The sequence below is a fragment of the Octopus bimaculoides genome, chromosome 3 (assembly GCF_046866305.1).
Source record: "Octopus bimaculoides isolate indiv1 chromosome 3, ASM4686630v1, whole genome shotgun sequence".
Lineage (NCBI taxonomy): Eukaryota > Metazoa > Mollusca > Cephalopoda > Octopoda > Octopodidae > Octopus > Octopus bimaculoides.
Genome location: NC_142930.1, coordinates 83,151,228 through 83,371,227, shown reverse-complemented (window position 1 = coordinate 83,371,227; position 220,000 = coordinate 83,151,228). Strand labels below are relative to the sequence as shown.

Here is a 220,000-nt window from a genome sequence, read left to right as displayed (position 1 = left end):
CCCCTTCAGGTAGATGGCCCTGCTCGATCTGTAGAAAAGGCATGGGTAAGAAACTATATAAGATGTACTTGGTGTAAGCTATGGACACATAAAATGTGCAGCAATATCAAAGGAAGGCTAACTAGCAAGATAGTTTTTGTGTGTGGCAGATGCAGAGGCAATAAACTCTGAAGATGTACAGAAAACAGGTTCCATCACATGCCAGGGGAAGAAACTAGAAGTAGTTAATAGCTTCTGCTACCAAGGCGACCAAGTCTGTAGTGGAGGTGGTTGCTCTGAGAGTGTAGCGGCTAGAAAAGAATAGCCTGGGCAAAGTTCAGAGAGCTCCTACCTCTGCTGGCAGCTAAGGGCCTTTCGCTCAGGATGAAAGGTAGACTGTATGATGCATGTGTGTGAATGGCCATGCTACATGGCAGTGAAACATGGGCCATGACTGCTGAGGACATGCATAGGCTTGAAAGAAATGAAGCTAGTATGATCTGCTGGATGTGTAATGTCAGTGTGCATGCATGACAGAGTGTAAGTGCCCTGAGAGAAAAAGTTGGGCATAAGAAGCATCAAATGTAGTGTGCAAGAGAGACAACTGTGCTGGTATGGTCATGTGTTACATATGGATGAGGACAGCTGCGTGAGGAAATGCCTCGCTAACTGTGGAAGGAACCTGTGGAAGAAGTAGACCCAAGAAGACATGGGATGAGGTGGTGAAGCATGACCTTCGAACATTGGGCCTCACAGAGGCAATGACAGAAGACTGAGACCTTTGGAGATATGCTGTGATTGAGAAAACCCAGCAGCTAAAGTGAGATCACAGCCACGCATGTCCGGCCCAGTTAAGAGTAGCCCTGACGTGTAGTGCGATATGATATGCTTGAGAAGACCTGTTGAGTCAAGTAGAACCAAAATCGTAGCTGTGGCCAGTGCCCCCTGACTGGCTCCCGTGCCGGTGGCACGTAAAAATCACCATCCGAACATGGTTGATGCCAGGTCTACCTGACTGGCTCCCGTGCCAGTGATACGTAAAAAGCACCATCCAAATGTGGCCAATGCCAGTACCCTCTGACTGGCCCCCATGCTGGTGGCATGTAAAAAGCACTATCCGAACATGATCGATGCCAGGCCCACCTGACTGGCTCCTGTGCGGTGGCATGTAAAAAGCACTACACTCTTGGAGTGGTTGGCATTAGGAAGGGCATCCAGCTGTAGAAACATTGCCTGATCAGATTGGAGCCTGATGCAGCTGCTGGTTCTCCAGACCTCAGTCAAACCATCCAACCCATGCCAGCATTGAAAAGGGACGTTAAACGATGATGATGATGATGATATATATATATATATATATATATATATATATGTATATATATATGCACACAATAATCATCATCTATATTATATCTGAGTATAATATAGTATTGAAGCAAAAGACTCTTACAATACCATCTTATTAATTGAACCATCTGAGAAGCATTCATTGTATATGCAAATTGGCAGATCCAGTTTATCTATCTATCTATCTATCTATACACACATATATATATGTGTGTGTGTGTTTGTGTTTGTCCTCTAGCATCACTTGACAACCAGTGTTGGCGTGCGTACTTCCCTGTAATGTAGCGGTGTGACAAAAAAGACTGATAGAATAAGTACCAGGCTTAAAAAAACAAAAAGACTAAGTACTGGGGGTTGATTCATTTGATGGAAAATTCTTCAAGGTGGTGCCCCAGCATGGTCACAGTCTAATGACTGAAACAAGTAAGAAATAAAAGATAAACAGTTGGTAAAAACAACCATAGATATATTCTGAAGTACAATATATCATTTTAATGTCCAGTCTTTTCCTGTTTGCATGTCATGGGATTCATTGAGGTAGATCCTTTACGGCCAAAGGCTTTTCCTGTCACCAACCCTCACTTGTTTCCAAGCAAAGTTATATTTTCTCAAAGTTATATTTGCATGAGTGAGGCACTCATTTATTACTATCATGTGATATCAAGATGAAGCTGTACAAACACACACACATGTACACAAACATACTATATATGTGACATTGAACCTGAAACCAAGTGGTTGGGAAGCAAACTTCTTAACCACACAGTTATGTTTATATACATACACCTACACATAATGAAAAGATGGAAGTTGAATTGGGAAATATTTGCTAGAAAATATATTTGTCTTTTATTTTTTATTTGTTTCAGTCATTAGACTGTGGCCATGCTGGGGCACTGCCTTGAAGAATTTTTAATTGAATGAATCAACCCGAGTGCTTTTTTTTTAAAGCCTGATACTTACTCTATTGAATTCTTTTGTCAAACTGCTAAGTTACAAAGATGTAAACACACCAACACTAGCTGTCAAGTGGTGGTGAGGGACAAACACATACGCAAAGACATACACACACATATATACAACGGGCTTCTTTCAGTTTTTGTCTACAAAGTCCAGTCACAAGGTTTTGGTTGGCCTAAGGCTATAGTAGAAGATACTTACCCTGGCGCCATGCAGTGGGACTGAACCTTGACCAATGTGGTTGGGAAGCAGGCTTCTTACCACACAGCTATCATCGCCGTTTAATGTCCGCTTTCCATGCTAGCATGGGTTGGACGATTTGACTGAAGACTGGTGGACCAGGAGGCGACACCAGGTTCCAATCTGATTTGGCAGAGTTTCTACAGCTGGATGCCCTTCCTAATGCCAACCACTTTGAGCATGTAGTGGGTGCTTTTACGTGCTACCGGCATGAAGGCCAGTCAGGCGGTACTGGCGATGCCATGCTCAAAATGGTGTATTTTACGTGCCACCTGCACAGGAGCCAGTCCATCGGCACTGGCGACGATCTCGCTTGAATGTCTTACTGGCAACGGCCATGCTCAAAACACACAGCTATGTACATATAAATATATTTATGTGGAGGCATGTGACTTAATGGTCAGGGTGCTGCACTCATGAGAGTAAGATTGTGGTTTTGGTTCCTGGACTGGGCAATGTATCGTGTTCTTGAGCAAAGCACTTCATTTCACTTTGCACCGGTCCACTCAGCTAGCAAAAGTGAATAATCCTACATGGACCAGCATCCCATCTATGTAAGGAATATACATGTCTCAGAACGTGGAAAACCAGCTTTATGAGCCTAAGGCTGGGGATGGGCCTATGATTTTCTTTGAGATATCTATAAGGCTTAAAATTCATTTCTGATTTAAGTGTAAAGCTTGAGATTTTAAATGAAACTGAATGGGGAAAACATTGTTTTCAGGATGTTGAAAGTGGTTTTTGTGTACATGACAAGTAACAGAGTGGTAACCTTGTTTCATTCCCAGTAGGTATCTTGTTAAACTTTTTTTGTAACATACTTTTGAGAATAGCATATTTGAAAGCAGAGCGAGCCAGCAGAATTGTTAGCACACTGGGCAAAATGCTTAGCAGTATTTTGCTTGTCTTTAATGCTGTTGGGCTTGACTTTGTCTTTCATCCATTTAGGGTTGATGAAATAAGTATCTGATGAACACTGGGGTCAATGTAATTGACTTGGCCCCTTTCCCAAAATTGCTGGTCTTGTGCCAAAATTTGAAACCAATAACCGCGTATTTTAAGTTTTCTTTCATCTTCATAAGAAGTAGATTCATTTAAACTGTCTAATGGATGATATAGACAATAGAAAAAAAAAATGATAAGAATAAAGAAAAGAAAAATAACAAAATATGGATTTAAAATCTTGAATTGCTAATGATTAAGTAACAGAGAAATACTGAAATTAGTTTGACAATAGTTTTGTTGAAACAAATAGAAATCTTAGCTTTTTGTTCAATGATAATTTAGTCAGTCACTCATTGTTTTATGATTTAGTAATGACGAATACATATATTTATTCAAATTCAACACACTCATGCACATATATATGCATATATATATATATATATATATATATATATATATATATATATATATATATATGCAAATACACACATATACACACAACACAGTGCCTAAATCATTTTGAAATCATATCATTTAAGCAGCTGATGTCAGAAAATATTCTGGTTGTATCAGACTGGACTTTGTTTTGTTATTGCATTTCTGCTTGTTACTGACAAGTGGTAGTTTGTGGTCTTGCCTGTTTTGATTTTGTTGTTGTTTTGGTGTGCTTTGCTGGGATTGTACAGGTTCTTAGGTCATTGCTCCAAGGTGAAGTTAGTAATGGGGTTAGATATATAATATGTATAATTTTATTCATACAGCCTATAAATAACTAGTTTAGCATGATCAAATTGCTAACATAATGCAAATACAAACATACCTACATATATATATATATATATATATATATATATATATAATTAGAAATATAATATTTCTAAATCTCTCAGAGAGATTTAAGCGGTAGTGGAGCGATAAAGTTGTAGTATATTGTCAACTTAATGTGACAATCCCAATAAGGGAACACACTACTGCCGTTTAGCCCTAGGAAGCTGGACCGCTTCCTGTCGGCCTTGACACAATTACTGTGTCCTTAAGTTTGCGAGGGGGAGACAAGCTCCTCCACCCAGCCTAGCCAGCATTCAGGGACATGTTTCTGAGTCTTTGCTTGTCATCAGCCTGAAGTGGCTTCTCTATCCAGCTGGCAGGCTACTTCAGGCTGATGACGAGCAAAGACTCAGAAACATGTCCCTGAATGCTGGCTAGGCTGGGTGGAGGAGCTTGTCTCCCCCTCGCAAACTTAAGGACACAGTAATTGTGTCAGGGCCGACAGGAAGCGGTCCAGCTTCCTAGGGCTAAACGGCAGTAGTGTGTTCCCTTATTGGGATTGTCACATTAAGTTGACAATATACTACAACTTTATATATATATATATATATATATATATATATATATATATATATATATATATATAAAATCACCATTATTTAACATCTACTTTTTCATGCCAACAGGAAATCATCAATGGCCAAATGTTCTGGTTCCAACTAAGTCAATATTTCCCCATGATCATAACATGTTTTCACAGAATACAGTATTGAAAAACACAGTTTCTATTACGGTGACACTCATTTACAACTATCCCATGATGTTAAGGCAAGGAAACAGTAAAACACACACATTCATATATATATATCTTACCGTTTACTTGTTTCAGCCATTAGGCTGTGACCATGCTGGGGCACAACCTTGAAGAACTTTTACTTGAATGAATTGATCCCAGTACTTGTTTTTTGTTAAGCCTAGTACTTATTCTATCGGTCTCTTTTTACTGAACTGATAAGTTACAAGGATGTAAACACCCCAACACCAGTTGTTAAATGGTGGTTGGGGAAAAGTACAAACACAAAGACACACACACAAACTTTATATATATATATATATATATATATATATATATATATGTATATATATAAAGATATGAGTGTATTTGGTTGATGGAAATTGAAAGCAGCCTGTCATATATATATATATATATATATATATGACAAGCTTCTTTCTGTTTCCATCAACCAAATACACTCACATGGCTTTGGTTGGCCTACAGCTATAATAGAAGACACTTGCCTAATGAGCCATACAGTTGAATTGAACCCAAGACCATCTGCTTGGGAAGCAAACTTCTTACCATGTAACCACACATCTACCAATACTCTGGACTGGCTTAAATAAATTACTGCTCTCTACATGACTCCACCTCCAACAATTACAGCATTATCCCAGTTTGACTTCACTCCCAGCAACTACTGCAGCATCCTATGATTCCACCATTAAAGTATCTCCCCTGTAAGATTCCACCCCCACCCCAACAATTTTTGCAGTCTTCCTGTATGACCCCACTCCCAGCAATCACTTCAGAATCCCACTGTGACTCCTCTTCCTCTTAAAACAAACAGAAGCTTAATGTCAAGCTAAGTAAATGTAACCATATCCATAGCTAAACAGAGAGCAATAGCTGCCATGGATAAAGACAAGGTCAAGATGGCAGAATCATTAGCATGTTGGACAAACTTTCTTAGCAGCATTTCACTTGTCTTTACTTCCTGAGTTCAAATTCTACCAATGTTGACTCTGCCTTTTGTCCTTTCAGGGTCAATGCAGTAACCAGCAGTTGAGCATCGGGGTCAATGTAATTGACTAGCCCCTCTCCTCCAAAAGTTAATGTCTTTTGCCTATAGGAGAAAGGATTATTAATGATATAAGGGTAATACATAGGCAGAACTGAATTAATATAACAGAAACAAGATAATCTTTGTATCAGCAGAACATGTCAATTGATTTATAGAGGATGAATGCTGGGTAAAAAATAAATTCTGTTAACTGGTACTTGAAGGTACATGCCATACTAAAAGACCAAGAAATGGGAAGAAGTAGTGACGTTTACAGTTACAAACTTGAGATGACAGGCCTCAAAGATGTGATTAAAAAACATGAAAATAAGTAGACCTATCTCACCCAATGCCACATGGAAAAAAATGATGATGATGATGATATGATATACACAAGAATGTATATATTTAGGCTTCAGTATAAAAAAATTTCAAGTGTATAGTCCCTAAAGAGAACACAGTATATCTAACAACCAGTTTTAACCTAACTTATCTAGGTCAAAATCATGATCCGTCAGTTCTCAAATGTAATTGTTTTCTCAAAGGGTTATAAACACCAACATTATTTTTAGAACAAGGCTAAAAATATAATTACAGTTCCTTGGCCCATGATTTTACAATATTGCCATAGCGAAAAGGGAAAATAGAAAAGCTATAACAATGGCATTACTCAATCCTATATAAAACATAATTTTATATCACTGTTGTCATTTAACCACAGGTCAAGTCTGATCAAGACATTCCTGTCAAAACCATTTTCTTTTGCTCAGGGCATCTTCAACTACATTATCATAAGTGTTTTCTTTGATTAAAACAAAGCTTACAATGTGTGGAGAAACTTTCCCATCTCCATAAACTGGTTAATATTTATCCAGTAATGCAATTATTTGAACTACAAAAATGACTTCATGCATCACATAACCATCAAGCTATACCATTTTCTAAGTTGAAACCAATCCTTGTCAAAAGAATACCCACCAACGTTGCGCAATCCTTTCCCCCCATTTCACAGTAAAGATAGTTGTATGAGTACTACTCCCACAGAGAAAGCCTTTGGTACCTAGTCAAAGATAGAAGTGCATCATCTTGCATAAATACATGTTAAGTGCAAAAGTATACCTGATTACATATAACCAAAAAAGGTTACAAGGTCAAATAATGTCCCACCCATTACCCTAGAGCTAACCTTATATTCACCAAACTCTTCGATTTCCCTCCCTTCATAGGAATTTTCCGATATTTGGAAACTGTCTCTCATCTCCAAGAAAGTCAACCCCTCTGATTCTACTAACTATTGCCCTATTTCACTTACTTCAAATGGAGACAGTCACCTACAATATCATCCAACCCACTGAATCTCATTCTCTCCTACAAGACCACCAATACAATTTCTATTAAACCAAATCCAATGCTGACTTACTCTTTTATGATATCTATCAAGGGGCTCTGACCTTGGAGAAATTTAGTGAAAGTAATATTGTCACCCTAAACATCAGCAAAGCTTTCAAATATATCTGGAATGCAAATCTCCTATTGAAGGGACTATACACTTGAAATTATTTTATACTGAAGCCTAACTATATCTGGAATGCATATCTCCTATTGAAGCTGCTCACATTAATAATCCTGTCTTTCATTTCTTGGATTGGTAGCTTCCTATCAGACTATGGCATGTGTTGCTTGAGCTCTTTCTGCTCCTCCTTCATTCTATCACTCCTGGCATACCACAGGGTTTGGTTTCACACCCTACTTTCTTACTTCTATATACATCAATAACCTACTTGCCATCATGTTCAATGATGTCTGCTGTTATACATGTGATAATAACCTTTATTCTTCCCTAACTTTCCCCAGCTCTGCATCACTCATTTACAACTTTGACACCACATGCCAAACTCACACTGATTCTATGAGCAGAGATCTCAAAATTATCTTCCAATGGGGGTATACCAAACTTTTCTTTTTCAACAACAAAATACAAATGCTATTCATTTCAAGAAAACACCATTGCAGCACCTTCCCTAACCATGAGCAGTACATACTAGAGCCTTTAGATGTTGGCCTCATTATTACTAAGGACCTCTTCTAGTGAAAGTACAACCTTAATGTATCTAGGCTGACCCTTTACTGCATGTGATCTAGAATGTTTGTGTGTACAGTATTTTCCCAGGTACCATTCCATGGTAGGCTTCTCTTGAGCTTTGTAGAATATTGATAATTGTTAAGAGCAGAAGTATCTTTTAGTCATGAGGTGAACATATAAAGTCTCTCATAAACATGCTGTAGTCTCATGTCTATAGGCATGCTGTTGCCTCCCTCTGCCTATATATAATGACTTCTGCTCCTCAAAACTGGTTGGGCTCATTCCCTACGTCCTCCTCTCATCTCCCTTGTTTTGTGTCCCCTCCCCTCTGCTTTCCATTAATCACTATGCCCAGTCTTTCCTTCACAGAGCTTCAGCATTCTGGAACTCCCACCCTGTTCATGTCTCTCGTGCAATGGTTCCACAAGACCAATGGCATCAATCTCACTAGTTTTGAAGGCTTTCTGAAAGTTAAGGATATTCCTCTGTTTCAGTAGATGAGAAAATAAGTGAAAAATATGGTAGGGTGATTTGAAGAAGATTTGGTTGTTATTTCTAATAGTAGATTAGGTGATTACGTAGATACTTCTACTTTGGCCTGTGTTGATATGAGTACATATTTTATCTCTCATCACTGTTCTTTCTGTACAAGCCAGGTAACCCTAAATAAATGAATGCATTATAGAATGCCTTGTACCTCTTATGAGGTACAAGACAACCCTGATTGTGTTGATGCTATTATAATTCCATTCAGGACAGACCCTCTGTAAAATGAATGAGTCAAGTGAAGCTGAGGGAACTCTTCAACCCTGTACAAAACATAACAATTCTGCCTAGTGTTGGTACCATGATAAAATGTGCCTAAGTCCACTCTGTTAAGTGTGGGGTTGAAGATGTAATGATGTCTTTAGGGCTGGTGTCACAATAAAATGCATCCAGTATACTTCATGATGTGGTTGATATTAGGAAGGACCTCCAGTAGTAAAAACCAAGTTAAAAATATGAAATTCATGAGAAGGCTGTCATCCTCTGACCTATCCAATGATGTCTTTTTGGAAAGCAGATAAAATGATGACAATGATATTCCCTTTTGGATTGATACCTTATAGTTGTGGAACTTCATACTTCAAAGCCCCCTGTGAAGCTTAAATCTCATGGTTAGGGCCACCCAAGCCAGATAGATCAAAGACTGACAAAGCACATTCCGCTAGTCTTCCAGGCTGAGGGTTGGGCACAGGGCTAACTACCCAATCTCATAAGAAATAGTTTTGTTATACAAAAAGCAGAAAAAAAAAACTGACCTAGCTATATGTAATGGGCTGGAAAGTCCTCCTGTGAACAGCAGAAGTGAAAGTTGAAAGAGATCCATTGAGAGGACCAAACAAAGAAGAGAGCTTGAGACCAGGAACCACATCTGGGAAACCATTGAGAAGCTGGTCCAGAATGGCCAAGAGTGGTGAACTTTCATTCCTGCCTTACATGCAGGAATTATAAGAATGGGTGAGTGATATTTCCATAAATTACTATACTCTCTTTACTCATTTACTTGATTCAGTCATTTGACTGCAGCCATGCTGGAGCACCGCCTTTAGTCGAGCAAATTGACCCCAGGACTTATTCTTTGTAAGCCTAGTACTTATTCTATCCGTCTCTTTTGCTGAACCGCTAAGTTACAGGGACCTAAACACACCAGCATCGGTTGTCAAGCGATGTTGGGGGAACAAACACACATACACATATATATACGATGGGCTTCTTTCAGTTTCCGTCTATCAAATCCACTCACAAGGCTGTGGTCGACCCGAGGCTATAGTAGAAGACACTTGCCCAAGGTGCCACGCAGTGGGACTGAACCCAGAACTATGTGGTTGGTAAGCAAGCTACTTACCACACAGCCACTCCTGCACCTATATTGTTAATATTATATTTATTACTGAATAAACAAGATAGAATATGAAAATAAGAATAGCATTATTCCATCACAAATCTAAGATAAATTAGAAAACAGTGGCACACAAACATCTATAATGTGTAAATGTAGTAAATATAAAACTCCAGTGGTTACAACAATGAGGGTTCCAGTTAATCTGATCAATGGAACAGCCTCCTTGCGAAATTAATATGCAAGAGGCCGAGCACTCCACAAACACGTGTACCCTTAACATAGTTCTCAGGGAGATTCAGCGTGACCAGATTACTCATTGTTGCCAGCTGAGTGAACTGGAACAATGTGAAATAAAGTGTCTTGCTCAAGGATGCAATGCACCACTTGGAATTGAACTTACGACCTTGCAATCATGAGCTGAATACCCGAATCACTAAGCCATGCACCTTCACTGCAGTAAATATGATGTGTAAATAAAGATAAAATGTATTTACCAAAGAAAATGTAAAACATAGTGTTGCACATAGTATGTCAGTTCACTTGTAAAGATTTTGTTCTTCATTTTGGTGTTGTTTAGCCCACATCAACCCTGAACAGGCAAACTTCTGATCAAAAGAATTCCAGCCATGATGGTCATGTTCTTTATTTTATTAAACTATTGAAATTATCATGAAAGGAATGCAGAAAGTGGGCATAACTTTTATTATAAACAGACACAGGCTGCTTGACTTGCACATGCTTGTAGAGTAACTCTTCTTCTTCAGCACCTCTTTTTGTTCTTCACTGCAGGCAAGTAATCAGGAAAAGAGTCTTCTGATAATAGGTCATGTGATATATTATGACTGAAGCATAACTTATAAAACATATTGGTCAATACATTCAGATGCTACGGAAATTTCTTTCACTGATCAAGCAAAAGGGCAATTTTACAATTGTTATTAGCAACTTTTTTTGGCATGTAGTTTTAGTACAAAACAGCTAAATTAAGTAAATCCATTTTCACACAATATTTTGAAAATGATATTACTTAGTCAAAACAACAACAACTAGTCCTGAAAATTAATTTGATGTTTTTTCCCCTCAGGATATAGAAAATAATGAGAAAAAATATTTAAATTTCACTTTAGATGACACAGATATCAGTATTTCTGTTGTCAACAGTAGTAAGAATGATATTTGTATAAACAAGTGGAATCAATTATGGTATGACAGAAATATCCCTGAGTTGGCAAGAGTAACAGAAAATGAAAGGCAAGACGGAGGTAGATTCTGTTTAAAGTATACGTTTCCATGCATATTTATAAACATCAACCAATTTAAAATGCTTGATGCTAACTGTAGAAGAAATGAAACCAGTTTCTTTTTTAGGATGTATGATTGTCCAGCAACATCTTATAACCTATAATGAACTACAGATCTATTACTGTACTGTGTTTCGGGAAAGTTAGAATGCTTTATAAACATTTAACTCTCGCATTTAAACTGGCCATATCCAGCCAAAGTATCCTACCTGTTTTATGTTCAAACTGGCCAGATGTGGCTCTCACATCAACCTTACAATATCATTCTAAAAATTGACAGTTACCTCATCAAAATCTCAAAGCTACAAGATAATGCATGATTAATTCAAAACAATGTGAATATATAAACATTAGTTTTGACAGAACAACGTGAATGCTAAAGAGTTAAGGATATCATTTTTATCATACTAATAAAATCAGTCAACACACTTCCCAATGAATAACCCGTGGACATGATAAACTCAGTCATGCGAGATGTGTCATGGATATAATTGTGAAATCATTTTAAAAGTGCATATAACCCACTCTTGGAGGCTTTTATTGATGAAATTATATGAAGTTATAATTGATTGGTTATGTGGGCCATTTAAAATTTAAACCAGGTCTTCCATTAAACTTGTGAAAAGAGCTGTTAGTCTAGTCTAGTTGTTTGGTGATACACACAGCTTGTAAATTTATACAGGAGAGAAAAGTTATATTACTTTGAAGTAAACTTAGGCGGCAGTATTAATAGACCTGATGAAACCTGTATTTTGTTAGCAAGTCATTTATGTTTATCGTAATAAGGTTTTTTTTTTTTATTGGATTTATTTCTGAAACTTAAAGAAACTCTAGCATGCAAAACAGCGTGGAGTAAACAGAGAAGTAATAATGTTATTTAAATCAGTGGTTCTCAACTATTTTTTGCCTATGGGCCCTTTGGTTCTTATTTTAGTCAGGTGAACCTTCATAACCATTTCATGTTTAAAAAATCCTATTATATTTTTATAACTAAATATTGTATAAAAATAATTGTTAAAATGTTTATCGCCACATCAATATAGCTGTTCTGTTCTTACCGTTTTTAACCCCAGTAGGAGCCTCCTTCAACTGGTTATCAATGCAATCTGCATCTGATATATATTGCAAGCAGGGGAGCGAACCCCTACCATCTTCCAGCAAACGATGGGATCACCAGACTGTACAGTCTTGGGCTATTTGTACCGGTCTTCAGTGGTAAACACCTGTCTGCTGGAGATAGCAGTGATTTGCTCCAGCTTGCAATATACAGAAAACTAAGCGACAATCATTCACTGATCTTGCAACAAGTAAAGTAGTTAGTTAGAAAATCTAGCTGGAGGAAGCTCGTCCTGGGGTTAAAAATGGTAGTAACATCAATTCTTACAGAACAGCCATATTCATGTGGAGATAAAACATTACTTCTCAGTAGAGTTACTACTTTCATCTCTTACAGATGATTTTCTAATTAACTACTTTAATTGTTAAAATATTTTGTGTGTTGTAGAAATATAACCGATTTACTGCCCATAAATTTTAACAACAAAATCTTATATGGACCCTGGTTGAGAACTACTGCTTTAAATGAAACTAAAATATATAAATAGGCGTAGGAGTGGCTGTGTGGTAAGTAGCTTGCTTACCAACCACATGGTTCTGGGTTCAGTGTCTTCTACTATAGCCTCGGGCCGACCAAAGCCTTGTGAGTGGATTTGGAAGACGGAAACTAAAAGAAACCCGTCATATATATGTATATATATATATGTGTGTGTGTGTGTGTGTGTGTCTGTGTTTGTCCCCACAACATCGCTTGACAACCGATGCTGGTGTGTTTACGTCCCCGTAACTTAGTGGTTCGGCAAAAGAAACCGATAGAATAAGTACTAGGCTTCTAAAGAATAAGTCCTGGGGTCGATTTGCTCAACTAAATGCGGTGCTCCAGCATGGCCACAGTCAAATGACTGAAACAAGTAAAAGAATATAAGAAATAAGTAACTTGGTTGCTACAGTTTGAAAAGATAAGAGGGATTTAAAGCTCTTATATACAAATACTACCAAAAAAGAACAACATGTCACTAGAAGACAAAATAATGGTAATTTGGAAAATGTAATTTTCTCCCTATAAAATCAAACTTTATAATAAATTAATAAACCAGGCAGATTTTTTTCCTGATTAATTTAGTTGAGTTATGATGTATGTAGGAATGAAGAAAGTATAAATCAGATCTTTATTTTTAATTTTTAAAATTCTTTTTTAATTGCTTGTCATTGAACTGCGGCCATGCTGGGGCACTGCTTCGAAGGGTTTAGACAAAAAAAAAACCAGTACTTTTTGTTTTAAGCTAGATACTTATTCTATCACCCTCCTTTGCAAAACGAGGATGTAAACAAACCAACACACGCTTCTTTTAATTTCCATGTACCAAATCCACTCACAAGGTTTTGGTTGACCTGGGGCTATTATAGAAAACACTCGCCCAAGCTGTCTTGCAGTGGGACTGAACCCAGAACCAGTCGAGTGGGAAGCAAATTTCTTAAATTTTACAGGAATTGTGATAAAACTGAAGAATTGAGTAATGTTTATTAGTAAATGCTTACAAAATTTTCTCAAATACAAATGGGTGGTGGGTTCATTAATATTAATTTGGCTTTTATTGTTAAAGTGGAAATAAACCGAAGGACTTAAAGAGTTAATGTGCTGAAATATACAAACTTTAGTACTTTGAGCCAGATGGACTTCATTGTTGATAGTTAAGTATACTGGCTACTGATACAACCCAATGCCTTTGGTAGGATATAAACTCTTGACCTATGAACTTGGTTTATGTGTGGTCTGTGCAGAATGATTGTCAGCTTCAATTTTACAATAGTGAAACAATCCTGGTTTGAATGTAATTGAAAACTTGTGCTCTGAACAAAAATGGGATCTTTTTTAAAACGGGGGCCACATTTTTCATTAACGAAACACTTTGAAACTTGGAACACTGGTAGAATGTGTCATATAAAACATTTTTTTCTTTTAGTCTTCTTAAAAAAAAAAGAAATCCATAAATTATTCCATGTTAAAGTTGTCGTATTTCTGTAATTTCAACCAATCACTGACGTCCATTCAGCCGATATACATTAAGTGCCGACTACATAAACAAACGATTCTGAAACAATTAACCCTAACCCTAACCCTAGGGTTAGGGTTAGGGTTAAAGCAAATTTAAAATGAAAAAAGCAAATAAAACGAAGGTATGGAGATTAAATACGCTTTACATCGCTTAATCATACAACGGAGTAAATATAAACAACTGAATACTTGTCAGTGATTGGTTGAAATTATCGAAATAAGACAATTTTTTACACGAAATAAATTCGAATACAAAAATATTTTTCTGTTCTATAACACAAAATAGATAAGTATACAAAGTTTGAAAGTCTTTCGGTACCAAAAACACTACGTAAAACATTAATGAAAAATGTGGCCCCCGTTTTAAAAAAGATCCCAAAAATGATATTTGGGTCAGCATATTTTGCATGGATTGCTAAAGTAGTGAAGCATTCTACACAAGGAATACTTGACAATATCTGTGGGCTATCTATTGTTAGTTTGTTTAAAAAGCCTGCTTAGTTCAGGATGAATGAACTGCCCCTTGGCCTTGCTATTGATCAAAGGAAAATTGTCAATTGTCAGTTGCTAATGAGAACACTATGGATAGCCAGATGTTATTTGCAGGACAATATACACATATACACATTCAAACATTGTAATTAACCTTCTGGATAATACAAGAAGACATGATTAGTTATATGCATGAAAGGTATTTTTAAATGACAAAAGTTATATTAGGATATTCAAGGTATCACATAAATTATTAAATTTATTAACATTATGTATGGATACTATAGTATATCTTGCTACATTTAATATACTGATATTTTCTAACACCTACTCAATTACTTTTCTGAACTGCTCTACTGATGGGAATTCTGAACAACTTATATAGAATATTTCCCATTCTATTCATTAGAATTATGTCCATTCTTATGAAACATTCACAGGAAAAGAAATAAGGGCGAGAGACAGAGATGAGAGAGAGAGAGATAGATAGATAGATAGATAGAGAGAGTATGTATGAGTAAACTACACTGTTTACAACTAGACAAGTATTTTGAACAGTTAAAAAAAGGTAAGTACAATGCATTTGAAAGAGGAAACCACTAAAGAGGCCCTTGATTACAGGACATAATATAGCATAAAAGGAACACATTATTGGTATGAAGCCAAAGTTAATGGAAACAGAATATGGGTTGGCTTTCATACCAGATATAAGAGAAAGCATTGCTTCAGTGCAGGAATATGGCTGATTGAGATAACCCAATAATGTTGTTAAATGAGAGTTTCAGGTCATTTGTCAGATGGTATAAGGTTTCCTAGGGATTTAGTTTTAAAATTGCTTTTTCTCCTGTATTTTTGTTTCTCAGTGACTTATTATACAGAGTGCTATTTCAATAGGGATACAGGAATACATTAGTCATGGGCTGTAATAATGAGCACATTTAAGGATGATAAGCTCATCATAAAAGATGTTTAAGAAAGATATTCCTATCTATTTATTACACACATGTTCATGACAAAAGTAGAAAATGATGAGCTAGAAACAGCAGTTAAATCTCCCTTACATTATTACTGTTTTAATCCTTCTGATACCAACCTACCTGAAACTGTTTCTGGTTCAATGATATAAATTTCCTGTTTAAAAAGAAATCTAAATAAAAACTTTCCATCAAAATTTCATATAAATTTATATTCTAGACATTAGCTTAATAATAATAATAATTATGATGATGATCATCATTTAACATCCGTTTTCTATGCTGGTATGGGTTGGACGGTCTGACAAGAATTGGTAAAGTCAAGGGCTGCACCAGGTTCCACAGTCCATTTTGGTTTGGTTTCTATGGTTGGATGCCCTTCCTAACACTAACCACTCCACTGAGTGTGCTGGGTGCTTTGTATGTGGCACCAGCAACCACATCAATTAATGCTTTTTACATAGTACCTTTTAGGATCTCAATTCTGTTGTGGTGGGCAGGTCTTTTCAAGTACAGCAATGTGCCACATATTTTGATCCTCTGCCATCTTCTTTGTAAGGTTCAGCGTTTTGAGATCAGCCTTCAATATCATGTCCCATGTCTTCCTGGGTCTCCTTCTTCCACAACTTCCTGCCACTTTAAGTGATACAGTTTTAAGTTATTTTACTAAATTCTTCACTATTAACCAAAATTAAGTGAAACAAAAGCTGTATATTTCAACAGAAATATGGAAACAAAAGGGTTAAAAAAATGAAAGACACATTAGATATACCACATAAAAGAAAGAAAAGGAAAGAACAGGATGGTCACAGGACACTTTTTCTTATGGGTTTGTTTGATCAGGATTCATCTGGGTCAAACAACAACAGACAGAAAAACAAAAAAGAAATCTTTATTTCAAAATCCCAACTCATCACGAGAATATTTCAAATTTTATTTTCATCAATAAGTAATAAAAAAAAATTACAAGTATATATATATATATATATATATATATAATGCCTATGTGTTTTGGATATATGTCAGTGTGTGTATATGAAATCAGTCAACTTTATGACAACTAATAGTTGGAAAAAAAAAAAAAATTAAATGAACAAAACAAGTCCTCAAGAATAAAAAAAGTGAGGAAACAAAAATTGGTTATTTAAATCATAGATTTAAATGAATGTTAATTTTTTAAAAAATATATTTGTCTTTTTTTAAAAAAAACTTTTCTTTCTCAACTTTTAGTTATTAGTAGACATTAATTCTCAAAGAAAAATTGCTACTAACACAAGTTTATTAGCAGGATTACAGTTGTATACACTAGAGGTAATTAAACAAGACAACCACTGCAATTACAGGATGAAATTAGAATACACTTGTTATACAGAGAGAAAAAAAAATTACCTATACAAATGTGTGTGTGTTTAGGTATATTTATAAACATACATAACATAAATCATTTATGTATATGCATAAATATTTAAGTGAATGCATTGTATAACAATAATGGATGTATACAGATTTCTAGATATGCATGTGTGTGTGTGTGTGCACAAGTAAATTAATGACAAGATGACTCTAAAGGCAGAGGAGAAAGAGAGGAAAAGAGAAGAGAGATTGATGAGAAATGGAGTCGAAGTGATTTCTACTTCATTACATATTCGTTCGTTTTAACATCCAAACCTATTGATGTGTTAAGGCTCTGCCAAACACTCCAAGCGATCAATGACGTGACGATAGATCTGCACTGTCTCATTGAATTGTTTGTCCAGCAGAGCATACTTCTGTTCAGCGTTCAGGTTAGGCATCGTGGCTGATAATTCATCAGGTTGAAGGATGGTTTCTAGTTTTTTGAAATCCCGACCATTTTTCTGAAAATATATAAAAAAAAAAAAAGGAAAAATGATAATGGTGGGCAGAAAACTTGATGAGCCTCAAAAACATTCATCCCCATTAATCTACAAAATGTTTGCAAACACACGAGGCCTGATAATATCTTTGGTCATTTGTTTATGAATCCCTTGTGTGTTTCACAAGGATGGCTTGCTAATCAAACAACCAAGCTGTCCTTCCACTGAAAAGATACAAAAGAAGTGGAATTCACCACAACAAACTGATGAAATACCTGTTAATTTTACAGTCCTTACAAGATATACACTCCACCCTTTGATAGCAACTTATGTGTAAGGAGCCTGAAAAGGTAATTACACTTCTTTAAACTACAATCTTGTTGGCACTCCGTTGCTTACGATGTCGAGGGTTCCAGTTGATCCGATCAACGGAACAGCCTGCTCGTGAAATTAACGTGCATGTGGCTTAGCACTCCACAGACATGTGTACCCATAACGTAGTTCTCGGGGATATTCAGCGTGACACAGTGTGACAAGGCTGGCCCTTTGAATTACAGGCACAACAGAAACAGGAAGTAAGAGTGAGAGAAAGTTGTGGTGAAAGAGTACAGCAGGGTTCACCACCATCCCCTGCCGGAGCCTCGTGGAGCTTTAGGTGCTTTCGCTCAATAAACACTCACAACGCCCGGTTTGGGAATCGAAACTGCGAGTCCGCTGCCCTAACCACAATCTAGCATCTTAAGAAACTACACACTGGATAATGTAAACAGAGTTATTTTGTAGTTGTCATCATTGTCATCATCCTTGCCCTCATTTAACATCTGTCTTCCAAGCTGGCATGGGTTGGATGATCTGACAGGAACTGGCAAGGCCAAAGGCCACACCAGGTTCCATAGTCTATGTTGGTTTGGTTTCTACAGCTGGATGCTTTTTCTAACGCCAACCACTTTACAGAGTGTACCGGGTACTTTTTACATGGTCACCAGTGCTTTTTTATGTGGTACTTTTTACATGGTACCATCACCAGTGCTTTTTATGTAGCACCATCATCAACATCAACACTTTTTATGTGGCACCAGCACCAATACTTTTTACATGGTACCAGTACCAACAACCATACTTTTTATGTTGCACCAGCACCAATGCTTTTTACCTGGCACCAGTACCAAACGTTTTACATGGTATCAGCACCAACACCAATGCTTTTTACATGGCACCAGTACCAACACTAATGGTTTTTACATGGCACCAGTACCAAAACTTTTTACCTGGTGCCAACACTAACACTTTTTACATGGTACCAGCACAAACACTTTTTATGTGACACCAGCACCAATACTTTTTACATGGTACCAGTACCAACACCCATGCTTTTTATGCAGCACCAGCACCAATATTTTTTATATGGGACCAGCACCAACACTTTTTACATGGTACCAGCACCACTACCAATGCTTTTTACCTGGCACCAGTACCAAACTTTTTACATGGTACCAGTACCAACACCAATGCTTTTTACATGGCACCAGCACTAACACTTTTTATGTGGCACCAGTACCAACACCAATGCTTTTTACATAGCACCAGTACTAACACTAATGGTTTTTACATGGCACCAGCATCAACACCAATGCTTTTTACGTGGCACCAGCACAAATACCAATGCTTTTTACATGGCACCAGCACCAACTTTTTACATGGTACCAGCACCAATATCAATACTTGTTATGTGGAACCAGTACCAACACTTTTTACATGATACCAGCAATAGCACCTACACTTTTTATGTGGTACCAACACCAATGCTTTTTACATGGTACTTTGGTTTTAGGATGTCAGAGATGTTAATAGCCTTTTGCCAAAGTATCAGTGTTATGGTAAAAACTAATGCTTTGGACAGTTCTTTGGTGTTTCAGAACCCTACTGCTTTGGTCATATGCAGTATTACGATATTCAATGGGGTGGGGGATTGTACTGAAGTGAAATAATAATTCAACTTTTTATGACAAAACACAAAGTCAACATTGTAATAAAACAGAATCTAGGCAATTAGATGATCATTATATTAAAAATAGTTATAATATACATGATGGTTTAAGTCAACAGAATGTGAGAAAACTAGGTAAGATATTGGCAGTTCATATCTACTCACAATGTAATATTTGTGATGAAAACATTTAACTTTCAATATCTTTAAATCCACCTAGTTCTAATTAGGTACAAAGAATAGTACAGAACACCAGTATAAGACAGCAGTAACATACAGGCCTGACAAGGCCATAAATTTGCAGGTAGGGGTTATATAGACTGAATTAAATTGACACAAGTACTTGATTTGTCCTCTAGTATTGATTCCAGAAGAATGGAAAGTAAAGTTGACCCTAGACAGGTTGTAATGTCGGTAAGTGTTAGCATGCAGTGCTGAGTTCAACACTTTATATGTAAAAAGCAGAATGTAGATTAGCAGCAAGATGAGAAAATGAAGGAAAAACAGATGCTACAAGCAAGATTTGAACAGAAAAGAGTGAAGTATTATACTAAGCAAAGGCCCTTTACTCTCCTCATGAACTCCTCTACTACTCAGAACATCCACCATGAAATAATTCTTACTTTGGAACAGTGGAACTTGAAGCACATAAAGCTATAAATAATGGTTTCACATTTTTGTGCAAGGCCAGCAATTTCAGGAGAAATATGTGTGTATATATGATGAGCTTCTTTGAGTGTCCATCTACCAAGTCCACTCACAAGGCCTTGGTTGGCCCAAGGTCATAGTAGAAGACACTTGCCCAAAGTGCCACACAGTAGGACTGAATCTGGAACCATGTGGTTGGGGAATAAGTTTCTTACAATACAGCCATGCATGCACCTATATATGTGTGTGTGTGAAGGCTAGAGTGCAAGTTTTAGTCATTCCACTTAATTCTCTCTCTTTAAATGTAAGTTTCTTGTCATACTCTGAGAAGGATTGGCTCAGCTAGGCTGACATATGCAAGATACACTCTACAGACAAAACAAAAGCTCTCATGATGACCCAAAAGCCCATTAAAAGTTATGGAAAAGTTTTATTTCCACATATCTATATCCTTATAAGCTGAATATATACCTGATTAACAAGTTTAACTTTTTAAGCCCTCATCATAGGATAATCCATTACAACCCTATCCAAACATAACCTGCTTTTGCATCTACAAAATACAATTGTATTTTATTGATTTATATTTTTAATTAGTATTTCTCGACCAATGGAGAGAGAGAGAGAGAGAGAGAGAGAGAGAGAGAGAGAGAGAGAGAGAGAGAGAGAGAGAGAGAGAATGAGAAAAGAAACAGCAAAAAATGAACCCTTGAAACAAAACCCTTGTTATAATTTTACCAGCATACAAGATGAATATTCTAGACCAAAAAATTCTATGTGAATTGCAGTAGGATTTGAAAGATAATGATAGTTTACACTAGGTCAACTTGTATGCCAGAAAATACATTATTATCTATGATGTTTGGCATGCAATTTCAGTTACAAAAGTGAATTTGAATGAATTTTTCTCCTCTTGTTTGTTTCATTTTGAAAATTTTTTAAGCCATACCATTAACAGCAAGATCCAAAGATGAATTTGAAAGTTTTCTCTCTAAGGATTTTTCAAATATTGAGAGAAAAGAAATTATTCAATTTTACATAGATGACACAGATGTAAGTATTTTTGATGTCAGTTTCGTGGAAATGAAATTAAAGTGAAAGAAACTTATGTGAAGACATGGAACAAAAGATGCCAAGCCTTAAATATCAATGAATTTTCACTTGCAAAAATACATTTACCAGGTAATAATGGAAAAGAAAACTTGTAAAAATAAATTGCTCCAAACAGGATAATTAGTGAACACGAATAAATGAAGGTAGTACTTGCCAGGTAAAGAAAGCTAATTTAATATTTATGAGAAACAAATTTTTAGTTGACTTATGTTTTTTCATCTTAATTGTTTGTTGTATGCATTCATACTGCTTATATATTTTTTTTTTTTTTTTTTGTTTGAAGTTTCAGCTTAGAGCTGCGGCCATGCTGATGCACCACTTTAACTTTAACATTTCATTCGAAATTTCATAATGCATTAAAAATTATATACTTATATTCTCAAACAAACACATATTTAAAAGCATTTATCTCATATTTATTGCTGGAAATTATGTTGAAATTAAATCACTGGAAAGTGTTTATCCATAAAAGGTGTTTATTAGAAAACTTAGTGAAGTACCCATGAAAAATTCACGGGCAATAAACGCTCATTAGTTTTATGGTTAATTACTGGCAGTATTGAAAGGGATTATTTGAATAAAATATAAACATTCTTTTTTTATCATCTCATAAATAATATACAACTTATATATGAACAGTTAAACCTGAACATTCCTACCCAGTGTACAGCTAATGCAATGTCTTGATCAGGCTTCCACGTGATTCATAGGGAAAGTACCACAGCAGAGAGCTGAAGATACTGCTCATGATATCAGCAGGGATCTTAAAAAGAAGGTATTCAAAAACTTCCTACAGCAAAAGCAGACACAGACAACAGCTGTTGTCTTTAGTTTTATGTGAAAAATGGAGCAATTGAAGGCCGCAAATATTACTATGAACTTCAATAAACTTTAATTTATCCTTTATCTTTTACTTGTTTCAGTCACAGGACTGCAGCAATGCTGGGGCACTATCTCGAAGGGTTTAGTTCACCAGAGCCTTAACAGGCCTCTTTCAGTTTCTACCTAGCAAATCCCATCACAAGGCTTTGGTCGGCCTAGGTCTGTAGAAGACACTTGCCCAAAGTGCCATGCAGTGGGACTGAACCTGAGACCATGTGGTTGGGAAAGCAAATTTCTTGCCATGCAGCCATTGCTGCACCTATAATATATATTGAGACTAATTTAATTCATTACACTATTTGTCTTATAGAGCTTTGTGTTAGACAAAACAAACCTGCATAATAATAATAATAATCCTTTCTACTAAAGGCACAAGGCCCAAAATTTTGCGGGAGGGGACTAGTTGATTATATTGTCTCCAGTGTTTCACTAGTACTTAGTTTACTGACCCCGAAAAGGATGAAGTGCAAAGTTGACATTGGCGGAATTTGAACTCAGAATGCACAGACGGACGAAATGCTGCTTAGCATTTTGCCCAGTTTGTTAATGATTTTGCCAGCTTGCCATCTTAATAATAATAATGATGGTTTCACATTTTGGCACAAGGCCACCAATTTCAGGGGTGAGGAAAAGTCGATTACATCAACCCCAGTACTTAAACGACCTCAGTTGCATTTGAACATATAATGTAAATCCAGAAGAAACACCACTGAGCATTTTGCCTGGTGTGCTAACAATTCTGCCAGTTCCACCACCTTAATAATAATAATAATAATAATAATAATAATAATAATAATAATTATAATCCTTTCAACTATAGATACAAGGCCAGAAATTTGGGGGAGGGAGATAGTTGATTTCATCGACTCCAGTGTGTAACTGGTACTTATTTCATCAACCCTGAAAGGATGAAAGGTAAAGCTGACCTTGGTGGTATTTGAACTCAACATAAGGACAGACAAAATGCCACTAAGCAATATCACCCAGAGTGCCAAAAATTATGCAAGCTCGCTGCTTTCAATAATAATAATAAGCCTTTCTATTAAAGGCGCAAGGTCTGAAATTAGGGAAAGGGGACTAGTCAATTACCCCCCCCCCCCCGTTTCACTGGTACTTAATTTATTGACCCTGAAAGGATGAAAGGCAAAGTCGACCTCAGCAGAATTTAAACTCAGAATGTAAAGATGAGCAAAATACTACTAAGCATTTCGCCTGGCTCTATTATAAGCACAAGGCCTGAAATTTTGAGGGAGGGAGATAGCTGATTACATCAACCACAGAACTCAACTGGTAATTATTTTATTGACCTTGGAGGAATCAAAGGCAAAGATGATGTTGGCAGAATTTGAACTCAGAATGTGAAGATGGACGAAATACCACTAAGCATTTCGCCTGCTAACGATTCTCCCATTCATGCCAATGGTTCTGCCAGCTTACCACCTTAATAATAGTAATAATTGTTTCTAACATAGGAACAAGGTCTTAAGTTTTAGGGTTGAAAGTTATTTGAAGAAATAGAAGTCAACCTAATAATAATGATTTCTTATTTAGGCACAATGCCAGCAGTAATTGAGTGGGTGGGGAATTTAGTTGTCACTGACACCAGTACTTGACTGGTAACTTTATTTTATCAACCTGGAGGGACAAAAGGCAATCTACTGACAGTTTAATGATTCTAAGGGACAGAGTTATGGATTATATCAACCCCAGTACTTTTAGTATAGAAGTAGAGAGAATTAATGATATTTAGCCCTAGGTTAGTTCAGATCTGGCAGACCCTGTGATCAAAAGTATTCCATATATGACCAATCCAATTTTCTTTTTTTCTTTGTGTGTAATATATGTGAGACAGCTTTAATGAACATGTCCTTCCTATTTTGAAAACGAAGAGGGTGTAATGGGGTTGTATTTCTAGTAGGTTGAGTTACTCACTGCATGAGTTTCTGTTGGCTCTTGATATTCAGAAATAATGTATAAAGGACAAACAGTGAGAGAGGAAAGAGGACTAGCAATACAGAGAGAGAGAGAGAGAGATAGAGAGAGAGATCAGAGCATGGTTGGTAATATCTAATATCTATTTCCATACAGAGTTCTTTTCTCCCACTTCCACCTAAAAGACAATGCACTTTACTCACTAAATCCCAAGAACCCACCTCTCACTGCTCTCAATCTCTTTATCCTTCAACACCTCACTTATCTCTCTCTTTCTCACTCTCACAGACCAATGAAGATCTACCTTTCTATCTACCACTACCCACTTTCCCATAACAAATTGATTCCATTTACTCTCCATACACCTCTCTCATTCAGAGAAAAAAAAAAAAAAGTAAAATAACCTAAAAGTTCTGTTTTCCAACCTCCCCCCTCCACCATCAGTCGGACACTACTACCAAAACACTCTCTGCAAGCCTTGAAGTTATGACCCCCACCCACTCTTGCCATCCAAGCCTTTCTGCCACTCTAACTAATCATCTTTCTTTCCCTTTACCTTCCCCTAAGCCCACACAGTCTCTTTTTCCAAGTCCCAGCCACTACTGCTTAACAACCAGAAAACCCTTTCCTCTACAGGATTCCCCTCCTTCCCTACAACAACAACAAAAAGAGAACAAAAAATCATGAGTCACACTTTAAAACTAACATTTGATTCTATAAAAAAAAAAAGACCAACTTGTTGTTGTTGTTGCAGTTTCCACCTACTGCTTCGTTAACACAGAGTGTCTGTAAGCAACAGTGAAGCCATTGTTTGTTCAACACTTCCATGAAACGACATTTTACAACACAGTTTTATATTAATGTGTAGAGAGGCAAAAACGGTGGAGCAGATAAGGCATCATACTACTACGTCATAGTTCTAAGTTAAAATCCAATTATTGTGCTTCTGAGGAGGTTACTATATTCAGTGTACCTTTGTTCAAGGAGCTGCCAAGAATAGGTAGTATTATAACGAATGGGTAAGTTACCTACATCTGTTCTATCCAGAGTGAACCTGGTATCAATTGCACAGTGTTATAAAAAAAAAAATCAAGTGACTCAAGTAGTTCATAGATACATTAACTAAATTTATACACTTTTGTGGAACCATACTTCACCCACTTGGGACACCCAGGCTGATTGATTGGCCCAAGTGATACAAGCTGAAAGGACTTTGAGGCCAATCCATTGGCCCAATGGAACAAATGTTGTGAATGTTTGGTTTTGAAGTGCAATAGCTAATTAGAAATCATCTCTCAGTAGATGTATCTCAATAGAGAAAAAAATATTGGTCTTTTTGACAAACATACCAAAACACTGTGTCTTTCAAAAGGGTTAACATTTACAGCAGGACATAAGTTGTGACACTAACAAATGTTCTAAACCAATGAGGTAACTCAGTGTTGATGTTCCTTCTATTACACTTGGCGTGTTCCCAAACTACCTGATATTCTTAGTAAATGCTTCAATTTTCTTCTCAGTAAGAAACTTAACCAGTGGACCTATCTTAAAGTATGTCCTTTTCAAGAAGCCTGATCTATCTGACTAACCACCTTCACTTCCAACATCTCTAAGGTAATGGAAACAATTGTGGACAGGTGAGTCTCATGGAGGTAATGACAATTGACCAAGACTTTGGTGATATGCTGTGCTTGAGAAGACTTGTCAAGCCAAGTGAAATCATAGTGGTGGCTAATGCCAGTGTCATGTAAAAAGCACTAATTACACTCTTGGAGTGGTTGGCATTAGGAAGGGCATACAGTTGTAGAAATCATACCAAATCACACTGGAACTTGGTGCAGCTCTCCAGCTTACCAATTCCAGTCAAACCACCTAACCCATGCCAGAATGAAAAGCAGATGCTAAATGATGATGAAAATGATGATGAATCTCCTTTATCGATTTGAGTCTTTGCTTTTCTGAGAGCACAAATACTGTTTCCATGATTTCCTGTATCATACATACATTGATGAGGTTTTGCCACAGAGAAAGCAATAATATTCTTGTCATCAGCATTGACCATATCTGGTGTAGGAAAACTTTAGATGAGTTGCTGGTTTATAGCAATAAGAAGTTACCTTTAACAATAACAAATCCATTTAATCAAATTTTTCATTACTTTCAAAATTAATTGAAATGAAGATATTTCAACAGAAATATGGTAATGAAAGGGTTAAGGAGGAAATTGTAGATAATATCATTTTCATAGTTGTATATGTTGTTGGAAGTGATCAACATACAGATGATGTAACTGAACCTTTCTTGTTCCTCATCTGTTTCCAAGCAAGGTAATATCCCCCCCCCCCATAACCAGAAATGTTTTCATGGAAGATCAGAGACAAAACAACTCCACTGGTTCAGCAATGTCAAGAAAAGGGAACACAAGCATACAAATACAATGGGCTTCTTTCAGTTTCTCTCTACCAGATTCATTCATAAAGAGGGATTACTGACCTGCTTTGTGCAGAAGCTATATAACCTTATATTTCTAAACCCTTCACTTCTAATGATGGACCTTTGAACTTGAAATATATAAAAGTTTCTCAACTTCCACTTTTCACACTGTTAAAAGCCCTGTCTTCATTTATTATTTGTTGCCATTTAACCCTAGGTCAGTCCAGTCTGAGCAGACGTATGATCACATGCATTTCCAGCCAAAACCCAAGACAATGTGATGTATTTTACAGAAACTTGGCTGCTATTTCTAAGAAATTGGGTGACCATAAAGGGATGCCCTTGATAGCTCAGTCTTTATTGCTTTTTGAAAAATGTATAAGTATAAATTTTCCTAATTTTTTCATCGTTAATAAAAAGATTTATAACTAACTAAAAGAAAAATATCTTAGCAATATGATTTTTGGGACTTACATAGCCTCTTCATTGTCAATGTCCTCAATTAACCAAATGAGGTCATCTCCAGAGGTAAGAGGGTGGAGAGGAGAAGAGGGCTGGAATACAGACTATTTCTGGGAGGTAACTTGCTAATAGTAAGTGCTACATGATCACTACAAATTCTTTTCCTGCTAATTAACTTAAATGATTAAAATACCGGGCAGAATGCTGTCAATAAGGTGAGGGCTGGCAACGAGTAGAGTGAAGAATTCTGAGTAGAAGTAGGGGTTCACCAAGGATCAACTCTCAGCCCCCTCATATTCATTATAGTCCTCCAGGCAATAACAGAGGAATTCAAGACAGGCTGCCCCTGGGAGCGTCTCTATGCTGATGAACTTGCCCTAATAGCCAAGTCACTGCCAGAACTAGAGATGAAGTTTAGCATGTGGAAGCAAGGTCTAGAATTGAAGGGCTTTAGGGTTAACCTAGCAAAAACCAAAGACTTAGTAAGTAGGAAGGCTGTCAAACCACAATTCCCTTTAGGTAGATGGCCCTGCTCGATCTGTAGAAAAGGTGTGGGTAGAAACGCTATACAATGTACCTTGTGTAAGCCATGGACACATAAAAGGTGCAGCAATATCAAAGGAAGGTTATCCAGGAAAATAGTTTTTGTGTGTGGCAGATGCATCATCATCATCATCATCATCATCATCATCATCATCATCGTTTAACGTCCGCTTTCCATGCTAGAATGGGTTGGACGATTTGACTGAGGACTGGCGAACCAGATGGCTACACCAGGCTCCAATCTGATTTGGCAGAGTTTCTACAGCTGGATGCCCTTCCTAACGCCAACCACTCTGAGAGTGTAGTGGGTGCTTTTACGTGCCACCGGCATGATGGCCAGTCAGGTGGTACTGGCAACGGCCACACTCAAAATGGTGTATTTTACGTGCTACCTGCACAGGAGCCAGTTCCGCAGCACTGGCAACGACCTCGCTCGAACGTCTTTTCACGTGCCACCGGCACAAGTGCCAGTAAGGCGACGCTGGTAACAACCACACTCAAATGGTGCTATTTACGTGCCACTGGCACAGAAGCCAGACAGCTGCTCTGGCAATGATCACACTCAGACGGTGCTCTTAGCGCTCCACTGGTACAGGTGCAATCACGATTTTGCTTTCACTTGCCCCAACAGGACTTTGCAAGCAGAGTTTAGTGTCCAATGAAGGAAATGTTGGCATGGGTGCCAGTTGTAGAATTTGGTCCGATTTCGATTTCACTTGCCTCAACAGGTCTTCGCAAGCGGAGTTTAGTGTCCAATGAAGGAAAGGTATGCATAAGTGGGCTGGCTACACCTCTGGCAGAGGCCTCGGATTATGATCTCACTTGGCTTGCCGGGTCTTCTCACACACAGCATATTTCCAAAGGTCTCGGTCACAAGTCATTGCTTCGGAGAGGCTTAATGTATGAAGGTCATGCTTCACCACCTCATCCCAGGTCTTCCTGGGTCTACCTGTTCCACAGGTTCCCTCAACCACTAGTGTGGAACTTTTTCACACAGCTATCCTCATCCATTCTCGCCACATGACCATACCAGCGCAATCGTCTCTCTTGCACACCACAACTGATGCTTCTAAGGTTCAACTTAAGGTCGAGCAGGGGAATTGGGGTGCGTGCGCTAGTTTATAGTCCTGGCGAAGCAAGAGGTAATCGAAAGAGGGAGGAGAGAGAGAGCGAGATCGAAAGAGACAGAGTAAGGCAGAGAGAGTTAGGGTTAGTGGCCAGAACACGAGGGAGAAAGAGAGAGAGAGAGAGAGAGAGATTCTTTTGGGATTTGTGTTGTATAGTTTGAAGAGACAGTAACTATTGAATGATAGTAATATAGGATTGAAAAATAAGAGTTTTCGGTCAGCTAATCTAAGACAGAATTATAGAGATAAGTGACTGTGTGATAAAATTAAAATTGAATAACTTGAATAACTGAACAAATTTGATGACATGATAATGGACAACTGAAATGAATTTGACGATATGGTAATGAAACAGACAGAATAGTGAAAGCACTAAGTAAGGTGTTGTGAATCAGTGCATAAATAGAAAGGTATGAGCGAGGTTGGGAAGACAGAAAATTTATCTGGTCATAATTCTGGGTTCGTATTTATTCGGCAGACGTTGGCGGAATCAGGGTGCGTGCACTAGTTTATAGTCCTGGCGAAGCAAGCACAGGGGCAATAAACACTGAAGATGTACAGAAAACAGATTCCATCACATGACAGATGGAGAAACTAGAAGTAGTTAATAGCTTCCGCTATCTAGGCAATCAAGTATGTAGTGGAGGTGGTTGATCTGAGAATGTAGCAGCTAGAATAAGAATAGCCTGGGCAAAGTTCAGGGAGCTCCTACCTTTGCTGGCAGCTAAGGTCCTCTCGCTCAGGATGAAAAGTAGACTGTATGATGCATGTGTGCGAACTGCCATGCTACATGGCAGTGAAACATGGGCCATGACAGCTGAAGACATGCGTGGGCTTGAAAGAAATGAAGCTAGTATGATCTGCTGGATGTGTAATGTCAGTGTGCATACACAACAGAGTGTAAGCACCCTGAGAGAAAAGTTGGATATAAGAAGCATCAAATGTGGTGTGCATGAGAGACGACTGTGCTGGTGTGGTGATGTGTTACGTATGGATGAGGACAGCTGTGTGAGGAAGTGCCACTCCCTAACTGTGGAAGACGTAGACCCAGGAAGATATGGGATGAGGTGATGAAGCATGACCTTTGAAAGGCCTCACAGAGACAATGACAGGAGACCAAGATCTTTGGAGATATACTGTGATTGAGAAGACCCGGCAACTAAATTGAGATCGCAGCCACGCATGTCTGGTCCAGTTAAAAGTACCCCTGATATGTCATGCGATATGGTATGCTTGAGAAGACCTGTTGAGTCAAGTAAAACCAATATCGTAGCTGTGGCCAGTGCCCCCTGGCTGGTGGCACGTAAAAAGCTTCATCTGAATGCAGTCAATGCCAGGTCTGCCTGACTGGCTCTCGTGCTAGTGGCACGTAAAAAGCACCATGCAAATGTGGCTGATGCCAGTACCCCTTGACTGGCTCTTGTGGCGCTGGCACGAAAAAAGCACCCACTACACTCTTGGAGTGGTTGGCGTTAGGAAGGGCATCCAGCTGTAGAAACATTACCAGATCAGATTGGAGCCTGGTGTAGCTGCTGGCTCTCCAGACCTCAGTCAAACTGTCCAACCCATGCTAGCATGGAAAACGGACGTTAAACGATGATGATGATGATTACTTAAATGATTATATGAACACACACAGAAATTCAATTCTATGATATATATATTTGTATGGGTTTGTATATATATATCAAATGAAAATATTCAGAAACTACAAACATAAAAAAGGGAGGTGGGTAAGTACCTATGAGAGAAAAACAGAAATAATGAATTATAAAAACAAATAAAAAGAAGAAAATTTCAAAAACAAGCAAGACGTAAAAAGAAAACTTTTCTTGTAATATACATATATATATATATATATATATATATATATATATAGACATAACAAGCCATTAGATAATCTTCAAGTATAAAAAGGTATTTCCACTGAATGAGAAAATAGATAATGATTGATGCTGCTTTCTGAAACGATGTTTAGAATAATTTATGAAAATCATCGTTATTTTGCAGTGTCAGCGAACAATAGAAATTTATACAAAGAACAATAGCAACAGAAGCAGAACAGAAATGCTGTCTCTGATGCTGATGATGCCTGTCTTACTTATGTATAAAGGCTGACAGTTTCAGAAGTGGTGAAATAGGAAGTAATGAAATACTAACTAGTTTGGTAGGTATAATATAATAGTTATCCTCGCAAGTAAACAACAGTAAACTGTGTGTATTTCTATATCAGGTTTGAAATAGCAGTGAGGTAGAACAGTAGTAAGAGGGAACATCAACTGAATGCAGGGCTTGGTTTTCTTTGCATAACTGCTGGTCATACACAAGTGGCACTGCTAGAATGCAGGGATCAAATGCACAGGGTATGTTCATATTGTGTAGTCCAAGGTTTAGTCCTGAAGGAACAGACATATGGCCTGATTAGTGATTATCATTATTTAGATCTAAGTTGGCTGTGATTGAGCAGATCTATGATCTAAGGAATTCTAACCATAGCCACCTTGTTGTTTTGTATATCTAGGCATAGGCATGGCTATAGGTGCAGATATAGCTGTCTGGTACGAAGTTTGCTTCCCAACAACATGGTCTTGGGTTCAGTCCCAATGTGTAGCACCTTGGGCAAATGGTAACTGAAACTTGCATACAGACTGGGTTGGTCCAAGAACTTACTACATCATGATGTTTGTCTGTTTGCTTAACATCCATTAGGCATAGGTGTGGGTGTGTGGGTAAGAAGCTTGCTTCTCACCCATGTGGTCTTGGGTTCAGTCCCACTGTGCAACACCTTGGGCAAGTGCTTCTACTATAGGTCTAGGTTGACCAAAGCCTTGGGAGTGGATTTGGCAGATGGAAATTGAAAGAAACCCATCATACCTATGTGTATGTGCATGTGTGTGTCTGTGTTTGTCCCATACCACTGCCTGACAATCCGTGTTGGTTTGTTTACATCCCTTTAACTTAGTGGTTTGGCAAAAATGACTGATAGAATAAGTTGGGCAATGGACAAGTCCTTTGACCCCTCCTTGGGGGCTGTTGGGCACTACAGCCACGCAACCTATCTTGGGTGAGAAAGAGTGGTGGAACCCATTCCTCTCCAGGCTAAACTCATTTCTACAGCTGAGTGGACTGGAACAACAAGAAATGAAATGCTTTGTTGAAGCACACAATGGATCACCCAGTTCAGGAATTGAAACCACGATCTCATGGTCATGAATCCAACATCCTAACCATTAAGTGATGCACACTCACTAGTGGCGCTCGGAGCAACATGAAATGAAGTGTTTTGCTCAAGGACACAATGCATTGTTTGGTCAAAGAATCAAAACCACAATCTTATGATCATGAGTCCAACACCCTAACCACTAAGCCACACAAATAAGTTATCAAACTTAAAATATAAGTACTGGGGCTGATTTGCTTGACTAAACTCTTTGAGGCAGTAACCCAGTTATGACTGTACTCCAGTGACTGAAACAAGTAAAATATAAAGGTTAATTTCTTCTATGTTGGCTTGGCTTGGATAAGAAACTGATTTTGAGGCTGGATTTTACGGTTGAGTGTTCTTCCTGTTGCCAACCCACACCTGTTTCTTTCTTTTTTTTCAGGTAAGGGATTCTTATGTACCACTATGCTTACACTGTAACAAGTGAAATCTTAAGAACATTTGCATGTATACAAACACAAACATATATATACAATAAAATTTTCATCTGTCAAATTCACTTACAAAGCTTTGGTTGGCCTGATGTGATAGTAGAAGACACTTGCTCAAGGTATCATACAGTGGAACTGAACATAGAATCACCTGGTTGTGAAATGAATTTCTTAACAATATAGCCATGTAATTTCTAGAAATTAAATAATATATTAAGCAAGGCTTAGACTCTGTTCACGTCATCGTCACCATTTAATGTTCATTTTCCATGCTATCATGAGTTTGATGGTTCAACAGGAACTGACAAGTCAGAAGGCTGCACCAAGCCCTGCTGCTTGCTTTGGCAAGGTTTGGATGCCATCCCTAACACCAACCACTATACAGAGTGTACTGGGTGCTTTTTGTGTAGGATCAGTAGCAGTGAGGTCACCCAAGTAGTTGGCAGGACAAGAGCCCTTCAACTGAGGAGGGAACAGTATTGAGGAACAGGAAAAGGAGTCTTGCATTTGAGGGGAAAATAGCTATCTCAAGTGAAGGGAGAGAGGAGAAAGAAGATGGTGAAGATGTGACAGGGAGGCAAGGATGGGAACCATTCACCCAGGTTATAGGGAGGTGTATATAGTGAAGTGGACAGGGTGAGTGGGTGGTGAATTCATCAGTACACCACTGATATTTATTCTAAAGATAATGATGATGATGATGATGATGATGATGATATGGATGACATTCTATCATCACTTGGAGACAATGGGAAAGAAATGCTTAGTTATTGCTATAAAGTTTAAAAAGAACCAAAAAATATTGTTCAGTATACTAATTGTACAGTAAAGATGGGCAAAATGGTGGTAAAGCATGTATTATAATAATTAGTTTAAATCTTCTCAGTTCTGAGTTCAAATCCTACCAGAGTAGATCTTCTAAAGTGCCAATAAAACTTCAATCAGAATATAAATTTTCTTTTCTCATTGTGCAATTAATTTTGTGCACAAGTAACAAGAAAATCAATTCATACAACCTATTTCAATGGGTCAGTCAATCAGTAAGTGAATATCTAATTTATCACGTTTGGTGTGAACTGGTAAAGATGACCTAGAAAAAAAAGTCCTAGAAAGTTTGCAACACTGTAAAACATTCACAGAAGAATTTCACAGCATGATTTATGCCCCATCGCATCTTTTGAAATCATTACAATAACAAAAATACTACCAAAAAACAACAACAGAAGTATAGAGAAAAGATATTAAATCAAAATGGTGTCACCAGTACTCAAAATTTGGTTTGATGGAAAACATCCACTTAATAATTGGGGTACTGAAGTGTGCATGATTTCAGACAGACATATATTTACCTGAAAAGAATGATAAAAGAGATAATGCTTTTTCTCTGTCTGTCTGTCTCTTTTATTTATTTTTTTAATCTGTTTTTGAGTTTGTCTCTGAGGAGTTTCACCCAATGAATATTGTAACACCTACCTTTATTTTGATTGCTCACTCACACAAGCAGAGCAAAAACTAAGCAATCAAGGGAAATGCCACTTGGCACATATGTTTACAGAAATGTAAATGTTATGAGAAACAACAACAACAACAACAAGACAGTAAAACAATAGGAGAGAGAAAGAGAATGAAAAGGTAAGGAAAACAGTGGGTGGGTGGAGAGAGAGAGAGAGAGAGAGAGAGAGAGAGAGAGAGAGAGAGAGAGAGAGAGAGAGAGAGAGAGAGAGAGAGAGAGAGAGAGAGAGAGAGTTATTCTGATGGTGAGATGCAATGAAATGATGATATTTTTGGAAATAATCCAAAACATGTTTGTTCATATCCAATCACCTGGAGTAGTAAACTAAATTGGAGTTGAAATATATATAGGGAGAGCCTCTACTGATAATGAAGTCCTAAAAGATGAAAAATATATGTATCTATATCATAATAATAAGGTGAATATCTTGTGAGATCAATACAAATATATTTTTAAATAAGTAAAAACTTGCAGCTATTTTGTACTATAAAGATGTGTTGAGACATAAAAAGAGTATTTGTTTACCTTATGTTGAGAGAGAGAGAGAGAGGGGGGGTGATTTGATCTCCCCCATAGCAAATCCCCAACATACTGTTGAGAAAACAGGGAGCCTCTACTTTGTTATCTAATCTTCAAGAAATAGTAATCAAATCTCCTTCAAATCATACCCCACTATCTTTAAAAATAGATGTATTGCATAAAGTGATTCTGGGTTTTCTGTGCATAAGAAAAGATAGGATGGTCACAAGTGGAAAGCCTTTGATAATAAGGTCTGCTTGCTCAGGGCTGACTTGAGGTTAAACAACAACAGTAACAATCTAAATAGCAGGACAAAGTTTCTACAAAGAGCCAGTGAGGTAGCCTCTAAGCAGTTGCTTAACCTAGCTAGAAAATAGTAGGCAGTACCCAACTCAACCCTTTAGCATTTAAACCAGCCACATCTGGCTTAAATGTTCAACCTGCTTAATGCTCAAACTGGCCATATCTGGCCTCTCACATCATCATTTAACATCTGTTGGCCATGCTGGCATGGGTTGGATAGTCTGACCAGAGCTAGCAAGCTGGGGAACTGCAACAGACTCATCTGATTTAACATGGTTTCTATGGTTGGATGCCCTTCCTAATGCCAAACACTTTACAGAATATGCTGGGTGCTTTTATATGGCACCACATGGGTGCTATTATGTGACACCGCATGGACACTTCTACATGTCACCACATGGGTGCTTTTATGCATTGCCACATGGGCGCTTTTATGTGGCACTACCATGAAGGATCAGTTTTAACACTTCTGCTGCGGAGTATGGGTCTTCTTGCGTACAACAAGGCGCCAGGCATCTCAGTCCTTTGCCACATCTACCCTGCGAATATTATTCTAAAACTATACAACCATATGATCAAAATTTCAAAGCTATAAATTCAAAACAATGTGAATAAATAAACATTATATTTGGCAGAATAATCTGAATGTTAAAGGGTTAAAGGAAACTGTTGTCTTTAATCACCATCCTCCACAAAAAAACCCCCAAAACTCAGAAGACATTGGATAATATAGTCAGAGATCCAGTGCAAACCTGGGGCTAAGCAGCAGTAGCTGCCGCTACCCTGCCACCACCATGAAAGTACTATTTCAGTTCCCAATTAGATCAGAACTTATAACCAAGCTGTTGGATCTTTTGTCAAGTTACATCAGGCACAGAGTGTGGGATTTCACTCAAATTATAAAGAATCATAGGTTTTTTTTCAGTGGAAAGGTTGACATTATTTATTTATTAATTCAATTTAAATGCCTGTATAGAGCTGATAAGCAATGAGAAACAAATATGTATCATACTAAAGACATATATATAAAAGAAAAAGAAAAAAAGAGATGAAGAAATATTTTTGTAGTCCCCATGAATCAGAAAATCTCAATTATGGTTGGTATCCATAGAGCTTTTACAATAAACCCAGAGTATGCTTGTTAATAAACTTCTGCACATTCACACAAAACATTGCAATTTTTTCAGACTGTATCTCCGATTTATATATCCAGCAAACAATATGCTTGTAATTTTTCTCTAGTATTTCTGATTTCATTTAGCAATGCTGTTGAGCTCCAAGTCAGGCCTGAGTGAGTAGACACATGTCACAACCAACTTGTTTTTTTTCAAGCACAGCTACCTAGGACTATATACAATGGTTCTTGCCTTTGTTCTTTTTTCAAAGGTAGTGTGTAGGGTTTGATTTGGCTGCAGTTTCTAGCAGGCCAAATGACAATGTAGAGATTCTCCTGTTTGTTCCATCAGCAACTGGGATGAAAGAATTTCTTCAAATTTTGGCAATTAAAATCTGTTTTTATCTATTAATTAAAGGAATAAATGCTAACATAATTAACCCTTTAGCATTCAGTTTACTCAATTAAATGTAATGCTTCTTTATTCACATTGTTTTGAATTAATTATGTATTATCTTGTAGCTTCAAGATTTCAATGATGTGACTACATAGATGTTCAATATTTCCTCTGCAAGGTGGTTTTATATAACACTGACATGAATGGATAATACATATATGCCAGCATAGATGTGTGGTTGAGAAGCTTACCTTGCAACCAAGTAGTTTCAAGTTCAGTCCTACTGTGTGGTACATAGAGTAAATGTATTTTTTACACTGGCAATACCTCAGCATGGCCACAGCCTTAGGGTTGAAATGTGTAAAAGAATATGAGCAGAGAACAGAAGGTAAGTATGGTAGAGATGGTTACTGGGGAAAAAGTTGGTATGGTGAGGCAACACAGAGCAAGCTGAACCTCACAAACATATCAGATCAAGATATTTTGATATATGCAGTGTTAGTATATCTATCAACCAAACCCTCACCAGCATGGAGGAGGGTGGAAAGGGGATGATGATGATCATGGTAAAGGTGCTGTGTATAATGCATCATCTTTTCCCCTTCTCTATTTCTTTTCATCCTTTCCTCTTTATATTCATTTATCCAGACTCACATGGGGCAGCTTTTGCAAACTGGAACATGTGTCTCTTCTTTTTCTTCACCACCACCACCACCATCAACACCACTATTTAACGTTCACTTTCCTTGCTAGCATGGATTACATAGTTTGACAGGAGCTGGCAAACTGGAGAGCTGCACTAGGCTCCAATTGTCTGTTTTGGCATGGTTTCTATGACTGGATGCCCTTCCTAACACCAGCCACTTTACAGAATGTACTGGGTGCTTTACACATTGCACCAGCAGGGATGTTTTATATGTGACATTAGCATGAGTGCTTTCTCACATGGCACCAGCACAGGTACTTTTTTATGTGGTGTCTGCTGGAATATTAATTACTCAAATTTTTAAAGCAAGACACTTATTCTATTGGTCTATTTTGTCAAACAGCTAAATTATGGGGACAAAAACAAACCAACACCAGTCATCAAACAGTGGTGGGGGACCAACACATAGAAAGATACAGATATACATATATTTCTTGCTATACTAAGAAGCAGCATATGGTACCAGAATATTTGACTTGAGTCAAATATAACAAACTACTCTAAATAGTTGTTAGCATATTTGCATAAGTGAAGTCAAGATCAGCTAGTTTGTACTGGCATCAAGTCTTATTAGTTGTAAATAGTGGTATTTAAAAATCATTTAATATGTACCTTTCAGGTTTGCATAATATATAACAGGAAATGCATCCATCCCTTCACAAGGCTTTGGTTGGCTCAGAGCTATAATAGAAGTCGCTTGTCCAAGCAACGGTACTGAACCTCAGACTACATGGTTTGGAAGGAAGCTTCTTAACCACAGCCACATTTGCACCTATGGAAATGAGGAGTAAGTTATTTCCTTGACCCAGTGGAGACCTTTACTATACATACACTAACCACTAATATTCAACCAGGCAACAAACAGATCACCTAACACAACCTTTTAACAAATTCAAGTGAACCAATATTGCAGTCTATTGTGTTTTTAAGTGTAGACAGAAGATACTGTTAGCTGTATCAATTAACCAAGTACAGTAGATGTGATGATATTACCAGTTAGTCTACCTGAATTGACATTACGATTCAGGTACATTCACCACTCACACTTCTAACAGACAGACGAAGCCACCCACTTCTTCCTCTCTCACTCTCACACTCCTGATCCATGTCAAATGCAAATATTTTCATAAACGAGGCATCAATAGATTATTCTATTCCAATATATTTACCACTATAGGTAACTATTGGTAGCAGCAATACTCCCCCCACAACAAATGAAACCACACACACACAATAATAGTAAAGAAATATCTGGTAGCCAAAGACTAACTAAACAATCCATTTGTGGTTAGTTTTAGATTTCACCAATCAAAAGTAATTGAAGTAGCAAGTTATATATATGTTTGTTTATATATATATATACAGGGTGTGATGGGTAAATTGTCACCATTTTATATTTTTGATCTTGCACATGTGCATGGTTTGTTTTTGATTTTGTCATCTACACAGTATAGTAGAGTCAGTTGGGTACCATCTGTGAGAGAAACAGCACCATATGCAATTCACTCTGCCAAAAATTAAGAAAAGACATGCTGTACTGCTTGGCATTTGTGCTGGAAGCTCCAATACAAACATTTCAGAGTGTTTGGGTGTCAGTCTGAGGACAGTCCAGAGATTCAGAGAGATGGATGAGTCTAAAGGTGATTACGAAGATACGGCAGCTTGGAAATCTCGCTCTGATCATTCTGATAAGTAAAAGAACTCCTGAATTTGTTGACGAGATCCAGACTATGATTGACAACGATCCCTCCAAATCATTGCCAGCGACATGGGAGTGTCTGAATTTCTTATCAGGCAGGTAGTGCATGGAGACACACAAACATACACATACATCATCATCATCATCGTCGTCGTCATTTAACATCCGCTTTCCATGCTAGCATGGATTGGACGATTTGACTGAGGACTGGTGAAACCAGATGGCTACACCAGGCTCCAATCTGATTTGGCAGAGTTTCTACAGCTGGATGCCCTTCCTAATGCCAACCACTCAGAGAGTGTAGTGGGTGCTTTTACGTACCACCGGCACGAAGGCCAGTCAGGCGGTACTGGCAACGGCCACACTCAAAATGGTGTATTTTATGTGCCACCCACACATGACAGGTTTCTTTCAGTTCCCGTCTACCAAATCCATTTACAAGGCGTCTGAGGCTATAGTAGAAGACATTTGCCCCAAGGTGCCACGCAGTGGGACTGAACCCAGAACCATGTGGTTGGTAAGCAAGCAACTTACCACACAGCCACTCCGATTTTATAAAAATCTTTTCAAATTTACCACATTTTAAATTTTTACTTACCCTTAATTTATTGGTAATTTTAATTTACCTGTAAAGTGAGTGACAAATTTTCATCAGTTTGTATTGTGAATTATTATTATGTATGTTTGCATGTATTAATGTATGCAAGTGAATTTATTTCATTTAGTTAACGGTAAGTGTATTTCATCCTATTTGTACCTTTACTGCTCCACCTATCTTCTATGCATTTAAGCTCAACTGATCATCCAATAACATGCACAATTCTTCTATATTAAAATTTTGAGGCATACTCAGTTCAATATTAGCTAATAACTCATTTCTATGGTGATGTTTAAACAAAATTGAAATAATTCTACTTTTAGTTGTATTTACTTGTAATTAGAGTCACTTTGAGACAAAAATTATGCAATAGAGTTATTTAAGAACCTTTCATTAAATTGAGTTCTAAAAATCACAATAATAGGTTGATAAATAAAAAAGTTGTTTCATGAAACCATTGTAAACTCATGACTATATTAGAATTTAATTGAAACCCACAAAGGGCATATTTTGGTTAGAAATATAGCAATGAACAGGCTATTTTGCAGATCTTTTGAGTAACTGTGTCTCCAGTAAAATACTCCTGGGTGGTTTTATTGTACTGACATACATTTTTCATACAATCTTGCACAGCCTCTGGGATAGAGTGCATAATTAGCTGGATGGGAAGTAGTGTATGAGTAGTTCCCCAGAAATATAATCTCCAGGTGTCATATTTGTTTATAAATAGCTTCACTGGTATTTTAGGAAGTGGTTGATTGTAAAAAAAATATAAAATATAAATACAAGTTATGGTCAGTGTATGCACTGCTGCTGTTGCACCATCAAACAAACCAAACTAGTTTCTATTAAGTCATATCCAACTGAAAATAAATACTATTTTCACATCACAGGTGTGTGTGTGTGTGTGTGGGGGGGGGAATTAATTTTGTGTCTAAATTTGGAGAGCAGTCATACTCTAAAATGGAAATATTTATTAAATAAGACAAAAAGAAACGCAAAAAAAAAAAAAAAAAGAATTATTTTGTGATTTATGGTCTGCTATTTCAAAAGCAGTTGAGAGATTGATTAATAATGACAATATGCCATACAATGCCAATAGCAACCGAGATATCATTTATACTTTTTTTTCTTGTAGAGTGTGGGGGTGGAAAATATCCAGAAAGTGGAGCTTTGATATTCTAGTGGGACAGCTCTTAAAGCACAATTTAATAGCTACTGTTGAGATTATCAAGGCACACACACACACACACACATATGTTGCATTCAAGTGGTTTTTAGTAAACAAAACTATCAACAAATAATAATAAGACAAGCAAGATAAAGCCATTGTTGCTTAAGAAACATAGGACAAAACTTATTGACATATGGTTCTTCTGTAGATTATCTGTACTAATTATGATCTGATAGTCTGGCTTACATATCAAATTGATCATGGGAACAGCAGCAAGTTTCATTAGGTACAAAAGGAGGCACAGGTGAGTGTAAAAGCAATTGCCTGTCTTGGTGAACTTATTATTTTCACACAAGCAAACTGTTCAAACTATCACAATATAGAAAGCATGATCTTAAACAATAATACTGTTGACATTGCATTTCTTTCCAAAAAGAGCAGTTCAAGAAAATGATTTGGATATATCTTTTATCTTTTACTTGTTACAATCATTAGACTGTGGAAATGCTGGGTCATCACCTTGAAGAAGTTTCAGTTGAATGAAACTGACCCCAGTTTTTTTATTTTTTAAAAAATATATGTCTGATACTTATTCTATTGGTCGCTTTTGCCGAACTGCAAAATTATGGGGAGGTAAACAAACCAATAATGGTTGTCAAGTGGTGGTGGTAGACAAACACACATATATATGATGGGCTTCCTTCAGTTTCCTTCTACAAAATCCATCTATAAGGCTTTGGTCAGCCTAATGTTAAAGTAGAAGGCACTTGCCTAAGGTGCCATGCAGTTGGACTGAATCCGGAACCATGTAGTTGGGAAGTTAACTTCTCACTATTTTTATATCTTTAACTGTTTTATCTACCATTCTGCTGCCAGCTATGATAGCTAGTCTCTCTGTTGAGTCCACATGGGGAAGATCCTATTTTCCCTTATGCATTCTCCACATTTAGTAACCTTATCTTTCACTGTAGCACTTCCATGTCTCTTTCTTTTCAGAATCATGAAGTGCAATGAACCATTATCCATCTGCACACATTTCTCACCTACAACATCTCAGTTATCACTGATAACTGCCTGGATTGCAACACTGTCTTGCAATCCAGAACACCTCATGACTTTGATCCTCACATTGTAGAACATTGACAAACCTCTTGCTTTCTATTTCTCTGTTTGCTATTTAAACCTGACATCTAGACAGATTATCTCCTAGCAACCTGGTACAGCTCTCTGCTGCTTCTTTTTCTCCAGTCTTTGCAAGACTGTCTTTTTGCTTCATTACCACATCACCCGCAAACAGAGATTTTTAACACACAGAGAGAGAGAGAGAGAGAGAGAGAGAGAGAGAGAGAAACAAATACATACATATACACACCAAGAACTCTCTCTCCCCCACTTCTCACTCATACTGGTTTGCCATGGATTGATCAATCCATAATAAGAAAGAAATAAATGTCATAAACCTGATGAAGATGAATGACACTGTAATGAAATATATAAACTGATGGTACAAAATACAGAAACAGAGTGTTTCACAAATGAATAGCTCTCCAAATGCTGATTAATCAATCAATCATGGAATAAGAATGGTATGCTAGGTTGAGTGAGTAATATGCCCTACGGGGGTTTTTAGTTGGAGGTTAGACATTTGTTTTTACTGTGTAGATAATAATTATAGGTTTGTTTCCACTATATAGTCACTTTGAAGACACAAAAAAAAAAAATCATTACGAGAAGAAAATCAAATCTATATATTACTCTATGTATTGTTTTAAGAGAATCTGTTCAACTATGTACGTTGCTGTAAAGCAACGAAAATACATCATTTGACTTTGGAAAGTGAAATCTAGTAATAATCTCAGAGCTTATATTGGTGTTGTATTGATGTAACTAACTTTCAGACCAGCGGAAGACTGACCAACTGGTCTCAGTTTGACTTGCTATTGGATTTAATCTTTGGTTCTCATTATAGGCTGCATGTGATGGCTGCTGTCCAACAGTCTATTCTAGGTTGAACTTATCGAACAAGAGCATCCCCACCCCACCCCATATGGATATTTTACTCAATTGCAAGGAGATTGATTAAGAAAATCTCTTCCTGCCCTTCCTTCTACCACAACATGGAAAACACACACACACACACACACTGCCTCCTAGCCAACTGCATTGCATGTTGTCTACACTGTCTACTTAGCTGTCCTAAACTAGCAGACTGACACTGACTTTCCATTAAGTATTTGTTACTTTATTGTGACACCATTTTCAAAATATAAGCTCAGGGGCTGAATTTCACAGTGACACTAAACAGATAGATATCAATTCATCAGCATCATCATTTTACTGTTCATGGAATTTGTTGAGGCAGATTTTCTATGACCAGATGCCCTTTCTGTTGCCAACCCTGTTTCCAAGTAAGGTAATATTTCCCGATAACCAGACATATTTTCACAGAACATTGAACAAGAAGGACACTGTGTGCATTATGATGACACTCATTCACAACTATCACATGATATCAAAGCAAGGAGACAGTAACGCACTCACGTACACACACACACATATGGCAGAGCTCTTTCAATTTCTGTCTACCAAATCCTCTCATAAGTCTTTGGCTGGCCTGGGTTCCGTAGTAGAAGTTTCCACACAGTGGGACTGTAACCAAAACCATGTGATTGTGAAGCAGACATCCTACCACATAGCTATATACATATTTATACATAACACACAGTGTATTGGTACTCTAGTAATATATATAAAACATACAAATGTACATTTTGAGATAGGAAGGTGCTCATAGGAGAGAAAGTGGCAATGTTGGATTGAAGGATGTAAGTACCTCACACACAGGATTCAGGAAAATAGCAATATACTGTACTGCAAACCTGTTCAACTCATACAAAAAAAATCCATTGGTGATGGTAATGATATTATACTTATTAGTAGTACTACTTGACCTACATCAAAGCACATGATTGAACTACATGAAACTATAAAGAAATTCAACAGTTCAAAACAGTTATTTTGTTTTGTCAATAATTTGGAGGTTATAAACCCATTACAGTATTTTAACCATTATGCATTTTAACCATACAAACATATATTCCCATATATTTATATGTCAAGTCCATTTATGTGTCTAAATGTATTTATCTGGTTCCAGAAATCTTTTATCCTTTACTTATTTCAGTTGTTGGACTGTGACCATGCTGGGGCATGGCCTTCAATGGTTTGATCAAACAAATTGACTTATTTTTTAAGTCTGGTACCTATTCTATCAATGCCTTTTGCCAAACCACTAAGTTATGGGAATGTAAACAAACCAACACCAGTTGATAAGTTATGGAGGACAAACACAAACATAAAGATGTGCGCACACACACACACATATATAGGTTTGGTGATGCAGGGTTTGATAAGTGCAAACACACGAAACTCTTGGTCCTTGAGTCACTCTATTGCTTCTGCTAAATATTAATATGGCAGGCTTCCACACAATTTCCATCTACCAAATTCATTTATAAGGTATTGGTTGGTCCAGGGATACAGTAGAAGACACTTGCTAAAGATTCTGCATGGTGGGACTGAACCTGAAACCATATGGTTGTCAAGTGAGCTTCTGAACCACACAGTCATGCCAAGCCAGTGTATATTCTTTTTTCCTGAGAACCACCCTTCCTCCACCTCTGTTCACTGACAGCATTCTTCCTTCCCTCCATCTCCCACTCTCTTTTTGCACTCTTGCAAACTTATCTGCCCACACACCCTGTTACTTATATACACCTCCTTCTACCTTAAAGGTGCATACCATCTTATCTTCATGATCTCTCTCTCGCTCTCCTTTTCAACCCGAGTTAGTCATGTTATCGCTTCTACTGCAAGACACCTATTTCTGTCCTTCTATCATACTTTAACCGTTCAATATCTGGCACAAAGTCACCTCCCCCAATACTACTCTCCACTCAGTTGAGAGGTCTAGCCTTGAAAGTTATTTGGTGACCTCACTGGTGCTATATAAAAAGTGCCCTGTACACTCAGTAAAACAGTTAGCATTAGGAAGGATATTCACAGCTACAGAAACTATGCCAAAGCAGACAGCAGAATTTGATGCAGTCCTCTGGTTTGCCAGCTTCTGTTAAACTGTCTAACCCATGCCAGCATGGAAAGCAGATGTTAAATGGTGATGATGATAATAATGATATATAGACAGGCTTCTTTCCATCAACAGATGGAAAAGAGTTTCAACAGATGGTCTCCCAGTTAATAATGCAATGTTTTAATCAAAAAGCTATTGATATTTTAACTTAACAGTTCAAAATCAAACAGTTTCAGCTTTTGTTCGGAGACAAACAATGGAACATAATACATGGCTTTAGATACTGAGTGTTTTATTTCATTAAAAATGTTAACTGAACTAGATAATGATTGTGAGGACATGTATGTATGGCTACATTTAGATATGCCTTATCTTACACTTGTTTTAAACGCTGATTTGGCATTGAGCTATTAACTAAAAATACATATTGACAAATATTTATTTATACTGCACAATTAATAACAACAGAAAAACATATCAAGTGAATAAATTCAATGTCTACCATGTTTTCAGTAGAAATTATTACTGTAAGTTTACTGTTTTGACATAAAATAATGAGATGCAGTGCAATTATATCAATGACCATGTCTAACAAATAATAAATGTTTAACCCTTTAGCAATCAGATTGCTTTGTCAAATACATATTTATTCATATTGTTTTGAATCTGTCATACATTACTTTGTGGAGGCGCAATGGCCCAGTGGTCAGGGCAGTGGACTCGCGGTCATAGGATTGCGGTTTCGATTCTCAGACCGGGCGTTGTGAGTGTTTATTGAGCGAAAACACCTAAAAGCTCCACGACGCTCCGGCAGAGGATGGTGGCGAATCCTGCTGTATTCTTTCATCACAACTTTCTCTCACTCTTACTTCCTATTTCTGTTGTGCCTGTAATTCAAAGGGCCAGCCTTGTCACACGGTGTCACGCTGAATATCCCTGAGAACTACAGTAAGGGTACACGTGTCTGTGGAGTGCTCAGCCATTTGCACGTTAATTTCACGAGCAGGCTGTTCCGTTGATCGGATCAACTGGAACCCTCGACGTCATAAGCAATGGAGTGCCAACACACACACACACATTACTTTGTAGCTTTGTCATTTCAATGATGTGATGGTATATTTTTAGAATTACATTGTATGGTAAGTGGAGGAAGCCCGATCTGGTCAATTTGAACATAAGACGGGTAGAATATTTGGGCCTGATTTGGCTTGTTTGAATATTAAAGGGTCAAGTCAAGTTAAAAAGTCCTTGTGTTTTTTCTGAATGGCAAATATGTTTTGTACATTGCAAATGGATCATATCACTTGCCTGCCAAGTATGCCTCTGAAAAACATGATTGTTTTTAACATAGCTACAAGGCTCGAAATTGGGGGGGGGGACTAGTTAGTTATACAGATCCCAGTACTTGACTGCTACTTCATTTCATCAACCCCTTCATCAAAAATATGAACGATAAAGTCAACCTCAATGGGTCAACTCAGAACATAAAGAATTGGGACAAATAAATACTGCAACGCATTTTGTCAGATACTCTAACAATTTCGACAACAACATTCAATTTCATTTTTGTACCCTGCCTCCTCACACCCACCCACAGATTCTTGATGTGAAATTCATTTACTGAAACTCATAAGTACTCTGGGAGGTTTTGAATTATTGACTAATTACTGAATCAAAAATTAATTAATTAATTAATTGACAATAAAGAAGTAAACTGTAACTGGTACCTCTGTCTTTTTTATTGTTAGAATGACCGAAAGTAACCCCAAGTACAACAATAATATTCGTACTTAGGCACAAAGTTAGATATGTTTTGCTCGGAGAAGAGGAAGAGGTTGTACCTTTTACTATATTGGATTACAATACTAACTATGGGTCAGTGAGTAACCTTTTTTTGTGGTTACTTAACCTGATAGAAATAGCAGCTAACTCATTCTCAAATTATACAACATCATCGTAAAAAAGGATACTGGATAATGTAATTCAAAAAGAGAAGAAAAAGAACAAACAAACAAACAAAAAAGAGGAAAAGAAAAGAAAATGGAGAAAACTAGAGCTGGTCAAGGTTGGAATACTTTTGTTCATTGGTCAGCTTGATCAGAGTTTAATGTGACTAAACAACAACAGTAATGACACTGACTAAACAGCTAAATGAGGGTATATTGTGTTACTGCACAGACCAACCCATTAATATGAAGAAACATGGTGTACTGTGTTACTACAATCCATTTGGTGTACTAGCTTTACCTCCCCCTCCTCCCCCTCTCTAATATATCTCATGCGCTAAATGCTATGCTGAATCCTCCTCTTCAGAACTGCAACTTGCACCTTGCAAGTTTTCCCTACAGGCATCATAGCAACATAATCAATCTCATTAGCCTAAGTGTACCAGCAAAAGTAGATTTTCTCCACATGATAAAGAAAGAAAAACGGTTTAAACATTAATACAAACTACAGCCTATACTGTGTTACTATACATATTTAAATTACCAGCTTGTGGTCTGAGAGCTTAGGTTTGCTGAAGGTATTGTGTTGTATTTCCGAACTACTGTGATAGAGTGATTCATTCCATGACACTCAGTGCTAACTTTTGTAAACATATGACAAGACCTTCTAGAAAAGTAACCTGCAATAGCACAATGTCTTATCCTACCTAGAGAGGATTTGTTCCTCTCTTCCTCTTAATACAACTGGGTAAAAGCACTGGTCTTGTGAATCTCTGGAGTACATGAACAAAATTTAATCACAATTCTCATTTTGATGGCTCACTGTTTTAATAAAATGACAGATGACTGAAATGACAAACAGCTGCTATAATAATCCTTACCATAGGGAAAAGGCCTGAAATTTTGGGGGAAGGGGCTAGTCGATTACATCAACCTCAGTGCTTAACTGTTACTTATTTCAATGACCCCCCAAAAAATGAAAGATAAAGTCGACCTTGGTAAAATTTAAACTCAGAATGTAAAGACAGATGAAATGCCACTAAGCATTTTCCCTGGCATGCTAATGATTCTGTCAGCTTGCCACTTTAACAGCTGCTACAATAACAGAGGACTCTGATTAGAGGAATCGATTATGTATATGATAATTGTGTGATGGAGTGGTCTTTCATAACTTACTACTTGTGTCCATAGTCACTACACTTAATCCATCATGGCTCAGTCCAGTCAGTTGTATTTATGTATCATGAAAGAGTTTACCAGTATAAATAGTAAGATAAACTAAGGTTTCTGTAGCTGGTACTACTGATTTAATTCTCTGTATGGTGTAAATGGATGCAGTTAAATGGATTTTCTGATGACTAAAGACCTTATTCAGCACCATCAACAGTAGCAACTTGAGTAAATGCTAGAATTCCAAGAAATAATCAAGCTTTAATTACATGCAGGTAGGTGTATGTAGATAGAAAATATAGATGTTCAAATAAACATTGGAAAAATTTTTTTTTTTAAATGGGAGTAAGGGTTAAATGGAAAGAAGCAGTTCTGTACACATTTAGTAATGAATATGTAAAATGTGATAATGATCATAGTAAAAAATTCAAGTGAATATATTTGGAAGAAAAATACTTCAGTTATTCATAAATGTTTACTGCAAAAAGATTCACCTTACCACATAGTGACAGAAAATTCTACAGCCAGATAAGTTTTGTTAAAGTTTCTGCTGTAGAAGAAGAGTTTACATCATGAAAAAGTGAAAATTCTATAAATCAATGGTTCCTTACCCATTTTATTAAGAAAAGAAGCCAATAATATTGAACACTGAAGAGCCAAGTTTGGAGGCTGGTCACATTTTGGAATGATCAAAATAAGTAGGAAGATGCAAAATATATAAATAGTGCACATTTTATTATTGATAGAGAGACAGAATTTAAATTGGATATGATATAAGGAAAACTAATATAAATAATACAAGTTCCATTTCAAATAAAAAAAATATGATAGAAATTTAACGAGATGCTTGACACTGAATTTTCCAACAAGCTTGATAATGTTCACTCGTATATTAGTTGCAAAAAGGCTTAGAGTTTGATGTAGATGCTTGTCAATAAATCTTGATTTCACTAATTTAAGATTTGAAAATGTTTGCTCACAAATGTTAGTACTGCTAAAGATGGAAACCAATGCCAGTAGCAAATTATTTTAAAACCTGAATAAACTCTTCAGGCAGAGAAAATTTCACAAGATTCTTATCTTTAGAGTTATGGATTCAGTAAAATAACTTTGATAATTATTATACTGGTGTTTAGAATGTGAATTATAAAATTTTGATGGAAGGTTTTAATGTGGATCACTTTAAAACAGCAAGTTTGAATCATAAAAAGAAGGGCAGTCTCAGGCAGGTTGGTATCAAAAGGGGTTAAACTTGGACGTCAGTCCATTGCTGGTTTGAAAAATCAATTACTTCCAATTGGCACTTTGAGTTTTTTCTGGATAAAAGGGATTCTAGAATAAGTGAATTTGTAAATGATGCTCATGAAAGTCTTCAAACCTACACACACCTACTCCTTCCCATCATTTATCCATGTTTCACTCTGGCATGGGGTGGATGGTTTGACAAGATCTGATGGGTCCAGAGCAGTTTGCTTTGGCGTAGTTTCTTTGGTTGGATGAACTTCCTAACACCAACTACTTTACAGCATGTACTGAGTGTTATTTTCTCACCATCAACACTAGTGAGACTGCCATGCAGTTTGCAAGAATCTCTTCATCAATTCCTTCCTTAAATAGTTTTAGTGCTTCACAGTCCATAAAGTTCAAGAAAATATTATGCTTCTTCATCAGTTCATTGTAAAAGAAGAACTATTAAAAATGTTTTTTCAACAAACTATTTTATAAAATAATCTTTCATACCTATATTAGAAGCCAGAGGTCAATATGCCTTGCGACCTCATGTCATAAGTATTCAAATCGCCCATAATTTCAGCCAAGAAAATACAGTAAAAATTCCAGTTTTGATTGAAAAATGCATCCTGATGTTTCCCCTTTCCTGTCATAAACATTTCTATTTTATTACAAAATGTAAAGAAATATTTCAACACTATCCCCTCTACTGATCTACCTCATTTCAGCACAAAACCATATATCATTATATTGTGTGTCTAAATCAGACAAAAATCCTTGAAACAGCATAATTAAATGCTTTGTTCTTGATAAAATTTACAGATGATACAACGCTTGTGACATCTTCACATTTAATAACTTTACAACACAATATCTCCTGATGAATGATGATGCAGCGAATTTCAAAGACATTGCTCCATTACCATTAGACAAAATTCATGTTTTAGATTTTTTCAATCAATCCAAATTTACTACCCACCTTCATTTTCTCTGTATTTCCCTGAATAACTACCACCATGGGCCCTTCTTACTACCACTTGTCATACTAGCCTCCATTTCTCTTCCTAAGTAACTCAAATCTCAAACAATCATTTCTCACACCAATCACCTCTCTCACCACTCCAATGCTGGCAGGATGTTATTGATGGTATAATTACTCTTTTGAAATCATGCTCAGTTACTGTCGTGCAATTAAGCTGACATTTCTGATGTGAGGGCCTCCTAATAAAAATGATAATTTAACCTCCCTAAATTGTTTTCAGTTCAAATTCCACTTTACCTTTTATCTTTCTGAGATCAATAAAATAAGTAGCGGGAAGGGGGTATAGTTAATTTAATTGATTCTTTGTTAGAAGGTGGTGCTCCAGTATGACCACATATCAATGACAAAACCATTAAAAATGTGTGTGCATGTGAGAAAGAGAGAGAAGGGGGGGGAGAAGGATTTATTACTGATGTAAGAAAGCCAAATAATGAAGGGAGGGGATGACTGGTAATAAAACGAAACTCAAAATGAATCAGTGTGTACACATGCTTCTCATTTTTGTGCCCCTTTGTTCTAACATACACACCCTTTCCCTTGGAAATAGAGGGATTTTGAATGGTGCATAACCAGAAAACGGGGGAAAAATTCAAAGTGATGTTAACAGAAAAGAATAGAGGTAAAAATTATACATAGTAATTTTCTGGAATTGCCTTCTTGTCTAGTCCTAAGTTTGTCATCCTATTCACCCAAATTATTGAAAATTTAAGAAAGAAAGAAAGAAAGATATATATATATATATATATATATATATATATATAGAGAGAGAGAGAGAGAGAGAGAGAATCATATCGCAAAAGAAAACACAAAAGATGTCTTTTTTTCAAATATGTATTGAAAATTCAAAACAAAACCAGGCAAAAAAAAAAAAAGAAAGAAAGAAAATTCTAATTAACTCATTCCTACTTAATAATTGAATCTGCATGCACACACACAAAGAATTGCTTTTTAATAAATCCAATAATTCATTATAAATAATGAGTTAGGAGATTTAGTAGCTGTAGGTGCATACTTCTCTATTTAATTAGCAATAAACCAAAGAAAATCTTTATTGATTAAATAATATACACACACACACACACACAAAATTACTCATACAAAGGAAAAGTCATTTAAATCTTTCATAAGGTTAGCAACAATATACATTACACACACACACACACATTATACATATGTATAATGTATATATATATATAACACACACACATATATACAACAGGCTTCTTCTCAGTTTCCATCTACCAAATCCACTCACAAGGCTTTGGTCGGCCTGAGGCTATAGTAGAAGACACTTGCCCAAGGTGCCACGCAGTGGGACTGAACCTGGAACCAAGTGGTTGGTAAGCAAGCTACTTACCACACACCAACTCCTATGCCTATATATATATATATATATATATATATAATGTAAATATATATATTATATATATAACTATTATATATATAATATACATATATATATATCTATATAATATATATATATTATATATCTATATAATATATATATATTATATATAATATAAATATATATAATAATATATATAATATAATATATATAATTTAAATATATATAATATAATATATATAATATAAATATATATAATATAAATATATATAATATAATATATATATATATAAATTTAAATATTAAGGGTGATAAATTGAGTATTAATTTGATTAATATCAATTTAAAACCAGTGGCCTAACATATTGAAAAATCTGAAGATTCAGAAAAATTATAGTACATACATATAAGAAGGATGACCACTAAGTGGACATCCATTATGCTAGAAGAAGACCACCTATGGTCTGACCACTAAGAAAAAACAGTTCTCAAGAAAATTCATCAAATGCCAGAACACTCGCTTACGTTCTGGCGTTTGCTGAATTTTCTCGAGAACAATCTTTTCTTAGTGGTCAGACCATAGGTGATCTTCTAGCATAATGGATGTCCACTTAGTGGTCATCCCTCTTATATGTGTGTGTGTATATACTGCTTTTCCCCTTCCCAGGCTACAGGCCCACACCCCCAACACCCATACTGTTAGGATTGGCACTCTCAACGTCGGCACGCTGAAAGGTAGATCTGGTGAAATTGTTGAGATGCTTGAAAGGAGACGCGTAGATATGTGCTGCATCCAGGAAGTAAGATGGAGAGGAGGTTCTGCGAGGTTCCTCACAGGCAAAGAACACAGGTACAAGATTTTCTGGGCAGGGAACACTGACGGGGTCGGGGGCGTAGGAATACTTCTAGCGGAGAAATGGGTGGATAAGGTAATCGAGGTCGTTAGAGTAAGTGACAGAGTACTTAAGATCAGACTAGTGCTTCATCATAGATTAGCTACTGTCATCTCAGCCTATGCACCTCAACCGGGGCTACCAGATGGTCTGAAAGACCAATTCTATGACACCCTCTTGCAAACTACCTTGTCGACGAGTGACAGGGACCTTCTCTTTGTGGCTGGAGACTTCAACGGTCATGTCGGACGTCGTGCTGGAGGCTTCCATGGCATACATGGAGGCTATGGCTTCGGTTCCCGCAACGAGGAGGGAACCAGACTGCTGGAGTTCTGTGATGCAACCGATCTTATGGTCTGCAATACCAACTTCAGGAAACCTGCCAGTCACCTAGTCACCTACCGCTCCGGCAGACACTCTAGCCAAATCGACTACATCCTCGCCAGAAATAGGGAGGCTTATAAATGCCAAAACCTACCCTGGCGAAGAATGTACCCCACAACATAGATTAGTAGTTAGCGACTTTGGGATCAAGGCAAAATGGGTGCCCAGAATTAGACAGGCTTCGAGGAGAAGGGTGTGGAAGCTTAAAGACCCTGCAAACAGACAGAGACTTAGAGACAAGTTACATGAAGCATTTAATGAAATAGAAGGGGATATAGCATCATACAACGTGGAAGACAATTGGAGATTTCTGCGGGACAACCTGTTGAAAGCCACCGACCAGATTTGTGGGTGGTGTAAGGCCCCCTCCCGACCCAGAGTAACGTGGTGGTGGAACAAGGATGTAGACAGGGCTATTAGACAAAAGAAACAGGCTTGGAAGGACTGGAAGAACGGTGGTAGCAGGGAATTGTACCAATGTGCCAGAAGGGAGGCTAGGCGACAGGTTTATTTAGCCAGAGGGGAAGCAGATAAGGAAAGATTTGCCAATGTTCTGCGCCGTGAGGACCAAAGACTCGTGGTATTTCGTGTTGCAAGACAGTGTAGGAGAGAGAATAGTGATGTTGTAGGAGAGAAATGTGTTCGCATGGATGATGGTACGCTTGCATTAAATGAGGATGCAAAGAAAGAGGTCTGGAGATGCCACTACGATAGATTGCTTAATAAAGAGAATGAATGGGAGAAAGAGAGCCTGCCGTATGTCGACCCAATAGAGGGACCAGCTATCCGAGTTGATAGTACCAGGGTAGATAAAGCAATTAAGAGTATGAAGACCGGGAAAGCCCCCGGCCCATCAGGAATCACTGCAGAGATGCTCAAAATATCTGGCAGTGTTGGCTATAGCCTAGTCACCCGTATTACGAACCAGGTGATACACGAAGGAGTCATACCCAATGACTGGTGTAGCAGCATCATAGTCAACTGCTACAAAGGTAAAGGTGACGCTTTAGATACAAATAATTACAGAGGCATCAAGCTGTTAGATCAGGTTATGAAAGTTACAGAGAGGGTCATAGCCCAACTAATTAGGGAGCGAATCAATTTAGATGAGATGCAGTTTGGGTTCGTGCCAGGTAAAAGCACTACTGATGCCTTATTTCTAGTGAGACAGTTGCAGGAGAAATACCTAGCTAAGGATAAACCTCTGTACCTGGCTTTCGTTGACATGGAGAAAGCCTTTGACAGGGTCCCCCGATCCCTTATCTGGTGGTCAATGAGGAAACTTGGGATAGAAGAATGGTTAGTGAGAGCTGTGCGAGCCATGTACAGAGATGCTGCCAGTAAGGTGAGGGTTGGAAATGAGTACAGCAATGAATTCCGGGTAGAGGTAGGGGTCCACCAAGGTTCCGTCCTCAGCCCCCTCTTATTTATCATAGTCCTCCAGGCAATCACAGAGGAGTTCAAGACAGGTTGCCCCTGGGAGCTCCTCTATGCTGATGACCTTGCCCTAATTGCGGAGTCACTATCAGAACTAGAGGAGAAGTTTCAGGTGTGGAAGCAAGGTCTAGAATTGAAGGGCCTTAGAGTCAACCTAGCTAAAACCAAAATCCTAATAAGTAGGAAGGTAGATAAAACACAAACCCCTTCAGGTAGATGGCCCTGCTCAGTATGTAGAAAAGGAGTAGGTAGTAACTCTATAAGATGTACCCGGTGCAAGCTATGGACACATAAGAGGTGCAGCAACATCAAAGGCAGGTTAACTAGCAAGTTAGTTTTTGTTTGTGGCAGATGTTCAGGTGCAATAAAGACTGTAAACAAACAGGAAACAACTTCTATCTCATTCCAGGGTGAAAAACTAGAGGTAGACGATAGCTTCCGCTATCTGGGCGACCAAGTTAGTAGTGGGGGTGGGTGCGCTGAAAGTGTAGCTGCTAGAATAAGAATAGCCTGGGCAAAGTTTAGAGAGCTCTTACCCCTGCTGGCGACAAAGGGACTCTCACTCAGAGTAAAAGGCAGACTGTATGACGCATGCGTACGAACAGCCATGCTACATGGCAGTGAAACATGGGCTGTAACTGCTGAGGACATACGTAAGCTTGCAAGGAATGAAGCCAGTATGCTCCGTTGGATGTGTAATGTCAATGTGAATACCCGTCAGAGTGTAAGTATCTTGAGAGAAAAGCTGAACATTAGAAGCATCAGTTGTGGTGTGCAAGAGAGACGATTGCGCTGGTATGGACATGTGGTGAGAATGGATGAGGATAGCTGCGTGAAAAAGTGCCACACCCCAACAGTTGAGGGAACCCGTGGAAAAGGTAGGCCCAGGAAGACCTGGGCTGAGGTGGTGAGGCAAAACCTTCGTACATTGGGCCTCACCGAGGCGATGACTACTGACCGAGACCTTTGGAAATGTGCTGTGCGTGAGAAGACCCGGCAAGCCAAGTAAGATTGTTGCCAGTGCCCCTGGACTGGTTCTCGTGCGGGTGGCACATTGTGAGCGTGGCCGTTGCCAGTACCGCCTGACTGGCTCCCGTACGATTTTCGAGCGAGATCGTTGCCAGTGCCCTTGGACTGGCTTGTGAGGGTGGCACATAAAAGACACCATTTCGAGCGTGGCCGTTTTCGTGCGGGTGACATGTAAAAGCACCCACTACACTCTCTGAGTGGTTGGCGTTAGGAAGGGCATCCAGCTGTAGAAACTCTGCTAAATTAGACTGGAGCCTGGTGTTGCCATCCGGTTTCACCAGTCCTCAGTCAAATCATCCAACCCATGCTAGCATGGAAAGCGGACGTTAAACGATGATGATGATGATGATGATGATGATGATGATGATGATGATATATATATATGGAGCTGCAGTCATAGGATTGCGGTTTCGATTCCCAGACCGGGTGTTGTGATTGTTTATTGAGCGAAAACACCTAAACCTTCACGAGGCTCCGACAGGGGGTGGTGGCAAACCCTGCTGTATTCTTTCACCACAACTTTCTCTTACTCTTTCTTCCTGTTTCTGTTTGACATGTTTTTCAAAGTGCCAGCCTTGTCATACTATGTCACACTGAATCAGTCCGACCTCCTCTTCCTCCCCCTTCCCCTTCCCACCCAACTCCTTCTCCCTCTATTGAGTAATATTGTCGAATGTAGTAACTTTGACAACCTGGGCCTCCTATGCTGAGTGTGCGAGTCACATCTTTCCTTTCGAACACATGAACAGTTCCAAAACATTGTTTACAAAATAATAGCTGGTCATTTGCGAAGGAGTGTGTCCACAGTTAACACATAGGATTTTTGCTTGGGTAAGTTTTCCTACTATATATCATACTACGACGTATAAAACAGTGAATGACATGATAGGCATGCATTAGATTACACATTAATTAAAATATAACAAAAGATTTTTATTCATCGGGACTACCAGTACACAAAATAACTTTGAAGAAGGGTTGTCCGATTATGCTGCTTCAGAATTTTGACCCAGCTAATGGACATTGCAACAGAACAAAATACACTGTTACGGAACTTAACTCTCATGTCATCGAAGCAGTGATAGCAACTGGTTCTCACACTGGCAAATGCTTGTTTATATATCAGATACCTCTGATGCCTTCAGATAATCAGTATCCATTTCAGTTATGACGCAGGCAGTTTCCTATTAAATTAGCCTTCTCCTTTACAGTCAACAAGTCTCAGGGCCAGACTTCGGATCGCGTCGGTGTGTTTCTTCCCTCTCCCATGTTCACGCATGGCCAGCTATACGTCACGATGAGTTGGGCAACGGATTCAGCTAATTTGAAACTTAGTTGTGGACAAACGGAGAATATTGTTTACAAAGAGGTTTTGTAAAGATAGCACCATGAATGTGTTATGTAAATGTTTACACATATATTGTTCAATAAGGTACACTACATAGTTGGGCACTATCAAATATAATGAATAAAAATAAGTACATTACAACTGAAATTGTCTCGATTTGCATCCTGCTCTCATCACCCATCGTTGATGGGTAAGTTTGCTAGTTTATATAAATATATATTGTTATATTTATATAATATATATATATAACATATTTATAAATATCTAGATATCTAATATATATATATCATATATACACATATATATCAGTATACTATTTACTATGTTTGTCATGGGTTTGTAACTATGAAAATGATTTATTATTCTTTTACTTGTTTCAGTGATTTGACCATGGCCATGCTGGAGCACCGCATTAAAGAGTTTTTAGTCAAATAAATTGACCCCAGGACTTATTCTTTTTAAGTCTAGTACTTATTCTATCGGTCTCTAAGGCTGAACTGCTAAGTTAGAGGGACGTAAACACATCAATATTGGTTGTCACGCGATGGAGGGGAAACAAACTCAGACACAGGTTTCTGTCTACCAAATCCACTCAAGTTTTTGGTCAGGCCGAGGCTATAGTAGAAGACACTTGCCCAAAGTGCCATGCAGTGGGATTGAACCTGGAACCATGTGGTTGGAAAGCAAGCTTTTTACCACACAGTCACACCTACGCCTATATTCCTAATAGTTTTTTTTTTTAAATAACAGTTGGGGACGATAAGCTGCCCAGTTTAACACTTACTACCTGGTCTATAAGTACCTTCAGTGCGGGTTATTATCTTACGAATGCTTTTTATGCAAACATTAATCTCTAGATGTCCAAGGTTGGGAACTAACAGCATTAGCACCATCAGTGTGGTAGGGTCTGCAAAGGTAAAAAGGCACTACCCCTGAAGCTGTTTAACAAATAGCCACTACATACATACATCAAAGTTACTTCACAGCAGCTTAGTTGATAAAGTGGTGGCTGAAGTGTTGATGGTTCATGTTTTTGTTTCACATATTCAACATTCAGATGTTGTAGGATATATATCATGGATATATCATTGTAATTTCTGTTATGAGCAATAACAGTTTGGTATGAATCATAACTTCTTTTGTTAGGCAGTGAGTTAAAATTCTACTGTCAAGCCGATGTCTCTTAGATGCACAAATCTTCTTTAGTGACTATCCTGACAACCCACTGGGTTACAGAACTTATCATCACACTCACACACACCTTAGTTAAAAACCATTTGCTTTAGATGTTGGTGTGATATATTACTTATACTTATCACTTCCTTTTTCTGTACACTTACATTCATTTTCTTCCATGCTTGTATTGGTGTGAAACATATTTTTACTGGAATACTGCAATACAGCTTCCCTGCTGAATTTCCTAACTATTGCTAACCACTTTATTGTAAACTAGAAGCAAAAACTGGATTTATCAATCAGGCAAACTGGACAGGGAAGGTAAAACCTTGTCGACTAGTAGTAGTAGTAGTAGTAGTAGTAGTATGGGGGCATGCGCTGGAATGGTTGTTGCTGCATCGACCATTTGTTGGTGATTCCCTACTCATGGCAGATGACACCTTTACACCACTCAAGTGACAACCCTCCAACCCATGGGTTTGTTTGTGTAGTCATTACTGATAAGGGTGTTATGGGGTTAGAGTGCAAATCCTACCTCAACCACTTTCAGATGCCTTTTACATTACGCAGAGGAAACATCAAGACTATTCTTTGGCATGGTGATCCCCACACAACACTAGAGCAACATGAAATGAAGTGCTTCGCTTAAGAACACAACATGTAGCCTGACCCAGGAATTGAACCCACAAATGCTAGATCACGAATGCAACACCCTAACCACTAGGCCACGCAACCCCATTTGTTGAACTCATAACCATAAGGTCAGTAGTCTGGAACCATGATGCCCCAAAGTCTTTTGAACGAGAGATACAGTAGATAGCAGCTGCCAAAGTAACAGACAACCAGTAAAAGCAGGAGTGTCCATGTCCTGTTACTGGATTGAGTTGATAAGCACTTAACACTCAACAACCAGCCTCTAAGTTGGTTCCATAAGTACATAGATACTGGATTGTTGTAACTAAGCAGTAACTGCATGGTCCAAGTGGGGAGTTTCAAAGGTGATCAAAGACATGCAAGCATCCTATCTAATAAAAGATTAGTCTCACATACTGCTAATAGACTGGAGGTAAGAACTGAACCAATAGATTGAATTTTTTTTTTGAAGGATTACGGCCAAATCTAACAGTTGGATAAAGAAATGCCAAGTGATCCAAGGAGGAAAAATTGGCAGAAGAGGAAGGTATGAGAAGCGGTGAAGGAAGATTTCAGAAAACTGAGAAAGATGTGAAGAGGCAGCAAGACATTGTGTTTGAGACTCATCCAGTCCATGCAAACATGGAAAAAACAAAACAAATGTAAAATGATGATGATGTTGATCTGTTGGGACTTGAACTATATACGCATCTCTTGCTGGGTGACCACTTTAATGATGATACCATACTTGAATTTGTGTACCTGATATTACAGTCACAGTATACAAAATAGTGGCTCCAGTTCTCTGAGGTTACTGGATTTCATCTCTTATCTTCAACTTGTTTCAGTCAGACTGTGAAAATGCTGGGGCACTGCCTTGAAGAATTTTTAGTTGACAGTCTCTTTTGCTGAAATGTTAAGTTATGGGGACGTAAACACACCAGCATTGACAAAAAGACACACACATATATATACAATGGGCTTCTTTCAGTTTCTGTCTATAAAATCCACTCACAAGGTTTTGGTTAGCCTGAGGCTATTTTAGAAGACACTTGCCCAATGTACCACACACTGGGATTGAACATGGAACCATGTGGTTGGGTAGCAAGCTTTTTACAACACCACCACACCTGCACCTACACAGCTAACACATACTTATTATATTTCTCCTATAAATAGTTCATGATTTAGATTTACTGTATCCTATCCATTTATCTGTCTCCTTATAGATTTCTTTCCTCACCCTCTCCATCCACCTGCACACACTTTCTCACTTGACACACACACACACACAAGATGCATATATGTTTACATCAATGCCATATATGTTTACACCAAACACACACATCAAGAAATAAGTTCATAGCTGTAACTAATGTGACTATAGAAATGCCTGTTGTGACCAAGGCCGTCATTTACCTCACTTATAGCTGTTTCCTCATTCAGCTATAGCAAATCATGTAGTCTTAGTAAATCTTAAACCCCACCCCCACAAACTATACAAAAATACATCTGAATACACAGATTACAACATTTATATACAAAGCTTTGAAAAACAGATACGATAATTATTATTATTATTATAATGATGAAAACCTACACCATAACGGATTTGCTGAAATTTAATTTTTGCTCTATATCCACCCATATTTTTTTTTTCTAAATTTAGTTATTTTAAATGAAGAAAAGAATTTTCTTTTAGATATCTCAATATTTACCAACAAGGAAACTAAAATAAAGAAGGAAAATGTTAAGAGTGACAAGAAGGGGTTTTTATTACTCAGTAAACTACAAGACCGTCTGGTCTGTCCTGAAGCAAAGAGCTAATAACAAAACCTACCAGCTTGACATCAATATTGGCATAACAACATTATGAAAATAGATGGTCTTCAGCAATAAATATTACACACACATACTAAACAATATACATATTCACTCAGTCAGTCACTCACATTATCACTTTTCAACACACTCATCACACAGTCTCAACAGCTCTCTCATTCATTAACATACAAGCAACTCCACACACACACCTAATAAATTACATACACACATCCATTCAATTACACAACTATTCTTTTATCCACTCATGCTACTCATCAAACACATACACATAATCACAATATCACACATGCACATTTCACTGATATCCAAAAGATCTAAACACACACACACATAATTACAGAGCTAATAACAGTAAGTATCAAATGACAAATGGCTCAGGCTTTTGACTCACGACTAGGAGTGTGCACACACACACACACAATGCCATGACAGCATCAACGGAAAGTAAATTTTGTAACCATTTTGTTTGGGCTTCATAAAAAGTCTTTTTTCTCTTTCTCTTTTATATTTTATGGTTTAGTCAGAGGAGGAAGGGCAGGTCTTAACAACAGTTTTTCACGGTCTTGGAGACTGGAGACTAGTGAGGAAAAATGCATGAGTCATGAGTTGCTGCTGATCAAGATGTTGAATTACTCTCAGACTGGATTCATGGTGTGAATTGTTTACTGCAAAGTGGATTCCAGGTGCTAAACTGGATGAGGGATTAAATCTATTTTCCAAGAACAGGTACAATCCACCTGATTGGCACTTTTTATGTGGTACCAACACTGGCAGGGTTACCTAGTAACTTGCAAGACAAGGAATTTTTGAAAGGAGAGGGGGCATTGGAGGTGATCTTGTGTCAGATGATGAAAGGTTAGAATGTGTGAGAGAGAGAGAGAGAGAGAGAGAGAGAGAGACAGAGACAGAGAGAGAGAGAGAGAGAGAGGTAACAAGAAAGAGGACAGAAACAGGTGTGCTGCTGTAAAGAAGATACTTGGTTACCTAGCCAGAGGGAAGAGCAAGATATATATATAATTATGTAGGCTAGGTAAAAATCCAAGCTGTGTTCTCTTGAAGGACATCTGCTTATTCCAGTATTTCCCCAACTGTCTATCTATAATACACTTGGTCACTAACTATGTATAAATGCTTCATCCAAATGTAAATTTTGTATTATTTGATTCCCTGACTGAAAAATTTCTAATATGTTTATCTAATATGTACAACTTAGTGATTTATATTAGCAACACATTTGACCAATTTCAGTTCTGTCACAACATCAAAATCTCTTTCACCAGCAACAAAATACCATCCACTCTCACAAACACTGTTGTTACTTTTAACCGTTTTGTTACCATATTTCTGTTGGAACACACTGTCTTTGTACCAATAAATTTTGAAAATAATAGATGAAGAATTTAGCAAAATTAACTTTTGATATAGACTTTTTATAAACTTTTAGAAATAGATTTTACATAAGCTTTTACATAAACTTTTTTTCAAATAAATTATTAACCTAGCATTTGGAATATAAATTAATATGAAGTTCTGATGGCTGGTTTAAATTTAGATAATTTAAAAACAGGAAGTTTGTATTATAGAACCAGAGGCGGTCTCAGCGAGTTGGTAGCAAAAGATTAAATATTCAGGAAGATACTTTTGATATGAATGCTTCTACTGATTATATATATATATATATATATATATATATATATATATATATACACACATATATATATAATTCCTTTGTTTTTCAGTTAATAACTTATACATTGCAAACCAGGTTAAAACTGCAAATACAGAATATTGCAAGGTTGATTTAACAAAAAATCCATTACACTGCACAAGAAATAAATATTCTAAAATCAATTTGGAGCATTATATTTCATTAAAATCTGTTTCATAAAAATGCATTTAAATTAGCTTACAACAGCATGTAATCCCTGTTGTTTGAGTTCCAACCATATTTATTCTTCTCTTTGAAACATTGAATGTGAAACTATAAACGCTAAATGATGACCAGAAATGTTGATCTATGTTAATTTAAGTGCATTTTATAATACTTAAAAAATAAATAACTAAAATCCTTGGTGGTTAATGCTCAAACCATTATTTGTAGATTATTTATTTTGATGTTTGTATATGTGTTTTTGACTTAATCAACTATATTACTTCTCTTGTACATTGCAGCCACAATTGCATGCAGTTATTAAAAACAAAGAACCATGTTTGATAAAGAATACTTTCGTTAAAAGGTTAACCACCACCAAAAGAGATTAATAAAGTAAAGATAATATTTGAACCAAAAATATACCACCACCATCACACATCCATCCATCCATCCATTTTTCCAGCACAGTGTCTTGCCGCCACTTGTTGCTATCCTTTGTCATCTGATACAGCCACCCACAACAGAGAAAAAGCAGTAATATTTGTTGTTGTGTAACTCATGTAATACATTTAATACATAAATGAACTATAGGAAATTTTGTAAGGTTTCAATATAATAAAAGAAATCTGCTAAACTGACCACTTTCTACTGCTGTTTCAATACAATATCACTTTATATGTGAGGTATTAAGCATGAAATCCTTGATGTAAAATGATGGACAACTTCCTTTAGTTTTCAAAGCCTTTCACAAAAGCCAGTGTTTGTAGATAGATGAAAGACTGGGGGATAATGAGGAGCCTGGAGCTATCACAAACATGTGAACCAACTCATTAATCGACTTGCAAGAAACGAGAACCAAATCTTCTTCAAATCACACACAGTTAAAAGGAGGAAAAAAAAAAACCCCACATTGGATAGTGTAATGTAATCCTTGACACAAACTGCTAAAAAAAAAAATGACAGGTCAGTCATGCCTGGAATGCCTTAGATTAAAGATCTGATTGATCACGATTGACTTGGGGGCTAAGCAACAACTACAGAGATTTCCACAGACATCCCCAGAGACAGCATTTACAGATAAGATTAAATTATAAGATTTGAGGAATAGTGGTACATTAAGATGTATATAGATGATGATATGAATGTTATCATTATGATAAATGTCTCTAATTGGATGAATATATTGAAGCAGAGTTAATCAGATCACAAATGATACAAATAATAAATATAGAAATGACAGTTGCCTGAGATTCAAATCCTATATATATGCAGATTGACCCAGTCTTTCAATCTTTCACATCCTCCTCCAAGGGAGGACATGCACCAGTAGTATATGCACTGGTAAGGCAGTGAGCTGGCAGAATTGTTGGCATACCAAACAAAATGCTTAGTGGCATTTCGTCCATCTTTATGTTCTGAAATAAAATTCCACCAAGGTTGACTTTCATCATTCCGGGGTTGATAAAATAAGTACCTCCCCTGAAATGACTGGTCTTATGCCAAAATTTAAAACCAATATATACATTGGTAATATGGAGGGTCAATGTCATTGATATTCTTTGACCATCACTACCACTAACCATCATAATTGTTTTAATGTCTACTTTTCTATGCTTGCATGGTTCATGCTGATATTGTGTTGGGGATAAAGTTTTCTATGATGGGATGCCCTTTGCAGTTGCCAACTCCTACCTGTGGTGCTTCCAGGTGAAGTAGTTATCTCTTAACCCTTTAGTATTTAAACTGGCCATATCTGGCCAAAATATTTAATCTGTTTTATGTTTAAACTGACCAGATCCAGGCTCTCACACGTACCCTACAATGTTATTCTACATTAAGTAATTACACCATCAAGATCTTGAAGATATGAGATAATGCATGATTAATTCAAATCAATGTGAATCAATAAGCATTATGTTTGATAGAATAATCTGAACACTAAAGGGTTAATTATTTAAACAACAAATGGACAGGATGTGTTTACATGGAGACAAATAAGACTGTATGAACGTGCCTTTTGTTTACAAATATTGCTCGACATATTGTGAAACCCAGACAAGATTTTGCAGCAGATTGCAAGCCAAGGATACCATCACCAGGGAGCGAACACACGTAAAGATGAGGGAAACATTCAATCATATAAACACATATAGATATAAATATACAAGCTTCTTTCAATTTCTGCCTATCAAGTTTACCCACAAGGCTTTTGCTGGGTCAGGGCTATATTAGATGTTTCCTTAAGATGTTATGCAATGGGATTGAACTTGAAACCATGTAGTCATGTAGTTGGGAAGAGGACTTTTTAACCAGTCATGCCAATAATAACTTCAGCGCAAGAAAAACATTATGGAAAAACTCCCCCGAAATATTGAGAATGGAAAACCCAGATGGGTAAGTAGCATGTAGAAATTACTGAAACCGCCATCCTGGTGCAGCAATTAACCAATTTGCTGGCGCCGTTGAGACAGACATCAGCAACAATAGGAAGCTTCATCTGAAATCAGAAGAGCTGTCAATATGATGACAGGAAATTGGCATGAGCATTGCAGAAATGTCAACCACAAACTTCTTGATGGGATTAGAAACATTTAAGTTTACATAAAAGTGTGTTTCTTTGTGTGCAGATGCATATGAGAAGGAGGAAATTTTTTTTCATGTTCCATGTAATTAAAAGTGAATACTATGGGGATATTAACAAATTTATTAGTCAATCCAATATATGTGCCTTTTCTCTGCATGCATATTTCTAACCTAATCAGAGTGGAATAACTCAGAGTAATTTTCTGTTTCTTTTGTGAGAATCAGTGATTTCATTTTTTTTACATCCATACAATTCTTTTCTTACTCTTGTATTGGACGAGTATAAAAACTGCACAGCCAACTGTACCCCACAATCACGGAGGATCTTTTTAGCTTTCATGTTTCACCCAACCATACAACACTACACTTATACATGTCATTGTAGTCAGGCTCTTACTTGGAGAACAATAGGGCCTTAAGATCCTAAGGCATGCAAGTTACAAGGCGATCATCAATGTTGCTGGTATCAGTGTTAGGGATGGTATCCAGAAGTAGAAACAACACTAAAGTAAACACTGGTGCATGACAATCCTTCCACTCAGCAGACCCTGGCAAACTGTTCAACTCATGCTAAATAGGTGCAGGTGTGACTGTGTGGTAAGAAGCTTGCTTCCCAACCACATGAATCAGGGTTCATCCCACTGTGAGGCACCTTGAGCAAGTGTCTTCTACTATAGCCTTGGGCCAACCAAAGCCTTGTGAGTGGACTTGTTAGAGGGAAACCAACCCATGCCAGCATGGAAGGCAGACGTTAAATGATGATGATGATATATCTTATATCATCATCATCGTTTAACGTCCGCTTTCCATGCTAGCATGGGTTGGACGATTTGACTGAGGACTGGTGAAACCAGGTGGCTACACCAGGCTCCAATCTGATTTGGCAGAGTTTCTACAGCTGGATGCCCTTCCTAACGCCAACCACTCAGAGAGTGTAGTGGGTGCTTTTACGTGTCACCTGCACGAATGTCAGTCAGACAATTTCTGTCTGTCTGTCTGTCTTTCATCATCTTGCTGCCCAAACCAGGGAACCAATCTTCAAACTTTGTATACCTGTTGAACTAACATCCAGTTCAATTATAGGCTAATTGGATTTCAATAAAATTTGATAATGGACTGACTACTAAATAAACTTTATTTTCATTTACATATTTACACTACAAAAATTTGCATCATAATCTTTTCTAAAGTCAACTTTTGTAAATATTTTATACCACAACAACGACATCACATTTTCTATGAGTGTGTACCTTTCCATTTCTCTATATGTTAAGAGGAAATACATTCACTCACTCTCTCTCACATGCACATATCATCATCCAAAAAAATAGGTGTATGCATGTGTATTTATGTATGTGTATACGAAAGATGTAAGACAGAGAGAGAGAGAGAGAGAGAGAGACTGAGTGGGTGCCACTTACACATACATGATACACACCTTCACTCACTCTCTCTCTCTCTCTCTCTCTCACACACACACACACACATGTCCATTTTAGGTACACATACATCTTTAACTTTCTGCTCTCACTTCGAAGCAAATGTCAGTTTCACTTTCTCTTCTCTATGGAAATTAACGAATATACTTGAGAACTGAGTTGCCAATTTTGACATATGGGGTATCAAAAGATTCAGTAATCTATTATTGCTAACAAACAAACTTCATTTTCATTTACATATTTGTATTGCAAAAATTTAACATTATAATCTTTCTATAATTCAACCATCCAAAACGACATTTTATATCACAACAATGATGACATCATATTTTCTATATGAGTGTGTACCTTAAAAGACATCCATTTCTCTATGTTATGAGGAAATACAGTTGCTAACTTTCTCTCTCACATGCACACACACACATACATACAAAAAAGATGTATGCATATGTATTTATATACATGTATATGAAAGATGTGTGTGTGCGTATGTGTCAGAGAGAGAGAGAGAGAGAGAGAGAGAGAGAGAGAGAGAGAGCACCACTTATACATGCAAAAAATACATACATAACAACACAAACCTTCACTCACTCTCTCACACACACAAATATGTCCATTTCATATACACATACATACATCTTTCACTTTCCCCTCTCACTTTAAAGCATAAAGAAATAAAAGAATTTTTATGCAAGTTAATGAATAATCATATGATCCCGTATGATCGAGATGACAACTTTCCTTTGGCACCCCCTACACTCTAGGTAACACTTCTGTAGGAATTATGTTAATTCTTGTTATGTGCACACATAAAACTACACCTCAAATCCAATTAAAATTACCTTTTTCTATTCTATAATTCTTGTTTGTGATGAGTGTATTTAAAAACTTGATCTTCAATATAAATTTAAAAGGAAGTTATCCTAGAAATCCTGTCCTTTACCTGTTGTTTCTAACATGTCTGAGGTGACATTTATGTTTTCAATACAGGAGATTAGGATTTTACCCCCTCCCCACTCCATCCCAATTTCTGCATTTTTAAAAACTTTTTTCGAATTTTTTCTAGGTAATCCACAGAGAAAAAACAGAGTACAAATCTTTAAGAATTTTCTTCTTTCTTTTTTCTTAAAGAAACGCTAAACTCCACCTCACCGTTTTCAGAAAGCTACAAACTCCCAATGTTTCACTTTTAGCTTTTTGGAAAGCGGGGAAGTTTCTTCAGCAATAATGTCGTTTACCTATTGTTATGCCAGTAATCCAGTTTACTATATATCAGCTGTGCTGATTCTGCCTATAAGAAGGAACAACTAATACAATATGGCTGTATGCCATAACACCCGGGCAATGTTGGAATGCATTGCTAGTGTGTGTGTGTGTGTGTGTGTGTGTGTGTGTGTATGTATGTGTATATATATATATATATATATATATATATATATATATATATATATATACACACACACACACATACATATATGTTCTTCCCAAGTATTAAACTAATATACCTGCTTGTTCCTACACCTGTCTTTGTCTTTTGTTTTCTATAAATTTGAACTATATATGTGTGTGTGTCTTTGTTCCCCACCCCCATCACCACTTGACAACCGGTGATGGTGTGTTTAAGTCCCTGTAAGTACTAGGCTTAAAAAGTAAGTCTTGGGGTCTGAAACAAGTAAAATAAAAGAATGGAAGTTGGACATTAAATGATGAGGCATGACTCTATAGAGATGCAAGAATGGGTGTGTTGACGTGTAGGCATAGCTGTGTGGTTAAGAAGTTTGCTTTGCAACTACATGGTTTCAGGTTCGGTCCTGATGCACAACATCTTGGGCCAAGTGTCACCTACTACAGCCTCAGGCTGACCATTGCCTTGTGAATCTATCTATATGATAGAAACTGTACAAAGCATGCATGTGAGTGTTTACATTCTGCACTTGAAAGGGGGGGGGGAATTGAATTATGGACAATGTTGCATGTTGTCATTACCTTGCAAACAAATTGTAAGGTTTCAAAGACATATGGAATAAAAACTTCCTTTACTTGAGAAATAATGCTTCAACATTATGCAGTCATCTAACCCAAGCTAGCATGTGAGGAGAAAGATGTGAAAATGAATTAAGTCAAGACCCACACAAATATTAATAGCTTTAGTTCTTTATTGTGCAGAACCTTACTATTCCTTGAATTTCTACTACCCTATTTACACTGTTACATGGCATATTCTGTCTTAACAGTCTGAGTTCAAATTTTGCCAAGGTTGACTTTTCCTTTCATCCCTTCAGGGTCGATAAAACAGGTATCAATTAGTGACATTTTGTCTGTCTTGATGTTCTGAGTTCAAATTCTGCCAGGGTTAACTTTGCCACTCATCCATTTCGGATTGATAAAATACCACTTGAACACCAGAGTTGGTGTAATCAACTTACTCCTCCTCCCAAATTGCTGGCCTTGTGCCAAAATTTGAAATCAATAACATGATTATTACTATCTCCCCATCTAGTATTTATTTATATAGATGTATTTCACTTATATACACCTCTCTGTAACTTGAGGGTATATCCCTATACATCTTCTCTCTACCTTCTTTTCCAAATGGAGAAGCCAGGTATCTCCTCTACAGCAAGACACCTGTTTCTGTCCCTCTATCATACATTAACCTCTCATCAATTGGTGCAAAGTCACTTCCCTTAATACTACTTCCCTCACTCAGTTGAGGAGTCTTGTCTTCCAAGTTATTCAGTGACCCCGCTGGTGCTGGTGCCGTGTAAAAAGCACCCAGGACACTGTAAAAGGATTGGTGTTAGGAAGGGCATCCATCCACAGAAACCATACCAAAGCGACAGGAGAGTCTGGTGTAGTCCTCTGGCTTACCAGCTCTTGTCAGTGTCTAACCTATGCCAGCACGAATAATGGATGTTAGACAATGCTGATGATGATTATGGTGATGATACACACATATTACTATGAGAGTGTGACATTTTTATTTATCTATTTTCTTTGTTTCCATTGTGTTGGCTTTGATTTGAATGAATTTTTTTAACAGCTGGATGCCCTTCTTATAAAACTAAACCCCTCATCCAAGAATAATAGAATTGGCATTGATCTCAAGATATAACTGACATTTTTGACATTAAAACTTGGAATAGTTGTAGTAATAAATTAACTGAAAAACAAATCCAGAAGTGGAACAATGACTAATTGACTATACTCTCATATTAAAACAAACAGTCTCAGATTGTCAACTATGATGTTGATGTCACATGTGCTATAGTGTCAGGTTTACAAGATGAATATATATATCAAAATGGTAGAAGTAATTAAAAGAACAAAAAATTACATGATTTTGCAAAAAATAAAATAAAATAAGAAAAACGTCATAAGAAGATTATTCAATTATGAGACAAATTAAAAAAAAAAAGAATAATTACCTAGAGGGTATTTAAACGTAAATAAATATAGTAACCACCAGAACATTGTCTGTTGATGTTATGATGAGATTTGATGCTGATGACGACTATAAAAGCCATGAGACACATGAGAAAAAGAAAAAAAAAACAAACCATAAACACCATAGCATCTTACAATAACCTGAAATGTGGGCTTTGAGAGTAATATGGTGAAACAATTGAATATATTACTGCTGGATGACTGAAACTGGTCAAAATCAAATGCATAATTAAATATGTAAGTAAAACAAAATAAAAGATGGGCAGGCAGTTTTTTAACAGCATCAAAGTATTAGTAAATTAGTGATACAGATGTGAGTATAAAAAATATAATTAAGTAGAAAAACAGGAAAACGAAAAGTCCATATTGGTTCTTCAAAGATGGGAAGATATCTGGAGAGTTTACACTCAAATGTAACAGATGAGAGAGAGAGAGAAGAATCCTAACAATGCTTTACACATGTTTCTGGGGTTTGGTGATCTATAAGCACAATACTATGCAGTGTGTGTACATGTATTATGTAGTAAATTGCTTTTAGTGAATGTACATGAAATAACACACATTTAAATTCAGGAATCTCACAAAAGACCGATCCTCTCATAATACACCAGCTGGCCACTTCAATCGCCAGGAGATATATGTAACAATCTGTCACTTAACTGAAGCATTCACCAATTGGGAGTCAAATGTAAATTTGGAGACATATGAGACACTAGACAGAGTAAAAACTATGAAACATAATCAAAGATGCAAACAAAATTTTAAACAATACTGACACAAATTTGAGTGTTATGCTTTAAACATCCTCAACTATGGAATGACATTGAAAACAAATCTAAATCATAATCAAAATGAGACAATGTTAGGGAAAATCTATAAATTTCTAAATCAAAATAGAACAATTACATAAAAAGTAAAATTTCTTCAGGTCCTACTGGATGACATTAATTCTTCCTCCAATCACATACTATCATCGTAAACAAGGATTGAGCAATTCATGCTGGTACTATTCACACTTTTCAATGCTTGCAGAGTTTACTGAGGCAAATTTTTATAACAGGATTCCCTTCCTGTGACCCATTCTCACCTGTTTTCAAGCAAGGTAATATTTCCCCATTGCCAAACATGTTTTCACAGAAAATTGGAAATAAATCATGCAATGAGGAGACTGAGACACAAACAAAAATATCTATCTATCTACATATATATATATGTGAAAATGTGTGATCTAGTGGTTAGAGTGTTGCACTCACAATCCCAAGAGTGTGGTTTTGATTCCGAGACTAGTGGGGCATTGTGTTCTCAAGCAAAACCACCTCATTTCACATTGACTCACTCCACTCAGCTGTAACAGGGCAACCCTGCAACAGATTGACATTTTCTTCAGGAGGATGCCTAGCCAGTAGAGTGGCAGGATTCAAAAGCTAAAAACATTGCAAGGAAGCACATTGTGACTAGTAAAATCTGATAGTGTGGTCAATACAGCGATATATATGAGCTTCTTTCAGTTTCCTTCTTTGAAATTCACTAACAAGGTTTTGGTTGGCCTGGGGTTATAGTAGCAGACACTTGCCCAAGGTGCTATGCAGTGGGACTGAACCTAAAAGCATATGGCTGGGAAGCCATACCGGTACCTATACATGTAATATTAAAATGCTTCACATAAAGAAACATGAGAAAAACACTATACTCACAACAACATGTTATCATCATACAATATTTATGTAGAAAGACATTTCCATCTTTTGTTGTTACTTTGTATGCAGAAAAAAAACAACAACTTATCCTTTTACCTATACAGAATATTGTATCATTAATAGACTCTTGAAATTATGAGACATACTTAAATTATCAGATGATACAAACAATCTGAAGTACAACAACAAATGAAGTATTGGAGAAAAATTAAACATTCAACTATGCAAATGGAACTATTGTCATGGTTACAATATAGGTATCAGAAAAAAAAATTATGATAATAATAGGTTTCAGGAAGAAAAAAAAAGTTGTTTTACATTAGAGACACATGTAGATGCAGGCATAGCTGTATGACTTAGAAGCTTGTTTGAAATCATATTGTTCTGGGGCTGATCCTCACAACATGGTATCACAGGAATTTACCAGGTACAGCGTGTTTGGACTAAATTTGATGATTTTTTTTATGTCTTCTTTTTTCAGAAATGGTTTGATGTATTGAATGGCATTGGAGAGGATAAAAATTTAAGTTGTAGTTGAGAGAAAGTTAGCTGACATGGAGGACTGGAAGCCAACTAAATATAGGAAAAGAGTTACTTGTATCATGATGATCTGAGCCAGGTATCAAAATGCCATTATCATAACTGCTGCTCAATGCCCTGTGAATACTGTAAAGGCTGTAAGGTGTGACATGGCCAGCAGGAAAGTACACAACAGGCATTCTGATTTCACCTGCACTCCAGGATTCATTCCAACATCTTTGAATAGAGGCCCTAAGCTTAAATCAGACAGCTACGTGAAGCCACTGGGGAGGTTGCTGGCAGAAGGTCATATGCGTGGCAGCAGGATTTGGACCCTTGTCATAACTCAGGAAAGAGCCAGAAGTGGCTGTTGAAGAATTTCTACAACTTCAACAGCTTGAATTTCTGGCCTCCTAATTCCCCTGATTATAATCCAATGGATTACTATGTGTAGGGTGCAGTTGAGAAAAGACACCAACTGCTCTACATGCAACACTAAGATTGAGCTGGCGGCCAAGATCAAGGATTTGTTCAAAGATCTTCCCAAGGACACAATGAAGAATGCATGTGCCAGGTTCCACAGCCATCTTAAAGCTGTGGTGGAAGCTGAGGGCAGCTACTTTGAGTAAACTTATCTCCTAGCCATAATCTAGTTGATATTTTTTGACTATTAAAAATACTTTTACTTTTGGATGATATATTGTGCTTTCTTTTCCTTTTATGCAAACTGTCAAATCTAGCCTAAACATCCTATAAGTGGAAACTGTCAGGAAGCCTGTATATGTAATTGGCATTCTGTCAGTTATGACAATGAAGGTTCCAGATGATCAGATCAACTGGACAGCCTGCTTGTGAAATTAATAGGCAAGTGGCTGAGCACTTCACAAACACGTGTACCCTTCGTGTAGTTCTCAGGGAGATCCAGTGTGACATGGAATGCAACAAGGCTGGCCCTTTGAAATACAGGTACAACTCACTTTTGCCAGCTGAGTGGACTGGAGCAATGTGAAATAAAGTGTTTTGCTGAAGGACACAACGTACTGCTGAGAACTGAACCCACGACCATGTGATTGTGAGCTAAATACCTTAACCACTAAAGCATGCACTTGGCAGACGTTAAATGATGATGATGATGACTATATATACATACACACACACCATCATTTTAACATTCCCTTTTCCATGATGGCTTAGCTTAGATGAAACTTAGTTGAGGCAGTTTTTCTGCAGCCAAATGGTTGTTCTTGTCAACTCTCTCGTTTCCAAGAACAGTATTAATCTTCCTTATTGCTTTGAACATGACTGGGCATGTTTCTAAAGACTGTAAGCAAAGAACACCATTGTATAGACAGTAGCACAGTTTTTATGAAGCATATGAATAATATCAAGGAAACATGAAGACAAACGCATTCATCCACACATATATACATATTATGTCCTTGCAGTTTCCATCTCTCAACAATTTGCATAAGGTATTGATCAGCTTGAAGCTATAGTAGGAAGGAATCTTAATTTGTGGTTGTGAAGTGAATTTCTTAACCACATGGACATACCTGCCTGTCTGTCTCTACACACATGTTTATGTGGATATTAGTCTAAAGATCAGAGAGAAAACCAAACAGTGCTCTTTGAATAAAGTCCTTTGCTGATATTTGTTCTGCCCATATATATATATATATATATATATATATATATATATACACACACACACACACACATTCCCTTGATGGTCTCAGAAACATAATGCACCAATGTTGGATACATGTAGCTTACAAAAGTATTGCTCACTGATCATAATATAAAAATACACACATAAACAAAATCAATTAGCTCTAGATCTATGAAACAAGATAAACCTCTCTCTAGGAAGTATCCAAGTCTATCACAGGCAACACTTGCAAATCTATTATTTTCTGAAAGCTAGATGAAGTGGGGTACACAGGGTGAGCTGAAGTACATAAAATTAATAATACCCAGAAAAGAAAGGAAGGCTTGTAGTGGATATTTGATTTCTATTCCAGCTGTGACCATTTCTTTTTATTTTCTCCCAGACATAAGTCTATTTAGGTCTTTCCTTTTTGAAATCAATAGTATCACCTTTTACCCTCTTCTCATTTCAGTCAATGGATTGCAGCCATGCTGGAACACTGCCTTGAAGGGTCTAGTCAAACAAATTTACCTCAGTGTTTAATTGACTTTTTCTTCTTTTTCAGTCTGGTCAGTGTCTGTTGCTGAAATGCCAAGTTGTGACGATGTAAACAAACCAACACCAGCAGTCAAACAGTGAGGAGACAAACACAAGCGAAAAACATTCATTAATCATCATCATTGTTTAATGTCCGCTTTCCATGCTGGCATGGGTTGGACGGTTTGACTGAGGACTGGTGAAACCAGATGGCTACACCAGGCTCCAATCTGATCTGGTAAAGTTTCTACAGCTGGATGCCCTTCCTAACGCCAACCACTCTGAGAGTGTAGTGGGTGCTTTTACGTGACACCAGCACAAGGGCCAGTCAGGTGGTTCTGGCAACGACCTCGCTCAAAAGGTGATTTTTACGTGCTATCTGCACAGGAGCCAGTCCGGCGGCACTACACACACATATCTTTCTTTCTCTCTCCCTCTATATCTATCTATCTGTCTATGCATATATATATATATATATATATATATATATATATATATATGATGGGCTCCTTTTAGTTTCTGTCTACCCAATGCACTTACATGGATTTGGTCGGCCCAGGACTGTAGTAGAAGAGTGTCACAGTGGGACTGAACTCAGTACCATATGGTTGAGAAGCAAACTTCTTACCATACAGCCACACCTGGAAGATTTGGTCATCATTTCTAGCAAGCACACAAAAGCCCTTTCATTGGCTCAAGTTGGACTGGGTTGTAGTGGCGGTGGTGGTGGTGATAGCAATAGTAATAAAAATAAGCTGTACCATTTATCATGTAATAGGTTTCATTCTACAGAAATACATGGTAATTAAGGCATATGGCATTACATTTACTATCCTGTCTGCTTTTCGCATGTCTGATTTATACTATTCTTTCTGGTAATTGCCTATCTATTTCTACAGAGGCTTGGCTAAAATGCTGTGGTATTGAAAAAAAAAAAAAAAAAAAAAAAAAATCAGCCAAACCAACCTTGCTGATATAACAGTTTTGTTCTGCTTTCTGGTTTGAGATTGGCTTACTTTAAGATCTTTGAGAACAATTGTTTAATATGTGTAGTGAGATATCATATCCACACAGTACTATAGATCTGCTAAGACTATCAGAAAATAGATGACTATAAATCAATAGACCACACAGCTATCAACAGAACTCTGTAGTGTTTGTATATGTCGGTAATTAGAGGATTAAATCCATACTGTTGTTTCCTGCAGGCACCCAAGTAGATATTTAAAAGGTACAATTACCAGCATATATAAATATAAAGTGTACACATTCTTCATAAGCACATACTGTACACTTTTGTGATAGAAATCATAAGTATAAATGCTTTGTATGTATGTGTGGGCTTATCTGTATATAATAATAGCAAATATAAATGTTGGTTAGTTGGCCGATCCCTCTAATCAGGTTTTATAACATAGAAGAGAGAGAGAGAGTATAAGAGAGAATGTAAGAGGTTAATCCTTTTGTTATAATTTTGGTGAAATACACTATTTTTAAGATTTATTTTGAAATTAATGAAGTAAAACAATATTTGTCATGATTAAGCTGGAATTTGGAACATAAATTTACATGAAGATTTGAATTCTGATCACTTTATAAAGGAAGTTTGTTATAGGAGCTAGGGGTTAAAGTCAGTATAAGAAAATTGAAATTGATAAGCAGTGGTATAGAGATGGTGAAGCTGATACAAGTTATGTAGTTGATGGATGCCAAATACATGACATATGTATATGTGATTTGTTCATGTTACACACAGAAACAATCACAGTTTTAAGTAGAAGGATAAACTTGACAAGTTGTTGGCATGTAACAGTAAAGAAGCAATAGATTTACATAACCACACACACATCTGAGATGACAAAAGATTGAAATATCTGCCCCCTTGCAGTACTCAAGGAGACTCATTCTCCACAGTAGAAGTGTTAATGCCACTCCCTCTGCTGAAGACAATTGGCCTGCAAGAGCCCTGTGTTAGAGCCATGTATAAAGCACCCAGGAAGGGCATCCAGCCATAGAAACCAAGAGAAATCAGACTGGAACCTGATGCAGCTCTCCTGCTTACCAGCTCTGGTCAAACTGTCCAACCCATGCCAGTATGGAAAATGAACATAAAAAGATAATGATGTATGCATGTTTATACATCACTAATACTAGTGCTTAAATAAATGTTGCTTGACTTGTTAGTTGATTTGTCTAGTCATGCTTTATGTTGTATAGAGAAAAGGGGGGAAAGAGACAGAGTTAATATACAAAGTGCAGGGCAAGTGCACACACTAAGCTTGATGGAAGGCAATGAATAAAGGAATGCCATCTGCACAAAATAGAAGGGAGAGAGAATGCTAGAATAATTGAATGTGAGCTAAAAAAGCCTCTGAAATAGTATTTATTGCAATGAATATTTTCCTTAGATGCTTTTCAAATAAGCTGCTCGTTAGCAGAGGAAGTTTCTTTCACATTAATCACAAGGATATCCACTAAATTAAGAATTTGTAACAAACTGCTTCAAATTAATATATCACTATGACTATTACAATAGTATTATTATTGTTACACTTTTGCTACTATGGGTTATATCAGGAAATATGGTGTACATATAATAATTATAATTCAATTTGCATCAAATTACCCATGGTAGCATGTACGTATAAGCACACACATGATGGACTTCTTCCAATTTCTATCCAATTCACTCACAAGGTTTTATATAAGACACTTATCCAAGGTGCTGTGCAGTGGGACTGAACCTGAAACCACATGGCTAGATAGCATATTTCTAAACACAGTCTTGCTTGCTTCTATGTTTGTATCTGTGTGTGTGTGTGTGTATGTATATATATATATATATATATATATCATAATCGTTTTCATGTCTACTTTTCCATACATGCCAGGAAACTCTGATATCCTTTCATGGTGGACTGCAAGCCAATGACACCAGTTGCAAGCCTTTGTTTGCAAACTAGGAAACATGAGGGATACACAAACATACGCACTTATATATAGATATAGTTTAATATGCAAAGTATATAGTTATGAGCTATGAATAGTTTCATACACTGAAGATCTTATCCAGACAGGTTTTAAAATATGCCTATTGTCTCCAAGTAATCTTCATGCTCTAGGTACATGGAGACACTAGATGTGTTTTAAAACCTGCCTAGATAAGATCTTTGATGTAAGAAACTATTAGTAGCTCATAATATACACCATCATCATCGTTTAATGTCCATTTTCCATGCTGGCATGGGTTGGATGGTTCAACTGGAGTCTAGGAAGCCAGGAGGCTGCACCAGGCCTCAATCTGATCTGGCAGTGTAGTGGGTGCACAGGGACCAGAGGAGCTGGCATTGACCACGATTGGATGGTGCTTTTTACGTGCCACCGGCACGGAAGCCAGTCAAAGCAGCACTGGCATCAGCCACATTCGGATGGTGCTTTTTACATGCTACCGGCATGGGGATCACAACTACAATTTCCATTTGATTTGATTTTGATATTGCTGATGTTGATGTACTTGACTCAATAGGTCTACTCAAGCACGGCATGTCACCCTACGATCCAAGGTACTTTTGAGTGGGCTGGTTATGCGGCACTGATGAAGGTTATAGCTGTGGACTCACTGTATTTGCTGGGTCTTCTCAGTCACAGCATACCTCCAGAGGTCTCGGTCTTTTGTCATTGCCTCTGTGAGGCCCAACATTCAAAGGTCATGCTTCATCACCTCATCCCATGTCTTCCTGGGTCTCCCTCTACACCGGATTCCTTCCACTGTTTGGGAGTGGCACTCCTTGACACAGCTCTTCTTGTCCAACTGCAGTACATGACCATACCAACGCAAACGTCTCTCTTGCACACCACATCTGATGCTTCTTTTGTCCAACATTTCTCTCAGGGCGCTTACACTCCGTCATGTGTGCACACTGACATTACACATCCAGTGGATTATGCTAGTTTCATTTCTTTCGAGCCTACGCATGCCTTCAGCAGTCATGGCCCATGTTTCACTGCCATGAAGCATGGCAGTACGCACACATGCATCATACAATCTACCTTTCACTCTGAGCGAGAGATAGAAGCTTTCTGAACAGTAGGGGTAGAAGCTTTCTGAACTTTGCCCAGGTTATTCTTATTCTAGTGGTAACACTCTCTGAGCATCCACCCCCACTAATATACAATGTATATTGATATTTATCTCTCACCAGATAGAATACTTTTATGTTGATCTTACCTGAATGGGAAAGTAAACTATATATATATATCATCATCATCATCATCATCATCGTTTAACGTCCGCTTTCCATGCTAGCATGGGTTGGACGATTTGACTGAGGACTTGTGAAACCAGATGGCAACACCAGGCTCCAATCTAAATTTGGCAGAGTTTCTACAGCTGGATGCCCTTCCTATATATATATAAGATGTACAAATGGGCTTCTTCAGTTTCCCTCTATCAAATTCACTCAAAAAGTTTTGGTTGATCTGGGGTTGTAGTAGAAGACACTTGCCCAAGGTGCCATGTAATGGGACCAAAGACAGAATCACAAGGTTGGGAAGTAAATTTAGCCTATCCCCAGGCAGGCATAAAAAGAATAAACAGAATGAGCAGAAACAAAAAAAAAAAAAAGACAATGAGAGAAAGATAGGGATTTCATTAAGCATCTAAACATTACTGTCAACCAACAAGAAAATTTACACAACTCTTAATTACGATGCTTCCTTTAGCAATGACCACCACTGAACATTTGACACTGCTGGTCACTGGTGTTATTGATTAGCTCTAAATGAACTATCAACAAAGTATTCCACTCACGATATCCAGTCTTATTTACATGAAGTGTCCTAGAGGGAGTTTGACTGTTTTTTAGGTCAAGCAAACACAGAAAAGTGTTTCCAATGAGGGTGATGCAACAGCCTAGGGTATTATAACAAGGTTTTATAGTTATTTTATTATTCAGTTTTCACGCAATAAGTGTATTGTGTATCTTAAGATTAGAGGAATGAAGTCGCAAAAACAAGAACTCTGATTCATAGAAGCTCCCTCATTAGTTCTATGGGAAAGCGTGACTTGTGTATATCTGAGTTCAAGGGTTCTCTCACTAAGATCTTCTTTGGGCAACAAAAGTTCTTTTTTCAGTGGGTCTAAGTTACAAACAAAGAGTTAAGATAACTTTTATCATTTATTATTCTGAGAGAAAGAGATTCATTATCATGAAGAGATTTCTCATTAGATGGCTGCAAGTCTGATTGAAAACTCAATCACAGTCACTATAATGATGTTGTCATCAACATCATGATCATCAATGTCAGCACCAATATATAGTGACATCATCCTCATTGCATATCTTCACCAACTTCATCTTATAGCATTCCTATCAATATCACAAAACATTAAAGCATGTTGTTCACTACTGGCGACTACCATTGAAATTATCGTCATCACCATTAATTACGACTGTAATCTTTTATCTTTTACTTGTCTCAGTCATTGGAATGCAGCCTATACATGGGCATTGCCTTGAAAGATTTACTCTACCCCAGTACTAATTTTTTAAGTTTGGTACTTATCTATTGGTCCCTTTGCTTAACTGCAAAGTTACATGGATGTAAATAAACCAATACCAGTTGTCAAGTGGTGGTTGTGGAACAAATGCAAAGACACAAACATGTACGATGGGCTTCCACACAGTTTCTGCCAGCCAAATTATTCCACAAAGCATTGGATGGCCTGATGTATAGAAGAAGACTTGCCAAGGTGCTGCACAGTGGGACTGAACCCAAAACCATGTAGTTGTAAAGCTAGCTTCTTCATTACACAATTGATGCCTGTTAGAATAGGTATTTCTTTTAACTGTGTATGAAACTAGGAACTACCCAAGTGTATTACTGATATCTCTATGAGAGAATGTGATAACAAAGTCAATCTTGGAGAGACTTTCCATGGTAAACATCAAACTATAAATCATCATAATCTTCATCATTGTTTAATGTCTGCCTTCCAGGCTGGCAAGGGTTGGACAGTTTTAGAGGAGCCTGCACAAGACTTCTGTGCCTGTTTTTGCAAGGTTTTTACAGCTGGATGCCCTTCCTAACACCAACCTCCCAGCAGAGTGGACGGAGTGCTTTTTATGTGGCACAAGCACAGGTGATTTGGCATGGTTTTTACAGCTGGATGCCCTTCCAAATGCCAACCACTTTACAGTGTGGACTGGGTGCTTATTACGTGGCATCAGCACTCTTAAATATTAATTTCTTTACTATTTGTGTCAAACCAGGGTTTGGTGGGAGAGCTTATTGGTTAGGGAGTTAGACTCATAAGTTTATGAGTTCTATCCCCTGGCCAGTCTGCAAGTTGGTTCTTTGAGCAAGGTGCTTCATTTCATGTTGCGCCAGTCTATTCAGCTGGGAGCTGGTGCAGCCCCTTCTCCTGCCAGTTATCACATCCTTACTGTTCTACTTGGTCAAAAGGGTATCTATGCCTACTCACAACTGCTTCTAAAACAAGTAGCAAAAGCATAGCACATGCTACCAGAGTATACAAGCTTGCAAGTGACAACTATAGTATTTTTGTTTTTGTTTCTTTAAATAAAAGCATAGAACATGAATCATAGTTCATGTCTGCCGTTTCATTTTATTTCAAGAGGAATGAAAGGTAAAAACTAACCTTAGTAGGATTTGAACATAGAAGGTAAAAAGCCAGAAGAAATATCTTAAGATTCTGCCAAACCAACACCCTAGTGTTAACAATAGTTTCTAACAAAGACACAAAGTTACAAATTTTTGGAGGAATATGATGTTAGTCGATTAGAATCAACCCCAGTCCTCAAATGATACCATATTTCATAGTCAGGAAGGATGAAAAGCAAAGTCAACCTTGATGGGATCTGAACTTAGAATGCAAAGAACTGTAACTAAATACCACAAGATATTTTGTCCCATGTTCTAATGATTCTATAAGTCCACCATTATAATAATGCTTTCTACTATAAAAACAAGGCCTGAAATTTTAGTGGAGAGAGCTAGTCAATTACATCGACCCCAAAAGGATGAAAGGTAAAGTCAACCTCAGCAGGTTTTGAACTGAGAAAGTGAAGCTGCAAGAAATACCACTAAGCATTTTGTTCAGTATGCTAGTGGTTCTGCCAGCCTGCCATCTTAATCCATCATTATAATAACAGCAAAACTAAGAATCTATTGTTGACATGTTTATTCATAAGCTTCAGATAAAATTTGACATCATGGAGTAACTAAGCAATTAGTTTAAGTACATTGATGAGTCAGCTTAACTCAGTGCACACACACACACACAATCACACAGAAATAGAATTACACACACCAATAAAGATACCATTATTATCTTCTTCATTATTTTGTCTGTTCTTTCATGCTTGCATGAATTGGAAGGGTCTTCTGCAGGACATTACTTTGTCACTGTTGGTTCTAAGTAAGGTTCACCCTCTTCCTGAGACTGCGTGTTTGCCTACCAAACATACAAGTGAGGTTAAGGAGCTTGTTTTGCAATCATGTGGTTCTTTTTTTCACAGGATTGGGTGGCACTTTGGGCAAATAACTTCTACCATAACCTTGTGTCAACTCAAACACACTACAATTAGGTACATGGAATATAGCTCCAGGCATGGCTGTGTGTTAAGAAGTGTGCTTCCAAACTATATAGTTCCAGTTTCAGTCTAAGAGTGGCACCTTAGGCGCCTGTCTTCTACCCTATAGGTATGGGCCAAATAAAGCCTCATGAGTGGATTTTTGACCCTAGTATTTTTTTTTCTTAAAGTCTGGTACTTATCCTATTAGTCTCTTTTGGTGAACAGCTAAGCTGCAGGAAAGTAAACACACCAACACTGGTTGTCAAGTGGTGGGGGACACACAGACACATAGGGACAGACTTCTTTCAGTTTCTGTATCAAATCCACTCACAAGGCCTTGGTTGGCCTAAAGCCATAATAGAAGAAACTGGAGCAAGATGCCACACAATGGGGCTAACCCTAAAGCCATATGGTTGAGAAGCAAGCTTCTTACCATACAGCCATGCCTGTGCATATATATTACACACACACACACACAGCACATCATTATTTCTATGCTTGCATAGTACAACTGAAAGTTTACTGGAGCAGAATTTTTCTCTGGCCAGATGCCCTTCTTGAGGCTAACCCTCACCTGTTTCCAGGCAAGGTAATAATCCCCTCCAGTCAATCAAACAACAAACAACCTGGTCATGCTTTGCCTGAATGGTGAGGCTTTTGTTTGCAATCAGAACAAGAGGAAGAAAACATTCAATTACACACAAGGCAAACTTCTTCCAGTTTCCACCTACCATTTTCATTCACAAGGGGTTGATCTCCCACAGTTATAGTTTGGTCCCTAACAAAGGGGTTTCAAAGTGAACTCCTGAACCACATAGCCATATGTATGCCTACACATCCATGTATGATATTTAATTCCAGGTAAAAACAATGACACAATCTAAGCTGTAGTGATGTGGCTACACACACACACATATATATATATATATGTGCATATATATATTATCTGAGTGAATACCATTTTAGCTATCAGTTAAGTTCGAGTTAACAGCTAACCACTTCAATCAGTATTTAACGTCTGTGACTACAACTTGTTGCAAGTCACTCAGTGAACTCTTCCAATAGGTAATTCTCTGTGTGCTTCACTGGATGGTGAAAATTGTTTGGAGTATATATTATTATCATTATTATCAATAATAAAGAGTATGGAGACTTAGTAGTCACTGCAACAGAAACACGTATAGGTCGTTACAAGATACTGTATAAGATTATAAAATATATTTTGTGGATGTACAAGTCTCCATACTCTTTATCAGTAACAATAATTATATATATCATAGATACTTGTGTATCGCAAATCCATGTAGCCAAGGAAGATTTTGTCTCAACCAAGACTATATAAAGCCAAGATTAACTTCAATGCATTGCAGTTTGATGACAGCTTAAATGGCTGAAACTTTGAAGTCACTGTCAATAATATTCTTGCTTAAGAATAATAAATTTGTACTCCATAGCAGTATAGATTAACGTAAAATTGTTTTTATTATAATTGAACATAAAAAAATAAACATTAACATACATATAGAGACACACACGTACAATACATAATATATAAACGCAATATATAAGACATTCACACAATATGTAATATTTACACACATATAAATCCAACCCATGCAAGCATGGAAAAATGGATATTAAATGATGATGGTGATGATACACATGCAAATACACACACATAATGCATAATATACAAACACCCACACATGCAATATATACAAGCCAATACATAATATAGAGATATATGTAGACACAGTTGAGAGATAGAAAGCAGTAGACAGAAATGCTTGGACAAAAAAGTAATCAAAGATAGATTGGCTCATTGGATGTCTTTGTGCTCAAATGTCCAATGAGGATATTGTTCCAAATGATGTAATAAAAAGAAACAGATTGATGAGAAAAATAGACATGAATAGAGAAAGTGATAAAAGAACACAATATGACAAAGAGCAAGAGATAAAGATAGATATGTGCAGATTGATAAATAAGATGAACAAAGAGATATCAGGGAAATATAGACAGACACTGATAAGCATATATATATTCTTTTACTCATTTACTTGTTTCAGTCATTTGACTGCGGCCATGCTGGAGCACCACCTTTAATCGAGCAAATCGACCCCGGGACTTATTCTTTGTAAGCCTAGTACTTATTCTATCAGTCTCTTTTGCTGAACCGCTAAATGACGGGGACATAAACACACCAGCATCGGTTGTCAAGCAATGCTAGGGGGACAAACACACACACACATATATATATATATATACATATATACGATGGGCTTATATATATATATATATAATAGCAAAGAATAGTGATGACTAAGGTACCATGGCGAGGGAATATAGTTGATTAACTTGATTTCAAAATATTGTTACCTATTTAATCAATTTTACAGTGGTGGGAGAAAAGTTAACTTGTTAACCCACACTATTTGGTTGAAGCCAGCTCTTCCACACAAACTGTTATAGCAGAAGTCCCTATAACAATTAAGTGTGAGAGAAAATAAAATAGCATAAGTGTGATTGTATCATCAGAAATATTTTAGCCTCTCAACAACTGGTATAAAACCACCCTCACTTCTTCCTTTTTCTCTCTCTTTCAAATTAGTTGGTAATCGCACTTGTGCCACTGTCACAAAAAAAAAAGAAAGAAAAAAAAGCCCAGTACATACAGTAAAGCGGTTGGTGTTAGGAAGGGCATCCAATCATCGAAACCATGCCAAAACTGATATTGATGCTTGTTGGATGTCAAACCATCCAACTCATGCTAGCATGGAAAAATGGGTGTTAAATGACTGAAAAATGATCAGCTTTCAATAAGTTCAAGTACAGGAGTTAAATGAACGTAGATCCCAGATTTGCTTCACTAGCAACTCGTGAAATATGTTACAGCACTTGTTTTATACACAATATGAAATTTTTTTAAAAGCAAGTGAGATTCTTTATCACAACGGTTTGAGCCCCCCCGCCATGAAAACCTAATCAGAAAATAAGAAATTCTGCTGAAATTTTGAATAACATTTATGCAAAGCCCTGTCATAACTAGAACACTATATCTAATTCTAGAAATTAATTCCAAAATGGTTATGGATGAAAGCCCATCTTGGCAAGAAAAAAAAAAAAAAGAAAAATATATTCATAGCTAGCCTTTGAGATATATGAAAACAAGAAATATATGATGGGAGTGGTTGGCATTAGGAAGGGCATCCAGCTGTAGAAACTCTGCCAAATTAGATTGGAGCCTGGTGTTGCCATCCGGTTTCACCAGTCCTCAGTCAAATCGTCCAACCCATGCTAGCATGGAAAGCGGACGTTAAACGATGATGATGATGATGAAGACTAGCTAAGATTGAAAGATACATGGGCAAAATAATTAAATTAAAGAAAGCAATTTGGGAAGATTGTGAGCTTTGTGATTATGACACTATAAAGAGAAAGGTATTGGCTAGAATTGTCAAAACAAACTGACTTCCCTGTGTCAAGTAGAAATGCAAACTCCTAGTATCAAAGTATTTTCTGGTTCATTTGCATACAACTACTACCAATAATAATGATGAAGATGATTTCTTAGCTTGTCACACAAGCCACAAATTTGTAAGAGAAGAGCATATCTTATGAATCTCAGTGGATTAAAAGTTAGTCAACATAAGCGAGCTTTGATTTCACAATGTTAAGTAATGATTCTATATACTTCAAGGAATTTAAGCTTGGCATTCAATCCTTTCCATCATTCACCTCCCTTTTATATTGGTTTCAAATTTTGGGACAAGGCCAACAATTTAGTGGAAAGAGGTAAGTTGATTACAACAACCCCCAGTGATCAGCTGATACTTCTTACATCTCTTTTATATTAATATCGCCAAGAGCATTATAAAATATTGTTATTACACACAACAGTTCTGACCAACTGGGTTGAAAATTTTATTGAAAGAATAATCAGCAAATTTATTACATTTTTAGACAGAAGAGAGTGTATGCATGACTGTTATTTAGGAAGGGGCAGGAAAATACACGCCCACTACTACCACAAAAAAAAAAACCCCTCTTTAGTGCAAATGTTTATTTTCATAACCCTTTCAAATATCACAGAAAAGCCCAAATAAAATTTAAAAAAATATATATCCCCCAACAATAATTTCTAACATAAAAAAATGGTCAGAAATAGCAAGAAAGGGAACAGTCAATTGCATGTCAACCCCAGTATATGACTGGTACTTTATTGATCCTGGAAGGATGAAAGGCAAAGAAGTTAATTTTGGTAGGATTTGGAATCAGAGCATATTGAGTTGTAAATACCACAGCGTATTTTGTCCAACACTCTTAACGATTTTTGCCCCAAACTACCAAACCCCTATCTTAACTCTAGTAATAAAACATAAAATCAATAAATTAAAACTTGAAATATATATCAACCAAACATTTATTTTACTTTTTATTTCCAAACAGATCAATTTGACAAATGCATCTGAACCAGTTCTACTTTAGAATTAGCACCCCTATCCATTCCTCCAGCTTCTCATTAAACACCCGTTTGTTTATCATTAATTTTGTTCTTTACAGTTATTTAGTTTTATTGTGTTTGTGTTTGTGTTTGTGGTGTTTGTGTGTGTTATTTCTCCTCTCCTTATGCTGCCTGCTTTCTTTCTGTTCTGCTGTGCATTTTTTTCTCCTTTTTTTCTTTTTAGCTGATTCCAATGGTGACGATGAGGATGAAGATGACAAAGTCGACGATGAAGACACCTTACGTTTTAACCTGCTCAATACCAGTTTGTAATTCTCATAAAGCATCTGGAACTGTATGTCTAAGTGCAAATATCTCCTCTCCAGCACCGATTGTAGTTTTTTAGGGTTGAGCATCAAACAGAGCTTCGGCAAGCTTTTACCTGACCTCTGAAAATGAATAATAAATGTTGTGAGTAATCTAATGTTTAGCTAGTTTTTTTGTTAGAGAGAGAGAGAGAGAGATATGCAGAGATAAAGAAGGAGTGAAGAAAAACAGAGAAAGATATAAAACGAAAGTGAAGAAGCAAAAAGCAGCAAGAAGATTTAACTGCCTATAGAGCTCTATTAACTGCTTCATGTGCAGCGAGAGAGAGAGAGAGAGAGAAAGAGAGAGAGAGAGAGAAAGAGAGAGAGAGAAAGAGAGAGCAAAGATAACCTATTAGAATACCCCAAAAAAAAAAAAAAAAATAACAAGAATAAACTGTACTTCAAAACAATGCTTTCACAAATGGAGTGCATAAATGTAGGGATAAGACAATATTGCAGTTGTTGAAAGGTGGAACATACGGTACAGAAGATTGAAAGAGGACTTCTAAAATTAGAGGTTTCTTGGTTTTCTCTACTTCTGCACTTGTCTTGCCCACTAAATTAACCCATTTAGTTCGTTAAGGGCATCACTACCCAACAACTACCTGTCATCTAGAATTTAGTTGGGAGATCACCTTTTTCCAAGTTACTGTAATTTCCGACATAAAAGTTCAATTTTTCAGACTAAAATTTATAGTCCCCCCAAAAGGTAGGTAGACTTAATACATCAAAAAAACATTCCACGAAAACTGCAACAAGATTTGGTAAAATAGTGATGATGTTTGAATGTTTATGCTATATACTAGGTCAAATTGTATGCTGGAAAATATGGTACATACAGAATGGTAAGATTGGATATGATAAAACAGTCACCAATTTCAAAGAAATCAATCACTTATATTCAGTGTGAGAAGCATCATTGCATCATACAATGTCAGATGGTCCTGAGCTAGGTGGTGGCATGCCTAATCCCAGCCCAATCAGGGTTGATCTAGGGCCTTACTTAACAATAGCCTTTTAAGTATGAACAAATGAGGATGCTGTTATGCAGTCATTCAACCAACTGGAAACAGTAACCAAACCTATCTAAAATCAGTTTTTACTTAGTCTTACAGAAGGAAGGATACATTAGATAATTCCCAGATACATTGTGTAAAAAAAAAAAAAGAAGCCCATTGGCTATATATATATATCTGCCTGGGGTTCAACAGCTACCAGCAGAAAAGAAGCTCAGGCTGGCTCTGTGGTTCAATACTGTAATGACTTGTGTAAGCACAACAACGTCTAAGGAAATTGTTTAGAAGGCTTGATTCAAATGATACACAGAGTAGGTCAAGTAGCTATGATGAAGTAGTAGTAGTGGTGGTGGCAGCAGCAGTTGCTTCATGCTTATAAATTCAAACTGAGTATGGCTAGACACAAAAAGTACATGAAATGAAAGTCAATTGAAAGTGGCTATTGAACTCCTATCTCTTAGCTGAAAAGAATGGAGATGAGATAAATATAGGGGACAATTAACGCTTAACTCCTTTGCGAACATATTCCTTATAGGTATGTATTGCTTTTGTTTGAAGTAACTTTCAAAGTGTTAAAGAAACGAGGAGTTTAATTAAATCAGTGGTTTTATTTCACACAATTAGTGGCCTCAGAAAGTTAGAACTGAAATGGTTTAAGTGAAGTGAAAAACTGTGGAGAGTACTGTGTAACAAATTCTATTAATACATTTCCATCAGGTCATCTAAGCTCTATGGCAACCCTACAGTTTGCTTTCCTCCCTTTACATTCTGAACGAAATATCACTAGAATAAACTTTGGCTGTTGTTCATCCTTGGCAAGCTTGACTAAGTCTTTTATCCTCCAGGCTGACAAAAACAAATACCAGTAAATAACCACCTGTCTCCCTAGGAAGAATTTAGCCTTGTGTCTAGTCAAATGTAAGCAAGAATTTAAGTCTGATGATTTGTCATTTCTGTCTTTGACTTACATTTCTAACACTACTGACTGTGAAAGAGGAATAGTGTGTATGCGTGTGTGTTTCAAAATACATGCAAGCGACATCAATTTCATCACTAGAGAAGGGCAACTGATGACTCAGTAGTAACGAGCTGATTTAGATTGTAATTATCCATGAATTAAGTTCTTAACTTTCATGGGCTTGTTTCTATAACATTTCATCTCTCCCAAATCAATAGGCTGTCTGAAGAGCTTGACAAAAGCTGACCTATAGAGGATGTACAGATGACACCAATGTATTTAAATAGTGTTTTTCAGACGTGTTTGTATCAAGTATGGTTATTTTAATAACAGTTAAGCTCAGTTTAACATCTGTTCAACAAGCTAAATATAGTGATATGCAACTATTTTTCTGAGCAGTTAAGGACTCATAATGACAGATGCTTGGCTATGCTGTTAAGTAGATTAGATTCCAACCTATTTCAAATAACATTTTCAAATGTCCCAGTATCAATTCTTGAAAGCAAGAACTGTAAAAGCCAATGAAACATACAGATTTAAGTGTCCAGTTCAGATAATGGAATTGAACCAAAGCCCTAAGAAATCTAATTCCAAAATCCTTATCAACATAGTTTAGTAGATTATATATTCCTCCTCCTTCACATGTTCACACTATTTTATATATAGCATAAATATAACCACCATTCATTGTATACAATTACATTACATCCACTGGTCCTGTCTGTCTTTATCCTTTTATATTCTATCAAAACTAAGAGGTAAAGAGAGAGCTGTAGATTTGATAGTGTGTGAGATAAAAAATGCTTTGTGGTATTTTGTCATGTCTTTTGGAGTTCAAATCCCACTGAAGCTGACTCTATCATCCAATCTTTGGAGATTCTAACAAAAAGTATCAGTCAAGTTGGTCTCATTAAGTGAGAAATCATTGCTATAAAGAGATAAGATGACAGCAGTAGAACACCAAATATAGTGTTTTGTAGTATTTAGTTACATCCCCAAAATATGATTTATCAGATATAACTAATACAAAATTGGTTCTGTTCTTGATAAAAAGAAACAATAATAATAATAATAAGGCCTGAAATTTGAGGGGAGAGGACTAGTCACTTATATTGACCCCAGTATTTCACTGGTAGTTAATTTATTGACCCTGAAAGGATGAAAAGCAAAGTTGACCACGGTGGAATTTGAACTCAGAACATAGCGATAGACAAAATATCGCTAAGCATTTCGTCCAGCATGTTAATAATTCTGTCAGCTTATGGCCTTAAATAATAATAATAATAAATTCGTTTTATTGGCCACAAGGGCTTAATATCAATTAAAAACATTTAAGGACAAAGACAGGACGAAGGTTTTGTCCAAAAAGGTAGGAAAGTTCGTCTAAACAGAGGAAGAAAACGGAGAAAGAAATAAATAAATAAATAGAACTCCCAAAGGAGGAGGCGCTTCAAAAAAGGAAAGGTTACACGTGGAAAAACCCATAAAACCACGGGAGCCTGGTCAGAAAAAATAAGAAAGGGGTATAGAGCCCTTTCTCCTTTTACATTACCTTTTTTTTTTTTCTACAGGTGTATTCTCAGAATTGGTCCGTTTATACTGGCCATTCTTCCAACAGTCACCCATCTTTCAACGAATTTGCTGAGACAGCACTTCCCTCTCTACTCCCATCTTCCTTTTCAAGTGGAACTTGAAAAAGTTGATGAGGCCTTGGCCAAAGAGGAAAGTGTCTGTCTTTAGCCCTTTCAAATGGGTCCACCATATCACCTCTTTCGCTACAGCCACTAGGCATAGGAAAATTGCCTTGCCCTCCCGGTTAAAGGAGGTTGGCGGGTCAATCCTCACGATGGATTCAGCTGATAGCCGGATCCATCCTACACGTGACAGTAGCTGTTCGATATAAACCCACAGGTCAGCAATGCTCAGGCACTGGACGAGTGCGTGCAGAACGGTTTCGTCGTCCTGAGTGCACCTCGGGCAGGCTCGGTTGACGGCACTTCCATGTTGGTAGAGTTTATCTTGAACAGGTAGTGCATCTCGGTAGCACTGCCAGGCGAGGGACCTTTGGAAATTATCCATGGGCCCCGGCCCGAAAGTTCTCCTGAACAGACTGTTTAGCTGATTATCCTCGACGCCTAGAGTTTCCCCGAGAACGTCGTCGCACTTTTCCTCCACTAACCCTCTATAGAACGCTAGAGTGGAGCTACTACCGATCGCACTGCCCGCCCTAATAATAATAATAATAATAATAATAATAATAATAATAATAATTAATGAATTTGAAGAAGTTAAGTTCTTAGTGAGTGATCCTGATTTTCAGATAGATGCCAAAAGAAAAGTATGAATGTCTCTTTCACTTAATATAAATAGATATAAACAAATTCAGTCAAGCATTAAAGTTATTATTCAAGTGGAGTATCAGAACAGGACAGTTCCTCGAAGTTTTACATATCTTTACATTTTGAATTTAAATCCATTCTAAGTTAATAAAATATGTAAAGTCAAGTACTGAGATGGATTAAATTGACAACTCCAGTATTAAAAAAAGAAAAAAAAAAATAGTTAGAAAGCATTATTATAAGAAGCGAAATGGTTATGAAGCTAAAAGACTGGACTATTGACCAAACCTCACTACTAGAAAACCTATTGTGTTGTATATCTGAGCAGTGAGGCACCTAACGCTGTTTATTTCAATGTGATTGAGGAGGAAACAATATGTGAGACACTAGAACATCTACTTACCTCAGTTTGCCTAACTGACAAACAAGTCCCACACCTACTCTACAACTGAGTGGCTGGTTTAATGGGGGAAAGAGCAACAGCTGCAAAATAGAAGTCATTTGAACTAAAATGCCTATCCTGCTTACACTATCAAACAAAGTTATGGAGTGTAAAATAGTGATGAAAAAAAAATGAATACATTTTCAGATGGTAGTGCCCTAGAATAGTTAAAGTGGTTAGAACCATTAAACCATGTGGTTTAGTAGCTGTTGAAGCCAAACTTAACTGCAACAATGGTATTGTGGCCTAAGGCATGGTACATTATTCAAGCTTATTTCAATCTGTTCAGTTTATTCTTTTATTTGTTTCAGTCATTTGAAACAAGAAACAAGAAGAAAAAGAGAAAAAAAAAAAATCAGCTTAGGATTTGTGCCATGTTCTTAAAATTCAGCAATATGGAGATTTGGTTTGGTGGTTAGTTAGGGATGTGTATCTCCTTGTTGTTGGTCTTCTGTAATAAGTGTCAGTGCTGCTCACTTTGGCATGAAGATGATGCTGACGAAGCTCACAAAGATCAGACTAGGGAAGAAGGGTTATGTGGCCAAGGATAAAAAGGCAAAGAACTCTCTCACAACTTCCTAGATGAAGTTGAGAAGAGACAGCACTGTGGCCTGTGAATATCTGTTCCAATATAATTGAAGTCCAATTTAAAAAAAAAAATAAGACAGTGCTAATGCCCACTGGCTAAAACCAGCAACAGGAGGTAAAACAGATTTGTAGGCCAAATAGGGCGAGGTTTTCACCAGTAGAAAGGCCATTCAACAATAAAACCATCTGCTCACAACACATCACAGAATAAATATATCAGCAATATGCCATTATTGTTCCATTTTTTGACACATTCCTCTTTGGTGTAAACTTGAAAGATTTCATTAAGCAAAACCGTGACAAATCCTGGATGTCAAATGGGATGACCAAGCAATGGCAAGAACAAAATCCACAAAAATCCCAAACCATGAATGCCAATAGCTAGACGCAACAATACTAATGCCCACCAAATTCTGTAGTCCAAACTCAAAGAAGATAATTGACCGAGGGGTACACCAAAGAAACACTTTTGTGACATCACCAAGGAGGTTATGCATTTTCTTATTTAGCATCCAACTTAACAACTGTGAAAAGTTAGCTGAAGATCCATAAGAACAGGAGGCAAGTATGCATAGAAGGAAGAAGCTGTTGTGATGAATCAGATTTGATATAAGGTGAGGTATAAAAAGGAGAGATAGAGAGAGATATGAGAGAGAACAGTCAGTATTTCTTTACTGCCCACAGGGACTAGACATAGAGGAGACAAACAAGGACAGGCAAAGGGATTAAGTCGATTATATTGATCCCAGTGTGTAATTGGTACTTATTTGGCACCGAAAGGATGAAAGGCAAAGTTGACCTTGGTGGAATATGAATTCCGAATGTAACAGCAGACGAAATACTGCTAAGCATTTCGCCCAGCGTGCTAACGATTCTGCCAGCCCACTGCCCTGAGAGAAGAGATCAATAATGACTTATGGGACAAGGGCCATCTCTGTAGCTGATTTTGTGGCTAAGGCTGCACCTCAAACCTTGGTGAACTCAGTCGAGAAAACTGGGAGCATCAATGGCAAAGAAGAAACCTTGAAAACATCTACAGAGAGAGAGAGAGAGAGAGAGAGAGAGGGAGAGAGAGAGGGAGAGAGAGAGAGAGAGGGAGGGAGAGAGAGAGGGAGAGAGAGAGAGAGGGAGGGAGAGAGAGAGAGAGAGAGAGAGAGAGAGAGAGAGAGATATGCCAAAATGCTGACAGAAAAGAAAAAAGAAAAAAGAAAAAGATGCAATGCAGTCATTTGAAAGACATTGGATATATTCCTCTATGTGTTATTGTATAATTGTTACAAACACTAGTAGACTGTTTAACATTTACAAGTTGAAAAACCAGTCTAAGCTTTTAGAAAAGTCGACTACTCAAATAAGTAAAAGAAAGAAAGAAACAAACAAATAACTAGCACACACGCTCAGCACTCCTTGCTCAATTCTTTTTTTAATTTTCCGCAATTACAGACAGGCTGCTGGAGGGAAGATGGAGGAGTTTCTGAATCCATGACGAAATGAGTGAAACTTGAGGAAGAGGAGAGAGGGAGAGAGAGAAAGAGAGAAGGAAAGAGAGTGATGAACAAACTGTAAATCCAACCAGTTCCATTAGTATACCACTAAGGAAGATTAAAGTTTGGGTGAACTAACTACTTTACACACTACTGCAGAAATTATGCAATTTTTATTTTCTTCATTTTAATCATCCGCCTTGTTGTTCCTCATGGCCTTTCAATATAGCATGCAATACAAACCACACTGACACATTGCTGCTGAGATATCACATGTATGCACGTAAACACACTGCCAAACATACCATCAACTCTGCACCACTTACACCCAAACTCAATTACATGCTCTTGCACCTTCTTCAGTTAACACACCCACCACAGCGTGGGTCTTTGATTAAGTAACAAAAACACTTTGTCCAATACATGTACCTGATGGAAATCTTCATGTAGTTGCCAGACAGTAAAAAAAATATAACAAACAAGTCTTTTGAATCACCCTCCAGTCTTAAAATGGGGATAAACTTTTTTGTTTCGAAAACCAATTTTGACAAAAAAAATCCTTCACTTTTCCCATTTGTATTTTGAAAATAGATGAGACGTTCATGGATAGAATGTCTTTGATCATAGACCTACTTGATCAGGACCAACCTGGGGCTCAACAAGAACAACATGTGGTCTAACTGCATTCTCAGACTGCCTTTCTGCATTTAATTATGAATCTTTTCAATGTAGGAGGTACTGACAAAACCAAGTGGTGGTGTTGTTCCTCATATTTCTTAGATTAGTGAATATAGTCCTACCCCTTTCACAGGAATAACGACAACAACAACAATAATAAATGCCCTGATGCACTACCGGCTTTCATGGCTCCTCATCTTAACTGATTGGAAGTGTTATCATGTACATTGTTTTGTCTTGGTATAAAAGATGGGCTACAGCAAATATTCTACTCAATACCACAGATTTGCTTGTCAGTTGTTTGACTGTAACCAGTTGAGCATGTCCCTTGGTGGCTGATGATATGTGCAGCTCTGATCATGAGCAGAAGTAGTGGGGGTGCATCATAGCTATGTGCTGAGTGGAATTCTTTGGAGTTTGGATAATTCACCTCTGGAGACATGGGTATTTCGTTCAATGTCTTTTCACAACCCTTATTCAGGGACCTTTTGAGCGGAATGGGCTATTCGACCTGAAGAAAATTCTAATTGGGTCCCACCTCCAAGGTCATGTGTTGTTAATCTTGATATGAGATCACCATGTCGCGTACATATGGTTGTGATGCATGTGCCTGATGTACCCTTATCAGAAGGGTAGTCATGATGGGTATACTGGGCTTTGTATATTTTACCCCAGTGTCACTTTGATGGCATGCACTGCTCTCACACTCAACAACAACAACAACAACAATAATGGTTTCAAATTTCACCACAAGGGAAGCAGTTTTGGGGGAGGGGATGAGTCAGTTACATCGCACCCTAGTGTTCAATGGATACTTATTTTATCAACCCCGAAAGGAATTTGAACTCAGAATGTAGCGATGGGTGAAATACCACTAAGCATTTCATCCAGCGTGCTAACGATTCTACCAGCTCATCACCTTAATAATAATCCTTTCTACTAAAGGTACAAGACCTGAAATTTGTTCATGTTAAAGTAAAATTTTGGTGAGAGTGGATGAAAGAATATTTAGTAATATTTAGGTGTTCCCCAGAAAGAAAGAAGAAAAAAATGCAAGCCATATATTCTATCTTGGAAGTGGAAGATCAGGTGATATTTTAGCAATAGCAATTAACTTTCTTGCATTGTAAAACAAACAAGTGCAGAAGTAGCTTCATTATGTATCTTTCTTTTTTTCTTTGGTAATATCAAATTCTTGGGTGCTCCTTTTACTGACACCTGTAGCCTGATGGTTATTAGTGAAAACTTATGTCATAGTCTCATATTTCTCTTCTTATCTCTATAGCTGATTATAAACGGCAGAATAATATAATTACGACAATAACTAGCTTAAAATATTAGGAGAACTTTGAAAAATTCTCCATTTCAACATTTTTTTTTAATATTATCCTAGCCATCCTCCACATATGTATGCTCAAAATATGAGCAGGGCAACAATAAGTGGCCTGCATACTTCCATCTGTGATTTGAATGTTTCACAAATACCATTGCGCATATACTGGATGTATTGTAATTGAGTATTTGACTGATCCTCCTTTGTTCTCACAATGGGCTTAGTCAAGTAATCTTGCATAAAGAGCAAATGAAAATGAGAAATGTTTTCTCCTGTAATTAAATGATTAAAAAATCCAAAGCAACAACCCTCCTCCCCTCACTTCATACATATTTTATTATCATTATCTGCAGACTATCTATTTCAGGATGAAGTACTTCAACAGCACATGAAGTTGTTCAAGAAGAATCTCCTTATATTTTATTGCATAAGTTATATTTTATCAAATACAATAGCAATGAGTTTTGAAAATAAATATTGAATTTTTGATTTTCGAAAGAATTGTTCAGAGAGTCAAATTTACTGAAACACTAATAAAAGGAATAATTACCTCAACATATACAGATAACAGAGACAGATTTAATGATGCAGGCAATTAGTCCAGGTTATCTGTCCAACCCCTTGTCAAACAATGAAGATTAATTCCTTTATAGAAGTGTGCTGTAACATACATCAACAATGGTTTTGGTTTTATAGCACTCATACTTACAGAGATGAATCTAACATGTGATGTTCATGCCTTTGTTAAGGTAATTAGTAAAATAAATATAGTAAACTTGGTTTCAACTGAATTAAAACCCGATCCCTAGATTAAAATAGCAGAAGACTAGCCACTCGTTTCCCTCCCTCTCTCTATTTATATATATGATGGCTGTCCACTCGTGACCGAGGAAGACCATTGCTGACCTTCAGGAACATTGTGCGCTCTAGGACTAACTTCTGCACTTGCGGCTCCACAGGTGGCTAATGAGTCATGCTCTTGACAAGCATACATGACTGCAAACGTTGCAAACTAAGCTTTCCTCATTCCCTACACCAGCAGTGCGCGTTCAAGCAAAATATGTGCTCTTTCAAAAGTGTCGACCCCCCACCTCCTTAACCTGCTTTCTCCATGTGTGGCAATGACAGGCATTGCTCTCCCAGTCAGTCTCCAGCATATTTAAGGACTTGATACAGTCCTTAAATTGAAGCCTTGGTTTCTGCCGGGGTCTCTTTCCATTCCTAAGTTCCCCATATAGCATCTGCTTAGGGATCCTGTTTTTCTTCATTCTAATAAGGTGTCCAGTCCAACGTAACCAGTACTTGTGCACCATCACCTCAATACTCAAGATATCAGTTGTCCTCAGGACTTGTGTACCTGGAGTTTTTAAGGTCCAGCCAACATTCAGAATGTGTCTGATATATATATATATATACAAAATATATAGTTTTAGGGAAAATAACCAAGTTTCAAGAACTCATCGATGAAAATCCATTATCACATATAGAAAAATTAACAATTAAAAGCACAATAAATGAGTATAATATAAAACAAAGTAAATATCATAAGATAAAGCTCAATTTAATTTTGATTTTTTATAAATTGATTTTAATTGAGTTTTTACCTGTAATTTTGGATTTTGTCCCTAATATTATATATATATATATATATATATATATATATATATATATATACACCAACAACAATTTCTTTTGATTAAATGTCTGAAATAAGATTAAAATCATAATTTGATGAACTAGTAACTTTCTCATTAGAGTGCTTATTTAAAATTTTTACAACTATGCTAGATTTCAAGCTCCATCACATGTCTTATTCCTAGACATGTAAACTTAAGATACCAGACTGGATTTGAACTAGAAACTTTTATTTATAAACTAAAGCTAGCAATGTCCTTATCCACTAAGTCACCGGTGCATATGTACATCCATGCACAGAAATGAATCCCCTTGATTTTAAGTCAATCTGGGATCATACACATACCACAGAATATGATACCAGATAATAGAGAGCAAAGTGGTTGAAACTTAGCAATAAGTACTGAGGTCAATAGCCTAGAGGACTGTAACCTTAATTTGCAATGACCTGGTTAAAGTTTTACAGGAGAGAGAGAGAGAGAACATAGTTGATTACACTGACCTGGTATGTTATAGGTGCTAGTTTTATTAACAAAACTGCATTTTCTGACAACACTGTGCTTGTTGGATGACAGTGCTGAGTTCAATTTCTTCTATGAGTAGAGTTGAGCTGAACAGCAGAATTCAATGTTAAGTATAGTTTAAACCATGAAAACAAACAAGCATCACAATAAATAATGGCTAAAGAAGTTGTGCTTGGCTCAAGACAGATTTAGTAGATGGATAAAAGATGTTGATAAATGCAAACATTAGCTTTGCCCATCTATTTGTTCATCTTTAGGCATGTTTCTCCATGTTAGTATAGATTAGATGAATATATTATTAAGCCATATGTCTTACAGTCTGATGCCTTTTGTGTTACTGTTACTTGCTTTTGAAGTAAGGGGTCTCTTAATTCACATGTCTTCAGAAGCACAGAACCAACAAACAATTTGTTGACAAAGTAAATGATAACTTCACTGTTTGTAGGTCAGTGGTTTTCATGTGAAATGCAAAGAATATAAACATTCACAGGTACACCACAAGTTTTATATAGTCTCTATCTAGCAAATTCACTGAAGGTTCTGTGCAGTGAGTCCGAATGTGAAACTATGCAGTTGGGAAGTGAACTTCTTCAACATTTCATCATTCCTGCACCTTTTCCCTTCAACATTATTTGTACATTTGTTAGCATTCTATGTTCCATTGAGAAATATGAACTAAAAACTACAATTAAAAAGGAAAGAAAGCAATTAAAGATTACAATGTGTTGATGGAGGTCCTAATATCAATCATTTCAACCATGGCAACAACTTTGCTACAGAGCAGCAAGATTAGGAACTTGTAAAAAGAGAGGTAAAGCTAGGAAATACAAGTCTCAGTTTATGACTGGTGCTTACTATATGAACCTTTCTTTGTGGGCCGAAAGGAGAGAGAGAGAGAGAGAGAGGGGGAGAGGGAGAGAGAGAGAGAGAGAGAGAGGGGGAGAGGGAGAGAGAGAGAGAGAGAGGGGAGAGGGAGAGAGAGAGATAGAGAGAGAGAGAGAGAGAGCACGCACATACAAGTGTTAGTGAATAAGTAATCTGTTCTGTTTTTTCTACCTTGCATTATCTGTTCAAAATCTAGACAAAAGAATATTATGATATTCCAAGAGAGTTAAGATAATTAGCACCAAATTTTGCAGAGTAAATGAGTACAGCCATATTATAAAATGCATTATGCCACACATGTACGTACATACACAAACACACTCACACATACTCATACAACATATCACCACACACAACCATACCTCTATATGACTCATTGTTATTTTGCAACCAATACCCTCACTTGTAAAATGGATAAGGGTTGGCAATCAGAAGAGCATCCAGCCATTAAAATATTGTCTTAAATAAATATCTGTTTAACCTATGTCAGTATATAAAAACAAAAGTAAAGTGAATGTACAAACACACACAATGAATACCTGGAAAATCGTGTCACGGTCACATATAAAACTTTAACTAGTAAGTCAAATATATGCACACACATTATTTATTACCTGAATGACAAAGTGGCTATGGTTGTCATCCATCAATATTATCAGAATCCACCCTCACCATCACTCACCACAAGCATGGAAGAGCCCACACGATTGAGGAAAATCTCAATCTAGCATCATACAGAGATATGTATTTTAAAAGAGTGATGAATATGAAGATGATGACATTGGCAACATGACAATAACAAATGATAACAAAGTAGCAGTGATGACTGTACTGTATTTTAATTACTGTGACAACTACTATCTCCACATCAAATGAGGCTTAAGTAGTTGATTAGACTAAAAGAAAACAATAAGAAGTTTGGCAGCAAGTTAGATATAAAATATAAATTGATGAAAAATAAAGCTAGTTGGAAGAAGAGTGAGCAAAATACAAAACTAATGAAAATGAAAATAATAGAAGGAAAATATAATTAGGAGATGAGAAAGATTAGTAAATAGAATTAAATGAAATACATGGTTGCTTGCATGTGCATGCACATGCAAGTGTGTGTGTGTGTGTAATATGAGATAATGTTACACATTAACTCTTATTCAGCAACATTTCCAAAACACACACATACACACACAAACAAAAAAAGCTCTCCTCCACCAAAAATTAGAAGAAATTGTGTAAAACCTTATCATGCATAACATACACCTTAAATTATTTAAGTTCAAAACATAAATTTCCTATCCAACTCCTAGTGTAGATTATTAATAAAACCGACCATAAACAGATTGGGTTTAGTTAGCAAGCATATACTCGACATGATTAATCTGAAGATTACAAATGCTATGAAAAGTGCCTTGCAGCTCTTTTGTGTTCATCTCATTATCTCCAATGCTCATCACATTACCAAGTGGCTCAACAGTATAGAAAACAAGACATTCAATACAAAGGATTTCTACCCCTTTGTATTGAAATGTCTTTTCTTGGAATTCAGAAAACATTAGTGTTATCAGCAATGATACCAAAGTTATGCCTCTTACTGATCCACTATTTCATGCCCTTAGGGAAAGCTTTGACAGAGTGAAAATTTCTAGGACAGTTATTTATCTTAGACACCCTCAGCAAACTAGTCCCCATGGCTCTGGTTTGTACAAAGATGAATTTTAGCAGTTTCTGCACAGCCAAGGTATGCACAAATTTAGAAAACCTCTAAAAGGCATATTTATGGAATACAATTTAGACATAACCATTTGCAGAAATCTAAGAATAGCTAAAATTTTCAGACATCACACAAGACAAGGAAACTATATAGATACACAAACCCCTCTCAACTACAATTAATAACCCTATAAATGACCTAAGTAAAAGAGTTTTCAATTGATACTCTGACAGAAATATATTCAATTGTGCTACAAATCTGTAAAAGCGGGACAAGGAACAGAACTCAGAAATAAAACAATATATCTGAACAGAGTGAGTGTAGTTTAGGCATTTTTAAGGCATTGTGTAAGAGAAAGAGTGATTAAATGTAAATGCCTTGAGGAAGTATATGAAACTAGAGGTATGGAACCTACATGTGAACTGATAAGAAACTAAAACCAAAGTTTGATGAGACATGTAGGTCTGCCATGGTATTAGCTAATACAGTAAAAGACCAAAATAAGGTACATTTGGTTGTTTTGAACAGAAGAGACCTTTCCTTAATCTTTTATGAAAATATTTGTTTGGAATAGCAGACTGTTACTTCCTATAGAAACCTGACATTATTTTTTTGCATTCAATGTAAAAACTTATATAAGTGTACACAAAAATTTCTCTTTATAATATGCAGGTATTCCTCAACTTATATCAGTAATTGATTGTAAGATATGCAATATAACTCGAAAAACAATGTAACGTAAAAATATTTGGAAAACTTATTAGCTGATATTTGTTTTAATAAATGGTTTGTACATATATTTCCATATGAATTTTGTTTCATTTTCCACTTCAGAATTGACCTTTTTTTAAATTTTTATTTTTATTATTAAAGATTTATGTTTTTAAATATCTTTGCTGAGACTGACATAGAGTCAGATAAATTGACTGCAGTTGAGGTTTATTTTTTCCGTTAATTTTTTAAATGTAAAGTTGAAAAACCTCTAACTCAAAATGATGTAAATTGAGGTATGCTTGTATTTACAACTTCATCTTCTCTCTCCCCAAACTGCTCATTAGCATATAATGGAGATCACATGATTCTACACAGAAACAACCAACACGCAACACAAGTGCTATCATTTGTTGAGTTATCACTATCCACTGGAGTTTGGATACAAATGCCCATATGGAACTATATGAAACCAGAGACATGAAACTTTATACAATAGTTCCCACACATTATGCAACTGAATATATGAGAATTAACGAATCAAAGTGTTTTGTGTGAGAATGAGAATCTGAATGGATGTGTGAAATGAGGAATAATAAAATAGCTTCATGACATGCATAAAAACAGAGGTGTTGAAAAAAACAAAAACAAAAAAGCAACAAACAAACAAACAGAAAATGAACCACCAAAGTAGTAATAGTAGCAGCATTAGTAATAGTAATAAGTGCTGAAAAATAAAATGTGAACAACAAGAAAGAGAAATTAAATATTTATCATGTCAAATTAAAGCTGTCACAATGTTGTGAAAATACTCCTCTCTCTTCCTGTCTGTTTGTCTGTCTGTCTCTCTTTCTCTCTCTCAAATGTACACAAACTCATCAACTTGGCATAAATAAGATAATCGTGATATTGAAAACTCATGGTGAATTTTTATTTTTCCTTCCACACTAAACACAAAATATTTCTTTCTTACTCATCATACACACACTCCTATTTAGATAGAAAGAAAACTAATAATAATATTAATAATAATAATAATAAAAATACATTTTTAAAATTAGAGCAATTTGTATCAATTGGCAACCATAGCAAAAACGGCGTCAAAATGGCGACTATCGTTTGGACAATGAGACATTCACTGATTATGTTACATAACAGTTTTGTACTACTTTGTGGATGAACTGAGCAAAGTATTCAAGCTTTTTTTATGCTCTTAATACTCTGAGTTTTTAACTATTCACTCTCTTTTAACATTCTCCTTATACTCTCCCATTTTGCCCCAGGATGTAATTGGTGCATGAAACACCAGAAGACAGGTTAATAAAACAACCTATCCTCTGAATCAATTCTTCTGCTGACAATGACAACAACTATCATAGTCATAGACTCCTGGAGACGGCTATGAAGTATCTTTAGGGGATTTCAGGAAACAGTACACACTAGAGTGGTGCTATGTTACTAATGTATTTCTAATGGCTCATAGCAGGAACTCAACACAAGCTGCTAGTAGCTGATGCTGCCTGCATACAGCTAAGTAGTTTGGGCCAGGAACTTAACTCTTTGTGGAATATTTCTTAACAAATATATACAACCTATATCTTTTGATTAATTTCTATCCTTTTGTAACCATATTCCTGTTGAAATACACTTCTTTTGTTTCTGCTGATTTTGGATGATGATGAAGAATCTAGTAAAATAACTGAAATTATAAAACTGGAGTTTGAATCATAAATAAACATGAAATTTTGACAGATATTTTAAACTTAGGTTACTTCAAAACAGGAAGCTTGTACCACAGAACCAAGGGTAGTCTTGGACGGGTTGGTGTCAGAAAGGTGAAAAGTAACTAAGAAGTTTAAAAATATTTAGGAAAATACCTTTATATTCATTAACCCTTTTGATGCCAACCCATTTGAAACTGTCTCTGGCTCTGTAGTACAAATGTCTTGTTTCCATAAGTTTTGAATTAAAATCTTCCACAAAACGTTAGTTACAATTTATGTTCCTAACACCAGCTTAATGATAACTAAGTAATTTTGCTAAATTCTTTGTTATATTTAAAATTAATTGAAAGAAACACAAAGCACCTCAAAATAAATACAGTAACAAAAGGGTTAATTGGTATATAAAGCTGATGTTTGGAATTCAACTTACGGAATTCTTAAAATATAGACTTTTTACCAACTAAACTCTCATATTATTTGTTATAAGATTAGGGCTCCAACTTCAGTTGATTATGAGTAATTTTAGCTGAACTGGTAATGTATATCAAGAGAGGTCAAAGGTGGGATAGCATTGAAAGAGTTAAGTTACTTGGTAACATACATGATGCAACACCAATGATGGGAAATGAACCCTCAATCTATGATGCAACAAAAGGAACACACTATTAACCCCATTTTCAGCTCTTGCTATCACCAATCACACCATTAAGAGTTTTATAGCTATAGCATATTGAACTTTGAACAAGAGATGATAAAGAAAAAGAAGTTGTAGTTTTTTCTCATCTTTCCAGAAATGTTTGCAATGTTAGTGAAGTTATTTCCAATGGGAATTGAGAAAATTGCCTTAACTCTTTAGCATTTAATCTGGCCATATCTGGCCCAAAATATTGTACTTCTTTTATATTCAGACCAGACAGATCTGGCCTCTCACATGTATCCTGCACTGTCATTCTAAAAATGCACAATCACATCATCAAAATCTAAAAGCTACAAGATAACGAATGATAAATTTAAAACATTCATCATTTACCATCTACTGTCCATGCTGGCATGGGTTGGATGATTTGACCAGGGTGGGTAAGCTGAAGGACAGCACCAAACTCCAGCTTGATTTGACATGGTTTCTCCAGCTAACTGCCCATCCTCATGCCAACCACTCCAAGAGTGTAATGGCTGCTTTTATGTGCCACCAGCACGAGTGCCAGTCATGAGACACCAGTATCTGCCACAACTATGATTTCACTTGGCTTGATGGGTCTTCTTCTCAAGCATAGCCAAAGGTCTTGGTCAGTTGTCATTGCCTCCATGAGGCCCAGTGCTTGAAAGGTGCTTTTTACATGCCACCAGCGCAGGTGCTAACTACACGACACCGGCATTGGCCACACTGCCTCCATGAATAAATAAGCATTCCATTTGACACAATAACCTGAATGCTAAAGGGTTAATGTCTTCTTATGTGCAAATTTCCATATTTACTGGGAAGGACAGTTTAAGGAGCAATATTTACATCATTCAGAAGGATAAGAAATAAAACCTGCAATAAAGAATCACATTCATGTCTGACAGTAACTTAACAACAGTAATATTCTTTTAAAACCATACTGCCTGCCTAGTTATGCACCTGCATAATTTTGAAGAAAATCATATTTTCCCTAAAGTCAAACCCATACTGAGAAATGAAATTTTGCCAATTACAGATATCTCCTCCGCCCACAAAACACTCCAAACCAAACCAAAATCCATAGTCACCAAAATAAGTCTATGTTAGATTGGCCCATTAGTATTTGTGTCCAGCATCCCTTTACTCCACCCATCTGTCATAGAATTAGTTTTGAGGAACACATCCCAACTTGATCTCTTCAGGATATTTGACTGCTACTGCCACTGCTGCTACTTTCATTTGCTGAAATACTATCCAACATTTTATTATGTCCTTCAAACTTTTTGGATATATTCCCTCCAAACTGTATTTTTATTCTTTTATTAGATTCAGATACTGAAGTACAATTAAGATGGGTTAGCACCCCTATGATTTCACATAAAAGAAAAAAAAAAAAAAAGAAAAAGCTACAAACTTAGTAATAGCAACATGTATTTCAATGATTTTCAAAATGTAGGGGGTAAAAAAAACCCACACACTTTGAACTTGATATTTTAATTTAAAATAGTTTACTTGCAAAATTTTAAGAGAAACCAAACTATCAGCTATTTTCATGAGTAAAAATTTACTCTTGTTTATTTTGATTCAGGTGCTCCACATAAGGGTGGAGGTGAAATACAAGGCAAAATATACAAGATGAAACCAGGAAACTATATGATACTTGTTAATAACTTGTGATATTTAAAGGAAAATTAATTTGTACATACTTCATAAGCCCAGGTGTGACTGTGTGGCACCTTGAGCAAGTATCTTTAACTACAAGCTCAGGGCTGAGCAAAGCCTTGAGATTGGATTTGGTAGATGGAAACTGAAAGGCTGTCAAACATGCATGCATAGCTGTAAATGTGTCTATGAAATATGGAGTTAATTTTTCTTAAAATAGTACAGGAGTTATTAACCAGTATTATATAGTTTCCTAGTTTCATCTTTTATTCATTTCCAGCATGACTGGTGATGAGGAAATACCAACTTGCTTGGAAACTGATGATGGTTGGCAATAGTAAGGGCATCCTGCTGTAGAATACCTGCTTCAATAAACCCCTGACCGATGTAAGCATGAAAAAGTGAATAATAAAATGATGATTCCATTGACTTTACCTGTACTCACTAGTGATTAGAATAGTTTTGAGACAAAAATTCAATAAAGGATGTATGTAAAGAATAGTTTTGAGACAAAAATTCAATAATGGATCTATGTAAGAACCTTTTGTAAAGTTGTATTCCAAACAACCCTTTGATATAGTAATAAATACAATAAGTTAAAATTGTTTTAGAAAACCAGTGTAAATTCATAATTGCTTCTCCTCTACTACCATGTCTCCCCTGCCCTATGTCTACCCCATCATATTCTCTGTAGCCAGTCATCTCTTCTCCTCCACCTTCCTTCTAACTCATGTATTACTGCTCACTCCCTAACCATATCAAATTTCCAGTAGTCACCTACCCCATTTAGCCCCCCACAAAACATGTTCAACACCTCACACATTCTTTATCTCTAACCAACTCTCATATTCCCATACAAGCTCAACCTACCTACACTCCTTCAACCCCCCCCCCCCTTGTCACTCAATTTAGTCACCTCCTACCTAGATGCTCCATCCTGGCACCACACCACTTCTATTTTATCTCTTACCAGCTCCACCCAAGTAACTCCAACTCTCTCTTCTGTAATGTAACTGAGTAGCTTGTCTACAGCAAGAAACCTGTTCAATTCTGGACCCATCTCTCTCACTTTAACATCTTATACCATAGCAGAAAATCACAGCTCTGTGCAGCCCTGTTTAGTCACAGGAGAACTTAGCTTTGCAGGGTGACTTCACTAATGCTGGTGTCACAAAAAAAGCACCTACTACAATCTTGTAAAGTGTTGGCATTAAGAAGGGCATCTAACTGTAGGCATCATACCAAAAGTAAACTCTGGAGCACAATGCAGTTTTTAAACTCTTTGGGATCCTGTCGAACTGTCTAACTCATGCCAGCACAGAAGATGGATGTTAAATGATTATAATGATGACGACACACTTCACATGCAATGTTAAAAAAACTACCAATATGTTTTGCATGTGGAGTTAAAAGTTACTAGTGCACTTTATAAGTAAAGAAAAAAAAATTTGAAAAATATAAAAACTATTGCTTACCTTGTTTATTGTGAATAACATGTTTTTCAAGAATTACTGTGGATTTTCTAAAACCTTAAATTATAGTTTTAAAAATCCACAATGCATCTAGTTACCCCTGCAGAGCACTGTCTGAAAACCACTGCTCCAAGTCTAAACTAACCACACTATACTAATATCTTCATAGTTAACAGAAAAAAATTCTATATAGATTTATAAAGCAAAATAACAAATGGCTATTTAATACTATATGCACCAAAAAAAGGTTCTGATGAAATCTTTAAAGCTGAAAACAATCAAGAAATGGCATTTTAATAGTTCTTTATTTATGAATTATTGCGTTTCATTCAACCTTACAATGGTCAGTAGCAACAGGTGCTAATTAAGTGGACCTGAGATTTATTTAATATATATACATTCTGGCTTTCATGCCTCAACATATTTTGCTGAAAGCTTTCAAGAAACTGAATTTCCATCAAACAGTTTTCATTAAAAATCAAATCACAGAACAGCAAACAAATATTCAAAGCAATAGCTAAAGTTATTTTGATGATGGTCATCTGCAACAAGTTCAGCTGATTCTTTTTTTTGAGGTTAAAGGTTAATAAACACGCTGGAGAAAAAGTGAAAAGAAGAATGAAAGAAAGAAAGAAGCAATTCATGATATTGTAAATCAGACACTGAATATCTTTAAAGTGTCAAGCTTGTATTTTCTGAAAACCATATAAATGAATACGAAGATGTGTAAATGTAAATTCAAGTGAATATTTAGAGACACACATACATTCACACACACATTTAAATATGGTATATGCATAAAGGCAATGCAACATTGATTGTGAATACAATATATATTTTAATTTTACCAAGTATATTCAATCAGCTTCACTGACATAACCATAAGAAGTTTAAAAAAATCTTCTGGGCTAAATTGACTAGAATCTCAATTAGGTTAAAAAAAAAAAAAAAAAAAAAAAAAAAAAAACGGTACATGAAGAGAAGTGATGTGTAACATTGATGAAGGATCCATTCAAAATTTTGTATATTTCTTCTCTTCATGGAATATATACTATTGTACCCTTTTCTGTTTCACTGAAATGCTTAATAGACTATGAAGGAATCAAATGTGAAATGCATGGGAAATTAGAGGAAATAGTGTATGGCTGTGACAAATCAGTGTCTTTGTGGTTTTAGGTTAAAAAAAGGGTTTCATTACTTTCCAGACTGAATTCGATTTAGATATGAGGTTTAAAGTGTCAGGGTCATGCTAAAAGAGGTAATATATATGTCTAATATAAGACAAAAAATTTGTAGCACAAGCCACAAGAATCAAAGCTAATGTTTGCTGTAAACTGTACAGCCATTGCCAACAAATGCACCAAACAACATCGCAAGTTGAACCCCACAAAAGTCTTAAACTAACACACTGGGATTCCAAATACCAAGAGCTTGTTAATAGAGACCTCAGTCCATACAGTATCAAGGCATGGCATGTAATATATATTTCTTTCATGTATTTATCAAATACATGTAGAAGGTAGGAACAAGGCCCAAAATTTTTGGGGAGGGAGCCAGTCGATTAGATCGACCCTAGCACGCAACTGGTACTTAATTTATCGACCCTGGAAGGATGAAAGGCAAAGTCAACTTCGGCAGAATTTGAACTCAGAACGTAAAGACAGACGAAATACCGCTAAGCATTTTGCCCTGCGTGCTAATAGTGTATTTTTAGTGTCGGTTGTTGTAGGATTTTCGAGCGAGATCGTTGCTGGTGCCCCTGGACTGGCTCTTGTGCAGGTGACACATGAGGTTTTTTGAGCGAGATGAGCATGGCCGTTGCCAGTACCACCTGACTGGCCTTCGTGCGGGTGACACGTAAAAGCACCCACTACACTCTCTGAGTGGTTGGCGTGAGGAAGGGCATCCAGCTGTAGAAACACTGCCAAATCAGATTGGAGCCTGGTGTAGCCATCTGGTTTCACCAGTCCTCAGTCAAATCGTCCAACCCATGCTAGCATGGAAAGCGGACGTTAAACGACGACGACGACGAGGAGTGATGTTTGAGTGGATATTCTTTATCAACCAGGTAGGACAAGGCAAATGAAGTCATGTTGTGAATCTTACATACCTGGAGGCACATCATAGCAGGTGTACTAATAAGATTTAAATCAGTGTTTCTCAACCATTTTTTTTCACTTATTGACTTGTTGGATTTCTATTTTACTCAGATGGACCCTTCTGGCCATTTGATGTTAAAAAAAAAATCCTATTGTATTTTTATAAATAAATATTATTAGGAATTGTATAAAAAAAGATGTTAAAATATTTTGTGTATTGTAGAAGTATAACCAATTTATTGCACATAAATTTTAACAACAAAATCTTACATGGACCCCCACCCCAAGGGCATGTGGACCCCAGTTGAGAACCAGTGATTTAAACTATCATAGTTTGGTGTAATGTGTGTTGCATAGAATCCTAAATTAACATAATAGCAGAAGACAAATGGAGGATAAGTAATTCATAGGGTATTACTCAAATATGAAAAATGCAATAACCCTTTAACATTCAAACCACCCAATTGCAGCCAAAATAATTCCCCTTTATTTGTTTAAACTGGCTGTATTCAACATTTCTATGAAATCAATAAATAAACAAATGAATCATGTAATTGAATCCTTGTAGCTTTGAGATAATATGACATAAAGTCTTTCTTGCCTTTATTCAAGTATAAATACTGTGAAATTTTTGAGATCACATACTTTTTTCAACATTTGAAGTGGTATCAGCAAGCAGCAATTCTGATTTTTACGACATCGAGGATTCCAGTTGATCCGATCAACGGAACAACCTGCTCGTGAAATTAACATGCAAGTGGCTGAGCACTCCACAGACAAGTGTACCCTTAACGTAGTTCTCGGGGATATTCAGTGTGACACAGTGTGACAAGGCTGACCCTTTGAATTACAGGCACAACAGAAACAGGAAGTAAGAGTGAGAGAAAGTGGAAGGCCTGATCAACTATAGAAGCCAACCAATACTGCAGAAATATGAGTTTTTTTTTACTACAGTTTCCTAGATTGTGGAACAACTGGAACCCAAATATAAAGTAAGGTAACCCATATATATCTAGTATCATCTTAGTATTTACAACCTGACTCTGCTAAATTCTCCAGCAGGAATGAACCCAACTATGATTCCCTATATAAAGTGCATCCAACTATTGATTTACCGTCTGAAAAGTATAAAACTGTATATGAGCTGGGGGAAAATCTCAATGTAGAAGAGTCCATGATAGTGTATAAGGGTAGAGCACATTTTTCGCAACATATACCTGTTAAACCCATTAAACAGGGCTTCAAGACATGGGAGGTATGTGCATCAGACAGGGTATTTGTGCTAATTTTGATATCTACACTGGGAAAAAATATAATGGAAACAGACCAGATGGATTGAGGTATGAAACCTTGTTTGAGTTCATGTCATAAAATGCCCTTTGTAAAGGGTGATTTGGATAATTCTATGACAAAAATATGGCATAATTATATTTTCTAGTTTGAGAGAATTACAATTATATATTCCTTTCATTTTATTACAAAATAACATGTGAAGATGAGAAAAACATAATAATTTTTAGAATGTTACACACCTGTATTCACCTATGTCTCACTTGTTAATGAACGTTTTTATTAGATACATTCTGTTGAGTAAATGTACTCATTACATTGTATAAAAAGATCACTGCCAATAGTATATTGACTAGTAAAAGAGTTTTGTACTTTATTTTCAATGAAAATGATTGAATGAAATATAGTGAAAGAATAAAATCTTCTACTGATTATACTTGTATTTTAATTCAAATTAATGTACTTGATCTCACAAAGTGGTAAAATTGTTGGAGATTGACATCTGGGATAATTTTAGTAACAAATCAAACAGGTAAGATACACTAAAAGTTTCAATTTTAGTATTTATCCATAAAGTTATTGTTAATTAATTTTAATTGCCCATAGAAGTCAAATTTAACCAAAAAGATCAGTACTGATAAAATTTCAATTCTGTATGTAAAAAAAATCAACAAAATTAGAAAGAAATATTGTGGACATCTCTCTTGAACCTGATTAATTCAAAATAATACAAACAAATAAGTATTATGCTTGACAGATTAATCTGTATGTTAAAGGGTTAAAGCATATGTAAATATGTGAGGCCTCATCTATTATCACAAATTTCATGTGGAGTCCTTCATCCAGAAATATACATTTCTTTTATTAGCCACACAGGGCTTTACACAGAGGGGACAAATACAATGTAGAGCTTTTCTTTTTGGGAGGGGGAAGGAGAAAAAAAAAGGGGGTCGATCAAAATGGATCATAGGAAAGAAAAAAAAAAGCGATCAATAGGGATTGTGTATCACAGCAATGTTCTTGTGTAAAAGGGGGGACAGTTTAGGTTTAGCCGTGGAAAGAAAAGCCTACGGAAAAGACCACGGTAACCTTGGCCAATATTGTGATTGTCATTGAAGAAACCATAAAAGTAAGTGACTCTCTCTTGCCTTATTTTTTTTTTTTAGCTTCTTAAATGCCATCCAGATTTACTTCTATCTTTATTAACTCTGGTAAAATGAAGTGTAAACATCTAATGATGGCATCATGAGTGGTGGAGCAAGAGTTAAACACCAAGAAAGCTGAAGCAACAGTTACAGTGATTTCTATTAATCTCTGGCTGAACCCATTCTTACCTCACCTTGTTAATGCCTTTAGGTAACAGATAAAACATCACAACATCCAATTCTTTATATATATATATATATATATATATATATATATATAGTCCACAGACGAGATCCAGAGATTTTCAGTATATAAGACACTTAGGAGTGCTTAAAAAGATTCAAACTTGGACTCTGAAGTCTTTACAGGAGATCGATTCCACAGGGTAAAGAACGGTTACAAGAGGGATCAAGTTGAGCAGATATAGAGGCAATCATATGGATAAACAAATTAGATATATTAAATATATAATAGTCTGGGCATGAAACACAAAATATGTATACATGTATACATGAAAAACGACAGAAAGCAAAAGATGAAGACTTTCAGACAATGAATGTTATAATTCCAACAGCTGTTTCTGGGGGCTTGGAAATCCACAATAATGTTGGTAGATGTAGTTCATCTCAATATGCGGCCCTAATGGATGCAATCAACATAGGAGAAGATGAGCCTCAATCATCAGGGTAGAGAAGATCTTACAGTTCAGATCTTAATGCAAAGGAATTCAAAGAAACAGCTGTTGGACTTATAACACCTTTCTTCCACCCCTTTAATTTTCTCTGTCATATGTAAATTGGATCTATTAATATAAATATCCATATATTTGTACTTAAATATTTATTGTATGAACGTCTCCATATATACATATTTTGTGTTTCATGCCCAAACTATTATATTACACTGAATATATCTAATTTTTTTATCTGCATAATTGCTTCTGTGTGTGTGTGTGTGTGTGTGTGTGTGTGTGTGTGTAGGGAGAATTCACAAAAAAAACAAAAGACGAAGACAGGTGGTGTATTCAACAAACAGATGTATTAGTTTAATGCTCAGGAAGTGAAAAGGTCTTTAACGTTTTGAGCCTATGCTCTTCCACAGAAAGGAACACAGAAAAAAAACAAGGAGAGAAAATAAAGAATGTGTAGTGGCTATCGATCTATCATGGCGAATGCCGGACAGAGGGGAAATAATAAAGTAGTGGTGATCCCAAAACGAAGGTGCGTGTGCGTGTGTATAAGAGAGTTTGTATGTGCATGTGTAGGTGTGTGGATGAAGGTGTAGGGCTAGGAAGTGGTCAGTGCCAGTGTGTGCGTGGTGGTGTGATGTGATGTAGTGTTGTGTGGTATGGTTGTGTATGGTGTGGTGATGTTGGGATGTGGGGGAGGCAAGAGTGGGGAAAGCAAGGATGTGGTGTAAGTTAGGCTGAGGGTGGGGGTAGAGGTGGGGTATGTGAAGCAAAACCCCACTTGCCCTAACCAAAAGAAACCAGTGACTACAACAACAAGTACAAAGATGAAAGTAAGGACCAAGCACCATTGCCTTTCTACAGTGGAGTTACCACTTGTTGGTGAGTGGAAAATGATGGGAGCTCAACTCACAAAAGCCTGTTCAGTTTCTTTGTAATGAACTTTTGCTGACAGTTTGAATGCCAAGAGTAGGAAAGAGTGCTTAGAAAAATTGTTCATCTGAGTGTGTGATTTTTGAAATTGCAGTTTATGTTCACTCTCATTTCTATCGCCCAGTCAGTCATATTGTTTCCAATCAAAATACCTCACCAACAACCATGTAGCTCTCACTCTATCACCTTCTTACTCCTATTATTCCAATTCTCTCTTAATGATCATTGTTATCAACTCCTCACTATGGCCCACTTTCCACCCATTAGTGCAAAGAAAAAAAGGAAAAACAAACTGAGACAATACAAGGAAGGAGGCACTCTCTAGTGCCAGTGCTACAATAAAATACGTTTAGTACACCCTGTAAAGTAGTTGATGATAGGAAAAGCATCTAACCATAGAAGCCAGAAATTATTACATATGAGTGAGACAGTTCATCAAAAAGGGCAGTACCTCTAATTCTGAATATGAAGTGACTTGGACTGTAAAGACTTGTCCAACCCACGCCAGCATGGAAAAACAGATATAAAATGAGGATGAGGAGAAGTAACATGTTAAAGGAGATTTGTCTCGTTAGAAGCTACTTTATTAACAACGTGCACTTATTGCCACACAACTAATTAATGCAATGTGGGGGATCTTAACATTATCTCCCCATATATCAGTCAGTTATTACACCTGTGTGATAAGAGAGCTTCAGTAAAACTGACTGGAATACACAAAAACAGCTGTAGCAGGCACCTATAACATAATTAGCTGTTTGTCTATTCTTCTCCTCTGACGTGCATCAACAGATATGGCACTTTCATTACATCTAAATTTTATGGAAATATTGACAAATAATTTATTTAACTGAGATATGATACTGTCATTATGTATATACTTTGTGAAAACACTAATAGGTCAAGGTGTTGGTTTAATGTGGAGTTGAAATTTCCATAAGTTTAACTGTCCATGTATAAATTGTACACACACATATATATATATATATATATATATATATATGTATATATATATAAATAAACATGTATAAGGTTAGCATGCTGGGCAAAATGCTTAGCAGCAGTTCATCCATCCTTTTGTTCTGAGTTCATATTCCACTGAGGTGACTTTGCATTTCGTCCTTCCAGGGACAATGAAATAAGCACCTGCTAAACACTGGGGTTGATGTAATTGACTAGACCCATCCCTGAAATTTTCAGGTCTTGTGCCAATAGTAGAAAGGAAGCACATGCACACAGACAGAGATGTGGTTTACTTCCCAAACATATTGTGCAAGGTCCAGTCACACTGCACAGCATCTTGAGTAAGTGTCTTGTATTATAGCCCTGGGCTGATCAAAGCTTTGTGAGTGAATTCAGCAGACAGAAACTGAAAGAAGCCTGTCACATATACATAAGTACAAACACGTGCACATACACACATGTATGAATATATGTGTGTTTAAGTGTATGAGTTCTTGTGTTTATCCTTGTCAAAACATCACACAAAGGTCGTAAATGAGCATCACTGTCATACAAATGAGGTTGTTTGTTTCTAGTCTTCTGTGAAAAACCTGCCTGGCCATGGGGAATATTACCTTGCTTGGAAACAGGTGAGGCCTGGCGACAAGAAGAACATCTCATCATCAATCATCATCATTTAATGTCCGACTTCCATGCTGGCATGGGTTGGATGGTTTGATAGGAACTGGCCAGGTAGAAGATGATCCCAGGTTACTCTGTCTGTTTTAGCATGGTCTTTACAGCTGGATGTCCTTCCTAACTAACCATCCAGTAGAGTGGACAGTGCTGTTTATGTGGGATCAGCACAGGTGAGGTCAATTTTAGCATGGTTTTTACAGCTAGATGCCCTTCTAAACGCCAACCACTTTACAGTGTGGACCAAATGCTTTTTATGTGGCACCAGCAGGGTCACAAAGTAACTTGCAAGACAAGGAACTTTGAGAGGGGAGAGGGCATTGGAGGAGGTGATCTTGTGTCGTTTGATAGAAGGTTAGAATGTGACAGAGACAGAGAGGCAAAACAGGTGTCTTGCTATGTAGTAAATCACAAATCATACCCGAGTCATGCAAGCATAGAAAAGTGGATGTTAAAATGATGATGAAAGTTGTATGTATATCATTCATAAAAAAATAAAGAATATGAATGAATTTTATTTGATTAATCTTTTTCAGTACAGTTTGCTGCAAGTATCCACCAGTTACTAAAGATTTAACGATCTTTTTGGGACAACGAAGGTGGGGAAAAAAAAAAGAAAAGAAAAAAACCCTTCCCCCCAACTCAACACACTTTTCCCAATCCTTCACAATGAAACTGCAGACTGCTGGCCAAGTCAACGTGATTTTTATTTAGATTGTTTTCTTCAGATCATCTAGAACTCTGCAATTACAACTTAAAAATTCACTTTCTAACACCTTTCACCCCACATACAAATCACAGCTGTTTCTAAGAAGTATGTTAAAAAGATTGTAACATGAAGGAAATAATGCATTCCATTTAAATTCTTTTTCAAAATTTTTTCACTTAAATTTGTAAAAATGTAAAGAACAAATGATCAAAATATCATCTACTCACATGAAATGGTAAATTGAGACGCTTTTTCACATCTAAACGATATGCTCGGAATTCATCTTCATCATGGATATTCACAGATTTCAGCCTAAGGATTTCATAACATCTTCTTGCTTGTCGCTGTTCAAAAATGAGTGTGAAAAAATATATATGTATACAATCTGACTGATGTGAACAGGAGATGTTAAAACAATGATGATGATATATATATATATATTGGGCCATCTCATAAATAATGCGGTTCTTTTACATTTATTTTTCAAAATTAAGATAAACAATCTTCATTTTTAATCTAAAATATACTGTAAAAACCCGTGTAATTTGCACGGGGGATTTTCAAGAAAAAAATTGTTAAAAAGGCTTTTACTCTTGTAAAATTTGCACCCAAAAGTTTTCAGAATTGCCAATATGGCCAGGGGGAGGTTTTCAATTTAGTTGTATTTAGCATAATTTCACTTATTAGATTTTATTAAATTTTCATTAAATAAGAATTTCTGTTTAACAGATATCACATTGAAAGCTATTAAATTACAAAGTGTTCGTGTTTATAATAAACTTTATTTTACATTTCTTGCCCACAAGAGATTATGTCCAATCTTTAGCATACTTCTATATGTCTTCTCAAATCAAGATCACAGGAAAAGTTGTTGATAATTCTTATCAACAAAAACAAAGCCGATAAATACGCACAAGTGTTGCAGAATAAGTTTCATTACCAATAAACATCAGCTTGGATGACACTTTACTCAACCGACAGAGGAAAGTAACCAATCAAACTGATTATATAATCAGAATTCTGTTTGGTTGAAAGTGTCTTCTTGTCTCAAGCACTGATATTCCGCCTATTCTTGTCGGAACCTTTGATACAGAGTCAAGCAAATTTAAAAATTGTCATTACCATTTTAGCCAGGAGACCAAACTGATAGTTTGGTAAATTGGTAAAATAAACATGAAAAATTGAAAGGAGAAAATAAACAGCTTTGCAAGTTTAATTCAGTGTTTATTGAACAAGAGAAGTGAGAAATTTAAGAAGCGACTTGTTAGAATATACACGTCTGTGAGGAGACATAAACAAGAATAGCAAAAACCTACTATACCAAAAGAACTGGTAATACTTACATTACAAGTGTTCTATGAAGAGAACATAAGATTGTTACATAATTCAACATGAATGTGAAACGACATTAAACATTGTATAAGGTAAATGTAAAGAACGCTTAGTGAGTTTTCACGCACAAGGATGAATTATAATGTCGTTGGTGTTAGATGCAGTAAAATATGGCCTGGACTGTGATTACAGCATGAAAGTCAAACTTCAAAGAGTAGTTAACCATCTAATGGTTTTAGTAAATTTATACAGAAAAAGTAAGCATTATACCGTCCAGCCTAAATAAAAGTTAACTTCCAGTACGAATGTTTACATTTGTAGATCATTTTTCAACAGCAAAAAAAATCCTAGAAACTATCTACTCGCGTAATTTACACACCCACTAAAGTTTATTTTTTTGTGAAAAAAAGTGCGTAAATTACATGGGTTTTTACGGTACTCTCCTTCATTTTCTACAATACTCTTCCATCTATCTTCGTTTCTCGCTCAAACTACTCCAGTCTTTGGAATGCCATCCTCGCTGTGTGGCTGCACATTATCTTGATGGAAGAACACCTTTCGTCTTGAAACCAAAGACGGTTGTTTTTCTTCTATTGGTGACTTGAATGACTGGTTGAATGACTAAATCCAAGCTTTTCTGCTATTTTGTCAAGTTACGATGGGATTTGCAGGATGCCTTTGTCGAGATCTACAGATCTTCAAGGACGAGGCTTGACTTCTAGGCTGGAGTTTCCGGCTCGGAATTTCTGGAACCACCGTTGATACTGGCTTATGCTTATTGTCTGATTCCCATATACTGCATTAATATTCTTCCCACTTTCTGTTGCGCTGTTGCCTTTATTGAACTCATAAAGCAAAATATACCGAATATGCTCCTCTGTCACTTCCAATACAGCTTTGAAAAAATAACTGTCAAAATCAAACTGCACTCTTCAAAACTTGCACTAAGAAAAAGTAGAAGTTAAAATTACTACCTGCTTTTATAGCAAGTTGATGCAGGTAGTTTATCCCGTCCCTTTCCAACTTCTAGTTCATGCAATTGAAAAAGCTGCATTATTTATGGGAAATGGTTAGTTAATAACATCAATCCTACTATTTAAATGGTATTTTATTTTACTGACCCTGGTGGGATGAAAAGTAAAATTAATCTTGGTGGAATTTGCACACAGAATGTAGCAAGATAGCAATTTTGATGGCTGGGGAATATATCATACCATCAACTCCAGTACTTGACTGGTACTTATTAACCTGAGGAAGATGAAAGGTGAAGTTGACCTAGGTAGGATTTGAACTCAAAATGTGAAGAACCAGAAGAAAAAAAAAACACTGCAAAACAGCACTTTTCCTGCTAATTTAATGATTGTCAGCTCATTGGAGGAGCTGATTGTTTACAACTGATTCTGTCAGTTTTGCTAGGTTGACAAGTTGATAGTTGGCAGGGTCAGAGAAACCATTTTTCTTGGGAATGGGGCACACTGTCACATATTTCTATAGATTGGGATAGATCACAGTAGAAAGAGAAATACTGAAAGAGCTTGCTGAAGGAAGGAGATAGAGTTAGTGTGTAATGCTAAGGGTTCATTATGTTGGGTTGCAATAACTGGAGATATTTTTGCATATGGTGACTGAAGGTAAAATAGATAGGGATGAAGAGGGGAAGTATAAGAGGAGCTTTTGTAGCATGGATGTAGAAGCCAAAATCAGCAGCAAATGATATAGAGTTATCTGCAGAAGTGCTATTAATGAAGCAATTTTGGTTTAACTCTTTAGCATTCAGATTACTCTGTCAAATGTAATGCTTATTTATTCACATTGTTTTGAATTAATTATGCATTATCTCATAGCTTTGAGATTTTGATGATGTGATTGTTTATTTAAAAAATAACATTGTCAGGAAGGTGTGAGAAACTGGATCTGGCCAGTTTGAACATAAAATAGATGGAATAATTGGGCTGGATGTGGTTGGTTTTAATGCTAAAGGATTAAATATCTCTTGTAGAACCATTATTGATTCAGGAATGACCAATAAGATCATCTACACACAGGGAATTTTCAAGAGCTCAAGTCCAAGCCTAGTTTTCTCTGAACTGGCTCTCAAAATTGGAGTAGCAGTAGGGGACCCAACTTAAAAGAGAGGTTTTGTATCAACTGACTAAAATAAGAATTTTCTTATAAAACTGGATGTTAATCTGGACCTAAATATGACTAAGTATTAATGGGTGTATATGTACATAATAACAGGAGGATCACAAATGAACATAAGATGAAATTAAATATATATTGACACAGCAACATAGATACCAACAATGTAATCTGCACATATTAATGTACCAACATATATACATTACCAGAGGAAAAAGACAGGCTGGTGACAACTGGAATGCTTTTGATTAATACTGATCACGAGATATACAACAATGACAACAATAAAGCAACAAATGCACAACCACTCGAATTTGAGACTGTTGTGATGATAGTTGCTTAACTCTTTAGCACCTAAATCAGTCATATCTGACCCAAATATTCTACCCATTTTATGCTCAAACTGGCCAGATCTGGCATCTCACACCTACCCTAGAATGTCATTCTATAAACAAAAAATAAATAAGATATCACATCATCAAAATCTTGAAGCTATGAAATAATGCATGATTAATTCAACACAATGTGAATAAATAAGCATTACATTTGACAGAATAATCTGAACACTAAAGTGTCAACTGTAGATCAGCTCCTTATAATCAAAAGCAATCTAATCATGACAAAACTGTCCTTTTTAGCCCATGTGCGAGGAACCCATAACCACATTACTCAATGTGTCTTTTTTACTAAAATGGTAGGGAGTGATTTGAAGAAGATTTTGCTGCTATTTCTATTGGGTCAAGTGACACACAGAGGCTTTCTCCTTGGCTTGTGTGGTCCTCATTGATAGCTAAAGCAAGCAATGAATTATGTTAGTTTATTATGAAGATAGGAAACCTAATAATTGGGGCAGAGACCTTCAGTTCTCTGATGAAAAGTTGAGCACAGAACATATCAACAGAAAAAGACAGCACATATATCAACACACAGCAACATATACATGTACTGACACACTCACATGAACGAATATAATCGACATACACACCATTTGTACCAAACTGAAAGCTTATGTCATCAACACAACAGTAAAGCTATTAAATTGGTACTTACCTTACTCAGTTTCAGCTTTGTGCGAGCTTCTGTTGACATCTTCTCACAGAATCCACTAGACAGGTTCTCACGTTTGTAAGATGATAATTTCATACAGTTTCGAACATCAACAAAGTCTCGTAATCGTTGAAAGTTCTCAGATGGGTCTTCAACTAGGTTAATATAATAATAAGGTTAACATATTAACACTCGCACAAAAATTGATATATAAATTACAAATTTATGAATAAGATTTTTAGATTTTAAATACATAATATATCAATACTTCACATGTAGAGAGAGAGAGAGAGGGAGAGAGAGGGAGAGAGAGGGGGAGAGAGGGAGAGAGAGAGAGAGAGAGAGAGAGAGAGAGAGAGAGAGAGAGAGAGAGAGTTGTGGGCCTACAGTTTACATATAAGCAACCAGAAGCATTGGAGATTTCTTATTCTTAACCAACCAAGGTCAACCCTGATCAATTAGATCTATGATCACAGGCATTTCAACCATAACCAACACATCATTCTTTTAAATTGGTCCCCTTGTTTTTCTTTTAAAATGAGAGGTGGGTAATATGGAGAAATTGTAACTGCTATTTGAAGCGGATTGAGCAGCCTCATAAAAACTTCCCTATGCATACACAACTCTACTGAAAGCTGAGTGTAAACTTCAATTAGCACATAAGATGGAAAGTAGATTAATGTGAAATGGAAGCATTATACTTTTGAAAGCAAAGCATTTCATTTCTTATGCCATTAGAGATGAACTTAATTCTATTGTCCCATGTGGTTTCTAAACACTTTAATTTAAAAGTTGACACAGATTACACTATAATAGATGTGACATTCTTGATGTTATCAACACATTTGAAATTCTTCATGACAACTTTGTACTCTTCTAGATTCCCAATAATCCATTTGCTCAAAGACTAGACTAACAACATCTTTGACAAGTTGTTATTCTACAGCTTAGATTATAAAGCTGACCAGATGATAGTGACGTATGCTGTAAACTAAAAACTTAGCTGAAGTCACAATGTACTTTCAATCATTAATCAAAAGGCATGAATGATGGTGTAGTTACAGCCACATGGATTCACAATCCAATGATACTGGTTTCAAATCCATTGCATGACAAGTGGCCTTCTACTACAGGATTGGGTCAACCCAAGAGTTGTAGCTGAAATTTGGTAAATGGTAAAATGTACAGAAATCTTGTGGATGTGCATATATCACCATCATCATCTTCATCACCACCATCACCCTCATTTTATGTCCGCTTTCCATAATGGTATGGGTTAGACAAGTTGCCATACTTGGAGTCAGAACATATTTGGAGGTACAGCCTCTATAAACAGGTTGAAAGACTGTATCTCACTCTTGGTATCTATGGTTCACTCTACAGAGAGTATTATATGCATGTATGAACACACATATCAGCAGAAGCTAGCAGTATTAGTATATAAAAAAATCCCCTAAAACCCAATGTGGTAGTGGCTCTGTCCTGATTATATATATTTAACCCCTGTAGACTTTGCTCTTCATCTGTATGAGCTTACTAAAATAAGTATTTAAGTACTAGGATTGACATATATCATTATTATCGTTTAATGTCCACCTTCCATGCTGGCTTGAGTTGGACAGTTTAACAGGAGCAGGCCAGGCAGGAGCTTGCACCAGACTTCTGTGTCTGTTTTGGCAGCGCTTTTACAGCTGGATGTCCTTCCTAACACCAACCACCCAGCAGAGTGGACAAAATAATCAATTAAAAACCCCTTTAAGGCAGTGTCCCACTATGGCCACAATCCAATGATTAAAATCAGTAAAAGAAAAGAATTACAAATTCCTATTTCTTCCACTTGCCAAAATACAGTCTCTGTTAAAAACCAAACTAATATCTTGTAACAAAAAGCTTCAAAACTGGTGGAAACAATGAAGCAGTGGACTTTATGTCATGCAGTTGTTAGCTCCAGGCTAACTCAGACTGAGCAGATGATGATCAAAACCATTCCAGCTGTGACCAGCCATCCTGTCTTTCTAGGAAAATGTTGAATTATCTTGTTCAGTGTTTAAATTTCCCATTTCACTACAGAAAAATTATCATCATGATTTGAGGAATATTTTGCTGCTGTTATTAGTAAGTAGCAGACTGCATTTCATATATATTGGAAGGCATTTCCTACAAGCATGAGTGACTCTGTAGAAACCCACTTGTTTTGCTTGACAAGGGTTTGTATCTCTATTGCCTTCCCTATGTACTTGATTCTTTGTGTGTGTGTGTGTGTGTGTGTGCATGAGGGAGAGAGAGAGAGAGAGAGAAGAGTAGCCAAGCCTTTGACTTTCGCATGTCTCATCTCCTCCGAGACTAGGGAGACTGATGTGGTTGACACTCAGCCTGAACACCTGCAGGTAAAATGTGGGCAAAAAAGAGGAACCAAAGGACCACTAACTAATAATTGCAACATAGTTACTGAACTAAAAAGGCATCCAGGGACCAGATGGTGGCAGTGGTAGCATTCAAATGGATAGCATGTCAGGCATACAAGAAAACGCAAAGTCATGATAGGATGGAGCAAATTAGCTTTATGCTTGCAGCAAAGAAATAGGATTGTTCCAATGTCAATGATGAAGAATATTAGCAAATGCACTTTTTAACAAAGCTGATACTAAGATCTCATCATTCAATGTGTCAAACCAATACATCTAATTTAGTGTTCCAGTGTCGTAACAACACTGCTCCACCCCTAACCAACACAAGCAAAATAACAGGCTGGTCAGTGGCCTGTTGGCTTGTTTCCTTTTTAATATATTTTTAAACACACGTCAAGAAATTAATAGGTGCATATCGAAGGTGTTGTCGGTTCAATATGGGATAGTATTTCAGGTAGCCAACCTCTGTGCCATCAGTCACATCAAGCAGAAGCTGATCAACAATGAATGACAAAATGTTCCCACAAAAAGAATACTAATCCAAATACACTATTGAATTGGCTGCTTTATGTGACAGGTGTCACGGCAGACCAGGGTTACTGAACAACAGAACAAAGCCTAGAGACAAAACAAAAACAATGAAGAAGTTAGATATGTATCAAATGTTAAAGATAATGACGGGGGGGGGGGGGGGGGAGATCAGATACGCTATCTGCAGAGGAAACAAATAGTTAAGTCTGTATAGCATAGTTAATGTATCTCTTACTCGTTTCAGTCATTAGACTGTGGCCATGCTGAGGCATTGGCTTCAAGGGTTTAGTAAAATAAAAATTGACCCCAATACTTGTGGTAGGTATGGGGGGAGAGGAAAGTAAACATGAAGCACACACACAGCTGGCTTTCATGAAGTTCTGTTTTCACTCCCACTATGCAGCACTTTGGGCAAGTGTCTTCTAATATAGCCTTGGGCTGAAGGAAGCCTTGCGAGCCAATTTGATAGATAGAACTGAAAAAAGCCTGACATTACATATAAATAAATATAAGGCAAGTCAATAACAAATGACAAATTCAAACACAAAAACAACAGTCCAAGTTATGTTCACAATGAATATTATTAGTTTGATGCTAGTAGAAAAATGCATTAAAGGGAAGTTAAATATACGTTGTTTTGGACATAAACCCTCAATGGATATGCAGAAAGTTCAGAGAAAAGGAGAGAAGAACAAAAAAATCAAGAAAAAAGCATGTGTAATTACACATACACACACATTAACAAGCAAAACACATACTCAAGGTATTTTGCTTATTTGTCAATTTGCTGCGGCATAGCACTTCGGGGATGACTCCCTCATAACATTGGAGATCATCCCCCAAGTGCTATTCCACAGCAAACTGGCAAAGAAACAAAACACATACACTGAGTATATGCAATCGATAATGTTTACAACATTAGTGCTGCTTTTAATTCATTATTGAATTTAATCTCACATATTCATTGTCATGGCATACCGACAAAAAATTCTTACACTCATCATCGGTTAATGTCTGCTTTCCATGCTGGCATGGGTTGGATGGTTTAACATGGAGCTGGCCAAACTCCAACAGTTTTTGTGGCATGGTTTCTACAGCTGCATACTCTTCATGCCAACCACTTAGCAGGGTGTGCTGTGTGCTGTTTTACGTGCCACCAAGTCATAGACTTATGATTCGATTCATTCCCAAAATATTAGGAGTCATCACTCCTGAATTTGATCAGACGTGAGTTGTCTACCTTATCTATGACTTTCAGGTCTTTTGACACCCAGTGTTATGAGGGAGTCATCCTCCAAGCACTATGTCACAGTGAACTGGTGAACAAATAAAACATACATTGATTGTGCACAGTTGATACCATTTACAACACTAGCAAAGCTTTTAATTTGTTATGGAATACATATAATCATCATCATTGTCATTTAACGTCTGCTTTCCATTCTGGTATGGGTTGGACAGTTTGACTGAGGACTGGCAAGCCAGGAGGCTGCACTAGGCTTCAGTCTGATCTGGCAAGGTTTCTACAGTTGGATGCCCTTCCTAACGCCAACCACTTCGAGAGTGTAGTAGATGCTTTTTACATGCCACTGCCATGGGGGCCAGCCAGGCAGCACTGGCATTGGCCATGACTACAATTTCACTTGACTCAACAGGTCTTCAAGCACAGCATATTGCCCAACGATTGAAGGGTACTTTTAAACAGTCTGGTTATGCCTTTGTACCTTTTGGGATCACAGGAAAGGTTTGTCTGAAATCCCCAGCCAAAACTACAGTGATACCACCCATGAAAATGTCCTTTCCTCTCAAATCTCTTAGGCTATGGTCAACACCATCAAGTGCTCCATGGTGCAATCATCTCAGACAATCAAGCACGTTTGCTGCAAGACCTTGGCCTTTGCTGATGTCTTACAGATGTTGCAAATTGGAGTCTCTGTCCTAACTAAATTCAAAGGAAGCTTGAAAGTAAAATGAGCTGTTCGACCACTTGTCAAAAGAGTTGCTGCAATTTCAGAAGATGCTACCGCCAATGCAATGCACCCATATAGACAGACTTTTGCTAACAGAAGATTGATCAAAAACATCTTGCCACTGCCCAAAGGAGTATCTAAAAAGAACAGGCCAACATTTTGCTTTGAGTCATTCGAATGAAGCAATTATAAGCTGTCCATTGTTCAGTCAAAAGTTTTGGCTCATTGTCTGTCACATACACATTGAGATTGTTGATGTTATAGGATGTCTCCCTTAAAATTTCCTGGTCTCTTATTGGATCTGGCAAGCCATACTCCTGAAAAGGTTTTCTTCCAAGCTGAAGAACCTTGTATTCAAGAATGAGTAGAGCATCATTCTTGATGTTTTCAGTCAACTGGATTTCAAGACTTTGATTTTCTTTCTGCAATCTGTGAACAATGTCTGCACAGAAGGATTCCTGGTGCTTCTTCCACAGCTGGCAAGGGCTAGAGATGTTGCAAACTAGAAACATAATGGCTAAGAGATTTAACAACTGAAATGCATAACCTGAAACAACTGCCTCATCCAGAGTCGCATTCCAGTGACTATCATCTTCAAGGAGGCCACGGAAATGGCAAGTGCCTGTCTGTAAGAGTCAGACATGGCCATTAAAAGTTTTCAGATCTAGGAAACTCTTTGGACCATGGACTGTGTGCTAAAGGAGCCTCAAGAAATAACACTCAAAGTTGTTGGGATGCACAGTGTAGACCCTTCCCAATGCTGAATCTCTCTTGATTCTTGGATGCCCTTCAACAGTCTGACCAATGGCACGTCTCTTCCATTGTTAAGTGGTTTGTTGCCATGTGTAAGGAGGAATTTCAACCATGTTTCGTGGTCTGCTACCACAACAGCTCCTTTATAGGATCCAGTTAGCTCAAGACATCATCAAGAGGAACCACGTCCGGTTTCGGCCCCTACTCCTCTACCGTTTTGACGTGGCGGGGCCCCTCCTTTCGGAGGTGTCTTCAGCTCTGGTGTTGGGTGCATGTCTTCTTTCACTGTTTGTGACTGTTCTAATTCAACTGTGGAATGTCCCTCGCTATGGTTATTTTCCAGGAGGTTCTGGCCACACGTCTTACGGTTCATCAACCCGTGTTGTTGAATTACTTTCTTCTGACATACCTTCCCTTGGTGGATTAGGATCCAGTTAGCTCAAGACGTCATCAGGAGGAACCACGTCCGGTTTCGGCCCCTACTCCTCTACCGTATTGACGTGGCGGGGCCCCTCCTTTCGGAGGTGTCTTCAGCTCTGGTGTTGGGTGCACGTCTTCTTTCACTGTTTGTGACTGTTCTAATTCAACTGTGGAATGTCCCTCGCTATGGTTATTTTCCAGGAGGTTCTGGCCACACGTTTTACGGTTCATCAACCCGTGTTGTTGAATTACTTTCTTCTGACATACCTTCCCTTGGTGGATTAGGATCCAGTTAGCTCAAGACGTCATCAGGAGGAACCACGTCCGGTTTCGGCCCCTATTCCTCTACCGTTTTGACGTGGCGGGGCCCCTCCTTTCGGAGGTGTCTTCAGCTCTGGTGTTGGGTGAATGTCTTCTTTCTTCTATTCCCTGGCCTCTTCGATGCAGCATCCGACTGATCGTCATGTCAAGTTCCCCCTTTTATATCTGCTGCTAGGCTCCAGCAGGCAGCCCCAGCTAGTTGTCACGTGACACTGTCTAAATTTCCCGCTGCTAGGCTCCAGCAGGTAGCCCCAGCAAGTTGTCACATGACACTGTCTGAACTTTAACTGACAATGGAGGGCGCGAAGCCACTTCAGTGTCAGCCTGTCTCACCTAGACATCTTATGACTTTCAAGCCATATTCGGTCTTCCCGCTTCAGCCATATATAGAAGCTGGCTTTTTCGACCGCCTCCTGTATCCTCCTTATCAGTTTTCTCAGTTCCGAGTTTGAAAACGCAAATCTTCTCTTGAATAGCGTTGTCATTTTTCTTTCAATGAAGCTTCTAGCCCCCACTGCCAGATGGTAGTACTCGACAGTCCATCTCTGCACTTTTCGATTAGTTTTTCATATCTCTTCTTTCGTTTCTCTGCATTGTCGATGTTTTCTTCCCATGGTACTGTCAGTTCTAGCAAGATTCCTATTCTCTGTTCTGGGTTCCATATGACTAAGTCTGGTCTTTTTGTTGTCTTTATAAGTGGAAAAATTGCTAGACTTCCCAAATCCGTGGCCAGCTCCCAGTATCCCTTCCCTCTTTCGTCATATTTTATTTGGAGGCCTGATCTTATGTCCTTTTCCCTCCTTCTGGAAGTATATTTTCCTGCGCTTTTCCACTTTGGGGTACTCTCCTCTGTTGTATCCTTGAAGGACCTCTTGGTACAAAAGAGTAGAAGCAAATGGATCTGTGCTATAGAGCTCAAAAAAAGCAGTCAATATTGTCGAACCTGGAGCTTCAAGTTGCTGCTGGAGACATTGTGGATTGTTAAGATTAAAGTAGACTCACTGGCCATTCTCTAGATGTACAACTAGATGGATAATAGTTGGAGGCCATTCATGCAGCAGAAAGTTAAATTCTCTCCAAGCTGCTTCATTGCTGCTAATGTAGTGTGCCATCTGGTAGAATGTCACCTCATCATTCTTGTTTACCTCCTGAAGACCAAAAACAATCATGTCTGACCCCTTGTTTACATACTTGCACACTACTTGATGGATTTCACAGTTACAAAAACTTAACATTGATGTGTGCTTTGAAGATCTTTCACAGAAGGGGACAATATGGCACAATCCACCTATTGTCAAATTCAATTTCTTGGATTGCACTTGCGTTGATAGTGTCTTTATGCCTGCCTTGGCCTGGCTTGCTACGCCTGTATCTTGGATATCCATCGTGACCAGTCTCTGACTCGGTAATGAATTGCTTAGGGTAGCCTTTATTGCACTTTCCATCAACCATGCAAGGAGAGTTCCTGTTGAGAGGGCTGTATGGACCATGCACCATCTGAGTCTTGATGACTTCAAAGAATTTGTGATCCTCAGTTGTGTCAGGAAGCTCGGCACTAATGATGGAATCAGTTTGATTTGGATGAATTTTGTCTTTAAGCCAGATTAGCATGTGGGCATGCGACAGGCCTCATTTCTGCCATTCAATTATGTAGATGTGGCAAATAGTTTTACTAAAGATGCGATGTTTGGTAACGAGTGCTACCATCTTCAATAGCTTTCGCTGAAACACACATGCTAAAAGGTTGTGCCTATGGTGAGAACATTATCCTGGTAGAAGCAGGGTCTTGATTTCATCCCACTGACGGTTGCAAGTGAAGGCCACAAAGAGATCAGATTGCCCATGTGTCCTGACAAATGTCATTGCATCCTGCATTCTCTCGAGCATATACTGAGGGCCTCCTGTGAATGTAGATGGCAGACTGACCAGCTATACCATGTTGCTGACATCACAATCAGCCGCAATGGCATCATGTAGCTTTTTCTGGTTTTGTCAAATGAAGAGAAGGTGCTTGCTCTGAACTTTTACATGCACATCAACCAGGAATTGATGGAAGAGGTCATGGCACTGCAGAAGCTGGCTTGGATGGGCAGGGTGGATCATCAGCATGTAAGCATAAAAGTCATTGGCTGAGACCTTGTTAGTGGGTAGTTTTGTGGTGGGATTGACTTGTGAAATGTTAAAATGACATCCATCTTGCCCTTGCCAGAAGATTAGTGGGTACTGCAGAGCATCGTATGACCAATAAGCTTCTGATATGCAGGTCAGCATGGAATCTTGCAGGTGAATGATGATATTTCGGCGATCGTGTTGTTCACCGACCAGGAGAATGGCCACTTTATTTGTAGCTGGTGCATTGAAACAACATCCATACTCATCTACTGGTCTCTTATCTGACCTGATTACTACATGAAAGTCATCATTTGGGTGTGACTGTTCCATTGCTGTCTTAAAGCTTCTTACCAGATCATTATGGTTGTGGAGCATTTCTTGCAAAGATATCACAATGTTCCTGCCAAGAGTTTGAAAGTTTTGACATCATCTGTCACATTGCCACTGTGAATCTCCCATGAAGTAAATCTGAAGGAACTTGGTAGGCTCATTAGGCTGGGGCATGAGGGAGCCCATAAACTTCTCCGAGCACTTTAAAAGTAGGCATAAATCCAGGCTCCACAAGTTCCTTACTTGCTCCAAATGAGGTCATTTGGAAGGCTGAGTTGTACTGTCGGATGTTGTCTAGAAATCCTCTTGAATTGAGCATATTACCTTCAAATAGATCTTTGATAGGCTGTGGAGGAGGTTGAAGCAAGTGCAGCCTCACTTTGCCATTGGTACAGCACACACCAGAAGTCTCAGCTAGAAATATCCTTGCACCACAGAGGTCCCAAACCAATACTACTGAATCATTGTTGTAGCATTTTGAAGGATCATAGGAGAAAGCAGCACGTGGCTGAGAAAAACTGGAAGATTGTGGAGGTCTACGGCCAGCTGCATGTATGGCCCTGTCTTGGGCAAGCCTCTCAGCATGATGATCTGCAGACTCCATTTGCTGAGCAGTTGCCACCCTTGCTTGGTTTTGTGCTAGCCTCTTAGCTTGATGCTCTGAGGATTCCATTTGCTGAGCAGTTGCCATCCTTGTTTAAGTTTTGTAACATCCTCTGATTTTGTTTTTCCTCAGACTCACTAAGGCATGCAGCTGCCTTGTGCTTTGCACCAGAGGTCTTCTGTGACAGCCCAGCACTTTTCTTGGGTGGCATTCTGTAATGAAATGGAAAATATGATGTTACAGCTACTATTGGATGTACTGACCTTACTAAACCTTATTCAATTGTGCTACAGCTCCTCTCGCTTACATAAGTCAAGTTGTTCCAAGAATATCCGAAATCTATACTAATAAAATTCCTGGCCGTATGTATGTGTGTGTGTGTGTGTGTGTGCATGTATGCATATGTCTCCCTCTCCTGACCAAACCAATGGAATAATTCTCTACCAGTAACAGGCATGTCAAATGTGGATTAAAATGTGAAGATTTAGATGGAAAGATGGAGAGTGCCGACTTGGCCTGGTGTGTGTAATGTTAGCTTGGCTCATGTAGGGTGCATGACATCGCCTCTAACCCTTTCCAATGTTACTGGTAGAGAAATATTTCACTGGTTTGGTCAGGAGAGGGATACATAATGTACATGTACAAGCTTTAGACCTTTATAGAGGGTGAGTAATAGGAGAGTTAAGGGAGATGCACAAGAGAAAGGGAGGTTGGAAGGGTAGGGGAGAGGTTTCTCAACTCCTCTTCCCCTTTACCCAGTGGGATAATTGAGAAGGGTATAGAAGCCCCACCCCTGCTGGCTAGTATGTAATGCTAGTTATCAGCATACAATATTTTTTAATCTCTACCCAATATAATATATATATAATTACTCATATCTGATTCAAAATAGAAATATCCAGTGTTAATAAGTTGAGTTGCTCCAAGAATACTAAAAATAGATAATGTAAGTTATCAGCATATAATATTTTTCAATCCATATCCAAGTATAATACTCACATCAGATTTAAATGTGAAATATCAAGTGTTATTAAGGCGAGTTGTTCCAAAAATATTCGAAATATGTACTGGAAGTTTATCAAGATATAATATTTTCTAATCCTTATCCAAGTAGAAATAGTTACATCAGATTTAAATATGAAATATCAAGTGTACTCTAGCTAATATTATTAGGTCCATTCCACGAACAATTATTTGAATAGCTCATGTCATGGGAATATTGAACTTTAAAATTTATAAAGTTTATTGTATAAATTGAAAGATCCTAAAGTGTATATTGCTTAAAGGACCGAATGAATGAATGACTTATATCAATGTAATAAGAGTTTTCACTGGGCGTGCATCCATGTGAAGACCTTTCGTTATTTAAAGACCTTACTGTTTCTTTTCCTTCTGAAAATTTCATAAGTTGTGTGTAACACTGAATTTTAAGTTTTACATTATAGTAATTCCAGTTATTTGTGGAGGCCCCATGCTACCGCAGGGTTGCAGGGGCTCAGTGCAATCCTGGTTCAGTGACAGATCGATCAAGTTAGTAACGTGTTTGGTAACAACATCTCTCTTCTAATTAAATATTGAAAAAGAGAAAATGCCACCTTCTCTTTTGGAAGAGAAATTAATTTTGGCAGTAAGGACTAAACCACTTGTTTCATTATCACAATTAAAAAGCTTTTATCTTTATTTTTGAAAAAAAGAGGTGGAATCGTAGACGTATGAGGGAAAATTATTTAATATCATGTTTGCTTCTCTCAGAATCATTTACCTTTAAAGCAAAAAAACAAAACCGATGTGTATGACAAGCATGTAAAACATTTCTGCTTACTCTTTTTGTTCATTTGCATAAGCTGTAGAAATTAGTGTGCGTGAGCACACACAAACACAGAAAATTTCCAGACATTTAGCTGTTATTTTTAGCAGTTCATTCTCAGTTTTAGACAAGGGGATGGGATAGCGAGGGGTGTGTGGAGCAATTTTGGAATACATCACAGAAAATTTGAAATTAAAAATTCTCTTTTTCCATGTTCTTAACCTTTGTATTTTTCCATGTAGATTGAAAAACAAATTTGAAAAAAGAAAAAAATTTTTAATTTGTGGGGAGGGGGGAATTAAAAAATTCGAGAACGTTTTTTTTTTTGCATATTTGGAATCTCTGTCATCGAAAACATAGGAATCTGCTGAAAAAAAAAATTGAATGGTTGTAGTGGGACGCTACAGCCCCCTACATGGGCAAGGGCCAAAATCTGACCACCACCCACCCACCCACCCTAGAGCCTTCCCTGAGTAATGAAAAACCTTCATGCCAGATTTGGTACAGATTGATCCAGCAGTTTGGCTTTGCATAGAGGACACACATACACACAGTGAATTTTATATATATATATAGATATATATAAGGAGTGGCTGGGTGGTAAGAAGCTTGCTTCCCAACCACATGGTTCCAGATTCAGTCCCATTGCGTGTCTTCTACTATAGCCTTGTGAGTGGATTTGGTAGACGGAAACTGAAAGAAGCCCATCATATATATATATATATGTATATATTTGTGTGTGTGTGTCTGTCCTCCCTCCTTCGCTTGACAACTGATGTTGGTGTGTTTATGTCTCCGTAACTTAGCGGTTCAGCAAAAGGGCCAACCAAATAAGCACTAGGCTTACAAAGTCCAGGGGTTGATTTGTTTGACTAAAGGCAGTGTTCCAGCATGGCCAGTCAAATGAGTGAAACAAGTAAAAGAATAAAAGAATATATATATATATATACAATGCACCCCCGCTTATTCGTGGTTTGGCATTCGCAGAACTAATAATTGTTTGCGGAAACCACCGCATATTCACAGAATCGTAAATACCGTCTGTGATTTTTTATGGCACCTTTTGTTGCAATACATACTCATTCACACTTTTTAAGGCTAAACTATTAATGATAATATATTGAATTTGCCGGTTTACTGGACCTTCGCAGCTGAAGGTCCCTCTGATTAGAATAGCTGTGCGTCATATTGCTTGATTTTTTTTAGATACAAGTACACTGTATCTTGTACCTATTATTCCTGCTTTCAATCAAAGCTTGCTAATCAGTATAGCGACTACCAGCGCATTTTAAAAAAATCATGGCTACATTTGATCATACATAATGTTCATTTCAACAGGATAATCTTTAAGGTTGTGAGCCAAGATAGCCGCATTGAAATTAAGTTACTTGCTGGTCCTTCTCTCTCTTTTGTAGGTTTTTTTGGGGGGGGAAAAACTGTGCTCAGTAGCTATCTCCAGTATTTTGTTGAGTGTTGTGTTTTTCACGGTGTGTTATTAAAGCTCTAAGATGCTGCCCAAATGCCCTACACCTTCTAAGGCTTCTGGCAGTGAACCTAAGCGCCAGAAAAAAGTTATGAAGCTCCATGAGATGGCACAAGTTCTGGAAAGGTAAAAGTTAGGCTGCAGTAGGTCGCTATTATGTTGTCAATGAAAGCACCATACACTGCATAAAGAAGAACGAGATGGCGATCAGGATAACTGCAGCAGTAAGTTTCTGTGAAAGTACCAAAAAGATAATGATAATGAGAAATAAGCACTTCGTCAGGATAGAATCTGCCTTGGCATTGTGGATCAGTGACTGCAAGAAGAAAAACATCCCCTTGAGCAGTAACATTATCCGCAAGAAAGCACGGAAATTATACCAGCAGTTTGACAGAGGAGACGGAGCAGAAGGCAATGAAGAACTGCAACTAAGACCATCGATAGCATCAGAGCCCAAAGATTTGATCGTTTCTGGAAACGGTTTACAATAAAGTGTATTTCCCTGCATGGAGAGATAGCATCAGCCAACAAAAAAGCCGCTGAGAAGTACCGTGAGACCTTCAGGCAGATCATCGAGGACAAGGGATACAAACTGGAACAGGTTTTCAGTATAAATGAGACTGACTTATTCTGGAAGAAGACGCTTTCCAGAACATACATCATGAAGGATGAAGCCAGAGCCCCAGTATTTAAAGCAAAGAAGGACAGAGTGACGCTAATTACATGTGGCAATGCTGCTGGCTTCATAATGAAATCAGGACTTATTTATTTACAAGTTTGCAAACCCAAGGGCCTTCAAAAATAAGAATAAATTCTGCTGCCTGTTCACTGGATGCACAACCCCAAGGCTTGGATTACCAAAAGTCTAACTTTGAATTGGTTCCACCAATGCTGCATCCCTCAAATCAAGGAATACCTCCAAAATGCTTGCATGGAATTCAAGGTGTTGCTTGTTATGCATAATGCTGGTGGTTACTCTTTGGATTTGAATCACAAGGGAACTCAAGTCGAGTTCTTCCCTGCTAACACCACCTCCCTCGTCCAGCCTACGGATCAAGGCGTGATCTGTGCCTTCAAGGCACTTTACACTTAGAACTCTCTCCAACACCTTGTGGATGCAATGGATTCAGATGAGAATTTCAAGTTAAAGGAGTGCTGGCGTAACTTCATGATCGCAACGTGCCTGTCAGTCATCCATGCTGCTCTTAAAGACATTAAAAAAGAAACCATCATCGCATGCTGGAAGAAGGTGTGACCAGAATGTGTCCAGGACTACGAGGGCTTCTCACCTGAAGATATTCAGCACAAGGCTGTCAACAATGTGATGAAACTGGCAAAGGTACTTGGTGGTAAAGGTTTTGACGACATCACACAAGATGAAGTCGACGACCTCATCGATGCCCAATCTGAAACCCTGACAGATGAAGATTTGTTGGAGTTAACAAAGACTGTCAGCAAAGAGGTGGCGGAAGTGCCAGATCCAGAGAAAGAGGAGGATGAGGACAGCAAAGGAATTGCAAAGGATGGCGGAAGCATAGGATCCCTATATGGTTCGGTCTCTCCAATTTAAAAATGTCATCGATGCTGCCATACAGACATATAAAACTCTCATCAACACCATGAAGAAACAACGACAGCAACTTCTCATCACAATGTTCCTTAAGCTCACCAAGAAAGCCTTGCAGGAAGATACGACATCCCCTAAAACACCTGAAGAGCTTTAAATCTTCTTTGCTGTGCAGTCATTACCTTCATTATTTTCATCATCGTCGTCTTAAATCAATATCATTCATTATTTGTGAGTAACCATACATTTTACTTCAATTTTTATTAAATTAATAATAATTTAATAAAAATTGAAGTAAAATATACAGTTACTCACCAATAATGAATGAAGACGACGATGATGAAAACAATGAAGGTAATGACTGGACAGCAAAGAAGATTTAAAGTTCTTCAGGTGACACCTCTTCAGGTGTTTTATTAAATATTATATATATCTATATATATATATAATGGATAATAAAACGAATGGTTTACACCTGGTAGCTTATTGGTAAAGCAGTCACTTTCAGAGTGATCTTTAGATATATAGCAAATGAAAGACAGAAGATGGAATATACGAGAATTTATTATTAATCATGACAATTGTTTCAACACATCTAGCATCGATTCCTCTTGGGTGGGACACTCAACAACTGGTTCAGGAGCATCTGGTGGTGCAGATGTATCTCGTCGAGTGACAAATAAATACAACTCGTTAAAATGACTGTTCTGCAATGTAACTTTCTGTTTTGTAGAGAGAAAAACAGCCAGACGGAGGAAATATCTTCATTTATATAGAAGATCAAAAATAAAGACCAGTTGTTGAGTGTCCTACCCAAGAGGAATTGATGCTAGATGTGTCAAAACAATTGTCGTGATTAATAATAAATTCTAGTATATTCCATCTTCTGTCTTTCATTTGCTTATATATATATATATATATATATATATATATATAAGCAATGTCAAATCTCTAAACGAGGTATTAACAGTAACTGCACGATAAAGTGAAGTATATTTGCCAGAAGTGTGTCGATAAGCCAGCTGGAGGAGATGTCCTCCTGGGGCTAAAAGCAACAGTAACATCCACCCCTAGGGGTCAGCCACATTTAAGTGGCAAATATACTTCACTTTATCTTGCAGTTACTGTTAATACCTCGTTTAGAGATTTAACATTGCTTGTTTTCACTTTTTCGATATCAGTGAATAATTTAACTGGAAAAAGATATATAAATTTGCCAGGGAATTAGCTTTCTCATCGGAGGTCGCTGGCTATCGAACTCTGACGAAGGGAAATAACCCTGAAACTCGGGTCCGTTCGTGCTGCAGATCACGGTGAGAGGGATAACTTCCCTTGGCAAAAATAGACAGGACACAGAAGTGTGTCGATAAGCCAGCTGGAGGAGATGTCCTCCTGGGGCTAAAAGCAACAGTAACATCCACCCCTAGGAGTCAGCCACATTTAAGTGGCAAATATACTTCACTATATATATATATATATATATATATATTTATAAATAAACAATATATGAGTATATGCATATATATGTACATGTATGTACATACCTTCATCCACATGTACATATAGATACGTAACTGGGTACATGACGTGGCAAAAGAACATGGACAAAATGATAAACAAGGTACAACAAACAAGCAAGCCACATAGAAACATCTCCTTCATCAGCGGCCACCATTAAAACACCGGCGTTTCGAAGAATTAAGGCAGTACGCATTGTTGAAATGGTTCTTCCCACGAACACGAATTAAATTATTTTCGTGGAGGGTAGTGGCGGACGGAAAACAAGACAGGAAAACGAAACAGTGAATAAACAAACAAGCAAAAAGGCTGTACAGCCAGACGCGAAGTGTGCATGTATTGAACACTGTGAAGCACGAACAGGAGGGGCAAAGAAGTACGTGCGAGCTTGGGGAGTCCAAGAACGAAAAGAAATAGCAGCCGGACACACGTGACCAAGGCTGTGTGAAGAGAAAGAGTAGCAGAGGGAAAAGAAGGGGAGGAAATAGAATAAAAGTGAGCAACGAGAGGTAGAGAGAGAGAGAGAGAGAGAGAGAGAGATAGTAGTAGTAACGGTGAGAGGTGAAGGACGAGTAACAAGAGATAGAGAGAGAAAGAGATAGTAGTGACAGGTAGAGGCGAAGAACAGTAGAGGGAAGAATGAGAGGGTGAGATAGATATAGAGATAGAGAGAGTCGCATTAGAAAAATAGTTAAAACTTACTGTATAAAGGTTAACGCGTGCGTTCTGTCGTGATACAAACAATATATGAGTATATGCATATATATGTACATGTATGTACATACCTTCATCCACATGTACATATAGATACATAACTGGGTACATGACGTGGCAAAAGAACATGGACAAAATGATAAACAAGGTACAACAAACAAGCAAGCCACATAGAAACATCTCCTTCATCAGCTGCCACCATTAAAACACCATATATATATATATATTTATATATGTAATATTTAATGTTTATATTTTAACATTTATATGGACCAGCTCCAATATTCGTGATTTTTCACTATTCGCGGGTGCTCTAGGAACGCACCCACGATGAATACGGGGGGGCGGGGCTACTGTATGTGTGTGTGTGTGTATGTATATATATACATACATATATATATATTTATATGTATAAATTCCCCTCAGCCTAACCCACACTCCACCCATGCTTCCCCCCTCCCAACACCCTCACATTACACCACGCTACACCATATCACACAACACACCACCACGCACACACTAGCACTGACCAATTCCCATTTCCATCCCCACATTTTTACACCTACATACGTTAAGATCACCAGCATTCTCTCACACACGCACCTTCTCGTCTTGGGGTCACCACTTCTTTGTTATCTCCCCTTTTTCTTAGCTCTCCTGTGTGATCCTTCTGTCCGGCATTCGCCATGATAGATCACTGACCACTACATTTATATTTTTCTCTTTCCTTGTTTCTTTCTCTTGAAGAGCGTAGACTCAAAACGTTAAAAACTTTCTCTATTCCCGAGCATTATACTAATACATCCATTTGTTGTTTACACCACCTGTCTTCGTCTGTTGTTTTTTTTGTAAATTCTCCCATATATATATATATATATATATATATATATATATATATATACTTATACGTTTGTCCTCCACCACTGCTTGATAACTGGTGTCGGTATGTATTATGTATGTTTGTGTTCCTGTAACTTTGTATAAGCTATCAGACTTCTTAACCCCCCCCCCCCCAAAAAAAAAAACCAGAATGAGCTCAATCTGCTTGACTAAACCCTTCAAGGCAGTGCCCTAGCATGGTCACAGTCCAATGACTGAAACAAGAAAAAGAAAAAAGAAAAAAAAACCCAAAAAACAAACAAACAAAAAGCAAAACAAACAATATTAAGTAAATATATGTATATTTACCAGTGATATCAAGCACTTCTGGTCTTGAGTATGTGTCATTGTAGAAAGTCTGTAGTAGTTTGGCACCATGACCTAATTTCTGGAAGGGGGGCAGTATGAGAACTTGACTGTAAATGAAACCATGCAAACAAAAGATTAGTTACTGATGACAAAGAATGCAAGATAAATTATAAGATTGGTAATGACTGTGTGTGTGTGTGTGTGTGTGTGTAAAGAAGTAGAGAAGCAGGTTAAATAAAGATAATCTTTTCCATTACTTTAATGGTGAGTAGCAAATTAGTGAGGGATGGTATTGCACTAGACCAATGACTCTCAAACTTCTTTGGGCTGCTGCCCCCTTGGCATCCAGACCACATTCCTGCCCCGCCTTGCCCCACAAATGTAGACCACTTTCAGTAGCAACTTCAAAACAACAGTATTTCACAAATGGAACTTAACCCAATCAACCTATTATTTTGTTTGCTTTTACATCCATTGCCCCTTTCTGGCCATGTCATTAATGCCCCTCTTTGCTTCAAGGTCCCTCCCCATCTGAATCTTTCTACCCCCCCCCCCCCCCTACGAAGGACAGTGCCACCCACTTTCAGAAACACTGTGCAAGACTAAAAGTTTTTAACTTTTTAGCATTTAATCCAGCTATATCTGGCCCAAATATTCTACCTGTTAAAACTGACCAGATCCAACCTCTCACGCCTACCCTACAATTTCTGGTAAATGAATATTCACAATTAAAATTAAATAATAGTAATATTGTCAAATAAGTTATGTTGTGATACACTCATGCCATACTTAAAAAAAAGTTTGCATGCTGAATAAGTAAACCCTTTGATGAAGGGTTTGATAAATTGCCATGAGATTTCAAACTGAGAGAGAGAGAGAAGAGAGAGAGAGAGAGAGAGAGAGAGAGAGAGAGAGAGAGAGAGAGAGAGAGAGAGAGAGAGAGAGAGAAAGAGAGAGAAAGCTGACACTTGGGTTGTAATCAATTAAATTAAGAAGGAATTTGAGAGCTGAGAGAGAGAGAGAGAGAGAGAGAGAGAGAGAGAGAGAGAGAGAGGGGTCAGAAGTCTGGAGTATGAGCTGGGGGTAAAAACCCTGGAAAGCAGAGGAAGAAAGCCAATACCTGGAATAAAGCAATAGAACAAGTTGAGGGGTTCCAAGAAAAGAGGAAGGAAGTAGAGTGGCAAAGAGGAAGTAGCTGAGAAGGGAGACAAATAATAGGGTTGCCTAAAAACACTACTACATATTCTTACTTGGGAAAAGCCATTAGTAGTAAGAAGATTGTATACAAACACATACAGCCTTACTAGAGCAGAACGGATGCAGCATACATTCAAACATAATACCATTATTTACAAGCCTCCCTGCCCCCACACACCGATAAGTATATTATTATTATGCAGGCACAAATATATAGGAATATATACACACACACACTATATACATATATATATATAGGCATAAGTGTGGCTGTATGGTAAGAAGCTTGCTTCCCAACCACATGGTTCTGGGTTCAGTCCCACAGCGGGGCAATTTGGGCAAGTGTCTCCTACTATAGCTTTGGACAGACGAAAGCCTTGAGAGTGAATTTGGTAGATGGAAACTGAAAGAAGCCCATCATATATATATATATGACAGGCTTCTTTATATATGTATATATATCGATATGTGTCTTTGTGTCTGTCCCCGCTACCATCGCTTGACAACTGGTGGTGGCGTGTTTACATCCCCATAACTTAGTGGTTCAGCAAAAGTAATTGATAGAATAAGTACCAGGCTTTAAACATATATATATATATAAGTTCTGAGGTCAATTCATTCAACTAAAATTTCTAATGACTAAAACAAGTAAAAGAATAAAAGAGTGTATCATCGTCATCATCATAAAATATCCACTTTCCATGCTGGAATAGGCTGGATCATTTGACAGGGTCCAGTAAGCCACAGTGTCCGTTGTCAAGCACCAAGCCCAGCTTTGGCATGGCCTCTATGGCTGGATGTCCTTCCTACCCCAACCACTTTACAGTGTGTACTGGGTGCTTTTTTTTATGCCACTAGCACTAGTGAGGTTGCCAAGTAAATTGCAAAACAAGAAAAGATCAGGAAAAAGGGAAATGCTTCTAAATGAATAAACAGAAGGAGAGAGGACACCATGTGAGATTAGAAAGGAGGGGGTAGGGTGGGGGAAAGCAGAGCTATAGGAAGTTGAGGCATTCATTCAGTTACATTGGCCACTGAAGAATAAGATACCCCCAAAGTTGAAGGTTTATTAATCCTTCAATGAAAGACAAGCAATAAACAAGGATCCAAGTGAATCAATTATGTCCACCCCTTCCCATATACCTCATATCTACGTGATAAAAGGAAAAGCGTTTTGTAACAAAAAAAAAAAAATCTATATTTGTCAGCTAATTCTTTTATTCTTTTACTTGTTTCAGTCATTTGACTGCAGCCATGCTGGAGCATTGCCTTGTTATTTATTCTAAATTAATTAAAATAGATTTCCTCAACACCATGACATCACCTATTTCTAGTAGATCAAATATTTATAATCGGTAATTATATAACTAAAAAACACACACACACACACCTGCTATAAATTCAGATTATTAGATGTTTCAAATTCCTTTTTTTTCTCATAACAAACATGAGCAGGTTGAAAAAGCTAAGCATGCGTGTGCGTGGTTTACTCAAAGTTAGGAACCGATACACAAAAATTAAACCAGTGAATCACTCCCTACTCAGTGCCTACAGTTCTATCAGCCCCAGACTTGTTGGTTTCTTATACAACTGCAGAGACATTAGGGAGTGAAGTGAGTGAAAATGAGTGTCTAGAGCAGTGGTTCCCAGCTGTGACTGGCAGACCCCTGGTGGTCCATGAACTAAATTCAAAATTTCACATACATACATATATACACACACACACATACATAAGGATAAGCAATATCAAAAGGGGCCAGTGGGAAAACTCATTTAATTAAAAAGGGTCCTTGGTAGCGAAAAGGTTGAGAACCACTGGTCTAGAGTACCTTGATTGAGGTACTATCATTACCTCAATGAATCTGCTGAGCAAGCCTATGTCCAAAAATATTCCAGTTATGATTATCTCACCTTTAGCCCTTTAGCAGTTAAACTGGCCATATCCAGTCAAAATATTCTACCTATTTTTAAGTCCAAACTTGTCAGGTTCAGATTCTCACATCCATCCTGTAGTGTCATTCTAAAAATAGCATTCACATCACCCACAGCAATGTGAATAAATAAGCATTTGATACAGTAATCTGAATGCTCAAGGGTTAGTTAGAGATTACATTATCAAATCTGTCCTTTACTTTCTCCAAGGTAAGGTGTAATTTGAGGACTGCTAGTTTTAGCAGTCAAGCTACTATATAGAAGCTTTCTCAGTGAAATGTAAAGTATGATATCTAGATCTAAAAGAGGTTGTCTTACAGTGGTAACATAAATAAGTCTTGGTGCTTGCTAATGATTTAGAGAACTGGGTCTTGATACTATCACCTAGGCACATGGTGCCAATATTAGCAATACTGGCCACAGCATGTACCACATCCTACTGCCATAGTGACACAGTTTAAGCCATGCACAAGTGTATTGTTTATTCATGACTATATGTTAACTATGTCAGTATGTCATGACTAAGTGGTGAGTTGAATATTGCAATTCTGGGGGCTCAGCAAGCTGTAAAAGTTTTATTCTGGTTGCTATATATTGTGGAAGTTTCGGATTCTTGACCTGCGTGTGTGTGTGTGTATCAGCATTGCTTTTATGTGCACTTTTTCCATGCTGGCGTGGATTGGTTAAATTATTTAGGCAGCAGTGTATGGCCAGTTGTCTTTCTTGTTGCAGCAACTAATACTTATTTACAAGTGAAGTACTTTATACCATGTCGGTTTACACATGACAAAACCACCAAACCAATGGACATATTAAGAGTGGTTGCCACTGTTTTTTAATCAGATGGCGATGATGTGAAGACAAGTGGTAACACATCATACTTATGCCAGGCTTCCATACAGTCACTCATCAAGTATTGGTTACCCCAAAGTGCCATGTGGTTGTAAAGCAAACTTAACTATACAAACACATACACAAATTTATGTTTATATTTTCTATGCTTACATAAAGTGTGAGGGTCTTTTGATGGGTGCCTCAACAGAACTTATTCATTATCAGTCAAACAAACTGGAAATGACTTATGTGGTCAGTAAGCACGCCTCTTAAACTCAGCCATTGGAGCTTATGTAAAATGCAAGTAAAGCTGACATCAACAGGATTTGAACCGAGATCAACTATACCTTTTTAAAGACACAACAAGGATGAAAAGGCAATGTTGACTTCAACAGGGCCCAAGTTCAAATTCTACTAAGGCCAATTTTGCTTTTCATTTTTTGGGGGTACCAGTCACACACTGGGGTTCATAATTGGATAATCCCTTCCCTTCAACATTGTGTGCTTTGAGCCTTTGTTAGAGACAATAATTTATAGCTGAACTTAGCCAAATATGACTCTTAAAATAAGAAAAATATGCCATTTATGAAACACAACAGTCTTCAGTCTTCAGTTGGCAGTGGATTTCAGCACTCAACAGCCAAACAGACACATGTAAAACACAAATGCCTATTTTTATTCAGTCATTACATTTTATTGAAATATTCCAACACACAATGGCTTATTAGACAAGCTGCTGTACATGCAGCTATTATTATTAATTTTATTCATGAATATATGAATATATAATAGATAGATGATTATATGGATAAATAAAACAATAAACAGATCGATAATTTCTACATGTGGGTATTGGAATCAGGGTATCAGCATGCAGTGTTGTAAACGTTTTAGAAAGTAAAAGGCGATTATGATAGGGTCAGAAAAACAGTGGGGAGGCAAATGTTTTGAAGAGGGTCTTCCAGCACATTCATCATATTTTATGAGACCATTCCCTTTATAGCTGTTTACTGTTACCAATGAATATCAATGGTCATTGTTTAGCTAATTCTTTTTTCAAGTGCTTATTTATTTAATTTAATTTTTTTTTTATAAATTCATGTTTTGTTATTTAATTTTAAATTGCTCTATTGGATGTTTATGAATGAGATCAATTTCTAGCGAGTGGAAAGTGTGCCACAAACATATCAAGGAAACATTCACTTTCATTGAGTTGTTATGCTAGACAGCATATGGGCTGTTGTTCGTGGTGGTGGAGGTGGTAGTAGTGATGGGTATCCCACCTATCTCGCCACCCCATTCCCACTCGCAACATTCAATTTGCAATTATCAATAGCATGCAGGCCACCATTGCCACCACCATTACCACAAAAAGAAACAAAGGGAGAGGGAAAGAAAGTTACGAAGTAATACATACATTGCCACCATCGAACACCCACTCCCCACCCATGGCTTGAGACATATAGAACTGAACAGTCTGATCCTTTGTGATGAATTCAGTAAACCAGACTAGAGTAGCTGAGACTAAGGGCCACCTATCCCCTACTTCCTTGCTGCATCACAGGAGTGCACTTTTTGGTGAGGCAGAGAGCATAAAAACACCATTCACTACTAACAAACACATGCACTTTAGAAATGTCCAACCTTAAATGAATCATGGACAGGTTTCCATTAGATTTCTCTCTGAATGTTAAAATATCCAATAAGGCTATTTTCACAACAGAATAACAAATAATGATGATGATGATGATGATGATGATGATGATGATGGGGATAATAAAAGCTACGTGCATCATATGCAAATGGATACAACACTGATGATGATGATGACTGAAAGACTTATCGGGCTTGATCTGGTATATGAATAAACAGGATATAGAATAAATGAGATATTTTTCTGAAGGAGGAGTCAGAATGAGTCAGATCTAAATGAATGAATAAATGGTACACTGTTCTTACCACAAATTACCTTTGTTGTTGTTGCTACTGCAATAAGTTTTATTATCATTATTATTATTAGTATTTATAATTCCTGATCTGTGAGATACAGAAAGAGTTTTGGGTTTTTTTTTCTTCTTTCAATTAAAAATAGCTTAGAGAAATGTGTGTGTGTTGTATACACACAATTAACAGTGGAAGAACCAAAGTTTTTGGTAACTATTACTTTGAGTTTCATAGGGACACTTATACCAAAAAGTCACCTTTATTGAATACCTTTTCCTTTTAATGGTAGAAGGAAGTCATATATCATCATCGTCGTTTAACGTCCGCTTTCCATGCTAGCATGGGTTGGACATATATATGTTTATGTGTGCGTGCACACAAACACACACATATGATCAAATAGACCTCAAAGAAGCTGGTATTGGTCTGCATTGGCAAGATTCATTGTCATCAACCCTTAAAGTCAACTTTCCATGCTGGCAAGGGTTGGATGGTTCACTAGAGCTGGCACACTGAGGAGCTGCACAAAGTTCTAGCCTGATTTGGCTTGGTTTCTACAGCTGGATGCCCTTCCTAATACCAACCACTTTACACCGCATGAATGCTTTTATGTAGCACCAGCATGAGTGCTTTTTGTGTGGCCCAAGCACATGACTCTTGCAGGCCAATCCTCTTCACCAGGGCATGTGGCATTAACACTTCTGTTGTGGTAGATGGGTCTTCTCGAGTATAGCAAGGTGTCAGCTATCTCGGTCCTTAAGTTTCAGTGTCTGGAGGTCATCCTTCTTTACTTCATCCCATGTCCTCCTAGGTCTCCCCCTTCCACATATTTCTCCCTCTCAGTAAAATCATTAAAAAGAGTACAGTGAATTTGATGTGAAGGGGCGGAAAATCCAACATTTCGGACAATGTTGTTCTTAAGAGGAAGTCGAAAGGAGAGCAATAAATGCAAGACAGCAGAGTTTAAGATTCTCCATGTTGCAGCCAGTATTTAGAAGATGTAAAACTCTGCTGTCTCTCATTTATTTCTCTCCATTCAACTTTCCCTGAAGAACTCTATCCAAAACATTGGATTTTTCACTCCTCAATAAATTCATTGTAGAGACCTTCGGCAATATGCTGTGCTTGAGAAGACACATCAAGCCAAGTGAAATTGTAGTTGTGGCTAAAGCAGGTGTCACATAACTGGCACCCATGCTGGTAATATGTAAAAAGCAGCCATTACACTCTTGGAGTGGTTAGCGTTAGGAAAGGCATCCAGCCATAGAGACCATGTCAAATCAGATAGGAACCTGGTGCAGCTCCCCAGCTTACCAGTTTCAGTTAAACCGTCTGACGCATGCCAGACTGGAAAGCGTACATTAAATGATGATGATCATTGTTTAATGTCTTCCTTTCATGCTGGCATGGGTGGGATGGTTTCACAAGAGCTAGCTAGGTCAAAGCCTGCACCAGACTTCTTTGACTGTTTTGGCAGGATTTTTACAGCTGGATGCATCAACCACTCAGCAGGGTGGATTTAGTGCTTTTTAAGTGGCACAAGCACAGGCAAGGTCAGTTTTGGCAAGGCTTTTACAGTTGGATGCTTTTCTGAACACCAACCACTTTACAGTGTGGCCTGGGTGCTTTTAAGTGGCGCTTGTACTGACATGGTCACCAAGTACTTGGCAAACAAACAAAAAAAAAAAAAACTTTCAAGAGGGGAGGAGGCATTGGAGGAGGTGATCTTGTGTTGGATGATGAAAAGATTATAGTGAAATAAATACAGGTGTCTTGCAGTAGAAGTACTAGGATACCCAGCCAGAGAGAGAGAGAGATCAGGAATGAAGAAAGAAAGAGGTGTGCTACTGCAGAGGAAATACATGGTTACCCAACCCAAGGGAAATGCAAGAGATGGAGATCGAGTGGAAGACAGCAAGATAGAGATGGTGGTAAAATGCCGGGCATAATACTCACAAGGAACAGGGATCAGAATATAAATGGGATAGTTGGGTAAAGGAAGAGAGAGATATAGATGGTGGCAGGATATTGTGAAGGGAGTGTGATTAAAGAGTGCAAGTAAGTGGTGAAAACCCATAAGAGGATGTAGAATGCATGACATCAGGATAGAGATGCAGGGCTTGGATATTACGGAACAGAGATTGTGTGACCAGGTAAGGATGATAAGGAAGAACAGATGACTAACAGCATTAGGGCTTGATGAGATTAAGAAAAGGATGACGTGATTGAAAACATAATGAGGGAAGATGAAGTGGTTACAGAGAATGTCGATGAAGTTGTGTTGGATGAAGGTATTCAGGAGAATGATGCTGGTTTAAGATTGAGAATGTAGAGGTTACTTAGCAATGTAGATAGAGGAATGTTTGTAAACATCACTGATATGATCAAGAAACTTCTGCATGTTGAAGCAAATGGGTTCAAGGAAGTGGATAGAATTTTGCTCAGGAGGTGGACTCGTCTACATAGGATGGAGTGTAGGTTTTGAACCAAACCATAAAAGAGGAAATGTAGTGAAAGAACCTTGGTGGAAAAGAAAGAGAAAGCAATAAATGAGCACACTATGGAAGCATATCAATATCCTGGAAAGGAAGAAAGGTGAAATCAGAAAGAAGGAGAAATATCAGGAACTAGAATGTATATATAAGATCAAGAAAAAGGGGTTAAATGTAATCCTTGAAGAGCTCAAAGACTGGAGGCTAAAGTCACAAAAATTAAGACATGATCAAAGAATTGAACAAGTATAAGATCAATAGATTCTTTTGGACAAGATGCACTGAGGTATTGATATGCAGTGCTCAAGAACAAGCACTGAGAACTAATTACACCAAGTCCCGCCAGGTGTCACTGAGAGTAATGAGTATAAGATCTTGTGGAATTTTTCAATCTGGTGTGATTCAGTGATTGATGCTGAGAGACCAGACGTTGTAGTTGATAAAATGATGAAGGAAACGAAGATCACAGATATTGCCATATCTGGGGATGTGTGAGTGAATGATAAAGAGCTGGAAAAAAATTTAAACGTGCAAGCTACTAAAAGATGAGATTGTATGAATGTGGGCAATGAAGAAAGTAACTGTCATTCCAGTAGTTGAAGGGGCATTAGGAGCATTAACAACCAGGCTTGAGAAATTTTTATGAGAAATTGGGACGAGTGTGGAACATGCTCAGAAAACTGCTTTATTGGGGACAGTAAAGATTTTGAGATTGGTACTTGGATGTTAAGTACCATGGAAGAAGACTCTGCAAGACCCTTGACAACAGATCGTTGTCCGTTCTTACAGAATTAGCCCCTCCCCAACAATTTCCCCTTCATGACTGAAATTGCCTTTAATGATAGTAATAATATCTGGCTGCATATATACAAAGGAGAAATTAAGAGGATATATATGTGTGGTGTTATATATGTATGTATATGTGCCCTGTGGGTTTATATGTATATATTTACATATATGTGACTGGGCATGTATGTGTGTGTCTGTAGATATGTATATATTGTCTTTGAGTATATATGTATTTATGTACATATGTATAAATATGTGTGTGTGTGTACATGTATGTATGTATACACAATCTGTGCCAGTATGGAAAAATTAAAAATGGATGTTAATTGATGATGATGATAATGTATATACTGAGTTGCCAAAAGGGTATCAAAGCAGGCACTGGACTGCCTGAGGGACTCCACTCCTTGATTTGTTGTTAAGGCTGATTCCCTGGGCCTTTTCTTTTCCCAAAGCACTCACGAGGAAGTGAGGGTTTGTGCTTGGAGTTTCTTCCATAACATGTAGAGAAACAGAACTAGGCCCTTGACAGGTGCTACTACTTCTCCTCTGGGTCTGAGTAAACCCGAGAACAATAATGGCTAAGAGAAGGTTTCACATTCTTCAAAATCCTGCAACTCCTGAACCAGGGTCCCACTACCGGATGAAGTTTGAAGTTATACTCAGGACACCGAGCCACAATGGTCCGACCTCCATATCTAAAGAGTGGGATCTGATTGCGTGGACTGACTCTCACTTTAAAACCACTAATCGCAGACAAAATGAAAAACCCTGCAGTGATGGAGAAGTGATGAAAATGACAGGTACTAGATAGTACTGGCAGTTGCAGCCTCAATTCCACCTTTAAATGGTCTCTTTCTTCCACATGATATTCAGCCATCATAATCTGAATATCAATAATGGTATGCTAATGATTTCACATAGGTCAGTCACTGTGCAAACAAGTTTGGAGCAAGGATTTATGGTTAAGGTTAAATAGCTAAAGGAGAAGTCAACAAACTGAATTTGTGAATTAATTTTCCAGAAGAATTTTTAATTAATAATCTTTAAACCTGAAGAAATTTTATAAAAAAATGAGAACAAAATTAAAAGTTAAGGGGAGAGACTACTTATTTTCTTGGCATACTTCCGTCTACATTTTTTAATTTACTCACAAAATTTTCTAACTTTGAAAATTTTGTACAACTTAAGAAATTGAAACAACAAGCAAAAATTCTTAAGTGTTCATCATTATTTCCCTTCTGTTCTTTCAAGTTTTGTCACATATATAATGCATGATGAAGTGATGTGGTTGTATTTATTTTATTAAACACTGACAATGCTGGACATACACACACCTGCTGGTGCCACATAAAATGCACCCAGTACATTGTGTAAAGTGGTTGGCATTAGGAAGGGCACCCAACAGCTCTCTGGCTTGCCAGCTCCTGTCAAACGGATGTTAAATGATGTCTTCCAAGACATCACAAGCTTACCCCTTTAACAACTGAGTGGTCTGGAGCAATGTGAAATGAGGTGTTTTGCTCAAGAACACAACACACTGCCAGTTTCAGAATTAAAATCACAATCTTACAATCATGAATGTAACAACCTAACCACTAGACCATACTTCATTTTACTATGGCTTGGAGTGAGATTTAAAAAGAGGCAGAATTTTTGCAACCACATACACTTTCTGTTACCAACTCTTGACAGTTTTTTTTAACTGAAGAATTTCTATTTTTTCTCACTGGTTTCCCAAAATGCCATGTGCAGAGGAATAAACACCATATAGTTTCAAAGCAACACAGTCATACCTGTGACTCTCTCTCTCTGTCAGTCTGTCTCTCTATATCAGGGGTTCCCAACTGGGGTCCACAGAAGCTTTAAGGGGGTCCATGAGTAAAAAAAAATTGTAATTTGTGGGTCCATATATAAATTTTGTACCTGCATTTATTGAAATTTTCAAGATTTGTATTTGGAATTTATGGTATGAATGTAACGAAGTTGTTTCATTCTTAGTTTTTACTAACCTACAAACAAATATATTATTTCAAAATTTTACATGTGCATTTATGGGGTCTACAGATGATAAGATAGCTTTCAGGGGTTCAGGGGTTCCAAAAGCAAAATAAGGTTGGGAACCCCTGCTCTATATATATGTTAATAGTGCAGACATGGCTGTGTGATAAAAAGTTTGCTTCCCAATCACATGGTCCTAGGTTCAGTCTCACTTTGTAGCACCTTAGGTGTCTAGTAGTATAACCCTGTGTCGACCAATCATGCACAAATATATAAGCACATAGGTATTTATGTACAAAATGTTTTTTATAATGGTTCTGAATCAACCAAAGCCTTATGAGTGGATTTGGTAGACAGAAACAGAAGGTGGCAAGCTGGCAGAAACGTTAGCACGCCAGGCGAAAATGTTAAGCAGTATTTCGACTGCTGTTACATTCTGAGTTCAAATTCCGCCGAGGTCAACTTTGCCTTTCATCCTTTCGGGGTCAATAAATTAAGTACCAGTTATGCACTGGGGTCGATATAATTGACTTAATCCCTTTGTCTGTCCCCTCTATGTTTAGTCCCTTGTGGGCAATGAAGAAATAAGAAACTGAAGGAAGCCCACCATGTGTGTGTGTATGTGTATGCATGCACATATTACTGCCTCCTTCCTTGATATAGCATAATAGTGGTGAGTGTCACCATCAAGGCATCCTTTGTTCTCAATCTTTGATGAAAACATGTTTTAGTCATGGGGAAATAATACCTTGCTTGGAAATGGGTGAGGGTTGACAACAGGAAGGGCATCTAACTAGAAAATCTGCTTCAACAAATTCCATTCAACACATGAGAGCATTGAAAAGTGGATGTTTAAAAAGCTAGTTGCTCAGACCTACGGTCAAAAGGAATTCCATTTTGTATTTTAGAATCTTTTCTTTATAATTAAAGAAATGACACATTGGATAGAAATGTGTGATATGAAAGAAATTTGATTGTTATTCCAAGCAAGACAAGTGAATATCCAGACACTTTCCCCTCAATGGCTCATCTTGGTTCTTGTTTAAGCTCCAGTTCGCTTCTAACTGAACAAACCTATGAAGTACATTAGAGCCATAACCATCCTGTGTCTTTTTTTTTCTTTGCTTTATATTACAACCAAATTGTTTAATATCTTAAGATGCTAGGGTGTGATTTAAGGATGATTTGGCTGCTATTTCCAGTAAATTGAGAGCTCATTAAGAGATTTCTCTATACACAGGCTTAGTAATTATTTTTTTGACACACAAGGCTGAACACTGAGACCATTTAATGTTGAGGTCACCCTACATGGAGTAAAGTATCAACAGGTAAATGATGCTGATCTTAACATCTCCCAATTTCAGTCCCTTGCACCAACCTATCTCCTATCATCATCATCATCATCATCGTTTAACGTCCGCTTTCCATGCTAGCATGGGTTGGACGATTTGACTGAGGACTGGTGAAACCGGATGGCAACACCAGGCTCCAGTCTGATTTGGCAGAGTTTCTACAGCTGGATGCCCTTCCTAACGCCAACCACTCAGAGAGTGTAGTGGGTGCTTTTACGTGTCACCCGCACGAAAACGGCCACGCTCGAAATGGTGTCTTTTATGTGCCACCCGCACAAGCCAGTCCAGGCAACGATCTCGCTCGAAAATCCTACAGGAGCCAGTCAGGCGGTACTGGCAACGGCCACGCTCAAAATGGTGCATCTCATGTGCCACCCGCACAAGAACCAGTCCAGGGGCACTGGCAACGATCTTACTTGGCTTGCCGGGTCTTCTCACGCACAGCCCATTTCCAAAGGTCTCGGTCCTATCTTGTACATATTTTCTTTTACCATTTCATTTTGTTTCTTTCTACATAAGTTTACTCCCACTTTTCGAGACATATATAAATATTATATGGCAAAACTGTGTGGTCTAGTGATGAAGGTTTAGCACTCACAAAGTGTATGAGAGAAGACTGTGCTGGTTTGGTCATGTGATGCGGATGGATGCCGACAGCTCCATAAAGTGCCAATCTCTCAAAGTAGATGGAATATGTGGAAATAGCAGACACAGGAAGACATGGGATGAAGTACTGAAAGGTGATCTCAGGATGCTGAACCTTCTAGATGAACTCCCTAGCATAAGGCCACTCTCCCTAATGAAGAGGATTGGCCTGCAAGAGTCATGTGTTGGTGCTACATAAAAGCACCCAGCACACCCTGTGAAGTGGATGGTGTTAGGAATAGCATTCAGCCATAGAAACCATGCTGAATCAGATTATTGCCTGGTGCAGCTCTTCGACTTGCCAGCTTTGGTCAAACCGGCCACACCATGCCTGCACGGGCAATGGACATAATAAACGATGACGATGATGGTGAATAGAAAGATTGTGGCTCTGATTCCTGGACTGGGTGGTGTGCTGTGTTCATAAGCAAACCACTTCATTTCATGTTGCTCCAACCCATTAAGCTGTAAATGAGCTCCCACAACAACTAGGAAGTTAACCCTACAACAGACTAGTGCCCCATTCATTTATCAGGGAGTGCTGTAATCTCAGTTACTTACATATGAGGGAAACAGGGTCAAGTGAAGTTCTGGCCTCACAGGTCTTACGGCAACATTTAGAAACCCTATTACTGATAATTTCTGGAATGGCTACCCATTAAAGGCTTTAAAGATAATCTGTATATTTTTACAGAAGTGGTGATATTGTAATTACATTACAAAATAGAATCAAGATGATAGACACAATTACTGGCTCCCATAATGTCTTTAGTTGAAATAGCTAAGCCAGTGTAATTCTTTTAAGCTTTTGACTGGCTTCTGAGCAATATTATAGCAATTTAGCATTGCTATGACAATTATTATCAGACTAGTGTAATTTTTGTCATGAGAAAGGAGGAAAGATGCTGTGATGTTTCCAAGTTTATTTGGGAGAGCTAGTGTTGGACTATTCAAAGAGGCATCGTTTCAAAAGATACACCATGCACAACATTTGACATTTGTGTTAAAGGGATGGTTGTACTGGGGCACCACCTTGAGAGTCTTTTAGTAGAACAAATCAGTTTTTTCTTAAAGCTTGGTACTGATTCTATTGGACTCTTATGCTGAATTGCTAAGTTATGGGGACTAAAACAAACCAACACCTGTTGTCAAGCGATAATGGGGGACAAACACACGTTTTTTAACACAGTACCGCCATTAAAACAACAGAAAAACTGGGCAATATTACCCTTACAAGGCAGAAAAAGTTGTCAGCAAACAGCCATGTGAGTTGAATCCAAATCCCCAAAGACACCAGCTGAGTGCTTTACCATTAAGCTCAACATTTCCGTCGATTTTAAATGCTAGATAGCTAGCTTATTGAAATATAACAATCACGTGTGTATATAAACAAAGTTACATTTACTTATATACAGACATAGTTGTTACATACATATTACAAATACAACAGCTTCTTTCAGTTTCCATCTACCAAATCCACTCACAAGGCTTTGAGGTTTCATGGAGGTGCAATGGCCCAGTGCTTAGGGCAGTGGACTCGTGGTCATAGGATCGCGGTTTCGATTCCCAGACCGGGCGTTGTGAGTGTTTATTGAGCGAAAACACCTAAAGCTTCACGAGGCTCCGGCAGGGGATGGTGGCGAATCCTGCTGTACTCTTCCACCACAACTTTCTCTCACTCTTACTTCCTGTTTCTGTTGTGCCTGTAATTCAAAGGGTCAGCCTTGTCACTCTGTGTCACGCTGAATATCCTCGAGAACTACGTTAAGGGTACACGTGTCTGTGGAGTGCTCAGCCACTTGCTCGTTAATTTCATGAACAGGCTGTTCCGTTGATCGGATCAACTGGAACCCTCGACATCGTAAGCGACGGAGTGCCAACAACGAGATTTCGCGATTTTTCTTTTCTTTTTCATTTAAACAGCTTTACCTTCATTTAGACCCAAATATCTACATGATGCATTATTCTCCAGCTTATGTACTAACTTCCCTTCCATGGTGAGTAACAAATCATCCTCACAGTATTATCAGGAGGTGGCTTTATATTTGAGTATTTGAGTTCAAATTCTACTGAAGTCAAGTTTATGCTTCATCCTTCTAGGGGTTGATAAAATAGGTATCAGGTGTGCACTGCGGTTGACGTAATTGACTAGATCCCCACCTCTAGAATTTTAGGCTTTGTGCCTGTAGCAGAAAGAATCATCATCAAGATAATGGAGTGACAAACAGAATGTCTATGGTACTTTTTAAGTTCTCAGTTCAAATTCTTGAAGGGTTGACAATAACTTTTATTTCAAAGGGTAATTAAAACAAACACCAGTGTTGTACAAGGGATCAAATCAGTCGTTGTCATCGCCATCATCATTATTTAATGTCCATTTTCCATGCTGGCATGTGTTGGATGGTTTGACAGGAGCTGGTAAACCAGAAGACTGCACCAGTCTTCACTGCCTCTTTTGGCATGTTTTTATGGCTGGATGCCCTTCCTAATGCCAACCACCTTACAGAGGGGATCAAGTACTTTTTATGAGGCACTAGCACTTTGTGACTTCAACCAATATAAGAAATAAATCAGGATTGATGGTAGAAACTTAGAGCAGTAGCAGTAGAAAAGAAAAAAAAAAAAAGGTGTTGTAGAATTTTGACATATTCTGAGCTTAAACCTCGATGGGTCAACTTTGTCTTTTATATGTCTGGGGTTGATAAACTAAAATATTGCTCTAAGCACTAGCATCAATAAAAGGGACTAATATATCTTCCAGAAGTGTTAGAGCATTTTGAACAAAATGCCCTGTAGAATTTATTCCAGCTCTTTACATTCTGAGTTCAAATACTAAAGTCAACATTGCCTTTCATCCTTTCAGGGCCGATAAAATTGAAATACCGGTTAGGCACTGGAGTCAATGGTACTGATCACTTCTTTTCCCCATTTCAAGACTTGGGCCTATGATAGAAGCATTATTATTTAGTTTCATCCTTCCACACTGTGAGATCAAATCCCACCACAGACAACATTGTTGTCATCCTTCAGGGGAGTCAATATATTAAATAAGAATTATGTAATGAGGTCAGTTTAAATGACTTGAGCAACTTCTATAAATTCGTTGTATTAAGCATATGTTAGAAATTATCATCATCATTATTATTATTATTATTATTATTATTATTAAGTAAGGCGGCGAACTGGCAGAAGTGTTAGCTCGCTGGGTAAAATGCTTAATGACATTTTGTCAGTCCTTACTATCATTATTAAATAAAGTGGCAGGCTGACGGAATCATTAGCACACCGGACAAAAAGCGTAGTGGCATTTCATGCATCTTTACATTATGAGTTCAAATTCCACTAAAGTCAACTTTGCTTTTTCATCCATCTGGGGTTGATAAAATAAGTACCAGTTGAGTACAAGGATTGATGCAATCGATTATCCCCCTCTCCCATATTTCAGGCCTCGTGCCTCTAGTAGAAAGGATTATTAATAAAAGGGTGTTAGCTTACAGTGTCAGCAAAACATCAGTCAAAATGTTCAGTAGTATTTAGCCTTTGAGTTCCAACTCCTGTAGGATTTTATTATTCTGCGGTCAATAAAATACGTAGCAATCAAGTATTGCTTTCAATTTAATCATCTATAAAACAATCTTAATTAGTTTTGTCAAACTATGTATGTTCTCTACAAATAAATTGAATTAAGAATTTTTACAGTGGCCCAAAGCTACAAATTTATAGATGATCAACCATTTAGCATTTAAACCAGCCTTATCTGGCCCAAATAGATAGTCAACCTGCTTTATGTTCAAAGTGACCAGATCAAGCTTTTCACATCTATCCTACAATGTCATTCTAAAAATAACAATCATATCATCGAAATCTTGAAGCTACAAGATTTATTTATGATTAATTGAAAACAATATAAACAAATAAGCATTACATTTGACAGAGAAATCTCAATGCTAAAGCGTTAAACTGGAGCCAATAATCTCTTAGACTGTCATGATTTTGCCCCAATTTAAGAGATTGTGAAAGAACCAGTAGAATACTGGGCAAAATACTTAACAGTATTTAGTAATAATTTTTTTAGGTTCAACTCACTTAGAGAATGATGGGGTCCATAAAGGATAGCTCAACACTGGGCCCCTAAAATCTATGGTAATGACAGAAATACATCTCTATTAATAATATCTCTAATAATGTGGTGACAGGGAGTGAAAAATGGAATGCTCTAAATAAATGTCATAAGTATTTAATCACCAACCTCTATATACTTTAATCTCAGTAATATAAAGTGAAATCCACTGACTATACACTTTCTTTATAAAACCTGGCTACAGAACTGAGTAGAACCATTATAAAAGAATGAGTACAAGAGTATACATTTTACATGAGAATAGTTGAGAAATTAATTTCAGAACTCAACTATTCCTAATCCCCCCCTCCACCCCAACTACTCAGAAAACGAAGGGACATAACTAAACACGGCAAGCTATTTCATCCACTGTCCTACTAAGTCTCATCCATTATCTTATCAATAATAATAGTAACAACTTCTAACTTTGTCGCAATGAGGCACACATTCTGTAGGGTTGGTGTAGCCAATTTATCTGATACCAGAAAGATGAAAAGCAAAGTGAGATCTAGCAGTACTGGAACTCAGAATATAGCTAAATATTTCAAGGCATTCTTGTGTTTTTTTCATTTTATCATAAAAATAATTATTAGATTTAGGAAGTTGTAGTAGTTTGTCAAATAAAATACCTGAAAACAATGAGTATTAAATCCAATAATGGCTGACTATCATGCAACCCTCAGGGTGCCTTTGATATGAATCCTACATGTTCCTAGGTTGTTTTAAAGGAGTTTTATCCACTGCTCTACAAAAGTTTCTAATTTTATTATTATGGCAAGTCAATCTTAATCATCATTAACAATAACAAAGTCCATTTTCCATGCTGGCAAGGCCAGGCATTGCACTAGGCTCAATTGTCTGTTATCGTTTGGTTTCTATGGTTGGATGCCCTTCCTAACACCATCCACTTCAGAGCGTACTGGCAGCTTTTTATGTGACACCAGCACTGGTATCAATTCTGCAGTGGAAGAGGTCTTCTTGAGTACAATAATGTGCCAGATATCTTGGTCCTTTGTCATCTGCTTCATAAGGTCCAGTGTTTTGAGACTGGCCTTCAATATCTTGTCTTTCCTTGGTCACCCTCTTCTACAAATTCCATCCATTTTAAGTGATTGGCACTTCTGTATGCAACTGTTTACATCCATATCCATCACATGACCAAACAGTGCAGTTTTCTCTCTTGCACACTGCATCTAATTCTTGGTTTTTAGAAACAATAAAATCTTATGTACTTCTGTATTTTTTTTCTCAGTGAGTGCTATGAACTTTTCTGGAATAAACACACCATATGATGTGTTGACATGACAAATGATAGAGAATATCTTTTCTAAATATTTTTCTGATGACTAACAGTGTTACAAAAAATATCTCTATGATATGAAAGTCAATTCAATAGACAATACTGCCCTGCAACTAAATAAACCTTGTGCTTAGATAAAAAAGGAAATCATCATCAATATTATTTATTGTGATGGTGTCCTTGTGACTGTTATCATTATTTGTGTTGTTATTATGGAAGTGGAGAAGGCAGAGACAGAAAATTTTCATCTCGCTCAGTTCTAAGATCAAATCTCATGATGAACAACTTTGATTTTCATTGCCTGGGAACAAAGCTCTTATAAAATAAGTACAAATTATAATTTAACCCCAGTCTGATTGAACAGATCTATGATCACAGGTAACTGAGCAGTGATCCTCGTGTCTATTCTTTCAAGCATGTATGAGTACCAGTAAAATACTGGAATCATGTTCATCAACTATACACCAACCTCAAAAGAGTTTTGTGGCCACTGAGTCTGACAGATAAAATATATATCTAACTCATATCACACTCTAGATTTTTTTTTAAAAAAAAAAAGAGAAAGGACACCTTGGATTATGTAGTTCTAGATCCATTATGCTTAGATTGGAACACTTGGTTGTTGACCTGCTTGATCAGAGATAACCTAGGGCTAAATAACAACAAAATATTGGCCTCAAATTAAAACAGAGCCAAGTGAAGAAATAGAGGTCCAAAGCTAAAGAACTCAACAGTGGTAAAAACTCCAGCAACTGATATATTCAAATTAGTACATACACGTATTAGCTATTTACTTGAGAAATCAAGATTATCCAGACAAACAAGAATGAATTACTCAGTCAGTTTCATGATGTCAATCAGTGTATATAAATTTTGCTTATATCATCTATCAATGGCCCAATAAATCATCATCATCACCGTCGTTTAACGTCTGCTTTCCATGCTGGCATGGGTTGGATGGTTTGACTGAGGGCTGGGGAACTAGAAGGCTGCACCAGGCTCCAAACTGATCTGGCAAAGTTTCTATATCTGGATGCCCTTCCCAATGCCAACCACTCCGAGAGTGTAGTGGGTGCTTTTTATGTGCCACCGGCACGAGGGCCAGTCAGGCGGCACTGGCAATGATCACACATAAATGGTGCTTATTATGTGCCAAAGGCACAGGAGCCAGTCAAGTGGCACTGGCAACAATCACGCTTGAATGGTGCCTTTAACGTTCCACTGGCACAGCTGCCAATCAGGCGGTGCTGTCATCGGCCTCAACAGGTGTTCACAAGTGCAGTTTATTGCCCAATGATTGAAGAGTACTCTTACATGGGCTGTTTATGCTGCACTGGCATAGGCCACAGGTTATGGTCTCACTTGGCTTGCCAGGTCTTCTCAAGCACAACATATCTCCAAAGGTTTTACTTGTCATTGCCTTGGTGAGGCCCAATGTTTGAAGGTCATATTTCACCACCTCATCCCAGGTCTTCCTGGGTCTACCTCTTCCACAGGTTCCCTCTACTGCTAGGATGTGACACTTTTTCACACAGCTGTCCTCATCCATTCGCAACACATGACCATACCAGCGTAGTTGTCTATTCACAACGTATGAATGAGAAAGGAAGGGGTGATAGATGAATAAGGAAGGACGGGGTGATGGCAAACTGGTAGTGGGAGTGTTTCAACTCTGTGTGAGTATATGTGTGTGTATGTAAAAGGGATGTGAATTTTGTGTGTGTGTGTGTGTGTGTGTGTGTGTGTGTGTGTGTGCAATGGAAGTGGGATGGTGAACATTCAATGTCCAAAAGAAAAATCAAACAGCATTTCAACTCTGTGTGAGTACATGTGCGTATGTACAAGAGACTTATGTAAATGTTTGTGTGTGTGTGAAACAGCGTTCTTTCAGTAAAAAACCATGATCAATGTCACATCTCAAAAGACAACCACTAGATAAACATTGACAAGTGTATTAATTTGATTTATCATCCATATTTATATATAAAATACTACAATTAGCCGTCATCTTTGACAGCATGGAGCCAGCTAGTATAATTATAGTTATAAAAATAAAAAAAAAAGATGCTATTAAAATAATTAGAAGTGTGATGTAATAGTACACAATTTCAAACCCAAATAGCACAGTTTCTATAATAGTCTAGATGGAGCACATTGAAAATGAGTAGAATGATGAGCATTTTGGCTTTACATATCAATAAAACTCATAAATGATATAATTAAGGTCAAATTTGTTACCCACCAGCATAAAATTGGAATAATAACAAAGAAAAAAAATATGGTTTTAAATTATTTGTAAAAATAAAAATTCAAAGTTTAAATTAAAAAAAAAAGAAAAATAGTCTATTAAAATTTTGGTTTAAAATTTCAAACATACCTTATACGAGGACGGATTTTCTCCAGGTAAGCATAATAATTATAGACGGTCATATAACCAACTACAGCATAGCACACACAACCATTTTGTTGATACTTCTCAAATCTAAATAGAAAAAGCAAATAAAAATTTATAATAAATCAATCTTCAACTTGGAATGCAGAAAGACTGCTTTAAAGAAGACAAAAAAAAAATAATAATAAACAAAATTTTCTGAAGAGGTAGTCACTATGTAGTAACCTGACCTGCTATGAACAAGAGCTATATCTCCTTTAAATAACACTATGTCATCTTAAACACAGAAGGATACATTGGACACTATATTCGTAGATAAGCAAAAAGACAGGATAGTTATGGCAGGAAAGCCTTTGATTAAGATTGAACTGGGATTTAAAAGCATCCACAAAATGATCTTGCTTGAGCTTTTTTTTATAGAGAAGTCACTAGAATGACTGAGCTTGGATTGGAAAGAGGTCTAAAAGGACAGTGCAGTTAGTAGCAGAAGAGAGTAAATATTTTAGATTAAAACACTCAGAGAACACGAGACCAAAATGTGGTGGTGGTGGTACTGAGAACAATAACTACATGGAGAGTTGAAGGTCACATGGCGGGATAAAGAGAACAACTCAGTACATCCAGAGTAAATTTACTTGTTTACTAACAAACTGATGGAGCAAATTTTGTAATATAACTGAGGTAATTAATTAGTCAACGAGCAGAAGGAACAGTGTCTACAGCTTTTGCATGCCTTACCAGACTGTAGAGACTTTATTACATATTTGATGTTTAGTTTGAATGTCAAATAACAGGATTACATATATGCAAGTGTGTGTGAGAGAGAGAGAGAGAGAGAGAGAGAGAGCGAGAGAGAGAGGGAGAGAGAGAGAGAGAGACCAGAATTCTGCAGGGTGAATGCTCTGGAGAGAAATGATTGTGATCTAAGAGGTAAGGTATTATGTTGTGTTGTAATGGGTGTAGCTGGAGGTTTAATAAAATTAGCTAGCAAGGTGAGAGGAGAAGAGACCCTTGTGGTGTTGTACAAGAGGTAGGCAGAAGAAAAAGCTCGTCTATGAGCAGTCTGTGGTTGTATTAGGTTGGGGAGTGAATTATTGCTAATCAGTCAAATGCCTTTCTTTACAGCATTAAGGGGAAGGGCAGGGCATTAAATTATTGATGATAATGATTATAATGATAGAATAGGTTGGGATGATATGCAAATTCAGATGCATTATTATTTTGATATGGCACAAATTTGAGAGAGTGGTGTGTTTGTGTGTGAATATGTAAAGAAACAGATAATACACTAAATGGTTTATTACTGTATGCTAATAGAAGCTGTGTAGTAAATGTAATGTTGTTCTGGATGAAAAGAGAGATAAATTACACTGATAAGTGTGAAGTGTGTAACTCACATATACAAAGAAAGGAATAAAAAAGTGGGGGAAGCTAGAAGGGTCATTAGGCTGCTCAGTGAGAATCTTTTCTTCTGATCTCAGAGATACAATCAATTCGTTGATCCAAATTCTCTTTCTCTTCCTTTCACTTATTCCCCTTGACACACAAACACTCTCTTCCAATATGCAAATGGATAGTTCTTTTACTTTGCAACCAGACATACATATACAAACCTTTATGCAACCAAAAAAAAAAAATGAATGAGAGAGAAAAGAAGAAAGTGGAGAGAAAACAGAAAAATTTTATACGGATTTAGTTAATAGATTTCCTGAAATAAGCTATATCACATAGATCAAGCCAGCTAGCTGCCAGTGTCCAGAGATGTTGAATCCTAAACCAAACAGTAGAGCTAACACAAGGTGTACGATAATATTTGCAGACAAGTAAATTGGTTGTCAAGGCAAGAGCACAAAGTACATGTGAATTTGTCAGGTTTACGTGTAGCACAGCTGGGATTAGACACAATAGGTTAATTCAATAGATACACAAACACTCTCACACAAGTTAGGATTCAAATGTGCTATTGGTAACGAGGTGCAGGAGATTAAAATACACTAACAGTGGAAATTCTAAGGTTATTTTGAAAACTATAAGGTTGATGGAAGTTCAGAATCCTCCAGGCGCAGGAGTGGGTGTGTGGTAGGTAGCTTGCTTACCAACCACATGGTTCCGGGTTCAGTCCCACTGCGTGGCACCTTGGGCAAGTGTCTTCTACTATAGTCTCGGGCCGACCAAAGCCTTGTGAGTGGATTTGGTAGACAGAAACTGAAAGAAGCCCGTCGTATATATGTATGTATGTATGTATGTATGTATATAAATATATATATATATATATATATATATATATTACAATTAAAAGGGTAAAGGTTTATCAATTTATTAATTTATTAATAAATTAATAAATTGATAAACCTTTACCCCTTTAATTGTAATAATTATTCACTCCCTGATAGTAAACCGCAGATTTTCTGCGGTATTGCTTGTGACGCACATGGTAATTTTCTTGAGGACGAATAGTGGACTGACTGGCCTATGTAGGTTCGGAGGTGCTTTCAAGTTGTGTCGATGCATGATGTTCACTCTGTCATACATGCACAATTGCTAGCACCGTCGAATCTGCAACGAGAATATCATACTGAAGAGGAAATGGAGTGTTATCGCTCCTAAGCCAAAAACGCGTCTATGATTAACTTCGAATGGTTAGTTTTCATTGTTCTTTCTTCTTGTTTTGCCTTTGTGAGTTACAAGTAATGCTATCTGTTGGAGTCTCAGCATTTTGGCTGCTATTTCTGAACTTCGGTATGTTGTGAAGCAACTGTTTTGCTGATCCCTTAATTATGTTTATATATATATGTTTGTGTCTGTGTTTGTCCTCCCACCATCGTTTGACAACCGGTGCTGGTGTGTTTACATCCCTGTAACTCAGCGGTTCGGCAAAAAGATACCGATAGAATAAGTACTAAGCTTACAAAGAATAAGTCCTGGGGTCGATTGGATTCGACTAAAGGCGGTGCATGGCCTCAGTCAAATGACTGAAACAAGTAAAAGAGAGAGAGTAAAATTGTATTTTTTTCTGGAGCATATGAAATTTAAGCTGGTGTAAAGTTCACACAGGTAGTGTTGTCTTAAGAGAGAACATCTTTGAAAATTATATCCTTTGTTATACACAGACCTATCCTCTATTTTAGTCATTAAGTAAAAAATTAAACTAACTTTGGAACAAAAATATTGAAGGTACAATCTATTTATATTTTCTATTATAGCACAACTCCATTGGTTAAACTTTAACAAGTCTTAAAAACACTGTACTTCATTATCACATCAGAGAAAAGTACATATGGTTGGACTTAAACACAGTCTCAGTGAATGAAGTACACTGAGTAGTGGATTCTAACATCACCAACCCACGATATTTAATTTAAAATCTTTATTACCATATGAGCTGCATGGCAATCTTGGTGGTGCTGGTGACATGAAAAAAGCATCCACTACACACTGCAAAGTCAAAGCGGACACTGTAGCATGATGTGGTCCTTAGCCCTATCAGATTCTGTCAAACCACCAAACTCATGGTAGCATGGAACATGGATGTTAAATGATGTTGATTACTGTACCTTGATTTTAAAACAGATATGTTGTAGACTTGGTAAGCAAAAACTGAAAAAAGCCCATTGTGAGTGTATCGTTGTGTCGTAAGTACATTATAGTTGTAAATGATGTCATTCATCTCTCATCTTCCATGAAAAACATGCCTAACCATGGGAATACAACATATCTGGAGATATAGCAAGTACAGATAAAAGTAGCAGAAACAAAATTTATCCAAAGTTTTTTGACATAGTTGAAGAAAGGGGTTATGCTGCGTAATGATAGTGTTGTTGACACTGGCTTAGAAGAAGCCTGTCTGACAGAACTCTTTATCAATTAAAAGAAAATTGCATCTAGGCGTAAACTAGTTAAGGATGGACTGACATAATTTGTTGGTAGCAATGCAGTTGACAAATGTTTTTCACATTCAAAATCCATGAGATTTGAAAGGGAAATCTAGAGGAATACTAGCAATCATTTGAAAAGTAAACAGTACGGTTATTCTAGAAAGGTTATCATGTAAGGGTGGAGGCGCAATGGTACAGTGGTTAGGGCAGCGGACTTGTGGTCACAGGATCGCGGTTTCGATTCCCAGACCGGGCGTTGTGAGTGTTTATTGAACGAAAATACCTAAAGCTCCATGAGGCTCCGGCAGGGGATGATGGCAAACCCTGCTGTACTCTATCACTGCAACTTTCTCTCACTCTTACTTCCTGTTTCTGTTGTGCCTGTAATTCAAAGGGTCAGCCTTGTCACACTGTGTCATGCTGAATATCCCCGAGAACTACGTTAAGGTATATGTGTCTGTGGAGTGCTCCAGCCACTTGCACGTTAATTTCACGAGCAGGCTGTTCCGTTGATTGGATCAACTGGAACCCTCGACGTCGTAAGCGACGGAGTGCCAACAACAATCATGTCAGGAATGATTTCAATACAGGAGTCTTTTGGAATTAAAAGTAAAAGTTATGCCCAGATTTAATGTTTTAAAGGTTTGGAGAAATTGGTAATGCTGACAAGCATCAGCAATATCCTTAACCCTTTAGTATTTAGATTACTGTCAAATGTAATGCTTGTTCACATTGTTTTGCATTAGCCATGCATTATATTTTAGCTTGGAGATTTTGATGAAGTTTTTTTTTTTTTTTGTAGAACGACATAGTAGGACAGGTGGGAAAGGCCAAACCTGGCAGGTTTGAATATAAAACAGGTAGAATTTTTGTGCTGGATATATGGCTGGTTTAAATGTTAAAGGGTTAAAGTTGTTCAGTACCTGAAACAAACTGAATCACATCACTAATGGAGACATGAATGAATTAACTGTTTTGTCATTTAGGACCTCAAGAAAATAATGGCTAGGGACAAAAAAACACTCCTATAACTTACATGGGAATGCAATGCAGAATTAATAAGTAATTCAATTTGCATATTGTATTTTAGGAATGCATCTAGTATGAAAGTAGAAGATCGTATCTAGGACAACATTAACCAATGTGTTTACCTTTTTTATTTGAGGGGGAGATATGCTTGTTATTTCTAGCAGTTTGAGTGATTACATAGATCTACAATTGGGCTTGTAGAAGCTGCACTGTAGTTAATAGTAGTACCAACTTTATATGAATGATACTATCAAATGTAATGTAATTCTTAATTAAGCAATTTAAATTGTTAGTTTTTTTTTTTTTTAATTCCAGGCACAGTGTATTTAATGTACCCTCTTATTTCTAAAATAGAAGGGTATAATTAGAGGAAAATTTGGCTATTTGTAGTAGGTTGTGTAACCAAGCAGAGGATCTCTCTTTTGACTATAAAAGAAACAGTGCAATATGAATGATAGTGGGGTGAGAACTGTGCTTGAGCTGAGTTTAGATCAATTGGGATCGAGCAGTCCCATGATCCATAAGTAGAGAGTGAAATATCCAAAAGATCTGTTGTTCTGGACATGCCATGTTTCTGCCTTCTTGGGAATCACATTACATGTTGACACACAGTGATTAATAGGAGGAAAGACTGTGACAGTCTGGATATGTTTTACTCACACCACAGTCAGGTCTGTTTCTGTAAAAATAATTTCTTGTGAAGACTACAGTGGAGGCTGGCACAGAAGACATGGTCATAGCATAACAATTACTGTTCCTTGGCACTTATGATTGCTCTGCACCCCAGCTAATGCTTGGAACTAGTAACTGGACTGTTCATATTCAGTCCACTGGTGGCAAGAATATGCTGAGAAGAAGAACCCAGCATATTCTTGCCCCCAATCATGGTCCGATGTGGAGGCAGTGAATTTGAACTTGAGATCATATTGGTTTGACGAGCTTACTCTGCCTCACTAGCTCAACATGCCTTGGCAGAGGGAGGCAGTTTTTATACTCACACCCAGGAGTATTTAAGTTAATTACATCGACTCCGGTACTCAACTGGTACTTATTTTATCAACCCTGAAAAGATGAAAGGCTAAGTTGACCTAGTGATATCATAGCTATTTTCTCTGTGTTTGTTTGTCTGGGTTATGAAAAGAGTGTGATTATTTTCAATGTTTTTTTGCAGTGGTTTTCAGAAGTTTTGAATATGTGTCTGACAGTTTGGAGGGCTTTTTTTTTTCATACAATAACAGAGACTGTTTTCTGTGATTCGGCAAACTGTGCACCTTTCATCACCAGACATTCTTTCACTTTTTAGTATTTTTGCTTTGTTGTGAAGATGGTCTGTAAATGGCACCAGTGCACAACCTGTGATGGATGAAAAGTGCTCTGTTTTGAGCATGGGCAGAATGGTACAAGAACTTGCAGACTAATTGGGAATGAAATTAGAAACTATTGATCCAAGATATACTTACAACAGATAGAATGTCCACCGATCATCATCAATATCAATATATGAAGCAGCATCAATGAAGAACAAAAGGAATGTTTGCAAGCGTTCATGATAATTTTTGAAACCAGGAGAAAGAACAGAGGCTTTGAATACTTCAAAAGTACGTTCGCAATTATCTGAAATTAGCAAAAGCAGAAGAAGAGATTAACAATCAATAAGTAATACACACTATTTGATGGGTAATCATACACAACATGTAAAGTGGTATATGAGCAAGGAATGACAAACATTGGGTTTCAATTTTCATTCTAGATTTTATTTGGTATCTATGTAGTTGTTTAGCTCCAGGTCAGACAACTAAGCAGACCTGTGATCAAAGGTAATCCAATCATGGCCATCCTGCTTTCCTTTTTTTAAAATTTCTAAATTTATTTATTCAGACTTAGCATTATATATAGAACAAAATTAATCCATATACTTTAAACATTTTTCTTTAAGATGGTAAAGTGTAAAATGAGGGAGATTTGGCTGTGCTTTCTGAGTAGGTTGCTTCATACTCGTGAGAGAGAGAGAGAGAGGATATGTGTGAGTGTGTGTGTGCATGTGCGTGCACACATACAATCTTTTGATCAAGTACTAGGGTTGTTGTGTTTGTCTAAATCCTTGAAGATGGTGCTTCAGCATGGCCACAGCCCAATGACTGAAACAAAAGGTAAAAGGCAAAAGACAAGTACAACATCACGAAATCTTTGATAGGGAAGTGGTAACCATAACTGATGATATAGGCTCCCTCACCGTACTCATCTGGTACTTTAATTTTATTGAAACCTGATGAATGAATGGCAAAATGGATTCCAGCAAGACCTGAACTCAGAACTTGATGCTTCGTGAAATTTGCCAACAGTACAGTTGCTCCACCACTCCTTTAACGACTCATTCACTGTTCCTTCCTGTGCGTTATTCTATGTACTGTTTGTACAATTCATGCACTTTTGTCTACTTTTTCTGATGAGTTTTGGTGTGCCTGGCCACTGTATACAATAATTTCATTATTATTATTATTACAATAAGCATGCTGGTTGAATTGCTTAGTGGTATTTCATCTGCTGCTATGTTCTGAGCTAAAATTCTGCTGAGGTTGACTTTGCCTTTCTTCTTTTTGGGGTCAATAAATTAAGTACCAGTCAAATATTGGGGTCAGTGTAATCGACTATCCCCCTCCCCCAAAATTGCTGGCCTTGTGGCAAAATTTGAAACCATTATTATTATTAAACACTGCAAAGATTTTTATCTGTTACTCACTGTACTTATTGGCAAGGCTACATATTGACTAGGATGTTCCATGAGGTTAAGACACGTTCAGTGTTGTCTTTTGTACTTAGGAAAATGTAAAATGATCATATTAGTTTTCAAGTAACTTTCCTCTTCTGCCACAATTTCATCTTACAATTAGTTTTTAATGTTCTATGCATATAAGTGCTTCCACCCACTTAACTATGAAAACAGAAACAACCTTGGACTTAATGATTCTATAAATAAGATGCCAAGAGAGACAGGGTACAATCAGAAAATTATTCCATAAGACTTTTACATAATTTCTAATAGAAAATAATGATACCAAGTAAGGGAGAGAACTAAAATAACACAGACGCTTGATTTTATTCAAGCTAAGTTGATACAGACTAATAAGAATGGTGAATGGACACAGAAGTTGTGATTTTCAAGCCAAGATTAAGAGCATAAGTGATGTAATTTAAACCAGTCGTGGGTAAACTGCACTCAGCAAGACTTCCTGAATGATATAACTAATGAAAAATTAGCTTGAATTCTTCAGTTGGCCTGTCTGATAATGAGTCATATCTCATGCAGCTTGCTTCTTGAAAAAGGGTTGCCCATATTCAATTTAAACAGCACTGATTAAGAAGTCAAACAAGGTTGACTGACTTCAAACAGAACCATGCTTCGATAAAAAAGGGCATTTTTTATCATGTCAATGGTGCAGTCATGCATTGCTTTCTCTTGTTGCATAGGTGGTGAGGTGGGTGAATGAGAGAGAAAGAGAGGGTGATAGAGAAAGTAATAGAAGACCATAGTGAAAGAAAGGAGTGTGATGGCGGGCAATGGGGAGAGAGAGCGAGAGAGAGAGAGAGAGAGAGAGAGAGAGAGAGAGAAAGAGAGAGAGAGAGAGAGAGAGAGAGAAAAGTCAAATGTAATAGGACACTCCAAACCGCCATTCCCATCATCTTTTCTTTTTACATCTGTTTTTTATGTTGTCATGGGTTGAGACAATTTTCTCCAGCTCAACAATTTCACCACTTGTCATGATCCTTTGTCATCTCCTTCAAGAGATTCAACCACTCAAGATTGTCTTCACTATTTCTTCCTTTGCCACAACTTCTCTCTACTTGGAACTTCTTTATACAACTGATATCCTCCAGCTCATCTGTGTTCTCTTGTTCATGCACACTTAAATTTAAATTCCAGAACTTCTAGGAGGGCAGGCTCCTCTTATTTCTTTCCAGCATTTGAAAATCGCTCACATTAAAGGATTATGTTTTGCTACCATGCAACATTGCATTTTGTACACAAGAATCACACCATTTACTCATGGATACTGAGAGTACTGTGTTGCCAGCAGATGTAATAGCACCCAGAACTTATGCTATTCATTTCTTACTCTGGCAACTATACTTTCAGAATATTCATCTTCACTGCTAGTTAGGTCAACTAGATAACTAAAGCTACTGACTACTTCAGGCATTTGAAAGAATTTAATCCATGCACACTATTATTGGTAGCAACAACTGTGCATTTGCCACTTACAAAGTCTACCGTCTCTGCCAGTCAGTGATCCCACCACATCCCTTGTACATCCAAAGTTTACATTGAATGTACAGGAGATTTGGGTTTTTACCACCTCCTTTCCTGCATAATGAGTTTGGCCACTTTTCTGAAGGCAGCGGTTTTACTTTCTTTCCTTCTAATTAAAACTTCAGTCCTTGTAAGGTTTACTTTGTGGCCTCTTGATTCTAGATTCTTCTTTAAACCTTCTACAAATCCAGCTATAAAAACTAGCTAAATTAGCATATTTAAGTTCTCATGAATGACTAATTCTAAACTCTTCTGTTATAGCTGGGGGGAACTATAATGAAGAGAAAGCGAGCTGAGAACTGAGTCTTGGTGGATACATCCACACTAATATAAGCATTGATGGACATCTATATTCCCTATTTAATTCATTGTCATTTCTTACTTTGTAGATGGCTGTGATACTCTGAGATATTCTGTGAGTTTCTATTAAGTGTTTATCGACTGCCATGACTACGGTTTCATAAGACCAATCAAGCCAAGTGAAATCTTAGTTGTGGCAGATACAGGTCTCATGCAACTGTCACCTGTGCCATACAACAAAACCACCATAAACAAAAAAAAACAAACAAGAAACTCAGAGCCCTATAATAAGTTTAACCCTATGAGAACCAGAATTTAAATAAAAAGCAACTTTGAACCATGAAAAAAGAATTCTTGGTGAAAATGATTTGAACAACCAACCTTTCTGTCCTGTTGCCCTCTAACCAATCTATTCATTTACCAACATCATCCATTCTGTGTGTATATATATATATATATTTGAATGTTGGGCCTCACGGAGACAATGACTAGCGACTGAGACATTTGGAGATATGCCGTGCATAATGAAGACCCCACTAAGCCAAGTGAAATCATAGTTGTGGTAGATACTGGTGTCACGGGACTGGCACCTGTGCCAGTGGCATGTAGAAGCACTCATTACACTCTTGGAGTGGTTGGTGTTAGGAAGGGGATCCAGCTGTAGAAACCATGTTAAATCAGACTGGAGTCTGGTGCAGCCCCTAAGCTTACCAGCCCTGGTCAAACTGTCCAACCCACACCAGTATGGACAACGGATGTTAAATGATAATGAGGATGACACATGCCAGAGGAATGAGATGATATTGCTGTACTATGGGTCTAAGATTGCTGTCTATTTTAAACTGATTTTCTCATCATTGAGTGACCCATTTTCATCAGATATGAGACCAATTCATGGAATATTCTTTCTGTGGAGCCCAGTTGTCTTTTGGTGTTAGCATTGACAACGACAGCTTCTGATCCATCTGGATTAATTAGCAAGATGCCAAGTACCTTGACATCTCCACAACCAAACAAGGGTTCAGTTTTGTCTAGTTCTTAGGGGCACTCATCCTGTTATCACTATGAAGCTGGAAGCTGATGTTATTGCTCTTGCTCAGGAAGTGTGCCAGGGACTGACAAAAGCAAAACAAGCAGAATCTGGTTTCCCAATATGGACAAAATGAGAGAAGAAAATGTCAGAAGTTGTAAAGCTTGTCTGGCCACAACTTCTGTAACTGATATCCCTTTCAGAAAGCCCATGACAGAATTTGTGCATGGACTTTAAAGGACCTATTGAAAGGAAATCTTATCTTTTTCCTCCTAATAGATGAGTACAGTCATTTCCCTGAAATAGAAATTGTCACAATAACCGTGGTGGACTTGCTTCTGAAGTTTTTATATAGTGTAATGCATCTATGGTATTCCAAAGGTCATAAAAAACGATAATGGATCTTCCTTCCAGTCAGAGGAATTCAAGAAATATGCCAAGCTGCAAGATTTCATACATAGGTGAATTGAGCCAGAACACCCTGAGAGCAATGGACTTACAATAAGTGTCAGCCCAGCTGAAAGTTTAATTGTACAATCAGACCATTCAATGTGATTCAGCCATTAACAGAAAGCAAAAAATTTGTTTCATAAACAAAACCATGTTACTGACTACATATTGGCAACCATGTGCTCATAAAACAGAAGAAGTCAACAACTGACTCTTTGTCTTTGATCCTTGACCCTTCACAGTAACTGAAATGAAAAGCTCAATAATCACAAGGGAACAGGCTAATCAGAAACTAACTCATAATGCATTCCAGTGGAAATATCTCCTGGACAGAGCAGCATGTGTGTGCCTTACAGGGAGAAAGGCAAAGGAGTACAACAGTAATAGTGACTAAGAGGATCTAGGCCTGCTGATCACGGACATCTACAGAATGCCAAAACGCAATCTACAAAGATAGCAGCAGATGTCAATCATCGAGTGGTGTCAGAACTTCGATACAGCAATAGAAATCATTGACCTCTGCCTTATCTTTGTGCCTATCTTCAGAACTGAGATGGGTAGAGGTGTGATATTCTGAGAAGTTCTAGTTTAATAAATAGGGAGTTACCTCCCTTGCAGGACACTTAACGGCACATGACAGGAAGTGGGGGAGAATATAATGGTGGTTTCCTAGAATGCATGAGAGCCTTTTGCTGTGAATTTCCTAGTGGCGCATATGAATTCGGATATTGATGCACAATGTTCATTTTATGGACTATATTCTCAGGATGGCAGCCTAGTAGGTCATTATTCTTTGACGCAAATCCAACCCTTCTATCAAAGAAGGCATTTCAATGGCATCTCTGTATATGGCTTGCAGCTTCTTACAATCCATTTATCTACACCTTATTTCTTTTTTCCTTTTTATCTACCATTAGACAACTGAATGTGGAACCCGGCCAAAAGCCTTCTGCAGGTCAACAAATGCTAGGTGAAGTGGCTTATTACTCGTTAAATACTTTAGTAGCTGCCTCACTCAGAAGAGGCACAACTATTACCCTGCTTTCGCACAAACCTCATCTCATCCAGGTTAATTCACTTCTGTTTGTGCTGTAACTCTTTCAGTAACTTTTATAACTGGTCCATCAATTCGATGCTTCTGCAGTTACCACTCTCTAGAACATTTTCATTGCTCTTGCTTCTTAATGACACTGTTACACCAAAGTTGAGTATGATGTGTCCTATGAAGTAGTATCAAAAGGTTCCCAGACTAGTTCTGTAGGGTGCCAATAGATAGCAGGACATGGCTGTGTGTGCAGTGATGGCTAGCAGTGACCTTCATGAGGCAGTGTGCTTCACAAGTTGTGCTTTTGTGGTCACGTCTATGCTGTAGTCTGTGATTTTGTCATGGACAGGAAGTTGGAACAAAGAGCCAATGTGAAATTTTGCATTAAACTTGGTAGCTATTTTGAAGGAGATGATGTTAAACCTTAGGTAAATAAGTTATTTTATTAAACATAACTAGTCCAGAAACTTTTTGATATCACCTAATACTCTGCTAAATATTTCTTATCCATAATGGACCAGCTCAGCAGCCTTCATTTCTTTAATCATGCTTTTGACCACACAACTGTCAACTGCTGATCTACTTGGCATTTCCCATGCATTCCCCTCATACAATGGCTTGCAATAGCATTTCAATGCCTCTTTCACTTTGGTATAATTGAGAGCCAATATGCCACTGACATTCTTGCAGCATCATGTAAAAAAAAAAACATCTGTGCTGGTGCCATGTAAAAAGCACCCAGTACACATTGTAAAGTGATTTGTGTTAGGAAGGGCATCTAGCTGTAGATACCATGCGAAAACAGACATTTGAAGCCTGAGTAGCTCTCCAGTTGACCAGCTCTTTTCAAACCATCCAAACCATGCCAGCATGGAAGACGGACATTAAATGATGATGATGATACTATAAACACTCCTTCACAATGATGCTTCTGAACCTCATGTCACTGAACATGCACAAACATGTAACATTAGGGTTCTCATTTTGCTAAATATACCACACGTCCAGATCATCATCTACCTACATGACACTGCCTTCTCTCTATTTTCTTGTAATCTTTCAATGTCTGTCTAGAGTAAAAATCAATAGCATAAATCTTATGAAATTGAGATATTATTCTGAAGACTATTTTCAGTTTGATTCTATTTAAAAGGTTACTTTATATTTTCATAGGAAGATTATATACATATATATATATGCTGAGTGGTTGGTGTTAGGAAGGGCATCCAGCTGTAAAAATCCTGTCAAAACAGTTACAGAAGTCTGGTGCTGGCTTCTGCCTGGCTAGCTCTTGTCAAACCATCCCACCCATGCCAGCATGGAAGGCAGATGTTAAACGATGATGATGATCCCGTAAATCCGTTAATGTGAAACATTTTTGAGTGCACTCATAAAAACTCTTATGCTATCTAATCTGGCTACTACTTATTGTTCCCATCTTCCAGAGATGCTGTTATAGTGTAGGATGAATATAGTATTAACAAGAACTTTTGGATGGAAATTCATAAATCCTTTTATGCATTGCTATGTATGTTTCCACAAACTCCATCTTTTAGCTGTATTCCACATCCATAGGATTTTACAACAGATGTAGTGTACAAGAGAGAAGACTGCATTGGTATCGCCATGTAATGTGTATAAATGAAGACAGTTGCATCAAGAAGTATCAATCTCTAATTGTAGAGGAAATGTAAAAGGGGTAGACCCAGGAAGATGTGGGATGAAGTGGTGAGAAAAGATTTACAGACGTTTGAACTCACAGAGAGGATGACAGGAGACCAAAATTCCTGGTGGTTTGCTGTGGTTGTCAAGACATGTCAAGCTAAGTAAAAGTGCGGTTGCCCTTGCATACAGGCTCATCCCCTGCAACCTTCTCCAGCTGAGCGTCCCTAATCTTGCAGGCTTGTAGGTACTGGTACCATGTAAAAATCACCTGTGCTCATCCTGCGTAAAAACACCCAGCACACTCTGTAAAATGGTTGGTGTTAGGAAGGGCATCCAGCTGTAGAAACCATGCCAAAACAGACAGGGAGCCTGAATAGCCCTTCAGCTAGTCAGCTCCAGTCAAACTGTCCAACCCATACCAGAATGGAAAACAGATGTTAAATGATGATGATTTGTAAAATCCATGGATTTTAAGGGGAATATTAATACACGTGTTTGTTTCCTCAAGCAAAAGTTGCATTATTTGTAATATCCTATGGATGAGGAATACAACAACTAAAGCATGGAGTTTGTGCAAATGTATGTAGGAATGCTTTAAAGGACTTACGAATTTCCATCCTAAGTTCTTGTTTTATATACATATATATATATATATATATATATATGTTGTTTTTTGGTGCATTTCCATATCAACCTTGATCGAGAAGATTTATGCTCAAAGGAAATCTAAATGTGATCTTTTAGCCTTTTATTTAATCACAGCTTGCTCTTTTATCAGATAGCAAGCTGTGATTTCAAGGAGAATAATTATATATTTGTGTAGTAAACACCCTGGAGTACAGGCAAACTCTATCAAACTGAATATATAAATCATTTACAATAAAAGTAGGAGATATTATATACGAGTCATGTTGTCAATGCTTCTGAGAAAAAGCATCCTGAAACTACATCCAGGATTACATCCTGAAACATCATCCAGGATGACATCCTGAAACATCATCCAGGATTACATCCTGGAACTTCATCTAGGATCACATCCTGGAACTTATCTAGGATCACATCCTGAAACTTCATCTAGGATCACAAGCAATTTTGTTTCTTTACTGTAAATAAATATCAAAAACTAATATTGAAGATATATGATTTGCCAAATTTTGCAGGAAAGATAGCAGTGGAAGTTGGGCTTCTGAACCCAATAGATAACACCTACTAAATGTAAATTGACAGTGGATGGTATGTGTAATAGAAGGCCCTCCCATCTCCTAAAAGGACAAAAAAGCTGAGATGACATCCAAATCCGAAGATGTTGGTCTAGAAGTGCCATTGGTGAAGAAAGTAAGGGGAAGAGTCATGAAAGAAAAATCTGAAAAGTAATGATACTGAAGAAAGGCATGCAAGAAATTGCTACAAAATGACGTGAATGGAAAACTTAATCAGAGTGAAGCAGTACTAACCTTTATGAATTTGATATGAATTTACTTTTTCTCCGGGGGGTCTGAACAGGTGTTCTTTTTCAAGTGAACTGACAAAGTCATCAATATTGGTCAGGTAACCTGGGGGCATCATTTCTGCTATGGGTTTCTCAACATCGTCGGCCTGACAACAGAACAAGATGAGAGGTCATAACAGAAGAACAGGTTACATTTGGGTAAAATGATTAACACAAAAGTTTGTAAAAATTAGGGAGAATAATTAACATCCAGATACATATACAGGTAGCAAGGGTGAAGTCATACTGCTGAATTGTAAATACAAAAAACATCACAGAGTAAACACAGTCTGGTGGAAGAAAATGCAACCAAGTAAAACTTAAAATCAAATGCAGTGAAAGGCAATCCATTGATGGGGTGAAACCAGCTCATCATATTCGAAATATATATTACATTACCCATATCTATTGAAAGTCTGAGGAAGAAAACTAAATATTAAATATTTTATTAGTACTAATATAACCACAATAACTATGATCACACTGGACTCAAAGGGTTTATGATAACCATGGACACAAAAGAGGCAAAGAAAAAGACATGTGGCATGTTCAAATAAAAGCTTCTTTACATTAGCATTTTTAGAATATGAAATTATGTATGTTTTTGTTTACTTCAATACTATCTCTGATACAAAGGAATAGCTCAGTGTTTTTCATGAAGTTTTGGCAATAGTAAGAATGACATTTCTTGCTAGCCATTCCTTGAGTCTGCTAACTGAAAGTGAGATAAGTTCTTTTGTTTTTGTTAGGTAAAATGTCAATTCTTATATGAAACATAGCATTACCAACTGAATCAGTACACAACTTGGAACTTCTTGGTCTGGAGGAGATAAAAGATTAGAGACAGCTTCTGCAAGAATTGAACTTAGTACACAGATGGTAAGACTAAATATTGTAAATATTTAGTTTGATGTGCTGTTTATCATCATCATCGTCATCGTTTAACGTCTGCTTTCCATGCTGGCATGGGTTGGACGGTTTGACTGGGGACTGGTGAGCCAGATGGCTGCACCGGGCTCCAATCTGATCTGGCAGAGTTTCAAGAGCTGGATACCCTTCCTAATGCCAACCACTCTGAGAGTGTAGTGGGTGCTTTTACGTGCCATTGGCACAACGGCCAGTCAGGTGGTACTGGCAATAGCCACACTCAAATGGTGTTTTTACGTGTCACCTGCACAGGAGCCAATCCAGCAGCATTGGCAACGTCCTCGCTCGAATGTTGTTTACCATGTACCACCGGCACAAGTGCCAGTAAGGCAGTACTTTTTATGTGCCACCACTAGCATGGATGCCAGTCATGTGGTGCTGTCATCGAATTTGATTTCAATTTCACTTGCCTCAACAGGTCTTCACAAGTAGAGTTTAAAGTCCAATGAAAGAAAGGTACGCCTAAGCAAGCTGGTTACACCACTGGCATAGGCCACAGGTTATGGTCTCACATGGCTTGCCAGGTCTTCTCCAGCACAGCATATTTCCAAAGGTCTTGGTCACTAGTCATTGCCTTGGTGAGGCCTAATGTTCGAAGGTAGTGCTTCACCACCTCATCCCAGTTCTTCCTAGGTCTACCTCTTCACAGTTTCCCTCATCCGCTAGGGTGTGACACTTTTTCACACAGCTATCCTCATCCATTCGTACCACATGACCATACCAGCACAGTCGTCTCTCTTGCACACCACATCTGATGCTTCTTAGGTCCAACTTTTCTCTCAAGGCACTTATACTCTGTCGAGTATGCACACTGACATTACACATCCAGTGGAGCATACTGACTTCGTTTCTTGCAAGCTTACACATGTCCTCAACAGTCACAGCCCATGTTTCACTGCCATGTAGCATGCCTGTTCGTATACATGCGTCATACAGTCTGCCTATTTTGTTTATTTTCAGCTTGCTTGTACAGAAAGTTTAAGTAGCCACTAAATTCAGAGTTGGTCATTAGAAAAAGTGGGGCTTTGATCTCAAAATACTGAATGTTACAAAGGAGATGACAGAGGACCAAGATATGTGGCGCATTGCTGTACTCAAGAAGACTTGTCTACCAAAACAGAATTCAGATCCTAAAACCAAAGTGCCACATAAAAAGCACTGGTGTGGGTATTGGTGCCATGTAAAAAGCACCCAGTACACGCTGTAAAGTGGTTGGCATTAGGAAGAGCATCCAACCACAGAAACCGAGACAAAACAGACTATGAAACCTGATGCAACCCCTGGCCTAGTCAGTTCCTGTCAAACTGTCCAACCCATGCCAGCATGGAATGGACATTAAATGTTGGCGATGATCCATGTCAAAAGTATTTCAGATGTGGCATATTTATGAGTCATTTCTCTTTATCAAGTTATGAAAGATATTATCTTTGATTTACTACAACAGGGAATATTGTTTTTGGAAATGGCTTTTGTTATGCCAGTCATTTACTGCAACTCAGGTTTGAACCTGAAACAACATATGTATTATTTTTACACAAAAACAGCAAATGAACAATTCTTAAACTGGATAATTTCACTTTTGGCTATTGCAAATAATAGACTGTTCCAATAAGTATTATAACAGAAAGAGTTAATTTGCTATTTTGTTCAGTGGCTGTGTGGTAAGTAGCTTGCTTACCAACCACATGGTTCGGGTTCAGTCCCACTGCGTGGCACCTTGGCCAAGTGTCTTCTACTATACTCTCAGGCCGACCAAAGCCTTGTGAGTGGATTTGGTAGACGGAAACTGAAAGAAGCCTGTCGTATATATGTATATATATATATAATTATAAGATCTGGTAATTAGTCATATATTAATATATTAATTAATATCGATTAATTATCAGGGGGCCAGCACATTTAAAGAATCAAAGAGATTCAGAAATATTATCTGCAATCTGACAAATTAAATTTAAATGTTGAAGTGAATCTAACGGATTTTGTGTGTTATTTTAAATGGCTTATAAACACCTTCCACGCTGCAATTGTTTTCGTTCCAGCACACAATCTCAGATCAGGTCAATTGCTATGCAAGTACATCTCCATAATATATATATATATATATATATATATATATATATATATATATATATACACACACATATGTGATGTGTATGTTTGTGTGTCTGTGTTTGTCCCCCTAGCATTGCTTGACAACCGATGCTGGTGTGTTTATGTCCCCGTCACTTAGCAGTTCGGCAAAAGAAACCAATAGAATAAGTACTAAGCTTACAAAGAATAAGTCCCGGGGTCGATTTGCTCGACTAAGGGCGGTGCTCCAGCATGGCCACAGTCAAATGACTGAAACAAGTAAAAGAGTAAAACTTGCCAAGTCTCATTTGGCTATTTATACAACCAGCTTTTGATGATATTCTTACCAACAAATACATAGAAAGTTACCAACTATGATTTTGAATTTATCTGGTTGGCATTTCATCCTTACAGCACTGAACAGATAATTGCAAGTTGTTTCAAGTTACACAGCTTGCATATCTTTCATTTCCTTGTACAGACTAAAACAACAATCAATGTGCAACGTACACTCACAAACCATTTTACAGCTATGCAGCTTAAAATTAATTGCAAGATATAAACTGCAGCTTATAGTTGCACATTCTTCAACCTACATTGCATTAACAAAATCTCTAATTCAAATAGAACTCTTAATTCAGCTAGTCTCAATAAGAGATTTGTGTTCAGATGAATGAGTACCCAAAGCAAAGAAAAGCCCCACATTTTTGCCACTTCATGTAAATGTATGTTTATTTTCTATCTCTTTCTTTTTGTGCTGTATTAAAAAGGATATTGTAAAATTGAAAGAATTGTAATACACAAATACTCTGTATAACACATTTTCTATACATGAATTAATAAACATTGACATACAAACGCTTGTAAGACTCATTTTTAAGAATGTATTTATGTACTTTGCTCTTTTTTTTAATAATTAACACTAATTACTGTTTTATAATAATTATCCCTTATCCTACCATTTAGCTTTAGTAGGTCTATACACTACAATGCAGTGCTCCAGCATGGCTGCAGCCAATGAAACAAGTAAAAGAATATGTATATACAATTACTTCATTTGTTGTCTTCTTTTTACCATTATTCAATGTTATTTTCTACAATCATAAACCTTACTTAGTAAATCAGTTATTGTTATACGATTTATCTCAATGCAGTGCAATGAAGGTCAGTGGTATACAAGGAGTTAAGAGAAAGAAAAGATCTAAAAAGAATCCAAGAAAATATATAAATCTAGTTTGAGTATAAAAACTAGAGCTACAGCTGATTATGTTGCTAGAGTATTAATATATGAGTTGAGGCATAAGCCTATAAAATGAAGGTTCAATCCTATGGTTGCACTGTTTCTTAGGTAAAAGTACTCAACTATCAATGGTTCAAGTTACCTGGCTGTAGGTAAGCAACAAAGTGAAGTTTGATTCAGAGATGTAAGCAGCAAGGGTAACGAAAAGAGAAGAGTGCTTCATTGGATGTGGCCTGCTTCAGACCACATGGTTAAGAAGGCACAAGCAAAGCTGAATGGTCATGATTCTGCTTCTCATCATGAGGTTCAGAGTTTGATCTAACTGCACGATACTTTGAGCATGTCTTCCATCATAGACTTAGGTCAGTCCAAGACTGAAATTAGGTACATGGAAACCGCTAGATGGATTAAATATAATTAAAAGGTCAGTCTTGTCACACTCTGTATCACAAAGGGTTTGAGAGTTCCATTAAGGGAACAACTGTCTAAAGAATAATCAGCCACTTACATTGAACAAGGAATCCTTTTACTTGAAGGCAACCGAAAATCACTCCAGTCTTCCCCTGAAGACAAACTGTTTCAGTGGTGCTTCATTGATCAGGTGAGTTATAGAAATTACTCATTGTCATGAAGTAAAATAAATAAAACTAGTCCAAAAACCTAAACGGTAAACGTATAGTAACAAATATTTTAATCAAGGTAACATTATAACATACCATGATTCTTTCCTGAGAGCATGACTAGTGTCGAGATTAATATTATATCAATTAACATGGATGAGTTCTCTAAAAAAGCCCTTGTTGGCTTCTAAGAACCATCAGTGTTAGCTTACTGCATGTAGTGTCTCTTGAGTAAATCAGCTTAGCTGAACCTTTTCAAGACATAAAGACGAAAGGAATTAAATTCACTAATAAATGTAATGAAACATTTGTTGACTTTACAATGTATCAATTATTTTATAGCAATGAGTTGTCCCTACAAATTTTTTTTGCAGCAAAGCAGAATGGAAGCTTAAAGAGGTGTGTTGGCCATGAACACAATGCATTGCAGGTTTCAAGATACGATCTACTAGTGCCTTTATCAGTTGCCTAGCACCCTAGTAAATTGGGCATCTGTGGCTCTACATAAATTAATATACTCACGCTAATTCCATCAAATTTTTCTGGGGTCACTTTGTCCAGGTATTTTATTTTCAGGTAAGTAATTAGAGCACCAGCTGTGTAGAACAAGTCTAAGTGAAGATCACGGTAGCCAAATATACTTTCACTGGAAAAAGCAAAACAAAATTATTAATTATCTTAAAGATCAATAAAACTGTAACTATATTGTGTATAATTGCAGGTATGGTTGTGTGGTTAGGAAGTTTTTTGGAACCACACGATTAGGGGATCAGTACCTAGTGTGGATGCTGTTGGCCTGTATCTTCTACTATAGCCACTGGTTGACCAATACCTTAGTGAAATTGGTAGACAGAAACTAAAGAAGCATGTATGTGTGTCAGTGAGTTTGTATATCCCCTCGTCTTCATGTGTGCTCTCTGATTGTAAACAAATGTTGAAACAAGCAGCATCACATTTGTTTCCACTCCTCCTCCATGTAAACACATCTGGGTTGTTTGTTGCCCAACAGACTGGAGGATTATTACCTGGTCTGGAAACAGGTGAGGGTTGGTATCTGGCCATAGAAAACTCTACCTTAATGTAGTCTCATCTAACTTGTGCAAGCATGTGGGAAAATAGATTTTAAAATGATGATGATTACTTTTCAATTACTGCATTTATTAATTTCAAAACATCCTCCCATGAAGTCATTTGTTTTATGATACAAAACTGTCCATTTTCAATAAAAACCTTCATCAACAGATCTACATGTGTAAAACTTGTTCTAAACACAACTAATCATCATTGTTATTTTAATGTCCACTTCTCTATGCTTGCATGAGTCAGACAGTATTTTGTTGAGGTAGATTTTCTAGTTGGAGGCTCTTTCTCTTGCCTTTCCACACCTGTTTCCAAGTGAGTTATTTCCTCATGACCAAATATCATCATCACCGTTTAACATCTCTTTTCCATGCTGGCATGGGCTGGATGGTTTGACTGAGGTCTGGAGAGCCAGCGGCTACACCAGGCTATAATCTGATCTGGCAATGTTCCTACAGCTGGATGTCCTTCCTAACGCCAACCACTCCAAGAGTGTAGTGGATGCTTTTTAAGTGCCACCAGCACAGGAGCCAGTCAAGCAGGTGTGGCATTGATCATGTTTAGACAATGCTTTTTACGTGCTACCGGCACAGGAGCCAGTCAGGGGCTACTGGCATCAGCGATGTTTGAGTGGTGCTTTTTATGTGCCACCAGCACGGGAGCCAGTCAGAGGACACTGGCACTGACCACGTTTAGATGATGCATTTTATGTGCCACCGGAATGGGAGCCAGTCAGGGGGTACTGGCCACAGCTACGATTTTGGTGTTTGGTTCTTTGGCTTCCAAATCCATTTTTTTGTGGATTGGTCTGCTTCTTGGCATCCTTCTGACCTCAAGTCTGAAATTATTAATAACTAGTCTATGCTGGGGGGTACAGTCTTCACCCAGGAGGGTCTTTGTATTTAAGAGCAACCCTGCATCCCACTGTCTGGTGAGGATGAAATCAATCTGGCTAGCAGAGTCGCCTGATTGATAGGTTATCAGGTGGCTGTCTGGCTTCCTGAAGTTAGTGTTGCAGATTAATAAGTTGCATGCATCACAGAACTCCAGTAGCCTAGTTCCCTCTACATTTTGGGAACCAATTCCATGGCCCCCATGAACACCACGGAAGATAACGGATTGCCATCTGACATGCTCATTAAAATCTCCAGCCACAAAGATGAGATCATTGCCATTTGTCTTTGAGGTGTCCTGTAGAAGGGTGTCATAACAGTGGTCCTTCTGATCGTTTGGCAAGCCCACTTGTGGGGTGTACGCAGAGATAATTGTAGCTATACTATTCTGCAGGACTAGCCTGAGCTTAAGCACTCTATCACATACCCTGACTACCCTTATGACCTTATCCACCCATTTCTCTTCAAGGAGTATGCCTACACCTCCTATTCCATCACTGTTACCTTCCCAGAAGATTTTATACCTATGTGCCTTGCCTGTGAGGACCCTGGCTGAAGCTCCTCTCCACCTTACCTCTTGTATGCAGCATACATCAACATGTCTCTGTTCAAGCATCCCTACAATCTCATTCGACCTACCTTTCAGTGTACCTACATTAACAGTGCCAACACTAAAAACAGGGAAAGGAATGTGGGAGAAAGCATGGGGAGGGAAGATGTTATTCAGTGCCTGAAAAGAAGGCTTTTGTGTTCGTTTCATAGACATGCTACACCTGTTCTCACTTTCGACCTGTCATCATTGAAACATTCAAGCGTGTTAAGATTGTTGCCCCTACTGGGGGTAGGAGTAGGTGTTAGTGGCGTTGTAAGTATAAGTATTATGGGCATTGTAAAAATGTAAATTTAAGCATTACTAGAGTTACAAATACATGTAAGTAAATCAATAAAGATAAAGGAGAAGAAGAAGAGAGAGGAGAAGAAGAAGAGAGAGGAGAAGAAGAAGAGAGAGGAGAAGAAGAAGAGAGAGGAGAAGAAGAAGAGAGAGAAGAAGAGAGAGGAGAAGAATATGAATATCAATATGCCAATGTTAGATTAAGTAGGTGGGCAGCTAAACTAGTTGCATTGTCCTGGGAGAAACAGAGGGAGAGAAAATTGCAGGTTTCCGGTGAGAGAAGAGACATATCTGGTAATGGTGGTGGGAGAAGAGAGAGAGATATCAGGTGTTGGTGGAAGGAGAAGAGACAGAGATATCTGGTATTGATGGTGGGAATGGGCGGATGCACTGCAGACAAGCAAGGGTTAATTTAAATAGATGGTACAAAAAATAAGTAGCCAATTTGAGCACACAGGAAGGAAGAAGATGATTCCATTTAGAAAATTACATGAACAATTAAGGAGGAATGAAGGCTGAGAGAGATTTAAGAATTTAAATAATTAACTTACGAAAGTAGATACTAGTATATAAATAATAAATAAATAAATGTAAATAATAGTACATATTAAGTGCTAATGGCGAATGGATGAGTGAAAAGATCGAAAGAGGAGAGAATATCTTAGCAATGCATAACTGGGCATCTGTCACATAACTGGTACCTGTGCTGGTGGCATGTATAAAGCGCCTTTCGAGTGTTGGTCCTCATGGAGGCAATGTGGCTGATGCCAGTGTCACGTAATTAGCACCTGTGCCAGTAGCTGTAAAAAGTACCTTTCAAGCATTGGGCCTCACAGAAGCAATGACAAATGACTGAGACCTTTGGCAATATGTTGTGCTTCAGAAGAAGAGCCACCAAGTCAAGTGAAATCATAGTCGTGGCAGATACTGGTGTTATGCAACTGGTATGTAAAAGCATCCATTGCACTCTTGGAGCGGTTGGCGTTAGGAAGGGCATCAAGCAGAGTCTGGTGCAGCCCCTCAGCTTACCAGCTCTGGTCAAACCGTCCAACCCATGCCAGCATGGACAACAAAACATAAAATGATGATGATTACATATATACACATGCACTTTGTCTGTTACAATGATGAAGGCCCCTGTTGGTCTGTCAATGGAACAGCCTGCTCATGAAATCAATGTGCACTCCACAGACATGGACAAAGCTAGCCCTTTGAAATACAGGTACTATTTATTTTTGCAAGCTGAGTGGACAGGAGCAACATGAAATAAAGTGTCATGCTCAAGAACACGTTGCTGGGAATTGAACTCATGACCTTATGAATGTAAGCCGAATACCCTAACCACCAAGCCATGTGCCTTCACACACACATAGAAATAGAGATGTGTATAAATGAGGGGCTTCCTTCAGTTTTCATTTACCAGATCTACCAACAAAGCTTCGGTCACTAGAAGACACTTACATAAGGTGCCACGCAGTGGGACTGAACCTAAACCATGTGGTTGGCAAGCAAACATCTTACCACATTCCTGTGCTTACACACACACACACTTATAAATATTCATGTAGAAAATTGGGGTATAAACATCAAAGAATAAAAACCACAGTAATTAAGAGCTCAAATAACTGGCTGTTAAACCCTAATATAGTTATGTATCACAATTATTTAATTATACATTTTTCTGCTAGATTAAGTATGATATAAAGGTAAATAACAATAAGTATAGCCACTAATACTAACTACTATGCTATACATTAGATAACGTAGCCCTAGATACACTTTGTCTGAATATAAGGTGGAATGCTCACAGCTGGATCATAGGTGTATCTGGATTAGGACTGACCTGTGGCTAAACAACAAAAGCAACTAATACTAATTATGATACTATACATTAAATAATCTAGTCCTGGATGCACTATATCTGAATAAAAGGTCAAATGATAATCACTAACCCCAAGGTTTTCTAATTTTTTATTATTTTCAAAAGGAATTAAAACAATGTGTTTTATTTGGTGTTAATACACTAACAAATTCTGCCAAGGTCGACTCCACCTTTCATCATTTTGGGGTTGATAAAATAAGTACCAGTGAAGTACTGGGGCTGATGCAATTGACTTACCCCCCTCTCCCAAAATTGCTGGCCCTCTGCCAAGATTTGAAACCTACATACAGTGACTTACACTTTTATTCTAAAGTGAATTTCAAGAACTGTTAGTTATTTATATCTTGCAGCTTTATGTATCATACTGCACTATTTCAGTAGCATGTTATCCACTGTTTAGTTGGCACTGTGCTCCAACCACAAAACCTGCCAGAAGCAAGCGGTAGGCTGTTGCTTAAGAAAACTTCTAAGTGTTTAATCATAGCCTTACTCACTTCACATAATGTTGTACAGAAGTCAATCTCAGCTTCTTCACCCTCTTCCTCGTTATTATTCTTATAATATTGCTTACATTGAGTTCCCAAATCAACAATTTATGTGTGTAGCTACTGTTTAGCCCCAAAATAGCACAGAAATCAGTTATAGTCAAAGGCATTCCAGCCATGACTATTCAGAATTTTAATTTTTTTTTCAGACCATTGTATATTCATGACTGTATATCAGTCATTATCCAGTGTCCTCTCACAGGGAAAGGAGAGTGGATTTAGCTGTTATTTCTAACAGGTCAAACAAGCACAATGAAACTCCTTTGGAAGAATGATATTTCAAACCAAAAGAACATATGACTGCTCATTAATATTGATTAATATGCAATATTTTGTTATGTTTCTTTTATGTTCAAAATTCAAATCCCAACTGAAGACTAAAAGAATGCACATGTTTTGTATTTGTTGAATTTTGAGATGGTGATTCTACCATTAATGACACACACACACACACTGATTGTGGTACACTTCTTTATGAATTAAATGATTTGTTAAAGTCTTTCACTAATATCTGTAGCTTTCTCTGAGAATCTGGTATTATATATTGCAGTAAAAAAGGGAGACCCAGGAAGACATGGGATGACCCGTCGAAGGCCGACTTCAAGACGCTAAGCCTTACAAAGGAGATGACAGAAGACTGAGATACATGGTGCATTGCTGTATTTGAGGATCTGCCCACGACAACAAAATTGAGATCCTAAAACCAAGGTGCCATGTAAAAATGCACTGGTGATGGTACCATGTAAAAAAGCATGCAGTACACTGTAAAGTGATTGGCATTAGGAAGGGCATCCAGCCATAAAAACCATGTCAAATCTAACTATGGAACCAGGTATAGCCCCTGGTCTTGCCAGTTCCTGTCAAGCTGTCCAACCCAAGCTAGCATGGAAAATGGACTTTAATGTTGGTGATGGTGGCAGTAGGTTCATGTGTACGCTTGTCAGTGTGCTCTTGTTCAGTATGTGTGGAACTGTTAATTAGACAGGCAACAGGAAGGGCAGCTGTTGAAAATCTGCTTCAACAAATTCTGTCTGACCCATGCAAGCGTGGAAAAGTAGACAGTAAATAACAGTGATGATCTATTTTTAAGGTGGTGAAGATGCATGTGTGCTTTTTTCAAATGGATAAAAGGCAAAAGTGACATTGGTTAACTCAGAATGTCAAGAACCGGAATGTATATGGCAAGGCATTCATTCTATATGATGGAAACCTCTATAATTCTATCAGGGGTTGACATCTTTACCACCATTTTCATTCTTTTCCAACAAATGTATCTATGCATTCCCCTGTAGCAAGGCACTTTCTTTCCTTCCATTATACATTAACTTACCACCTAGCATAAAGCCAGCTCCCTTAGTTGAAGGCCTTGTCTTGCAAGTTACTTGGTAACCTCAATGGTGCCAGTGCCAGATGAAAAACACCCAGTACACTCTGTAAAGTGGTTGGCATAAAGAAGGACATCCAGCTATAAAAACAAGGCCAAAGCAGATACTGGAGTTTGGTGCAGTCCTCTGGCTTGCCAGCTCTTGTTGAACCATCCAACCCATGTCAGCAGAGAAAATGGATTTTAAGTGGGGATGTGATAATAATCACGTACAAGAGACCTCTATCAGCTGGCAAGTTCTGCACAAATCTTTTCAGGTACTGACAACAGCTTCCCAATTGACTTCCCACTTCCTTCCAAGTCCAACACAATCAATGAAAAGGACCAGTGAGGTTATTGAAATGCTGAAGTGGAAGCATGTAGATGTGTGCTGAGTGCAAGAGGTAAGAAGGAGGGAAGCTTCAGCTAGGTTCCTGACATGCAAAAAACAATAAAACACAGTTACAAATACTTTTGGGTAGGCATACTTTTGGCAAAAAAAATGGGTTGATAGACTAATTGTGGCAGAGTGTGTGATAGGATAGTTAAGCTGAGATTAATCTTAGATAAATCAACAGTAAAAATAACGCCCTAGTACATGTTAGGCCCTGCTCCTTCATTCATTCTGCTCCATCAAGCATTCTCCACACCTTATTTCCCTTACACCCAGCCCTCCATCACTCATCTATTAATGGCACTACTTGGTTGCTGAGACAATCAACACATATTATTCCCCTGCCCATTCTATGTGCTATCAATCTCCCAGCCCTGAACTACTGCCATCCCTCGTTCTCATTATTCTTCCTTCTCTTCCCACACTATTTACACCTATCACCTCTTTTCTGTGGCTTCAGCACTCTCTCTGCTACACTCCAATTTATATATCTATCATTCTCAATGCCCTTCCATATCTACCATCACCCCACCCCCACTCACTGTAACGACCTTTATGTACTTCATCTCTCTCCTCACCACTCATATATCTTGCACATCATCTCCCTACCTTCTGATCTAACCTCCTACCTGAGCCATTTCTATCTTTTACCCCCGTTCCCCTCTCTGCATATTGGTATTTCCCATCTACCTCACCTCCACACTTATTAACCTCTACCCCACCTCCACCATTTGTTACTCTCCCCTTCACACCTTTCCAAAACTACTACCACCACCGACTCACTGCCTGTATCCCCTTTTATGCTTACCTTGTAACTTGAGAGTTCGCTCTTGCACCCCACCACTACCATCTTTAACTTCTTTCCAGCTACTCCTATGATGATACACAGACACACACATGAACACAAATGAATGCATGGAGGGCTAGAGTTTAGATCAGTGGTTCCCAAACTTTTTCAGGCTGCTGCCCCCTTGATACTCAAGCCACATTCCTAGACCACTTTCTGCAGTAAATTCAAAACAAATGCATTTCACAAATAAAACTTAATCCATTATTTTAGGTATTCTTTTTAACATCCATTGCCCCCCTTTTGGCACCCCATTATTGCCCCACTTATCTTCAACACCCCCATGGATATTTCCACCATCCTCATGAGGACAGTACTGCCCACTTTGGGAACCATCAGTTTAGATCCTTCAACAGACACAGTGCTGTGTCTTTAGAAATAACAATAACTTGGTTGACAGCGACAGTCGTCGTCGTTTAACGTCCGCTTTCCATGCTAGCATGGGTTGGACGATTTGACTGAGGACTGGTGAAACCAGATGGCTACACCAGGCTCCAATCTGATTTGGCAGTGTTTCTATAGCTGGATGCCCTTCCTAACGCCAACCACTCAGAGAGTGTAGTGGGTGCTTTTACGTGTCACCCGCACGAAGGCCAGTAAGGCGGTACTGGCAACGGCCATGCTCATCTCGCTCGAGAAACCTCATGTGTCACCCGCACAAGAGCCAGTCCAGGGGCACCAGCAACGATCCCGCTCGAAAAACCTCATGTGTCACCCGCACAAGAGCCGGCCCAGGTGTTAGTAAAGATCCAACACTTGTTTCAAAAACAAAAGAAAAAGATGAAAACTAAGATAAATGCCGTACTTACTGGTCACCAAACAACTGATGTGTCATATCAGGTCTGAAAGTAATGTCTTCATTTTCTACATCTTTTTTGTTTCGCACTAAAATCAAGAAAAAGATATCATAAATAGATATACAGGCTTCACTTCTTGGTATTTGTATGTATGTGTGTCACAAGAATTCTGCTGGAATAAAAATAAATGTAGAAAGGAAATTGTTGTGTCGACACCTCCAGGCGAAGAAGTAGGATCTTCCAAGACATATAAATAGAGGTAGTCTGGCCGTGGTAGTGTGTTGGGTAGCAGTTGTATAGTGGTTGAGTAGAGATCATCCGAAGGTGCTAGATAGCAGTAGCGTTGAGACATAACAGAAATATGATGGAATAATTAAATAGTTGAATATAATAGCATCAATTCTCACTCCTGATACTGTCATATTCTCTTTCTCACACACTTCTATATTAATTGTGAACACAGGTATAGCTGTGTGGTAAGTGGTCTGCTTCTCAACCACTTGGTTTCAGGTTCAGTCTCACTGTGTGGCACCTTGGACAAGTACCTTCTACAATAGTTCTATGTCAATCAAAACCTTATGAGTGGATTTGGACAACTAAAAAAAAAAAAAAAACCCCAAAAAATCCCTCACCATATGTATGTGTGTGTTTCCCTCCAACACTGCTTCACAGCCATTGTTAGTTTGTTTATGTCCCCTAACTTAGTGGTTTGGCAAAAGAAGCTAGTAGAAAAAGTACCAAACTTGAAAAAAGGATATGTATTGGGGTTGATTTGATTGACTAAAAAAAAAAAAGAAACAACTTCTTCATGGTTGTGCCTCAGCATAGCCACAATCCAATGATGGCTGAAACAAAAATGTAGTGGCATGCTGCATCAAATAGTTGAATAAAATGGATACAGACACAAGTTATACTGTACATTATTACATTTTTTTTTTACATCCATTGCCCCCTTTATTGCCAACGGGCATGTAGCATAGTGGTTAAGAATGCAGGCTACTAACTCCAAGATTCTGAGTTCAATTCCAGGCAGTGCCTTGAATGAATAAATAACAACAACATCATAAAATACCTTGGGAATGAGAACCCAGGGTTGGGTTCAAAATTCCACCAGCAAACCTGATGAAGGCTGGAGAGTAAATCAGCCGAAACGTTGTGGTAAAAACAAACAAGATAAGGACACATATCCATCCAATGTAAATAATGTACAAAATTCCTCATCTCAAAAATACAGAACAGTATAAGTTATACTGGCTAAGTAATAAATGGTGTACTTGGAAATGTTTTTCCAGATTTATCTATATGCTATATAAAAGTAAACAGAATCTATGAGTGTAGCTGTATAAATAAGTGACCTTCATATTATGAAGGTCAAATATATATAAGATGGAGACAATGTATTGCTTAGGTCAATGTAAAGGGAACTTTTTAAAAACCAGTAGAGATAGCCAGACATTATCTCATCATCATCATTTGGTATCTGCTTTCCATGCTGGCATGGGTTAGATGGCTTGACTGGAGCTGGTGAGCTAGAGAACTGCACCAGGCTCCAGTCAGTTTTGGCAATCTGGCAAGTTCACATCAGGAAAAACCTGTTTGACACAGGGTTAAGTATGAAATCAAATGGTTAAAAAGAGAAAATACAAGTTTTAATGTAGTAGCTCTTAAAGGAGTTTCTATTAACAAAGTCCATAGTCTATAAACAGATTAGATATAATTATTAAATACATACAATATTTTATATAATACACTTACATTTTAATTCAAAGAAAGAAAAAGGTCACTGAATAATCTTTACATATTATAACAATTTCTTTGTGCATCCAGTCACAATGCTTATGAAAGCAATCAATGATGCAAAATGCAAGCACATAAAATACCTTTTTAGGTAAACTAAATGCTGCATGCAGTTACTTCCCTTCAATAACGTGAAGTTATTAAATTATTTTCATATTTCCGAACAAACAGTTGAAATAGCAACCAAATTACCTTAGACTACACCTGTATTACAAAGGGAAAGGACATAATGCAACATAGTTATTGATAGAGAAAAAAAGAGAGCATAATCACACTCTGATAATATATCAACTTAGGGTTAAACAACAATAACTTAAATTCTCAGGACAGCAGAATGGTCCAGACCTAGAATACTTATCATACTGTACCTCTACGCTTAGAAATTTATTGAAAACACTTGAACATGTTTATCTAACAACAACATCAACAGCAGAAAGATTTAACAAATTTAGAAGAATTTATACTCACCAAGCTTAAAATGAATGACATCATTTGAACAGCATTTGTAAGCTTCAAGCTTATTTTTCATTAATCCTGATGGTGCACCTTTAAAAAGAGAAAAATGTTATAACAGACAAGTTATTCATTACATGCAATCAATATCAGAAGTAAAAAGTAATAAATTTAAGATGATTCTACTCTACCACACTGGCTCCACATGGCTTGGCAGAAAGGTGGGTTTTTTATACTCTCACCCAAGAATAGTTAAGTTGATTACATTAACCTCAGTGCGCAACTGGTATTTATTTTATTGACCTCAGCACATAATGATGGATGAAATACCTGGAGTACTAACAGTTCTGCCAGCTTGCCATCTTAAATAACTATAACGATAATAATAATCATCATCCTTTCTACTAAAGGCACAAGGCCTGAATTTGTTTGGGGAGGGGACTAGATGATTACATCAACCTCTCTATTTCATGAGTCCCTATAATAATTTTTAAAGGGAAATTAAGTTTTTGCTTATTTATTGTTGTAGTGATAGAATTGGTTAAATAAGATAGCAGTATGAGGTTTTATCATGGGTCCTGTTGCATAACCCTTTAGCATTTAAACCAGCCATATTAGGCCCAAAATGTTTTGCCTGTTTTGCGTTCAAACCGACCAGATCTAGTTTCTCACACTTACCCAACAATATTATTCTAAAAATAAGCACTCACATTAAAATCTCAAAGCTACAAGATAATGCATGATTAATTCAAAACAATGGGAATTTATAAGCATTACATTTATAAGCATTACATTTAACTGAATGCTAAAGAGTTAAGATATTCTCAGATTGCTTCATACTGTGATGATAATCACTACCAGCAGAATTATGTGAAATCACAAGAGTCCTATACAAATGTATACTCTAACCATCTATTATAAAAAATGGATGAAACAATTTAATCAACAACTGTGAAATACATGCTACAGTCAGATACTCTTTCTCTGGCGTTAGGAGGGGTATCCAGCTGTAGAAGCCATGCCAAAACAGACAATTAGAACCTGAGAAGCTCTTGTCATACCATCCAACCCATGCTACCATACAAAACAGATGTTAAATGGTGAATATGTTCATGACCGTATGCAGTAGTTAGATTCAATCAAGTTAATTTTAGCCTTTCTACAGATAACAGGTGATGCAAAGGTTAGTGAAATAAATTGGCTTGCAATGTTTAATTTTGAACCTGTTGTTCATGAGTTCAAATCAACTGAACTGATCTGCTTTTTATTTCTCTGTGGGTACTCAAAAAAGTCATCATCATCATTTAATGTTTGTTTTTCATGCTGGCACAGGTTGGATGGTTTAACAGAATCTTACAAGCTGCAAAACTGCATCAGGCCCCAATGTCAGCTTTGGTATGGTTTCTACAGTTGAATGTTCTTCCTAACAGTGGTACTGATGGAATGCTGAGGCCAAGCCTTGTAGAATAGATAGAATAACAAGGAAATGAGCAATTAACTTTAAGGTCAAGAACCCAAACTGCATAACTACAGACATCCTTTTGTTTCACAGGGAATAATGATGTCAGCTTGAGTTGGCCTGGCTGACAGTAAGTTCTGAGCTAAGCTCAAGTTTATAAAGCTTGTGGTTTTGTCCTTCTATACAAAAAACAATTTCCTCTATGCCAGCATAAAATAATGAATGTAAAACAGTGCATATTATTAAGTTATATCTTTGCATTAGTCACACAATACTCATATTAGATGAGCTGGTACACATCATCATCATCGTTTAACGTCCGCTTTCCATGTTAGCATGGGTTGGACGATTTGACTGAGTACTGGTGAACCAGATGGCTACACCAGGCTCCAATCTGATTTGGCAGATTTTCTACAGCTGGATGCCCTTCCTAACGCTAACCACTCCGAGAGTGTAGTGGGTGCTTTTACGTGCCACCAGCACGAAGGCTAGTCATGCGGTACTGGCAAAGGCCACACTCAAAATTGTGTATTTTACGTGCCACCTGCACAGGAGCCAGTCCAGCGGTACTGGCACCGATCTTGCTCAAATGTCTTTTCACGTGCCAGGAAAGTGAAGCTGCGGCACAAGTGTCAGGAAAGCGACACTGGTAATGATCATGCCCGAACGATGGTGCCAACACCAAACCAAATATTGATTTCAAATTTTGGTACAAGGCCAGCAATTTCAAGGGAGGGGGGTAAGTTGATTACATCAACTAGTGTTCAATTGGTACTTATTTTATCAGGCCCAAAAGAATGAAAGTCAAAGTTGACCTCGATGGAATTTCAATGCAGATATCATAAAGACAGATGAAATGCTGCTAAGCATTTTGCCCAGCGTGCTAACGATTCTGCTGGCTTGCTGCCCTACAAAGAAACAAATATTAAAATGATGCCAACTGTGAATGATGAATACCTCTTATCAAATGTGGTGTGGCTGTGTGGTAAGAAGTTTGCTTCTGGGTGCAGTCCCATTGTGTGACACCTTGGGCAAGTGGATTTGGTAGATAGAAACCGAAAGAAGCCTGTCATATATATTCTTTTCTTTTTTATTTGTTTCAGTCATTTGACTGCAGCCATGCTGGAGCACTGCCTTTAGTCGAACAAATTGACTCCAGGACTTTTTCTTTGTAAGCCTAGTACTTATCCTATCGGTCTCTATTACTGAACCACTAAATTACAGAGATGTAAACACCAACTTCAGTTGTCAAGTGATGATGGGGGGGGGGGGGGGACAAACACACACACATATATGACCGGCTTCTTTCAATTTCTGTCTACCAAATTCACTCACAAGGCTTTGGTCTGCCCGAGGCTATAGCAGAAGATACTTGCCCAAGGTGCCACGCAGAAGAACCGAACCTGGAACCATGTGGTTGGGAAGCAAGCTACTTACCACACAGCCACACCTGCACCTATATATATGTGTGTGTGTGTGTGTGTGTGTTTGTCCCTGACCACCGCTTGACAACTGGTATTGGTGTATTTATGTACCCGTAACTTAGTGGTTCAGCAAAATACTGACAGAATAAGTGCCAGACTTAGAAAAAAAAATAAAAAGTACTGGGGTTGATTCATTTTACTAAAAATTTCCCAAGGTGGTGCTCCAGCATGGCCACAGTCTCATGACTGAAACAATTAAAAGACAAAAAGAAAAAAAAAAAAAGAACTAGTGCAATACATAGTCAACTGCTTGACATTTTAAGATCTGAGATGACCATTAATAAATAAAAAGTTTTTTTCTCAGAAAAAATACCTGATACCTATTCAAGCCCCAGTGTGGTTGTGTGCGTAAATTGTTTGCTTTGCAACCAACTGGCTTTGGGTTCAGTCTTACTGCATGGTACCTTGGGCAAATGTCTTCTGCTATAGCCCAGCACATATCAATGGTTTGTGGGTGAATTTGGCAGATGGACACTGTAAAAGTGACTTTTGTTTACACCCCAACCCATAACGTAAAAGTTTGACAAAAGGAGGATGACAGATTAAGTACCAGTCTTCAAACAAATGAAATAAAAAACATATCAACCCAACTCTTCAATATAATACTCTAGTATGGTAGTCCCATGACTGAAACAAGCAAAACACACACATACAAGTGGGTGAATAAATGAATGACAGTAGCACTCAACACATTTAATTAGAATTTAATATTTAACCCTTTAGTGCTTAAACCGGTCATATTCGACCAAAATATTCTACTGGTTCTATGTTCAAACTGGCTTCTCACACCTACCTTGCAATGTCACTTTAAAAATAGACAACCACATCATTGATATCTCAGAGCTACAAGATAATGTGAGGTTAATTCAAAACAAGGTAAATAAATAAACATTACACTTGACAGAATAATCTGAATGCTAAAGGGTTAATAAGATGTTGATCCAGCTCCACATTACTTGAAGTTTCATCAATGTAAAACATAACCACATAATCAGATGTTTGGAGTTGGAGTGGGAAAAATTCAAAAGAATTTTTAAAATGGCTTCCGAGTGAGACTATTCAAGCCTCCATCAGGACATGTGGGTGCTTTATTTAGTCAGAGACAAAAGTTCTTTCATGGTAGAGCAGACAAGATATTGGCATCAGTTAACCTACTTTCTGAAGCAGTGACATTTTAGCAACAACAGCAACCAGGTGGAGATGTAACAAGATTGATGGTGTCAGATTACAGGATACAGACTGATGCCAACATCCTGCTGGTTCTACCATGTGGATAGCTAACACATCTGCATAAGCTGAACTGACCAATGGAAGTCTAAATATTTTCATCAAGAAGCCATTTTAAGATTTCTTTTGAACTGTTTCCACTCTCATTCCAAACATAATGTGGACATGTTCTACACTTATGAATCTAAGCAATGTGAAAGCGAGTCAACATGTCTTATAACTATATCTTTTACTTGTTTCAGTCATTGACTGTGGCCATGCTGGGACACTGCCTTGAAGAATTTTTAGTTGAATGTATTGACCCTAGTACTTATATTTTTATAAACCTGGTGTTTATTGTATCAGTCTCTTTTGCCGAACCGCTAAGCTATAGGGACATAAAAACACCAGCACCAGTTAAAGTAGTTGTATGCTGTCAACCTAATGTAACAGTCCCCTGAAGGGAATAATACTACTGTTGGTTAGACCTAGGAAGCTGCACCGCTTCTTGTTGGCCTTGACACATTTCCTGTGTCTTTATGTTGTCCTGTGTCAAGGCCGACAGGAAGTGGTGCAGCTTCCTAGGTCTAACCAACAGTAGTATTATTCCTTTCAGAGGACTGTCACATTAAGTTGACAGCATACAACTACTTCATCGTATCACTACTGCATAAATCTGAGAGAGTTAGAAATGTATTATTTCTATATCAGCGCCAGTTGTCAAGTGGTGGTGGTGGACAAACACACATATATACAACGAGCGTCTTTCATCTACCAAATCCACTCATATGGCTGTGGTTGGCCTGAAGCTAGAGCGGATGACACTTGCCCAAGGTATCATGCAGCAGGACTGAACCTGGAACCATGTGGTTGTGAAGCAAGCATCTCACCACACAGCTGCTTCTTATCTCTCAATCGTTTTTTTTTTGTACTCTTGTGAACTTCCCTGCCCACTCACCCTGTTCAATCTTCTGTACCACTTCACTTACTATTCACCTCCCAAAACCTTGTGGGCATGCCCTGGCGCATCTTCACCACTATCTACTTTTTCTCTTTTCTTCAGCTAGGGTAGCCAGGTATCTCTGCCACAGCAAGACACATGTTTCTGTCCCTCTATCATACTTTAACATCACCTGGCACAGAGCTACTACCCTCACTACCACTCCCCACCTCAGTTGAGGGCTGTTGTCATCCTAGTTACCTGGTGACCTCATTGGTGATGGTGCAACATTAAAAAAAAAAATCCAGTATACTCTGTTAAGTGGCTGGCATTAGGAAGGGCATTCAGCCATAGAAACAAAGCTGATATGGAACTTGGTACAACCCTGTTGCTTTCCAGATTCTTTCAAACCGTCCAACCCATGCCGACATGGAAAACAGATGTTAAATGATCATGACTAGAGGCTAAAATTTCATATACTATTACCCAAACCACACATACTTTATATATTGTGTGTTCACCAGTATGCTGCAATTTAGCATGGTGGTGACGACTCCCTCAAAGAGCTGGGTGTTAAAATACCTGAAAGTCAGAGACAGGCGAGACAACTCGTCCCTAATCCCATTCAAGAGTGATGGATACTGATATTTTGCAATTTGTGTGGCTTATCAACATCACGTACCTGAATTGAACTGAGAACGAGCTGAATCGCCCGTCTGCAACTATATACAAATAGTGTAGAAACCATTTGCTGGAAAGCCACGATGATGTATACTTAAGATTAATTTCAATAATGAATTAAAAGCAGCGCTAGTGTTGTAAACATTATTGACTGCACATACTCAATGTATGTGTTTTGCTTGTTTACCAGTATGCTGCGGGATAGCGAGATGGGGTTGATTCCCTCAAAGGGCCGAGAGAGTCAGTCAGAGTCTGCCGTTTCATTCTGATGATGGTCTCTTCGTATCCCAAAAAGTTAAGTCCAAGCTTACCTAACACCCAACTTAAGAATATTACTAAGACACCTCCTATCCTCATTATTAACAAGACACGTTATTAGAGAGTTGGAGCAGTTCGCGTACACATTCACAGACGTCTAGTTATGTACTTTATAAATAACTGTAAGAGATTATCCAGACGACAGAAACTTCTTATCCAAGATATAAAATAAATCAATAACCATCAAAGAAAAATAAGTTAAAAATAAACTAAAAATGCTTCAGATTATATATATATATATATATATCGAGATTCAATCAGAATGTGTAGAGAGTACTCCTACTGTGCTCTCTACATATTTTTGTCAATATTAATAGTATAAATACAAACACACACACACACACTTTTTTGTTGTATATCTTCGACCTTTTCATATAAATATATTTTTGCGTAGACAATCAAAAAAATACATGCACATAAATGTAAACAACATAACGTCTATAGAACAGATATTTTCATTCAATCCGTTGTTTGACTTTCTCCTACATATATGGCCTTTCGTACTTCTAAAAACGCAATGGTTTCTTAGGGTAGTTTTGATATGATTCGTGAATGTGAGTTGTTCTTGACAAGATATTTTAAAAACAATTCAGACGAGTTATATAAACAGGCTAGCTTTGTAAGAAATATCTCAATCGCAGAATATACGAACACATTAACGAAAGTAAATAAAAGCGCATTGAATAACGAAAGTAGTCATATGTTTATTTTACAGGTAAAATTTCTAAATATCCAAATGATTAAAATATAGTTACAAATACGAACAAAGCATATTTGTATACTTCAAATGCAAGAGAAATACGCAAAATAAATAAAATAACTTTTAGACACCATGTCCTATTTACGATGTGGAATAACTTTTTGAAAGATTAAAATTTTTACCTTCAACATTTAAAAAATAATGAACTATATTAATCGTAATAAAATATTTTTCTCTCGCTTTGCATATTTCCACGAAATAAGCAAAACAGACTTAATAGCAGTTATGTATGTTGAAATATATATTCTGTAGTCTGTTTTGTATATTTTGTGTATATTGAGTTGTGCATGAATTGAACATAACGAAAGCACGTAAAATATAACCGCTGAATAAACACAGTCGATAAATACCTTCAGTTTTCACAGAAAGAAGAAAACGAGAAAAAGCTAAGCTTTAATAGGAAATTACAAACAAAATATATTTATATACTTTTTGTATATCTCCGGTCAGGATTTGAATGGAATACATTGAGAAAATGTTCTTAGACGTAAGAATCTCGAAAGAACGTTCCTGTAAAAATTTGGAATGTCGTCGGTTTAAATTTTTTAAGAGTGAGAATGTCATTTCACATGCATTATATTATTCTATACTTATTTTTAAATAGCTGGTTATCATTTGAATTGAAAATATTGAGACCGAAAGGAGTACAAGACAAAAACTTTCACTTCTCTCGTTACTTTCAATATAGAAAGTGAAACAGTACTGTACAGGTATTCTACAATAGAGTCGACTGGAGTTGCCAATTGTCCAGACTGTCTTTTATTATTATTATTCTTGTATATGAACTATCAAATACTAACTGGAGCCAAATTAATATGTTTATTCTTTAATGAAAAAATATAAGGAAAAGAAAAATACATTACAATAAATGATCTTATAACTAATATTTCAAATGTAGTACGGAATACACAATGGTAGGATAATAAACAAAGACCAAACAAAGAAAAAGAATTAACAGAAAATCGACAAGTATTTTCTATGGCATTTAGTTGAAAAATGGAAAGTTTAGAGCTATTATTGACAATAAAGTACTATATGTGAGAATAAATCAGAAAATCGCACCAAAATTCGGTAAATTCTAATCAAATATAAAAATGATAAAATACGCAAGTATCTCTTTGTATGGTTGGCTTGTCCACATATAACATTAAACACTATTAGAATTACACAAATGTTGGACGTATGAATTTAATATTATAAAAAGAGCGTAGCTTTAATTCTTGGCACACCTAATTAAAATTCTATTGAACGATTATGATCTAGAAATAAGTTGATGTTAAATACGTGGACATTGTCAATCTCTTTAATACAATAAAAACGAAAACGCTTCGAAGAAAAATCTGGTAAGTTCTGTAGCATTAAGTAAAGATTTTGCTCACAGATTGAGATCATTTACGTAAAGCACGAACATATTAGTGTTAATGAATGCATATACATAGATATCTCTTGGGTAATTTGACTGAAATTTAGATTCAAAAGCTACGACATGGAAATATAGAACCACTTACCCGCCATTTTGCATTCCCGCGGTACCAGATTTAAGTGAAAAAAGTAGCCTCGTTTTCAATGGAAACGGCGGGCGACGAGAATGAGCGTTATTGAGAGTTATTCCCCATCCACTGCAAATTAACGGGTTCTTTTGGAGCGAGTTCACGGTGGGGGAATCACTCACGCTGGTTATTTAACTCGTTTTAATTACCACATGCAAAGACATTCCGGAAGAAGCGGGTGGTTGTGATTTCTTTTGCTTAAGAAAAGGGGATATTACCTCGACTATTTTAATTTAGATTAGAATTTTCTTGGCTAGAATAAATTTGAGTAAGGCAGGATGAAAGAAAGTGAAGTTTCCTGGAATAGTTTCATGTAATAGCATGAAAATTTGAATTGATAGACCTCAGAATTTAAATATAGAAGTCATAACTTGGGATTTCTTTTGACAATACAAATGATTTTGTTGAGAAAAGAGGTTAAGAACATGAAATAAAACAGAACAAAATATGGAATAGAATGTTATGGAAATTTGAATCAAGAGAATTCACAAGTTCATCATCATCATCATCATCATCATTATTCAACGTCCGTTTTCCATGCCGGCATGGGTTGGACGGTTTGACTGACAACTGGTAAACTGGGGAGCTGCACCAGGTTCCAAACTGATTTGGCATGGTTTCTTCAGCTGGATTCCTTTCCTAACACCGACCACTCCAAGAGTGTAGTGGATGCCTTTTACGTGCTATCGGCATGGGTGCCAGTTACATGACATTGGCATCAGCCATGACTATGATTTCACTTGGCTTAATGGGTCTTCTCAAGCACAGCATACCACCAAAGGTCTCAGTCACTAAATATAAAAAATATTACTTGGGTTTTTTTTTTCTCTTTACTATACAAATCATTTTGCTGGGAAGAAGGGAATAGAATATAAAACAGAATAGAATCGAATATGGGACAGAATACAAAAGTATGGGACAAAACTTTTTAAAGGTTTAGTTAGAAGAGGAAAAGCTGAGACAATGAATTTGTTGCAGAGCTTCAGAGACTGGCAGGGAGGGCAAGGAAGGAACAATCTAGAGATCTCCAATGAATGCTTGCAACAAAGTAGAATCTGTCAAAAGTATCTAAGGACTGATTAAGTAATATTAAAATGGGTTACAGATTGGTTGGATGAAATAAAATGGTATAGACCAGTGGTTTTCAAACTGTGGTCTGCGGACCACAGGGGGTCCGCAAGGACAAGACAGGGGGTTTGTGAACAGCAAATACTTTTTATGGGAAATTTGATTTTATATATGGTTTTTAATTGAAATCTTTTAATTGACAATAAACCTATTTGTTAAATACTGTTAAATAAACAAATGTAAAAATATATGTTATTTTAAGCAAATATTTATGTATAAATTTCATAAGCGTTTATAAGAGGGTCACTAAGGTAAAGCCTGAAATATAAAGGGGTCCGCAAGTCAAAAAGTTTGAAAACCCCTGGTATAGACTGCAGATGATTGTTGTCATTTAGCCCCTGGTCAGTCCTGAGAGAGCAGACTTATGAGCATAGTCATGATCTTCACTTCTTTAGTTTAGTCATAGTTAAAAGTTCCCTTTTTAAGTTGGCAGAGTGTGATTTGAATAAGAATAAAAAGATATTTTTAGCAGGTCTTACAACCTCTTAGTAATTGGATAATACATGGATTAAAAGATAATAATAAAAAGTCTATTGTACACAGTGCTAATGCAGAAAATTTACTTGTTTCTTCAGACACAAAATGGCCATTCTAAATAGGTGGGACAGTAAGCTATGAGATTCTGTAGTAATTCTATTTGTCAATGTATTACTCTAATACACCTAATAATATTAACTGGATAATCAAGGCAGCAAGCTGGCAGAATTGTTAGCCCACTGGACAAAATGCTTAGTGGCATTTTCATCCATCTTTACATTCTCAGTTCAAATTCCACTGTGGCCTATTTTGCCTTCATCCTTTTGTGGATTGATAAAATAAGTACCAGTTGAGTACTGGGGTCAATGTAATTGACTCCTCACTCCCCTCAAACTTTCTGGCCTTGTGCCTATATTAGATATGAATATTAAATGGATAGTCAAGTCAAAAGGATGCTGGACATCACACAAAGAAATGAGAGTTCGTATTTTGCATTATAAACATAGTCAATGCACTAAATTTTCTAATTAGCTGTAAATAAATACTGCTTGCCACTGAAAGTTGCTTAGATGATGCTGCGGACAGTACCAGATGGGCTTAGGGACTTTGATCTCAAGGTTTACTCAATAAGTTTATCAATTTATTCAAATTGACTGTACTGTTACTTACAGGGGTAAGTTATTCCTGCCTTGCAGTACCTGCCTACAGTTAGTTTATTTCCAAGTTATATGAAAGTTTAGCAGTTCTTTATATGACTCGATACAGTACCAAGTTGTATTGGTAATTCCATTTCATTTCTACTGTACTAAGCTCTACAGAGGCTTTACTTTGTATGGTATTTGATTTAGGATGTAGGATGTAATGTATGAATCAGCATCCAGTCTTGTTTAAAATCCTGTCACGGTCTATCTCTTAGGAATGTACTTCTGGGATATGACTCTATATTTTAGGACACTGAAGCAATGTCTTTTTTCTGTTTTGTCATAGCCATGACACTTAACATAAACTGTATAAAGTAGTATGCATCTGAAATGTTCAGCTCTTGAGGTCTGATACAAATGCATACACACACACGTCTCTATGTGCTTGTGTATACATACATACATACAGTATCAGAACAGTTACCCAATGAAAATAATTACCCCCTTTGGTTAATTACCCTTCTCCAATATATTAAGAAGTTTTAAATCATCATCTGTTGTCCTCAGGGGTAATTGTCCTTGGGGGATGGGTTATTTTCAGGGGGGTTAAATGTCCTAGACACATACATACACACATGCACGCACACAGACACATACACACGCATCATCATCATCATTTAATGTCCACTTTCTATGCTGGCATGGGTTATATTCACACACACACATATGCATATATATATATATATATATATATATATATATATATATACTCGGTCATAATGTCTTACGTTTAAGATGATCCCCATACATTTCCCTGAGGAGAAGTTTACATTTTTAACATCGACGATTCCTATGGATCGCATAAATTGTAATTCTTCGAAACATATGTCGGAATAAAGTATGCAGTTATAACATGCGTTCACTCCATTCCTTAAATTTATATATATATATATATATATATATATATATATATACATGTATATAATATGTGTGTGTGTATAGTTATTTACGAATACAGATATATCAAATATCATACCAATAAAATCCTTAATTTACCAAAATTATCTGTTTCCAGAGGGTATTTCATAATTACAAAATGGCAAGATTAGATTCATTTTGGAGTGGGGAGATAATCTCAAGAATCAAGCATTTATCGCAATTTTGTTTAAATTATGGAAATTACCTAGGCCATAAATGTGTTATACGATTTAATTTTTTTTTTGTAAAAGTGTAAGTCTCTTGGTTGTCAGAGACAAGGTGGGAGTATTGTCATGCTGATGACATCTATTGAGGCAGAAACACATATCTATGATTGTTCCCTCCAGAAAATAAGGTTGTGCTTTTTCTCAATTGTGTGGTGTTAACTTCAGAGATGTCTTGATTATTGAGACTATCTTCCTTTATCTCATGGATTTAGTCTTAATTGCCACTTGGTAATTAAAATGCATCTTCCAGAGACGGTGATAATTTTAATAAATCAAGATTTTATACTGTATGGCATTTGATATACCTGTATTTGTCTATGTTGTTCAAATACATACCACTGGCCACTCTTCAGCTCATTTTCATTTAAATCCTTCTCCCCCTCCTTCCCATCTTCTCTCCTCCTCCTTCCCATCTTCTCTCCTCCTCCTTCCCATCTTCTCTCCTCCTCCTCCTCCCCCCCTCCCCCCATCATCATCATCATTTAACATCTGTTTCCCATGCTGACATGAGTTGGATGGTTTGACAAGAGCTGGCAAGCCAGAGGGCTATGCCAAACTCCATGATCTCTTTTAGCACGGTTTCTAAAGCTGGAAAGTCAGAGGACTGCACCAAGCTTTACTGTCAGCTATGGTATGGTTTCTATGGTTGTCTGCTCTGCTTAATGCCAACCACTATACCAAGTGAACTGGGTGCTTTTTTTTTTTTTACATGGCAAGGTCACCACATAACTTGCAAGACAATGACCCCTCAACTGAGAGGGAAGGGTATTGCTGAAGGAGGTGACTTTGTGCCTGGTAACGAGAGGTTAAACTATGATAGAGGAACAGAAACAGGTGTATCTTGCTGTAGAAGAGAAACATGGCTGCCTGAGTTGGAATTGAGGGAGGAGAGAGAGAGAGAGAGAGAGAGAGAGAGAAGATGGTAGTAAAGATGTACCAGGGCATACCCTCAAAGTGAAGAGAGGTGAATGTAAGTGGAGTGGTACAGAGGAATGGACAGGGCATGTAAGTAGAGAGTTCATAAGAGTGCAAATGCAGAGAGGTCGGATATATGTGTTAAGAAGTTTGCTTCCCAACCATATGGTTCTGGGTTCAGTCTCACTGCGTGGCACCTTCATATGCATACATATACATGCATATACATACATATAAATGTATGTATGTATGTATGTATGTATGTATGTATGTATGCATGTATGCAGGTGTGCATGCATGTATGTCAGCCTTGTCACATTCTGTGTCATGCTGAATCTCCCTGGGAGAGAACTATGTTAAGGGTATGTGCGTCTGCAGAGAGCTCAACCACTTGCAAGTTAATCTCATGAACGACTCTTCCATTGATAGAATCAACTGCAACATTCATTGTCATAACCAACAGAATGCCAATTATGCATGTATGTGTCTAACAGACCAAATCCATTAACAGGCAGACAACAGTATCAGGTCAGATTATGACATATTTATACTTATACAACATATCTCTACTTGATTGTCTCTACATGTTGTATAGGTATGAATATGTCATAATTTGACTTGATACCAGCTCGATTGGTTCATTGCCTATAGTCAATCTTCAATCAAGTAGCTTTTACATTCCTGCATTCAAAGCTTGAGTTTAGGTACAAATATCACTTGAGCACTAATTAAATATATATATATGTAATGGATCATATTAATTAGTAAACAATAATATGAGATGTCAGCGTTGTACTCAGTTTGTAAGTATTGGTTCTTCGTTGATTGCCATTATGTAAAGATGAAAGAACAGTGATTGAAGTTGTGAAGAAAATATTTATCTTTACTGTTACATCATATACACCTTACCTCGACGGGCAGGTGATGAAATTGTAGAGCATGTGAAGTAAAGTTAGATGTCGTAGATTTTCCTTGTATAGGTTTGTGTCCATGAATTCTTAGTAGTAATCCACAGATAGTGATAGAATGATGTTCTAAGAGAACAGAATTAGAGCTGGTGAAAATTGTAGGGTTGCTGACAGTAAATTTCATTTCTCCTTCTCACTATTGTCTTTAGTAGCTGCCTTGCATATGATCATGATTCTAGTGTTCCACTCCCTAACTGATGGTAGCTGTCTCTGACTCGAGTTGTCATTCATTAACTAACTGAACGAGTTATCAAGAGCTAACTGAGTTGTCACCAAGTGACAAACTGATTTTTGCTTGGAGGTTCTTGTTTTTATAACTACCCAGAAGGATAGGCATATCGTTGAGAACAATGGATTTAGTTGGTGGTCTTGTTACCTTAATTCTAGCTTTTGGTGGTTTAGGAGGGGTTAGAAGGGTCAAGTGGTGAAGACATTATTTCGGCCTAGCTAAGACAATCTGGCAAAAGTAAAACTGTTGTCACTGAAAAACCATTGTTCCACCGTGAGAAAAGTTCTGTCGAAGTGTTAATTAAAATTTGGCTATGGTAGATCGAATCCACTTCATGCCTACAAGATCCACTACACACACATATACACATATATATATGTATATATATATATATATATATATATATATATATATATATACACGACGGCCTTCTTTCAGTTTCTGTCTACCAAATCCACTGACAAGGCTCTGGCCAGTTTGAGGCTATAGTAGAAGGCACTTGCCAAAGGTGCAGCGAAGTGGGATTGAACCCGGGATAATGTGGTTGGGAAGCAAGCTTCTTACCACACACACACACACACACACACACAGACACACAGACACTGACACACACATCCCTCGCCATATTGTGGTTCACCTGTCGTGCACTCATTCTGGCTAATATATGTGAATTTATTTCGCAAACTCCTCAGTATATTGCGGGTTTCTGCGGCCGATAACTATTTATATTTTTCTAGATTTTGATTATTTCTGTGAGAGATTTTGGAACGTAACACCTGCGATAATCGAGAGATTACTGTATATATATATATATATATATATATATATATATATATATATATATATATATATATATATATATATATATATATATATATATATATAGCCTTTGTTTTCTTCTTTGTTTAAGACAGACCGAAGTGATACAATGAAATAATAAAGCAACTCTTTCTTCTCTTTCATTCCATTGGCTCCATTTCATTCAGCAGGGTCTTGCTTCATGAAGATTGAAAAACGTTAAAAGTGCATTTCATACTCGTTAATTTTTGTAGTTGCAAAAGTTACCTCCCCTGAATACAGATTGCATGATCTTTCATTGTTTCTTTCACCCATTCTCAACACCTCTCTCTCTTTTGAATACTTACATATTCCGCCCTCTCCCCAGTTGTTCTATCAACTGTGAACAAAAATATTGAATTAGAATGCCAAATGACTGCATATTCGAAAGATTGACACAACGTACTTTCCACACACATTTAGTGTAACATTAAGTAATAAGGACGGCCCTTTGAATTATAAATGCAATCCATCCAGCAGGTTTCCAAACAGTTTCTGGGTATCCATTAGTACAAACAAGGATATGGTTAAGGCACTTGGTGAAGATGCCTCATAATTGCAAGGCGAACTTGCAATCACTGAACCATGCGATACACACTCATGCACACACACACACACACTTGACCGTTGACTGAACACTATTCAATTTTTTTTCTCCGTGTTTTTTCTCCTTGTCTCCGTATTCTTTCTGTTGAAGAGCGTAGCTCGAAACGTCAAAGACTTTCCGTATTCCCGAGCGTCATACTAATATATACTTTTGTTATTTACACCACCTGTCCTCGTCTGTTGTTATTTTTTGTATATTCTCCCATATATATATATATATATATATATATATATATATATATATATATATATATATATATATATATATATATATATATATATATATATATATATATATATATGTATATATATATATATATATATAAATTATTATTATTATTATGTGTGTGTGTGTATTATATATATACTCTTAAATATACACACTCATATGTATACAAACATTCATATACATACATAGACGTGTAAGAAGCTTGCTTCCCAACCACATGATTCCGGGATCAGTCTCACAGTGTGACACCTTTGGCAAGTGTCTTCTACTATGGCCTCAGACCATAGTATGTGTGTATATAAATGTGTGTATTTGTATGTGCTTGTCCCCCCAACTATCACTTGAAAACCGATGTTGGTGTGTTTACATCTCCGCAACTTAGCTGTTCAGTAAAAGAGACCGATAGAATAAGTACTAGGCTTACAAAAAATAAGTCCTGGGATTGATTTGTTCGACTAAATTCGGTGCTCCATCATGGCCGCAGTCAAATGACAGAAACAATATAAGTAAGTAAAAGTAGTGTATATATATATATATATATATATATATATATATATATATATATATATATATATATATATATGTGGATATAGATATTTATATACATACATATATATATGTATATATATATATTTATATATATTTATATATATTTATATACATACATATATATTTATATACATGTATATTTATCTATCTCTCTCTCTCTCTCTCTATATATATATATATATATATATATATATATATATATATAAATATAATAGATGTTTATATACCTATATATATATATATGGGAGAATATACGAAAAAACAACAACAGACGAGGACAGGTGGTGTAAATAACAAAAGGATGTATTAGTATGACGCTCGGGAATACGGAAAGTCTTTGACGTTTCGAGCTACGCTCTTCAACAGAAAGAATACGGAGACAAGGAGAAAAACACGGAGAAAAAAAATTGAATAATGTCCAGTCAACGGTCAATCATAATATTATATATATATATATATATATATACACACACTAGCAGAAAGACCTCCCTCCGGGCGGTTTGTGCTAGCCACTCGATAATATTTCCACATTTGATTCCCAATTCTAATAATGTTTATGATATTTTACATTTAATTATTTCTTTGTATATTAGTGCTCACTTGCTTAGTAAATATTGCTTTCATTATTTTATCAGTCATGATCTCTCTTTTTTAAAGAATCAATCTGCTATATATATTTATCATTAATAATTGGAAGAACTTACATAGGTGTGCATAAATAGACAGACAGACAGACAGACAGACAGATAGATAGATAAATAGATAGATAGATAGATAGAGGGACACACACACACACACACACACACACACACACGCACACTGTGAGAATACATGGGAATAACGTTTCCTTACTTTTTCAAATATACCCAAATATAAAATGATCTAATATAACGTTCTATATCATTCATTCGGCATGTGTTGAAACATGCCAAACAATTTAATTCCACACAAATATATGTTACTTTACATATAATTTATGTATTCTATGTACTGAAACTTTCCCTTTCTCTCAGCCAATATTTTTGCATTAGCCTTCCTTTGAATTCTAGATAATGCAACATACAGCTGACCATGTGAGAAGAATTGTGTTGGAAGATGTATTCCAATTTGTTCAAAAGTCTGTCCCTGTACCTTGTTGCACGTCAAGGCAAAAGTTGACTTGACAGGAAATTGTTTGCATGTAAAAGTAAATGGAAATTCCATTTCTTGAGATACATGTGGTATTCTTGGGATTAGCAGAGTTGATCCTGCATAAAGACCAGAAGTAACCTCAGCCCCAATAATTTGATCATGTAAACTGACGATGTAGTGTGCGCCATTTCAATGTCCTTTTGTAGCATCTAAATTTCTCAGAAGCATTATGCATCGTTTTTTCTTCAGTTTGAGAATGTGTGGTGGAAACCCTGATGGTGTAAGGTTGTTGATGAACTCGATTGGAGACAGAGTTTCATTATCAACTGTATCTGAGCTTCTGTATATTTTTAGCTCACCAGGGAACCTCGTCAACAGAAAATCATTCACAAATTGTGCTGCTTCATTTGTTGGTGTAACAATGGTTCTATTTGCAAGCCACACAGGGTTTGTGAAGTTATTTTTGAGGTCAGCATATACAAAATCACACAGATCTGAAATGTTGCACCAACAATTTGTGATCTGACACCATTATTTTGAAGTAGAATCTTCTCCTCTCGAGACACCCTAACCAGTCGGTCATATGTAGTGGAAACAAAATCGTGTCTACGTCTCCGTGCATATTCAGGCATCTGTTTCAGTCACTTTGCCCTGGTTTCATCTGATTCAGTTGCCTGTCTTTCTCTCTGTCATTGTGCTTTTAGGGAACGCTGGTATACATGGGCCACTGCCGGTCTTCCATAAACAACCTTGCTCGGACTTGTGCCTTGGAGAGGAACTTTCTAGGTGAAATCCCATGGTCATTCGTGACCGAAGGGGGTCTTCATGTGTATATATATATTATTTCGAGGATATAAATACCTCTTTAAGGGATGTCATCATCCAGTTTCCCCGCTTTTATCCAGTGTATCAACTAAATACTAAAAGATGTTAGCTTCGCATTGATCGATATGGTTATATTACCATTTATGTATAAGAAAAAGAAAATGGAGAAATTGATATGCAGACATCAGTTTATTGAAACAAATTCAATTTCGAACAATATCAAACAATATCAAACTCATAGAGCGTACAATCATTTCCATGTCCAATTCAAATTAGAAAAATTAAATTAGAGATTCATATTGAATATAGTTAAGTGAACATTTTGTCAGGGTCAGAATTTGATAGAAAAAGGAACATCTCAATTTGTTATTATATCATTGGTAAAGTCAGCATTAAATTCAGATATGAGCGTTTTTGCATTCTAATGTATTAAAAAAAATTTCTTTCTTTTTCTAATACATAAATAGGATATATATATATATATATATATATATATATATATATATATATATATATATATATATATATATATATATATATATATGTATATATATATATATATATATATATATATATATATATATATATGCAGGGTATTCAGGCTAAATTCGACAATCTGCATAGAAAACAATATCCCATCCAAAAATAAAAATATTTTGAAAGTTTGAAATATATCAGTCAGATTCTAGATTATTGCTGGGAGACAGCACTAAAGTAACCGACCTTAGCTTTCACCACAGCCTCAAGACGGTTTTAGAGCTAGGTGCATACTTTCCTCATTTTGTCCCTAGGAAGACCCTCGAGCACCTTGATCTTTGCCACTCAGTCAGCGTTGACATTGTAGACAAAACGGTTAGTGTATTTCTCAATCGTGCTCCACACATAGTAATCCATGTGACTACAATTGGGGGAATTAGGACGCCAGACAGTGGGACTATTGAATTCGTTGAAATTTTTCGACAGCCACTTCTGACTCTTTCCGGGGGTATGGCAAAGAGCATTGAGTAGCTGTCATGGTGTGGGCATTTTGATACCTGGTGCGAATCATCCTGATACAGGTTACTCTATTCCAAATTTTCAATCCTCCATATCAGTTAACTTTTCCTCAATTACAACTTCAATCTTTATGCTCACCACCAATATATCAAGCTGTTCCCGAAAAAGGAGACAAAAAATCGTGAAATTTAGCCCGAATATCCTGTATACTGTGGAAACCAATTATCGTGAGCACGTGATGGTATATCATTTAAGGTAATAATAACAAGCTGAACTGATAACATTAAGCATAAGATATAACCACACATGGGCGTGCGTGTGTGTATGCATGTACATATTAATAATAATAATAAAAAAAATACAGTATTCTCATATCACCCGTTTTGCCACTCTGTTTCATATAGGAGTTGAGATAACATCGACAATCATCAGAAAAGGCTGAAAAGAACAGTGTGGCAAAGGTTCAGACACAATGAATCTGAAAAAGAAAACAAAATTTTCTCAAAAAGCCGAAATGGTCACGGATGAATACTTTTAATCATAGGTCTTCCCGATCAAGGCTGATCGGGGGATTAGCAACAACGATTGGAAGAAGAGAAAAGCATGGAAAATCCTACAATTTCACTCTGCGACAGGAAAACATCGCAGAGTTGAAATAAACAGATAATTCAGTGAGTGTTTGTAAAATAAATTCAAGAATATTTTATTACCAAGATACAAACAAACTATAATATAACAGAATATAAATCAGTTGAAGCATTTTTTGTAATTTAAGTCAACTTGCCCAATTTGAATGTGTAATGAATTTAATGCATATATTAATATGAATCTACCGTGAAAAATGTTAACCACTACACAATCGATGAATTTCTCTTTTATTTATGAAATTTTGACTGCTACCAAAATTTTTTCTGGGTTCACGTTATGAAGCATCTGTTGTTTTTTAGCAGAAGAATCTGTTCATTATTACATAAATATCTGTTAATGTTATGCAAATATCTGCTAAAGGTGGTGAGCGGGCAGAATTATTAGAGCGTCGGACAAAATGCTTAGCAGTATCTCGTCCGTCTTTACGTTCTGAGTTCAAATTACGCCGAGCTCGACTTGGTCTTTCATCCTTTTGGGATCGATTAAATCAGTACCAGTTGAGCACTGCGGTCGATGTAATCGACTACCCCATCCCCGCAAGAGTTCAGGCCTAGAGTAGAAAGGATTATTTAAACATCTACTAAAATATCAAATGCAATAATTATTTTACTTGATTAATTATTATTATTTTTTCGTTTATATATTTGTTTTGCAAATATATAAATATATATTATTATTTTCAATGGATTGCATTATCTATTTTCTTGACTTTATATTAAAATTATACTGAATTAAGTGATATTTGATTATCTTTAAGAAATGACATAATTATTTCCCTTACATATCAAGTATAATGTTACTCTTCATTTACTGTACTACACAACAAACAGAAACAAACACTGATATCAGAAAGATTTAAATCTTTCCCGTTTCCCTCGAAACCTCGTCACTATTGATGCCTAATTTGTGTTCAATATATATAAACCAATAAAGGCGGCGAGCTGGCAGAATCGTTAGCTCGCCGGACAAAATGCTTAGCGGTATTTTCGCCCGTCTTTACGTTTTGAGTTCAAATTCCACCGAGGTCTACTTTGCCTTTTATCCTTTTGAGGTCGGTAAATTAAGTACCAATCGAACACTGGGGACGAAGTAATCGATTTTCCGCCGCCCCCGAAATTGTTGGCCTTGGGCCAAAATTTGAAACCAATGTATACAAATCAATATCAAAGCAGTTACGTATTTTCGTACTCGCCCTACTCAATTAATGCCAAAATAAGATTCACTACGTCATTGAAGACCTAGTGGATCTTTTCTGTTTGACTGCCACTTTTCAATTTCTTCAATTTTGTTCCAACTCATTTCATATTTGGTGTATTAATGTAGTTTTGTATGGTAATTATTGACATGGAATTCATTTTCGCCATAAATCAACAAATAAAGAGTTAATAGCTTTTAAAATTTGTAAATTATGGGCAATTTTAGTCAATCGAAAACCACAAACATATCGGTACCTGTTTCCATAGTAACAAACCAGCTATTACCAAGCTGCTTACCCGCCCTGTCCAACCACGCAGTCATTGTTTGCTTATTAAATGCTTAAAACACGAGGTATGAGGTGGTTGTGAGATGTGCTAAAAATGTGCTAAATAGGCCTTAGATCATGCATCAAAGTTTTTTTTTTTTTGGCTTTTGCATAATCGCATGATTTCTTGTATAATCATGCGATTTAGTATAGAATACAAGTTGGCAAAAATTTTCTGAAAATTCCCCAAAATGAAAAAGTTATGAGGGGTTATATGGCGTGCTTAAAGCAGAATTCCGTCAATATTTCATCTGTTTACAGTTTGATATTAAAACACGTGCTATTGTTACAATGTTGACAACGCGTGCACTCACGTACAAAATGACAGCTTCCAAATCCTGTTTTCTGACTGGGTAAAAAATGATCAAACATTAAACCTCTGTAAATTTAAAAAATAGAAAAATTCTGGAACTAGTGAATTAGGCCCTGAGATTCAGCGGGAAAATTACATCAATACATCAAATTTTCACTTAATTTTAAAATTTCAAAAAGTGCAGCGAAACAGAAAAGATCCAACCTAGAGACTCTTACTCAGGCATAAATCCATGTATTTATATGAGAAAGGACAGAGACTGTGTAACGTTTATTCATTTCTCAAACGAACGTACTCCAGTGTCACATGGCATAAAAGAGGAAAGCTCTGTTATTGAATTTAATATTTGAAAACGATATTATATCTTGTGTGAGTATTGACAATTCCTTAATATGTCAGAAAATTAGAAATAGCAACAGAAACCAATGCATGGAAACATTTATATTTCATTAATATAATTTGAAATGATATAATCTGATATAATATGTATCCAGCCAATAAAGGTTTGAATAACTATCTTTGATAGTCTCACGTTTGAGCATATTGACTATATGATGGCTTGCAATCTTCTAGGCACTTAGTGTATAGATGTTTGATCTGTTAGTATCAATAAAGAATTAAAAATACGGACCTAATCAAAGCATAGATAAGGATTTCCCATTGAGATGGAGACAAGAATCTATGAATGCTTGTGATTTTCCTACGAATCGTATTTACAAAGACATTAAAAATCAGTTGCTAGATTAAATGAATGTCCAGCAATAATAATGACATACAAGATTTTATCAGATATAGTAAAACTAGGAGAGTGTGTAAGAAGTCTTGGAATGGACTCGGGGTGGGGACATTATGATTTCTGCTTTTGATTCATTGAGCATAAGAAGATCGAAATATGTTCAGTGCATTGTTTGAACAAAGAAGACACTCTGGAGATTTGTCACCAAGCATTTAACTCTGAAAAGGAACGAAGTAGATAAGATGATTAACCAGCGAGATAGTTATCAGAATGAAAGCCGAACGTCAAATAAACATAAACGTGTACTAAAAGGCAGTAAATGTTAAATATTACCGATCATTAAATTTGAATCTTGAGTCACTAACACACACACACACACACACACACACGCACACACACACACACACACACTTTCAAATACGCACATATTCACACACACAAGCAATACGGACTTCTTTTAGTTTTAATCTACCAAATCCACTCACAAGTCTTTGGTCAGCCCGGGGCTATAGTAGAAGTCACTTGTCCAAGGTGCCGCACAGTGAGACTGAAACCAAGCTTCTTAATCACACAGCCACGCCTACCTCTATTATACACACGCACACACATGCGCATACTCTTACTCTTTTACTTGTTTCAGTCATTTGACTGCGGCCATGCTGGAGCACCGCCTTTAGTCGAGCAAATCGACCCCAGGACTTATTCTTTGTAAGCCTAGTACTTATTCTATCGGTCTCTTTTGCCGAACCGCTATGTTACGGGGACGTAAACGCACCACTATCGGTTGTCAAGCGATGTTTGGGGAGGGGGGACAAACACAGACATACAAACACACACACACACACACACACACACACACACACACACACACACACACACACACACACATATACATACATATATACGACAGGCTTCTTTCAGTTTCCGTCTACCAAATCCACTCACAAGGCATTGGTCGGCCCGAGGCTATAGCAGATAGAAAGGAGTCAGTAACACATATAAGAATTTGCCAGTTCTTAGAGTACACAATAGTAAGAGTCTGTATGTAAGAAGTTGAGGCGTGTGGGGCAGGGCGATCACTCGTGATGTAAGAGCTTCCATGCCGGGCCGGGTTCTTGAGTACAGATGTTCTTCGCAGGCTGAGTTCTTGTCTATTATTTATCGTGGTGAAGATGAATCACACAAACAGAATCGAAGAGAGAAGTGCCGCGGTTAGCTGTTGGTAGCTGGTGCACGTAGAAGTCATGTTGACGCTGGCGGGGACGATGCTGGTAGTCGTAGAGTCGTGTTGCTTCTGGTAGTCGTAGTTGTACGAAGCTGTTGATGTTGTCGCTGGAACTGCTGCTGCTGCTCTGTGTGGTACACGGAAGAGATCTCTAAGAGATATGAACCGCAACGAATTTGCCGGGTATAATTTAGTCTATTTATAACAAAATAGGGGCTCCAGAGAGGCATTAGAAAAACACTATCACGTGACCTTATTAAGAGCTGTGGTTGGTCGATTTGCGTTCTGGCGGGAACGGTACGAGGCAGTTGCCGCTTCAAATAATAATCAGTCACGTGATGGATACAGTAGACTGCTCTCTACTACGCCCGAACTTGAATATATTTATAACAGTGGGAGAAGATGGTTTGTTTGTATATAATGGCGATAGGTAGTTTCACTACACACACACACACACACACACATACATATATATATATATATATATATATATATATATATATATATATATATATATATATATATATATATATATATATATATATACGTTTGAGAGTGTGTTTACGCACATACTCCCGCACACGTAGTTACATATGTACTCATGTATGCATATATATCCAGATACGTATCTTACAAGCTAAAGAATACCAATAAATTGACAGCAATTGTAAGTTCACCTCAACCTGCGTTAGATACATCAAATCTCACAAAGAAGGCTACGCTTTTTTTATCCAACTAGAGGGGACTGCCACTAAATACCTGATGAGCAAGAGAGATAAGAATGCCTCTAGATATTCCTGTTGCGATATAAAACATCGACTGCGTGAAACCAGTCTGGAAGACATAACCCATATCATCATCAGTTGTCTAAAAATGTTGTAAGGTATTATCACTCTATGAGATATGAAATTATCACTAAAACCGTCTACAATACCACACGCATCAAAAAATTGTCTTGACGGCCATACTAAATGCACACCAGAACCCGGAAGTATCCACATCTTTAAAAATAAAGAATACAACTGGCACATTCCAATCAAAGCACTTCAAATCAGATATTGTTGTATGGTAAAAGTAAAGGGCCGGTTTTCCGGTGTCCTCACCTCTGGACGGAACACCGATCTGTCGCAGGACTACTCATTTTTGACAACTGAATGGACTGAATAACGGAAAATGAAGTGGTTTGCTCAAGAACACAACGCATTGCCCGGTTCAGGAATCGAAACCACGATCTTACGATCATGTGTCCAGCACCCTAACCACTAAACCACACGCCTCCACATTGTTGTATGAGACTTAGAGCAAAGTCATGTCATGTTGTAGAGATCGGCTGTCCGGTGGATGTGAATGTCCCATAAAAAATTGGGGAAAAGAACATCTATGGAGAACTAATAAAAAACCTTCTGCATTTATGTCTAGGTTATACATTTTCATTTGTTAATATCACAGGCGCACGGGGCTATGGAACAGCAGTTTAGAAATGCTGGTGTTCCCTACAAAGAACAGCAAACTGATTCTCATTCGCTAAAGACAGCCGATTAGAGATACAGAGAAAATTTGGAAAGCATTTCAGGGATTCTCCATTTGAAATTTCTGGGCTTAACACATGCACACTATCACATATAGACATAGAATACATATACCCCGCATGTGCAGACTCCGCACGTGCACCCGCGCACATCTGCGCACGCGAGCAGAAACACATACATACACACGGAGGCACATGCACACACATTCACGCACACACATTCGCATGCACACACACACACACACACACACACACACAAATATATATATGTATATATATATGTATATATATATATATTTATATATGTCACTAATAATATTTTTCTATATAAAATAAATGATCATATTCTTTAAAATCCTCCATTTTTGCTGGTTTAAAATTCAAAGAAAAGATTTCCTTACTTTCACCTTTCCTTCCTTGTTCAGTTTCACTTATTCAAATTCGTTCTGAAAGCAAGAACAATTATTTCCCAGTAATTCATTTATGGTTGAATATTATTATTCAAATGCACCATTAGAATGAATTTACATCATGTTCGTGCCAATCCATAGTTATAGCTATTATATTTGAAGCAGAAGTTTAGTGCTACAAAAGTGAATCGTAAAGCCTTACAAGTAATAATAATTATGGCATGTTTACAATGCTGGCGGTTTTCAGAAGACAATGAAATAAGTTGCGGAGATCAAAAATAAAAGTATATAAAAAAAGAGTAATTATATGGCTATTTAATTTATAGAAATACAATGATAATGATAAAATATTAAACCTGCAAACAAACAATTGTTGGTTTGCATTTACAACGAAACTTGCCTATTCATAATGCTCGGTCACAAGCACTAGATAATCGGATGATGTCGACAGAAAGTATTTTGAAAAGCCGCATCAATTCACTGTTGGAGAAGAGTTTTAATTAATGACTCCGTGTCAAGTTTCTGAATATAAATCATAATTTTTCAATTACTGTCTATGATAAAAAAAACAAAAAACTACAGTAGGTAGATGGATAAGTGGTAAAGAACATGGCGTCTTACGTGTCAGTGAGTTTGACTTTTCTCATTAAAGCTGAAAGCTAACAAAGAGCTAGAGCGGATGTAGTATGGCCCTCAGAATGTCAAGCTCACAACCCTAAACGTTTACGTTATTTAACTTATGCTTAACTTATACGTGCCACCATGTTTCGAGGAAAATCTTTTTTTTTAATATTGATATTAGTGAGTTAACATAACTGTAAATAGATACTGTGAAACGTGTAAGTGACCAATGTAGGCAGTGGAAAACGAGTGAATGACCGAGTGCTTCATCATTTTTACTTTGTTGAACTAAAGAGAATTGAGGTTTATGATTTTAGCGAGGTTGGTGTTCCACTCCAGAAAGCAGGGATCTTAGTTCCACTATAGGCCCCAAGACAAGTCACTGTACTTAGCCCTATAGTAACTATCCTTTGACAGCAAACCACAAATTCTGAGAGCTTCCGGGCAAATTAATGTGCCGGGTCCTATAGAATAAATTTTTTTGACAGCAGGCCATTGAATACAATGGTTTGCTGTGCTTCACTGGTGTACCCATGACTTAAAACGGCACTGCCAGAAAGTGAGATGTCTAGCTGCTGTTTATCACTGCAAATTCTCTTTGTAGTAATTGGGAACATTTTTCAGTTGTCAGTGATAAAGGTAGGAATTTGTGGTGAAAGATGTTAGGTTCAATCAACATTCGACTAAATGTAACATTGTTTTTCTACTTCTCCCTCACATGGCTTTCTGTATCTATCTATCTATCTATCTATCTATCTATCTATCTATCTATCTATCTGTCTGTCTGTCTGTCTGTCTGTCTGTCTGCCTGTCTGTCTGTCTGTCTGTCTGTCTGTCTGTCTGTCTTTCTGTTTATCTGTCTGTCTGTCTGCTTAAATGTGTGTGTACATATACGTGTGTGTATGCATGAAGCATATATATATGTATGTATGTATGTATGTATGTACACACACACACACACATTTATATATAAGAGGTGGTATCAAAAAGTTCCCGGACTAGTTCCGTAGCGCGCCAGCAGATGGCAGCACACGGTTGCGTGCGCAGTAAGTGCTGGCAGTGACCTTCATGAGCCAGTGTACAGAGTGATGTTGCTATGTTTACTTCACAAGTTGTAAAATTTGTATTTTTGTGATCACATGTATACTGTAGTCTATGATTTTGTCACGGACAGGAAGTTGGAACAAAGAACCAACGTGACATTTCACGTTAAACTTGGAAAGTCTGCTACAGAGACATTGAGCTCGTTTCGGCAAGCTTACGGCGACGAGGCAATGGATCGTACGCAATGTTTCGAGTGGCACGGGCACTTCAAAAGTGGACATGGTATCGATTCCGCACCTGCCCTATTCCGCACCTGCTCTATTCGCTAGATTTAGCACCTGCAGACTTCTATCTCTTTCCCAAGATGAAAATGCAGCTCAAAGGTTGCTGTTTTAAAACCGCTGTCGAAATCCAGACCCGATTGCAGAAGGTCCTCGACTCGCTTACAGAAAACGACTTCCAGACCGGATTCCAAAAGTAGCAGCAATGCTGGGACTGGTGAATTGCAACGCAAGGTAACTATTTCGAAGGAAGTCATGTTAAAGCTCAGGTAAATAAGTTATTTTTCATTAAACATAATTAGTCCGAGAACTTTTTGATACCACCTCGCACCCCACCATATATATATATATATATATATATATATATATATATATATATATATATATATATATATATATATATATATATATATGTTGTTGGCACTCCGTCGCTTACGACGTCGAGGGTTCCAGTTGATCCGATCAACGGAACAGCCTGCTCGTGAAATTAACGTGCAAGTGGCTGTGTGCTCCACAGACACGTGTACCCTTAACGTAGTTCTCGGGGAGATTCAGCGTGAGACAGTGACCCTTTGAATTACAGGCACAACAGAAACAGGAAGTAAGAGTGAGAGAAAGTTGTGGTGGAAGAGTACAGCAGGGTTCGCCACCATCCCCTGCCGGAGCCTCGTGGAGCTTTAGGCGTTTTCGCTCAATAAACACTCACAATGTTCGGTCTGGGAATCGAAACCGCGATCCTATGACCGCGAGTCCACTGCCCTAACCACTGGGCCATTGCGCCTCCACACACACATACACACACACACACACACACACACACACACACACACGCACACACACACACACACGAGGGGTGTTCATTAAAGATTTCCCAAGGACTGGGATAAACGAAGCTTAGCATAATTATTAGTCCTTCTCTACAAAGCCACCACCAATGGTGATACACTTCTCCCATCGCTTTATGCAACTATGAAGACCTCGTCTGTAGAAGTCGGTAGGTTGCGTCTAATAATTCTATATATTATTGTCTTTTTTGCGTGTCCTTTTTAACTTCACTAGGAGGGGTCACTTTTACTGCGTGTCCCTCCCTTCGCAGGATTTCCCTGTTCTTGTTCAACTCCCCCTTCTTAATACAAATCTCTTCTCTTTGTTTCACCAGCCACAGCGGCAAAATTTATTTGTTCCACCCTCATTTTTTTCCCTCCTCTGGTCCACAATATTCAAACTTCTCAGTAATTCTTCTTCAGACGTCGTTACGCCTGAAGAATTCAGATCTTCATACATCATGCACTTCGCTCTTCAAGCAAGGGGGACACCGTTAACAAAATTGCCGTAAGGCAGTGAAAACAAGTGTCTCAAGACCCAAAAATTAACAGCAAACACAATTCAACAATCCTTCACTAACCTCTCGAACGACGCACAAACAAAATTCACGATCAACTCGGTCACAAATGATTGTAACAACGGTGCCAAAAATATCAATGTTAATTTATTGATGCATTTGGGCAAGCCTATGTCTGTATTATCAGACAATTGCAAAAACATGTTTAAAAATATTCAAAACTCTGCATAAATCCGGTACAAATTCTTCATGGCTCAAAACGTTGCATACTTTTTACTCAGTCTGATATATATATATATATATATATATATATATATATATATATATATATATATATATATGTGTGTGTGTGTGTGTGTGTGTGTGTGTGTGTGTTTGCGCTTGCGCGCGCGTGTATGTGTGTGTATGTATGTATGTATGTATGTATGTATGTATGTATGTATGTATGCATTAGGATCCTGTCAGGGTAGAAAATCAGAATATTTTCAATGTAGCACTTAAATTGATCTCGTGGCTATCTACTCTTGAAATTCGACCGGTGTAGAAAATCCAGGTACATCATTGGAAAATCCAATGTGCGTGTCTTACGAGGAGTAATAAATAATGCTAATAATAAGAAGAAAGAGTTGAGCACATCTTTAATACTAATTACAAAGTGTTTCGGTACTACTCTGTTGTAAACGCTATTGCACACAAAGACATTGTGCCAATGTAAGAGCGCACCTTTTGATGCAAGCCTAATTAAGTGGCGCTCTAACGTCATCAACTAGAAATATTACGTAACTTTTCACATGAAATCATTTACCTGTAATGGCGCTAAAAGCGGAGTGGTACCGAAACAACAGTAATTAGTATTAAAAATGTGGAAAACTCTTTCTTCGCCTTCTTATTAAGATATTACACACACACACACACACACACACACACACACACACACACACACACACACACACACACACACACACACACACACACACAGAGCTAAACCTCTGTAAGTCCGATCTCACATATATATCTTGTGAAATTGCATCACAAAAATGAGCTTCTAATAGATAAACGTACATAACGCCGAAATATGTATAGCTAACACCCGTCCAGGCAGGAGATCGACTAGAATCATAATTAACACCCGTTTTCTGTAATCAAATCAATGCAGCTTAGGGTATAATTCATCTCAACAAATGGAAAAAGAAGGTAAGGAATATATATATTAAAAGATGCAACCTATTCCCCCTCACTTTGTATATACATGTCGAGCCCAATCACGTGTGTTTGTTCGACTGAATTCTAGAGACATGAGCAATATTGAAAGGTTTTGCAACTGAAACAGTGCATGCATTCTATCAAGCATTGGTTTTCTCAAGAACTGTATGCATTCATTTGAACAATCTCTACATCCGTTCTCACACTAAGTATCTTAATAGGACTGCATGTATACCATGTGGATGAACTTTCCCAAACATCTTGGCACCCGCATCTTCTGTGTTAGCGTTCCCTCTAGGTGCACACTGCTGAAACTACAGTGCGATAGATGATGGTTGAAACACAAAATACATGATCTACAGTATATTTCAACCGGTAAATTATTGTTTGCCGTCCTTATTTGCGTTTCAATGATGTCTACAAACAAGACATAAAAACACAGACGTAACCACTTTTACAAAATGTATTTCACAGATATTTCCAGTAATCTATTCTATACAAGAAGCAATGCAAATGTAAATCACTCAATCTCACTTTTACAATCTCTTTCACTCTTTTCCTCTCTCATTCCCTTTTACCAATTCAAATTATGTTTCAAAGCAGGAATAATTTATTTATCAGTAAATACATTTATGGTTGAATTTTGTTATTCAAATACATTATTAGAAAGACTTTATACATCAAGTTTGTTTCAATTAGTTTTGATAACAATCGTATGCATATTTTATGGCTATTTTCTTTGAATGTTTAATTAATCAAAAGTAAAATGTTACATAAGTGAATTGTAAAGCGCTATAGGTTATAATTATAACATGTTCACAATGCTGATGGCTTTCAGAACACAATATATGAAATGCTGTCATCATGATCAAAGATAAAATGGTAATAAAAAAATGATAATTATATAACAGTAAGTATAAAACTTTCAAAAGCACCCAGTTATAAACAAGCTATTATTGGTTTGTATTTACGACTAAAACTGCCTATTCATAATGCCTAGTCACACGCACTAAATAATCTGGTGATATACAAAAAAGTATTCTAAAATGTTGTGTCAATTTATTATTGAGTAATAGCTTTAATTAATGGCCAGTCTTTCAAATGAAAATCAAAATTTCGAATTTCTGTTGCTATTAGAATGTACAG

The 220,000-nt window shown here is 37.3% G+C and overlaps 1 protein-coding gene across 3 annotated transcripts; it reads right to left on the bottom strand.

Annotated features, from left to right (window-relative positions):
• Positions 1 to 17,151: 17,151 nt before the first annotated feature.
• On the bottom strand, positions 17,152 to 197,341 carry LOC106880317 (histone acetyltransferase type B catalytic subunit). 3 transcript variants are annotated; one of them, XM_089349336.1, is made up of 12 exons: positions 197,204 to 197,341; positions 188,863 to 188,940; positions 186,610 to 186,685; positions 178,427 to 178,550; positions 173,013 to 173,154; positions 164,220 to 164,373; positions 157,841 to 157,945; positions 136,858 to 136,964; positions 119,135 to 119,286; positions 114,838 to 114,954; positions 91,004 to 91,083; positions 86,138 to 86,368 (listed from the first exon to the last, which is right to left on the bottom strand). In XM_089349336.1, exons 1-12 carry the CDS (start codon positions 197,208 to 197,210, stop codon positions 86,335 to 86,337), a joined length of 1,176 nt encoding a protein of 391 aa, XP_089205462.1. In that variant the 5' UTR covers positions 197,211 to 197,341; the 3' UTR covers positions 86,138 to 86,334. The 3 variants fall into 3 exon arrangements, with proteins under 3 accessions (XP_089205461.1, XP_089205460.1, XP_089205462.1); XM_089349335.1 differs by lacking the exons at positions 86,138 to 86,368; positions 91,004 to 91,083 and adding an exon at positions 17,152 to 17,783; XM_089349334.1 differs by lacking the exon at positions 91,004 to 91,083 and having other exon boundaries at positions 85,883 to 86,368.
• Between the last annotated feature and the right edge of the window lie 22,659 nt (positions 197,342 to 220,000).

Bases quoted from the DNA above. Each gene is read 5' to 3' on its own strand.
- LOC106880317 (XM_089349334.1), bottom strand. The intron at 186,686-188,862 runs GTGAGTATAAAT...TCTTGATTTTAG, and splicing joins TGTCATTCATTTTAAGCTTG to TGCGAAACAAAAAAGATGTA. The intron at 164,374-173,012 runs GTTAGTACTGCT...TGCTAATTTCAG, and splicing joins TTCATATCAAATTCATAAAG to ATAATTGCGAACGTACTTTT.